The 288,358-nt window shown below is 43.4% G+C and overlaps 3 protein-coding genes across 4 annotated transcripts; 2 read left to right on the top strand and 1 right to left on the bottom strand.

The window, feature by feature from the left end:
• The first annotated feature begins 44,915 nt into the window (after nt 1-44,915).
• MYF6 (myogenic factor 6) lies at nt 44,916-55,366 on the top strand. Its single transcript, XM_044280552.1, has 3 exons — nt 44,916-45,499; nt 49,242-49,332; nt 54,760-55,366. The coding sequence occupies exons 1-3, from the start codon at nt 44,990-44,992 to the stop codon at nt 54,891-54,893; spliced, it is 735 nt and encodes a 244-aa protein (XP_044136487.1). The 5' UTR covers nt 44,916-44,989; the 3' UTR covers nt 54,894-55,366.
• An 8,353-nt stretch (nt 55,367-63,719) lies between these two features.
• MYF5 (myogenic factor 5) lies at nt 63,720-66,002 on the top strand. Its single transcript, XM_044277264.1, has 3 exons — nt 63,720-64,373; nt 64,876-64,951; nt 65,330-66,002. The coding sequence occupies exons 1-3, from the start codon at nt 63,873-63,875 to the stop codon at nt 65,521-65,523; spliced, it is 771 nt and encodes a 256-aa protein (XP_044133199.1). The 5' UTR covers nt 63,720-63,872; the 3' UTR covers nt 65,524-66,002.
• Nucleotides 66,003-169,698: 103,696 nt separating this feature from the next.
• On the bottom strand, nt 169,699-273,117 carry LIN7A (lin-7 homolog A, crumbs cell polarity complex component). 2 transcript variants are annotated; one of them, XM_044277262.1, is made up of 6 exons: nt 273,080-273,117; nt 214,975-215,093; nt 198,834-198,905; nt 183,038-183,247; nt 173,931-174,133; nt 169,699-170,261 (listed from the first exon to the last, which is right to left on the bottom strand). In XM_044277262.1, the coding sequence occupies exons 1-6, from the start codon at nt 273,114-273,116 to the stop codon at nt 170,234-170,236; spliced, it is 669 nt and encodes a 222-aa protein (XP_044133197.1). In that variant the 5' UTR covers nt 273,117; the 3' UTR covers nt 169,699-170,233. The 2 variants fall into 2 exon arrangements, with proteins under 2 accessions (XP_044133197.1, XP_044133198.1); XM_044277263.1 differs by lacking the exons at nt 214,975-215,093; nt 273,080-273,117 and having other exon boundaries at nt 173,927-174,133; nt 198,834-198,972.
• Nucleotides 273,118-288,358: the final 15,241 nt, after the last annotated feature.

Genomic DNA, 288,358 nt, shown 5'->3' with positions numbered 1-288,358 from the left:
AAACACATATCGTCTATCCACAGGATAGAGAACAAGGGGGTCATTTATTAAACAGAAATACACCCTTATTAGGCGTATTTCTGGCACAGATTGCAGCGCATTTTCCCTATTCACGCCAGGTCTAAAAAAGTGGGTGTGGTGCGGGCAGGGAAAGGGCACGGGCCAGTAGGTATAGAAAATGGTCTAAATGTAAGACAGCAAGGAAGCTGTCTTACATTTAGACTAGTGCAGGATACGCCAAAGTTATGTAGAGGCCTGCGCCTCTACAAAACCTTGGTGGATCCACCACCAGCACAGGGTCTTATTAAGACTGGCTTCTAAATCGCGGGTCTAATAAATGTGCCTCCAAGTGTCTGATCAGCAGAAGTTCCATCCCATCGGTCAGACACCGGCCAATCACTTATCTTCTATGCTGTTAATAGGGGATATGTTTTTGTAGTGGCACAACGTGTTGTGGTTAAAAATCCCCTTGTTCAAGATGCTCTTTGTAGCTGCTCTCTCTTCCTTCTTTCTCTCCTTCTCCTGCTTTCTTCTCAAACTAGGCACTCCCTTCCATTAATTTGAATACTCTAAAAGGGTGTTTGAAAATGGTTATTCCAAAGGTCGAGTTAGCATCACTGTTTAGCTGTCCTTTCTTCTAATCCATCAGAAGAATAAAAAAATTTAAAAAATCCATTATTTTGAGCATGTTATTATCAGTTTGCATCAGTTTGTGTCAAAAGTACTTTTTTGCAGGACTTTTACTTCAGTCAACAATAACTGATCTCTGATGGAAGTGACACAAACTGATCATAACGGATGCTTAAAATAACGGATCAGAAGAACATAAGGCTAAATGGTTATATAAATTTGGCATCAACTATACTACTTTAGGTACTGTCCCTACATTTCCTGACAGTAATAAAAGCCAAGTAGTTTAATACATAATGAAAAGTATACAAAATAGCAAGACCATGTGGAAAAAATCATTAAGCATGCCATATCAAGTTCTGTAAAATGTTATGCATAATGTAATGGGTGATAAATCCTAATAAGAGACTAAATGCAATTTAACAAAACGAAACGGAGCAGGCGCATTACAGTTTTTCCCCTGACCATGAAGTGTGACAGAAATACTAATGTATTGTATATGTATCTGTATCTGACATGTTACCACTTTGAGAGTGTAAAGTGAAATATGAACTGGAAACAAGAATTTGCAATACCTGCTTCAATGTACTTTCATGTTGTATGTCCAGAACATTTCAAATGTGGTTTATATTTAAAAACTTGAAACTAATGTACATTTTATGAACGGCTTTTATCTTCTACAACCTTAACTCAAGATAAGTAGGGTTTTTCAGACATGAATTTGACACTGTCTACAGTATATGTCTGTGTATACCATGTCCATGCTCAATAGTTATAAAAAATAGTAGGGGGTTTAGGATTTATTTACACTGCAGGCTTCCATTTTTCTCTTCAGATTAGAATGAATGGACCAAAGTTAAATCTCTCTTCATCCATTTTATCCTATATTTTTTTAATCAGTTTTTAGATCTGCTTTCATCAATTGTGTGCATCAGCTTTTGTCTCATGCTACACTGGCTAGAGAGCTTAATAAAAACAAAGGCTGTGATTTCAATAAGCTTTATAGCCAGTATTGCATGAGACACAACGCTTGTACTGCAGAAGAGACGCGCTGTCAGATTACAGTAATGCTTTTAGATACACTTAGATACACATAATACTGTGATATTGTCCAAAACATATCTCTAGCGGGGTTTGAATTTTTGGCACCATTGGTCTAGAGATAATTTTAAACATATATCATAATTAGAGATGAGCGAAGTTCATATTTTGAAATTCGTTCACACTTCGTTTGGTGGTAAAAGGTGAATTGCGTAATGGATTCCGTTACCACGGACCATAACGCAATTCTATGACGGAATGCATAACGGATCCGTCACGTTTCTATTATGCAGGGGAGTCCGCTCATAAAAATTTGCTCATCTCTAATCATAAATTTGCATAACTCTTGGTACAGAGTTTAGTGGGTTTGTAGAAAAAGGGGATAGTTTACCTTTAGAGCAATATCTGATTAGGTAAATAATATTTATCCCACAATCCACTAGGAATAAAGTTTTACGGATTATGATTATATACACTTAATTGTTGACTTTCTTGATATATTATATATTTAACCAGTTCAAGACCACCCATTGACTATATACTTCTGTGCGGTCCTCATTTCACTCTGCAAGGATGATTCTGAACATCCTTTCAGGTTTAGCAGCCCAATGGAGATTGCACAGCTGTCCCTGCATTCCTCATTGCTGTATATATTCAGCACTCAATTAGTGCTGTGTATAAAGATTAGGAAGCTGCTCCCATCTTGTCTGATTGCTGTGAGCAGGGTAACTGCATGGTCTGCTGGGTCTTAGCAGATCCAGATTAACCCTGTAATGAGGCTCAACATCCTTGCTGAAACTGCCTGGGGCAAGATTTTCCATGTAACTTGGGCTAATATGTCAAGCCCCAGCTACAGTAGACATCAGCAATAATGCTATAATGACCCACAAACATATTTTATGAACTTGGGGGGGAGGGGGCACAAAGTGTAAAATATATAAATAACAATAAAAAAAACAACATTAACCCAAACTCCAGCTTCTACTTCTAACCAAGAAAACAATGTGCGAAAAAATTAAAACATTTCAAATTTTTGCCCATCGTTCTGCACTCAATACCCTTAATCAAAAAGTGAAAACAGGATGCTCAAAATCTTTATTAATTTATTGAAAAGGAAAAATTTTCAATCTTACATTGACATAAGCATTCAGACTCTTTATCCATTAATTAGTTAAAGAACCTCCGGCAGTGATTACAGCCTTGTCTTCTTTATGATGTCACAAGGTTTGCATACCAGGATTTGGGGGGTTTCTGCAATTCTTCTCTGCATATCCTCTCAAGTTCTGTAAGGTTGGATGGGGACCATCAGTAGACAGTCATTTTAGGTCTCTCCAGAGATATTCAATTTAGTTCAAACCAGGGCTCTGGCTATGCTGGGCCACGCAAGGACATTCCCAGAGTTGTCCCTAAGCTACTACTGTGCTGTCTTGGCTGTGTGCGTCGGGTCATTATCTTGTTGGAAGGAAAACCTTCAGCCCAGCCTGAGGTCCAGGACACACTGAATTAGGTTTTAATTAAGAATATCTCTGTACTTTGCTCCATTCACCATTCCCTCAACTGTGACCAATCTCCCTGCCCCAGCTGCAAACACCAAACACCACCACAGAGTAATGGTCCCACCACCATGCTTCACTGTAGGGGTGATATTAAGCAATGCCTGATTCCCTCTAAAAATGACCCTTTGAATTGAGGCCAAAACATTCAATCTTTGTTTCATCAGACCAGAGAACCTTGTTTATCACCATTTGAGAGTGCTTTTTTTTAAAAAGGTTCATGTGTCTTTTACTAAAGAGAGGCTTCTTTCTGGCTACTGTGCCATAAAGCCCAGATTGTTTATATTGCAGAGATGGTTGACCTTCTGGAAGTTTCTGCCATCTGCACACAGGATGTTTCGAGCTCAGCCTAAATGACCATTAGGTTCTTGTTCACCTCTCTTAACAAGGCCCTTCTCTCCTGATTACTTAGTTTGGTAGGATGGCCAACTATGAAGGGTCTTGGTTGTTCTAAACATCTTCAATTTAAGAATTCTGGGAGGCCATTGTGCACTTAGGAACTTTTAGTGCATCAGAAAATATTTGTACCCTTCTCCAGACCTGTGCCTCCACACAATCCTGTCTCTGAGCTCTATAGGCAGTTCTTTACTCCTCATGGCTTGGTTTTTGCTTTAATATGCTGTGAGACCTTATATAGACAGGGGTGTGTCTTTCAAAATCATGTCTTCTATCAATTGAATTTACTATAGGTGGACTCCCATAAAGTTGTAGAAACATCTCAAAGATGATCAAGAGAAATGAAAAGCCCCCAGAGCGAATTTTTAAAGTGTCATAGCAAAGGGTCTGGATATTTATGTCCATGCAAAATAGAATTTTTTCCTTTTTTAATAAATTTGCAATAATTTCAAAAATTCCATTTTTTATGTTTTATTAAGGGGGCTGAGTATAGATTGATGAGGAAAAACTTGGGGGGAGATTTATAAAACTGGTGTAAAGTAGAACTGGCTTAGTTGCCCATAGCAACCAAGCAGATTCCACCTTTTATATATCACAGCGCCTTTGGCAAATCAAAGGTGGAATCTGATTGGTTGCTGCGGGCACCTAAGTCAGTTCTACTTTAGACGAGTTTGATCAATGTCCCCCTTATTTTTATTTATTTTTTATTTAACTAGAGATGAGCAAATAGAATTTGACAAAGTGGAATTCGATCCAAATTTCAGGAAAAATTTGATTCACACCGAATCCGAATTTCCTCACACTTTGTGGTAATGAATGGCATTTTTTCGTAAATTGGCTGCTGCACGTGTGAGGACATGGAGCAAGGAACTCTGGGAAGGCAGGATCACCCATAATGCCATGCATGCAGCCAATCAGCAGCCAGTCAGCTCTGTGATATCACAGCCCTATAAATAGCCTCAGCCATCTTGGATTCTGCTATTTTCCAGTGTACTTAGTGCAGGGAGAGGCATCAGCAGGCACAAGGGACAGTGCTAGAAAAAATTGTGCTTAAAAAAAAAAACGATTTACAAGTTCAGGGAAAGATTATTCAAGGTGTAGAGAAAGGATAGGGAGGAATCATTCCACAGCATTTATGTTACACAGGGTTCAGTAGTTGAGATTACAGCCTGGGTAATAGGAACAATCCTATTACACCTTGCCGCACTGACTGAGGACCCAAAATGCCATTATACAGCTCTGTAATTCCAGCAAACCATTCTTGTTATTGGGGTGTAAATGCTGTTTGATACAGACCTTAATAGGGTTTATTACAAGGAAATATTTCTATGTCTTATTTGCCCTTGTGCGGTGCAGGTATATGTTCTAAAGCATTTTTTGGCTTGTATTAGTGGGGAAAAAAAGGGCTTATTAGCCGTTGTGTGGTGAAGTGCGAAAATTACAGCCCTTTTTGTCATGTATTAGTGGCAAAAGAAAAATATATTTGCCGTTCAGATGGGCAGTTATATGTTCTAAAGCCCTTTTTGTCATGTATTAGTGGCAAAAGTAAAATATATTTGTCGTTCAGCGTCGCAGTTATATGTTCTAAAGCCCTTTTTGGCATGTAATAGTGGCAAAATAAAAAAATATTTGCCGTTCAGCGGTGCAGTTATATGTTGTAAAGCCCTTTTTGGCGTGTAATAGTGGCAAAAAATATATATTTTTGCCGTTCAGCTGTGTAGTTATATGTTATAAATCCCTTTTTGGCGTATAATAGTGGCAAAATAAAAATATATTTGCCGTTCAGAGGTGCAGTTATACGTTCTAAAGCCCTTTTTGGCGTGTACTAGTGGCCCAAAAAATATATATATTTGCTGCTCAGCGGTGCAGTTATATGTTCTAAAACCCTTTTTGTCGTGTATTACTGGCAAAAGTAAAATATTTTTGCCGTTTAGAGGTGCAGTTATATGTTCTAAAGCATTTTTTGGCTTGTAATAATGGGAAATAAGGGCTTATTAGCCGTTGTGTGGTGAAGTGCGAACATTACAGCCCTTCTTGTCGTGCATTAGTGGCAAAAGAAAAATATATTTGCCATTCAGTGATACAGTTATATGTTCTAAAGCCCTTTTTGTCGTGTATTAGTGGAAAAAGTAAAATATATTTCCCGTTCAGCATCGCAGTTATATGTTCTAAAGCCCTTTTTGGCATGTAATAGTGGCAAAATAAAAAAATATTTGCCGTTCAGCTGTGCTGTTATATGTTGTAAAGCCCTTTTTGGCGTGTAATAGTGGCAAAATAAAAATATATTTGCCGTTCAGTGGTGCAGTTATATGTTATAAATCCCTTTTTAGCGTGTAATAGTGGCAAAATAAAAATATATTTGCCGTTCAGCGGTGCAGTTATACATTCTAAAGCCCTTTTTGGCGTGTACTAGTGGCAAAATAAAAATATATTTGCTGCTTAGCGGTGCAGTTATATGTTCTAAAACATTTTTTGTCATATATTAGTGGCAAAAGTAAAATATATGCCACAGGGTGCCTCTCCTCTCCTGCGCCGCCGGCGCCCTGGGATGAGATGGCGGCAGACACGCTCGCCGTGTCCTTCTGTAGCCCCAAGCGGGGAGCCGCTCGGTGTCTCGGTTGCCAGGGTAACGGGGGGCGGAGCACGCTTCCTCTCTGTGCGGCCGACGTCCCTCGTTCCCATAGTTACGTTCAAGGGGGCTGAGCGCCGAGCTGGGCACTCGGCGCTCAGCTACAGACAGGGGGGAGGTCATGTGGCACTGGCCACATCACATGACCTCTGCTCTTCACTATATAAACAGTCAACCTGCTAGCCACAGGTTGCCTGTGAATATTTGTCCAAGGCTATTTGTTACTGTGTACCCTGTGCTATTTGGATTTTGACCAGTGCCTTTTTTTGACCCGCTACTGCTTGACCTTCGGCTTGTGACCTGACCTGTTCTTGTTCATTCCTGTGGTACTTATTTACTCTCCTGGTATTTGACCCCGGCTTCTCCTGACTATTCGCTGCTTTCTCCATTTGTACTTCGTCGCTCTCTTGGTATTGACTCGGTCCGTTCACTATGCGTTGTTTGTCTTGTCTGTCCTCCCAGCAAGTATTATAAGCTAGGGACTGCCATATAGTTGTCCCCTGTCATCAGGACTTGCCAGGCAAGTAAGCAGGGCCAGGGATGAGGGTGGAGCGCAGTGGTCACTATCCTTCCCCCTGTGTGTGCGTGTACGTGACCGTGACAATATATTTGCCGTTTAGAGGTGCAGTTATATGTTCCATTGTGTGGTGAAAAGAGAAAATGACTGCCCTTTTTGACGTGTATTAGTGAAAAAAAAGGGTTTATTAGCCGTTGTGTGGTAAAGTCAGAAAATTACAGACTTATTTGGGGTGTTTTAATTTCCGTTTTATTTATTTAGCTGACCAAACAGTATGTCAGACAGAGAAGTGCCAGGCCCTGCACAGGGGACTGGCAGAGGCCTAAATGTTTTTGGCGCAGGCACAGGTCGCAGCAAAGTAAGGGGGAGTGGCAGCAGGGGTCTCAGCGAGAGGCCTGAGCTCCCGGTATCATCTAGCGGTTGTGTCTTGACCAGCAACTCAGCCGTGCTTGAATGGTTGACTCGGTCATCTCTGTTTTGGATCCACTCCTGTTTTTTTTGGCATTAGCAATACTGATGGATTACTGACCAAATGCTGACCGAGTGAAGGTGGATGCTCAACAGACAGAATCCGTTTTTTTGGGGTTATTGTTCTGATGGATCAGAGGAAGGGCAAAATAATCAGCTCTACTTGTATAAGCGTTTAATAGAACAGGTTCTGTAGACATCTATGTAGAATCAGCTGACAATGGTGTAAAAGGAGTGTGCTTCTTCTTGACCCTAACACAAACCTATAAGGCTGAGTTCATACTCGAGTTATTTGGTCAGTTTTGGCCCCATGACTGCCCAAATAAGTGAAGTGTGCAGTGATTCTAAGAGCGACTCCTGTCATCTGCATGTCCTATGGACTCACAGTATTGTTTCACTACCACAGCAGACTCCCTATGCATGTTACTGCAAAGCACAGTGTACTACACCACTATAAAGGCTCACTGCAGCCAGGAAATTGCTGTTTTTTAACACGATTTGCCACGAATAAATTCAGTGAACCGGCCAAATCTCTAGTTTTAGCACAAGGCTGCAACATAACAAAATGTGAAAAAAATGAAAGGGTCTGAAGACTTTTCGAATACACCATATTCCCTGTATGAAAATTATTTAGTTGCAATTTGTGCCATGGAAAAATGGGAAAAACTGACTTTTTTTCTTCCTTTTTGTGGAGAACTGGCGTGGTCTTAAACTGGTTAATTAGTAGTAGTAAAAATAAATTAAGGGAAAAAAGCAACTTCCATGGAAATAAAAACAGTATCATTCAGGAATATTAAGTGTCTAGAGTTAGAATGTAATCTTACTCCGGTACTGACCAAATTTCACAATAAAATTAAAGCTTGGTGTAAAGTCTAATTCTCAGTGGTGGTCAGGACGAACCTTCTTAAGATGGTTTTTATGCCGCAGCTTTTATATATTCTTCACAATGCCCCGGTCTGGCTGCCAAGGGAAAGGTTTAATAAGATCAATTCGATATTTAGAGACCTGATATGGTGTAAGGGACAGCCCAGAATAAAGCTCAAGACCTTCCTGTATTCTAAAACGGAGGGAGGGCTAACAGTACCTAATCCTTGGGTGTACTATCTGGCGGCCCAGAGCCAGCACTTTAAAGGATGGCTATAATTGTGGGCCACAGATATTACTAGTCAGCTTCTTAGGTCTCATCTGAAAGGACGGGATTTAATGATGCTATTGGAGGGGTTAGATGGGAGAACAGAGAGATCAGAAATTCCCATGTGGCGTTACAATGTATTTAGTATGGCAAAAGATCAAACACTTGAGAGGGGTTACTGGGATCACGGAGTATGCCCCACTATGGCGTAATCCAGCCTTGACTGAGTTTGTTTCTATGACAGGGTTTGACGAATGGAAGGAGAGAGGGGTGACAAGAATGGGACATCTAGAGGTCGGAGTATTTAGATCCTTTGCTGGCTTCCAGGACGTTTATGGCATTCCTAGAAAATGTTTTTATCAATACCTGCAAATGCGGCATGCTTACAACACTATGCATAGGAACTGTACTGTGGTTTCACAGCGATATACAGCGTTACATCTTATAGTTTCAGGAGGGGATAGGAGAGGGATAATATCCCTGGTATACCGGTTGTTGCTTAACAAATTCCTAGAGCTCCATCCCTTGACCAGAATGCACAAATGGGAACAGGATGTGGGTGCAATTTCGCAGGAACATTGGTCTGATATACTAGAAGCGGTGCCTATGTCCTCCTTGAGTGAAAGTGGGAAGCTCTCTCAATAATTTATTGTCCATACAGTGTACAAGACCGCTGATTTTTTTTACATCGGATGGGCTTCAGACCTTATGCTCAATGTCCTCATTGTTCTATGGAATCTGCAGATCTGATACATATGTTATGGCAACGTACGGCAGTAAATGTATTCTGTCGAGAGGTACTTGATGTCATACATAAAGCTTTCTCAGTACATATACCACAGGACCCTAAGGTGTGCATTTTGGGTTATGTGTCAGGGTTGAGAACTGAAAACATGCTCAAAGTGGCTATAGGACGTTTGCTGTATGTGGCTAGGAAACGAATAGCTCTACACTGGATATAAGCTGACCCTCCAACAATTGGGGAGTTTAGGAGAAAGGTTAATAACATGTTAGTATATGAAAAGGCTGTCTTCCAGAAAAGAGGTTGTCCCCTCAAATATGAGAAATTATGGGAGCCGTGGCAGGCGTATGTGTGGTCAAATAATATTTTGGGTTAAAAGTACAGATGATACCGGAATGGGGGGGAGGGGGATAGTATGGGCTCAGGGAAGGAGAGGTACTGTATGCAATTAGAATATGTATACAAATTTACATGTAATGTTTCATATGTTGAGAATAGCTTCTTGATGAATCTCTACTGTACGATGTTTCTACTTTCTGTAATACATGCATATAAAAACTAATGGAAAAAATCATATTAAAAGAAAAAGTGTCTAGAGTTAAAAACAAGACCAGAAATAGCATTATTAAAAGTTGAACATAGAAATTATACAAATTATAAATTTTTGAAGGTACAGACTTATATTACGTACTCAGCATTAACAAACAAAATCCTCATATTCTGTATTTTAGTTAACATTACCTTTTTTTTTTACCAGACAAGTTTCTTGTTTCCTTGCAGTGAGGGATGGAGAACACAGGTAAATAGACTATTTAGAGTCAAGGTGCTTTTTATTTAAAGTTCCAACTGAATTTGTCGTGTTTTTATCATGTTCCTCAATATGGTCACAATAACAATCTGAGGTTAATGAGGTTAGAAAAAGGGGTTTGCTTTTCTTCCAGAGATAGTTCTACTCTTGCCCATGAGCTGTATCAAGTATTGTTAATCAACCCCCTTCATTTGAAAGGTACTTAGCTGCAATACCGAACAAAATCCACTGACTAGAGTGGCACTGTGTCATGGGAAAAAAAGAAACTTTTTCTTTCTAATCTCACTCAAATGACACTAAAACACAATGTCATTAGTTTAGATTTAGGACCCCTCGAGTTCTTCAAAAGTCTCAGATTCCTGATAAATGAATTTGCTGTTTTAAACCAAGATTGATCAATTAACTTGGAATTTTAAACTGACCTGTTATGTATCTGGGTGGCCTGATGCCCTGCTATCACATCCAGAGACACTGTTGTGCACCATTAAACTCAGGTTACACACCATGTGAGGTAACACGCCATTTAAAAACTAAACAGTTGGAAACCACTTGCTTCTTCACTATACTTCTCACTAAAGAATGTTTCCTACTGTTTTATAGGGGCTTTTCATCTAAAGGGAATCTCTAGTAGAGTGGTGTTATGATGTCAAGTTGTATCAGGCATCAGCTTCATGTTATACCACCATTCTATACACTCTTAAATAGATAGCAACAATAAAATAAAACCACTTTGCTTTCTTTTATCTGATCTTTTCATTCTCTTATACTAGTCTTATTTTCAGGGTAATCCTGTTACAACAGAAGAAAAGACTTCCAGCCAGATGCTGTAATAATGGATGTAACATAAAGTTCCTTCAGTGAAAAAATACTTTCACCTAGTCACATTGTGGTATTGTAATATCTCCCTGAAGAGGAAAGTACCTCTCTAATTGTGTTGCAACATTATTACAATCATTTATCAACCATAAAAAGCCTAAATTGATACACTAACAAGTGTTTTTTATGAAGAGTTTGCAAAAATGTAGGGGTGACCTATATCAGGTTCCTCACTAGGCAAAAAGCTAAAATCCTCACTGGTTGTAAGTAGTACTTCAATGAGAAAGACCTAGCCCCCTAAAACCACCAGTTTATGTGCCAACCACTGGTTCCTTTCATAACAGTCATTGGGAGACCAAGCAGCATCCAGCATTACATTAGCCTCTTGCAGAAGAACTGTACACCGAGTGCTTTCTCTTCTTTTAAGTTCTACAATTGTGGTGTCACCTGATCTCAGCTACATTTTACCTTCATAACAAACTCTTGGAGACCAAGCCGCGTCCAGTTGGCACCATTCCCAGCACTGCACAAGTCCACTGGCAGACCGTCCGCCAAGCCCTGCGCCTTCCATCGAGTCTTATGGTTCCAGGCCACCTGTTCTCTGGTAAGTGTGATACAATTATGACAGCTGGCATTATTCTTCTTCCCTAGTTGTTATATAGCTGATATATCTAATATATAAAGCTGAGTGTAAGTATGTGTGTATGTCCGCTAAAGGAATCCGTACCGTCGCATTTACAATCACAAAATTTGGCATACAGGTACATCAGGTGTCCGGGAAGGTTTTAGGCCAGGTCTCAGCTCTCTAGGATGTACAGTTCCCGAGATATTCCCAAAAAAATGCATTAGCCAATAGAAGCTTGGTCACATGACCCTTATCAGCCAATAGAAGCTTGCAGGTCCTCCAGCCTCCACATACACAGTTTTACTTCAGGTTTCCTATAACAACCCAGCCATTTTTCTTCACTGCTGTAGGTCAGCTTTAAAGGTAATCTGTCACCAGGATAATCGCTATTGAAGTAAAGCTATGGCCTAATAGCACTTAGTACCTTATTTCAAGTTGTGCCTTTGTTCCAGCAAGAGATGTTTTATCCAATGAAAATCCAGTTTATTTGGTATGCAAATGAGTCAGTAAGGTGCCCAGAGGGGCATCACTCTTGCAGGAAGGAGCCCAGACACGCTTCTGCCACAACTTCTGTCAGTTGCAGGGGTGGGAGGGAGGGTGACTTTCTCCCTGCAGCTTACATTCAGACAGCACAGTGCTGCTGTCTTAGAGTGAGCTGGTCAAAAGGACACCCACCCGATCCAGTTAGGCCATGCCCCCTCCCACTCCTCAGCTGACTTAGATTGAAAAAACGAAGTTAAAAATCAACTTCTAGGTCGCGCTAAGCCACGCCCCGATCTGGTTAGGCCATGCCCCCTCCACTCCTCAGCCCACACGGATTGAAAAAATGAAGGTAAAAATCAACTTCTGTCAGCTGCAGAGGTGGGAGGGAGGGTGACTTTCTCCCTGCAGCTCACACTCAGACAGTACAGTACTGCTGTATTAGAGTGAGCTGTTCAAAAGGACACACCCCTGATCCAGTAAGGGCCACTGTTAAGGGGTGGTATGCTGTGAAAGTCACTGTTAAAGGGGAAGGCTGCTGTAAAGGTCAAAGTTAAGGGGATGGGCTGCTGTGGAGGTCCAATTTTAAGGGACAGGGCACTGTGGGGGGTCAGTGTTAAGGGGTGGGGGGCTCTGGAGGTCACTGTTTTGGGGCGGGGTGCTGTAGATGTCACTGTTATAGTGGAAAGTGTTGATATCTTTTAACGACACACACAAACAATAAATGAAATAGATTAAATATACCAGAGCAAAGCTAGGTCCTTCAGCTAGTATATATATAATTGTAGCAATGAAACATCAGGCTTCAGTCACCCTGAACCCATAAGAACAATACAGTTCAGATGCCCATTGGCAGAAAATATGGGTACTTTGGATCACTGTCCAGGGCCAAAGGTTCCTGGGTGCCCATGCATACAAAAAGTGTCCATTATCTTTCACAAGTGTACACATTTTTTGTTGAAATAGGCCACTATCTATTCAATTAATCAAAACGCAAATGGGAAATTACACTTACCCTCCTTGCTTCCAGGTTCCTCTTTATCTTTAGGTTCCATTGCACTGGTTAGTGTGCAGCAGCGTCCCCAGGAGCTGAAGAGAAGTCTAGGGGAGAAGAGGGTAAGTGTATGGAACATCTGGTCTGTGGTCTGAAAATTATTTCTTGTCAAGGTTTGAATTTAGAGCTCCGATGTGGGATCTAAATTTATTTAGGGTTCTAATGTGGGGCCTGCATTAATTTTGGGATCTGGTGTGGGGTCTGACTTACTTAAGGGGTCTGGCCCAGGGTGTTAATTAATATAGGGGTCTGAATTTTTTGGGGCGTCTGTATTTATTTAGGGGTCTCATGTTGGAAATGCCTTAACCCTTCAATGACCGGGCCCAAAAAAGGTCTGAATGTCCAGGCAACTTTTTGTGATTTCATGCACATGGTGGTTTAGTGACCTAGCTTTTTTATTTGTTTGACTACCAAAATAATTTTAGCGATTTTTATTTTTTTTTTACTTGAGGACTTTTTATTTGAATGGTTTTTTAGAGATTTTTTCTTTTTTTTTAAGGGTTTCATTTGGAGGAAAACCGCTAATTATTATTAGAAAGTATTTTTTTAATTATAGCTTTTTATTTCTTAAATATTAACACTGACACAAAAATGTATTATTGCAATGAGTTCCCTATTTTGTGACGATCATATGTAACATGTATAGGTTTGAGAAAATGGGGCGACTATGGTGATGTTTTCTGTTAGCAACTGCATATTGTTTTTTTTTATAACATTTTTTTATTTGTATTTTTCATAATTTTTTTTTTTTTTTACTTATATTTTACTTTATTTTTGCCACATAATATGTCCCCCAGGAGGTCATTAAAAGACCTCTGGAGGACACAGATTTTTTTTTTACTTTTTTTTTCACTGTTTCCACTGTAACTGGGGCATCCACAGGAGCCCCAGTTATAGGGGAAAACAGCCTCCTGTGGGGGCATTACACACAGGCAGAGCTGATCAGGGTCTCTTTAGACCCTGCAGCTCTGCTGCTGCCACAGACACCCCCAGCGCTCTGCCTCTTCCTGCTCTCGCTTCCTTGTGCAGCGCTCTCCTCCCAGCACAAGAGAAGGCCGAAGCGGTACTAAACCTCTCCTGTCTTCTCCTCAGAGTCCCCTCTGTGTCTGTGTCTCACAGCCACGACCTGATCTGGTCCTGCTTTAAAGCGCCGCCTGACTGTTTATATACATGCTATCTGTACGGGGCATGTGCAGATAGGATGTATATAGCCAGTGGGCAGTCAGGAAGGGGTTCATTTATGTGTCTGGGCTAGTGTCTGGATTAATTTAAGGGTCTGGTCTGAGGTCTGAATTTAGTAGTTCTGATTTGGGACTTATTTAAGAGACCTAATCTGTGCTGTGCATTTATTTTGCTGTCTGGTATGAGGTTTTAATTTATTTATGCTGCTGTAGAGGCTGAGGATGAGCTGCAGAAGCAAGGAGCTAAAGATGTCTCATCAGCATATCCTGCTGCGATCAGGAGAAGCAGTCTAGGCTGGATGGAGAAGAAAAGGGAAAATAATAATTCAACAAGACAACAGTGCTATTTTAATAAATACTATACACTCACCTAAAGAATTATTAGGAACACCTGTTCTATTTCTCATTAATGTGATTATCTAGTCAACCAATCACATGGCAGTTGCTTCAATGCATGTAGGGTTGTGGTCCTGGTCAAGACAATCTCCTGAACTCCAAACTGAATGTCAGAATGGGAAAGAAAGGTGGGCTACAACAGCAGAAGACCCCACCGGGTACCACTCATCTCCACTAGAAAAAGGAAAAAGAGGCTACAATTTGCACAAGCTCACCAAAATTGGACTGTTGAAGACTGGAAAAAGGTTGCCTGGTCTGATGAGTCTCGATTTCTGTTGAGACATTCAAATGGTAGAGTCCGAATTTGGCGTAAACAGAATGAGAACATGTATCCATCATGCCTTGTTACCACTGTGCAGGCTGGTGGTGGTGGTGTAATGGTGTGGGGGATGTTTTCTGGGCACACGTTAGGCCCCTTAGTGCCAATTGGCCATCCTTTAAATGCCACGAGCTACCTGAGTATTGTTTCTGACCATGTCCATCCCTTCATGACCACCATGTACCCATCCTCTGATGGCTACTTCCAGCAGGATAATGCACCATGTCACAAAGCTTGAATCATTTCAAATTGGTTTCTTGAACATGACAATGAGTTCACTGTACTAAAATGGCCCCCACAGTCACCAGATCTCAACCCAATAGAGCATCTTTGGGATGTGGTGGAGCGGGAGCTTCGTGCCCTGGATGTGCATCCCTCAAATCTCCATCAACTGCAAGATGCTATCCTATCAATATGGCCAACATTTCTAAAGAATGCTATCAGCACCTTGTTGAATCAATGCCACGTAGAATTAAGGCAGTTCTGAAGGCAAAAGGGGGTCCAACACCGTATTAGTATGGTGTTCCTAATAATTCTTTAGGTGAGTGTAGTTACCTATGTAATAACAATTCTGAATAATCTTTTCTTAGAACCTAGGGTTGTGGTGTTTCTCTTTAATTTCTCTTAGAAATGTATGAATAAGGCCTGGTATAAAAGGGGATTTTCTACATTGCAACTAGTTGATTTTAACTATGGAGCTACAGCTATAAAATCCAGCAATATATAGCGTTGAAATTAATAACACTGCAAAATGTCTCATTGTATCCTTAGATTAATTAAAACTGGGTGATAATATCCCCCTTGTCAAGGGGAGGTATGCCTATACAGTCTGACACTGGCCGTAATGATTGAACAGTTTAAGGAGCCAGGACACACCTCTTTGACATAGAAATGGTAACACCCAGATGTCAATTTTTAATATATATTATTTCACCAGAATTAAACTTGCTAGCACAGAAAACAGATATTGAGTCTGACTATAGACACAGCATGCCATTGTGAAAAGATGGAGGTTCCAAGTTTTTGGGGAGCAGCTCAGAATACCTTATATACTTAATCTGCCACTGCAAAAGCCCTAACTTTAACATCTACATTTTTGTATATCAAAATGTCATATTAGAAATAATTTTATTTATTTATTTATAAAATAGAATAGTTTTGTTTATTATGTATATTTATAATTGTTTAATTACTCGAATGGCAAGTATGGCTACGAGTATTGCCACATCCAATCCTTCCCTGACACATTGCTTCAGTTACAGACTGTTTGCGTCTTGACTGTTAAGGTTCACAGTTTTAGCAGCTGTGTTGTACTGTATATCACATATTGACACTGATTTACTGACTGTGCTGAAGCAATAATGCCTGTTTTCTTCTATATAGCTATAAAGATTCCCACACTGCTCTGCAGAAGCAGCAGAGTGAACCTAAACTGTTATACAAACATACTAGTATGCCTACTGTCTTATGTGCGCCACCTTGAACTGGACTGCTGGCGGGTGCAGCTGGTTTGAGGCCTGAGGACATTATTGAATAGTATGTTTAACTATGTAATTAGTGTGGTCATCTTGAGTGTATGGGCCCATTTATATGGGCTGATACACTGAACAATGATCAGGAATGAATACTTGGCTCTGATCTATGCCAACTTGTTAATGCAATGGCAGGGCTTGAGGAGGCCCTCAATGCTATGCTGAATTCCCCAGACAATGTTGAGGTGTCCCCATGTGTTGCATGAGTCAGAGTTTGCACCAAATCAGTGTGCTTATTTATTGGAGGAGCTCAAGTGTAAAACAATACAGGACAATGCACTGAAGCTGGCTTCTCCAATCTCCTCCCTGGCAGAAAGACTTGAGATAGCTTTCACTATCTCTCTCTCGCTCTCTCTATCTTTCTCTTAGAAGCTGATACCTTGGCCAAAAGGCCAGGTTCTGCAGCTCAGTCATACAGGAGGGTATACCTGTCTCAGCGTCTTCTTTTGGTTCCTCAGTGCAGTCTGGCAGAGTCTCTCCTACTAAACACGGGTCCCTACCTGCAGACACTCAGCCTCTGACTGCTCTATTTGTGTACAGTTTTTAACTCATCCAGAACCTTCTAGTGGGAGGGGGGAAGCTGGAGAAGCATAGCCTAACAGAAACATATATTTGTATTGTGTCTCATTACAAGTCAACAGGAATGACTAAGCAGTTCCAGATATAAACAACCGTATGACAGAGCCAAACCAGAGGATCAAAAGTTTTCATCCAAAACTTAGCTCTGCATAGTCCCTTATGGAAACTGTGGAAAACTACTAGCTTATCAGTGCACAGGCTGGAAAGTTCCAAAGTCTTTCAGTATTAGCTGGCTGTGCATTAACCTTTTCCACAGTGCAGTGCAAATACAGTGCAATAACAGTGCAAATAAACAGGATATATTACAATAAACATATAAAATGCAGTTCAACAATATAAAACAGTATAAGTGTAAACAACGACATAAATCAAAGTGCAAGATAACCTTTCAAAGTGCACTAAAGTAGGGAGTTGTTGGCTTTAGTAGGGGCAAATGTTCACAAACGTCTGACTCCAAAGCAGTCTTGCTCTAGGGCACTACATTAAGATACTCATCCATACAGCTAAAATTTCCATAATAGGTTGGGGTACATCTGAGGCTTAAAAACCCAGTACGAGTGGAAAAAGAAAGGATCAGAAAGAACAAGAAGAATAATAGCTTAACCACACTGTCTCAGCCCTGTCAATATACTTGTCCAGTTTGATAGCTCGTATTTTCATGGCCAGTCCACTTCTGTTATATCTGATGTTGTTGTGACAAGCCAGAGGGCTGAATTCTACATTGTAGCTTGCAACCAAGCTCACTTATCATTGCAGGAAAACTGATGAAGACTGATTGCTTAGCTGTTACACTTCAGGCGAAAGTTACGTACATCTACCAGTTGTTGTGCAAAGAGTCTATGCACAATATAAACACATGACATACCCTGACTAAAGAGCTTTTCAGTGATTTATTAGAAACATTTCTATTTCAGTACACCTCATCTTCCAAGAGGACACAATGTACAGAAGTAAATCTAATCACTATGAAGATCCAAATATACATAGCAGACATGTTTAAACAAATGTGTTATATTCAGAGGGTGGATTTGCCATAGATCCTACAGGGAAATTTCAGGTGGGCCGATCCCCCAGGGTGCCACCCAAGTCCTCCTCTCTGGCACTGACCGAGTACATAATAAGCTCTGAACAGTGGTACTCATTGATCTGGTCCAGGGACAAATTGGTCAAAGACCCTACAGGGTGACCCGATGCCTAGGAAGGCCACCCAAGCCTTCTTCATGGCCGCCAGCCAGGTACATAATTATCTGATTCTCTCCTACGCACTTGGCCAGCAGCCACAGATGTCCTCCTGAATTCAACTGTATCTACCGTATGTGCAGCACACCAGACCTGCAGGGTATTGCGATTGTGAGGTCACGATTTATGGGCAAGCGAGGGTTACTCACAGTTCTGTAGGAAAACCCTGGGCAGACGTACAGCAGTGAATGAGAGGCTGGCACAGGGGTCCTCTGGGGCACACTCTGTATATAGGGACCAGGCCTGATGTGGATGAGGTGCCCTGGATGTTGCAATTGTTTAATGTGCCTAGGGCAAGGTCCCTTTAAGGTTCGTGACGCCAGTGCCTGTGATGGTGGCACACCGATTTACAGTTGTAGTAAAGGAGGAACACGATGGTATGGTGAACCAAACTTTGCTTTACTAGTAACAGTTCAACTTTGTACAATATGGTTTCAGTTCTACATTGCAGCAATAATGATTAGCAGGCTTCTTATAAACTGGCAGGTAAAGTTCCTTGCAAGATACTCAGAGGGTAAAATCAACAGCTCCAGACCAGGCTGCACTATTCCTCAGTTGTTCTGGCTGGCTATATTCCAAGGCCCATGTGCCCTAATGCTGGCTTTTATCCTTGGCAAATAATCTTCCTCAGGTATATATCCCTTGCTTTAGCTTAATGATTCTCTGCCCTTCAGCTTACTTGTTTTAGCTGGAACTCTGGCTCTGCTCTGCTGTGGGAACTGTAGGTTTCTCCCAGGAGGCAAACTCTTCCCTTGGGGTTAATCTTCTGAGCTAACAGAGGCTCAGGAACTTCAGGCTGGCTATACTGTACTACTAGCCACCTGGAATGCACTAACTCTTCCCTGTCTGGGCCTACCTATATATACTCAGGGCTTTCTATCTCCCTCTAACAGGCCTGATACCCAGATAACACAGGGAAATGAACATACAACATCACGTTAATGCCATAGACATATTAATCCTTGCGTAGTGCCCACCTTTACCTAGTGGGACACTGCATATGTCCCCAGAACAGCGATACAGTTGAATACTGTAACGCAGGTGGCAGTATTTTGTGCTGCACTGTGGTATTTGGTTCAGCTGGGGAAGTACAGTCGTGGCCAAAGGTTTTGAGAATTACATAAATATTGGAAATTGGAAAAGTTGCTGCTTAAGTTTTTATAATAGCAATTTGCATATACTCCAGAATGTTATGAAGAGTGATCAGATGAATTGCATAGTCTTTCTTTGTCATGAAAATTAACTTAATCCCAAAAAAACTGCTGAGATAATTTCAGTAATCGTCTTGTTAACTCAGGTGAGAATGTTGACAAGCACAAGGCTGGAGATCATTATGTCAGGCTGATTGGGTTAAAATGGCAGACTTGACCTGTTAAAAGGAGGGTGATGCTTGAAATCATTGTTCTTCCATTGTTAACCATGGTGACCTGCAAAGAAACGCTTGCAGCCATCATTGCGTTGCATGAAAATGGCTTCACAGGCAAGGATATTGTGGCTACTAAGATTGCACCTCAATCAACAATTTATAGGATCATCAAGAACTTCAAGGAAAGAGGTTAAATTCTTGTTAAGAAGGCTTCAGTGCATTCAAGAAAGTCCAGCAAGCACCAGGATCGTCTCCTAAAGAGGATTCAGCTGCGGGATCGGAGTGCCACCAGTGCAGAGCTTGCTCAGGAATGGCAGCAGGCAGGTGTGAGCGCATCTGCACGCACAGTGAGGCGTGCACTTTTGGAAGATGGCCTGGTGTCAAGAAGGACAGCAAAGAAGCCACTTCTCTCCAAAAAAAACATCAGGGACAGATTGATCTGCTGCAGAAAATATGGTGAATGGACTGCTGAGGACTGGGGCAAAGTTATATTCTCCGATGAAGCCTCTTTCCGATTGTTTGGGGCATCAGGAAACAGGCTTGTCCGGAGAAGAAAAGGTGAGTGCTACTATCAGTCCTGTGTCATGCCAACAGTAAAGCATCCTGAGACCATTCATGTGTGGGGTTGCTTCTGATCTAAGGGAGTGGGCTCCCAAAAACACAGCCATGAATAAAGAATGGTACCAAAACACTCTCCAACAGCAACTTCTTCCAACAATGCAACAACAGTTTGGTGAAGAACAATGCATTTTCCAGCACGATGGAGCACTGTGCCATAAGGCAAAAGTGATAACTAGGTGGCTCGGGGACCAAAACGTTGACATTTTGGGTCCATGGCCTGAAAACTCCCCAGATCTTAATCCTATTGAGAACTTCTGGTCAATCCTCAAGAGGTGGGTGGACAAACAAAAACCCACTAATTCTGACAAACTCCAAGTAGTGATTATGAAAGAATGGGTTGCTATCAGTCAGGAATTGGCCCAGAAGTTGATTGAGAGCATGCCCAGTCGAATTACAGAGGTCCTGAAAAGGAAGGTCCAACACTGCAAATACTGACTCTTTGCATAAGGCCCCATGCACACAACAGTTTTTTTTCACGGTCCGCAAAAACGGGGTCCGTGAGTCCGTGATCCGTGACCGTTTTTTCGTCCGTGGGTCTTCCTTGATTTTTGGAGGATCCACGGACATGAAAAAAAAGTCGTTTTGGTGTCCGCCTGGCCGTGCGGAGCCAAACGGATCCGTCCTGAATTACAATGCAAGTCAATGGGGACGGATCCGTTTGATGTTGACACAATATGGTGCCATTTCAAACTGATCCGTCCCCATTGACTTTTAATGTAAAGTCTGGAGTTCTTTTATACCATCGGATTGGAGTTTTCTCCAATCCGATGGTATATTTTAACTAGCAGTAACAACATTGGTGGCAGTGTGCGGCCTCCCATTCCCCCCCCCCCCCCCATCATTGGTGGCAGCGGAGTTCCGATCGGAGTCCCAGTTTAATCGCTGGGGCTCCAATCGGTAACCATGGCAACCAGGACGCTACTGCAGTCCTGGTTGTCATGGTTACTTAGCAATAGTACAATAGTAGAAGACTCATAGTTACCTGCTTGCTGCTGCGATGTCTGTGTCCGGCCGGGAGCTCCACCTACTGGTAAGTGAAAGGTCTGTGCGGCGCATTGCTAAAGAACTGTCACTTACCAGTAGGAGGAGCTCCCGGCCGTTCACAGACATCGCAGCAGCAAGCAGGTAAGTATGAATCTTCTACTGTTGTACTATTGCTAAGTAACCATGGCAACCAAGGCTGCAGTAGCTTCCTGGTTGCCATGGTTACCGATCGGAGCCCCAGCGATTAAACTGGGACTCCGATCGGAACTCCGTTGCCACGAATGATGGGGGGGGGGGAAATGGGAGGCCGCACACTGCCACCAATGTTGTTACTGCTATAGAGGGAGGGGGGGCTGATGGTGGGCGCACACTGTGCCACCAACGATTTATTACAATAGAGGGAGGGAGGGGGGCGATGGTGGGCGCACACTGTGCCACCAACGATTTATTACAATAGAGGGAGGGAGGGGGGGCGATGGTGGGAGCACACTGTGCCACCTACGATTTCTAACATTAGAGGGAGGAAGGGGGGGCCCGATGGGGGGCGCACACTGTGCCACCAACGATATTCAAACTGGGGAGGGGGGGTCTGCCCCCTGCTGCCTGGCAGCCCTGATCTCTTACAGGGGAATATGATAGTACAATTAACCCCTTTAGGTGCCACACCTGAAGGGGTTAATTGTGCTATCATATCCCCCTGTAAGAGATCGGGTGCTGCCAGGCAGTAGGGGGCAGTCTTGTACAATGTTTGTAGTGTATTCTAACTAGAAGCGTCCCCATCACCATGGGAACGCTTCTGTGTTAGAATATACTGTCGGATATGAGTTTTCACGAAGTGAAAACTTAGATCAGAAAAAGCTTTTATGCAGACGGATCTTCGGATCCGTCTGTATGAAAGCAACCTACGGCCACGGATCACGGACACGGATGCCAATCTTGTGTGCATCCGTGTTCTTTCACTGACCCATTGACTTGAATGGGTCCGTGAACCGTTGTCCGTCAAAAAAATAGGACAGGTCATATTTTTTTGAAGGACAGGATACACGGATCACGGCCTCGGCTGCAAAACGGTGCATTTTCCGATTTTTCCACGGACCCATTGAAAGTCAATGGGTCCGCGAAAAAAAACGGCACAACGGCCACGGATGCACACAACGGTCGTGTGCATGAGGCCTAAATGTCATGTAATTGTCGATAAAAACCTTTGAAACCCATGAAGTGCGTGTAATTATATTTCACTACATCACAGAAACAACTGAAACAAAGATCTAAAAGCAGTTTAGCAGCAAACTTTGTGAAAACTAATATTTGTGTCATTCTCAAAACTTTTGGCCACGACTATATATTGCTCTGCACTATGGTATTACTGGACCTGCCTACTTCTGTTGGCCCTGCCTAATTATGTTGCCTTCTGTCAGTTTAGACCTACCTACAACATGGGGGCCACTTTATGAGTTTTTTTCCAGGGCCACTTTAAGTTCCCAATTCACCCTGCACCGAGTAGAAGAATGAGGATCCTATGCCTTGTTAGCTGCTCTCCCATAGAAGTTAATGTTGATTACTATTAGCCTTTTACACTGAATTCTATGGATAGAGCCATACAAGATGTGTTTATATTTTCCCATAACTTTCATGGAATAATAATATAAAAAAATAATAATAGGATTGTGAAAGTGTTACTATCTCTCATTTTAGTTCTTTGGCAAGGTCAGCCAACCAGAATCAGTGGTCATGGTCCCCCCAAAAATGTGAGTTCAATAGCATTTATGGAACATCCCTGTTAAATAAAGTATTATTATCTGAAATATTGTGCACAGGAATTGTATTGTATAGACTGCCACTTACGCAGACTTATAAAAGCTAGTAGGGATACAATTGTGAGCACACAAAGGATTTCAAATAGGATTATGTAACCATAACATGTTTCTTTGTCATGTGTGACTCTAAAGCTGACCACTAAAAATAAATTAGGGCCAGATTAGCCACCAAGTAAAATAAGGTTGTGTTCACATGTGCATTGTGGCTTATGTATAAAAAAAAAAACACAATGATGGGCTATATCTAGAGATGAGCGAATTGAAGCTGACGAAGTGGAATTCAATCCGAATTTCAGGAATTATACAATTCACACCGAATCCGAATTTCCTCACGCTTCGTCCTAAAATGGCTGCTGCACATGTGAGGACATGGAGCATGGGACTCTGGGAAGGCGGGATCACCCATAATGCAATGCATGCAGCCAATCAGCAGCCAGCCCTGTGAGGTCACAGCCCTATAAATAGCCTCAGCCATCTTGGATTCTGCCATTTTCCAGTGTGCTTAGTGCAGGGAGAGACGTCAGCAGGCGTTAGAGACAGTGCTAGAAAAAACTTCATTGTGCTAAAAAAATGATTTACAAGTGCAGGGAAAGATTATTCAAGGTGTAGGGAAAGGATAGGGAGGAATCATTCCACAGGATTTATATTGAACAGGGTTCAGTAGGGGAGGTGACAGCCTGGGTAATAGGAACATTCCTATTACACCTTGCTGCACTGACTGGGGATCCAAATTGCCATTATATAGCTCTGTAATTCTAGCAAACCATTCTTATTAGGGTGCAAGTGCTGTTTGATACAGTCATTAACAGTGTTTATTACAAGGAAATATTTCTATGTCTTATGTGCCCATTGTGCGGTGCAGTTCTATGTTCTAAAGCATTTTTTGGCTTGTATTAGTGGGAAATAGTGTTGAGCGCGAATATTCGAAAAGCAAATTTTTATCACGAATATCGGCACTTCGAGAATTCGAGAATATTTAGAATATAGTGCTATATATTTGCAATGACAAATATTATTATAATTTTTTAACACAGTTCACATCAGGTGATCATCCCTCCCTTCTTCTAGCTTGTGGGCCAATGAGAAGGCAAATATATTGAAGCACTCTATCTGCATATAAAACTATTCTAATGTTCTGCCGTGTCAACCATTTTCTCCAGTCTCAGAAAACTTATACCAACTTGAAAAATGCAGCATAAGTGACCCACGCCGGTATTTTGCGAATAATACATTGCCAATTTTCGCAATCGAGAATATAATCTCGAATACTCGAATTTGCGAATATATGACGAATATTCTACAAAATGTTCTCAAAATATCGTGAATTCAAATATTGCCCCTGCTGCTCATCTGTAGTGGAAAAAAGGGCTTATTAGCCATTGTATGATGAAGTGCGAAAATGGCAGCCATTTTTGTCATGTATTAGTGGCAAAAGTAAAAAAAAATATTTGCCGTTCAGCGTCGCAGTTTTATGTTCTAAAGCCTTTTTTGTTGTGTATTAGTGGCAAAAGTAAAATATATTTGACATTCAGCGGTGCAGTTATATGTTCTAAAGCCCGTTTTGTCGTGTATTAGTGGCAAAAGTAAAATATATTTGCCGTTTAGCTGTGCAGTTATATTTTCTAAAGCCCTTTTTGTCATGTATTAGTGGCAAAAGTAAAATATATTTGCCATTCAGTGGTGCAGCTATACATTCTAAAGCCCTTTTTGTTGTATATTAGTGGCAAAAGTAAAATATATTTGCCATTCAGCGGTGCAGTTTTATGTTCTAAAGCCCTTTTTCGCATTTATTAGTGGGGAAAAAAAGTATTTGCTGTTGTGTGGTGAAGTGAGAAAATTATAGCCCTTTTTGGCATGTATTAGTGGGGAAGGACTTATTATCCGTTGTGTGTTGAAGTATGAAAATTACAGACTTTTTTGGGGTGCTTTAATTTCCTTTTTATTTATTTATTAGATTTTTTTGGGCATTAGCAATACTGATGGATTACTGACCAAATGCTGACCGAGTGAAGGCGGATGCTCAACAGACAGGATCCGTTTTTTGTGGGTTATTGTTCTGACGGATCAGAGAAAGGGCAAAATAATCAGTGACGTCAACAGAAACTTACTGCTGACACCCTCTCCACTCTGTCGTGGGGGGGGGGCTCTACTTGTATAAGTGTTTAATAGAACAGGTTCTGTAGACGTCTATGTGGAATCAGCTGCCGACGGTGTAAAAGGAGTGCGCTTCTTCTTGGCGCTAACATTGACCTGTGAGGGCTGAGTTCATACTCTAGTTATTTGGTCAGTTGGGCCCCGTGACTGCCCAAATTAGTGAAGTGTGCAGAGATTCTAAGAGCGACACCTGTCATCTGCATGTCATACTGACTCACAGTATTGTTTCACTACTAAAGCAGACTCCCTATGCGCGTTACTGCAAGGCACAGTGTTCTAAACCACTATAAAGGCTCTCTGCAGCCAGGAAATTGAAATTTTTGAATTTGAAATTCACTCATCTCTAGCTATATCCAATGGTTGATCACTCAATCTACAATGGATGACAATGGTATCTGATGAACCCCACTGAGTTATAATGGGTATGACTGGAGTTCCACTGTGATATCCGTCTTTTTTTTGTTTTGTTTATTTTTTGCCTTAACACATTGCAACAACTGTAACTGAAAACGTGGTCTGGTAAATTAGGCCACCACTGTCATAAACAATAAGTTGAATTAGAGGGTGTTTCCCATGTCTCCTCTTTGGAGTACACATACAGTATACATTGTCAATGTACTACCATACTAATAGCACTAGTATGTACCGTGTGGCCAATCATGCACAGTTTGAGTTTCTACTAAGCATGCTCTGTGCTGCGCTGACTATGAGATGGTTATTGCCCACCCTTACACACATGAACTTGGTAGATAACATACTGGGAACTAACAAGAACACAAGATGGATCAAAAATGATATTACAAATTAATGTAGTGCCGAGGGGTATCTATAAATGGAGAAGTGGCAACAATGGACAGGTTTGGGGAATCTAATGGTATGTGGGAAAACCCTTTCAGTACCCTAGACCACCAAGGATATAATTAAGCTGGTGACAACCTTAGACTACCAGGTATATTGACAGTAACTCCTTTGGTACCCTAGACAACCTTGTTTACTGACATTAGCCCCTTTACTGCCTTGCTGGAACAGTGTCTATTATAGCATGTAGCTGGAATAAACAAAAGTCCCATGTTGGAGAGACCTGTATATCAGTAAGAGTCCCAGCAAAGTATAGTTCAGCCTCTGTGACACCTTGATTGCCTATGCATATTGCCCCCAGTAGTAATAAAGCCCCCTAAAGTGCCCTGAGTAGTAACAAAGCCCCTAAAGTGTCCCAAGTAATAATAAGGTCCCCAAAAGTACTCCCATCAGTAATAAGGCCTTCCAAAGTGTCCCCAGTAGTAAAAAGCCCCCTAATGATGTCATCACTTTGCGACCACCTGTGCTGTCTCATACGCTTTATGTCCCACCTCATTGGATCCCATGCCCTACCTCACTATTTAACTGTATAGCCATTCTGAGGATGGTGATACAGTTGTGCTGCAACCGCTAATTTTGTGGCTCTTGGGCGAAACATCAGGGTCCTAAGCCGCAGATGTTTTGGCCTAGTGACACCCTAGCAGGCGGTCTGCTACAGTATTTGGTAAAATTGTCAGACGGGTTGTCCAGTCCTGTGTCCATTCTTATTTAAGTGAAACAAACTAATAAATATGTATTTGTGGACCGAGTTGAAAACTTTTTTTTTAAACAGAAAATAACAAAAATATATTTAAAAAAATGAATATTAAAGTTTACCAAATTATGAACTTAAAACCTACGTTTTGCCAGTTTCAGAAGGAAGCTTGGCATACTGCAGTCTAAACTGCTATTAGCATGCCTTTATTGCTTAATCTACAGAACCAATCGATTTGAGTTCTCTGGCTCTTAAAAGGGGTCATAGTCATAGTTTTCCTTTGTGTAAGTGTGTAACAGAACAAGTGGCAAACTGTACTGTGGATCTGTGAAACAGCTTAGACACCCGTATGCCATGGCTTCTAAACCCTATAAGCGTGTTCAACAAAGAGCCCTACAAGAAGACTTCTTACAAAATAAAATTGCTGCAACAGCTGAAAGACAGTGAATTTGTTCCATTCAAAAGAATATAATGAACAAGTGTCAAAGTGGACAGTTGGTGTCAATTCCAAGAGGATTCCTAAAACTTTGCAGTAAAGTAAAACCCAAGCAGTCAAATTAATAAAGCAATTGTCTGAAGAAAAATAGCATAATGCTGTTCTCAACTAAATCCATCAAGATGTCATGTACGTCCCAAGACGCATTCAAGCGCCTGCAAGAAGAGATTAGCTTCTAAAAGACAAGTTCCCTACTTTACTAGAGTCTGAAGGCAGGAAGATTGTTTCCATTCTATGCGAAGCTAATAAAGTAGTTCTTTGTGTGTTTAGAGGTAGAAGTATGTGCGGATTCTTAAACAATTTAGAAAAGCACAGCACTTATTTTGCATGTCTGCTGCATCTGTCATCCATCCATTGGAGCAAGTTACAGAAAGAAAGAAACATTAGGGTATAATTATTCAATAAATGCATAAAAATATTAACTACACCCACTGCTTGTTCATTTTGCCCAAAAAGTACAATTCAATAAGTGACATTTTTTTAAATGCCAGCAAAAATCTATCCCCATTGTTTATGCAATTCTTAAGGCAGGACGCCATATTTACAGGAATCCAAACGTTTTTATTCCAGTGCTTGCAAATTTTTGTGAAATAGCAAAATTTTCAAGAAAATACTGCCACTTTTCTACTTATACAGTATACAGTATATGCTATATTCATTGTTATGTACACATTGGTATATGCTGCAGAAAGAAAAGGGATGCACTGATTTGTAGTCACTTTTATTTCTAAATAAACCCCATGTTTTAGAATCTGTTAAAAAAAAATCCTCTCATTTTGCAAAATAAAATAAACTTGCACTAATCCAGACTCTTCTGGATCCAGAAATGCCAGTTTATTTGAAAATTCAGACTATTGGAAATTGAATTAACAATATATTAGTACAAATATACAATATAGCTAGTACAAACGTTATAGTTTCTATTAATGGAATCAGCAGCTATGTAACAATACAGTGATTTTCTTTTTCTTTTTTTATATTTAATATAATTAATGGAAATATGTCATCATGTTAGGCACACTGGACACATACTGCACACACCAATTACATACTGGAAGTATGCTGCACACAACTCTTAGATTACTTTCATACTAGCGGCAAGGAACTCCGGCAGGCTGTTCCGGCGGGTGAACAGCCTGTCGGATCCGTGCTGCCGCTAGTGCACGCGTGCCCCCGGACTACCGCTCCGGCCCCATTGACTATAATGGTACACACACAGTACTATGACCACTGTGTGTACTGGTAGGCGAAACCCGGGCCTGATAACTTGGGTCCTCCTGCTCAAACTGCTACAGCCGTAGTTTTGCAGCAATTTAAAATATATGCAGATGTAGATTGCAAGCTCTCATGGGCAGGGTCCTCTCTCCCTATGTAAAAGTTTGTTAAAAGTTTCATGTTTATTGTATCTGTATTTTTATATTATGTACGCTGAGGGTAACAATGTTTTGAACATTTGACTTTCAGGCTCCGTATCTCACCATCCACTGCAGCTTCCAACGTGAGACTACCATTGTGGTGAAACCAACCTCGCCACTGGGTTTTGGAGGGGGCTGTTTAAAAGCCTCTTGCCTCAGGATTATGGCCCATAGTAACTTTTAAACCCCTGAACCTATTCCAGGGAATTTTGGATAGGTTTGTCCCCCAAGTTATACTGTTTAAATTGATGTAAGTTATATGTATGGACAATGTAACCTCACAAAGTTATAACAACTTATAATAAGTGTAACTTGTCAGCTTGGGAGGAATATGCTGGGTGTGGTTCTATTGTCCCATTGTCCCATTGTGTGTTTAAATGGTGATGTCTGTCCTGTTGTCTCCACATGTGTATTGGTGACCTCCCTTTGTCCTGAGAGATAATTGGATTGTCTTCGGTCGTCTCCCAGGCAGAGAGGAGGAAACCATGATGCATTGTGGGGATATGTTGTATCTGTCCTGTGTCGCAGTCTCCCTTCTGGTCCTCTAGGGGGCGGGAACGATTGGTTGCTGTATTTACATTGTGTGTGTTGTGAATTACTGATTGGTTGGATTTCAAAACCCTGTGGGCAGTACTATGTTTGGTTTTTATCAATAAAAGAGGCTGTACTTGAAGTACAGTCAGACCACTGTTTGACCCTCAAGACGGAGCCTTGTCTCGTTATTGGGGGGATTCCCTGTATGCTGTTGGAGACTGATTGCCAGGAGTGTACGCTGACTGGACGCTTTTCCTGTTCGTCTGCTGGCAGCTACTTGCGAGGTTCCAGTTTGGAGTGCTATTTTGTATCCAGTTCGGGAGGTTGGTGTTCTGCCGTAGCTGTGCCTGTCTCTCGGAAAGGGGCATATCGCCTGAACGGATCTTAACCCCTTGTCTGCTGAAACTGTGCCGTTACATTGGTGGCAAGCAGCGGGATCGTTCCTACAGCCAGAAGGACATCTACAGGAGACGCCATTTCTGTGGATTCTACAATTTAAGGGCAACGCATGTCTCAGTACAGTGACCCTAAAAGCACCAGGATGGAACCAGCAGTGTTATACGAGGAGGAGGACCTGGATGGCCGGGATGCATTAAGGAAAGGCATCTGGTACCAGGCCCTGGATAATGTACAATACCAGCGAGGTGAGAGTCTCCCCAGTGAAGAGCAGCGGTTGCAGAAGCAAGTGGACCTGCGGATGCCCTTCCTGGGAGAGCAGCCCCTGGAGGAATGGGTGAAGGAACTAGAGCACCGGGTATGGCAGGAGCTATGGCTGGAGGATGCCTACCAGGCACTTTGGTGGTATGTGGCACAGTTTATACCCTGGACAGCTGAGCATGACAAGCCAGAGGGAGAGGAGTTTGATGGTCCTGGCTTGTTATGGGAGTCCTTTGCAGAGCCTGACTTCGGGAGCCCTGCACAGTCCAGACTTCAGGACATTTTCTATGAGAGGGAGGCTAGGCATGAGTGGGATGACCCCCATGAGGTAGAGCAAGACCTGGCTCACCTAGCAACCCTGGAGTGGGAACTGGAGCAGGACTACCGAGATCTCTTCCACTCCATTGGGAAGGCTCAGCAGGACAGCAAGAAGTCAGACCCAGGTCCAGAGCCCTTCAGCTGGGAGGATATTGTTGATGTTTACTGGGAAGAACCCCAGGTGGCCGGTGGAGATGGGACCGAGGTCTCTCCACCGGTCCTGCAGGGAATTGGGAGCCTAGTCTCCATTCCCCAGCGGCAGGCTGAGTTACAGGGGGCAGAGGTAGTTGTTCCTGCCCCCCAGCAGCAGCATGATTTTTTGGGAATTGGGAGCCGAGTCTCCATTCCCCAGCGGCAGACGGAGTTACAGGGGGCAGAGACAGTCGGTCCTGTCCCCCAGCGGCAGAGTGTCCTACAGGGAATAGAGAGCCCAGTCTCCTTTCCCCAGCAGCAGGACACTGTATTGGGAGCGGAGGCGGTCGGTCGCCCTCCCCAGCGGCTGGAAGTATGTATGGGAGAAGAGCTCGTTACCCCCTCTCCCCAGCGGCAGCTTAACGCACCAGGGGGAGACAGTAAGCCCCACAACTGTGCAGATGGGACCGTGGTCTCTGCACTTACAGCACAGGGGGTAGGGACAGTTGTTCCTGTCCCCCAGCAACAGGGCAGTTTAGCCAAATGGGAGACAGTCGGTTTCCCCCTCCAACAACCAGACTCCAACCAGGCTTCTTCCATGGTAGCGCTGGTACCAGGGCAGAGTCCCGCTGATCCCTGCCCACAAAGCAACCTCCACTCCAAGCCAGGGAGCAACTCAGAGACCGGGAGTACCAGCTACAAATATAATCTTGGTGGATTCACTGGACAGAGACAGGCTACGAAATTCTGCAGGTCCAGTATTTTGTTGTGGGTGGCCTGCCAGACTAACTCAGGTACCGACCGGCGTGAGGTCAGGTATCTGGTTAGTCTTCCCTGGGGGGGGGGGATGTGTGGCGAAACCAACCTCGCCACTGGGTTTTGGAGGGGGCTGTTTAAAAGCCTCTTGCCTCAGGATTATGGCCCATAGTAACTTTTAAACCCCTGAACCTATTCCAGGGAATTTTGGATAGGTTTTTCCCCCAAGTTATACTGTTTAAATTGATGTAAGTTATATGTATGGACAATGTAACCTCACAAAGTTATAACAACTTATAATAAGTGTAACTTGTCAGCTTGGGAGGAATATGCTGGGTGTGGTTCTATTGTCCCATTGTCCCATTGTGTGTTTAAATGGTGATGTCTGTCCTGTTGTCTCCACATGTGTATTGGTGACCTCCCTTTGTCCTGAGAGATAATTGGATTGTCTTCGGTCGTCTCCCAGGCAGAGAGGAGGAAACCATGATGCATTGTGGGGATATGTTGTATCTGTCCTGTGTCGCAGTCTCCCTTCTGGTCTTCTAGGGGGCGGGAACGATTGGTTGCTGTATTTACATTGTGTGTGTTGTGAATTACTGATTGGTTGGATTTCAAAACCCTGTGGGCAGTACTATGTTTGGTTTTTATCAATAAAAGAGGCTGTACTTGAAGTACAGTCAAAGCACTGCTTGACCCTCAACACGGAGCCTTGTCTCGTTATTGGGGGGATTCCCTGTATGCTGTTGGAGACTGATTGCCAGGAGTGTAAGCTGACGGATACGCTTTTCCTGTTCGTCTGACTGACAGCTATTTGCGAGGTTCCAGTTTGGAGTGCTATTTTGTATCCAGTTCGGGAGGTTGGTGTTCTGCAGTAGCTGTGCCTGCATCTCGGAAAGGGGCATATCGCCTAAACGGATTTTAACCCCTTGTCTGCGGAAACGGTGCCGTTACAACCATCATTTTGTAGACAGTCATCTTGGCTATCTCATCCATAAATTGGACTTGCAACTATTTAGTATATGATTAGTTATGCAGATTCTTGTCTTGTAACTGCATTGTTACTGTTTTGCTCCTAAAATTCTACATTTTAATTTATTTTGTTAGTATTTTGTATATCCACCTTGCTTTTAACACTGCCTGAATCCTTCTGGGCATGCTCTTGATCAGATTCGAGCATGTCTCGACCAAAATCTGTTCCCAGGTTTCTTCTACACATTCCCAATGTTGGTGAATACTGGTTGACTCACTTGGGTATGAATACAGCTTTTTCTTCAACTTTACCCACAAATGTTCAATTGAGTTGAGGTCTTGGGGCTGTGGGGGCAAATCCAGCACCTCTACTTAATTGCCATTGAACTATTTATTTGCCAATCTCAACGTATGCTTCAGGTCGTTGTCTTGCTGGAACACTATGTCGCCCTTTTCATACCCATAGTATTCGAGTGTACGAAGTAACTGGTCTTGTAGGTACTCAAATATAGCTCAGCATTGGGACCACCATCAATCCTGGTCAAGTATCCAATGCCTTTGGATGTGAAACAACCCCATATCATCAGAACTTTTCCACCAAACTTGACAGTTCCTTCAATTTCTTGAACCGTTAGCCCCTTATCCTTTGTTTCTTCCAGACCCATTTGCACTCATCAGAGCTCAGTCTTTCGTCTCATCCCTCCAAATCACCTGTTTCCAATATTCTACTGTCCACTGTTCGTACTTTTTTACAATCTTAAGCCAACGCTTCTTATGACAATATTGAAGTTGAGGTTTCATCACCTTTTTTGAGCCACCATTCCAAACTTGTGATCATAATATTATGAAGCATATGAGCCACCTCCACTGCCATGTTTATCGCACCGGATCTGATAGACCTTGTGATGAGCCGACTCCAATATTTTGCATGAACGTCCACCTCTTGGCTTTGGAATGGATGGACAGACTACATTTAGTATTCCTCCAACTGTCATGGCACTCAAATGATGCAGTTTGGCAATTTTGTTTGCCGAGATACCACTATCGATATGCTGGATAATGCTGTTTCTCTTTTCTTGGGAAATCCTTTTCATGGCTTCTCCTGGATTCAATCCTTTCACTTGGGAATCAACCTAAAAACACACTGAGATATTAGGGAATGTGAGAACAGGTTGGGATTTGTAGTATACAAGAAGAAAAAGATTGTTCCACCACCAGGAGCAAAACAGTAACAATGCAGTTACAAGACAAGAATCTGAAGAACTATGCTAAATTGTTGCAAGCCCAATGTATGAGATTGCAAGATGATGGCCTATAAAATGATGGTAATCTCATGTAGCTGTAGTGGATGGTGAGATGTGGAGCCTGAAAGTCAAAAGTTTAAAACATTGTTACCCTTTTGCTCAGCAGTGTATGTGTAATCCTTTCTTTATGTACAGCGCCATGGAATTAATGGCGCTTTCAAATAAATAATAATAATATGCATGCAAAGTTGCGCTAAGTTGGTGCTCTCTCTAATCTACAAATTTACACTACAACATTGACAGTGTTCACATGTAAGTTAGGCCTCATGCACACGGCCGTTGTTTTGGTCCGCATCCGAGACGCCGTTTTGGCCGTTCTGCAAATTGTGGAACGTGTACGGACACTATCCGTGTTTTGTGGATCCGCGATTTGCGGACCGCAAAACACACCGCGGTCATGTGCATGCGGCCTATTACTGTCTATTTCTTTACCATAGTATTTCTACCCTAAGGAAAATTGATAGCTTCAAGCATGACATAATTTTTTTAGTGCCTTTATATGTTTGGCTGGCAATTCTCTACTCATAAAAGCTCATCAAACTGCTGTTTATTGAGCCGCAGCTCACAGTTATGTTTGGATCAGGCTACTAGAGCTCACCATATCCGGCATTGCTGGATATGACCATGTACCGCTGGATCCCAATTGACTATAGTGCAACACTTTGTGCCTGGCCGGTTCCCAGTATATTTGCCGGGGAGCTGCCAAATCCCATTATAGTCTAAGGGAATATAGAGGTACAGGGTTATATCCAACAATGTCGGGTATATGGGGGTTCTAGTAGCATGTTCCTCAGCCGGATCAGTCTATAGTATTCCAAATGTAACTGTGAACAGGGCCTAAGGGGTTGCTATCGTGTTTTTGCTGTATGTCAAGCATATACGTCTGTAAACAGTAAAATTGTATAGAAGTTTATTGCTTGAAGTACCCATAGACTATAATTGGGCAAGCATATGTCAAAAGTGAACAAAAAAAGGAACGATAATAACAAAATTGAATACATTTGTAGACGTCTTTTTTATGTATGCCTAACATATAGCGTATGTTAAACATACAGCAGAAACAAGATGTGAACAGCCTCTAAATTAGCTGGATTAAAAAGACTATTTTCCAACATCCTAATAAAGAATTATTAACCACTTCCTGACTGCCACTGTAAACTCCCACTCACAAGGGCAGAGGATGCCTGTGTTTTAAACATCAGATACTCAGGGCTATGATCACTGATTGCAGACATTTACCCCTCCAGATGCTGTGGTCAAATGTGGGAACCAAAAACCCGGAAACATAGAGCTTCCAGTGCTGGAAAAGCTCCCCCTAGTGGCGATAGGGGAAGCCATTCATTCCCTTAAGGCTTCCTTGGTCCTCCTGAAGGATCCAAGGCTGCTCAGCTATGCCATTAAAATCTAAAAATATTTATCTCACACAGCAAATGGCGTAAAGGAAAAAAAATATCAAGATTGCCACTTCACCATTTTTTGTCACTCACCTCCCCAAAAAAATTGAATCAAAAGTGATTAAAAAAAGTCATACACACTGTAAAATGGTATCAATAACTGTAGATCGTCTTGCAAAATATAAGCTCTACACTCCAACACAAAGATTAGGGCATACGTGTTTATTCAAACTGGAGGAGATAACATGCTATTAACAGACCCCACCTAAAAATTTATAAAACAACCTCCATATATAGTCAAAACAATTGGCATCTTTATAGAATACACAACGTAAAAAACAATTACATAAAATAGCAGCAATGGAAACCCAGATGAGGATAAGGAAGAAGCTGCAGAGTCATTCAGCCATCGTAGGTAGAGGAGACACAAATAATAAATCCATAATGCCCAGAAAAGCAATCAAAAAGAACTGCCACTAAAAAGTAGTAAACAGTAGACTGGCATGGTCCATGGACTAGATGGTCCTTTGTAATGCATTCATGAGCGAACTGAACTCCTGGCATTAAGTCAACTGTCCAGATTTCTAACAGGTGAATAGCAGTTTACTGAAATGCAGTACATATACAGCACATACAGTATTTCTGCCTGCAGCAGTAGCTCATCATGGTTGTCAGTGTAGGAGCAGATTAGGCAGCCATGAAACAAAGCAGGTAACTGCACCAATGTGATTGAAGTGGTGTGTAATTGATTTTTGTAGCAGTGTTAAAAGTACCGTAAATGAATGAAACGTGCACTTTGTGTGAAATATGTGTGATAAATTAAAGGCACCTGTGTGAGTCAAGTGGCCATGTCATTGGCATGTGCTGCATGTGTCAGTGGCGTGTGTTGTATGTGTCTAGTCTAGTGTATCACTAGTGTGTGTAGCATACTGTATGTCCAGGGTGTCAATGGGGTGTGCTGTATGTGTCTAGTGTTTCACCAGCCTGCTCAGCATGTGTCCAGTGATGAGTGAATAATTGAAAAGTTCAATTTGGCTGATTTGCCAAATTTAACAAAAAAAAAATCTTCTTTACGAAGCGCATTTTTTTGTGGGTAGTGGGTGCAATGACTGAGAGCTGCTATAGCGCCGCCCCCGTCATTGTACCCCTCAGATGCTGCGATCATACATGATAACGGCATCTGAGTGTAAAAACAGTGTAAAATGAACAATCATTTTTTTTTTACACTATTTCAAGTTAAATCGATTCGCTAACACGAAGCACGAGGAAATTCGGCTTCGAGGCGAATCAAATATATCCTGAAATTCGAATAGAATTCCACTTCATGGGATTCGATTCACTCATCTCGAGTCCAGCGCATAAGTGACATGTGCTGCAATTATCCAGTGTGTCAGTGGGGTGTGTTTTATGTGTCCAGCGTGTGAGTGGTGTGTCTAATATGAGTCCAGTGTGTCAGTAGGGTGTGTTGCATGTGTCCAGTGTGTGAGTAGTCTGTGTAGTATGTGTCTAGTGTGTCATTAGTATGTATTGTATTAGTATAGTTTTGTATGTGTTCAGTATGTGTCCAGTGTATGAGTGGCATGTGTCCAGTGTGTCAGTGAGGTGTGTAGCATGTGTCCAGTGTCTCAGTGGTGTGTGTAGCATGTGTCCAGTGTGAAAGTTGTGTCTGTAGTATGTGTCCAGTGTGTGAGTGGTGTTCGTGGTATGTGTCCGGTGTGTGTGTGGTGTTTGTGATGTGTGAGTGGTGTTTGTGATATGTGTTTGGTGTGTGAGTGGTGTTTGTGGGGTGTGTAAGTGGTGTGTGTGGTATGTATCCAATGTGTGCGTGGTGTGTTCTATGTGTGAGTGGCATGTGAGTGGTGTTTGTGATATGTGTTTGGTGTGAGTGTGGTATGTATCCAATGTGTGTTGTATGTGTCCAGTGTGTGTGTGGTGTTTAGTGGCATGTGTCCAGTGTGTGAGTGCTGTTGGTATGTATCCAATGTGTGTTGTATGTGAGGGGTGTTTGTGGTATTTGTCTTGTGTGTGTGTGTGTGTGTGTGTGGTATGTATCGGTGTGTGTGAGTGGTATTTGTGGTATGTGTCCAGTGTGTGTGGAGTGTGCAGTATCTGTCCAGTTTGTCCATGGTGTGTGCAGTATGTGTCAGTAGTGTGTATAGCATGTGTCCAGTGTGTGAGTGGTGTTTGTCGTATGTGTCCGGTGTGTGAGTGCTGTTTGTTGTATGTATCCAATGCATGTGTGGGGTGTTGTGTGTGTGAGTGGTATGTGTCTGGTGTGTAAGTGGTGTTTGTGGTATGTGTCCAGTGTGAGAGTGGTGTGTGCACTATGTGTCTGGTGTGTGAGTGATATCTGTAGTATGTGTTAGGTGTGTGCATGGAGTGTGCAGTATCTGTCCAGTGTGTCCATGGTGTGTGCAGTATGTGTCAGTGTGTGAGTAGTGTGTATTGCATGTGTACAGTGTGTCAATGGTGTGAGCAGTGTGTGTAGTATGTGTCCAGTATGTCAGTGGTATGTGCAGTATGTATCCAGTGTGTGAGTGGTGTTTGTGGTTTATAAGTGGTGTGAGCAGTATGTGTCCAGTGTGTTAATGGTGTTTTGGTTTGTGTCTTGTGTGTCAGCGATGTGTGAAGTATGTGCCCAGTGTGTGAGTGATGTGTGCAGTATGTGTCCAGTGTGTTAATGGTGTTTTGGTCTGTGCCTGATGTGCCAGCAGTGTGTGTAGTATGTGTCCAGTGTATGAGTGATGTGTTCAGTATGTGTCCAGTGTTTGAGTGATGTGTGTAGTATGTGTCCAGTGTGTGAGTGGTGTGTGCAGTATCTGTCCAGTGTGTGAGTGGTGTGTGCAGTATCTGTCCAGTGTGTGAGTGGTGTGTGCAGTATCTGTCCAGTGTGTGAGTGATGTGTGCAGTATGTGTCCAGTGTTTGAGTGATGTGTGCAGTATGTGTCCAGTGTTTGAGTGATGTGTGTAGTATGTGTCCAGTGTTTGAGTGATGTGTGCAGTATGTGTCCAGTGTTTGAGTGATGTGTGCAGTATCTGTCCAGTGTTTGAGTGATGTGTGCAGTATCTGTCCAGTGTGTGAGTGATGTGTGCAGTATCTGTCCAGTGTGTGAGTGATGTGTGCAGTATGTGTCCAGTGTTTGAGTGATGTGTGTAGTATGTGTCCAGTCTGTGAGTGATGTGTGCAGTATGTGTCCAGTGTTTGAGTGATGTGTGTAGTATGTGTCCAGTGTTTGAGTGATGTGTGCAGTATATGTCCAGTGTGTGAGTGATGTGTGCAGTATGTGTCCAGTGTTTGAGTGATGTGTGTAGTATGTGTCCAGTCTGTGAGTGATGTGTGCAGTATGTGTCCAGTGTGTGAGTGATGTGTGCAGTATGTGTCCAGTGTGTGAGTGATGTGTGCAGTATGTGTCCAGTGTTTGAGTGATGTGTGCAGTATGTGTCCAGTGTTTGAGTGATGTGTGCAGTATGTGTCCAGTGTTTGAGTGATGTGTGCAGTATGTGTCCAGTGTTTGAGTGATGTGTGCAGTATGTGCCCAGTGTGTTAATGGTGTTTTGGTCTGTGTTTGGTGTGTCAGCAGTGTGTGTAGTATGTTTCTGGGGTACCAGCGATGTGTGCAGTATGTGTCCAGTGTGTGAGTGGTGTTTTGGTTTGTGTCTGGTGTGTCAGCGGTGTGTGTAGTATGTGTCTGGTGTATCAGCGATGTGTGCAGTATGTGTCCAGTGTGTGAGAGGTGTGAGCAGTATGTGTCCAGTGTGTGAGAGGTGTGAGCAGTATGTGTCCAGTGTGTGAGAGGTGTGAGCAGTATGTGTCCAGTGTGTGAGAGGTGTGAGCAGTATGTGTCCAGTGTGTGAGAGGTGTGAGCAGTATGTGTCCAGTGTGTGAGTGGTGTTTGTAGTTTGTGTGTGGTGTATAAGTGATGTGTGCAGTATGTGTCCAGTGTGTTAATGGTGTTTTGGTCTGTGTCTGGTGTGTCAGCAGTGTGTGTAGTATGTGTCTGGTGTATCAGCGATGTGTGCAGTATGTGTCCAGTGTGTAGCAGCACAAGAAATGTCTGGCAGTTGGGCTCTATGCATATAAGATGGGTATGGCTCCAAGCGAGTATGCATATTAATTGGGCAGTAGAAGCTGACAGCTTCCAAGTCTATGGGCACCTTCGTAAATCATTCCTCCAGCGCACCAATCTGCTCTTGATAAATATCCCACTATGTATGAAATATGGTCACTTTCAGGGCTATGACTGAATGTTATATAAAACAGGGAAAATAGAGTAAGGCTTGCTGATGAAAATACCAGGCTTCTAAACTGAGGTCTGGTCTGGACATGTCTGGGCAAGTAAGGGAACAAGTTGGCCAATTTAGACAGTAGTGTTAAGGCTACACTACACTGATTATAGCAAAGGTCACAGTGTAACTTGTACCACCCTCCCCTCAGCACTCATATGGTCCATTTACATACAATAGCTCAAATCGCCCCATGTTTAAAGTGGCAAATATCATGTAGAGAAAGTTAATACAAGGCACTTACTAATGTATTGTGATTGTCCATATTACTTCCTTTGCTGGCTAGACTAATTTTTCCATCACATTATACACTTCTTGTTTCCATGGTTGCAACCACCCTGCAATCCAGCATCAGTGGCTGTGCTTGCACACTTTAGGAAAAAGCATCGACCTATGTGAAAAAGCATCGACTCCTATGGTCTCGGCCACCAGAGAGACCAGTGTCTTTTTCTACAGTGTGCAAGCACGGCCACTGCTGCTAGATTGCAGGGTGGTCATAACCATGGAAACGAGCAGTGTATAATGTGATAGAAAAATGAATCCAGCTAGCAAAGGCAGCAATATATACAATGACAATACATTAGTAAGTACCTTGTATTAACATTCTCTACATGATAAATGCCACTTGCTGAAGTCAGACAACCCCTTTATTGATGAATTTCACATCATATTAAGCAGAGGATATCATGTACCAGTAGTGTAATCTGTGCAGCATTTGACATACATTTTGACCCAAATAGTAAGTGCCCTGAAAAGTTGTGTATAACACTCTGAGGTCTCCCAGGACTGTAAGTAGCCCCTTTCAAGCCAGCATTAGTAATGTCAAAGTGGCAGTGACATATATCACTATGGGTAAATGCATGGCTGCCTCCTGAAAAACAACTGCAATGTAGGATTTTTTTTATGATGTGAAAAATGGCTAATGCCATTTTAAAAAAATTCACCCAAATTAAATCACCAAAAATTGTATTTGAATTTGACATCAATTTTTTGAAAATTCAGAGCGAAATTGATTTGTTTACAATTGCTGTATTACAGATCTCTATTGTACATTATGGCACCCCTAGAAATGAACGCTCTTGGCATATGATGCTGGAGAATTATTAGGAGGTAATATTTCCATAGCAGATTTCTTGTGCACATAATAATAAATGTGTCTGGCCATGGGATTCTCACCTCAGGTTCACTGCCTCCTGCCCATTTGCCATCAAATTTCTGTAAAACTGGTAAGGGTAGTGAAAAAGCTCAAAAAGTCACAAATTCTTGTGCAAAAACACACGCAATAAAATCTTAATCTTAATCTGTACATTAGAAAACTATCATACAAAAAATATTTCCCACAATGCGGAAGTTTGCACATTGTGTGTCATTATTAATGCAAATAACTGCTGTAATGCCATGATAAATGTATTTTCCACAAGATATTTGCCACATAATCATAGCCGTAAGAAGTGAGCCCAGTGTCATCACCGGCACTAATGGGTAGGCTTTAGCGTTGCCCTAGCCTATAAAACAGCCTAGGGCAGCGCTAAAGCTCATCCATTGGTGCCGGTGATGTCACCAGGAAATACTGCTAGGCGGAAGCCTCAGCCTAGCAGTGTAAAAATCTAAACAAACAGTCCATGCCCTAAGTGATGAAAAGCTTCGATGCTTCACTCAGACGGGCTGCCTGGGTGTGGGTAAAGAAGGGGATATCTCAGGGTTCAGCACTGGTCCTGGACAACCCCTTTAAGGGAGTATAAATATTCTGAGTATGCACTAAGAAGGTATCAGCACATGTGTCACACAAAGGGGGTATTATGCATGTATTTAAAGGGGTTTTCCGGAATTTTAATATTGATGACCTATTCTATAGGTCACATCAGATCGGCAGGGGGTGCCCCGGTGAAGAAGGGGATATGTCAGGGCTCTGAACCAGGAAACCCCTTTAAGGGAGTATAACTATTCTGAGGATGCACTAAGAAGGTACCACCACCGTCTGCCACACAAAAAGGATACTGTATAGGGTCATCATTATGGTGTGTCACACTGAGTGGGGCACAAAGTAGACTAAGCAGAATTGGGCATGTTTGTAGAGGAATTGGATGTGGTTAGAAACTTGGCATTAGAACTGTATTTGGTTAGAGACTTGTTGCATGCAGGTGTTGTCCCTCTATCTGCCTGTCCATCAGTCTATCAGGCTGTCTATCTATCTATCTATCTATCTATCTATCTATCTATCTATCTATATGTCATAGTAGTCATTTATTAGAAAACTTTAATTACATGATAGAAATGCTGAGCATTAGTGCATGCTTTCCATATTACACAATATTAGGAATGTTTGCAGATCTATTCTGATGACCCCAAGGGTCTGTAAAAATACAACCAAAACAGTAGGTATGTTTGTGCAGTGGTGACCATTTGTCAACAGAGTTCTTGACATGTCCATTACAGCATTAAAACCAATATGTCATAAAGACCAGTAAAATAGAAACTGGAGAAGTGCACTTAATGCACACTTCATCATAAAGGATTGAAGATGTCTCTTCTACCTGCAGGAGATACGGCTACCAACATTATTGTGACAACCTAAAGCTATCACACCAAGCAATCTAGGATCCAGCAGAAAGAACTGATGAGAAAGATTAATTTAAACAATAAGTTCAACATATTCATTAAAACAAATTAAAAATACATTAACATGAAAGTTTTATTAATAGTGTAATACATTTTGACAAAGGAAATTGTGCAAATTGCAACTCATCTCAAGTTGATGATAAATTCAAAAAAACTCATTCACTTGTTAAATACTTTTTTTTTTAACTTATGCCACCCTTTGACAGATATACATGTAGGCTAAAAATCTGCATGAATAAAATTGGTGCAATAATTTCACTTTTTGTACAACTTTGTGTTGAAATCTAAACAATGTTCCCATGTTCTGAGGACAAAGCTCTATTGGGCTGGCAGTTTAACAAAGAGGACCTATTAGAAAGGACTCAATGTATGGCTTCTGGACTCAGCTCTTGGAACCCTTTTGAAAATAAATCATGGGCAGGGGTGGATTGGCCATAGACCTTACAGGGAAATTTCCCGGTGGGCTGATGCCCAGGAGGGCTCCTGGGCCCTCCTCACGGCCAGCCAGTGGAAGTTTTTGGGGATGTATTTTGTGCTTCTGGCAGTATTTTGTGATGGACTGTGGTATTTGGCTCTGTTGGGGCGGTATAATATGCCACAATATGGTATCGCTGGTACTGCCTTATATCAATTTGCACTCAACTACAAAACGGGGCCACTATTTTTTCCAGGGACACTTTAAGTTCCCAGCCCAACTCTGGATCATGGGGTACTTACATAGTGACTTCCATGTACAGAGCTTTTTCCATAGATGAGGCTGTGAATTACAATAACCAATGAAAATCACAGTCCTAAAGATGTTCAGAAGTCTAACTATAAGAAAGTTTTTGGACTTGAAAACAGTTTAATGGAATCCTGGTTGTTAAAGTGAGTTTGCTCTTTCAGTATAACAAATGTAAAACAAATGATTTTGTCGAAATAGTAACGGATTTAACTATCAGTTACATTTTATGTTCTTTTCCTACAGAAAATGCAGTAATTTCCCAAATCTAGCTCTTCAACTCTGAAACCAACAATGAGAATAATAAAAAATAAAAAAAAACATAACCATGTTTTGGATCTGGACCTTGGAAATTTCTTCTACTGTACGTTCGGCCATGTCAGTAAAAGAAGTAGAATGGTAATCCCTAGGGTACTATATAAAAATACATAGCACATAATACAAGATTATTATTACAAGTATCATACTTCAGTGAAATGCTAGCCTTAGCATAACAAGGAAAAAGTAACGATTGTTCCACTATTTTTTTCTGGTCAAATGCACCCATTATAACAAAGAGATTGTACAATGGACTAAAGCCCCATAATGTAACAATATCACCAGTGCTAGGGTCAGCGTGTATATTTCATGATGTGAAGTCATGCTGAAGGAACTGAATGACTTGCCAATTGGCAGCGACAAACACAGGATGTGTGGTCATTTAGATTAAAATCACTTTCCACATTATCATTCGTGATTCTGTGCCATTGACACACAAAGCAGAGAACTGCAGGAGTTTCACTCAGATTAGTGCCTCTCGTCAAACTATGAGTCAGAATTATGGAAAAGAGAATTCACATGACGTTTAGATATTGAATGGACCCTGACTAAATAAAATGACCCATCTAAAAATGATCTCAAACTGCTTTGGCCAACATACAGTGCTCTCTCTTTGACTGGGGCTATATGGAGGTTTTTTTTTTTAAGCATAGCGCTAAAATACATTGTACCTTTCCAGAAAGTCAAGATTTAGTTCTTAGCTTTAGAATTATATTCTTTATAGACCTAAACAATCCTGACCTCCAAGGGATTGACTATTTAAAGTAATCACATTCGCCAGAACTTGACAACCCATGCCACCCTCACATTTCAGAGAGCCATATATCATATATATACTGTGTACTAGTAGTTGGCGATGAAGAGATAGGAGCCAAAGTGCTGGATGAAGCAGAGTTGGGAGACATTGGAATGGACACTGAGTGGTCTGGTTTAGGGTCACAGGCCATCTTTTGTATGAATTGGAATGTCATCCGGCAACAACATCAGCTTTAGGGTCCATTCTAACGTCCGTTAGTGTTTTGATGTCTGTAAATTGCGTATCCACATAACACAGATAAGGGCCGTGTGCATTTCGCGGACCGCACATGGCCGCCCTATAATAGAAATGCCTAATCTTTTCCCCAATTGCAGGAAAAGAATTGTACATGCTCTATCTTTTTTGTGGGGCCGGGGAACAGAACTATGGATGTAGACAGCACACGTTGTGCTGTCCGCATCTTTTGCAGCCCCATTGAAATGAATAGGTCCACACCCGTTCCGCAAAATTGCGGAAGGGATGCGGACGTATGAATGGACCCTAAAGAGTACAGCAGGCATGTTTACTCATAGGATGATTCTGGTACTAGGGCACAGAGCATAGATGCTGGCTTGGCACCACAGGAAACATGGATGGTAATTAGAGGCCAAGGTATTGTCTTGACTCCTCACATGTTGAATATATGGGAAAAATTGGAAAAAGAATTGTATTGAAGCTATGAATTAATAATGTAAAATTGACCACAGACTCATGTTCATATGAGTACTCCCTTGGTTAAGGAGTTGGGACAACACTTCAGGAACGAGGGTGGTAACTGTAGTAAGTTGTATTGTCATTGTTTCTGCGAACTGTATGACTTTAAAGGGGTTGTCCAAGATAATTGAAAATCTCAGACAAGCCCTAAAATGGCTTAAAATGAAAAAAAAAATGCAATGTTTACCCCTTTCTCCAGCACCTCCAGTTCTCCTGACATTGTCTGTTTACAAATATTGCAGCAGCGGTGACGTGCCATGGCATGGCATGTGACCACTGCAGCCAATCACTGTCCTCAATGGTCTACTTCTGAGGACAGTGATTGCCTGCAGCAGTGACATGCCATATCTCAGCAAATTACTGAACATACCACTGACACTGTGATGTGCGCTGTGATATTCAGGTATTGCATACAAAACGTCATTGTTGCAGCCAACCACTGTCCTCAGCAGTGATCCACCTCTGAGGACAGTAATTGGCTGCAACAGTCATGTGCCATATCCTTGAATTTCACTACTGTCTAAGCAAACAGGTGCAGGGAACCAGACCAACACTGCAGAGAACTGCGCTGGAAAATGGGGTGAGTATAATGTTTTTTATTTTAAGAAATTTTAGGGCTTGTCTAAGATTTTTAATTGTTTCGGACAACCCCTTAAATGTAATCCATTAGCAGCTATTTAATTTTCCATCTGTGTCTAGGTTAACCTTGAAAGGGAATTTATCTCCATAGATGTTAGAGGGGCTGCACCCAGGAGACTTTTGCAACAAGTTTTGAAGGGTGATGCACTGCGACAGATAAAAGTTGGATAGGGTTTCAGGAGCTATATAAAGAAAGACTTATGTCACTGTACTAATTAAATTCCTTTAGGACTGTGCTGTTTTGAGCACACCACTCGACCAAGGGGACTTCAGTGATCAAGTGCAAAGCATAATGATGGACCTTTTCGAAACAAGTTCCTATTTCTTTTATTTAGAAGGAGATAATGGACCCTTTCAACAACTGGAAATGACAGATGGATCTCCTTTGTATCCAGGTAGTGAGGGGACTTTATCCCCCTGTCAGGATCAATTGCCAGGAGATGCTGGAAGTGACAGCAGTGGAGAGGAACATGTTTTAGCTCCACCTGGGCTACAGCCCCATTGCCCTGGACAATGTTTGATATGGGCTTGTAAGACATGCAAACGAAAATCAGCACCAACAGATCGAAGAAAGGCGGCTACTTTGAGGGAAAGGAGAAGGTTAAAGAAAATTAATGAAGCTTTTGAGGCTTTAAAACGAAGAACTGTTGCCAACCCAAACCAAAGACTCCCCAAAGTTGAAATTCTACGCAGCGCTATAAATTATATAGAGAGGCTACAAGACCTCCTTCAAAGTCTGGATCAACAAGACAAACCTCAGAAACCTGATGAGCCTTTCATATATAGTCCTAAGGAGGACGATGTAAGCAAACAAGTGTTTTCGGTGTTCAGATTACTTGAGATTGTCTTTTTAGATGTTTGTCTAAGCAGATGACAGTAGAATTATAATGAACATAGCCAGATGACTGTATGATGAGTAAAGTAGTGAGCCTAGAACTAGCTTACAGGCTACATAACAAGGACTCACTGTCTATACAGCACACATAACTTTTAACTGTAATATATTTAAAAATGGGCACATGTACATCAATAAGGTTGTGTTTAAAAAAATCTTGAAATGACTTACCCTCAAAAGAATTAAGAAAAAATATAAGAAATGTAGACTCAAGGGCATATGACAAATACAAGCGAAATGCAGTGTTGTGTCATAAAAGTATTTGTTACACTCAGGCACTTCTCAGCCAAGAATTTGTTGCTGCAGCTGTCTCAGAAACTTATTTCAAGCTTGACTATTGTAACAGAAACAGCAAAAGAAGACAGCACAGCGAGCCAAAACATTAGACATTTAAAGAACTCCTTGTAATATGCTCCACCAAGCAAAATTCCCTTCAGTAACGCTGCCATATTTATGTACAGCTTCCAAAACAAAATGGTGGACAAAATCAGGGAAACAATCATTTTGGGCAAGGCTACATAAACCACATAAAATGTAAATAGGGTCAAAAAATTATCAACGTTATCAATCAAATTTTATATAAACTATTTTGCTCTGCTCTTATATTATCTATAATTTTAGACGTAGAAGCTTTATCATATTTAATTATGAATCCGATACTCAGAATGTAAACTATATATTGGGGTCTATTAGCGCTTTGAACATTCCTTAACCAAGTACACCTTCTCAAATAAATGACATTAGAATACCCCTAATGGTACACCGTGCTAAAAGCACAGAATGAGTATCCCCTAGAGATAACAGGTACATGTGGTGCAGGTTGAGAACATTGGGTCTAAATCATATACGTATCTTTAATATACCATATTTTTGTTTTTAAAAACTTTTTCCCCCTAAAAGTGTTTGTGTATGTGTGTGAAGGGATGGAAGTGCGTCTTATAAAGTATTCACTAGTATGCAGGAGGCGAAAGGAGTGGTAAGTGTAGCGCTGCTAATGCTGCTTGTACTCACCACTCCCTGGTCTTTTCTGTGTGCCACCTGCATGGTCCCGACTACGTACATCATCTGCATTAGAGATAAGTTCATTTTGTTATTTTCGGTCGGAACTGAGGTCTAGTATGGGGGTCTGATCTGAGGTCTGATATTGGGGTCTGATCTGGGATCTGATAAAGATTGGGGGTCTAATTTGGGGATCTGATGAAGATTGGGGGTCTGATCTGAGGTCTGATAAAAAATATTATTGGATCATTTATCATTTTAAGTCTTGCTTTGCTTAATTTGCCTGCACCAAATTTATGAACTGGAACACATTAATAATATATGTGGCATGAGTATAATCTGGTTTACACCTTTAGGTGTAAAAGTAGACCAGGGGGTTGCCTGGCGTGGGTTGTGACTTTTTTGTGACTTTTGCAAAAGTCGCCCATAGTAAATAAGACAATAGACCACTGTGAAAAGTGGCAAGGATCACGAAATGTAGCAAAAATGTCACAGTTGCCATGACTTGTGACTTTTTTCCACCACAAAACTGACATATCTGATTTCATAAATTACCCCCTATTTTCAGATTTTCCACCTCTAAAACCTAGGTGCCTCTTAAAATCCAGTGTGTCTTATAGAGCGTCCCAGTCATAAATGTCCCTGCCCATTCTTCACTGGAATAGTCTGGAAAAGTATATCCAGAACTAGTGTTACAGGGGCTAGACCAGGAGTTTATAGACCACAGGTTCTCTGGAAAACATATTAAGCCGAGATAAGTGAATCAAACCTTTCAAAATTTAGATTTTTCAGAATTTGGGTGAATTTTGTTACTGAGGGAGAGAGACACATATATTTTACCAGACATTCAACATACAGTACATTAGAGTAGAATCAATTTGTACCAGAATCGAATCTCATGGTCAATTCAGATGAATCCCGAATAAAATTTTAAGAAATTTACTCATCTCTAGTATTAATCCATTCTTGATAAGGCACTGGCTTTTGACTTAGGCTACTTTCACACTAGCGTTCGGGCCTCCGCTTGTGAGTTCTGTTTGAAGGCTCTCACAAGCGCCCCCGAACGGATCCGTCCAGCCCTAATGCATTCTGAGTGGATGCGGATCTGCTCAGAATGCATCCTTCTGGCACCGTTTGGCCTCCGCTCCGCTCAGCAGGCGGACACCTGAACGCTGCTTGCAGCGTTCAGGTGTCCGCCTGGCCGTGCGGAGGCAAACGGATCCGTCCAGACTTACAATGTAAGTCAATGGGGACTGATCCGTTTGAATATGACACACTATGGCTCAATTTTCAAACAGATCCGTCCCCCATTGACTTTTAATGTAAAGTCTGGACGGATCCGTCGGAGGCTACTTTGACACTTAGAATTTTTTTTACAATATAATGCAGACGGATCCGTTCTGAACACAAGTGTGAAAGTAGCCTTACACTCAGATAAAGTTGTCAGTGCAAAGGATTTTCAGTGCTGTGCCATGAGCCTATGAGCCAGAAGTAAGAGCCTTCCGATGGCAAACTTGTGACTCTTCATTACCGGTAATTCAAATGTAAATCCAAGCAGAAAATGGGGTCAGGTTACATATTACATCTATATACTGAACTAATAAGGTTCACCACCTCCCTCCAGTATTTCCTCTACCTGGGGCAGCTCCAGGTGATGTGTATTAAAGGGGTTTTCTGAGGACAGATCATCAATATCTAATGTATGGGTAGTCTGTCTGAGCGTGGTATTTTCTTCCTCAACCTGTGACATCATACCCATAGGTCACATGGCCTTAGTGCAGCTCAGTACCATTCAAATGGATGATTTTGATGACCTGTTCTGAAGATGTCAATATCTAATTCCCAGAAAATCCATTTAAAGGAAATCTGTCACCACTCTGCTATAGTTCTTTTCAAATATACCTTTATTTCCAGAACATTGTTCACTATCCCCCCCAAAAAAACAAATTTTTATAAATATGCCAATTTGGTTGGAAATAGGCCAAGGGGCTGAATTTAACAATGCTGGAGCCCCTAGGCCCATCAGCAGTGAGCCCGCTCCTCCCCTACTTTTCTTCTCTCCACCTCCTAGCTGCAGCGACATCATGCAGCCGCTCCAAATCTAGGTCTGTTATCTTTTGCTGGCAGTGGCTTCATTAAGTGAACTGTATATGCGCCAGCAGTCTGTGCGAGATTTGGAGCAGCGGCATGATGATGTCACCATAACTAGGAGGTGGAGAGAAGAAGAGGAAGGGAGGAGCAGGGCTCTCTGCTGATGGGAACAGCTGGCTACAGCATGGTTAAGTACAGCCTCTTGAGCTCTTTTCAAAATAATTTGTATATTTATAAAGTGTGTTTTTTGGGAAGATAGTGAACATTGTTCTGGACATAAAGGTACATTTGAAAAGGGCTACAGTGCCAAGCAACAGTTAGAAAAGGTCTAGGGCGGTGACAGATTCCCTTTAAGTCTGCCTCTGGAGCTCTTCGTCTATCGGACAATGCATCTGTTTTGTAAACCATTTTATATTGATGGAGCTGGGTCTTATATACCCTATGAATAAGATATGTGTGTGTGATAGTCTATACAACTCACTAGAGAATTTAACTTTAGGAAACTTTTTGAAATCTCATGTGTGATCTGATATTGATTCTTGATATATAATTATATTAGGTACACAGAGAAGCTTTCTTAAGTAGCTGTCATGCGGACTGGAACAAAATTTCCAATCATTCCACGATGTCGGAACTGAACTCTAAAGGAGGTAACTATATACATTCTCCAGTGACTTACATGACCTGGGTGAATCTTAGGCAGCCTGGACCACCCTACCCAGTTCTTTCTTAACACAGCAAGATCTTGACCACTCTGAAGTGGGTGTAATTGTTGATCAGTTGATCAAAGACACTAATAAAATGTAGGTTAGTTTTGACATTGTAAGAGCAGGATTAAAAATATACATCTGATTTTAGGACTATAATTTGCCAATTTCAACCATAGATAATACATTAATCTGTAGTAAGGGAGTTTCTGTGATTATAGATACATTTGGCTCTGGTACCTTTGCATAAGTGAATTATAAAAAAAAAAAAGTCTTCTTAGTGAAATTGCTCCATTTACAATCAAGAGAATTCCAATAACAGAACGAAACCAACCCATGAATTCCTTGTTGGCCCAGTAGCCGTCTACAGTATATTTCAGCTCAAGAGTAGAGGCAAACCTAACTATTGTGGGGCCCTTAAAATGGTCCTTGATTCAATGAGATGGAGCATAGTCAGTCTGGATCAGATCATAAGGTAGGTACACATGTATTTATGAACTTTGCGAGGCACGCGCCTGTCATTTTCACCATATATTCTATTTAGCTAACAACAGACTTAGCTAAACAGAAAAAATCCTGAAAAAGGGACCAAGATCAAAAACCTCATACATCCAGTAGATACACATAAACGTACCCATGATACAAATTTTAAAAGGGGTTTCAAGGATTTTAATACTGATGACCTATCCTCAGAATACATAATCAGTATCTGATCGGTTGTGGTCTGACCGATCAGTTAGGGACTCTGTCGATCAGCTGTTTGAGAAGGCACCGACGCTCCTGTGAGTGCATTCTCGCAGCTTACCAAGCACAGCACCGTTATTATATAGCGGCTCCTCTTGGTATCACTCTCAGCCCCAATGGGACCCCTCAAGTATAGGTCATCAGTAACAAAATCCCAGAAAACCCCTATAAAGAAAGAAAAAGAAGTACAGTGTACCAATAACAGTAGAGAACACAGATATATCTTCTGTTATATATGGTTGGGAAAAGCCCTTAGTATACAGGAGCCCTCAGGCTTATAGGGACACTTTTTATAGAAAGTTTTTTTTTAAGCCATATTCATAGGGAAAAAAAATGGGATTTTTATTTTTCGTTTCAGCAATACTATACCATAGAAAATTAAATATGTAAAATTGTTCTTCTGTAACAGTCAGCCCAGATTGATAAAACTCCTGGAAAAATAGGCAATATATTGTATTGTTTACTGCTACTGTGAGGAAAGATGTTATCTGTCGGTAAAATAGTAGATTGTAGAATATGGATAACAGTATGACAGCTCTATTATTTTCTGGATAGGCTAGATAAAGATGTCCACAGATTACATTCAGTGTAATGTGTGATGCTCTTACTGAGTCACCCACTACCTTACCTCTCTGGTTGGAGTAATGGGGTGAGAGAAAGTGAAGTGAGGCTGTTTGCTAAATCTCCAAACAAAGGAGCAAGTTTGAGTCAGTGCAGTAGAGACAACATGGATTAAAAATAAAAAAATACATGGAATATATTCATCTATGCTGTTAACATGAGATAATTTTATGGTAGTGTCCATTTAATTGCACTCACTGACAAAAAAATAATGCATACAGATAGTAATGTTGGATTTCTGCAAAACTCAGAATGTAATTATGTCTCTAGGTACAGGTGTGGTCTGATAAGGCGCTGAGTATTGCTACAAGAAGGCATGAAATGCTTCTCCCAGTGTCCTTTAAAAGGGCTCTCAGAGGCTACATTTGGTTAGTGTACCACTTGGTAAAAGATTGTTGACTGCTATACATGCCTCTATGAGGCACTTGCCCAGTTTTTAGACTTTGACAGGGGCATTTCATTGGAATGAGAGAAGCAGAATGATTGTTTTGATTAATTGTCCGCCATATAGGCCATTCTAACCTAGCTGTTATTAGGTGTTGGATGCAGTGGTTATGTGAGAACACACACATATGATGAACAGACTCCAGACTGTCCCGACAGATCGCCAGTAGAGGGTCACTTTATCCATCAAAACACAAAAGTAGCTCCCACTGTTTCATTGTCCACCATCCAGACACAGTTGCCACCTTCATAACACACCGCTTTCTCTGCCCAGACCATTTCCAGGTGGTGGGCAGAAGGAGATTGGGTGTCCTGGCACCCATTATGTGACCTGTCATTGACAGCCAGCCACAATCACCTTTGTTTGCAGTGGTGTTGTGAACAAGAAACCTGGACTGCTATGGACTTGAACCATATTGTCTACGTGATGAGTCTAGGTTTGTTTGGGATGGTAGAGTTCGAGTATGGAGGCCTCCTGGTGAGTAGTTCAATCCTAATCCTACCTTTATATAAATTTGGTAAAGATTGGCACTCTCTATTTGGAAGCACTCAGAGATATACACAGCGGTATAGTAAGAGCTTTAATGCACAAATGTACAATGCCGTACAAAGAACAATAAACTAGATTAAAAAGCACAAATGAATAGATGTATAAAAAACACAAATAATATATGTATAATAAATAAAGTATAAAATTCAGTTTAAAATAGCCACATCTAATTCGTACATTACATCTAATTCATAAAGCACTTGGAGCTTCTGGAATCAGATATTGTCTAGGTCAGTGATGGTGAACCTTTTAGAGACCGAGTGCCCAAACTGCAACCAAATACCCACTTATTTATCGCAAAGTGCCAACATGGCAATTTAACCTGAATACTACAGTCCAATACAGTATATATGCCATGTACTTTATCATTTAGCTATTATATCCAGCCTACATTCAGTGCGCTGCCTGTGCCGTTCATAGAACGCCCTGTGCTGATGAATGGCAGAAAAAGTCTAAAGCATATTGGTACGCCATAGACTTTTTCCAAGGCGCAGGTGCCCACAGAGAGTGCTCTGAGTGCCGCCTCTGGCACCCGTGCCATAGGTTCGTCATCACTGGTCTAGGTGATGAGTCTAGGTTTGTTTGGGATGGTAGAGTTCGAGTATGGAGGCCTCCTGGTGAGTAGTTCAATCCTAATCCTACCTTTATATAAATTTGGTAAAGATTGGCACTCTCTATTTGGAAGCACTCAGAGATATACACAGCGGTATAGTAAGAGCTTTAATGCACAAATGTACAATGCCGTACAAAGAACAATAAACTAGATTAAAAAGCACAAATGAATAGATGTATAAAAAACACAAATAATATATGTATAATAAATAAAGTATAAAATTCAGTTTAAAATAGCCACATCTAATTCGTACATTACATCTAATTCATAAAGCACTTGGAGCTTCTGGAATCAGATATTGTCTAGGTCAGTGATGGTGAACCTTTTAGAGACCGAGTGCCCAAACTGCAACCAAATACCCACTTATTTATCGCAAAGTGCCAACATGGCAATTTAACCTGAATACTACAGTCCAATACAGTATATATGCCATGTACTTTATCATTTAGCTATTATATCCAGCCTACATTCAGTGTCCTGCCTGTGCCGTTCATAGAGCGCCCTGTGCTGATGAATGGCAGAAAAAGTCTAAAGCATATTGGTACGCCATAGACTTTTTCCAAGGCGCAGGTGCCCACAGAGAGTGCTCTGAGTGCCGCCTCTGGCACCCGTGCCATAGGTTCGTCATCACTGGTCTAGGTGATGAGTCTAGGTTTGTTTGGGATGGTAGAGTTCGAGTATGGAGGCCTCCTGGTGAGTAGTTCAATCCTAATCCTACCTTTATATAAATTTGGTAAAGATTGGCACTCTCTATTTGGAAGCACTCAGAGATATACACAGCGGTATAGTAAGAGCTTTAATGCACAAATGTACAATACCGTACAAAGAACAATAAACTAGATTAAAAAGCACAAATTAATATATGTATAAAAAACACAAATAATATATGTATAATAAATAAAGTATAAAATTCAGTTTAAAATAGCAACATCTAATTCGTACATTACATCTAATTCATAAAGCACTTGGAGCTATTGGAATCAGATGAAAGTACATATCTAGAGTCCTCTGCAGTGGCTAGTGGGAATACTACTTCAAAGATAGTCTCATAAAGGTAAGAAGATATTTTCAAACATATGTTGCAACAATGTGATGAATCGATGTACATCCAAACCAAGGGTTCAAAGCTCCCGATAGTCTCCTCATAGAATGCAAATTAGTCCAGTGTCTCATGAAATATAAAAAATGTCCAATATATATCTTTTCACAAAACCATAATCAAGTATTGTTATACTGCGCAGAAAAAGGTGCTGTAGTATCTAAGCCTCGTTCGTTCGCGGAATACAGTCAGTTCGTTCAGGAATTCTACCTTTGCTGTGGAGAGACACACTGCCTCAACTGCTGGTGTGATGATCTGAGGAGACATCGCAAACGACAGTCGGGTCATCCCTAGTAGTGATACGAGGGATACTAATAGCTCAACAATATGTGACATCCTGCCATTTTTGAGCAGGATAATGCTCACACACACACAGCAAGGGTTTCCCAGGAATGCCTCCGCCAGATTGTAATACTTCCTTTCCATGCCCGGTTGCCATATTTATAGAGCATTTATGGGACCAGTCCAGCTTCGGTAACCTACAAGCGCCCAGGATCTACAGACCCAGCTGCAACATCTGTGGGCAAATGTGCTACAGGATACCATACAGAACCTGCATGTCTCCATACCGTTTCTCATCTTATATGCAGGCTAGAGACGTCCCTACAGGGTACTAGAGCTTTCTTTGGCTTGTACACTGTTCCCCAATAAACCCATCCTTCTGCTCTAATATTGTAATCACTTACGTATATCATCATGCACCGACGCTGGTAATACAGGAAGGTAGAAAAATCTAAGTTCTTGCACCTGCGCAGAAGCACAGCATATAGAAAAGAAAGTTGTAAGATGGCGCGCACGTGCCGACCTCTGTGTGATATGGAGAGAGGCACAATCGGAAGAAAGAAAATGTCTAAGTTGTTGCGCATGCGTGATAGAAAAATGTATTCCATTCCAACATCTCCTTCTTGGTGCGTTACTTTTTTTGTCAATGAGTGCAGTTTCCTAGGGAAGGCAGCTATGTCATATGTCTTCTCCTTGGAGCTTAATAGACAGACGAGGGCCACATATACTCCATGACACACATGTTGAACTTTAGGATACTGCAACCTGTATATTTTTTTTCTACCGTCTGCCTTAAACAGAAGTCTATATTCTGCTGGTGTATTTGTCAAACGGGAAATGTAATTCCTTGCCTTAGACTATATTATTCTTATATGTATATTAATATATGTGAACACAATAAGAACAAGCTATTAAAAAATAGCATGGGCCGTCCATGACTCAGATCACTGGGGAAGCATATGTAGCTGTTGTCATTGTCATCTTCTGCAGCATTTGTCACTGGCATTTGTTTTCCAGAAGGATCTGTTCACCAGTCTTCGGCTTCCTGCAGCCTCCAGTGCCTATCCTCGATAGTAGACAGTATATCATCTGAAGAGCCGAAGGTCACATGCACTATTCAGGAACTGGTGGAAAACAGTAATCCCATGTAATATGTCACGCCTGTCTGCCAGACAAGAACCATTGCTGTGATTAAAATGGATGCCACTAGTAAAGACATGGACTTAACGTTCCCCTGACTAGTCAAAGGTGTACATACTATTTAATCAGTAGAGGATTTCCACCAAAATCATTCAACTCTATTTATTACTGAAACGTCCTTTTGTCGGATAAAAATATTTCCTTCACATTCAGCAAAATTCATTCCTGTCTTTGTCACATGCAAAGATGCAATTTTATATTTGTATTTCCAGGCTGGTAATTCCCCATCTTCTTATACGAGGTTCATTTCATTATGCAAACAGTCAAGTTCTCATCATAGCGTGGCTTCACCCAGAACATGTAAAAGTTGTAAAATGTTACTTTATAGAATAGGATTCTATGTTTGCTGTTAAGTAAAGTGAACGATCTGTAAGTGTTGGCATAAATGTATTTTACTGTAGTATAAATATACTGGATGATCTGTCACGTGGCTTATGAGTATTTCTGTTTCGCACAATTACAATATATACTAAGTATATACAATACACATACTCTTCCATATCAGTGCTACTTGGATATACCATAAGATTTTCTCTTTTTTTGCTTTAGTTTAAAAGGGTTAGCTAATAGCTACCTTTTTGGGAGGTTTTTGGAAAATACCACTCCCCCCTGGGCAAACCTGCAAAGGATAACATACTTACCAGTCGTTACCCCCCCCCCCCGTTCCCCCACCGCCCGGGTCCTGGCTCCTTTGCTCACCGGCTTCAGCTTCCTCACTCTGGTCTTCCACTGTTAACATCCGCTTTGACACTGCTGCAGCCAGTTGCTGGCTGCAGAGCTTACCTGCTTCCCATGCATCATTGTCTATGTGACGCAAAGGAGGGCAGGGCACCACTGCAACCGGCAATTTGCTGCAGCGGTGTCAAGGCAGGGAAAGGGAGAGAAGCAGCTGAGGTTAGGGATTGAAGGAGCTGGGGCCCAGCGGCAAGGAGCAGGTAAGTATGCTTCCCTTTGTAGGTCTGCCCAGGAGGGTGGTTTGCCAAACCCCCCCAAAAGGTAGCCAACTCCTTTAAGTTTTACAATTAACACATAATTAAACAATTGTTTGCATATGAATTAAAGGGATTTTTCCAGGGTTAACTATATGCGATACTGAAGTTACAGTCGCACCTAGGCCCTGATGCTTCATTTGATACAATGTAATCATTTGTGAGGACCCAGGATCGTCATGTTATACCGCCAGCTACCAAATTTCTCATGGATATCCTTTCATGGCATATGGATGTACCAAGAGGTGTCTCCCAAGAAAGAGAACCATCTCGCCAGCGGCACCTATTGGAATTGGCTCCCTATGAGTCAAGATCTGACTTTCCAACAAGCCTTGGGATTTGACAAGGAAATATGATATAGACAGATATTAATAGACTGGACCATGGATTGTGGATTTACTAATGCCCATACGACGGAGCTTATGATACTACTCAATAGTACATAGTATAATACTGCAATATTCAACAGTAGCCTGCACTCTAGACTGCAGTAAGTTGTAGAAAGATTTCTGCCCTCTAGTGGCTGCATTCACTTTGGACAACATGAAATGCTAGCAGACTTTTGTTAATCTGTTCAAGTGATTTTCTTCTCGCCTTTACACATCCTTAATGATCTTTAAATATCTATGTGGAAAACATTTACGGCACTCCTTAGGCTGCATTTGGGAGTCATATTATCCATCTGTTCTCCAGCTTTGCCCTTTACTGTATAACAAGTGGATTGGGTGGCCTAGAAGTAGTCTATGATATTTGGCATTTGCCCAAAGCAAATAAGATAGTGACTTTTTAAATATGTGACATTACAAATTGATCTGTGCTAAAGGAAATATTTTGCAATACAGCATTTATAAATTAGGAAGCCAATACTTACACGTCCTGGAGGACATTTATCAAGTCCGCTATACCAGTTTAGTGGTGTAAAAATGTCACAAGCGATGCCCACGTGCGACTTTTGATGCAGATTGTATCCTGACATATGGTGACATTTTGTGACATTTGGTGATCGTCGCCACATTTAGAAGTGGAATGAAAAGTAGGTCAAGATTTCAGATTAGAACGTCCTTAAGTCTCATTTATGATGTGCAACATTTTAAAAAGTTACAAATAAGTTGCATCTCCATGGCAGGAGACCCCCGGGTGTAATATTACAGACATAGGAGAACACCACATTGCACTTGCACCAGATATATTATTACTGTGTGCCATTTCATTAAATTGGCGCATCCTCACAAAGCAAAGGTACAGTTAAAACAGACACCAAAACCACCGCAAATGATAAATTCCCCCTGTGTCTGTAAATTCCACTTACAGCACCCATAATAATTTAGATGGGAGTATACTATAAAAGTGTAGAGGTTAAAAAATAAAGATAATTCTAACATTTGCATTGGATTAAATTTTATACAACCTCCTGTGTGCATAGCTACAACCGATAAAGGGCATACATTATACATCTGTTCTATATCTGTCAGTCTGGCCTGCTATCCTTTCTATCCAACGTATTTCTATCAGTCGACTTATTATCTATCTATCTGTTCTATACCTATTTATCTATTATCTATATATCTATCTATCTATTATCCATGTATCTATCTATCAATTATCTATCTATCTGTTCTATACCTATTTATCTATTATCGATCTATCTATCTATTTCATATTTATCTATCTATTTTCTATCTATCTGTTCTATACCTATTTGTCTATTATCTATCTATCTATTTCATATTTATCTATCTATCTATTACCTATCTATCTGTTCTATACCTATTTGTCTATTATCTATCTATCTATCTATATCTATCTATCTGTTATCTACCTATTCTATATATTCCTGGCTGGCTAGATGGCTATCCTTTTACCCATCAGTTGACTTGTCTTCTATCTACCTATATCATATCTATCTATCTACAGGTGAAACTCGAAAAATTAGAATATTGTGCAAAGTTCATTTATTTCAGTAATGCAACTTAAAAGGTGAAACTAACATATGAGATAGACTCAGTACATGCAAAGCGAGATATTTCCAGCCGTTATTTGGTATAATTTGGAGGATTATGGCTTACAGCTTATGAAACCCCAAACTCACAATCTCAGGAACCCTTTGCTCAGGGGGTATGGATAATTAGCTGACCAGAGTGTGACACTTTGAGCCTAGAATATTGAAATTTGCACAATATTTAAATTTTTCGAGTTTCACCTGTAAATATCTATCTATTCTATCTACCTCATATCTATCTATTTTATATATTTCTGGCTAGCTTGCTATTCTATTTATCTAACATATGTCCATTGTCTATCAGTCACCCTGTCTCATATCTATCTATCTATCTATTTATCTATGTCATATCTATCTATCTATTCTATATCTAGATAGATAGATAAAACAGCAGTACAGTCAATGTGGATGCGGGTGCAATCCCTCAGAGACCCTGGACAGGGGGTCTACTGTGATATCCATTTGCCTCATATCTATCTATCTATCTATCTATCTATCTATCTATCTATCTATCTATCTCATACATCTATCTCTATTTATCTATTCTATATCATTCAGTCTGGCTTGCTATCCTTTTTATCTAACATATTTCTATCAGTCGACTTATTATCTCTATCTACCTCATATCTATCTACCTATCTATCTATTCTATATCTTTCTGGCTAGCTTGGCAGGTATTTATCTAACTAGCTATCTGTTTCTACCTGGCTAGCTGTCCTTTTTATCTAACATATTCAGTCTACTTTTCTCATATGTATCTTTCTATCTAGCAATCTATCTCTCTATTTTCCTGTCTAGTCCATCTGTCTATCAAGATTCAGAATTTCTAACATGGATATGAAATAAAAAAAATCTTATATTGTACAATATTCTACAAGAAAAATTCACTCATACTGTATTTAGCATTACAATAAGTAATAGTTACCCATTCCTTTTCATTATACTAGATTTAAAAATATAAAATGGCTAAATATTTTATTATGTCTAAATAATTATCAGAATAATTACACCATGTTATCCTTTTAATTAAGACAAAATATGAGACAAAATTCTAAATTTTTATCTTGTATTTAAAATAAATTAGCATTATTATTACTATTGTTTGAAACATTGTTATAATTGTATAATTTTATACATAACTATAAAAAAATAATATAAACACATTTACCTATATACACCTACAGACTTCACCGCTTGTTGCTAACCCAACTTTGTTTACCGCATAAGAGAATAAAAAATAACAATCAAATTTCTAGCACTAGAAACCACTGTGTATCTTCTCCCTATATTTGCCTGGGTGTTCTCTGGGCACTCTGGTTTCCCATACATTTCAAAAATATACAAATAGGTAAATTGGCTTCCAATGAAATTGACCATAGTGTGTGTTGTGTGTCAGGGTCGAGAGCATATACAGCAGCCACTGACTTCCCATGGAATCCCCCAGCCATACAACTATCCCTGTGCTTTGATTCCCTGTGAAAAAAAAACCATTACAAATGTGTGCCATTGTCAATAACTATTCATTCTAATACATTTAAAAAATGAAATTAAAATAGTTAATGAGGAAATAAATGCCACACTTAAAAAAAGATCTGAATATATGTTCTTGTGTCTTTTCTTCCAGGTTTTCTGTGTGTAAATGTTTCATCAAGTATTGTTTTTATTTTTGCTATTTCTCTCAGTTGTAATAATAATCTTCATTTCAGTAATACATATTCCTTGTATTTAAATGAGCATACCTATTGATGCAACATATTCAAAAATATTATAATTAATAATAATAAAATATAATACAGCGCAAGCACTTGACACTGATACATAAATACTGCAAATGGTGGAAGAAAGGGGTTATCCAAAGGTTTTCCATTGTCCTACTCCTGTTCATGTTTCCTTAGCATGTAGCAGGAACTAGCAGCTCCTTGTATTCCCAGAGCTGCTAAGAGTATTCATCTCTTTGATCTCCCTTGGGAGTCAAAATCCAAGCTGAAACCAATGTCTTCTTCAGCTGTCTTACACACAGGTTCTTCCTGCAGCCTTAGTAGGTACTAATTTGTTTGCTTTAGTGTGCAGGGTTCCCAGAACCCAAAGCCCACGAGGTCTTCACACTCTGGACGCGAGAAGTACACACAGCACAGGGCTACTGAATTTTAGCTTCCTTCAAGAAAGGAAGGGTTAAAGCACAGAAGTACAGCCATACTTTACATACAGTAGCATGGGAGGCACAAGTGCGTGTAGGTATAAAAGAGCCAATACATCTAGCAAAATGTATGATTAGTGGTATCACACAGCATGCTATAAACAATACCATTGAAATAATTCATAAATTAAAGACTTTAGTCTACAAATAATAGTAGGAAAAATTCAAAAAAAACTGTGCAAAAATCTATTATCTAAGGCAAAATTTTTGTATTTTAGCTCATTCTCATTCACTTGAATAAGGTTAAGCTGCAATACCACATATAGCCCATGGAAGGGAGAGGTGCTGTTTCTGAAAATAAAAATAACAATCCTTTTAAGACAATAAAACATTTTATTAATTGATTTATTCATACTAACCTTACACCTGTTGGGTGAGGCTATGATATGGATTTCCATTATAAAGAAGGGGGTTTCATATTATAATTTAAAAGGCTTAATAAATCACAAAAAATTGACATAAATGCATTTTCTGAATCTGTTCACACATGAGAGGACCATGTTGTGAACGGTGACATGGCATTGTTCTTTTCTTAACAGTTCAGTTCATTATGACAAGATACATGAGGCTTGTCCAGACCTTGTTTGGGTGCACTGTGATCCCATTTTCAGCACTTCAATCCCCAAATCCCCGAGGTACAGATTCTTTGCTGCCCCATTAACTGACCTTGTAGTTGGTGTTTTCTTTTGCCCCATTTAGTTCCACTTGCCAATTGCTTTAGTTTTGCTTAATTTGTTTGGAGATCAATTTACAAAAGAAAAGTGTAATCCCTCAAGGATACTCTCTACACATAAACCGGTGATGCAGAGTGGAGACAGAGATTTTCTACCGCACTCACAGCTTCAAATATAATAACCTAAACTATTGCTATAAAAAGGTATAGCAGCTGTTGTGTATGGATATAATACTTGAATAAATGCTGCTTTTCGGGGGTTTACCTTCTTTAGTGCAATTAATATAAGAACCACACATGTTTATATCATTAACAGCAAGTTACGGTAGGTCTGCAGACAGAATATCGCCGCCGCTGTGTTGTCTTGGGTCAAAATGTTTGTTTTGTACAGTACATCATAGATGGAAGTAAAAGCTAAATAAAATAGATACAATAAAAATGCATATTTAAAAAAATAATAAAGTTAGTTAATGATATATATATATATATATATATATATATAGTAAAGTACATGAAAGTTATAGACTAGGGGTGTGGCTATGAAGTCACCATGTAACGATATATATATAACCATACTAGAGAGTAACAGTAGTGATAAAAAGGATAGAGCTGCCCTATGACTACAGCATAAATATGGCAAAATTCAGGAAGGCTGAAATTCCATTAATATTATTAAGATGATATAATAATAGAATATCTATATGCTACATATAATATTAATACATGACCCAAATTATGTTCATATTAGGATTGCTAATAGTTTTCAGTAGTTTAAATTGTTGTGTATAGAATAATATTTGACAATTCATCAATCAATGAAATATTTTATTATAAAACAGTATATTAGACATAAACAGTGCACAATCAAATACAAATTTGACCTTCATTATTTTTTCATAATGTATCATGATCGCAATTAGCATTTTGTAGATATATAGTTACCACAATAATTTGTGGGTCTGTATATAATAATTAGCATACATACCTTTCAATGGAATTATCTATGCATAGATGTACTCAATATACCTAATAGGAAATCCGTACAATATCACAATAAAAAAAAGAAAGCACAAATAAAAAATCTAAAAAATTTGTATGGAATATTATGTAGACATTTTGTCAGTTAGATAAAGAAAATGACAGAAATTAACTAAAGGGATGATTGTACAAAACAAGGTCGCCGCTCAGTAAGAAATACAACCAGGCAGAATTTTCCATACAGCACATAAAGCATAGTAAACTTTTTCTTTAGACTTTTATCACATTTCTAATGCCTCTATCCAAGTAAGAATTTAAAAACATCAAACAATTGCAAATTGACCTCATCATCTTCTTTCTAAAAAAGACATTACACATGAAATTCATTATGCAGAGTGACTATTTGCCTTCCATTGTAAATGGGCATACATTAAAGCCTTATACGTGAGAAAACCATGCAGAAAAGTGTGCCCACTGAATTGCTAACATCCTCTTTACCTTCCTCCTTCCTGAACCAAATGTGCCCGCCTGCTCAATGTGACCCAAGTGTTGTTGCACCTTGGCAAAAGCCTGCTAATGGCTTCATTACCACTTTAATTACCCCTAACAGCTCCAGTGATGTGCTGCAGCTTTTGGGAGACTTGTCATTTAGTTGTGTGAACTGAGTGAACCAGGGGTGGAGATTCATGAAGCAGCTGGGGCCCATCTGGAACTGTGCAAAGATTCAGCTACCGGCTACTGTTGCGATATCAAACACTTTGGATCTATCTATCTATCTATCTATCTATCTATCTATCTATCTATCTATCATATAAACAGATAGATAGATAAACAGATGAATATATGATTGATTGATAAATAGATAGATACTGTAGATAGATAGATAGATACTGTAGATGACAGATAGATAGATAGATAGATAGATAGATAGATAGATAGATAGATAGATAGATAGATAGAAAAATGAAAAATTCCACGGCACTTCCAAGAAACAATTGATGTGTTTATTACATCAATTGTTTCTTGGAAGTGCAGTGGAATTTTTTATTTTTACATTGATCTGGATGTTGGATCGCTTCCGTGGCCGCTGGCACTCCATTTTTCCACTTTGCCTGCAGTGCTGCTCAATATCTTTGTTGTCTAGATAGATAGATAGATAGATAGATAGATAGATAGATAGATATGAGATAGATAGAGATATCTTAAAGTACATGTAGATAAGTATATAGTAGAGCTAACACACTAGTATTCCTGCTTTATTTATAACAACTATGCTATATATAATAACTATAACTATAACCAAATAGATAAAATACAATGCATAGAGTAATAGATAGCTCATACGGACTATATAGAGGAGTATGAAAGGGAACCTAAACACTGCTTCATTTACAATTAAACTTCTTTACTTTATAAGTGTAAAATAGAAGTTTACAGCTGTTCCCAAGTGACATTTTCCATCATATGGAGGGCGCACATATACAGTTTGATCACTCTGTGTTGCACCATGACCTTCTTAAGAAGCTTAACAATAATTACAAAGTTAAAAATGACAATTTGTGACCTTGCAATCACAATGTCTGCATAGTTCACATCCCTTTTATGACATATCCTGATATTTATTTGAAAAAAATAAATCTTGACTTGATTTCTATTTCATGGAAAAATGAACCCAAGTATTAATCGATTGAAATATCTCAATCTGACAAATTTTCATGAAAGTATTGTGAGATGTAGAAAATAGAGCATTTTGAAGGCAACCAAATGATGTGCTTCCTTGCTCATATAAAATAACCTAAAACAAACAGTAATGTGTCAAAAAGCTAATAAACTGAAACCAGACTTTGGAGAGGGAGGGTCTTCCTAGACAGCCCCAGCAGGGGGATGTTTTAGGATATGCTAATGGAAATTAGTCTCAGTGGACCAACCTCCCTTCAAGGTGATATATATAAAGCTAGTGCTTCAATGCAGAGACACTGAGCTTAGGCTTACTAATTATTGAAGAAGTCAGCCTAAGAAACTCTACAGGTATCTCCTCAGCCTGTGTCGCTGCACCCTGATCAAGCATTAACTTTCATTTACTAGCTCAAAAGCATGGAGCTGGTAGACAGTTGCCATTTTTCCCCATCCGAATTCTTCTATGACAGTTCCTGCATCCCTTCTCCAGAGGAGGAATTTACAGATGACTTTGAGCATGGTTTGTCTGTCTATGGAGCACACAAAAAAGACTTCCAGGAATCAGATGAAGAAGAGCATGTGAGAGCCCCCACCGGCCATCACCAAGCTGGCCACTGTCTCATGTGGGCTTGCAAAGCCTGCAAAAGAAAGTCTTCTACAATGGACAGGAGAAAGGCAGCCACCATGAGAGAAAGGAGGAGACTGAAGAAAGTCAACCATGCATTTGAAACTTTGAAAAGATGCACCTCTACAAACCCCAACCAAAGGCTGCCCAAAGTGGACATCCTAAGAAATGCCATCAAGTACATAGAGAGCCTTCAAGACTTGCTAAGAGAACAAGTAGAGAGTTATTACAGTCTCCCAGGGCAAAGCTGTTCTGAACCTAATAGTCCAGTGTCAAGCTGCTCAGATGGCATGGTAAGTGATCCACTGAATTATAAGTATATACAGCTTGGCATTGAGCTGGCATTGTATGTAGACTCCAGCTAGACCACAGAGACAATATGTGATATTTTTGAAGAAGCATAATGAGCTGCATATTCCCATGTGAGCTTCCATTTCCAGGCAGTGTAGAGTTTCCTGCTTGTTTATATCTATGACATTGTGGGAAGCTTTGGAAAAAAACTCCAGTTAAATTAGTAGAGCCTCCCCCGGCCCCAATCCATTCTTCATGCTTAACATGTTACACATTTTTGTGAGATTGCAATTTAGGCATGCTGCTCATTTTACAAGAAAGCTCTGAATTAGCACCAGTTGATGTCATAAAAGAACATGGGATCTTTCTTCCAAATCTCTAGCTTAAGGTGTTAACACAGAGGGCCCCTAATGCAATGTACAGATACGTATTAGCAATGGGCGCAAGCTATATCCTTGTGAATTACTGGTTCTATAATCCTCTTTTTATTTTTTTTATTTCTAGGTGGAATGCAGCAGCCCACAATGGTCCAGCAGAAATAACAGCTTTGACAATGCTTACTGCTCTGACTTATCTACATGTAAGTATTTAACTATACATATTACCATTTAGAGGTGGCTATTATTGTTAAGTGTCACCCAAATTTAGGTAACATAGTTAAAAATGACAATTTTTCATTTTGAGTGTAATATTGTGATGGTTTGTGCTAAATGACAAACCCGGCTCTGCTGCACATGACAAACTGAACACTGTAACAACTGTAGACATAAGTCAGGATTAGTTAACCTGCAGGTCTCCATCTGTTAGTAAATTTGTAAGTACCAAAAAAAGCATATTGTACTTTATAGTTAATACATTCTGGGTGACCATGTACTGTACTTTATAGACTAAGCAATGCATTTATGTAACCGGCTTTAAATACTTGTGATATTCATTTTATCTCATTTCTATCCCACAGCCTTTGCTACAAACAAACTGTCAGCACTCTCCAGCCTTGACTGCTTGTCTAATATAGTGGATCGAATCACCTCTGCTGAGCAATGTGGGCTTCCTCTTCACGACTCCAACTCCTCATCCCTCTCCACCAGCACTGATTCTATACCCAGCACCCCAGAAACCTCAGATTCTCGACCTGTGTACCACGTGCTCTAAGCAATGTCTACAATGATGCTTGAAACTAAGACATTTCCTTGAAATCAGAGGATTACTATCCCTACATATTGGGAGCAATGCATTGTATATGTGTATATATAAAGGACAATAATTTACAGGCCTAAATTATATTTCTACTCGGCTACATATCTTATTTAACTGGACTATGTTGACCATTTTGGTGGTAATTAATACTCGTTTTTTTACAGACAACACCAAAAATGCTATGCTAAATGGTGAAATTCTTGTTTTTGTATTGCCTTTCATATCCCATAAATGACATATAGCACACTTTGTCATTTAGAAAATAATTTTAAACGTACAGCAGATGTGTGATATCCATGAATCTTGAAATGCGTTTTGTGATAATTATTTTATATTGTAAGGAAACCTATGTGCATTCACTTCAGCAATGTCTGTTGCTGTTTGTAATGAGAAATATTATAAATAAAATGTCTCTTGCTATTGCAAACCAAATGTCTATGGCTCTCATAAATGGTGGTGCCTGTAAAAGCACTATATGGTATTGAGTGTGGACTACCATCTAACTTTCAATATGTGTTTTTACTCTCACTATGGTCATATCAAGGTACAACAGATGATCCTCTAGTAGGCCCAGGCTTAGGCAAAATAATGGACCTCAAAGGTCCAACATTTAGAGATAACTTTATAGCCAAGTATGCACCACTGGAATTATTTCATGTGGGTTGCATAACAAATAACCCATTTGACCTCATTAATATGTCCTGTGTGTAATGATAGTATCATAGTTTACAATGAAATTAAAAGTGGACATGTCCTGTGTAGCTGGAGGGTGGTTCCTCAGAAAAGTTTTTTTTTTGATAGGCACAAGAAACCATGGTCTGCAACTGATGGACCACTCCATCACAATTTTAGCCTGGTTTGGACAACTCCATCAAACCACTTTAAATAGGACTCGCCATAATATTCTCTAATATGCCTTAAAATTGTACATAGTAATCAGTAGACTTCAGAGATTATATCATGAGGCCTTCCTTAAGATTTCATCTCGGACAGAGTCTATAGTTTGATGTTCCCATAAAATGAGGATGCCTGGCATGGTCTTAGATCCTCCATAGATTTTAAAGGTGCCATCCAGTAAAATGATCTTTCAAAATATAATATGTCATATAATATGCCATTGACGTTTGGTCAGAATGCTGTGTCAATAACAAAGGAGTTGAAGCACTCTACAGCACTTTTTCAGTAGTGGTACAAGACCAAAGATTTCAGCAATTTAATCTTCTTCCATGTATCTATGACATATTAAAAGCTCATTTTACTGCTTTCCTTGTTTCATACTGGGCCAATACAGATTGAAATATGATTGTCCAAGTACATATCAGTGTCTTTCTATTATAGGTAGAACACAGGGGTTATTTACTGAAAATACTGACCAGAGAAGTAGGCCACAATGCTACATTTTCTTCATTATGAGCAAGGGTAACATTTTGCATGATTTCATATTAACCAGTTCAGATTGTGTTGAAGAGCAACAAAAAAGTCCTTGTCATCTATAGTCATGGTTGTTAAGGTGGTATGATGACATTGGGATAGGGAAAGAATTGCAACATGAGATAAATTGAAAGACATTGGGTATTATTGGTTCTTTATGGGTGACAACATGTATGGCCATCATGACAGATCCTACATGTCGGGCCCTACATGCTGCCACACTGTACTAACAGCACAGTCGCATATTGGAATGGCCCCACTTCAGTTTATAAACAAGCAGTGGCAGGATGTTGAACCTGCACTGGGGAGAGTTGTGCCTGAGAAAGAGCTGAGTATAAGATGATTTTCTATTTAATGTATTACAGGCTTTGCCTGAGAGTTTTAATTATCGGACAACCCCGTAAACTGTATTGCCTGTGCTGGAACCCTGACCTGATGTCTTGTAGACTACAGTCCTCAAGTAGCTTGTGGCCTAGAAGAGACAGAATGGCAAAACAGGGTGATTATGATTATCTGCTCTGCCATAGGTTTCAAATGCCCTTGATTCACTGATCATTAGCAAGAGTGAAAACCTCTATAAAATGAGAAATGTTGGCAGTTTGCTGGTCTGGAGCATTCAGACGTGTGTTATTATATTGACAGGGGGGAAAGACATCAGCAATAATATTAGAAAAGAAATTGTTGCTGCCAATGAAGGTTAATAAGGCTTTTTCCCAAAAATTTTAAGTCATTCAACAGTAACAAAGATTATTAGGAAGTGGAAAACAATACAAAAAAATGTTTACAATAGCCCCAGGAGTAGATATCCCAGCAAATTCCGCCCGTGGCCAGACCGTGAAATTCTCATAGAAATTGCAAAAATTTCAAGAGCTACATCCAAGACTCTACAGGGCCTAGCATGTTAAATGTTCAAGTTCATGACAATGCAATTATAAACAGATTGAACAAGTATGGCCTATGTGGATGGGGTTACCAAGAGAAAGCTTCTCTTTTATGAAAAGAGCATGGCAGCATGGCTTAAGATTTCAAAGTTGAATCTGAATAAGCAACAAGATCCTGGAACATATTATGAGGACAGAAAATACTAAATTGTAGATGTTTGGCCATAATGCACATCACCAAGTTTGGTGAAAACCAAACATAGTGTCACGAGTTGGAGGTCCCAGGAGAGTCCTCCGCATCGTCAAGCAAAAACATACAGCAATACGGTACAGTCACAACAATGTTTATTGCACAAACATAATCCAAGGAGGAAAACACAGGGAAATTGAGAGCTCTATGTACCGTCCGCACAGTGGGAGGAAAACCCCCACTGCGCCACTGTCTAGTAATACTCCAGAGGGGAGTGACTAAGCAACTCCTGGTATTCACTAGGGCCCCAGATGGTAGGGTTAGGCTTTGCCGCAGGGAGTTGCCAGGGTCCACTCTGGAGAGTGAACTAGACAGTGACAACAGGAGCAAATGAACAACAGGTACCAGAAGGTACCGACGGTACATAGGCAAACATAACAAACAGGCAAATACAAGCAGGCAACTAAAAACACAAGCAGGAGTTCACGCAAGGGAACAGGAGTGGCAATAAGCAGAGAAGGACTAGCTCCACCAGTGGTATACTGCGTGGCCTTGCCCATAGCACTCTACAGCAAGGCATGCTGCAGCAAGGGCTTGCTGAACAGAGACATATGAATACACACAAGGTGACTCAAACATAACTGGCAGAACAGATAACAGAAACGCAGGAAAGAGGACAGCAATGAACAAGTAGGAAACCCACAGAGTACAGACAGACACGGATCCAATGGGTCAGCAGCATGGGAGAGTGAGTATAAACTAGGAGCAGGACAAGACAACACACACCAGAACTAAGGAAACCTCAGCCTTATATGCAGGTGCCATGGGTGCAGCAGAGAGGCCAAACCCATGGAGCAGACAGAGAGGATTAACTCCAGATAGGAACACAGGGGAGTTACCCATAAAGAATCACAAAGAACACACAGAAACGAAACTGCAGTGAGGAGCGCCGAACGAGCAAGGACGGAAGGTCACAGCCAGAGATAGTGGCTTTGACACATAGCATATCAGCATAAACACCTCATACCAACTGTCAAGCACAGCGATTGAGGTGTGATAATTTGGGCTGGTTTGCATCCACAGAACTTGATCACTTTGTAGTCATTCAGTCAACCATGAACTGTATACAAAAGTATTCTGGAGTCAATTGTAAGGCCATCTAACCAACAGCTAAACCTTGGCCAAACCAGGGTCAAACAATAGGACAATGATCCCAAGCACACCAACAAATCTACAAATGAATGGCTGAAAGAAAATAATCAAGGTGTTGCAATGACCCGTCATTCCTCAGCCCCGCTGAAATGCCCACAAACCTCAATGAACGGAAGCAGGGTTGTGAAGAAGAATTGCCCAAAATTTCTCCAGAATTATGTGAGAGACTGATAAAGTCAAATAGAAAACGTTATCTTAGTTATTGCTGACAAAGGTTGTTCTACAAGCTATTGATTCCCGGTGTGTACTATTGACACCCCTTCCTCCCACTGAGGAAGGGGTGTATACCCTGAAACGCGTTTGGGCAAGTTGGGACAGTGAGCCTTTTCCCCCAAGTACTACAAGTGACCGGAAAGTGATTACGTCGGTCGGGGTGATCTGCATAGCCAGTCTCGTATAGAGGTGGTGTTCGTCAAGCTCTACAGAAACACGCTACAACAATTCCAGCTGATGAGTCACAGTGAGACGTCACGTTTAGACTCTACATCACGTGGGACGCCGCGTCAGCTGTGTTCGGCCGCTACTTCGAGTCTCCATTGTGAGCGGAGTGGATACATATGGTAAGAGATCTCGGCTGCTATTGTGTTACCATATCCGAAGAGCAACTCTGTTCAGGACTTGACACAAGTATTGCTTTATCCTGGAGGTTTCAAACTGGACAGTGTTGATATCTTTTACCTCCTTCTGATACACTTGAATTATACACCTTGGGAACATCATTTAGGCCATTCTAACCTGTTGAGACTGATTTTAGGTTGGATAGTGTCTCATGGACCCTTGAAGTATCATAAGTTTTTCAGGACCCTGCCTTCATTTTCATATTTTATTGTATTGATATTATGTTTTTATGTATGATGATCTGATGCTATATTAAATTTGTACCTTTAACTACCGTTTCCTGTTCCCTTATACGGAGTGCCCCTCATTTTCTCATATTATCACTTTTTACCTTTCGTGCGGTCTGGGTGGACCGAGAGGTGAGCACCCTTTCCATTCAGTCCATAGGGTGAGCCGCTGATCTGTATTATTACTTTTTTTTTTTTGCCTGTGCCTTTTCCATTATGGCTTCATTTTTGTTTTTCATGTGTTGTGGTTCATCTGAGGTTGTATGTGCACCAATTTAAGACATTCTAATTTCCAGATTTGTATTTATTTATTATGTTCTAGTAACATAGTAACATAGTTTATAAGGCTGAAAAAATATATCTGTCCATCTAGTTCAGCCTGTTATCCTGCATGTTGATCCAGAGGAAGGCCAAAAAAAAACTGTGAGGTAGATGCTAATTTTCCTTATTTTAGGAGGGAAAATTCCTTCCCGACTCCAATCAGGCAATCAGAATAACTCCCTGGATCAACGACCCCTCTGTAGTAGCTATAGCCTGTAATATTATTACGCTCCAGAAATACATCCAGGCCCCTCTTGAATTCCTTTATTGTACTCACCATTACCACCTCCTCAGGCAGAGAGTTCCATAGTCTCACTGCTCTTACCGTAAAGAATCCTCTTCTATGTTTGTGTACAAACCTTCTTTCCTCCAGACGCAGAGGATGTCCCCTCGTCACAGTCACAGTCCTGGGGATAAATAGATGATGGGAGAGATCTCTGTACTGACCCCTGATATATTTATACATATATTTATTAGATCTCCCCTCAGTCGTCTTTTTTCTAAAGTGAATTACCCTAATTTTGATAATCTTTCAGGGTACTGTAGTTGCCCCATTCCAGTTATTACTTTAGTTGCCCTCCTCTGAACCCTCTCCAGCTCTGCTATGTCTGCCTTGTTCACAGGAGCCCAGAACTGTACACAGTACTCCATGTGTGGTTTGACTAGTGATTTGTAAAGTGGCAGAACTAAGTTCTCATCATAGGCATTTATGCCCCTTTTGATGCAACCCATTATTTTATTGGCCTTGGCACGAGCTGCCTGACACTGGTTTATTTTCCATGTCAGTGTTACCCAGTATTTTACCATTTAGTATGTACTGGTGACATATATTTTTCCTTCCCATGTACATAACCATATGTACGTAGCCTCCAATCTATCCAGATCCATCTGTAGCTGGATATTGTCCTCTTCAGTGTTAATTACTTTACACAGTTTAGTCTCATCTGCAAAAATGTATATTACCTTTGTAATATGGCACCTAGAAGAACACGACACACTTTTTTTTCTGTTTGATTCCATGTGAAGGGAGACGTAAGAATCTACATTAGGGCCACATACATTGCTATGGATGTCTTATATTTTACATGGAGGGGTAATACGGCTGTGCATGTAAGCCCAAATTCATGACTAAAAGACTTGACTTTGTCCTTTTCATGGATGACCTTGAATGTAATGTCACATGCAGTAATGAAACTTGTATTTGGCTGTAAATGTATTTTGGAGCGACAACAAACTATATTTGTTAATCTGTGGCAAGTGGGTTTCAAAATACCCTATTGCATCACATTCTGTTTTTATCTTGTGTGCCAACAGGATTAGTGAACAGAGTGCTTATGTGTTCAGCAGTCACTGTCAAGTCCAGCATGAATATCAGTAATATGCACATTAAAGGGGTTGTCCCACCAAAAATATTCTACAATTTTCAAACCAGCACCTGGATCTGAATACTTTTGATATTGCATGTACTTACAATTTTTGCATAGCCACTGAGTTATTTAATAAATCGTATCTGTATAGCGCCACCTGCTGTTTGCTCTTTTTCTTATTTCTTTGTCCTTCTCACTAAGATGGTTGCATATGCTCAATTTCATCCTTCACCTGCCTCCTGAGCTGTGATAGGGAGAGCATGGACACGCCCCCTTAGCTGCAGCATAAAAGACACTCCCCTTGAGCCGTCAGCTTGATATAAATCTAGCAGAGCAATGAATAGGGAGATCTCTGGATCCATGTGAGGTACAGGGCTGGTTCTAGCTTTGTTATGAAGAGATTGTCATAGACTATATGATTTGCATCTTTTACAATTATCATGGGATAACCCTTTTAACATGTAAACTGCTTATGATTGTGTGCTTTGTCTTCTGTCACCATTTATATGCATTTTCAGCCTCTGTTATAACCTTTAGAGTGCCTTGCATGCACACTAAACTCAACAACCCAATTGCTACCCTACTTGACAGTTGGCACTAAGCATTAAGGCAGGTGAGGTATATGTTTGTTTTGCGTGCCATCCACTATCTTTTCCCAGAAGCAATTTCTCAGAGGTAGAAGAGTATGATATAAGGCTACTTTCACACTAGTGTTTTTGCTGGATCCGGCAGGGTTCAGCAACCAAACACTTCTGTTACTGATAATACAACCATCTGCATCCGTTATGAAAGTCAATGGGAAACAGATCCATTTTCTATTGTGTCAGAGAAAACTGATCCGTCCCCACTGACATGACGGATCCGTTTTGCTCCGCATCCCAGGACGGAAAGCAAACTGCATTCTGCGATTTGCTCTCAGGTATGAGAATGGAACGGAATACATTTTGGAGCACTTTGTTCTGTTCAGTTACGTTTTGTCCCCACTGACAATAAATGGGGCCAAAACGGAAGCGTTTTTTTTTTCTGGTATTGAGACCCTATGACGGATCTCAATACCGGAAAATATTAACGCTAGTGTGAAAGTAGCCTAAGAAGTCTGAAGTTTGATCATGGATGTACTGGAAATCACTGTTTAATTACTAGACACCCATGGTCCGGATCAATTTCGCAGCTGAAGTGTATAACAATACTATTACATTAGAGAATTACCGTACATGCCATTCCCTAATATATTCTGAATATTCAAGAAAAGTGGAGAAATGCCTGATCATTATCTATTATAGAAAGTACACATTTCCGATAATGATGCCTGTTGATGAGCCATGAAGAGAAATATATTGTAACAGGATCTTGTTCTAACAGGTGATGAAAAGAGATCCAGGAAACTAGCTTACAAGGCACAGCAAGGGCCAAATATTTAGAATGTGTAATTCTAAATGAAAAGTCTCCCTATCTAAGACCTGCTTCCTATAAATATGGCAGTACAGTTTCAGTAATGCATGAAATAAGATTACAAACCACACTGCGCACAAGGACCAGCATAGGTGAAAATAATGTACAGCAACTGTGGAATATTTTGGCCCTATGCAAATAATATTAAAGAGGTTTTCCAGTACTTAGCTATTGATAACCTATCCTCAGGCTCAGGGATTGCTCTCTCAAGCAGGGCGGCGATGACAGATTCCTTCGCAGACAACAGGATTAAAGTCCAAATGATGCTTTATTTTATGGCACTTTGGCAATTACAATGAGTAAGATAAGGTTCCATCATCACTAAAACATAATCCAAACAAAATAAACTCCTGCCCGTCTGGGCTCTAGCTAATACAAATTTGTTTCTAGCTCACCTATTGAGCGCAGGTCACACATGGCGATTCAGGCTTCACTAGACAGCAAGGCAGCCAGCTTCCTATGCTTTTTCCAGGCATAACTCCTTCCCAGACTGACAGCTGGACTACAGCTGGGGATTTCTCAGGCTAGGGGAAAACATGCCCTGGAATGAGCGTGGACTGGGGAGGTCCCACTATCAAACCTACCTTCCCAGTCCAAATAAAATCCAGCCGTTGAACTTTAACAAAAATAGATCCAGCAACTACGTTTGCTGAAGCCAACACCATCTTCCTGGATTTTACTTACCTCATCCAGTTAAGGAACTTGGGTGGGATATACACCCCTTCTACCGTACACTTCACTACAATATTGTGTGGGAGACATTGTGCAATTGCACGTTTTTTCCCAAAAACTGTTTCAAAGCTTCTATAGTTTATAAACGTGCAATAACAATATTGTACACTGTCAACGCATATATTTAGGGTGCCCGGGGACGTGATGACGTGATGGTGTAACGTTGCGCTCTCCCTCCTCGCCTAATGCCGGTGTAGCTTCGGAACATGCTCTGACCGCCTCCCTGGCTCGCGGTCTTGAAACCACCACTGACTTCTTTATGCTGCCCGGACACTGAGCTGCATCGCGGATTACAGATCGAGGTTCGCTTACTCGTCTTGGAGGGGTGAGAGCGCTGTGCTCTGGGTGCTCTCCCCGTGTTTTTCTGCTGTGGCAGCTCGCTTCATGTGTCTGTGGCTGCAGGTGTCTGCTGCTGTCCCCTGTCCGGTCTCCCTGCTGACGTGTTGCCTGGTTGTCCCTCTCTGGTTGGATGGACCCCCTGTTTGGATCTTCCAGACCCCCTGTTTGGACCCCCCTGTCTGGAATTCCTGTGTCCGTCTGTCTGAGATTCTGGACTTGTACAGTGGAGCCAGAACCTTAAGATCTTGGCTTGGTGAGATCTATCCCTGGCTGTGAGCTCTGCAATGCGATTGGCCAGCGCTACAAAAGAACAAGGGCAGACTCCGCATACCATAACTTTGTTACCAGAGATACCGGAGGGCATAGCAGGAGAACGGAGCGGCGCCTGGGTATAATAGTAAGTGCAGTGAGATCCCCGGGCACCACTCTACATGTTTGTATACTTAGTTCACAGTGTAATAATCGGTGAAAGGTCCTCTTTAAGGAACTGGAAATCACAAGAAATGAAAATAACGGTGGACCTTGAGGATAGGTCAAGAAGATCTAATGTATGAATCATGGGCTTAATAGAAACTCCCGATAAAAAGCGATAGGATGGGGGGGGCTAGAGCGGAGGGTATCCTGCGATGCGTCCAACCTTGAAGTGGGGAACGGAGTGAAGCTTGAGGAGGATGGTACTTGGAGACTTTAGGATTAATTAATGATTACAAGAATACTGACATAGAATGTTCGGGGTCTAGGGGAGAAGGTAAAAAGACAAGCGGTATTAGATCTGATAAGGAAACATTTGCCAGCTATTGTCTGTTTGGTTGAAACTCATTTCTCACAGGAGAGGACATCCTGACTTGGGGGGAGGTGGGCTACACAGGTGTATAACTAACTGATTTTCCTAGTCTACGACGTAAAGTCATAGTTTTATTAAGACACGGAGGCGAATATTGCTTTCTCTTCCTTTACTGATCACCATAGCAGCAAGGAGAAACAAAAAACAAATGCAAATGGTCACCATAGTAACCCATACGTCCCACCCCTACAGCCCCAATATAAGGCTGCGTCCAAGGTGGTACTTCCTCTTTCTCTGCGAACCAGTCCATAATAACCGATGAACAACAACTCCGGAACACTCAAAGAACAATCCGCGCCAACGAAACCCTCAGAATCCAAGCAGGAACTCTCCAGCGACAGGATCCACATCAGGGGAAGGACTGGAACCAACATCCAAGACTCTCAGCAAATCCAACGTGGAAGAAGCAGGAGCCGGAGGAAAAACCTCATCCAGAACAGGAACAATCCAGGGCAGGAAGACTCAACCTGAAAGAACAAGAGACATAAACTCCGATAAAGCGAGATCATGGCCCAGCCAAACCCATCTCCAGCGGACACCAGAGTTCCAGGCCGATGGTAAGCATACATACAAGCATGAGCACATAATGGCGAACAACTGAACCTTCACAGTGTATAACAGTTCAAACCCGGCCTACCCACTAAATACAGCTAACAGGCCAAACACACCCCCATACTACCAGAGCCCAGGGGAGGGAAGGGAGGGCAATATTCGCCTCCGTGTCTTAATAAAACTATGACTTTACGTCGTAGACTAGGAAAATCAGTTAGTTTTACATCAGACACGGAGGCTTCATATTGCTAGTTCAAAGCTGGTTAACCAAGGGATCAAACAAATGAGGAGGAGGACGGAAATAATACTCACGGAAAGTGGAGGCACTCGACCAGTCCGCCAATCGCAGGATGTCCTCCAGGCGAGCCCCCGAGACCGCCAAGGAGGTAGACGCCGCCCCGCGCGCCGAATGAGCTGTAAACACCGAAGTGTCCACACCGGCAAGAGCCATAACCCATCTCAACCAACGGGCCAAGGTGGGGCTAGTCACCGGGCCGAACGGGTGACGGATGGAGAGAAACAACTGTGGCACAGCCGGAGACCTGTGAGGACGAGTCCTGGCCTCGTATTCTTTCAAACAAGCTACCGGACACAAGGCCGGGGAAGCCGGAAAGCTGGGGTACGAAACGACCCGGATGTTCGTCTTCGTGCGTCTTGAAATGTTAAATGCCACGCCCTCCGGGGTGAAGGACCTGGCGTCGTGGTCCAGAGCCCGCACATCAGAAACTCTTTTACAAGAAATTAAGCAAAAGAGCGTGAGCAACTTCGCGGAAAGCTGACGTAAGGAAAGGTCAGCATTGGTAGGCCAAGAGGACAAAAAGGTAAGCACCAGGGAAACATCCCAAGTGGAAGAAAACCTCGGGCGGGGAGGCCGAGATAGACGCGCGCCTCGGAGGAGGCGCGAAACGGAAGGATGCTGTCCTGCCGGAACGCCGTCAAACCCTAGATGTGACGAAGAAATCGCCGAACGAAAAAGGTTGATCGTTCTGTAAGCCTTACCCCCTTCAAAAAGAGAGGTGAGGAATTGAAGCAACTGAGCTACAGGAGCTGAAACGGGATCCAGGTCCCGTTCCAGGCACCAGCCAGCCCAAGTTCGCCAGGCCGCCCGATAAGATTTTCGGGTGCCGGGAGCCCAAGCGTCGTCCAAGAGGCGCCTAGCTGCCTCCGAAATTCCGTCGACCGCTCCTGGAGTCCTGAGAGCCGGCAGGCCATCAAACGTAGGGATCCGTCCAGGAGCAGGGGGTGGGGAGTCCCCTGAGGGCAGCGCAGGAGAGAGGTCGGGTTCGGCAGAAGGACTGGAATGTCCACCAGAAGCTCCAGGAGAGACGGGAACCATACCTGAGAGTCCCAGAACGGGACTATCGCCACCAACTCCGCCCGATGGCGACGCACTTGGAGAAGCATCCGAGGAATCATCATGAATGGGGGAAAAGCATAGAGAAGGTCGGAGGACCAGTCCTGCAGAAACGCGTCCGCCGCCATCGCCTCCGGATCCGGGCGCCAACTGTAGAACCGAGGGAGGTGAGCGTTGAGCCGGGAGGCGAACAAGTCCACGGAAAAGGGTCCCCATCTGGCTGACACCTCCGAGAAAATCGACGGGTCCAACTGCCAGTCGCTGCCGTCCGTAAGATGGCGGGAACTCCAATCCGCCCGCACGTTGTGAAGTCCCGGCAGGTACTCGGCCTGCACCATGATGTCCCTGGAGAGACAATACGCCCAAAAATCCTTCGCCAACCCCGCCAGGGTAGCAGACTGGGTTCCGCCCAAACGGTTGATGTAGCGAACCGCTGAAATATTGTCCATCCGGAGACGGATACATGCATTGGCCAAACCGTTGGTAAAACTCTTGACGGCCAAAGAGCCGGCCAGCAACTCCAAGGCATTGATGTGCAAGCGCGTCTCGACCTGCGACCAAGGTCCCCCGGTGGAGACCCCGTCGCAGTGCGCTCCCCAGCCCTGAAGGCTCGCATCCGATTCGATGGTGAATTCCGGCTGGAAGCCAAAAATCGCCCTGCCGTTCCAAGCTTCCAGATTGGCGATCCACCAACGGATCTCTTCTTTGGCCTCCGAATCCAATTCCACCATGTCCGCAAAGGAGGCCCCCGAGCGGAGGTGCGCAATCTTCAAGCGCTGTAGGGCCCGGTAATGCAACGGCGCCGGGAAGACCGCCTGTATGGAGGATGCTAGCAGGCCGATGATGCGGGCTAGATGACGCAGGGACAGGTGGGCACTGGTCAACGCCCGTCGCAGTTCCTTGCGAATGGACCGTAACTTGTCCCCCGGCAGGCTGAGGGATTCCGAGATCGAGTCCACTGTGAATCCTAGGAAGTCCAACCTCTGGGAGGGAGTGAGCCAAGACTTCTCCAAGTTGAGCAGGAAACCGAGCGACTCTAGGAGATCCGACGTCCATCGGAGGTGTTGCAGCAGTGACGATCTGGATTGATGCATCAGGAGGATGTCGTCCAGATATATTATGAGGCGCACCCCGCGACTCCTCAGCCAGGCCATGACCGGACGCAGGAGCTTGGTGAAACACCACGGAGCCGACGACAAGCCGAATGGAAGGCATGTGAATCTCCAGACCTCGTCCTTCCAGAGGAAGCGAAGGAGATCCCTGGAGTGGGGGGCCACCGAGACCGTCAGGTACGCGTCCTTCAGATCCAGCTTCACGAGCCAATCCCCGGGGGAGAGGAGGTCCCGAAGCAGATGGATGCCCTCCATCTTGAAGTGTCGGTACCGCACGATGCTGTTTAGCGCCCGGAGATTGATGACGGGACGCATCTGCCCCCCTTTCTTCTGGACCAAGAAAATGTTGCTTATCACCCCCCTTGAGCGGCCGTGGGCTCTCTCTATGGCCCCCTTGAGGAAAAGGGAAGAGAGCTCCTCGTCCACCCGAGCGGAGTCCGATCCCCTCCGAAGAGAGGCCGGCGGGAGTTGCACTGAGCAAGGGGTGTCTATGAGCTCTATGGAGAAACCCCTGACCGTCATCAGCACCCACGGGTCTGATGTAATTAGCTCCCAAGCGTGTAAAAAATGCCGAAGTCTGCCCCCTACATAAGGTACCGAAGAATCCCCGTCCGGGGTCTGACTTACCGGATGATTTGCGGGGAGCCGTGTTTCCTCGGAAGGAACGGGAGCGCCATTGTCCCCCTCTGGATGGGAAGAACGTCTGGGAAGACCGCTGGTCTTGAAACGCAGCTCGCTGGGAGAAGGAGCCTCTGGATACACCCCTGCCTCGGGTGCTGGAGCGGCCGGACAGACGGCCCCTGTTGCTGCCGGCCCTGTGAGAGACCCGGCCCTGGAAGACTTTGCGCATAGTGGCCTGCGCCTTGTCCAGAGCGGAAAAAGTGCCGACGAAGCGGCTGAGGTCCTTTATAAAGGAGTCCCCAAAAAGCAGGCCCTCCGCCTCTTTGCCCGTCTCCGTCTGGGCGAGATTAATGAGCTTGGGGTCTATCCTAAGCAGGATGGCCTTGCGCCTTTCCACAGATAGGGACGCATTGGTTCCCCCGGCGATGCAAATCGCCCGCTGGGCCCAGCCCGTGAGCTCCTCAGGGTCAATGTGGGAACCCTCCTGTCTGGCGGACTCCGCCAACTCCATAATTTTTGCCAGTGGACCGAAAATATCCAGGAGCTTGTCCTGGCAGCCTCTAAGGGCCGAGTCCAAGCCCTTCTTGGCATTCCACCCCGACTTAGACAAAAATTGGGTCATCTTTGGATCCACGACGGGCGTGTCGCAGACTTTATGGGGTATAATGGGCCGAGGGCACTCAGCCCGCAGTTTACTGCGCGCCTCCTTGGACAGAGGACGGCGGGCCCAATGCTCCAGGTAACTGCTAATTTGGGAATCGGGGAGCCACTCCGCCGATCTGGGATGGTGGAGGGCCTCAGGATCAAACATGGGAGCCCCGGAGGAATCCAAAGGGAAATTGTCAGCAGAGGCAGAGGAGGAATCCTTAGTTAAAGGCACAGCAGGGGGAGTGGCAATGGGGTCGGAACCCCGAGGGGAGTCATCCTCCTCAGAAAAATCAGTAGCCTCTGCTGGATCCTCCGGGCCCGAACCCAGATCCGAGTCAGAGACGGCATCCGCTAGGGCTCTAGCGTGTTTCCACACCCGCGATTTATCAGCCTGGCGGGGACAAGCTCTCTTACGCGACCTCAGCGCGTCGTCTGGGGTGGTCATCAACACACCGGTCATTGTCTCCTGTCCAACAGGAGGTTCAGCAGCAAACGAGTGCTGTGCAGTCTCAGGGGGAGCAAGTCTGGCCCCAGCTAGGGGGTGTGCAGACAGGGCCTGGGAGATGGTCTGTGACAAGACAGTGGACATGGAACCCATAGCCTGTAGGATCGCATCAGACACAGAGCGCTGGATGAGCTGCGCCTGTGAGTCTGAGTCAGAGCGACTAGCATTGCCAGGGAGGGGGGCGGGGGGGGATTGGGCAGAGGGGTCCATGCTGGTCAAGCAAAAGGAACAGGGTACCTGTAGGAGGAGGGCTGGGAGGAGAGCCAGAGGCACAAAGTAAGCCGCGCTAGATAAATGAGGGGTTAATCACCCCAGGAGCGAGAGGAGCGGAGCGCAGCACAGGAGAACCGGCAGCAGGCACGCAGGAGACCGGAGGAAGCGAGATCTCGCGGGAACGGGAACCAAAATGGCCGCCGGATCTCGCGAGATCTCGCTCCAGCCAGCCAAAGAGCGCGAAAGTGGGGAGAAAAAAGCCGCCGAGCCGTGCAGCAGACGCGCGCAAGACGGGGGGCGTGGCCCAGCACAGGGGAGGCAAAGATGGCGGTAAGGCTAGCGACCCTGCCAGGCACAAAGGGACCCCCAAGTAAGACTCCCCAAGGGGAGAAAGGAGCGGAGAGAGGGAACGAACGGAGCCCCAAAAGGAGAGGGTACCAGGGGAAAACGCTGCGCGCGATTAGGCCCCCGAGATACTGGGGCAGGCAGAGGTTGCCCAGACAGGGAAAAACCTAAGGGGCAAGGAAGCAGGATAAAAGATATATCGCTGCACCAAACCTACCCCACCTAAAGGGGAGGAACAAAAACAAGCCCCAGGGATAGAAAATAACCCGGGGAATAGACAGTAAAACGAATAAACACTTAGGGAATAGAGCAGTCAGCAGATAAAATTAACATGTTACTTATCTGGTGAGCAGCAAGAAAGAGGAAGTACCACCTTGGACGCAGCCTTATATTGGGGCTGTAGGGGTGGGACGTATGGGTTACTATGGTGACCATTTGCATTTGTTTTTTGTTTCTCCTTGCTGCTATGGTGATCAGTAAAGGAAGAGAAAGCAATATGAAGCCTCCGTGTCTGATGTAAAACTCCACATATACTACCTACTCCAGAGCAGTCACAGTATTGATTCACTAACAGATTAACTTTCTATGTTTGGCATCCTCTATCGATGGGAGATATGTTTTTCTTCATGGTAGGCTTCATGGAAAGCTATGTATCTTGGCATTTATCTATATCCCTCCTCCGTTTTCTAGGCAGGTATTGAATTGTTTGATGGCCTTTGTGGATCAGTGGCCTGATTGTTTGGTGATAGTCAATGGGGATTTCAATTGTGTGATGAATCCAGAGGTAGATAGGATCTCTGCTGGAGGGAATGGGTGTTCCCTGGTCCAGGGGTCCCGCCTGGCTCGTTTTTGCCAAGACGTGGGCCTCGTGGATGTCTGGGAATATCTATTTAGAGAAAAAAGAGCTTTTTCCTGTGTTAGTAAATCTGGAAGCTTTATGTCTAGAATTGACCTGACCTTGATAAATAAAGGCTATTTAAATTGTGTTAAACGTCTGAAATACGAGGCCAGATCCGTTTCAGACCACGTCCCCTTTTTAATAGAGCTAGATATGGCAGGGAATGATTCTAGAGTGAAACCCCCATTTAGATTGAATCCCCACTGGCTAATTATAATAGATAACCATAATGAGATAGAAAAGGAAATTATCTCCTTTTGGGATAGGAATTATGCCTCAACTAAATCTCAGTATATTTGGGATGCGTTTAATGCGTTTATGAGAGAGATTTTTATTAATACAATTGCAAAACTGAGCAAGCGATATGCGATGAAGGAGAAAGAACTAGAGGAAGCAGCCGCTGCAGGAATAGCTAGGTATGCCAAGGGGAAAACGGAGAAGGGTAGAGAGATTATGCAGAGGACAAGCTAGGCTTTTTCTGACTTCCTTCTGGATAAACAGAAGCTGTTCTTGAGAGGACAAAAATATTTTTCAGAGGCAGGTCGCCCTGGGAAGATGCTGGCTAGAGTAATAGCAAGCAAGGATTCAAAGAAAGAGATCCGTAGTATACGTATGTCTGATGTCACTACTGTGGAAGATCAGGAGGGAATATTAGAAGTATTTATAAAAAATATTTTAGTGAATTGTATGAATCAGAGAGTGTCCTCCCAGAGGCAGTGATTGACTCATACTTGGATTCTATTTCCCTTCCGGTTCTTACAGATGGGCAAAAGGAACGCTTGGAGATGGATTTGTCTCCCCAAGAGATAGAGGATGCAATGAAGACCTGTTCAGGTAACTCTTCCCCCGGATTGGATGGACTCCCGTATGAGTTCTATTGTAAATAAGGGGGGATTGTTTTTCCCCACTTGTGGAGAACACTCTCTGATTCAATAAAAGAGGGAGCCCTCCCAGAATCAATGACAGAGGCCACGATAACAGTAATATTAAAGAAGGGTAAAGACCCTAGTGACCTGGGATCTTATAGACCTATTTCTCTCCTTAACACAGACGTTAAACTTTATTAAATTTTTTTAGCTATGAGGCTATCTAGTGTTATGACAACAATTATACATCCAGACCAAAACGGCTTTATTCCTAATAAGGGGACACACTATAATCTACATCACCTTTTTTCTAACATACAGACTTCTGGAGGGCCTTCACGATCTATTTTGTCTATAGATGCGTCTAAGGCTTTTGATAGAGTTGAGTGGGGGTTTCTATGGAGAGTGCTTTATAGGATGGGCTTTGGCCCTAGGTTTATTAATATGGTTAAACTTCTTTATAGATTCCCTACTGCAAGAATATAAATGGACATCTGACAAAAAGTTTTCCCATGACCAGGGGTACTTGCCAGGGATGTCCACTTTCTCCTCTTCTATTTGATATCTATATTGAACCTTTGGCTGCCAGGGTTAGACAAGATCCTACGATACTAGGGTTTGGGGTATTGGGAACGGAAGATCGCATTTCTTTATATGCCGATGATATTTTATTTTATGTCCAACAGACAAAATCTACTCTGTTAACTATTATGCAAACAATAAACTCTTTTGGAGAAGTCTCAGGTCTGGATGTAAACTGGGATAAAACCACGATTGTGCCACTAGATATAACAACTATGCCCTTAGATAAATTAGTCGTGATAAAGATACAGATTAGTTCTCATTTGTGTATAAGATATAGGAAAAGACCTTCACCTAGGTCTATTATGAGAGCTCGGAGTTTTAGAAAAAACACCTCAGCTTTATAGTGGTGATATTGGAGATCATAAAATACTAAAATTAAAATTAAAATCAAATCCACTCACTTCACAGGGGGGGCAGTCACCGGGATAAGCTCAAGACACCTGGGACTATTCCCCCCCCCCCGGCCAGTATCGTATGTAGAGATGTGAATAATTGAACGCCGCCTACACACGTGGCTTCTGGTCAATCATTTTATTAATTTAAGACTCAACGCGTTTCGAGGGTTTGAAGCCCTCTTCTTCAGGAGAGATAAATAAATAAATTTGGTTACAACAGAAAAGGAGAAGAATATATATATATATATATATATATATATATATATAAACTAAAATGGAATAAAATATAGAATGACGAATAGCATAAATATTATTATTATTTTTTTCCCCTAGAGTTGGTGTATACGTACATATATGAGTAAAAATGTGTATAAGTATGCGTAACCATATACACACAGCTACATAACCCTTTTATATAAAGAGTATTTTTCCTAAAATTATTCATTAAATACATAAAATGAATCATAAAAATATGTATATGAATATATATGATATACAATATACATCAAATCTATCCAAAGTACATGCACACATACTTCCAATAGAATAAATAAAGGAAAGAAAAAACCAAATGGGACCTTTGCAGAGAAATAAAACACAACAAATAATAGATGGTGATATATATATATATTCATATGTATAGTAATGAATACATATATACTGTCCGACCAGAACACGGGTATCGATAAAAAATGCAAATACATAGAATCCACATGGAGGAGGCCTAAAATAAAACTATGTATAATTTCATAATCATAAGTCCAAAAGAAGATCAGATTGTTCCATACCTTCAGGACTTAAAATAAGAACTAGGGACTCCTATAGCGTTGTTTAAAAAGAAAACAGAGGATTATGGATTAGATATCTATTGGATGACTCCAGGGGAAGATCAGATTCGATCCATACAGACAGGAAGTGGGAGGTTCCAGAGACCACGAACGTAACACACGTGCAAACCAAAAAAACTTCACTGGTAGTGAAGTGTTTCCCATTGACTCCTGACTGATCTCAGAACCTGTTAAAACACTCCTGAAGGTATGGAACAATCTGATCTTCTTTTGGACTTATGATTATGAAATTATACATAGTTTTATTTTAGGCCTCCTCCATGTGGATTCTATGTATTTGCATTTTTTATCGATACCCGTGTTCTGGTCGGACAGTATATATGTATTCATTACTATACATATGAATATATATATATATATATCACCATCTATTATTTGTTGTGTTTTATTTCTCTGCAAAGGTCCCATTTGGTTTTTTCTTTCCTTTATTTATTCTATTGGAAGTATGTGTGCATGTACTTTGGATAGATTTGATGTATATTGTATATCATATATATTCATATACATATTTTTATGATTCATTTTATGTATTTAATGAATAATTTTAGGAAAAATACTCTTTATATAAAAGGGTTATGTAGCTGTGTGTATATGCTTATGCATACTTATACACATTTTTACTCATATATGTACGTATACACCAACTCTAGGGAAAAAAAAATAAAAAAATCTTTATGCTATTCGTCATTCTATATTTTATTCCATTTTAGTTTATATATATATATATATATATATATATACATATATATATTCTTCTCCTTTTCTGTTGTAACCAAATTTATTTATTTATCTCTCTTGAAGAAGAGGGCTTCAGACCCTCGAAACGCGTTGAGTCTTAAATTAATAAAATGATTGACCAGAAGCCACGTGTGTAGGCGGCGTTCAATTATTCACATCTCTACATACGATCCTGGCCGGGGGGGGAAATAGTCCCAGGTGTCTTGAGCTTATCCCGGTGACTGCCCCCCCCTGTGAAGTGAGTGGATTTGATTTTAATTTTAATTTTAGTATTTTATGATCTCCAATATCACCACTATAAAGCTGAGGTGTTTTTTCTAAAACTCCGAGCTCTCATAATAGACCTAGGTGAAGGTCTTTTCCTATATCTTATACACAAATGAGAACTAATCTGTATCTTTATCACGACTAATGACTAAGTGATTTGGCGCCTGGTACGTGTTTCAAATTTTTTCTCCACGGGTGTAAAGGGCTTCTTTCTCTTTGTCCTCTCTACATCGCCTATATCTCTCTAAACGTGGGCAAGGGTAATCCTTGACCCTCTGAAACACTTGAGCTGCCTATCTTGTTCTATAGTTGCAGACGAGCATAACTCCTACATACATATATCTATATATATATATATATATATATATACGGTTCTCTATAGAACTGACTTCTGCCCCCTGGCGCCTCTGAAAACCTCTACTCTAGGTACTTACTTTGTGACTCCTGGTCCGTTTTTAAGACCAGGGAGTTCAAATTGTACCGTAATCCTCTTTTTGTATTTCTACATTCTGCTTAGATAAATTGTAATTTCCCAAGTATAGTCCGCTGAACACCCTGAAAATTGCTGACTCTTTTGAGTATCTTGGCATTACAGTCTCCCCTAGGCTGGAAGATTTTATTCCGCTCAACTTGATGCCAATGATAAATAAGTTAAGGTTAAAAAAAACAACGTGGCTTTGATTACCTTTATCAAAGGCGGATAGAATATCCTTAGTTAAGATGGTGATTCTCCCTCAGTTACTCGATCTCTTTAGGAATTCTCCAGTTTGGATCCCGGATAGGTATTTTAGGGTAACTGAAAGAATTATTAATGATCTACTCTGGGGGAGGAAAGGGGTAAGACTTAAGTTAGAGCATTGGTATAAGCCCCTGGAGAGGGGAGGAGTTACCCTCCCCTGTTTCAAGGGATATTTCTTAACTACACAGTTTTGCTTTCTCCGTGAATGGAAAGATAGCCCACTTTGTAGGGACTTAGTGAACAGATCTCCATATGATAATTTTTTTACTTTACTGGAGTCTGATCAACTGATTAGCGCAAATAGGGAATTTAGATCAGCCAGGAATCTTTTTACGAAGTTATGGCAGGCTATTAGACTATGGAGTGGGGTGAAAGGTTCACTAGGATGCACTTACAAACTCTAGATGAACTAGCTAAGGAACAATACTGGCAAAAAATGAATATTATATATTTGACACAGGTAGTAAGTAATGGAGATATTATTTCATTTGTAGAATTATCACAGAGAAAAAAAGCACAGAAATTATTATGGTTTGGGTATTTGCAGTTAAGATCGGCACTTTTGAGTATACAGGAAAAAAATAGGTTGCAAATACACACTTCAACACAATTTAATGAGTGGATAGGGAATTTGGAACAGAAGATGAAGGTCTCTCACCTTTATAAAAATGTACTAATAACTTGATTTGGAGGTGTTTCCTCTACTGGTCAGAGGACTTGGCAAAATGAGTGTCCAATGATCCATTTGGATGACCAGGAGAAGGTAACTTTGAGTTTAAAATTGGTTTCACATAATTTTAATCACGTGGTGGTGCAGTTTAATATTCTGTCACCAGGATTAACGAAATAGCGATATTTATATGTGCACATTAGTCTCCATGCAGTGTTTAAAATGATCCAACTGTTTATGCTCTGTGTTAGATTCTTATAAAAAACGATCTTATTGAAAGAGACTTTATGTTACACCTCTCTGGCTTAATAGATGTGGGATTAGGAAAGACTCTAACTGTCCTAGGTGCGATGTCCCTGAAGAAGATTATTTGCATATATTCTGGTTCTGTCCAGAGTTGAAACATTATTGGGGGGCTATTCATAAACACATTGAGGGAAAACTGAAGGTGTGGATCCCTTTCCCTGCTGAATGTTGGGTACTGGGTGAGTTGGCCAGGGTGAGTTGTCAACAACATAAAAAAAATCTTTTATTTAAGATAATGTTTTTGGCACGACTTTTGATAGCATGTTCTTGGTTTTCACAAAACAGCCCCACTATGAATACATGGTTAAATCTGGTGAATACTACTAAGAGATATGAATATATCCTGTATAAGCAGAGAAATACAGAGAAAAAATGGATTGGAATTTGGGGAGACTGGAATTCATAGAACGGAGGAGTGGTGGTGAAGGAAGATGCATCGCAGGGGGGGGTTGGGGGGGTTAAAGGAAAATAGGATGACAAATGTTAATAATGATATGTTTATATAATGTTTATTGTTGGATGATTAATAAAGTGTTTAAAAAAAAAAGGTATATATTTTGCTGCAGGCATTGCAAAATTGTGCTGATGACAACAACGATACTGCCCATGACTAGAGATGAGTGAATCGAAGTTAAAGAAAATTTGATTTACACCGAATCCGAATTTCCTCACGCTTCGTGGTAACGAATCACATTTTTCCTAAAATGGCTGCTGCACGTGTTAGGACATGGAGCAAGGAACTCTGGAACTCACCCACAATGCCATGCATGCAGCCAATCAGCAGCCAGCCAGCCCTGTAATGTCACAGCCCTATAATGTCGTAGCCCTATAAAAAGCCTCAGCCATCCTGGATTCTGCCATTTACCAGTGTGCCAGCGCAATTCATGTGCTTCTCCTTCTTCTTTGTGTGGTGCCAAATCAATTAGAAGTATAAGTATGTACGTATCATACTGCTTTCATAATGAGACCAGACACACTAGGTGGTTTTATGAAAGCATCTTCTCATCCCCCTTTGAGCCATGATAGAAGAGACGCTTTATTCACATTACATTGACTTAAATAGCAGACATGACATCACAAAAGAGGTGTTCCTTAAGAAGAGACTATTGGCTCCTTAACCTGATAGGAGTGGTTTCAGCATCTTCAACTGAGTTCATAGGTATATTTGAAAACTTCAATGTAACCCCCTCTTCCCCCTCCCTTATTGACCTTCTCATACATATGGTTTGCGGCCATCTAGTGGACAAAAATGTGTACTACAGAATGCTCACATTATATATGTATAGAGTAATAAATCCATCTCTCACAAATCCCTCCTTTTGCAGGAAATAGACCAAAGGTGAACAGGCAAAGTGAGGTACTCTCCCAATGCCCTAAACAGCGAAGAGCTGGACTTTCATTATTGCTTCACCAGGTCCCCTCAACTCCCTTTCAGGTTTGCCTTCACCTTGTCCTATTTACACTGCAACCATCAACAAGGTTTTATTTACTTCAGGATGGAATAATCTTTGTCTTTGACAGGGGCACAGCACATATATAGTGTGGGCATGGATGTATTAAACATTCTTAAAAACTATTTTCCTAAAATGGAGACCTATATAACAGCCTGTTAAAACCAAATGCTAAAAACATTGTAGTTGCTGAACCAGTTCCCAAAACATTATTCTGGCCATGATGTGATTAATTTCTCATCAGTTCATCTGATAAAGTCCATCAGTTTCTTCAGATCCTTGGCGATCCTTCCATCAGGGGCAGTGTTGTCCGGAATGTAGATACAGCAGGAACTTTCAATGATCTTGTAGACCCCTCCTTTTTCTGCTGTCAAGGACCAGTCAGTTCTGTAGAGTCATCACTGGAAAAGAGCTCAGTTGTTCCACCATTCCCTTAGCAACATCACAGATGTAATTGCTTAGTGCAGGGAGAGACGTCAGCAGGCGCTAGGGACAGTGGTAGAAAGGACTTTAAAGGGATTCTGTCACCAGGATTAATGAAATAGCGATATTTATATGTGCACATTAGTCTCCATGCAGTGTTTAAAATGATCCAACTGTTTATGCTCTGTGTTAGATTCTTATAAAAAATGATCTTATTGATAATTGGTCCGAACCAGATCTTGAAAGAGACCAACAATTAGTATAAAACAAGCGGATCTACGGAATCGGGGTATACAACTGAGGAAGGGGAAAGCGTCTCCCCGAAACGCGTCTGGTGAATATTTGAAAGATATCCCGCTCTCCATGGATAAAAGTGCATTATAAAGAAGAAGAATCAGGATTTTCTCTATCTTAGAAAGACCTCAAATTACGTCATTAACCTGCGCCTGAAGCTACAAGTACGCAACTCTCATACCAAGTCAGCTGTTAGGAAGCAGCTGTGAAACACACGTGGGACGCGACAGACTCCACAGCCGGGACGCCGGCTTCCAGTACGGAGTAAAAGTCGACTTACCAGTCCCAGCAAATCTGAGAACCAGGCAAAAGTAAGCCCACATAGTGGGTAAAAATTCATGAGGCAATAGATTGAATTAACAAGACAGAGGAATTGATGAACTGCACCCAGTTATCTGTTAAGAACATTTTCCAGCTATTGAACAAAACTGAATGAATCATAAGTACACCTTATTGATACTACAGAGACTGGATACTTTAAAAAAAAATTACTAACTGGATAGAAGTTATGTATATATAGCGCTACTTGTGTCTTCAGAGTTGGATACACAGTATATTCACTAAAGACATTTAGTGATCATCTAACACTCATATGTGTTTTTTTTATTGGACATAGGATTGAATTGTATTGTTTAATGTACTTTTAGTGGATTGGTTACAATTACCTGTCTTTTTAGAATTGGTATGACATAGAGGATACATAATCACTTTGGCGAAGGCTGCCCATACAGTACATTCTCCCCCCTCTCGATTGTATTGGGGAAGACCCTAGTGAGGTTTCTTGGATCGGCGACCTCTGTCCAAAGGGCATCAATTTTATATTATTTTATTGTTGTCTTGGATTATTACAACTTTTTAATATATGTTATAATTAGAGTTGAGCGAACACCTGAATGTTCGGGTTCGAGAAGTTCGGCCGAACTTCCCGGAAATGTTCGGGTTCGGGATCCGAACCCGATCCGAACTTCGTCCCGAACCCGAACCCCATTGTAGTCAATGGGGACCCAAACTTTTCGGCACTAAAAAGGCTGTAAAGCAGCCCAGGAAAGGGCTGGAGGGCTGCAAAAGGCAGCAACATGTAGGTAAATCCCCTGCAAACAAATGTGGATAGGGAAATGAATTAAAATAAAAATTAAATAAATAAAAATTACACAAAATCAATTGGAGAGAGGTCCCATAGCAGAGAATCTGGCTTCACGTCACCCACCACTGGAACAGTACATTCTCAGATATTTAGGCCCCGGCACCCAGGCAGAGGAGAGAGGTCCCGTAACAGAGAATCTGTCTTCATGTTCGCAGAGAATCAGTCTGCATGTCATAGCAGAGAATCAGGCTTCACGTCAGCCACCACTGCAACAGTCCATTGTCATAAATTTAGGCCAAGCACCCAGGCAGAGGAGAGAGGTCCTGTAACAGACAATCTGGCTTCATGTCAGCAGAGAATCAGTCTTCATGTCATAGCAGAGAATCAGGCTTCACGTCAGCCACCACTGCAACAGTCCATTGTCATAAATTTAGGCCCAGCACCCAGGCAGAGGAGAGAGGTCCCGTAACAGACAATCTGGCTTCATGTCAGCAGAGAATCAGTCTTCATGTCATAGCAGAGAATCAGGCTTCACGTCAGCCACCAGTGCAACAGTCCATTGTCAGATATTTAGGCCCAGCACCCAGGCAGAGGAGAGAGGTCCCGTAACAGACAATATGGCTTCATGTCAGCAGAGAATTAGTCTGCATGTCATAGCAGAGAATCAGGCTTCACGTCAGCCACCAGTGCAACAGTCCATTGTCAGATATTTAGGCCCAGCACCCAGGCAGAGGAGAGAGGTCCCGTAACAGACAATCTGGCTTCATGTCAGCAGAGAATCAGTCTTCATATCATAGCAGAGAATCAGGCTTCACGTCACCCACCACTGTAAGAGTCCATTTTCATAAATTTAGGCCCAGCACCCAGGCAGAGGAGAGAGGTCCCGTAACAGACAATCTGGCTTCATGTCAGCAGAGAATCAGTCTTCATGTCATAGCAGAGAATCAGGCTTCACGTCAGCCACCAGTGCAACAGTCCATTGGCATATATTTAGGCCCAGCACCCAGGCAGAGGAGAGAGGTCCCGTAACAGACAATCTGGCTTCATGTCAGCAGAGAATCAGTCTTCATGTCATAGCAGAGAATCAGGCTTCACGTCAGCCACCAGTGCAACAGTCCATTGGCATATATTTAGGCCCAGCACCCAGGCAGAGGAGAGAGGTCCCGTAACAGACAATCTGGCTTCATGTCAGCAGAGAATCAGTCTTCATGTCATAGCAGAGAATCAGGCTTCACGTCAGCCACCAGTGCAACAGTCCATTGTCAGATATTTAGGCCCAGCACCCAGGCAGAGGAGAGAGGTCCCGTAACAGACAATATGGCTTCATGTCAGCAGAGAATTAGTCTGCATGTCATAGCAGAGAATCAGGCTTCACGTCAGCCACCAATGCAACAGTCCATTGTCAGATATTTAGGTCCAGCACCCAGGCAGAGGAGAGAGGTCCCGTAACAGACAATCTGGCTTCATGTCAGCAGAGAATCAGTCTTCATATCATAGCAGAGAATCAGGCTTCACGTCACCCACCACTGTAAGAGTCCATTTTCATCAATTTAGGCCCAGCACCCAGGCAGAGGAGAGAGGTCCCGTAACAGACAATCTGGCTTCATGTCAGCAGAGAATCAGTCTTCATGTCATAGCAGAGAATCAGGCTTCACGTCAGCCACCAGTGCAACAGTCCATTGGCATATATTTAGGCCCAGCACCCAGGCAGAGGAGAGAGGTCCCGTAACAGACAATCTGGCTTCATGTCAGCAGAGAATCAGTCTTCATGTCATAGCAGAGAATCAGGCTTCACGTCAGCCACCAGTGCAACAGTCCATTGGCATATATTTAGGCCCAGCACCCAGGCAGAGCAGAGAGGTCCCGTAACAGACAATCTGGCTTCATGTCAGCAGAGAATCAGTCTTCATGTCATAGCAGAGAATCAGGCTTCACGTCAGCCACCAGTGCAACAGTCCATTGTCAGATATTTAGGCCCAGCACCCAGGCAGAGGAGAGAGGTCCCGTAACAGACAATATGGCTTCATGTCAGCAGAGAATTAGTCTGCATGTCATAGCAGAGAATCAGGCTTCACGTCAGTCACCAATGCAACAGTCCATTGTCAGATATTTAGGCCCAGCACCCAGGCAGAGGAGAGAGGTCCCGTAACAGACAATCTGGCTTCATGTCAGCAGAGAATCAGTCTTCATATCATAGCAGAGAATCAGGCTTCACGTCACCCACCACTGTAAGAGTCCATTTTCATAAATTTAGGCCCAGCACCCAGGCAGAGGAGAGAGGTCCCGTAACAGACAATCTGGCTTCATGTCAGCAGAGATCAGTCTTCATGTCATAGCAGAAAATCAGGCTTCACGTCAGCCACCAGTGCAACAGTCCATTGGCATATATTTAGGCCCAGCACCCAGGCAGAGGAGAGAGGTCCCATAACAGACAATCTGGCTTCATGTCAGCAGAGAATCAGTCTTCATGTCATAGAAGAGAATCAGGCTTCACGTCAGCCACCAGTGCAACAGTCCATTGGCATATATTTAGGCCCAGCACCCAGGCAGAGGAGAGAGGCCCCGTAACAGACAATCTGGCTTCATGTCAGCAGAGAATTAGTCTGCATGTCATAGCAGAGAATCAGGCTTCACGTCAGCCACCACTGCAACAGTCCATTGTCAGATATTTAGGCCCAGCACACAGGTAGAGGAGAGAGGTCCCGTAACAGAGGATCTGGCTTCATGTCAGCAGAGAATCAGTCTGCATGTAATAGCAGAAAATCAGGCTTCACGTCAGCCACCACTGCAACAGTCCATTGTCAGATATTTAGGCCCAGCACCCAGGCAGAGGAGAGAGGTCTCGTAACAGACAATCTGGCTTCATGTCAGCAGAGAATCAGTCTTCATATCATAGCAGAGAATCAGGCTTCACGTCAGCCACCACTGCAACAGTCCATTGTCATAAATTTAGGCCCAGCACCCAGGCAGAGGAGAGAGGTCCCGTAACAGACAATCTGGCTTCATGTCAGCAGAGAATCAGTCTGCATGTAATAGCAGAAAATCAGGCTTCACGTCAGCCACCACTGCAACAGTCCATTGTCAGATATTTAGGCCCAGCACCCAGGCAGAGGAGAGAGGTCCCGTAACAGAGGATCTGGCTTCATGTCAGCAGAGAATCAGTCTGCATGTAATAGCAGAAAATCAGGATTCACGTCAGCCACCACTGCAACAGTCCATTGTCAGATATTTAGGCCTAGCACCCAGGCAGAGGAGAGAGGTCCCGTAACAGAGGATCTGGCTTCATGTCAGCAGAGAATCAGTCTGCATGTAATAGCAGAAAATCAGGCTTCACGTCAGCCACCACTGCAACAGTCCATTGTCAGATATTTAGGCCCAGCACCCAGGCAGAGGAGAGAGGTCCCGTAACAGACAATATGGCTTCATGTCAGCAGAGAATTAGTCTGCATGTCATAGCAGAGAATCAGGCTTCACGTCAGCCACCAATGCAACAGTCCATTGTCAGATATTTAGGCCCAGCACCCAGGCAGAGGAGAGAGGTCCCGTAACAGACAATCTGGCTTCATGTCAGCAGAGAATCAGTCTTCATATCATAGCAGAGAATCAGGCTTCACGTCACGCACCACTGTAAGAGTCCATTTTCATAAATTTAGGCCCAGCACCCAGGCAGAGGAGAGAGGTCCCGTAACAGACAATCTGGCTTCATGTCAGCAGAGATCAGTCTTCATGTCATAGCAGAAAATCAGGCTTCACGTCAGCCACCAGTGCAACAGTCCATTGGCATATATTTAGGCCCAGCACCCAGGCAGAGGAGAGAGGTCCCGTAACAGACAATCTGGCTTCATGTCAGCAGAGAATCAGTCTTCATGTCATAGCAGAGAATCAGGCTTCACGTCAGCCACCAGTGCAACAGTCCATTGGCATATATTTAGGCCCAGCACCCAGGCAGAGGAGAGAGGTCCCGTAACAGACAATCTGGCTTCATGTCAGCAGAGAATCAGTCTTCATGTCATAGCAGAGAATCAGGCTTCACGTCAGCCACCAGTGCAACAGTCCATTGGCATATATTTAGGCCCAGCACCCAGGCAGAGCAGAGAGGTCCCGTAACAGACAATCTGGCTTCATGTCAGCAGAGAATCAGTCTTCATGTCATAGCAGAGAATCAGGCTTCACGTCAGTCACCAATGCAACAGTCCATTGGCATATATTTAGGCCCAGCACCCAGGCAGAGCAGAGAGGTCCAGTAACAGACAATCTGGCTTCATGTCAGCAGAGATCAGTCTTCATGTCATAGCAGAAAATCAGGCTTCACGTCAGCCACCAGTGCAACAGTCCATTGGCATATATTTAGGCCCAGCACCCAGGCAGAGGAGAGAGGTCCCGTAACAGACAATCTGGCTTCATGTCAGCAGAGAATCAGTCTTCATGTCATATCAGAGAATCAGGCTTCACGTCAGCCACCAGTGCAACAGTCCATTGGCATATATTTAGGCCCAGCACCCAGGCAGAGGAGAGAGGCCCCGTAACAGACAATCTGGCTTCATGTCAGCAGAGAATTAGTCTGCATGTCATAGCAGAGAATCAGGCTTCACGTCACCCACCACTGCAACAGTCCATTGTCAGATATTTAGGCCCAGCACACAGGTAGAGGAGAGAGGTCCCGTAACAGAGGATCTGGCTTCATGTCAGCAGAGAATCAGTCTGCATGTAATAGCAGAAAATCAGGCTTCACGTCAGCCACCACTGCAACAGTCCATTGTCAGATATTTAGGCCCAGCACCCAGGCAGAGGAGAGAGGTCCCGTAACAGACAATCTGGCTTCATGTCAGCAGAGAATCAGTCTTCATATCATAGCAGAGAATCAGGCTTCACGTCAGCCACCACTGCAACAGTCCATTGTCATAAATTTAGGCCCAGCACCCAGGCAGAGGAGAGAGGTCCCGTAACAGACAATCTGGCTTCATGTCAGCAGAGAATCAGTCTGCATGTAATAGCAGAAAATCAGGCTTCACGTCAGCCACCACTGCAACAGTCCATTGTCAGATATTTAGGCCCAGCACCCAGGCAGAGGAGAGAGGTTCCGTAACAGAGGATCTGGCTTCATGTCAGCAGAGAATCAGTCTTCATGTCATAGCAGAGAATCATGCTTCACGTCAGCCACCAGTGCAACAGTCCATTGTCAGATATTTAGGCCCAGCACCCAGGCAGAGGAGAGAGGTCCCGTAACAGACAATATGGCTTCATGTCAGCAGAGAATCAGTCTTCATATCATAGCAGAGAATCAGGCTTCACGTCAGCCACCACTGCAACAGTCCATTGTCATAAATTTAGGCCCAGCACCCAGGCAGAGGAGAGAGGTCCCGTAACAGACAATCTGGCTTCATGTCAGCAGAGAATCAGTCTGCATGTAATAGCAGAAAATCAGGCTTCACGTCAGCCACCACTGCAACAGTCCATTGTCAGATATTTAGGCCCAGCACCCAGGCAGAGGAGAGAGGTTCCGTAACAGAGGATCTGGCTTCATGTCAGCAGAGAATCAGTCTGCATGTCATAGCAGAGAATCAGGCTTCACGTCAGCCACCACTGCAACAGTCCATTGTCAGATATTTAGGCCCAGCACCCAGGCAGAGGAGAGAGGTCCCGTAAAAGAGGATCTGGCTCCATGTCAGCAGAGAATCAGTCTGCATGTCATAGCAGAAAATCAGGCTTCACGTCAGCCACCACTGCAACAGTCCATTGTCAGATATTTAGGCCCAGCACCCAGGCAGAGGAGAGAGGTCCCGTAACAGACAATCTGGCTTCATGTCAGCAGAGAATCAGTTTTCATATCATAGCAGAGAATCAGGCTTCACGTCAGCCACCACTGCAACAGTCCATTGTCATAAATTTAGGCCCAGCACCCAGGCAGAGGAGAGAGGTCCCGTAACAGACAATCTGGCTTCATGTCAGCAGAGAATCAGTCTTCATATCATAGCAGAGAATCAGGCTTCACGTCAGCCACCACTGCAACAGTCCATTGTCATAAATTTAGGCCCAGCACCCAGGCAGAGGAGAGAGGTCCCGTAACAGACAATCTGGCTTCATGTCAGCAGAGAATCAGTCTTCATGTCATAGCAGAGAATCAGGCTTCACGTCACCCACCACTGCAACAGTCCATTTTCATAAATTTAGGCCCAGCACCCAGGCAGAGGAGAGAGGTCCCGTAACAGACAATCTGGCTTCATGTCAGCAGAGAATTAGTCTGCATGTCATAGCAGAGAATCAGGCTTCACGTCAGCCACCACTGCAACAGTCCATTGGCATATATTTAGGCCCAGCACACAGGCAGAGGAGAGAGGTCCCGTAACAGAGGATCTGGCTTCATGTCAGCAGAGAATCAGTCTGCATGTCATAGCAGAAAATCAGGCTTCACGTCAGCCACCACTGCAACAGTCCATTGTCAGATATTTAGGCCCAGCACCCAGGCAGAGGAGAGAGGTCCCGTAACAGAGAATCTGTCTTCATGTCAGCAGAGAATTAGTCTGCATGTCATAGCAGAGAATCAGGCTTCACGTCACCCAACATTGGAACAGTCCATTGGCATATATTTAGGCCCCGGCACCCAGACAGAGGAGAGGTTCATTCAACTTTGGGTAGCCTCGCAATATAATGGTAAAATGAAAAATAAAAATAGGATTGAATGAGGAAGTGCCCTGGAGTACAATAATATATGGTTAAGGGGAGGTAGTTAATGTCTAATCTGGACAAGGGACGGACAGGTCCTGTGGGATCCATGCCTGGTTCATTTTTATGAACGTCAGCTTGTCCACATTGGCTGTAGACAGGCGGCTGCGTTTGTCTGTAATGACGCCCCCTGCCGTGCTGAATACACGTTCAGACAAAACGCTGGCCGCCGGGCAGGCCAGCACCTCCAAGGCATAAAAGGCTAGCTCTGGCCACGTGGACAATTTAGAGACCCAGAAGTTGAATGGGGCCAAACCATCAGTCAGTACGTGGAGGGGTGTGCACAAGTACTGTTCCACCATGTTAGTGAAATGTTGCCTCCTGCTAACACGTTGCGTATCAGGTGGTGGTGCAGTTAGCTGTGGCGTGTTGACAAAAGTTTTCCACATCTCTGCCATGCTAACCCTGCCCTCAGAGGAGCTGGCCGTGACACAGCTGTCTTGGCGACCTCTTGCTCCTCCTCTGCCTTGGCCTTGGGCTTCCACTTGTTCCCCTGTGACATTTGGGAATGCTCTCAGTAGCGCGTCTACCAACGTGCGCTTGTACTCGCGCATCTTCCTATCACGCTCCAGTGCAGGAAGTAAGGTGGGCACATTGTCTTTGTAGCGTGGATCCAGCAGGGTGGCAACCCAGTAGTCCGCACACGTTAAAATGTGGGCAACTCTGCTGTCGTTGCGCAGGCACTGCAGCATGTAGTCGCTCATGTGTGCCAGGCTGCCCAGGGGTAAGGACAAGCTGTCCTCTGTGGGAGGCGTATCGTCATCGTCCTGCCTTTCCCCCCAGCCACGCACCAGTGATGGGCCCGAGCTGCGTTGGGTGCCACCCCGCTGTGACCATGCTTCATCCTCATCCTCCTCCACCTCCTCCTCATCCTCGTCCTCCTCGTCCTCCAGTAGTGGGCCCTGGCTGGCCACATTTGTACCTGGCCTCTGCTGTTGCAAAAAACCTCCCTCTGAGTCACTTCGAAGAGACTGGCCTGAAAGTGCTAAAAATGACCCCTCTTCCTCCTCCTCCTCCTCCTGGGCCACCTCCTCTTCCATCATCGCCCTAAGTGTTTTCTCAAGGAGACATAGAAGTGGTATTGTAACGCTGATAACGGCGTCATCGCCACTGGCCATGTTGGTGGAGTACTCGAAACAGCGCAACAGGGCACACAGGTCTCGCATGGAGGCCCAGTCATTGGTGGTGAAGTGGTGCTGTTCCGCAGTGCGACTGACCCGTGCGTGCTGCAGCTGAAACTCCACTATGGCCTGCTGCTGCTCGCACAGTCTGTCTAGCATGTGCAAGGTGGAGTTCTACCTGGTGGGCACGTCGCATATGAGGCGGTGAGCGGGAAGGCCGAAGTTACGCTGTAGCGCAGACAGGCGAGCAGCGGCAGGATGTGAACGCCGGAAGCGCAAACAGACGGCCCGCACTTTATGCAGCAGCTCTGACATGTCGGGGTAGTTGTGAATGAACTTCTGCACCACCAAATTCAGCACATGCGCCAGGCAAGGGATGTGCGTCAAACTGGCTAGTCCCAGAGCTGCAACGAGATTTCGCCCATTATCGCACACCACCAGGCCGGGCTTGAGGCTCACCGGCAGCAACCACTCGTCGGTCTGTTGTTCTATACCCCGCCACAACTCCTGTGCGATGTGGGGCCTGGCCCCCAAACATATGAGTTTCAGAATGGCCTGCTGACGTTTACCCCGGGCTGTGCTGAAGTTGGTGGTGAAGGTGTGTGGCTGACTGGATGAGCAGGTGGAAGAAGAGGAGGAGGAAGCCGAGAAGGAGGAGGTGGCAACAGGAGGCAAAGAATGTTGCCCTGCGATCCTTGGCGGCGGAAGGACGTGCGCCAAACAGCTCTCCGCCTGGGGCCCAGCTGCCACTACATTTACCCAGTGTGCAGTTAGGGAGATATAGCGTCCCTGGCCGTGCTTACTGGTCCACGTATCTGTGGTTAGGTGGACCTTGCTACAGATGGCGTTGCGCAGTGCACACTTGATTTTATCGGATACTTGGTTGTGCAGGGAAGGCACGGCTCTCTTGGAGAAGTAGTGGCGGCTGGGAACAACATACTGTGGGACAGCAAGCGACATGAGCTGTTTGAAGCTGTCTGTGTCCACCAGCCTAAATTACAGCATTTCATAGGCCAGTAGTTTAGAAATGCTGGCATTCAGGGCCAGGGATCGAGGGTGGCTAGGTGGGAATTTACGCTTTCTCTCAAATGTTTGGGAGATGGAGAGCTGAACGCTGCCGTGTGACATGGTTGAGACGCTTGGTGACGGAGGTGGTGGCGGTGTTGGTGGTACATCCCCTGTTTGCTGGGCGGCAGGTGCCAACGTTCCTCCAGAGGCGGAGGAAGAGGCCGAGGCGGCAGCAGCAGAAGAGGCCGAGGCGGCAGCAGCAGAAGAGGCCGAGGCGGCAGCAGCAGAAGAGGTAGCAGGGGGAGCCTGAGCGACTTCCTTGTTTTTAAGGTGTTTACTCCACTGCAGTTCATGCTTTGCATGCAGGTGCCTGGTCATGCAGGTTGTGCTAAGGTTCAGAACGTTAATGCCTCGCTTCAGGCTCTGATGACACAGCGTGCAAACCACTCGGGTCTTGTCGTCAGCACATTGTTTGAAGAAGTGCCATGCCAGGGAACTCCTTGAAGCTGCCTTTGGGGTGCTCGGTCCCAGATGGCGGCGGTCAGTAGCAGGCGGAGTCTCTTGGCGGCGGGTGTTCTGCTTTAGCCCACTGCTCCCTCTTTTGCTACGCTGTTGGCTCGGTCTCACCACTGCCTCTTCCTCCGAACTGTGAAAGTCAGTGGCACGACCTTCATTCCATGTGGGGTCTAGGACCTCATCGTCCCCTGCATCGTCTTCCACCCAGTCTTGATCCCTGACCTCCTGTTCAGTCTGCACACTGCAGAAAGACGCAGCAGTTGGCACCTGTGTTTCGTCATCATCAGAGACATGCTGAGGTGGTATTCCCATGTCCTCATCATCAGGAAACATAAGTGGTTGTGCGTCAGTGCAGTCTATGTCTTCCACCACTGGGGAAGGGCTAAAAAGCAACACTAAAAAGCAATACTAAAATATAAAATTAAGTAGAAAATCCTAGGGAGGAAATGTCCAATTAGAGTCTCAGATTTTTTGTTCCTTTCTATTACTCTGAATGTCCGTGTTACAATAATTGTCCAGTGGACCTGATATCCACGCTGTTTGGACGTAGTCCGTAGTAATCCGGATTCTAGAAAGTTCTCAGGTTAGTTTCAATGTAGCCGAAGTGAGGATTATGGTTGAGTCACTCACATTTCTTTTGCTACAAGTTTAGCAATACATCCAATTACTTTGCCTGTGTATACATTCATACGGCATTGTTTCTACGTTCTGTAGGTTTGAGCCGGCTGTACTGCGGTTAACGTGGCGTCCCACGTATAGTACGCTTACAGGCTGTGATGTCGTTTCCAGGAGACAGATTCAGGGATCTGCAGCAATCAATTGTAGGAGTGTCGTTTCAGTGGTTTTGTGTGGTTTAGTTCCTGCACAGGTGCTCAATCAAGCAAGCAGGTCAGATGTCACTGCGGCTGTTGATTTCAGGTTTTTTCTTTACCACATTTTTGGGATATCGATTCCACTACTCCTGGTCGATTTGGAGCACTTCAATATATATTTAGTCTCATGGCGTTATCCTTCACCAGACGTGTTTCGGAGTTAACTGGACTCCTTCCTCAGTGGTTGATTTTCCCATGAAACTAGTCTACTTTATATAGAGATGTACAGGTGTAGTCCAACTTGGTGTAATTTGGCTATACTGAAATTCTGGCATGGAGTATTTGAAAGAGTTATTGTAACTGGTATTCTTCCTTTGTTCATATAAATACAATTAGAATATACACTGATAAAATAAAGTCCAAAGTGATATACTTATATAAAATCCATGTATCCATATGCAAAGGATAAAAATATCAAAATAGTATGCAAATTTAATCCTTTGCAGCAATGTTGCGTTATTGCTGCGGTTTATACCAACAATAAATTCCTAATCCGATATTTGTCAAAAGTGCAGTCTCTCATAAGACTTTTTGTTATATTGAGAATCTGTAGATTTAGGATGTACATATATATATTTTTCAGGGCCGAGAAAACTAATTATCGTAGACATTTTTCCTTATCTGCTTATATGCAGTTGAGATGATATTTACTTGTATATGTATACATTTGTGTATAAAAGGTAACAAACTAATGTATAAATGGACTAGGACTTTACAACTTTACGGCAATATTGTAGTTTTCCAATTAAAAACAAATCTAGTACTTTGTGACAATGTTACGTCATTACTGCGGTTTATACTAATAATATATTCTTGATGCGTTTTTTACCAAAAAACGCATATTTTAGATATATTCCTTCCTTTTGTCTATTATTGATAATCTAGACCTATTTGGTCCTTGCGGCAGTGTTGCGTTTGTTTTAAAAAGAGTTAAAATCTTGAATTAGATAAAACTTCTGTAGTATATTATCTACCTAAAATAAAAATAAAAATGATAGTATATTTTTGTCTACCTATTATTTCAAAGGATGCTTTTCATTCGTATATTCGTAAACTGTGGGGAGGTAAATAGATATATTATAGAGACTGAATTGATGCAATTGCATCTTTTATTTGATTTGAACCCCTGCTATATGTTCAATATTAGGTATTAGGGATATTTTTACCTACACATTTAATATATAAAAAAAAAAATCCAATTTTTTAATTTATTTTTATTTATTTTTTCCCTTCCTTTCCTTTTCCTTTTCTTTTTTTTTTTTCTTTTCTCTTTCTTTCTTTCCTTTTCTCCTTTCCTTTTTCTTTTTTCTTTCCTCCTTTCTCTCAAAAAACATTTCCCAAAAAATTTCCTTCTGAAAGCCCAATTCTCAAACACTGATTATATCCTTATGTTCCTGAAGTGATCAGTTGAGACAGGTAGTAAGGTCCCCCACCGAGGGGGGGCCTGCGCATCACTATATACCGCGGTACCCCCATCTGTGAGGGGCCCCAGCACCTCACAAAAAGCCATATAGCTCTATCTCAGCGTTCAATCCTGCTGGTAAAAGGGTATTGAACTCAAAAATATGTCTCGATTCTATTCTTGACATCTTTTTCATGTGGTTGCCACCCCTCCAATCAATCTCAACCCTTTCCAAGGCGGCAAAGGTGAGACCTTTTGGATCCTGGCTATGAGTGGTCTTGAAATGATTAGATAGAGTATGCTTTTCATAACCCTTTTTGATATTGGAAATATGTTCCGCTATGCGTACCTTAAGTAGTCTCTTAGTCCGACCGACATATTGTCGTTTACAGGGGCACTGTATAATATATATCACACTATTGGAATTGCACGTAAGGAAGTCTTTTATCGTATGTTGATGGATATTTGTGGTTGAATTAACGGATAATGTTTTGTTAGGAAAGGAGGTCATCCTACACCCCTTACACTTCCCGCATCTGAAGAAGCCAGTAATATTAGTCCATTTTTGTATTGTTTGTACTGCATTTATTTTCTTCTTGGGGATTGATGGTGCGACCAACAATCCTAGATTAGGCGCCTTGGTAAAGGTAACTTGTGGATAATATGGTATTAAGTGCCCTATTGTCTTATCCTTACCAATATAGTGCCAATGTTTATTGATTATATATCTTACCTTTTTATGCTGTGTATTAAAAGGCAAGATAATCCTCATATTGTCAGCATTTTGTTGTTTATCTGTTTTTATTTTCATATCGAAGAAGGTTTTCCTATCCAATTGACGGACTGCATTTAGTGCCGAATCTAAAATTTCTTCAGGGTATTGCTTCTTGAGAAATTTTTCCTTCATTGTTTTAGCTTCTTCCTCAAAAACTTCTACTTTTGAACAGTTCCTTTTTATTCGCCTGAACTGTCCTGTAGGTATATTTAGAAGCCACTGGGGTAGGTGACAGCTGTTATATAGGATGTAACTATTTTTGGCAGTCGGTTTGTGGTATGTGTTACAAACTAATTTATCACCATCCACTTTAATTTGCAGATCCAGGAATTCCACCATCGTTTGACTTATTTTCGCTGTAAACCGTAAGTTGTATTGATTCTGGTTGTTTTCTTCCAGAAATGTATCCAGAGCTTCCTGGATATTTTTCCATACAAATAGGACATCATTGATATACCTCTTCCAGAGCACCAGGTCTGTCCCCAGCTTAGGATCAATGACCTCCTGTTCCCAATTTGCCATGAACAGGTTGGCATAGCTGGCGGCAAACCTGGTGCCCATCGCCGTACCCCATATCTGTAGGTATACAGGTCCTTCTAAAAAAAATTAGCATATTGTGATAAAGTTCATTATTTTCTGTAATGTACTGATAAACATTAGACTTTCATATATTTTAGATTCATTACACACCAACTGAAGTAGTTTAAGCCTTTTATTGTTTTAATATTGATGATTTTGGCATACAGCTCATGAAAACCCAAATTTCCTATCTCAAAAAATTAGCATATATCATCCGACCAATAAAAGAAAAGTGTTTTTAATACAAAAAAAGTCAACCTTCAAATAATTATGTTCAGTTATGCACTCAATACTTGGTCGGGAATCCTTTTGCAGAAATGACTGCTTCAATGCGGCGTGGCATGGAGGCAATCAGCCTGTGGCACTGCTGAGGTGTTATGGAGGCACAGGATGCTTCGATAGCGGCCTTAAGCTCATCCAGAGTGTTAGGTCTTGCGTCTCTCAACTTTCTCTTCCCAATATCCCACAGATTCTCTATGGGGTTCAGGTCAGGAGAGTTGGCAGGCCAATTGAGCACAGTAATACCATGGTCAGTAAACCATTTACCAGTGGTTTTGGCACTGTGAGCAGGTGCCAGGTCGTGCTGAAAAATGAAATCTTCATCTCCATAAAGCTTTTCAGCATATAGCTAGCTGCATTGACCCTGCCCTTGATAAAACACAGTGGACCAACACCAGCAGCTGACATGGCACCCCAGGCCATTACTAACTGTGGGTACTTGACACTGGACTTCAGGCATTTTGGCATTTCCCTCTCCCCAGTCTTCCTCCAGACTCTGGCACCTTGATTTCCGAATGACATGCAACAGTCCAGTGCTGCTTCTCTGTAGCCCAGGTCAGGCGCTTCTGCCGCTGTTTCTGGTTCAAAAGTGGCTTGACCTGGGGAATGCGGCACCTGTAGCCCATTTCCTGCACACGCCTGTACACGGTGGCTCTGGATGTTTCTACTCCAGACTCAGTCCACTGCTTCCGCAGGTCCCCCAAGGTCTGGAATCGGTCCTTCTCCACAATCTTCCTCAGGGTCCGGTCACCTCTTCTCGTTGTGCAGTGTTTTCTGCCACACTTCCCACAGACTTCCCACTGAGGTGCCTTGATACAGCACTCTGGGAACAGCCTATTCGTTCAGAAATTTCTTTCTGTGTCTTACCCTCTTGCTTGAGGGTGTCAATGATGGCCTTCTGGACAGCAGTCAGGTCGGCAGTCTTACCCATGATTGCGGTTTTGAGTAATGAACCAGGCTGGGAGTTTTTAAAAGCCTCAGGAATCTTTTGCAGGTGTTTAGAGTTAATTAGTTGATTCAGATGATTAGGTTAATAGCTCGTTTAGAGAACCTTTTCATGATATGCTAATTTTTTTAGATAGGAATTTTGGGTTTTCATGAGCTGTATGCCAAAATCATCAATATTAAAACAATAAAAGGCTTGAACTACTTCAGTTGGTGTGTAATGAATCTAAAATATATGAAAGTCTAATGTTTATCAGTACATTACAGAAAATAATGAACATTATCACAATATGCTATTTTTTTTTAGAAGGACCTGTATATCAGAATTGAACCAAAAATAATTATGGCTCAAGATATATTGTGTAGCCGCCTGCAGATATTCTATCTGTTCCTCGGGTAATTGGCTGGTTCGTTTTAATTGTTGCCCCATAGCTTCTATTCCCTGTGCGTGGTATATTATGGTATATAGGGATTGTACGTCCAATGTCCCTACAATCCATTTACAGTCATATTGCAAATTTTCTATAATTTGAATGATTGCCGTTGTGTCCTTTATATGGGATTTCGTTATTTTAACTGTCGGTTGCAGCAGCTTGTCTATATAATGCGACAAGTTTGCAGTAAGTGAACCTATTCCCGAGATTAGCGGTCGCCCTGGTGGGTTAATGGGGTCTTTATGTAGCTTGGGAAGGCAATAAAACACTGGTAGTCTACACTGGCTCTCGGTGATATATTGAAACTCCTGTTTAGACAAAATCCCAATTTTTTTGTCCTTCTTCACATAGTGTTACAAGCTCCCTGTGATATTCCGTTGTGGGGTCAGCACGTAATTTTGTATACGTAGTCGTATCTGTCAGTTGTTTTAAACACTCTTTCTTATAATTACTTGTATCCCATACCACTATGGCTCCCCCCTTATCCGCCGGACGTATTACTATATTTTGGTCCTTCTGCAATTGTTTTATTGCCTGGATTTCTGCTCTGGACAGGTTGCTTTCCCTGCTGTTATTTGTTTTTATTTTCCTAATACCATATTCAACTGCTTTTCTGAAGGTACTCATTTCTTCACTAATCTCCTGTCTTGGGTATTTGGTTGACTTGTTTTTTACATCTGTATGGATTTTTGGGCTTGTATTAGTGGGAAAAAAGGGCCTATTAGCCATTGTGTGGTGAAGTGAGAAAATGGTAGCCTTTTTGGCATGTATTATTGACACAAAAATATATTTATTATTTGCAGTTTAGCGGTGCAGTTATATGTTTTAAAGCCCTTATTGACATGTATTAGTGGCAAAAAAAATATATATTATTACTTGCCGTTGAGCGGTGTAGTTATCTGTTCTAAAGCCTTTTGCAGAGTGTATAAGTGGAAAAAAATAGGGGCCTATTTGCCGTTTAGTGGTGCAGTTATATGTTCTAAAGCCCTTTTTGGCGTGTATTAATGGCAAAAAAAAAGTATTTGCCGTTGTGTGGTGAAGTGAAAAAATTACAGCCCTTTTTAGCATGAATTGGTGGCAAAAAATATATATTATTTGCCGTTCAGCGGTACAGTTTTATGTTCTAAAGACCTTTTTGGCATGTATTAGTGGCAAACAAATATATATTTGCCATTCAGCAGTGCAGTTATATGTTCTAAAAACCTTTTTGGCATGTATTAGTGGCACAGAAATATATATTATTTGCCATTCAGCGGTGCAGTTATATGTTCTAAAGCCCTATTTGCCGTGTACTAGTGGCAAAAAAAGATATATTATTTTCCGTTCAGCAGTGCAGTTATGTGTTCTAAAGCCTTTTGTGGCATGTATAAGTGGAGAAAAATAAGGGTCTATTTGCCGTTCAGCAGTGCAGTTATATGTTCCAAAGACCTATTTGCCTTGTATTAGTGGCCAAAAAATATTTATCATTTGCCGTTCAGCGGTGCAGTTATATGTTCTAAAGCCTTTTGTGTCATATATAAGTGGAAAAAGTAAGGGCCTATTTGCTGTTCAGCGGTGCAGTTATATGTTCCAAAGCATTCTTTGGCGTGAAATAGTGGGGGAAAAAAGTGCTTATTAAGCATTTTGTGGTGAAGTCTGAGTTTTTTGGGGTGTTTTAACTTCCTTTTTATTTATTTATTTGAATTAACCATATGTCAGACAGAGAAGTGCCAGGCCCTGCACAGGGGAGTGGCAGAGGCCTAAATGTTTCTGACTCAGGCACAGGTCGCAGCAGAGTAAGATGGCGTGGCAGCAGGAGTCGCAGCGAGTCCTTAACCTGCCACTGTCCTTTTCTGTTCCCTCAGCCAGAGAAGTATATGCTGTGGGCTCAGCTCCACTATACTGTGAGGATGAGCTACTAGAGGACAGTAAGCAGCTACTGGCCAGCCAAGATGTGGAGGAGACATCCTCCGCTTACTCCGGTAGGTGGGCAAGTAGTGATGAGGAGAGTGGCATGGGAGCTGTTGTTGCGAGCGGTCAGGCTCCTGACCCAGAAACCATTGAAGAGGACATCAGTGACGCGCAGACAGTACTCTATGATGATTATATAGCTGATCGAACTTGGGAGTCGGGTGAATTAGGGGCTTCTTCATCATCGGGAGAAGAGGATGGCAGCCTGCCCATGAAGCAGCAGTGGAGCCGGCAAATCACTAGCGTGGCCGGTAGTCATCAGGGTGGCAACAGTGGGAAGACAGGAGCAAAACATGCCCGGGGTAGACCACTGGCTTTGCAGGAGCCAACCTGCCCGGAAAGTAGTGGTGTAGGGGTTCACGGAAGCAGTGTCGGTAGCAGTCAGTCAGTGCGGAGTGCTGGGGGCAAAATCACCTACTCGGCAATGTGGCTTTTTTTTTTTTTTAAGCCGCCAGAGTACATAAACATGGTCATTTTTAGAATCTGTTGCACCACAGCCCTGCGTCAACATATGCAGCGTCACCATAAAGTGGCCTTGGAGAACCGTAGCTCCGATGTCGTGGTCTAGCCTGACACACTAGCATCACCCAGTGGCACGCACCCAACTTCAGGCAGTCAAGGCTCCACCACCTCAGCCGAAGGGAGCTGTCTGTCCTTCCCATCATCTGCTGGTCCTGATGCTTCTGCTCCTCCTCCTACTCCTCTTCAGTCATTCCGTCAGCGATGGATCACCAAGAGACAAGAGACACCAAGAGGCAACAGTATGTGTGCACTATTAAACGGCACAGAAGCTGAATGTGCTCCTGGCCAAGTTGCTGGTGCTGCAGTCCCTCCCTTTCCAAGTGGTGGACTTTGCACCTTTCAGAGAACTGATGGCTTGTGCCAAGCCGAGATGGAGTGTCCCAAGCTGTCATTTCTTTGCCAAAAAGGTAGTATCAGCCCTGCACACATATGTAGAACAGAAGGTGGGCCAGTCCTTGAGCCTGTCGGTGTCTGCCAAAGTGCACGGCAGCACCGACATGTGGAGCTGTAACTACGGTCAGGGACAATACATGTCCTTTACTGCCCACTGGGTGAATGTGGTTCCTGCACAGCCACATCAGCAACTTGGCCAGATGACACCGCTTCCGCCTCCACGTTCTCACACCGTTGTTCCTGCACAGGCCCCATTGAGGAGGTCACGTTATTTGTGAGTCGCCAGTACTAAACCTAGATCTAATGGCCACATGAGGGAGCTAAACTGGAGGAGGAGGAGGACATTGAAGCACAAGCAATGTGTAGCAAAATGGGTGGTTTTTACACACAGGTGACAGGAGAAGAGGAGCAGGAGCAGCCAGAGGAGACAAGGCAGAAGACCCAGACACACCATGGCAGTATGCAGTGGAGATGGCGGCAGGGAGTCCCTCCGAGTGACTTGCGCAAATGGCCCGATGCATGCTCACTTGCTTACGTAGTGACAGACGAATTGTCTGCTTTCGACAGACGATGACTTCTGGCTCTCCACCTTGTTGGACCCTCGCTATCGGTCCAAAATGTGGGCCTTTTTTACACCCGCTGAGAGGGAGGACAAATTGAACTACTATAAAGACATCCTATGTAGTCATTTGGCCGCTACCTATCTGTGCCAGCGTCCATCCTCTCACAGGTCTGACCGGTGGGCCCTTTGCGCTAATGCTCCTCTTCCATGGCTGGTGTGGCAGGGTGGGGGGTAGAAACAGTTTCAGCTCCATCAGAAGCAACTTGAGTCTAGAGTCGCTGATGAGCAGCTTTTTTTACCTGCCTAGTGAAGAAACTACTCACCAGCAGCAGCTAGACCTGGTGCAGCACCCAAACCAGCAGGTAGTGGTATACTTGCACAGCACGCTACCACCCCACATTTAAGATTCGCTGGACTACTGAGCAGCCAAACTGGATTTGTGGCCGCAACTGGCAGAGTTTGCCCTGGAAAAGCTGTCCTTGCTGGCCAGTAGTGTGGCATCAGAGCGGGTGTTTAGTGCAGAGAGACTGACCTTTGTTAAGATAAATCAGGCGTGGATTAGCCAGGATTTCTACCCACCAATGCCTGATGCATCAGACTAGATCATCCATGGTGCCACACCAACACTTTGACAAAAGAGACCGGTTTCTTCTGGCTACCTGCCTCAGCTACTATTCTGATGCTGCCACCCGCCTGATGCCACACATCTGATGCCAAGTGCTTGTATGCCATCTTCAGCTGGTACTGGTATTGCCACCCACCTCCCTACTCTGTCACTGGGTCACTCTGTGGTCTCCTGATGCTGCTGTTACTTCCATACTATGTCACCTTGCCACTCTGTGGTCTCCTGATGCTGCTGCCACCTCCACACTATGTCACTTTGCCACTCTGTGTAGACACAAAATGATGAACAGCCGGCACTCTGAAAAAGTAGCGTGGTGCACGCGTCCTGAGATAACGATCTCACGCGAATAATAAGAAAGAACCGGCACTCAATGTAATCTTCAAAGAAAATTGGTGTCTTTATTGGTCACATACAATAATCTGTGACGCGTTTCGACTCACGTCTGGAGACTTTCTTAAACGTATGGATATGGATGTGGAAAAGACAAAGAAAAATGTAAAGATTTTTTTGACAATTTTGTACAGATGATACCTATATACTAATAAATGGAGAGAGCAATAATGACAAGTATACAATATATATTTTCGAACCTGGAGATTTACAAGAAACTATGAAGATCGTACTTTCGGTTCAAGCCTTTGGGCTCCAATGTTTGTAAAGTGTGAATCCAATAGGATTCACGCTTCTTCAACATCTTAACCCTATCCCCACCTCTGCGAGGTTGCGGCACATGTTCGATTATCTGAAAGCGCAATTGCGATATATTATGGTTGAAGCGATCAAAGTGGTGCGGGATAGGTAAAAGCAAGTTCTTTGTGCGTATTGTCGATTTATGTTTGGAGAAGCGATCCTTCATCCGCATAGAAGTCTCGCCTATGTATAGCAAACCACACGGACACTTCAATAAATATACAATGAAGTTGCTGTTGCATGTGTAGAATCCCTTGATGGGGAATTGCTTGCCTGTATGCGGGTGTGAGAAATGTTTGCCTTTAATTACACTTGAACAGTGTATACATCCCAAACAAGGGAAGGTGCCCTTTTTTGGTGTAGATAAGGTGCTTTGTCGTGTCTCTGTATGAGAGCTGCCTATATCAGCCCGCACCACCATGTCGCGTAAATTCTTATTGCGCTTATAACAGATAAGCGGACGATTCTGGAATTCTTCAACAGAAGGATATGCCCTAGATAAGATGTTCCAATGTCGATTAAAGATTAATCTGCATTTATGCACCCAGGGATAAAATTTAGTTACAAACGGAATACGTGATGTTTTGATAGTTTTATCGCGTACAACAGTGGCTTTATTCCTCTCCTGATTAAGTAATGAAGTGGGATACCCGCAATGTTTGAACCTATCACTCATCTCATTGAGGCTTATATCTTCCGTCCCAGTGTCAGAGACAATTCTACGAATCCTCTGAAACTGGGAATGGGGTAATGCTTTTTTGATGGTAGGGGGATGGTTGCTTGAATAGTGTAAAAGAGAATTTCTATCAGTATTCTTAATGTGCAGGTTAGTTACTATGACTCCACAACTTCTTTTGGTAACAACAGTATCCAAGAAACTGATCCCCTTGTCGTCATAATGTAGGGTGAACTGAAGCTCACTCCACACAGAATTCAGGTAATCCGCAAAATCGAGAAGGGTCCGAATGCCGCCACGCCACACACAAAACACATCATCGACGAATCTACGCCCAAAAATACAGTGCAACTTAAACAACTCATTCGGATAAATATATTGATCTTCAAACCATGACATATATGTGTTTGCGTACGGCGGTGCGGCATTCAAACCCATCGCGGTCCCACAGCACTGTTTATAAAAGGTATCCTGAAAAAGAAAATAATTTTCATACAAAATAATTGCCAATAAACTCAAAAAGAAGGTTTTTTCACGTGAGGTGTAGGAAGAGGAAGATAATAGTCACTCAACAGCCCGTATACCTTTAGCATGAGTAATAGAGGTATATAAAGAACATACATCGAAGGTAACCAACCAATCATCATCCTGCAACGTTAATGTCCTAATTTCATTGAGAAACTGATTAGTATCCAAAAGAAAGGAAGGCATAATTTTAGTTAAAGGTGTTAAAACCTTATCAAGCAAAATAGCTGGAGGGGACAAAATCGAGTCGGTCAAGGCAACAATTGGTCGACCAGGGGGCTGAGTGAGGGACTTATGCACCTTGGGGAGAGTGTAAAACACCGGCGTAACAGGATGATGAGTGATCAAATATTCACCCAATTTTGGATCTATAGTCTTATCCTCTAAATATGTGCCCACTAAAGTGCAAAGCTTATTCTTAATGGCATATACAGGATCCCCTGGTAACGGTTGGTATATCTCAGTGTTGGACAATTGCCCCAAAATTTCAGCAATATAATATGCCTTGTCCATAACGACAAGGGCACCCCCTTTATCAGCAGGCTTAAGAATTAGAGTGTTATCCTGCAAGAGATCCTCGATGGCTCGTTTCTCAGAGCATGAGAGATTATGTGTTAAATGGCACCCTCCTTGTCTCAAATCCTGCAAGGCTTGCGAGATATCATGTTGAACCAAAGCAACAAATGTTTCTACTGGATGATAGGATTTAGGCGGTTGAAAATTACTCTTCAACCTTAAACCAAAATCCTTCAGGGTCAGAGAGAATTCATTGGCATTAACAATCGCATTACATTTTTTATCAGGGTTTGAAAAGTGCGCTTTAAGCCTAATATTGCGAAAAAAACGCTGACAGTCCATGTCGAGTTCAAAGCTGTCTAATGGAGCAGTCGGACAAAACGACAAGCCCTTTTCAAGCACACAAAGTTGTAATGGGCTTAAGCTCATTAAGAAGAAATATTGAAAACTAAAGTTTGACATGTGTCTGTACCTGGGAGCGCGTCGTCCGTGGGGCATCCAGGGCGCCGATCATGACGTTCTGCTCTTCTGGTATTCTTCTTGATGGGGGTCTTTGCCGTCGTCTGCCTAAAAAAGTTGGCCGTGGTGCTCCGGTGGTGGAGTCGCTGCCAGACCCGGAAGACATGTAACCTGTACGGCGTTGTGGCCAAGTGAACAATGGAGTTGCAGTACCTGACAAGTCCTGCCATTTGTAGATGCGTTTGTTCTGATAATCCTCAGAATCCCTGATGAACTTCTGGCGTTTGGTGCCTTCGATGTTCTTCCTCAGGTCAGTGCAGATCTTATCAACCTTGGATTTCAACTCGGTTAATTCCGCTGCCGGTAGTGCGTCCTTTAATTGAGATTCAATGGACGCTACCCTTTGTTTGCTGGTGGCTATAGCCTCTGTGAGGAATTCAATGGTTAATACCATCAAGTCCATGGAGCATTTGTTAAGGATATTAGCGAAGTGAGTACAATATTCAATATTGTCACAAAAGAAGGTGGGTCGCAAATGAACCCTTAATCCACGTGGAATACATTGTAGACGGCAATATTCAGCCAAGGTGGAGACATGCAATTCCCAAGAGGTTAATCTCCTCAGTTCCTTCTCCAGCTCTCTCCCCCGAAACTCTGTAGGAGGTATCTTTAGAAAATCCACATTAGCAGTCACATTGGACACAATTTCACGTGCCTGTTTGTCCGTATAAGAAAAGGAACTCATTAGAGACTCTGTGGTCTCCTGATGCTGTTACAACCTCCACACTATGTCACCTTGCCACTCTGTGGCCTCCTAATGATGCTGCTGCCACCTCCACGCTGTCATTGTGCCATTCTGTGGCCTCCCCCTGATGCTGCTGCCACCTCCACACTGTCATTGTGCCACTCTGGCCTCCTCCTGATGCTGCTGCTGCCGCCACCTCCACACTCTGTCATTGTGCCACTCTGTGGCCTCCTGATGCTGCCGCTGGCACCTCCACACTGTCATTGTGCAACTCTGTGGCCTCCTCCTGATGCTGCTGCCACCTCCAGACTCTGCCATTGGGTCACTCTGTGGTCTCCTCATGCTGCTTCCACCTTTTACCTTTTAGCCTGGCTGACTTTATCATTTATTTGACCTTTCTGATCTGTCAAAAGGAAGGAAAAATGAGATGCACAACTGATCCTGTTTATGTAACAGCTGTAAGGCCTGCATGACATGTCAGAAGGAAGGAAAAATGAGACGCACAACGGATCCTGTCTGTGTAGCAGCTGTAAGGCCTGTATGGTCCCTTACAGCTGGGAATTGGCTTATCTCTGTTACGCGTTATCTCTGTTTTGGATCCACTCCTGTTTTTTTGGGCTTTAGCAATACTGATGGATTACTGACTAAATGCTGACGAGTGAAGGCGGATGCTCCACAGACAGGATCTGTTTTTTGGAGGTTATTGCTCTGACGGATCAGAGGAAGGGAAAAATAATCAGTGATGTCAACACAAACTTACTGCTGACACCCTCTCCACTCTGTTGGGTGGGGGTTCAACTTGTGTAAGCGTTTAATAGAACAGGTTCTGTAGACGTCTATGTGGAATCAGATGACGACGGTGTAAAAGGAGTGCGCTTCTTCTTGATGCTAACATTGACCTGTAAGGATGAGTTCACACTTGAGTTATTTGGTCAGTTTTGGCCCCGTGATTGCCCAAATAAGTGAAGTGTGCTGTGATTCTAAGAGCGACACCTGTCATCTGCATGTCATACTGACTTACAGTATTGCTTCACTACCACAGCAGACTCCCTATGCGTGTTACTGCAAGTCACAGTGTTCTACGCCACTATAAAGGCTCTCTGCAGCCAGGAAATAGCCATTCTTTTATGCGATTCACCACAAATTAATTCAGATCGAACTGAATTTTTTCGAAAAATTTGGTGAACCATAGCCACTTCTGCTGTCTTCCTGTCCATCATGTTCCACTCTACATTGCTGCTTCTGCAGCTGCTGCTGCTCCCTATACTGCCACTACAACAACCACTACAGGTTTAAGCCATTTGGTTAACGGCTGCCCATAGTTAGTATCCAAAAGACTTTATGTCTGAGGAGAACCCACTCCAATCCCCTCTTTGTTTGGGTTTGTACACTTTTTCAATTTATTTCACCTGAAGTGAGCTTGTATCTCTTTGGTGTATATTCACAAAGTGCATTGCAGGACCGGACAGGCTTATGTGTTCAGGATAGGCTATATTAGTTCAAATATTTACAGATTCTAGTTTTCAAGCCATGTGTAGTGCAACCGATATACTGGAGATTACATTTGTTGCACGCAATAATATAAACAATGTAAGTGCTATTACAATTTACAAATGAGGCCAACGTATGTTGGAGGCAGATGTCACCTGTTTAGTGGGTACAGCACATTTACACAAGTGCCATCTATTCAAAAACCCTTACAAGAAAGCCAGCAAGTGGCTTTGTTGGTCTGAGAGAAATACATAGAGGGTGCCACCAGGTTGCCTAGGGTTACACCCCATCTCACCACAAACCTATACAAATCAGATAATATAACTTTCACTTGGTGGTCATCATCTAACATAGGTAAGTATTTTGTGACCAAGGAATAATCAGATTATAAAGCCTGGTGATGTTCAGGCTTTGTATGCCTCCATTCCCCACACAGCTGCCATCTCTGCGTTATCATCACACCTTCATAACTATAGTGATTATCCTGAGACTTTGAAAGAATATGTACTTGAAGTTACAAATTTTCTGCTTACCAATAAGTGCCAAGAAGAAGCCACATAAGAAGATTCCACATAGATGTCTACAGAACCTGTTCTATTAAACGCTTATACAAGTAGAGCCCCCGACAGAGTGGAGAGGGTGTCAGCAGTAAGTTTGTGTTTACGTCACTGATTAATTTGCAATAACCCACAAAAAACTCAGTCAGCATTTTCTCAGTAATCCATCACTATTGCTAATCCCCCCAAAAAACAGGAGTGGATCTTAAACAGACATGACACGTGAATGGAATATTTGCATGTCTTCTGTGTTTTGTACCCACTCTCCTGCTTTTGGCTACCAAATCATAAGCCAATTCCCGATGGGACCATTCAGGCCTTACAGCTGCTACACAGACAGGATCCGTTGTGTGTCTCATTTTTCCTTCCTTCTGACAGATCAGAAGAAGAGTCAAACAAATGATGATGTCAGCCACGCCGAAAGACAAAATAGTGGCCCAGTCATGAAGTGGGGAGGGTGGGAACGGTATGAGGAAACCACAGAGTGGCCAAATGACAGGGTCTGGAGGCTGCAGCAGCATCAGGAGGCTACATACTGGCACAATGACAGAGTCTGGAGGTGGTGGAAGCATGAGGAGGCCACCGACTGGCACAATGAAAGTGTGGAGGTGGCAGCAGTATAAGGAGGCCACCGAGTGGCACAATGACCAAGTGTGGAGGTGGCAGCAGTATGAGGAGGCCACAGAGTAGCACAATGACAGAGTCTTGAGGTCGCAACAGTATTAGGAGACCACAGAGTGGCAAGGTGACATAGTGTGGAGGCGGTGGCAGCATCAGGAGGCCACCGAGTGGCAAGGTGACATAGTGTGGAGGTGGCAGCAGCATGAGGAGGCCACAGAATGAGGAGGCCACAGAGTGGCACGACGACAAGAGATTGCAGAGGTGGCAGCAGCATGAGGGGGCCAGAGAGTGGCCGCGTCATCTATTAATTTATAGGGAATATAGAACAGAACAGAAGGTTAAAATTTCTCAACTTCATTAAGTGTTGCTTAAAACACAATTTAATTATACATGTTCTCTGGTACAAAAGGCTTGGCAAATTGATTGTCCGTGAATTTCCCTCGAAGATTGGGATAAAATATTGGTGAATTTAAGTTTACTTTCTTATAAATTTTAATCAAGTTTTGGATCTATTTAATATTCAATATTTAATAAATTTAATAATAAAAATTAAGTGTTGCCTATGACAGTCTTCTATTTATTCAACGACTGGTTACGATGGAGAAAGCATTCCAAAAAACAATTTCTCTCCACCTGGAGACGAATCCTGTCAAAACTGATGCAAGTGTGGTATCGGCTGCTCATCGACCCAGATACTTCTGGGGGAACCTGCCTGGCATGAACAGGCCTCTAGTAGCTACAGACAATGACAATACAAAGCGTCAAGATAGCTTTGAGCCCGGAAGAGTCGAGAAGTTCATCAAGATACATCACTAAAGAGTTTACCGCATATAACTGCAGCGCTGACCGCTGAATAAATTTAGTTTTTTGACCGAAATACTTCAACAAAGATTTTACCGCAAATAACTGCAGCGCTGAACGCTGAATAAAAATAGTTTTTAAACCAAAATACGTCAATAAAGATTTTATCGTATATAACCGCAGAGCTGAACGCTGAATAAAATTTGTCTTTCGACCGAAATACATCAATATAGATTTTGCCGCATTTAACTGCAACGTTGAAAGCTGAATTAAATTAGTTTTCCGATCGAAATACCTCAATAAACTGCTGCGCTGAACGCTGAATACAATTTTTTTCGACTGAAATACATCAATAAAGATTTTACCGAATATAACTGCTGCGCTGAACGTTAAATAAAATTTGTTTTTCGACCGCAATATGTCAATAAAGATTTTACCGCATATAACTGCAGGCTGCAGCGCTGAAAGCTGAATAAAATTTGTTTTTCGACCGAAATACGTCCCAAAAGATTTTACCACATATAACTTCGACTGAAATATGTCAATAAAGATTTTACAACATATAATGGAGCACGGAGATGGAGAGCATCTTCGGATTCCCCCTGCACTATACGGACGTCTCAAAAATGAACCGCTGCTCCCGAAAGCAGCTCCTGGGAAGGTCATGGAGCGTCCCGGTCATCCGGCATCTATTCGCCCCGCTAAAGGATTATTTTGAAAGTGTGTAAAAGATTTATCATGTAGACATAATGGAGATTATACTGCAGCGCTGACCGCTGAATAAAATTAGTTTTTTGACCGAAATACTTCAATAAAGATTTTACCACATATAACCAGAATGTATTGTGAGACTACATGTGAGAATGTATTTGTCTTTTTGTACTGAAATAGGCCACTAAACGCTTTGAAGACATCTAACTGCAGCCGACATGAACTGAGAATATATTTTTCTTTTTGTACTGAAATAGGCCGCTAAACGCTTTCAAGACATATAACTGCTGCTGACTTGAGCTGAGAATGTATTTTTCTTTTTGTACTGAAATACAAAATAACATATATAACCACTACACTGACTGACTGCTACCGCCGCTACTTCCGTGAACCCCTGTACCAGGTAGGCTGCTGCGAAGCAGGTGCTCTACCCCGGGCACATTTGGCTCCCGACTTCCCACTGTTGCCACCCTGCTGACTCCCAGCCATGCATTCAACACATATAACTGCCGATGTAAACTGAGAATATATTTTATGAAATTGGCCAGTAAACGCTTTCAGCTGAAATAAATACGCCAGTGAAGTGTGTATATATTTTGTTTTCTATAATGAACTAGGCCACTAAATGCTTTTCCCACAATTAAGTGAACCAGTGAAGTGTGAATATATATTTTTTATATAATGAAATAGGCCACTAAACCCTTTTGCCACAAATAAGTGTACCAGTGAAGTGCATATATTTTTTTTCTTTCTATAATGAAATAGACCACTAAACCCTTTTGCCACAAATAACTGCACCAGTGAAGTGTGTATAGTTTTTTCTTTCTATAATTAAATAGGCCACTGAGCGCTTTTGCTAGAAATAAGTGCATCAGTGAACTGTGTATATTTTTTCCTTTCTTCCTTTCTGTACGCTTTCAACACATATAACTGCAGAAGTGAACTGCATATATATTTTTCTTGTTTGAAAAGATATAAGCCTCTAAATGCTTTTCAACCTAGCACTTGCATCCCAAGAACAAATTGCTGGAATGACAGAGCTGTATAACGGCTATTTGGATCCCCAAATAATCTTTCCCTGCACTTGTTCGCTTTTGTAGCACTATCCATAGCGCCTTCTGACATCTCTCCCTGCAATAAGATGCTATTAAATGATTCCTCCCTATCCTTTTCCTGCACTTATAAATCATTTTTTCAGGGTTTTTTTTCACAATCAGGTTTTTCCAATTGCTGTCCCTATGTCCTTCTCACGTCTGTCCCTGCACTTAGAATGTATTTATAGGGCTGTGACCAGGGGCGTAGCTTGAACTGACTGGGCCCCACAGCAAATTTTTGTATGTCCCCCAACTTAATGTACACACTTATACACGTACTCACCACATACATGGATGCACTCATACATACGCTCACCACATACATGGACGCACTCATACACACGGTCATCACATACATGGACGCACTCATACACGAGGTCACCACATACACTACAGACCAAAAGTTAGGACACACCTTCTCATTCAAAGAGTTTTCTTTATTTTCATGACTATGAAAATTGTAGATTCACACTGAAGGCATCAAAACTATGAATTAACACATGTGGAATTATATACATAACAAAAAAGTGTGAAACAACTGAAAATATGTCATATTCTAGGTTCTTCAAAGTAGCCACCTTTTGCTTTGATTACTGCTTTGCACACTCTTGGCATTCTCTTGATGAGCTTCAAGAGGTAGTCACCTGAAATGGTCTTCCAACATTCTTGAAGGAGTTCCCAGAGATGCTTAGCACTTGTTGGCCCTTTTGCCTTCACTCTGCGGTCCAGCTCACCCCAAACCATCTCGATTGGGTTCAGGTCCGGTGACTGTGGAGGCCAGGTCATCTGGCGCAGCACCCCATCACTCTCCTTCATGGTCAAATAGCCCTTACACAGCCTGGAGGTGTGTTTAGGGTCATTGTCCTGTTGAAAAATAAATGATGGTCCAACTAAACGCAAACCGGATGGAATAGCATGCCGCTGCAAGATGCTGTGGTAGCCATGCTGGTTCTGTATGCCTTCAATTTTTAATAAATCCCCAACAGTGTCACTAGCAAAGCATCCCCACACCATCACACCTCCTCCTCCATGCTTAACGGTCGGAACCAGGCATGTAGAGTCCATCCGTTCACCTTTTCTGCGTCGCACAAAGACACGGTGGTTGGAACCAAAGATCTCAAATTTGGACTCATCAGACAAAAGCACAGATTTGCACTGGTTTAATGTCCATTCCTTGTGCTCTTTAGCCCAAACAAGTCTCTTCTGCTTGTTGCCTGTCCTTAGCAGTGGTTTCCTAGCAGATATTCTACCATGAAGGCCTGATTCACACAGTCTCCTCTTAACAGTTGTTCTAGAGATGTGTCTGCTGCTAGAACTCTGTGTGGCATTGATCTGGTCTCTAATCTGAGCTGCTGTTAACCTGCGATTTCTGAGGCTGGTGACTTTGATGAACTTATCCTCTGCAGCAGAGGTAACTCTTGGTCTTCCTTTCCTGGGGCGGTCCGCATGTGAGCCAGTTTCTTTGTAGCGCTTGATGGTTTTTGTGACTGCACTTGGGGACACTTTCAAAGTTTTCCCAATTTTTCGGACTGACTGACCTTCATTTCTTAAAGTAATGATGGCCACTCGTTTTTCTTTACTTAGCTGCTTTTTTCTTGCCATAATACAAATTCTAACAGTCTATTCAGTAGGACTATCAGCTGTGTATCCACCTGACTTCTCCACAACGCAACTGATGGTCCCAACCCCATTTATAAGGCAAGAAATCCCACTTATTAAACCTGACAGGGCACCCCTGTGAAGTGAAAACCATTTCAGGTGACTACCTCTTGAAGCTCATCAAGAGAATGTCAAGAGTGTGCAAAGCAGTAATCAAAGCAAAAGGTGGCTACTTTGAAGAACCTAGAATATGACATATTTTCAGTTGTTTCACACTTTTTTGTTATGTATATAATTCCACATGTGTTAATTCATAGTTTTGATGCCTTCAGTGTGAATCTACAATTTTCATAGTCATAAAAATAAAGAAAACTCTATGAATGCGAAGGTGTGTCCAAACTTTTGGTCTGTACTGTACATGGACACACTCATACATGCGTTCACCAGATACATGGATGTACTCATACATGCACTCACCACATACATGGACGCGCTCATAAACACACTCACCACATACATGGACACACTCATATATGCATTCACCACATACATGGACACTCATACATGCGCTCACCACATACATGGACGCACTCATACATACGCTCACCACATACATGAACGCACTCATACACGCGGTCACCACATACATGGACCATACATGTGCAAACCACATACATGGACACACTCATACATACGCTCACCACTTACATGGACACACTCATACATGCGTTCGCCACATACATGGACGCACTAATGCATGCACTCACCACATACATAGATGCGCTCACCACTTACATGGACACACTCATACACAGTCACCACATACATGGATGTCACCACATACATGACGCACTCATACACGTGGTCACCACAAACATGGATGCATTGATACACATGCTCACCACATTCATAGATGCACTCATACACGCAGTCACCACATACATAGATGCACTCATACCCGCGCTCACCACATACATAGATGCACTCATGCACACGGTAACCACATATATAGAAGTACTTATATGAGCAGTCACCACATACATGGACGCACTCATGCACAGTCACCACATACATGGTTGCAATTATACATCAGCTCATCACATATATAAATAAATATATACACATATACACACACACATGAACATAATTATACACCTATTTCTACACACATACACTTACCTTTCCTGTAGACAGCTGATGTCTGGTGCTCACAGGTAGCCTGGGGAAGTAGGTGCAATCTCCCCTCTGTGCCATCCAGGGACAGCAGTGGAGGGGTTAATCAGTAACCTACTATGGGGGGGTCAGAGAACACAACACACAGGAGGGGGGGGGGAAGGCATTATAAAGCTGTGTGCAAGAGCAGCCAGCCTCTACACTAGCTTTGTGCTAGGGTGGGGTTTGATTCCATGAAGCTCTGCTATTGGCTGGCAGCAAGTGTCATAGAAAGCTGCCAGCCAATAGAAAACAAAAAGCAGTACTGGCAAGTGCTGTGCCAGTACTGCGGATCCCAGAGTGAGAACGGCCATAGGAGGATGAGACAGCAATTTTACTCTTTCTGTAGTGTTCCACTAGGTAAATGTGGGCACTACACAAGGGTCAATGTGGCCACGTGATTGGTCATTGTATTTTATATGGTGTTTGTATGTGTTTCTCCTGTTATCTATGTGTCAGGCCTGTTAGGGGTAGTTCCTCCTCCTAGACAGTAGAGGGAGCTAGGGAACCCCTAGTATATATAGTTAGGCCCAGACAGGAAAGAGTCAGTGCAGTGCAGCATTATCCAGGAGGCAGGGCCGGTCCTACCATAAGGCGGACCAAGCGGCTGCCTTAGGGCACACCCTGCTGGAGGGCGGAAAAATGTGATATGGAGGGGGAGAAATGTGACATGGGGGCCTGATGGCTGACATGGGGACATGATGGCTTACATGGGGGCATGATGGATGGCGGCATGATGGCTGACATGGGGGGCTGATGTCTGACATGGGGGTCTGATCTGAGGTCTGATTAACATTGGGGGTCTGATTGGGGTTGTGAATTGAGGTCTGATTAACATTGGGGGTCTGATTGGGGATCTGATCTGGGGTCTGATTAACATTGGGGGTCTGATTGCAGGTCTGACCTGAGGTGTAATGGAATTTTTTATTTTATTGTTATCCTCCTTTAAAACCTAGGTGTGTCTTAGAGGGAGAAAAATACGGTCTTCAAACCAGCGATTGTCTGAAGCAGAGAGAAGATATCAGGACCACACAGAGGAGAAGCCAGCTGCTGCAGACGGGACCAGGGCCAGGTGATTTGCGAGGGGGGGGGGGGCGCCAAAATGTAGCTTCGCTTGTGTTGACAAAAATCCTTGCACCGACCCTGCCAGGAGGCTAATCAGTGCAGTCTAGCCTGCCTGAGGGTGCTGAGCAAAATAAGCTCAGAAGCTGCCACCAGAAGAAGGTTTTACCTCCTCAGAAACCTGAAGTTCCTATAACCAGTGCAGAGCAGAGCAAAAGTGTTTCCAGCCGACCTGAGGGCTGAAGGGCAGAAGGATCTATTTAAAGCAAGGAGATATATACCTGAGGAAGTTTCCCCTAACCAAGGATAAAGTCAGCAATAGGGCATAGGGGCCTTGGGATAAAGACAGACAGGATTCTGAGGAAAAGTGCAGCCTGATCTGTAAGTGTTTAACCCTCTGAGTATCTTGCAGGAACATTGTACCTGCTATTTGTATAAGCCTGCTAGTGACTGCTGCTGACATATGGAACTTTGCCAAAAGACTTTAAATAGTTAACTGTTTCCAGTAAAAGGAAGTTTTGGTTCACCACAACATCGTGTTCCTCAATTATTCCTACCATAAATCGGTGTGCCACCATTACCGGCACTGGCGTCACGAATCTAAAGGGATCTTGCCACCGGCACATTAAACACCTGCAACATCCAGGGCACCTCATCTACCATCAGGCCTGGTCCCTATACACCGAGAGTGCCCTAGAGGACCCCTGTGCCAGCCTCTCCATCACTGCTGTACGTCTGCCCAGGGTATACAAAAGACTGTGAGTACTACAACCACCCTTGGTTAGTAACTACCCCTGTGACCTCACTATTTCACCTCACCCTGCAGGGCGGCGTACAAGGGCCTTCAGTGGGAGGAGCTCCAGCGCTGCTGCTGTATGTAGTACCTGCTTCTGTAAAATACAACACAGCAGTAGGTTGCCCATGCATTGAGGACCACAAATTGCCGGCTGTGTGCATGAGGCCTTAGTGATCGTCTCAAAGAACAGGGTCTTTTTTTACTAAGCAAAAATAAAAATAAACAACAAACATCAAACAATGCATGTATTACATTCTCCACTGACTTTGCCCTTGAGTATAATCAGATTATTTTCATGGTCACCAAATACTTACCTATATTACATAATGACCCTCAAGTGAAACATATATTATCTAATGTACGTGCAAGTTCGTGGCAAGACGGGGTTCTATTCCTCTCAGACCAGCAAAGCCACTAACTGGCTTTCCTGTAAGGGTTTTTGAATAGATGCCAATTGTGTAAATATGTTGTACCCACTAAACAGGTGACATCTACCTACAACTGTTATAAACATACGTAGGGCTCATTTGTAAATTGTAATAGCACTCATATTGTTTATATTACTGAGTGCAACAAATGTAATCTCCAGTACAGATGCGTAGATAAACGCTCATGGGCCTTAGTGCAAGAATTCAGCTCGCCGCCCACCCTTCACTCAGCGCTGGTGCACTTAGCTTTTCTGCTTCCCAAGGCAAAAATTGAAATGCCCCTTCCCTCCAGTCCTACTGTTAAAGGGGTTGTCCTCTTTTTACTATTGATGACCTATCCTCCGGATAGGTCATTAATATCAGATCAGCCAGAGTCCTCCGGCACCCCCGACGGTACGCTATTTGAAGAGAGGGCAGCGCTCATATGAGAGCTGCTTTCTCTGTTCTGTTCACCTGCTTGCAGTAGCATTTGCAGTGATGAGCAGGTAAGCAGAACAGAGAAGGAAACGCGCGGACAACCCCTTTAAAGACATACTTGGAAAACATTACATACAGCGCTACAGAATATACAGGGTAATACAGCGCCACATATGTACCTCTTACATCCAGTGACTTACATCCTGCCACCCCCAATACTGTTCCCACTTGTCTCCCCAATACTTTCCTGCAGAAAGAGTCCCCCTGAAAATACTGGTCAGTACAAAAACACCCCTTTATATTGTGCACTAGTACAAAAAAATTCCCCCTTCCTTTCAGATCAGACCCCCATATAAAACCCTAAATGAGATCCCCCATCTCAGACCAAAGCCCCTTTAGACCTCTATGTCAGACCCCATATAAGACCCCAGTTTTAGACCTCAGATCAGACCCCCATTAGACCTTCATGTAAGACCCCAACCCAATATCAGACCTTAGATAAGACCCTCATTAGACCTCCAGACCCCCATATCAGACCTCTAGAGCCCCATTAGCCCTCCAGACTCCCACCAGACCTCCATACCCCCATATCTGACCCCAATTAGAATTCCAGACCCCCATATCTGACCCCCATTAGACCTCCAGACCCCCAATCAGACCTCCATTAGACCTCTAGACCCCCCAATCAGACCCCCATTAGACCTCCAGACCCCCAATCAGACCCCCATTAGACCTCTACACCCCCAATCAGACCCCCATTAGACCTCCAGACCCCCAGTCAGACCTCCAGACCCCCCTGTCAGACCTCCAGACCCCCAGTCAGACCTCCAGATCCCCCCATTAGACCACTTCAGACCCCCAGTCAGACCTTCAGACCCCCCGTTATACCACTTCAGACCCCCAGTCAGACCTCCAGACCCCCAGTCAGACCTCCAGACCCCCCCAGTCAGACCTCTCCAGGCCCCCAGTGAGACCTCTCCAGACCCCCCATTAGACCTCCATATCAGACCTCAGATAAGATTGTAAAATAATAAAGTAACTTACCTCTCCTGCTGCCACTCTCCCTGTCCCGGCTGTCTTGTCTTTTCAGGGACTGCACTGTAGTCACCTGACCTCCTGCAGCGTCAGGTCAGAGTGCGCTCTGTACATCCTGACGCTGCAAGCAGCCAGGACACAGCAGAGCAGGCCCTGAGAAGAGCGAGCAGGGGGAGGGGTAAGTACTGGACAGCGCTCACAGCGCTTCTCTCCCCCTCCTCCTGCAGACTAGTGAGCGCTTCCATTATGGAAGCACTTGCTAGTATTCCCTTTATATCCGATGTCGAAATGCTGTGGAATTGATTCTGGTAGATCTGATAAATGTGGCCAATGTCAGTCTAGGGTGCCTTGGGCCCACCAGTAAAAGTTGTTCTGGATGCCCACTGTACAGCTACATGCAAAATATAACCTGCTAACACGGTGGCAGGCAGCAGCAAGACACGTACATGATGAGTGATTATGGGGTCACCGAAGAGAATTTGAGAAGACGGATCCCAGGGTAAAGAGCACGCTGACTGATCTGCCTCTGTACATACAAATCTTCTCAGCCTTCTAATGTATCTCTAATAATAAACATAGTAGTTTGTTCAATACATCTACCCAGTTGTATATGGACGTATATGGATGCGGCCTATCTATATCTAGTGCAGTCAGCCTACGGTCACTTGTGCTACCCGTGTAGGGGCCCACCTTGCTTAGGTGCCCACTGGAGGATTCACCTGTTCCCCTGTGGGCCAATCCAAGCCTGAATGTGGACCATTTCAAAGAATGAGATCATTAAGGGTTATGAAGTCTACTCCCTATCTGACTCTATCACTCATTATCCTCATTGGTTGTATAGGTAAAAGAACTAGATGTGCCAGATTGCATCAATTTGCATCAGATTTTGGTACAGTTTATGACAGCGTCTAGGTGCACCAACATAAGTAAATGTTCCCATTGTGATGTAACAGCTTCCGTAATGTATAACATGCTGCTGGCGTCATTCTCTGTGAAAAGGTGTGACCAGATGTTGTGGTCGTGTCCTGGCTGCCACATGGTCATGCCATGGTCTCACACTTCGTGGCAGTATAGGCCACAGCTGGCTCCTGTTAAACAAATCAGCACTGTTTAGTCATTCTGCATTGTTAATGGCCATTTGGTATTGTGGGAGTCGTGTGGCCATTAACAGTTCAGACCTGTTACACAGTGCGTTCCTCATTAGTTTAACAGGCGCTCACTGTAGCCTGGTCGGCCACGTGGTATGTGACCGCAACGTACCAACTGCAACAATACCGCACTGTGTAGTTGTACCCTCAGAATACGTTCACACAGAGCTTTCTCTTTTGGATGGGAAGTTGAGATGTGGATTTGATGCAGAATCCGTACCAAGAATGAACGTCGCTTTTTTCTTCCACAGCACTATTTTTATCAAACTGCTTGCGGAGAAGAAAACATACCTTGTAAATTATCAGAAGGTTTTTTTCCACTGATATCAATAGGAGGTGGATTGCGTGCACTTTCTGTGCAGATTTTATGAGTTTGACGAAAAATCTCCGTAGAAAAATCACAGTCTGAACATACTCTTACAGTGTCCTCTGGGCCCCCCCTGGCTTAGGGGCGGCCTGGTCGAAACCGCGACCGCTGCAACCTCTATAGTTATGCCAGTGCTCCAGTATATAGGTTGCACTACACATGGCTTGAAAACTAGAATAGGTAAACATTTGAACAGTATAGCCTAACCTGAACACAAAAGCCTATCCGTTGCTGCAATGCACTTTGTGAATATACACCAAGGAGATACAAGCTCACTTCAGGTGAAAGCAGCCAAGAAAGTGCACCGACCCAAACGAGGAGGGGATTGGAGAAGGGTTATCCTCAGACATGAAGCTGCCGAGCTGTCTTACATTTAGACCATTTTCTACACCTAAACCAGGCGTAGAAAATGGTAAATGAGGCGGGCCTCCAGTACGTTCCCTTTTGCGCCCGTGCAATGCCGGCTATTGTAGACCTTGTATTAGACCTTGAATGTAAGTAAACATTGTCCCGCCATCTGCCCCTGAAATACACCTAATGTATTCATATTTCAGTATAATAAATTAGCCTCTATGTTTTTAATTTGTTTATGTCCTGAGATGAAATAAAGACATTTTATGCTTATCCTGCAAGTACTGAGCAGACTACACTTCAGACAACACATTTAAATATTACGCCAACTGGTGGATGCAGCAGGCGCTGTTTTAAAGAGCAGACACCTGGCACTAACTTTTAACCCTTTAGATTACATGGTCATCCTGGGTGTGCTCTGGCTCCCCCTGGTGGGTATCAGGGGAGCCAGAGCATGAATGCAGCAGCCCCAGTCCTCCTGTGTGATGGTACGAGAGATGGTACACAGTATTGAGGCAGGGAAATTTCCTCAAAGCAATAAAATTGAGGGATCCACAACAGGGATGACCATAATCCCATGTGGATCCATAAGGTCCGGGATCCTTCTCTACTATGAAGCTAAAATTATTAGAGTTAAGACCAGATGGCCTAACATGGTGGATGGTTCAAACATGGCCGCTGGATTATTGCAGCAACACTGCGCTGGATTATGGCTCTTCTGATCAGTGACGTTGGCGCTGGAAGGAGTGAAAATTAATATATGGGGCAGTGCTGGACTCCAGGAGAGGGTCAATTTTTCTATCCCTCAGAAGCGTAAAAAATTGCCATTGTTCTTATGCACACATTTTATGTGTCTTGATATTGAGGTGTCTTTTTCGGTCTGTATAGCGCTCATGTGTTCAGAAATGTGTCGCTGTAGTTCTTGTATAGTTTTCCCTACATATAATTTGAGTAGGTGATCAGAGGCTACATATACAACTCCCAGGGTCCGGCAGGGTATTATTTGTCTCATCTCATATTTTTTTAGCTCTACTGGATTGATAAAATATTTAATTCTCGGTATGAATCTACAGAAGGAACAGTCTCCGCACGCTGAGGATTCCAAATGGGATTTTTTTTTGTAATTTTGTAATGCTTTCTTTTTCATAGAGAAAGCTATGCACCAGTTGATCTTTTAAATTTGGCCCCCTATGGTACGTAATACTTAGCCCTCAGAATATGCCAGTGTCTACTTAAGATCCTGTGTATTTCAGTGCCAGTCAATAGGTTCCTATGCATCTGAATATATGATTATTTTAATCAGGGACTATGTTGAGAAGACTTTTTTTTTAGGGGGTGGGGTACCTTGCTTACAAGGTACGAAAAAGTTCTTCACTCTCTTTTAGAAAGCACTCTATTTGTTGCAGTTGGTTTCCAATATATGTCTGTCGTCAGATGGCCAACTTCTGATTTTATGATCTTTAGATCCAGAAAATAGATCTCTCTTTCATGGATCTCATGAGTATACTTCATCCCAATGTTATCATTAAGAGCATGTACAACATTTTTAAAAATACGGGGTCATTTATCAAACTGGTGTAAAGTAGAACTGACTTAGTTGTCCATAGCAACCAATCATTTTCTCTTTATACAATTTTTTAATACATGTCTTAAGCTCAATAAAAAACAAAAAAAACAAACATAAATTAATCAGAAATCTGGGACATTGCACTTTATGTCCTGCATAGCCTGGGAGTGTTTGATGCACATGTACTGGGAAACTAGGTGGGGCAGCGCGCCCATATTACATTTTCCTGTGAGGCCATATGAGATTTGTGTATGGCCCTGCAGAGAACCATCAGGTAGGTAGGCCCAAACCCTGTAACAGTAATGCGGGGGGGGGGGGCCTATTGTATCTATGGGGGGCATAGATACAATAGAAGACTTATTTAATGAGCCCAAGGATTGCCGGTCTGACCCTGAATGTCTCTGAGCTTTGGCTATTGAGGTATTTGCCTGTTTATCCTTTCCTTCATTTTATTTTTGTACTGAGTGCAGCTCATCAGTAGACTTTACATCTGTCTATAGCCTTCACTTCAGACTGGCAGAATTTTTGTAAAGTTCTTTGATTCATAGCTTGTAAGAATAGGCTTATATTTAATGTATATCCCTCTTTTGCTCAAATCTTCTTTATAGGCTATTCCAATTTCCTCACTTTCTTCTTAGTAAAATAATAATTAAATAATTTCACAAATAGGTATATGTGTGATTATTCTCAGACGTTACTGTTATTTCATCCCTGTCTTTAGATTTCTTGGCCAAAAAATTGCTAAAAATGACAAACTATCAGAATTAATTGCTAATTGTACCTTTACATACTATATCAGTGATGGCTAACCTTCTGCACTCCAGCTGTACTGAAACTACGACTCCCAACATGCTCCATTCATTTCTATAGAGTTCTGAGAACAGCCAAGCAAGTGCACATCTTGGGAATTGTAGTTTTACCACAGCTGGAGTGCTGGAGGTTAGCCATCCCAGTACTATATGCAGATTTTCTGCAGATTTCTTTGTGTAGCCTACAGCACACCTTTTTCTGTAGGTGAAATCCGTGGACATGCAGTCAAATCTGCACAACTTGGAGCTGATTTGCCTCCGGATTCTTGCAAAATTCGGAAGAAAATTTCCAAAGCAGTTCTGCTACGTGTGGTCACACACATTGAACAAAAAATAGTTTGATGTTGATTGAACGATCATTTGTTCATTCAGTTATTCACATTTTAATCCATATTAGCCATTACAGGTGTACAAAATGGCCACACAAGTTCAATGATCTTTCTTATGAATGAAGATCTTTTGTCTGACTAACGGACAAACATTTAAAAAACCACTGAGGTCTTCCACCGGCTAATAGATAATTCATTGTTAAATTTTTAATTAACACCATCAGCCCCCAAAATTCATACTGACCCCAAGATGAGACCCAAAAGTTATACAGACCCCAAATCAGATCGCTGACACCCTTATAAGACCCACTCAACTCCTTCATCCCCTAAATTCAGATCTCAGAGCAGACCAAAAATACTCAACTCTCCTCCCCTTCGGGTGCCGCCTCCACTCTATTTGCAGTGCAACACTGTATCCTGACAAAGCACAGCATCAGGTCATAGTGCGTACCTACAAACACTATGTCCTGAGGCTGTACATTTTCAGGACCTAAGGCAGCACCGCCACCTGGAGACAAGAACCAAGGAGCTGTGAGTAATGCCAGCATAGAGCCATACTCACCGTTCCCTGGGCCTTCTGTCCTGTACTAATGAGAACTTTCACAATAGAAGCGCTCATTAGTTAATAGTGCCCCCTTGAGGTATCGTGGGCCACAGGAAATTGCCTCATAGGCCACGTGTTTGAGAGAAATTATGTAAATTGTATTTATGGTAATATTTTTACTGGTGACTGTGAGTTATCTACTGCTTTCTGGTCCTTAGCTGTGTCATATGACTGAAAAAAGATATTTACCTTCATTTATATCATGTACCTTTCCATTGGTGCAGAGAATAAAAATGTTTTTGTAGGAATGCTTCTGTAACAAGTGTGTAAATTGAATGCATTTTACAATCTCCTTCTTCAGATACAAAGATACATGTGGTGATACATGCAGACTTCTAGGCGGCTTTATCTGTTTTGTTAAGGTGCTCTGATTTCACTATCCCTATGTAACCTCTTCTCTACCCAGCTCACCAAGGTTTTCTGGGGAAGAGGAGGAGGAGGACACTACAAGAATAGGAATTTTCTTCGGATTTGTTAAAAGTAAACTGTTCTTCAAAGTGCTTCTATGGAACTGCTTCAAGGTAACTCATGAAACACTATATCTCCGTAACAGTGTTAAGCTGGATTTCTACATGGAGTTTTTCAAGCTAACATACATATAGATACCAAATAGAGGAGAATTACAATTTTTCCTTTATATTTCCTGTAGGGGTGGACTGAAAAAAAAAACTAAAAGTGGCCCATGTTGTAGAGGGGTCTAATTTGAAACACAGAAGGCAGAGTTGTCCCTGCCTATACACATGGCAGGGACAACAGAAGTGGGGGAGGGGGGGGGGTGCAATACCATAGTGACTCACAAAATACTGCCTCCCCACTGCAGTACTCAACTGTATTACCATCCTGACGATACAGTAGAGTCCCTGAGGACATCTGTGGCCACCGGCCAGGGTCATAAGTAAGTGATGCTCCTGAGATGATTAGATCATTATATACTCAGCTAGCGGTTGTGATGAAGGTTTGCATTGCCCTGTGGGCATCAACCCACCGTGGCCCATCCGGCCCTGCTCTCCTGGTATGTGTAAGTCCAGCCTTTCAGTTTTGAGCACTATTAAAAAGCCTACAGTTCTCCAGTGAACTAGCAGGACCATACCTCCCAACTCATCTAGGATCTGGCAGGACAGTTCTGGATTTTGGCAGCTGTACCATTGCCCTCGGAGGGCTACAGCATGTCCCAATTTCAACTGTATCTGCATCCTGAGGATGCAAATGCAGTTGAATACAATGGTGAAATATCAGTTTCCTGTTCCACCATTCACCAGCTTGTGCGCTCCCTTGTAGGGAGGCATAGTGCAGTGACATCATTGTACCTGCTGAGGCGGAGATACTGTGTTTCCCTCATCATGGGAATGGGGCTAAGTGAGCATTACTTAAAAAAATATATATGCTAAAATTACAGGGGCTTTAGTACTGTAAGGGGCAACTAAGGGGTCAGCAACTCAGCAGCACTATGGTAAAAAGGCACTAAGGAGGCAGTACTATTGTGTAGGGGCACTGAAGGAGATTTCTACATTGAGGGGGTATTCTACTGTGTGGGGACACTAAGCGGGTCTAACTATTTTTGTGGGGACTGGGCTGGATTGGATATGTATAGATTGGGCTGAGTTAGTAGCGTGGCTTTAGTAGCGTGGCTTTGTATAAAAAATGTAATCTTTACCTTTATTGAGCTTTCAAAAGTTGGGAGTCATGAGTGTGACCTTGGATATTTACCATACTTTTAGATATTTATTAATACTAATAATATATTACTTTGCTATTTATAATATTATTAACAATCATTATCACTATATGTCATCTAAACTACATTGGAGAAAGCAGACTATAAATAAATTCATGAATTCATGATCACACTGCTAGGTAATGTGATACAGAGTTCACATTTCACTGTACGAATGGTATTTTATCGCCCTCTGCTGGTCCTTACCTGAATCACCTTACTGAAAAGTCACATGTAGCCGCTTGCTCTTTTCTTCTATAAGATTAAAAACCAGTTAATGTCGGAGGTTGTCCTAGGACAGCAGAGCTGCAACATACAGCATTCTGTGCCTCGCACCAAGGCTGGATGCAGTTTACTCTGCAGCATGGTACTAGTAGTTCTGAATTCTGGAATCACTGATATTTAACTGAATATTCATGATGAGAGTGGATAGTGGGCAATATGAATAGAACATGGTAGGGGTTACATGTTTTTTGTCCTGGTGTACCCCAGCTTTAACTTATTCCACTGTTGACTATGTGAAACACTTTTGTGCTTGTTTACACGACCGCAATGCACGGGCAACAGCCGTGGGGCTGCCGCATGGGGATCGCGACCCTATTAGCTTGAATGGGGTCCGCGATCCGTCCTTTCCACAAAAAGATAGAGAAAGTTCTATCTTTTTGCGGTGCGGAGGCACGAAATGGAACCCACGGAAGCAGTCCGTAGTGTTTCCGTAGAGTTCGATTCCGTGGTTCCGTTCGGTTTCGCACCGCACCTCTGGATTTGCGGACCCATTCAAGTGAATAGGTTAGCCTCCGTGATGTGGAATGCACATGGCCGGTGCCCCGTGTATTGCAGACCCGCCGTATGGGGGCCGCAATACGGCCACGGAGGGGCAACGGCCGTGTGAATGAGCCCTTTGGGCGAGATTTATAAAAATACTTTTCAGGACTTCTGAAAAATGAAAGTTGGAATCTGATTGGTTCCTATGTGCAACTAAGACAGTTTTCCTTTACACCAGTTTGATAAATTCACCCCCACCCACCACCGCACTGAGTGCACACATACAAAATACAGACTTTTTGGGTTGCATCCGGTTTCCAAATTGGCCTCTACTTTATTTGTGACAATCAACCTTGAACCCAAGGCTCCAGGAGACCATTCTTGGTTTGTGCTAGTGGGGGGCTAGCCTACAGACAATGCAGGATCCGACTTTCATTTTTCTGACATGCCTTTCCTTCCACTCCGTAGATGCAGCATACGTGTGGTTACCTTGACAACAGCAAGCTGTGACTTATGATGCAAAGCACAATGTCAATATTTCGAAAACTGAAGCTTTACAATATGTGCACGGTACTGGGAGCAAATCTAGTGCGTGCCAAGTGCTAAGAATATTTTGTACAAAAAAGTTACCAGAACATAAGAAATGCTAAATAAGATATTAATGTGACATTTTAACCTTAACATTCTAAGGCTATGTTCACATGGTCAAAATACAAAGCCGCAAATACAAACTGCAGATCCACTAGAGAATTAGCTCCATTCAAATAGTGTCCATCCGTACACAACGCCAAGAACAGACATGTCCCTTCTTGATGTGGTGGCGGCTTTAAACCGGAGTCTGCTCCAAAATTCTGGAGGCAAATACTGCCATGTGAACGTCCCCTGCCTACAGTACCTTTTCTATCTGCTTATGGTGCTCCAGAAGTGACTCGTCATTCCTTTGTGTAACTTGTAAATCGGCAGTAAATTTACTTTTTTTCTTGTTCTCGTCGTATGCTAATTACTGAAGATGAATTATTAGGAATAATAAAAAATTTGATTCGGCTACTTCTCTGAATTGTACAAAAAAAATCGTTTTGTGATGAATTACTTTGTCACAAAGTGCATTTCTTTGTAAGTAGTTGCTGTAACGACACCGCTCCCCGTCAGTGTACCCCTCAGAGTATATACTTACTAGTGTTGAGCGAGCATGCTTGGCCGAATACCAGTTTGGCTCAAGCATCGCTGTGCTCGGCACATGGCGGTACTCAAGTCTCCAGATAAGCAGCCAATAAACGTGCAAGTAAGTACTGCCCCCCCTGTAATGCCAGTAGCCATGTTGGCTACTGGCATTACAGTGATTGGCTGGACGAAACACGTCATAGGGTGCTATATAGGATAGGATAGGAAGGGACAGAGAGTGTAGGGAGTGTAATTGAATATTATAACTGTACAAAAACGTTTCAGAGACCCAAAAGTTCTTGTAAGGACTATTGTGGGTGACAGCAGCAATATATGTTTGTAGCGCAACCTGCGCTAATTTGCTTGGTGTTATGGAGAGCTGTGTATAGGAAGGGACAGTCAGTGTAGGGGGTGTAATAGGAAGATTTTCATACAAAAAACCTTTCAGAACCCCAAAAGTCCCTTTAAGGACTATTGTGTGTGACAGCAGCAATATATATTTTCAGCGCATCCTGCGCAAAATACAGTGTAATAGGCCGCTGCGGACAGTTAAATTATCCGCGCCACATCTCCTGTTTAAAATGTGCGCATCCCTAAAATATCAGTGACATCCAGTGCAGTTTTCCCGTAGGCGGTGTCCCCTGCGGACAGTTAAATTATCCGCACCACATCCACTTTTTAAAGTGTGCGCATCCCAAAAATATCAGTGACATTCAGTGCAGTTTTTCCATAGACGGTGTCCGCTGTGGACAGTTAAATTATCCGCGCCACATCTCCTGTTTAAAGTTCCGTTGCACCTGGTAGCCTGTGTCACATGGCCTGTAATAGGTGGAGCTTGCAGCCTTATCTCTCCCACTACCTGAGTGATCTCACTATGGAGGTATGTGGGAGCTTGGCTGTAAGTTGTATCTTAGCACCTCTCGGACCGTGTTCACACGCCGTAGGTAGTCTAGTGGTAGGAACCCTTGCCACACTGAGATACCTTGACGGTGGTGCAAAAGGGCTCTGATGTGTTCCTGACTGGAGTACATTGGCTAAAGTCTCAGTTCCTAACATCAACTGTAGGGATTAGCCATTGTTGTCAGTTGCATATCATTGTGGGGCACCTTTCGCAGTGATTTATGGATTTTTATATTTGCATCCACACACTATTCCATCTTGTGTAGGATGCCATTGTGGTGCATGTGGTCCGCTGGCGACATCCTCCATTGTATGCATTTTTGCTGGGGATTGCCGTTAGCAATGGATCACATGTGGAGGAATTGCTCCCCTGGTTATAAACACGACACAGTGTTTGGGTCTTTTCAGCATTTACTCCCATTTAGGCCACTTTATTTCAGTTATTTTTCCCCATATGTCTACTTTCTGTTGGCATCATTTTATAAATGTCATTTTATTTTTTTAGGACGTTAGAAGGCTTAGAATTTTAGAAGCAAAACCCACTTTTAAGGACCAGTTCAAGTCTGAAGTCCCTTTGTGGGGCTTACATAGTGGATACCCCCATAAAGGACCTCATTGTAAAAACTACACCCCTCAAGTTACATAAAACTGATTTTACCAACTTTATTAACCCTTTAGGTGCTCCACAAGAATTAAAGGAAAATGGACATCAAATATTAAAATTTCACTTTTTTGGCTCGGCGAGCGCTGTGTATACAGCAATCTAGAAGGCAGAGACACCTGGGAACTGTCCCTGCTTTCTCTCTGGGTTACCCTGCAGCTGCGTGATTAGTGTGCAGCTGCGATCTCTGAATGGACGTTCGGGGGAGACTGGAACACTACAGCGGCTAGAAACTGTGAGTAACTTGGAGGTTGTTACACGCATCTCTACATAATTTGAGTACCGGACATTGGCACAAAATCTGCGCCCCATACAAGTCGCGGAATCATTACCCTAAGTGGTATAGTGCCTCATCTGTGGAAAGGTACGGGACACTTGAGCTGTCGACCCTGACATTCACACCATATTTTCTAATTGGAGCACTATCTATATATAGAGTTGTCGATTCTGACGTCCATACCATACCATCTAAATTGGAATATTATCTATTATAAAATTGCTACATTCATCTCAATTGGAATTTGGACACTGCTGATACTATTGTGTCTACCTATACAGCAGTGCGTCGGCTGCTATATTGACCACAAAGGAGATATTGTTTATATTTGCTATTGCTGCATATCATATATTTTATCATTTGATGTATGTTTTATGTGTATTTTAAGGGTTTGTTTTTAATATATTTTTAATACATTAAATAACTTGATACATCCAGTCAGTGTTTCCCTCTTGAGTGTGCCCCCTCGTTCATTTACACGGTACAATCTCTTTCACTGGTCCTGAGGGTAAGACCTGAGGGTGAGCACCTATCCATACAAAACAGGGGTGAGCCGCTGTACTCCATTTTTTACATAAAACTGATTTTACCAACTTTATTAACCCTTTAGGTGCTCCACAAGAATTAAAGGAAAATGGACATCAAATATTAAAATTTCACTTTTTTGGCTCGGCGAGCGCTGTGTATACAGCAATCTAGAAGGCAGAGACACCTGGGAACTGTCCCTGCTTTCTCTCTGGGTTACCCTGCAGCTGCGTGATTAGTGTGCAGCTGCGATCTCTGAATGGACGTTCAGAAACGTCCATTCAGAGATAGATAACCACCTCCCGGACGTTTATAGTCAACGGGCGGACGGTTAAAGTATGCGCATCCCTAGAATATTAGTGACATCCAATGTACTTTTTCAGTAGACGAAGTCTGCTGCTAACTGGTAAATTATCTGCGTCACATCTCCTGTTTAAAGTGTGCGCATCCCTAAAATATCAGTGACATCCAGTGCAGTTTTTCTGTAGACACTGCGAACTGTGACATTACCTGTGGTACCTGTCCTGTATAACGTTTTCTCATCACAAATGCTGTTGTAAATTTTTTTGCACATACACTTCCAAATACTACACTACTATACATATGACACACTTTCAAGAATATATCACATTTAAAATGAAGAAGGCGAGCAGTAGGGGACGGGGAATTGGCCGTGCTGCTGATGGTGCATGCAGAGCTGTGGCCCTGGGCGTGGAAAAACTGTGTCTGCTACCAGAGCACAAGAAAAACAATCATCCAAGATGCCTAGCTTCATGTCCCAGTTTGCAGGGAGGCGCAGGACACCACTCTTGAAGTCAGCCCAGTGCGAGCAGATGGTCGGTTGGATTGCAGCAGATAATGCTTCTAGTCGGTTAAGCGCCACCCTGTCTTCCACCGAGTTCAATATCAGTAGCCAGGAGGTCCACACAATCCTCACCCTAATCTTCCTTCCTCCCACGATTTACAGTGTGGCCAAACAAATGATCCCTCACTCGGATATTCCGAAGAGCTCTTTTCAGCGCCATTACTTTATTTAGTCCTCTCCCAAGCATGCTTGACGAGGGATATGAGATCTTGTGCCATGATCCCCAACCTCTTGAGCATCCACTGTCACAAGAACATGATGGTGGTGAACGGCAATTTGAGTTTAATGAGGTGGATGATGATGAGACCCAGTTGCCAATGAGTCAACCGCAATTACTGTCTCAAGAGGTTGATGAAGAGGATGAGCACAGTTGGCAGTTCACTGAGGTTGCGGTTAGGTCAACAAATCAGGAAGATGATCAGAGTGCGGAAGTGGAAGAGAAGGTGGTGGACGATGAGGTCACTGACCCAACCTGGGAAGGTGGCAAGGCAAGCGAGGAGAGCAGTACAGAGAGGGAGGGATCTGCACGGCAACAGGCTAGAAGAGGTAGTGGGATGGCAAAAGGGAGATGGCAGGCTACACCAAACAGGCCCGCAACTGTTCCACTGAGCACCCCCTTGCCTCCTCTTCCTCTATGTTACATGCTGGCCAATCCCCTGTCGAAGGTGCAGGCCCGCATGCACCTGGACCTTCGCAAGCACCATCAACGACCACATTCACTTCCATGTCCTAGCGCAGTGCCCAAATGTCCTTACCCCAGGCCTTTGAATGCAAGCGAAAATAGCCAGCCACCCAAGCACAGGCCATAGCACTAAATGCGCGGCTTTCCAAATTACTGGCCCTGGAAATGTTGCCATTTAGGCTAGTGGACACTGAGGCCTTCCACAGCCTGATGTCGGCGGCCGTCCCCAGCCGCCACTATTTTTCAAGGTGTGCCGTGCCCACCTTACACCAACATGTGTCCCGTAACATCACACGTGCCCTGACCAACACAGTTACTGGGAAGTTCCACTTAACCACAGACACATGGACAAGTGCATTCGGCCAGGGAAGCTACACTTCCTTGACGGCACACTGTGTGAATGTTGTGGAGGCTGGGAGCGAGTCGTACCCTGGGATGGCACAGGTGCTACCAACGCCAAGGATTGTGGGCCCTGCGTCAAACAGGGTTTCCGTCAGCACCTACGTTAGTGGCTTCAACCCCCACTTCTCCTCCTCCGCCTCCTCCTCCACTTCCACCTCCGAAATATCCACATGCAGCACCAGTTAGTCATCAGTCGATAGCTGGAAGCAGTGTAGCACTGCAGTGGGGAAGCGGCAACAGGCCTATGTGAAGCTGATATCCTTAGGGGCAGGGGGTAAGAGACCAGACTGAGCTTTGGGTCTCGCCACTCAACCTACAACCAGGCATGGTTGTGTCTGATAATGGAAGTAACTTGGTGGTGGCTTTGGAGCTCGGCAATCTTAGACACATCCCATGCCTTGACCACGTCCTCAACCTTGTGGTTCAGCGGTTTCTAAAAAACGACCTTAATTTGCCTAAGCTACTGGTGAAGGTGCGCCGCGTGTGTGCATATTTCCGCAAGTCACCAATAGCTGTTGTGTGAAGTGAGCAAACAGGCTTTGTGAGCAGCAGAGGGCAGTAGTGGAATACCAGCTGCAACATGGTCATCGCCTTTCCAGTCAGCTTCCGCTATTAACAAGCGAGGAGTGGGCATGGATGTCTGACCTCTGTGAGGCTTTAAGAAACTTTGAGGAAACAACGCACATGGTGAGCGGCGATAACGCTATTATCAGCAAAACCATCCCACTTCTGTGTCTACTCAAACGCTCGCTGCTCACAATTGAGGACAATGGTTTGCATGTGGAAGAGGTGGAAATGGGGGAAGACATTACGCTAAGTGATAGCCAGACCATCCTCAGTTCGTCTTCTCAGCGCAAATTGGACGATGAAGAGGATGAGGACTAGCAGGACATGGTTGCCTCCGCTACAGAGGGTAGTACCCATGGAAGTTTAATTCCATCTGTTCAGCATAGGTAAGCAGAAGAGGAGGAAGAGCTTGAGGAGATTGAGAGTCATCCTCCTGATGATGACAGTGAAGTCTTGCCTGTTGGTACTCTGGCACACATGGCTGACTTCATGTTAGGCTGCCTTTCCCGCAACCTGCGCGTTATACACATTTTAGACAACACAGATTACTGGTTGTTCACCATTCTCAACCCTCGCTACAAAGAGAACTTCTCATCTCTCATTCCTCTGGTGGAGAGGACGAGCAAAACGGTGCAATACCAGAAGATCCTTGTTGAAAATTGCTCCAAAAATTTCCATCTGACAGCGCTGGTGGCAGAGTTCGTAGTTCCTTGGCCAACAGAGGAGGGGAGACAAGGGGAACACACAGCAGTTCCAACAGAGGCAGGGCAACACTCTCCAAAGCCTGGGACAGTTTCATGACACCCCGCCAGCACCCTCACCCTGATGTGCGGCCTACTGTCACAAGGAGAGAAACATTTTGGAAGATTGTGAAGGAGTACATAGCAGACCGTGTCAGCGTCCTCAATGAACCCTCGGTGCCTTACAACTACTGGGTGTCCAAGCTGGACACGTGGCACGAACTGGCTCTCTACGCCTTGGAGGTGCTGGCCTGCCCTGCCGCCAGTATTTTGTCTGAGCGGGTATTTAGTGCTGCTGGTGGCATTATAACAGATAACTTAAAATGCTGGCAGGTTAACTCTTGGTTGACTCTTATAAAAATGAACAAGGCCTGAATTGACCATGACTTCTCGACTCGACTAGAGGAATGCGGCTGAACATAAAGGCACTTTAAATTTGTTGTTTATAATGTACTGAATACACTGTATTCCCATGCACCCCTTCCACCACAAACAAGGGTATATGGTTGAATCTTCCTTTTCTCCTCCTCCTCCTCTTCCATCATATCAACATGCTTATTCGTCACATATAATGCCCTTGCATATATGTCCTTCAAATATAATGTTTTACACGGTCAGCTCAGCTGCAGGCCCTCGCATATAATTTTCTAGAGGGTCAGCTTAGCTGCAGGCCCAAGCATATAATTTTTTAGAGGGTCAGCTCACTAGCAGGTCCTTGCATATATTTTTTTAAAGGGTCAGCTCAGCAGCAGGCCCTCGCATATAATTTTTTAGAGGTTCAGCTCAGCTGCAGGCCCTCGCATATAATGTTTTAGAGGGTCAGCTCACCAGCAGACCTTCACCTGCAATCTTTAATGGGTCAGCTCACCAGCTGGCCCGCAACTCAAATCTTTTACAGGGTCAGCTCACCTGACGGCCCTAGCATTAAATTTTTTAGAGGGTCAGCTCACCAGCAGGCCTTAACCTACAATTTTTTACTGGGTCAGCTCACCAGCATGCCCGCACCTCAAATCTTTTACAGGGTCAGCTCACCAGCAGGCCCACAACTCAAATCTTTTACAGGGTCAGCTCACCTGCAGGCCTTCGCAGTTAATTTTTTTTAAGTTTCAGCTCATCTGCAAGCCCGCACCTCAAATCTTTTACAGGGTCAGCTTACCTGAAGGCCTCGCATATAATTTTTTAGAGTGTCAGCTCACCTGCAGGCCCTTGCATATAATGTTTTACAGGGTCAGCTCACCAGCAGGCGCTCGCATATAATTTATTTACAGAGTCTGCTCACCAGCAGGCCCGCACCTAAAATCTTTTACAGGGTCAGCTCACCAGCAGGCCCGCACCTAAAATCTTTTCCTGGGTCAGCTCACCTGCAGGCCCTCACCAAATTACACCAAATAGGTAATTTGCGCGCATGCTGCCTTGCTTGGATGTGGTAGCCCTATCTTAGGCTCACTCTCCTGAATCAAACACTGATTCCCCATTGCCTGTAGTTAAAATTTTTGCGCTGAAAATAACATTGAAAGTTGATAGGCCAGACAACCTGGGGCCGATCGCACATCCCAATGGCAACGATCCATTCGGTTAACTAGAGTCACCAAAGCAGCAGCAGGCCCTCACCCATAATGTTTTAGATGGTGAGATCAGCAGGCACTTGATCCTAATGTTTCTGAGGGTCACGAGCAGGCCATCAATCATAATTTTTCATGGGTGTGTGAGTTGCCCTCCTTTATGTGTAACAAAGGGTGTATTGTAGTGCCGGTTCCTTGTAATTTGTGGCAGCCCTTTCACTTAGTGCATAGGCTTTATGAGTGTAGGAGTCCCACTACATGAACAATTGTACCACAATGTGAATGAGGCCCTCATTTATGTGATATACAGGTTGTATCGGAGTGCCACTTCCTTGTAATTTTTGCCAGCACTTGCACTTTATATACAAGTAAATATACAGGAAAGAATGTTTCATATACATTTTTCCTCTAAAATGGATTTTTTTATTCGGTTTTGTGCGTATTATTGTCTGTCTGTAAAAGTGGCATACTACTCGGACAACATCATTCCCAGCAGCGACCTACGAGTCCAAGATGAATCCAGACATCCTCCCCATGCTGTTACAGAACCATTTCGGTGGTGTTTCCATAAATTTCTGACATTTTCCTATGAACCAGGCACCCTCTTCAGAGCACAGGGTACCTTATATTAATGCTTGGGTTCTCCCATTGACTTCCATTAGACTCGGGTGCTTGGGGTCGAGCACCCGAGCACTATGGTGCTCGATTAACACTAATACTTACCTCATCCATTTGCTCATGACTGGCCAGTCGCCGCCATCTTGCTTGAAGGTCTGGCGTGAAATCTTGTGCGGCCCATGGTGACGTATCATGTCACCACGCATGGGATTTCAAGCAAGATCTTCAATCAAGATGGTGGCAGCTGGCCCGTCATGATCAAATGGATGAGGTAAGTATGATTTTTTTAGTTTTTTAGACCATTTCAGGGAAATTAGATTCGCTACCATGAAGCACGAGGAGATTCTGTTTCGCGACAAATCGAATTTACCTGAAATTCAGATGACTTTGATTCACTCAACACTACTAATTAGCTTGTTGACGTCAAGGAGACCAGTGCAAACCTGGAAGTCAGGCTTTCTCAGCCCGCACTCTTACCCTGTGATAACATCATCCCCTGTTCTCACAAGATCTCATGCAGGCTCCTTTCACTTTCACTTGTGGTGCATGGCCAGTAAATAGTGCTTTACAGCGACTTTAGAGAGGAGAGCGCTTCCGCCCTGCGGTGCATGTGCTGTGAAGAACTGAAGCCAGGGGCTGTACAGCATTATTTACTGGGCTTGCACAGGAAGTAAAAGCAAATGGAGGGATGATGTTATTTGGCCTGGAGAATGTCAATCAAGCTGCAGGGGAGGGGTGCAGGCAGGGAAAGGCTGACTTCCAGGAGTTTTGCTCTGGCCTCCTTGACTTCAACAAGCTAATTAGCCTACCGTGAGCACAAGAATAAAAGTGCATTTTCTGCTGATCTACAAGTTACTCAAAGGAATGAAGAGTTACTTCTGGAGCACCATAACCACATGAAAAAGGCAATGTGGGCAGCTTCTATCAAATAAACAAGTTGTTAGGTTCCCTTTAAGAAATAGAGATAAAAATTGAGGCTAAGGCTGAGTGAGTGAAGGACAGCTGTTCTAGTTCGCTAATAGAGTGGGCAGAGGGAAGTCTAACACTGGTGGGGTAATAGATAAGAAAATGTAATATTCACCTAGTCTCCTATCCCCCATGGCTTTTCTTCTGAACACTGCTTCGGCATTGAGTGGGTGGGCATATACCAACTAAGGCTACTTTCACACTTGCTGCAGAGGAATCCGGCAGGCAGTTCGTCGCCAGAACTGCCTGCTGGATCCGGCAAAACATATGCCACCTGATTGCATTTTAAGACTGATCAGGATCCTGATCCGTCTTAAAAATGCATTGCAAGAACGGATCCATCTGTGTGTTTGTCATACGGACAAACGGATCCATTTTGATTTTTTTTTTTTCACATTTTAAACGGGCTGCGCATGCGCATACCAGAAGGACGTATCCGGCATTCTGGTATTTTGAACGCTGGCACTAATACATTCCTATGGAATTCAGGCAAGTCTTCAGTTTTTGGGCCAGAGATAAAACCGTAGCATGCTGCGGTATTATCTCCATACTGAACAGTCAAAAAGACTGAAGACATCCTGATGCATCCTGAACGGATTACTCTCCATTCAGAATGCATGAGGATAAAACTGATCAGTTCTTTTCCGGTATTGTGGCCCTAGGACGGAACTCTATGCCGGAAAAGAAAAACGCAAGTATGAAAGTACCCTAAATGATGTCACCAGATGTGCCTATTAGGGTTGAGCGAACCCGAACTGTAAAGTTTGTGTTCATACCGAACTTTAGGATTTTTGGACCCCGGACCCGAACCCGAACATTTCCATAAAAGTTTGGGTTCGGGTTCGGTGTTCGGCGCTTTCTTGGCGCTTTTTGAAAGGATGCAGAGCAGCCAATCAACAAGCGATTAACTGTCTGACCTTAGAAGCCATCACAGCCATGCCTACTAATGGCATGGCTGTGATTGGCCAGAGCAGCATGTGACCCAGGCTCTATATAAGCTTGAGTCACGTAGCGCTGCACATCACTCTGCTCTTACAAGTGTAGGGAGAGGACGCTGCTGGACTAGTGATTTCAGGGAGATAATAGGAGAGAATCTAACTACAACAACTATCTACAACATCTTGATTAGTCAGTGTGCAATTTAAGCTAGAAATACACCCATCATTATCTGGGGTTTGAAAAACACACATTTTTGACAAAAAAACACTATTTTCAGGCCTTGCAGCATCAGCACGTGTGAAATTACAGGCTTATATACTGCTGTCAAATTCAGTTGTTATTATTGCTGCACCAATATTGAATTCAGGCCTACACTGGTTCAGACCTTGTGAGATACTGCCTCTACATACAGGGGTTTGATTCAGGGATTTGAAATACAGCCATTTTGGTCAAAAAAATATTTAATTTAGGCCTACACTGGTTCAGGCCCTGTGAGATACTCCCTCTACATACAGGGGTTTGATTCAGGGATTTGAAATACAGCCATTTTGTCCAAATAAATATTTACTTCAGGCCTACATTGGTTCAGACCGTGTGAGATACCCCCTCTACATACAGGGGTTTGATTCAGCGATTTGAAATACAGCCATTTGAAATACAGCCATTTTGGGCAAATAAATATTTACTTCAGACCTACACTGGTTCAGACCATGTGAGATACCCCCTCTAAGTACAGGGGTTTGAATCAGGCATTTGAAATAAAGCCATTTGACATACAGCCATTTTGGGCAAATAAATATTTACTTCAGGCCTACACTGGTTCAGACCGTGGGAGATACCCCCTCTACATACAGGGGTTTGATTCAGGGATTTGAAATACAGCCATTTGAAATACAGCCATTTTGTGCAAATAAATATTTAATTCAGGCCTACACTGGTTCAGGCCCTGTGAGATACTCTCTGTACATACAGGGGTTTGAATCAGACATTTGAAATACAACCATTAGGGGCAAATAAATATTTACTTCAGGCCTACACTGGTTCAGGACCTGTGTACTCCCTCTACATACAGGGGTTTGAATCAGGGATTTCAAATACAGCCATTTGAAATACAGCCATTTTGGGCAAAGAAATATTTACTTCAGGCCTACACTGGTTCAGACCGGGTGAGATACCCTATCTACATACAGGGGTTTGAATCAGGCATTTCAAATACAACCATTTGAAATACAGCCATTTTGGCAAATAAATATTTACTTCAGGCCTACACTGTTTCAGACTGTGTGAGATACCCCCTCTATATACAGGGGTTTGATTCAGGGATTTGAAATGCAGCCATTTGAAATACAGCCATTTTAGGCAAATAAATATTTGCCCAAAACTCACAGGCCTACACTGGTTCAGGCCCTGTGAGATACTCCCTCTACATACAGGGGTTTGATTCAGGGATTTGAAATACAGCCATTTGAAATACAGCCATTTTGTGCAAATAAATATTTAATTCAGGCCTACACTGGTTCAGGCCCTGTGAGATACTCTCTGTACATACAGGGGTTTGAATCAGACATTTGAAATACAACCATTAGGGGCAAAAAAAATATTTACTTCAGGCCTACACTGTTTCAGACTGTGTGAGATACCCCCTCTATATACAGGGGTTTGATTCAGGGATTTGAAATACAGCCATTTGAAATACAGCCATTTTGGGCAAAGAAATATTTACTTCAGGCCTACACTGGTTCAGACCGGGTGAGATACCCTATCTACATACAGGGGTTTGAATCAGGCATTTCAAATACAACCATTTGAAATACAGCCATTTTGGCAAAAAAATATTTACTTCAGGCCTACACTGGTTCAGACCGTGTGAGATACACCCTTTACATACTGTCGTTCTATTCTACTATTAATTGAACACCCATTTAGGGCAAGATCCTAAATTCAAAAAATATGAGGAGAGAGTCAAATAAGGGACGTGGCCCAGGTCGTGGTGCTGCTGGTGGAGCTCCTGTTTCAGGGAGAGGACGTGGTCGATCTGTGTTAGCTACACGCACAAGTGAAACCCCTTCCTCAGGTGCGAGTAGGCGACAAAACCTGCAGCGGTATTTGGTCGGGCCTAATGCTGCTCTACGAATGGTGAGGCCTGAACAAGTACAGGCGATAGTAGATTGGGTTGCTGACAGTGGATCCAGTTCCTTCACATTGTCTCCCACCCAATTTCCTGCTGAAAGACCACAGTTGGCACCTGCAGCCGATGTCCATCAGTCTTTCACCTCACCCCCTTGCAAATCAGCCAAGCAGTCTGAACCCCAAGTCATGCAGCAGTCTCTTCTGCTTTTTGATTACTCTGTTAGCAGGGTTTCCCAGGGCCATCCACCTAGCCCTGCCCTAGAAGTGGAAGAGATTGAGTGCACAGATGCCCAACCACTTATCTTTCAAGATGAGTACATGGGAGGACCATCGCAGCACATCTCGGATGATGATGAAACTCAGGTGCCAACTGCTGGGGCTTTCGAAAGTGTGCAGACCGACAAGGACGGCAGGGGTGAAGACTGGGTGGAAGATGATGTGGAGGACGATGAGGTCCTCGACCCCACATGGAATCAAGGTCATGCGAGTGACCTATGTAGTTCGGAGGAAGAGGCGGTGGTCGAACAGAGCCACCAGCACAGCAGAAGAGGGAGAAGGGTGCAAAAGCGGAGCGGCCGTCCTCTAGACAGTACGCCTCCTGCTGCCCACCGCAGCAAGGGACCGAGCACACCAAAGCCAGCTCCAAGGAGTTCCCTGGTGTGGCAGTTCTTCAGACAATGTGCTGATGACAAGACATGAGTGGTTTGCACGCTGTGCAATCAGAGCCTGAAGTGAGGCATAAACGTTCTCAACCTGAGCACAACCTGCATGACCAGGCATTTAAGTGCAAAGCACGAGCTGCAGTGGAGTAGACACCTCAAAAACCAAGAAAGGTCTCTGGCTCCTCTTGCTTCCTCTTCTGCTGCAGTCTCGGCCTCTTCATGCACCTCTGGAGTGACAGTGCCACCTGCGACCCCGCAAACAGAGGATCTGCCAGCAACACCAACACCTGGGTCACCAAGCATCTCCACAATGTCCCATGGAAGCGTTCTGCTCTCCATCTCCCAAACGCTGGAGAGGAAGAGGAAGTACCACCCTACCCACCCGCGATCCCTAGCCCTGAATGCCAGCATTTCTAAATTATTTGCCTTTGCTGTCATTCCGTCTGTTGGAGACGGATAGTTTTAAAGGCCTTATGGAGGTGGCTGTCCCACAGTACATTGTGCCCAGCCGCCACTACTTTTCAAGGCGAGCCATCCCTTCACAACCAAGTAGGGGACAAAATCAGGTGTGCACTGCGCAATGCCATCTGTAGCAAGGATACGTGGACCAGTAAGCACGGTCAGGGCTGTTATATCTCCATAACAGCACACTGGGTAAACGCAGTGGCAGCTGGGTCTGAGGCGGATAGCAGTTTGGCGCATATCCTTCCACCACCGAGGATTGCAGGGTGCTTCAGTTTGCCTCCTGTTGCTTCCTCCTTCTACTCTGCATCCTCATCCTCTACCAGCTCTTCATCCGGTCAGTGTAACACCTTTATCTTATCACCAACTTCAGCACAACCAGGGGTAAATGACAGCAGGCAGTTTTAAAACGTATCTGTTTGGGGGACAAACCCCACACCGCGCAGGAGCTGTGGACGGGCCTTGAACAACAGACCGATGAGTGGTTTGAGCCAGTCAGCCTCAAGCCCGGCCTGGTGGTGTGCGATAATGGGCGAAATCTCGTAGCAGCTCTGGGACTAGCCAGTTTGACGCACATCCCTTGCCTGGCGCATGTGCTGAATTTGGTTGTGCAGAGATTCCTTAAAACTTACCCCGATATGTCAGAGCTGCTGCATAAAGCGCGGGCCGTCTGTGTGCACTTTCGGCGTTCTCACCCGGCTGCTGCTCACCTGTCAGTGCTGCAGCGTAACTTCGGCCTTCCCGCTCACTACCTCATATGCGATGTGCCCACAAGGTGGAACTCCACCTTGCACATGATGGCCAAACTGTGCGATAGTGGAGTTTCAGCTGCAGCACGCACAGGTGAGTCGCTTGGCGGAACAGCACCACTTCACCACCAATGACTGGGCCTCCATGCGAGACCTGTGTTCCTTGTTGCGCTGTTTCGAGTACTCCACCAACATGGCCAGTGCCGATAACGCCGTTCTCAGCGTTACTATCCCACTTCTATGCCTCCTTGAAAAAACGCTCCTGGCGATGATGGAAGAGGATGTGGCACAGGAGGAGGAGGAAGAGGGACATTTCGTAGGGTGTCTGGCCAGTCATTCACAAGTGGGTGGGTTCCTGCACCCACAAACCCAAGGTACACAATTGTCCAGCCAGACCACAGTTCTGGAGGATGACGAGGTAGAGGATGAGGAGGAGGAGATGGAGGAGGAGGAACCATGTTCACAGCAGGGTGGCACCCAGACCAGCTCATGGCCATCACTGGTGTGTGGATGGGGGGATACGGAGGACACAGACGATACACCTCCCACAGAGGGCAGCCTTTCGTTGCCTCTGGGCAGCCTGGCACACATGAGCGATTACATGCTGCAGTGTCTCCGTAACAACCGCCGAGTTGCCCATATTCTAACTTGTGTTGATTACTGGGTGGCCACGCTGCTGGATCCCCGTTACAAGGACAATATACCGTCCTTAATTCCGTCACTGGAGCGTCACCTGACAGCGGGGGCACAGTGGAAGCACAAGGCGAAGGCAGAGGAAGAGGTCGCCAACGCAGCTGGGGCACCGCCAGCACCTCAGAAGGCAGGGTTAGCATGGCCGAAATGTGGAAAAGCTTTGTCAGCACGCCACAACAACCAGAACCACCAGCTGATATGGAACGTCTTAGCAGGAGGCAGCATTTCACCAACATGGTGGAGCAGTAAGTGTGCACACGCCTACACGTACTGAATGACGGGTCTGCCCACTTCAACTTCTGGGTCTCCAAATTGGGCACATGGCCTGAGCTTGCCCTTTACGCCTCGGAAGTGCTGGCCTGCCCTGCAGCCAGTGTATTATCTGAACGTGCGTTTAGCACGGAAGGGGGCGTCATCACAGACAAGTGCAGCCGCCTGTTAACAGCCAATGTGCACAAGCTAACGTTCATTAAAATGAACCAGGCATGGATCCCTCAAGACTTGTCCATACCTTGTGCAGAATAGACATGTATACCGGCACTAACCAGCCATTGTTATACTGCAGCGCAATTGCTCATGTTTGTATTTTGGATATTTCACACTCTTTTGGAGTGTACCTTAATTCTACTAAATTAAATTAAAACCAAAAACCTGTGTTGGCTATCTCGTCCTCCTCCACCACCGCTTCCACCTACTCCGCTACATCCACCGCCTTCTCAAACTCCTACTCCATATGGAACTCTACCTCATAATTAATTTTTTAATTTTTTTTACGTGTTTTATTTTATATCATTTCACTACTTTGTCTTTTTTCTGGTGAAATTAACCAATTTTTGGGTGTATAGTACCACTGCTATACCTAGTAGGCCGGTAAAAAAAAATATATAATTGTCATTAACATTTTCTGGTGAAATTAACCAATTTTTGGCTGTATAGTACCACTGCTATACCTAGTAGGCCGGTTAAAAAAAATAATAATTGTCAGTTACATTTTCAGTTGAAATTCAACAATTTTTGGGTGTGAAAGACAGGTTAAACAATAAAACTATTTGTCTGTTAGATTTTCTGGTGAAATTCACAATTTTTTGGGTGTGATGTACCACTGCTATACCTAGTAGGCCGTTTAAAAAAAATAAATAAATTGTCAGTTACATTTTCGGGTGAAATTAACCACCCACAGCTATACCTAGTAGGCCGGTTAACAAAAAAAAAATGTCAGTTACATTTTCTGGTGAAATTCAGCAATTTTTTGTTGTGAAGTACCACTGCTTTACCTATTTTACAATAAAAAAATGTTTTCAGTCATAGACCCCTGCTCTACCAAGTAAACAGGTTAATTAATTTCTGTAATTTTTCTGTTACATTCTTGGGTTGACATTATACAATTTTAGACGTGAATAAACCCCTGCTCTGCATAGATGACAGGGAATAAAATTTCTGAAAAATGCTTCTTTAATTGATGCGCGCCACCTCCTTTGATTCAATGCTTAAACTTAAACAAGTTGTACCACATTTAAGCTTCAAAACTTTGTCCCACATTTCCGCTATACACTTTTGGACAACATTTACGCCTCAATAGCTTTTCTCACAATTCCGCTTGACTCTTTTGGTCCACATTTGGGCTTCTGTAATTCGTCCCAGATTTGCACCTCAATAGCTTTTCCCACATTTCTTCTCGATCCCAATTTTTTCAAATAAATTTATCTCCCTTAAATTTGGTCTCTTTTTCTCACGCTCCCTCTCCGGCCTGGAACCCTGATTCCCCGCCACCCGTAATCACCATGGTGGGCGCATAAAAGAACATCGAAAGTTGATAGAGCAGATATCAAATTGGATCGTGAACATCACGGGGACGTGAGACATGGTGGGGTAGTAAGTATGCACACGCCTACATGAACTAACTGACAGGGGTCACCCCCTGCAACTTATGGTTCTCCAAATTGGGCACATGGCCTGAGCTTGCCCTTTACGCCTTGGAGGTGCTGGCCTGCCCTGCAGCTGGTGTATTGTATGAACGTGTGTTTAGCACGACAGGAGGGTTATATTTCACAACGTTGTGGGGTGTACCCTAATTTAAAAAAATATAAATACATTTTAAAACAAAAAGCAGTGTAGGCTGCCTCCTCCTCTACCGCCACTTCCACCTACACCGCCACATCCACTGTCTCCTCAACCTCCTACTCCATATGGACCTGGTCCTTCTAGATAAAGATTATAATTTTTTATTTTTATGTATTTTATGTTATTTTAAGTCATTTCCCTATCCACATTTGTTTACAGAGCACTTGCCATGCTCTTAACCACATTTGGACGACAGTTGCAGCCCTCTAGCCCTTTCCATGACATTTTTAAGTCATTTCCCTATCCACATTTGTTTGGAGAGCACTTGCCATGCTCTTAACCACATTTGGACGACATTTGCAGCCCTCTAGCCCTTTCCATGACATTTTTACAGCCATTTTAGTGCTCAAAAGCTTGGGTCCCCATTGACTTCAATGGGGTTGGGGTTCGGGTTCGGGGTCAAGTTCAGGTCCCGAACTCAAACTTTTTTTCTGAAGTTCGGCCGAACCCGTCAAACCCGAACATCCAGGTGTCCGCTCAACTCTAGTGCCTATCGGTTCCATTCACTGATGTCTGTTTTTAGATGAAAGCAGCTATGTTTTTTTCTAATCCTGGAAAATCCCTTAAATGTACCCACATACGGTACATTAGTCAAAAATTTATAGAAACTGACAATTTTCATCAAAATGAACCTTTGTCTCATGAAATAACAATGAGCAATCATAGCCAAACCAGTAACAGACCATTATTGCCTGAAAAGTAGTCAGATAAATTTGAAATTTTTGTCAAATTATTTGTTCAAATAAAGTTTTCTTTAACCCTTTCCCAACATTTGCCATACATGTTTTTAAAGATATAGGCAGCTCAGGAGCTGCATGTGTCCGCTGTTTTGAAATATAGTTGATATTGTAATTTGTTCACATATGTTAGGTACAGTAGAGCACAGCAAGGGAGGAAATATGCAACACTTAGGTGCCTCCTAACAGAGGTCAAGGTTCAGAAGCGAGGTCAAGATGGGTAAGGGTCAATAATTTACGAGAGCTGCAAAAGGAGAGGATGCCATTTTCTGTCTGACCGGAGTTAACGGTAACATAGATAAGAAAAAAATCTATGATCCAAAATGCGATTCGCTCAGCACTATATATGATACACCAGGAGATCATTAAGTGTAGTGGTCAGATCTGATCTCTCCATTATGAACCTTTATAAATTGTCTATAGATTGTTGCAATATTATGGATATTTTGAACTGTTCTTAAAGAAATATCTTGAAAGCCTTCATTCCTGGACTACTGTGCAAAATGACTCTGAACGTATAAGGATATACCTCACTTTTTAAACCTCCCATCCACTTACAAGGCCTCTGAAACACACTTAGCATACTGAGAAAGTACAGTAAGATATTCTCTCAGATCCCCCATGCTTTTCCATAAGGACAAGATACACACTGTACAAAGCCCACTCACTGTCACGTTGTTCTCACTGACATTATGTTAAAATTGCAGGCATAATATGAGAAGCAGTTAAAAATAATAACAGTAATCACAAAACAATATACACCGAAGCTGGTGGGAGTGTCATCCTAGTGCTCGCAACGGATGCTTCCCCCAGTTAATATGAATTGTGGAACAAAGGTGAAGAGCAGCCTATTGTGCCACTTGACAGGCTCAACATTGAACCTTTTCATTAGACCAGCTTGTGTCTCTGTTCTGACTCACATTGTTATCTGTACGCAAGGACTTATTAACCTCCCAAATGACCTTTTTAGAGGATCATTTGTTATATTTAACCATGTTATCTCCATTCTCAGTAATATTCTTCAACCTCAATTTTTTTCAATAATCTGGACATGTCATGGAACCCTTGTGTTGACTGCCAACAATGCAGATGGTTTCTGATATTCTCCCAGTATTTTTTTCTGTCTGAGATACATTGTACCTGATGGACCTGTGTGTTTGATTTTTATTAACCTATGTAACTATGAATCTAAACACATAGGAAAAACGTAACCATATTCTTTACTCCAGAATTCTGGCTTCAAAAAGTTTCAAAATAGAGGCTTTGCTACATTTTAGGCTTACTTGCAGAAGATTTTTCAACAGTTTGCATTTTTATACACTCCAGCTTGGAAAAGTGAGCATGGTTATCTATCTTATTAGTTTTATTCCAGATTTATTACTGTGAATTTTTAAAAACTTGGAGGTGACATAAAAAACACTGGTGTAAAATGTCTAAACTTAAGTGTTAGGTTTAAACATGAGCTAAATTTAACAAAAAACATATGAAGTTTGATAAATTTAGAGCGGAGTATGCTTAGGCAGACTCAAGCAAAATTGACTCCAAATATTACGCCCATGATAAATTTCCCCATGTTGTTTACTTATAAAGAGTGATAAAAACTGATGGACAAAAGACTTTGAGATTATCAGTGATATCCCCTCCTCACGCCTCGTCCGGCACAATAATAATAATCTTTAAATAGCACCAACATATTCCGCAGCGCCTTACAATCAGGGGGTTCAAGTACAAACAGAGTCATAAATAACATAGAAGCAAACAGATCAACAATTAACAAGAGAAAGGGCTCTGCTCACAAGAGCTTACAATCTATGAGGAGCTGCAGGTGAAACAAAAGGTAGAAGTGCTTGTCTTGTACAGAGGTCCACCCATCTTAACACAATAGGGGAGAAGCTCTAAGGCTGCATGAGCCAATCACCAGGTATCTGTAGTGCCCCTGAGTGCATGGAGTGTGGCAGATGCTAATAGATCAGGTTCATAGGAAAAATTCTGAAAATTATCTAAATAGATAATTAGAGTTTTAGGGAGTGAAAAAAACTGTAGATGTTGTAAATAAACCTGGTAGGGCATTCCAGAGAACTAGTGCAGCTCAGGAGAAGTCTTAGGTACAGGAGTGAGAGGTTCAGACTATGGTGGATGTTAGTTGTAAGTCATTAGCTGAATGAAGTGGGTAGGATGGTAGACAGAGATGAGGGAAGAGATGTATGCGGGTGCATTACTGTGGAGAGTTTTGTGGGTGAGAATGTAAAGTTTAAATTTAGTCCTGTACTGTATAGGCAACCAGTGCAATGACTGGCACAGGGTGGAGGCATCGGAGTAGTAGTTAGACAGACAGATGAGCCTGATTGCTGCGTTCAGGATAGATTGGAGAGGGGAGAGTCTAGTGAGGGGGAGGCCAATTAGTAATGAGTTACAGTCATAAAGACGGGAATAGATCAGGGTAACAATTAGAGTTTTTGTTGTTTCCACAGTAAGAAAGGGGAGGATTGTAGAGATATTTTTGAGGTGCAGGCTGCAGGAGCAAGCAAGTGTTTGAATATAGGGGGTAATTAAAAGATCCGTGTCAATCATAACACTGAGACAGAGGGTATGCTGCCTAGGCTTAATGGTAGTGCCACACAGTGAGATGGAGATATCAGGTTTAGGCAGATTAGTAGATAGAGAAAACACTATTAGTTCCGTTTTTGAAAGATTCTGCTTCAGATAGAGAGAGGATATGATGTTAGAGACAGCAGACAGACAGTCACTGGTGTTCTCTAGTACAGCAGGGATGTACTAGAATGATTATATAGGTGTGTGTCATGAGATGGTAATGGAAGGTGTGTGAGATGGTAATGGAAACCAAATCTGCTGATATTCTGTCCAATCGGGGCTGTGTGGAAAGAAAAGAGTAGAGGGCCAAGGACTGAACCCTGAGGAACCCCAACAGCAAAAGGGAGAGGAGGGAAAGTAGAGCCAGCAATTGATACACTGAAAGAGCTGTGAGAGAAATAGGAAGAAAACCAAGAGAGAATGGTGTCCTTAAGGCCGATAGATTGGAGCATGGTGAGGAGTAGATGATTGTCTACAGTGTTGAATGCTGCAGAGAGATCGAGGAGAATTAGTAGAGTAGTAACCATTGCATTTAGCTGCCAGGAGGTTATTGGTAACTTTGGTAAGGGCAGTTTCTTGGGTGTGAAAACCAGATTGTAATGGATCAAGGAGAGAGATAGTGGAGAGATAACAGATGAGACGAGAGTAGACCAGAAGCTCCAGGAGAAGATTAAAGACAGGTCTATAGTTAGCTGTGCAGGACGGGTCAAGGGAAGGTTTTTTTTTATTAATGGGGTTATGACAGAATGTTTGAAAGAAGATGGGAAGATACCAGAAGAGAGAGAGAGAGAGAGAGAGAGATTGAAGATTTTGGTTAGGTGAATGGTGACTGCCAGGGAGAGAGACTGGAGGAGAAAACTGGCACAAATGAAGATAAATATGTTGGGTCTGCTGGCCCAGCCCCTCCCTGCTCTCACCATGTACCCTTTTCAGAAGGTCAAGAGGGTGGAGTAAAAAACATGCTACTTGGGACAAAAAGTATTGCAAGTGGCATCTAAAAACATCTTCATTTTCCATAGGAGCTGTGAAAAATAAAAGTTGGAATCTGATTGGTTGCTATAGGCAACTAAGCAAGTTCTACTTTACACCAGTTTGATAAATTTCCCCCAGTGTTTGCAACTTTTTTCTGCCAGATAAGAGAGATAGGAACAGATCTACCTGTTAAATGCCTGGGACTATCAAGTACCATATAAGGCTCTGGGGTTGTTGGAGGTGTTGTCCGAGACTTAAAATGTTATAATCATTCCTTTTCCAGAGGTGTTCTCTGTAGCACCGGTCCAGTTCCCCTACTGAGGACTGTGACTAATATCGCCCCTCGCTGCCGCCAGACAACTACGTAGAGTCAGTGAAATACAGTATGGTCACAGGTTACCAAGGCGTGACGTTACGCCTTCCCTGAGGAACAGGTAAGGTCAGCTTGGTACAGTGTTCACAGACTCCTCCTGTCCACATGGGCACAGAGAGGCAACAAGCTAAGGGAGCCTTTTCACTGCCCCAGTGAAACAGCGCTTTCTTAGCCCAAGAAGACTGCCACCAGTTTCTCGTTTGATATAAGCCTGGTTCGCTAACAGGATTATATAGGGTGAGAAACCAACCTGCAGTAGCATATAACTAGGCCGAAACACAGACGTGGGGATTCGTGATCGAGATACCAGAACAGCACAAGATTAAATTATATGTTTAATTGCCTTAAGGGCTCACTAGACATAACACAATATACACAGAAAATATATACAGTGGTCTGAGTGGTAAATACAGATGGCGTGGTACAAACAGGGTTAAGCAGAACAAAAGGTCAGTTTACCAGGTATATGAGTCCTTTGGTTTGTGATGAGTTCTTAGCTGTAGTCACATGGGAAGCAGTGATGTCAGCAGGTTGCAGGTCCCTCTAAACACATGGCACGATGTGACCTCGCTTCAGAGAAAAGACACGCCTGCTTGCTGGCACAAGCCTTTTAACCTGTAGCTGACCTCTCCCAGCCACTGGGAGGGGTTTACTCTCCCTCTGCTAGGGCTGGCAGCAAATGAGCCAAAAAAACGATTAGGGCTCATGGCTCCAGACCAGAATGTTGCAGGGAGGTGGTTCTGGTACCAATGGGTCCCCCTGGGTTCTGGATACCAGTAGAGTCCAAGCATGGTACCGTTATTTGGTTTCTGTGGGGAGATATGTATATCTCCCCTCTGTCATGGAACCATGAACCAGACGTACAACAAGAGATGAGTGGAAAATAAGAAGGCTTTATTGAAAATAAAGCTGTAAGGCAAAAGTCCAAACGGATGGCTAAACCGAAGCAGGGTCTTGCGAAACCAGGGATCAGGAACCAGAAGGGTAGTCAGACGAAGCCAGGATCAGGAATCAGCAGGGTAGTCAGACGAAGCCAGGATCAGGAATCAGCAGGGTAGTCAGACGAAGCCAGGATCAGGAACCAGAAGCAGCAGCAGTCTTAGAAGCATGTGAGCACAGGAGGACCAAGCAAGGAACTGAAGCCACAGACCTCCTATATATATGAGCTAGGCATCCAGCTCCTCCCAGTGGGAAGGAGGAGCCGCAGGGTGGGAGGCTACAAGAAACCCAGAAACCAAGATGGCCGCCAGCACATGTCAAACGAAGGAGGACAGCAAGGAGGTAAGACCATGACAGTACCTCCCCCTCAAGGGCCCCTCCTCCGCGGAGTAAGGAACGGTTTCTGAGGGAAGCGTGCGTGGAAGGCTCGGAGCAAGGCAGGAGCATGGACATCTGCGGAGGGAACCCAGGAACGCTCCTCTGGACCATAACCACGCCAATGGACCAAAAACTGCACCCGGCCGCGGACCAGGCGTGAGTCCAGGATATTGCTCACCTCATACTCTTCACGATTGCCCACTTGGACCGGACGAGGCCGAGGAATCGAGGAAGTGAAACGATTACACACCAGTGGCTTCAACAGGGAGACATGAAACACGTTGGAGATCCGCATGCCAGGAGGAAGCGCAAGGGCATAGGCTACCGGGTTTACCCTGCGAAGCACTCGGAAGGGACCAACAAAGCGAGGCGACAGCTTGGGAGTGGGCACTCGAAGGTTGAGGTTGTGGGTGGACAACCATACGCGGTCTCCGACCTGGTAGGAAGGAGCGGGCGCTCGTCTGCGATCAGCCTGGAGTCTCTGGCGCTGCGCAGAGACCTCAAGGGACCTCTGGATCTGTACCCAAGAAGCACGTAGGACGGAAAGGTGATCCTCCACAGCCGGAATATCCTGGGGAGAGAATACCTCCGGTAACACGGCAGGTTGGAACCCATAATTGGCCATGAAGGGAGACGTCCCAGAGGAAGAGTTCACCGCCGTGTTCCTGGCAAACTCAGCCCAAGGCAGGAGGTCAACCCAATTGTCTTGGTGATCGGAGACATAGCAACGAAGGAATTGCTCCAAGGCCTGATTGGATCGTTCTGCGGCCCCATTGGACTGAGGGTGGTAGGCCGAGGAGAAAGAGAGATGAATCCCCAACTGGGAGCAAAAGGCGCGCCAGAACCTGGACACAAACTGACTCCCCCGATCCGACACAATCTCCTTGGGCAAACCGTGCAACCGGAAGACCTCCCTGGCAAAAATCGAGGCCAACTCTTGTGCAGAGGGTAACTTCTTAAGAGGAACACAGTGGCACATTTTGGAAAACCGATCCACTATCATGAGAATGACCGTATGGCCTCGGGATGCAGGGAGGTCCACAATGAAATCCATCCCCAGGTGTGACCATGGACGCTCCCCGGTGGCTATGGGTTGCAAAAGGCCCAACGGAAGGTGCCGAGGGGACTTACTCTGGGCACAAACGGAGCATGCCGCTACATATGCGGCGATGTCGGAACGTAGAGAAGGCCACCAGAACAGACGTGAAACAGCCCAGGACAGCTGATTCTTTCCAGGATGCCCCGCGGCCTTGGAGTTATGGTAGGTTCGCAACAACCGAGTGCGCAACTCCTCAGGCACAAAACACCTGCCGTTGGGTCTCCCAGAGGGAGCACCAGATTGAGCCGCCAAAATCTGCTCACCCAGGGGAGAGGTCAGGCTGGTGCGAATGGCGGCCAGGATCTGATTCGGAGGTATGACCGAAGTCGGAATCGACTCCTCCCCGGACAGCTCGGAGTACTGCCGTGATAAGGCATCCGCTCTGATGTTCTTGGAACCGGGTAGGTAGGAGACCACGTAATTAAAACGTGACAAGAACAGAGCCCATCTGGCCTGACGTGGTGTCAATCTCTTGGCCTCAGAGAGGTAGGTCAGATTCTTGTGGTCCGTCAGGATGAGAACCGGAACCACCGAGCCCTCGAGCAAGTGCCTCCATTCTTTAAGGGCCTGCACGATGGCCAATAACTCCCTGTCACCAATCTGGTAGTTGCACTCCGCGGAAGACAGTTTCCGGGAGTAAAACCCACAAGGAAGCAGAGGACCCTCTGGTGTTCTACGCTGAGACAGGAGGGCGTCTACTCCCGTCTCAGACGCGTCCACCTCGAGGACAAACGGCAACCCAGGGTTGGGATGCGACAGAATCGGAGCCGACACAAAGGCGGACTTTAGAGCCTCAAAAGCTCGGATGGCCTCGGGCGGCCAGACCTGGGGATTACTGCCCTTCTTGGTCAGATCCGTGAGAGGCTTGGCTAGCCTGGAAAAGTCCCTGATGAACTTCCGATAATAATTGGCGAAGCCCAAAAAGCGCTGCAGGGCACGAAGACCACTGGGCTGGGGCCACTGTAAGACAGCCGAAACCTTCTCAGGATCCATGGAGAACCCCTCAGCGGAAATGATGTAACCTAAGAAGGTTACCTGGGATCGGTGAAATTCGCATTTCTCAAGCTTACCGAACAGCTTGTTCTCTCGTAACCGTTGCAACACTCGTCTGACATCCAGAATGTGGGCCTCCATGGATTCAGAATATACCAAGATGTCATCCAAATAGACCACCACACACTGCTGCAACAGGTCACGGAAAACATCGTTGATGAATTCCTGGAAGACTGCGGGCGCATTGCACAACCCAAAGGGCATAACCAAGGATTCATAATGACCGGTCCTGGTGTTAAACGCGGTCTTCCACTCATCGCCCGCCTTGATCCTTACCAGGTTATATGCCGCCCTCAGGTCGAGTTTGGTAAAGACTGTGGCCCCTTTGAGGCGATCGAACAGCTCGGAAATCAAGGGTATCGGGTAAGCGTTCTTGATCGTGATGCGATTGAGACCCCTGTAATCGATGCAAGGCCTCAACTCACCGCCCTTCTTTTTCACAAAGAAAAATCCAGCCCCTGCCGGGGACGAGGATTTGCGAATGTGTCCGCGTGAAAGCGCCTCCCTCACGTACTCCTCCATGGCCTCATTCTCCGCTACCGACAGTGGATAGACTTTGCCACGAGGCGGAACGGCACCAGATTGTAACTCTATGGCACAATCGTATGGGCGGTGCGGAGGTAGGGCAACCGCACGCACCTTATCGAATACATCCCGGTACTCCTCGTATTCAGGAGGCAACAGAGAGTCCGAGGAAGTACACAGCAACTTGACAGGCCCATGGATGCAACTAGCCCCACACTGCGGTGACCACGAGAGGATCTCGGCCGATTTCCAATCGAAAGTCGGATTATGCTTCTGGAGCCAGGGGTACCCCAAGACCACCGAGTAGTGTGGAGACGAAATAACCTGGAGACAGACCGACTCTCTGTGAACGGCACCAATGGCCATCCCCACTGGAAGGGTCTCATGAGTCACGTGTGGCGGCAGAAGGGGTCTGCCGTCTATCGCCTCAAGAGCCAGTGGGGAACCTCGAGGCTGCAGAGGAATGGAATTGGCGGCAGCGAACACACTATCAATGAACAAACCACCAGCACCAGAGTCCACCAACGCCTGGGTCGTCACCGAGCCCCCGACCCAGGAGAGGACAACAGTAATCAGTGGTTTGTCAACACGGGAAACCGGGGACGAGGAGACTCCACCCAAGATCTGCCCCCGACAGGATCTCAGGTGTGAGCGTTTCCCGGACGGTTCGGGCATGCCAACCGAAAATGCCCACCGAGACCACAGTACATGCATCGGCCCTCGCGTCTCCGGAGTACCCTCTCCCCCTCGGACAGGCAAGCAAACCCCAGCTGCATGGGTTCACCCCCAGACAAGTCATCCCCAGGAGGCGTGGGAGGAGAGGGAGGCACGGGTGGGACAGCAAACGTAGGCGCCAATCTGTTAGAAGGCCTCCGCAGGCTCTCCTTAAAGGAAGGTCTCTCCCTGAGTCTGGTGTCAATCAAAATCAGGAAAGAAATAAGAGACTCGAGCTCCACTGGTAGGTCCTTAGCTGCAACCTCATCCTTCAAGGCATCCGAGAGACCATGAGAGAAAGCAGCGACCAGAGCCTCATTATTCCAGCCCACCTCTGCTGCCAGGGTACGAAACTCAATGGCGTATTCAGCTACGGATCGTGAACCCTGTCTGATGGACATAAGGAGCTTCGCAGCAGAGGCAGCACGAGCCGGCACATCGAATACCTTCCGAAGAGAAGCAACAAAACCAGAAAACTCGGCAACCACCGGATTGTTGTTCTCCCATAAAGGGCTGGCCCAGGCCAAGGCCTTGTCCGAGAGCAGCGAGATCAAGAAGCCCACCTTTGATCTCTCAGTAGGAAAGGCATGTGGCAGCAACTCGAAGTAAATGCCCACCTGGTTAAGGAAACCTCGGCACTGAGTTGGCTCTCCCCCAAAGCGCTGTGGAAGGGGGGCAGAACCGGTCATACCCCGAAACACCGCAGGCGCAGCAACAGGTGTCGGGGTAGACTCTGGCGCAACAACCGGAGCGGCAGTAGGAGCGGGCCCAGGAGCGACAACCGACCCATCGGCAACGGAAGCTAAATGAGCCGTGCGTTTAAGCAGGGTTTGCAACGCCACAGCGAACCGACCCAACAGGTGATCCTGCTGATCAAGTCTGGCAACCAGCGTAGGTAGCGAGGATGGCCCTGTACCGTCAGAATTCATGGCTTGGTCCTAATGTCATGGAACCATGAACCAGACGTACAACAAGAGATGAGTGGAAAATAAGAAGGCTTTATTGAAAATAAAGCTGTAAGGCAAAAGTCCAAACGGATGGCTAAACCGAAGCAGGGTCTTGCGAAACCAGGGATCAGGAACCAGAAGGGTAGTCAGACGAAGCCAGGATCAGGAATCAGCAGGGTAGTCAGACGAAGCCAGGATCAGGAATCAGCAGGGTAGTCAGACGAAGCCAGGATCAGGAACCAGAAGCAGCAGCAGTCTTAGAAGCATGTGAGCACAGGAGGACCAAGCAAGGAACTGAAGCCACAGACCTCCTATATATATGAGCTAGGCATCCAGCTCCTCCCAGTGGGAAGGAGGAGCCGCAGGGTGGGAGGCTACAAGAAACCCAGAAACCAAGATGGCCGCCAGCACATGTCAAACGAAGGAGGACAGCAAGGAGGTAAGACCATGACACCCTCCCTGGCATCCCACCACCAAAATATGACCATGGGCCTTTTCATTGTGGCCACAGGTGCACAAAAATGTATCCGGTTTATGCCTGTGATGGCCGGGTGATTCATAATTCCTTATGAATTGCCGATTCCATGATGTATGATAATGTTGATTAAACTGGGGAATGGCCTAGACCCCTGCAGATAGTTTTTATTAGCTGGGTTCCTGGCTGGCTGAATGGAGGTGAGAAATTGTTAACAAAGGTGGCCTGCAAGAAGTTCTCTGCCATTTGGCTGGGCTTTGAAGCAGGGCCCCCCTGTGGAGTTTACTACCGCTGCTATCTGACAGCAGATGGCTGGTGTGGGAACATGGCTGACATTGAACAATAATCCATAGTCACAGACATTAATTGGCTGCAGTGGGCACATGCCATATCCCTTGACAACACTGTGCACATTCTTTTGTTTTAAGCCATTTTAGGGGTTGTCAAAGATATTTAATTATCTCGGGCAAACACTTTAAAGAGGTTTTCCAGTTGCATCAACATCCTTTAAAATAATCATTTGTGAAGGTTACTGTAATTTTGCAATGTATTTCTTTTACCTTTATTGTTCCTTCTGTTCTGGGCTGTGGTCACATGACCATGTCCATGCAGCTCTTTCTTATTTTCGGTGATTTTATGTCTATGGGTGTGTCAAAACAGTAACAGGGGCAGTGTCTATGTAACTAGCTGGGTGGGAGGAGCTATAAACCAGCTGGGTGTTGTTAGGGGAAACACTGGAGCTTTAGCAGAGAAAGCAGAAGCACTTTATGGGTGTGGTTGGATGCAGCAACAGAAAGTGCATACATATAAGAAAGAAACCAGAGTGATTGGTTTACATGGTGAAAACGGGTCAGGAGAGTCCATACTGAAAAAGAAAAAGCATTTGGAAAATTTACATAAGGTAGGCAACCCCATTAGCATATCTGTTAAAAACCATAGTATTCCTGGAAAACCCCGTTAAGGTCTTCCTTGCTGCAGAAATGTGTTAGAAAATAGTCAACCAGTGACATACTTACCATTGATAAAGGGTTCTGGACCCGCCATAAAGGTTACCTGTAGCTACCACTAGGTGGAGCTTACAGCCTATAAATATGTAAGGCTCCAATATAGTTCAACTAGCTGTATAAATGTTATCTCTCCCATGTATTGGTTGCATGCAGATAGAATTCAATCAAGTCCAAGAAACAAAGCATTCCTATACAAGCTTTGCAGCATTGGGGTCCGAGCAGCAGCTTGTCAAATAACCATGGGGGAATGGGGGCCCACTTCACCATGGCCATATTTCACCAGTAATTTGAGAACATTAAAAGTGTATGTTATGATTATTTTCATATCTACACTGTGCCCTGTGTAATCCACAAAATGATGCCACAAAAACCTGCTGATGATACTGGACACAGAGTCAGCCGATATCCGCTCCATTACAGACCAGTAAGTTCGCATCTCAGAGAGGTGAAGCGACCAGACTAAGGTAACACCGTATCAGGAACTATAAGATGGTGGGACGCCACCACGAGTGTTTACTGTATTTTACCTGCTGGTCCCTCCGGTCATATTGAAAAGACCAGCAACCTATCTGTTTGCTTTAGCACAGTGAGCCAGGAGCGGAACTGTGCACATTCAAAGGCATCTTGGACCTGGAAATATATATAAAGGCATTGTTGTGGTTTTTTATGAGGAACTATATATATATGCTGCTATCAGTTATATTCCCTAAATACATTTGCGGTCTATTTCTGGACTTTAATATTGCTATCACCGGAGGCGGTTTGAACTTTCACTTCTGCTACTAACTGCCACATTGTTGCATTCATGTGCTATGGTCGCTAAAATTGTCACATTGTTGCTGCTATATTGTACATTGTTGTCATATTATATGTAACATTTGTTATTGCCGCAAACTATTTTTTGCCAAGACCTATTAACTATCTTTTTCCATTTGATTTTATATGTACTAATAAATATCTCGTCTTGGCTACATATATAGAGTGCCTGGTCTATTTTCTCTATATTATTACCATTTGTTTGTGGCCGGTGGGCCACTTACAGTCATGTGAAAAAATTAGGACACCCTTTGAAAGCATGTGGTTTTTTGTAACATTTTTAATAAAAGGTTATTTCATCTCCGTTTCAACAATACAGAGAGATTAAAGTAATCCAACTAAACAAATAAAACTGAAGAAAAGTCTTTTCAAGATCTTCTGTAAATGTCATTCTACAAAAATGCCTATTCTAACTGAGGAAAAAGATAGGACACCCTCACATGTATTCCCTCTTAAATTGGCTCAGATCTCACACAGGTATATCACACCAGGTGCACATAATTAGTAGATCGTTACTCTGCATGTTGAATGAGGCTTGCCCTATTTAAACCTCAGACATTTAGTTTGGTGTGCTCCTGACTGTTGAAGTGAGAGTGAGCACCATGGTGAGAGCAAAAGAGCTGTCAGAGGACTTCAGAAAAAAGATTGTAGCAGCCTATGAGTCTGGGAAGGGATTTAAAAAGATCTCAAAAGATTTTGAAATCAGCCATTCCACTGTCCGGAAGATAGTCTACAAGTGGAGGGCTTTCAAAACAACTGCCAACATGCCCAGGACTGGTCGCCCCAGCAAGTTCACCCCAAGAGCAGACCGCAAGATGCTAAAAGAGGTCTCCAAAAACCCTAAAGTGTCATCTCGAGAACTACAGCAGGCTCTGGCTACTGTTGATGTAGAAGTACATGCCTCTACAATCAGAAAGAGACTGTACAAGTTTAACTTGCCTGGGAGGTGTGCAAGGAGGAAACCTTTGCTTTCCAAGAGAAACATCGAGGCCAGACTGACATTTGCCAGAGATAAAGTTGACAAAGACCAGGACTTCTGGAATAATGTTCTTTGGACAGATGAGTCCAAAATTGAATTATTTGGACACAACAGCAGAGGACATGTTTGGCGTAAACCAAACACAGCATTCCAAGAAAAGAACCTCATACCAACTGTGAAGCATGGAGGTGGAAGTGTCATGGTTTGGGGCTGCTTTGCTGCAGCAGGACCTGGTCAGCTCACCATCATAGAATCCACGATGAATTCTACTGTGTATCAGAAGGTGCTTGAAGAACATGTGAGACCATCAGTTAGAAAATTAAAGCTGAAGCGGAACTGGACCATGCAACATGACAATGACCCAAAACATACTAGTAAATCAACCAAAGATTGGCTGAAAAAGAAGAAATGGAGAGTCCTGGAATGGCCAAGTCAAAGTCCAGATTTGAATCCCATTGAGATGCTGTGGGGTGACTTGAAAAGGGCTGTACGTGCAAGAAACCCCTCAAACATCTCACAGCTGAAAAAGTTCTGCATTGAGGAGTGGGGTAAAATTTCCTCAGACCGATGTCGAAGACTGGTAGATGGCTACAAGAACCGTCTCACTGCAGTTATTTCAGCCAAAGGAGGTAACACTCGCTATTAGGGGCAAGGGTGTCCTATCTTTTTCCTCAGTTAGAATAGGCATTTTTGTAGAATGACATTTACAGAAGATCTTGAAAAGACTTTTCTTCAGTTTTCTTTGTTTAGTTGGATTACTTTAATCTCTCTGTATTGTTGAAACGGAGATGAAATAACCTTTTATTAAAAATGTTACAAAAAACCACATGCTTTCAAAGGGTGTCCTAATTTTTTCACATGACTGTAGACCAAGAGCACCTGTTCCATCTTGTCCAGCTGAAGTGATCCACAGATAATTTACCTAATTTTATCTTTGATTGTGTGAAGCCCAGCCAAACAGTGCTAGGCTTAATTTATACAGGCAAGACAGAGACTGCTTCTCTTCTCCACCACAAGCCTAGTGCCGATTGGCTGAGGAGCTTGATTTTGGCACTGCTCCATAGTATTATTGCAGAGTACACAGCAACTTCTGTGTCATGTGGTTGAACTCTTAGGAGAAAAAAATTGCTATAAGGTGGTGGAGGGGATAGCACTGTTTTCTTACAGCACCGGGTTCAAATCAGACCAGGAGCAACATGTGCATGGAGTTGGCATGTTCTTCCCCGGAGCCCCAGTGGGGATAGCTACCGATGTGATTAAAGAGGTTGTTCACTTTTGTTATATTGAGGACCTAACCTGAGCTATTTGAAGAGAATCTAGCTCTCGTACGAGCACTGCCTTCTCGTCATTGTTTACCTGCTCACCATAGACATTGCAGTTGCAAGCAGTATAATTACAACTACACCATCCCTATTCACTTCAATTAGACGGCTCCTTCCTGTTCAAGTGAATAGAAGGAACCCATCCCATGAGTTGCAATTACACCTGCTCATTGCTGCAATGTCAAGGGCGAGCAGATAAACAATGAAGAGAAGGCAGTGCTCGTACAAGAGCTACATTCTCTTCAAACAGCTCAGGATATGCCAACAATATATCAAAAGCGAACAACCCCTTTAATGACATGGAATATGTTGGCGTTATATAAATGATTAACCCCTTCCCGACCTATGACGTGTATACTCGTCATAAAGCACTGCTAGTTAGTGCTCCATGACGAGTATAAACGTCATGGCATTAAACTGTCACCATGTCTGCAGACATGGTGACAGCGCTGAGTGCCGGCTGTTACACACAGCCAGGCACCCAGTGTCAATGCCGAGGGGGGTCCTGTGACCCCCCCTATCGGCGATTGCTTCAAACCGCAGGTCAATTCAGACCTGCGGTTTTTTAGCGCTTTATGCCGTTTCTGATCCCTGCGGTCCCTGACCGCAGGGATCAGAAACTTTAAAATTCCCAAAATCACGTTTTTTTTACCCCCCCTGCACCCCTGAATAGTATTATGTGGGTGGGTGGTGCAGGGGGAGGGTTGCGGGCGGTGCGGCAGGCGGGATCCCGATCCCCCGCCCGCCTCCCCTTCAATAATCGTTGGTGTACAGTGGGTATACCAGGGTGCCAGCACATTGCTGGCACCCTGGTATAAACGGCTGACATCGTTGATGCGATGTCAGCCGTTTAACCCTTTCCATACAGCGGTCCGTACGGACCGCTGTATGGAAAAGGTTAACAGTAAGAGAGAGCTCCCTCCCTCTCCGATCGGGGGGATGCTGTGCCTTTGCAGCCCCCGATGGGAGAGGGAGAGAGCCCCCAGACAGCCCCCCGCCAGCCCCGTCCTCACCCTTCCCCGTCTGCGCAGTTGTGACAGACGGGGAAGGTTCCCATGGCAACAGGATGCCTTCTCAGGCGTCCTGCTGTCCATGGTACTGAACAGATCTATGCTGAAAGCATAGGTCTGTTCAGGCAAACTGTAAGTAAAATACAGTGCAGTACTGTATAGTATATTGTACTGTACTGTATTATACAGACATCAGACCCACTGGATCTTCAAGAACCAAGTGGGTCTGGGTCAAAAAAAATGTTAAAAAAAGTGAAAAAAGTAAAAGATAAAAAAAAAAACATTTATCACTGAATAAAAATAAAATAAATAAAAAACGCTACACATATTAGGTATCGCCGCGTCCGTAACGACCTGATCTATAAAACAATCATGTTACTTTCCCCGCACGGTGAACGCCATAAAAATAAAAAAATAAAAACTATGAGGAAATAGAAATTTTGCCCACCTTACTTCCCAAAAAAGATAATAAAAGTGATCAAAAAAGTCACATGTACGCCAAAATAGTGCCAATCCAACCGTCACCTCATCCCGCAAAAAATGAGCCCCTACATGAGACAATCGCCTAAAAACTTAAAAAACTATGGCTCTCAGACTATGGAGACACTAAAACATGATTTTTTTTTGTTTCAAAAATGATATTATTGTGTAAAACCTAGATAAATTAAAAAAAAGGTAGACATATTAGGTATTGCCACGTCCGTAAGAACCTGCTCTATAAAAATACCACATGACCTAACCCCTCAGGTCAACACTGCAAAAAAAATAAATAAAAACGGTGTCAAAAAAGCCATTTTTTTGTTACCTTACATCACAAAAAGTGTAATAGCAAGCGATCAAAAAGTCATATGCACCCCAAAATAGTACCAATCTAACCGTCATCTCATCCCGCAAAAATGATACCCAACCTGAGACAATCGACTAAAAACTGAAAAAACTATGGCTCTCAGACTATAGAGACACTAAAACATGATTTTTTTTGTTTCAAAAATGATTTTATTGTGTAAAACCTAGATAAATTAAAAAAGGTAGACATATTAGGTATTGCCACGTCCGTAGGAACTTGCTCTATAACAATAGCACATAATCGTACCTGTCAGATGAACGTTGCAAATAATAAAAAATAAAAACAGTGCCAAAACACCTATTTTTGGGAAATTTTCCATTTTAATCAATTTTTTCCTGTAACAAAGCAAGGGTTAACAGCCAAATAAAACTCAATATTTATTGGCCTGATTCTGTAGTTTATATAAATGCCCCATATGTGGTCGTAAACTGCTGTATGGCCACACGGCAGGGCACAGAAGGAAAGGAATGCCATATGGTTTTTGGAAGGCAGTTTTTGCTGGACTGGTATTTTTGACACCATGTCCCATTTGAAGCCCCCTGATGCACCCCTAGAGTAGAAACTCCAAAAAGTGACCCCATTTTGGAAACTACACCCCTCAAGATATTCAAAACTGATTTTACAAACTGTGTTAACCCTTTAAGTGTTCCACAAGAGTTAGTGGCAAATGGAGATGAAATTTCAGAATTTCTATTTTTTGTTACTTTGCCTCACAAAAAGTGTAATATAGAGCAACCAAAAATCATATATACCCTAAAATAGTACCAACAAAACTGCCACCTTATCCCATAGTTTCCAAAATGGGGTCACTCTTTTGGAGTTTCTAACCTAGGGGTGCATCAGGGGGCTTCAAATGGGACATAGTGCCCAAAAAAACTGTCTAGCAAAATCTGCCTTCCAAAAACCATATGGCATCCCTTTCCTTCTGCGCCCTGCCGTGTGCCCATACAGCGGTTTGCGACCACATATGGGGTGTTTCTGTAAACTACAGAATCAGGGCCATAAATAATGAGTTTTGTTTGGCTGTTAAACTTTGCTTTGTAATTGGAAAAAAAAAAGTAAAATGGAAAATTTGCCCAAAAATTGAAATTCTGAAATTTCATCTCTATTTGCCAATAACTCTTGTGGAACACCTAAAGGGTTAACAACGTTTATAAAATCAGTTTTGAATACCTTGAGGGGTGTAGTTTCTTAGATAGGGTCACTTTTATGTAGTTTCTACTCTAGGGTGCATCAGGGGGCTTCAAATGGGACATGGTGTCAAAAAAACTGTCCAGCAAAATCTGGCTTCCAAAAACCATACGGCGCACCTTTCACTCTACGCCCCGCTGTGTGGCCGTACAGTAGTTTACGGCCACATATGGGGTGTTTCTGTAAACGGCAGAGTCAGGGCAATAAAGATGCAGTCTTGTTTGGCTGTTAACCCTTGCTTTGTTAGTGGAAAAAATGGGTTAAAATGGAAAATTAGGCAAAAAAATGAAATTCTCAAATTTTATCTCTATTTGCCAATAACTCTTGTGCAACACCTAAAGGGTTAACGAAGTTTGTAAAATCAGTTTTGAATACCTTGAGGGGTGTAGTTTCTTAGATGGGGTCACTTTTATAGAGTTTCTACTCTAGGGGTGCATCAGGGGGCTTCAAATGGGACATGGTGTCAAAAAAACTGTCCAGCAAAATCTGGCTTCCAAAAACCATACGGCGCACCTTTCACTCTACGCCCCGCTGTGTGGCCGTACAGTAGTTTACGGCCACATATGGGGTGTTTCTGTAAACGGCAGAGTCAGGGCAATAAAGATACAGTCTTGTTTGGCTGTTAACCCTTGCTTTGTTAGTGGAAAAAATGGGTTAAAATGGAAAATTAGGCAAAAAAATGAAATTCTCAAATTTTATCTCTATTTGCCAATAACTCTTGTGCAACACCTAAAGGGTTAACCAAGTTTGTAAAATCAGTTTTGAATACCTTGAGGGGTGTAGTTTATAGAATGGGGTAATTTTTGGGTGGTTTCAATTATGTAAGCCTCACAAAGTGACTTCAGAGCTGTAGTGGTCCCTAAAAATTGGGTTTTGGAAATTTTCCGAAAAATGCTTCTAAACTTCTAAGCCTTGTAACGTCCCCAAAAAATAAAATGTAATTCCCAAAATGATCCAAACATGAAGTAGACATATGGGGAATGTAAAGTCATCACAATTTTTAGGGGTATTACTATGTATTACAGAAGTAGAGAAACTGAAACTTTGAAATTTGCTAATTTTTCCAAATTTTGGGTAAATTTGGTATTTTTTTGGACTTCATTTTACCAGTGTCATGAAGTACAATATGGGACGAAAAAACAATCTCAGAACGGCCTGGATAAGTAAAAGTGTTTTAAAGTTATTCACACATAAACTGACACTGGTCAGATTTGCAAAAAATAGCCTGGTCCTTAAGGTAAAAAATGGCTTGGTCCTGAAAGGGTTAAAGAAATAGTTATAACAATAATAATAATCATCTGTCCTATAAGACAAAAATAAGGCTTGATAAAATAAACAATAAGAACTATTACATAAATGAGTACACTTAACTAACTAACTACATTTTTTAGCTTTTTTTTATGAATATGGTATTTATTTCTAGACAGCATCAACATACTGTGACTATGAATTCCATAGAGCAGGAAATAATGATGTCACCATGGAGATGACATCACTATAAAGAGATGTGTAATAGTAACACCTGGGCTGTCAGTTGAATTGAAAGCAGGTTGACTTGTAATGTATTTGGGCTAAAGTAGGCTCTTTTCCATTATACTGAATACAAGTCTGAAGTCTGAAGTACTGTTCTTGATCAAGAAGTGCTTACAGAAGTCACTTTAAGGGGAGCAGCACCAATCAAGTATCTATTTTTCCAGCAGAATGAGAGAGTGTTTGCCTCTGGACCCAGAAAGGAGGATCAGCAATTTGCATTTCTTTACATGGCAACTCTTGAAAAGTGCTTATGAGAGTTGTGCAATAGAACACATTCTGTATATTTCACATTTGGAAGAAAACACTTCCTTTTCTTCATTTCTAGTGATACCAAATGTTGGCTCTTTAGCTTTTTTGTCTGGTCATGTCAGATATTATTTCCTATATTGTGTAGAAACAAACTTTCAAGGCAAATTTAATTAAAAAATATTTAATTCTGACAATAAATGATTAATAGAAACACTGGGCAGACAAAGTGTACAAAACAGTGAAATAAGGAAAAATGCAACAAAACTTGTACAACACAAGGTGACAAATAATATCTGTCTGGTATACAATATGCTCATAAATGCTACATATAATTGGTAAATGTAAAATACAGGTGTATTTTCTAATTTGCCTCACCTATAGTATCTGACATTACATAAACATACAAAACACAAAAGGAAATGCTTTCCTGCCTAATAACGTAAAACCTTATAAATGTAATAACTTACTATTGTAAGGAAAAAATATGAAATTTTCTTACAAACAACAAGTCTTAAATTTTACAATATACAGTACAGGATATTATTCTTGAGTGTATACAAGTGCTGCTGATCTGTTAGTGCACTAAACTGATGCAGTTTGGTGTCCAGTGAATGAACAATGAGGATTTCTAGACATGACCCCGGCCACTCAGACCCAACTATAGAAACAAACTCATCAATACAGACTGCTTCATCCTCTTTACACAATACTACATTATGTGGTTACAAGAAATATTGGAGGGAAAGTCCACTAACTATCGAACACATCACCTTTATAGTAAACGTTTTAGATAGCTTAGCCAAAGGAATATCGACCAATCTCTATGCTGGACAATGAGAGCAGATTCTCTTCTGATCCTTTGGAAAATGGACTTCTGGTGGAATTGTCTTATTGCCACTTGTCTATCTGTGTTTTTTCCTGGAGAAAAACCTGCAGCAAAAGCAAAGAACAAAACAACTGAGAGCAAACTAATAGATTGTCAGGGTTATAAGTCTATAAGTCTGTAAGGCCTCTTTCACACTTGCGTTATCCGGATCCGGCGTGTACTCCACTTGCCGGAATTACACACCGGATCTGGAAAAACGCAAGTGTACTGAAAGTATTCCGTCTTCAAAATGCGTTCAGTGTTACTATGGCAGCCAGGACGCTATTAAAGTCCTGGTTGCCATAGTAGGAGCGGGGAGCAGGGGAGCGGTATACTTACAGTCCGCGCGGCTCCCGGGGTGCTCCAGAGTGACGTCAGAGCGCCCCATGCGCATGGATGACGTGCCATGCGATCACGTCATCCATGTGCGTGGGGCGCCCTGACGTCACTCTGGAGCGCCCCGGGAGCCGCATGCATGGTAAGTATGCTGCTCCCCCGCTCCCCGCTACACTTTACCATGACTGCCAGGACTTTAGCGTCCCGGCAGCCATGGTAACCACTCTAAAAAGGCTAAACGTCGGATCCGGCAATGCGCCGAAACGACGTTTAGCTTAAGGCCGGATCCGGATCAATGCCTTTCAATGGGCATTAATTCTGGATCCGGCCTTGCGTCAAGTCTTCAGGATTTTTGGCCGGAGCAAAAAGCGCAGCATGCTGCAGTATTTTCTCCGGCCAAAAAACGTTCCGTTCCGGAACTGAAGACATCCTGATGCATCCTGAACGGATTTCACTCCATTCAGAATGCATTGGGATAATCCTGATCAGGATTCTTCCGGCATAGAGCCCCGACGACGGAACTCTATGCCGAAAGACAATAACGCAGGTGTGAAAGAGCCCTAAGGTGTGCAGAGAACTGCATAGTGATACATAATGCTCATGGGGAACATTTACACTATTATCTGAAAATAAAGCTAAAAAAATACTTTTTATACAGATCATTAATACAGTCAACACATAAAACAGAGGGATAGATAACTGTAGATAGATATATGAGATAGATAGATATGAGGTAGATAAATAGATAGATAGATAAATATAGAAGGATTAGATACTATAGAAATATGATAGATACATAGATAATTATAGATAGACCTATTAGATAGATATACCTAGACAGCTAGATAATAGAAGATAGATAATTAGATAGATAAATAGATCAGAGATAGATAGATAATAGATAAATTAGAGATAGATAGATAGATTAGAGATAGATCAGTTAGAGATAGAAGGATTAGATAGATAGATAGATAGATAGATAGATAGATAGATAGATGTAGAAGGATTAGATACTGTAGCTATATGATAGATAGATAGATAGATAGATAGATAGATAATTAGAGATAGACAGATTAGGTAGATATACATAGACAGCTAGATAATAGAAGATAGATAATTAGATAGATAAATAGATCAGAGGTAGATAATAGATAAATTAGAGATAGATTAGAGATAGATCGATTAGAGATAGAAGGATTAGATAGATATATAGATAGATAGGATAGATATAGAAGGGTTAGATACTGTAGATATATGATAGATAATTAGACATAGACAGCTTAGATAGATATACAGTACAGACCAAAAGTTTGGACACACCTCATTCAAAGAGTTTTCTTTATTTTCATGACTATGAAAATTGTAGATTCACACTGAAGGCATCAAGACTATGAATTAACACATGTGGAATTATATACATAACAAAAAAGTGTGAAACAACTGAAAATATGTCATATTCTAGGTTCTTCAAAGTAGCCACCTTTTGCTTTGATTACTGCTTTGCACACTCTTGGCATTCTCTTGATGAGCTTCAAGAGGTAGTCACCTGAAATGGTTTTCACTTCACAGGGGTGCCCTGTCAGGTTTAATAAGTGGGATTTCTTGCCTTATAAATGGGGTTGGGACCATCAGTTGCATTGTGGAGAAGTCAGGTGGATACACAGCTGATAGTCCTACTGAATAGACTGTTAGAATTTGTATTATGGCAAGAAAAAAGCAGCTAAGTAAAGAAAAACGAGTGGCCAACATTACTTTAAGAAATGAAGGTCAGTCAGTCCGAAAAATTGGGAAAACTTTGAAAGTGTCCCCAAGTGCAGTCACAAAAACCATCAAGCGCTACAAAGAAACTGGCTCACATGCGGACCGCCCCAGGAAGGGAAGACCAAGAGTCACCTCTGCTGCGGAGGATAAGTTCATCCGAGTCACCAGCCTCAAACACATCTCTAGAACAACTGTTAAGAGGAGACTGTGTGAATCAGGCCTTCATGGTAGAATATCTGCTAGGAAACCACTGCTAAGGACAGGCAAAAAGCAGAAGAGACTTGTTTGGGCTAAAAAACACAAGGAATGGACATTAGACCAGTGGAAATCTGTGCTTTGGTCTGATGAGTCCAAATTTGAGATCGTTTGTTCCAACCACCGTGTCTTTGTGCGATGCAGAAAAGGTGAACGGATGGACTCTACATGCCTGGTTCCCACCGTGAAGCATGGAGGAGGAGATGTGATGGTGTGGGGGTGCTTTGCTGGTGACACTGTTGGGGATTTATTAAAAATTAAAGGCATACTGAACCAGCATGGCTACCACAGCATCTTGCAGCGGCATGCTATTCCATCCGGTTTGCGTTTAGTTGGACCATCATTTATTTTTCAACAGGACAATGACCCCAAACACACCTCCAGGCTGTGTAAGGGTTATTTGACCATGAAGGAGAGTTATGGGGTGCTGCGCCAGATGACCTGGCCTCCACAGTCACCGGACCTGAACCCAATCGAGATGGTTTGGGGTGAGCTGGACCGCAGAGTGAAGGCAAAAGGGCCAACAAGTGCTAAGCATCTCTGGGAACTCCTTCAAGACTGTTGGAAGACAATTTCAGGTGACTACGTCTTGAAGCTCATCAAGAGAATGCCAAGAGTTTGCAAAGCAGTAATCAAAGCAAAGGGTGGCTACTTTGAAGAACGTAGAATATGACATATTTTCAGTTGTTTCACACTTTTTTGTTATGTGTATAGTTCCACATGTGTTAATTCATAGTTTTGATGCCTTCAGTGTGAATCTACAATTTTCATAGTCATGAAAATAAAGAAAACTCTTTGAATGAGAAGGTGTGTCCAAACTTTTGGTCTGTACTGTACATAGACAGCTAGATAATAGAAGATAGATAGATAGATAGATAGATAGATAGATAGATAGATAGAAGATAGATAATAGATAGATAGGAGATAGATAGATAGATTAGGGATAGATAGATAGATAGATAGATAGATAGATAGATAGATAGATAGATTAGGCATAGATAGGAGATATATAGATAGATTAGGCATAGATAGATAGATAGATAGATAGATAGAGCATAAATAGGAGATAGATAGGACATAGAGAGATATGAGATATAGTATATAAATATTTGAATTGACACAATCATGGAGCAGTTCTATCTGTTAAAGCGCATGGTAGTTGTAAGATGTGTGAAGCACGTCATTGTGAACAGTGGTTACTATGATACGAATACATACTTGGATACAGTACAACCCGTGACTTTTTTTCAGATGGAAATGCTGTTTCTTACAATCTCTCATGGAGAAACAGATAAAGTAGCAGTTAAGTTTTTTAACTCTGAAGACTAATGTGCTGTCCTTTTCACAGGTAAGAAGTGAAAGCAATGAAAACTCTCACCTACGACATATGGTTTTGTTGTGCCTGCTGTTGCTGCTGCTGGATTAGTAATTGTTGTTGCTGCCTGCGCCTTGCGGTCCTCAGCTTCTCGAAGCGAGCTTCCATTTCATCCAACACCTTGGGTGTGTATCGCACTACAAGTTTAACACTGTCTTTTGCGGCTTTCAACAGCTCCACTGCCTTCTCGTGATGTTCTCCTTCCACACTCTGCATTTATAGAAATATAACATTGAATCTGATTACGGCAACATAAACACCATTACAGATGACCGAATCACTTTGTAGGAATCAGTTTGCCTCTTCAACAAGAGTTCTTCACCTGCTGTCCCTGCTGCTTGATTGACAGGGCAGACATCTTGCCTGGCCCTGAGAATGTAGGGCCTGGGCCACTGCTTCGAATAGCAGCCCAGGCACAGAGGCTTCTGGAACAACAGCTGTTCATGTGCTGCTAACCGGAAGTGTGACCGCTCCTGTAGGTGTGAAATTGTCAGTGCTGGGCAAGATGTCCAACCCTGCAGCATTGGGGGACAGCCCCTCACAGTTGGAAATTCTTGTTGAGACAAATCTATTTGCTCCTCTGTAATACCATATAATCTACTCTTGAGAGAAATAAGCTCTTCAGATCAATATTCAGATCAATAGAATATATCATCAGATGGGCCATAAAATGAGGAAACACCACCGTGGGTGGAACTATTCTGTAGGGGGCTCTGACAGGAAATAATCTTTGCTTCCACAGCTGAGACCATAGCCAGCTGAAAGGAGGAGAAGAATGGAGCTGTTTAAGGCTACTTTCACACTAGCGTTCGGGCGGATCCGTTCTGAACGGATCCGCTCATAATAATGCAGACGGAGGCTCCGTTCAGAACGGATCCGTCTGCATTATATTAGCTAAAAAAAGCTAAGTGTGAAAATAGCCTCGGACGGATCCGTCCAGACTTTCAATGTAAAGTCAATGGGGGACGGATCCGCCTGAAGATTGAGCCACAGGGTGACATCTTCAAACGGATCCGTCCCCATTGACTTACATTGTAAGTCTGGGCGGATCTGCACGCCTCCGCACGGCCAGGCGGACACCCGAACGCTGCAAGCAGCGTTCAGCTGTCCGCCTGTCCGTGCGGAGGCGAGCGGAGCGGAGGCTGAACGCCGCCAGACTGATGCAGTCTGAGCGGATCCGCTCCATTCAGACTGCATCAGGGCTGGACGGCTGCGTTCGGGTCCGCTCGTGAGCCCCTTCAAACGGAGCTCACGAACGGACCAGCGAACGCTAGTGTGAAAGCAGCCTAAACCTGCTTTATCTCAGGCTGTATAGCAGCTAAAAGATATGAGATATGGAGATATTGAGATGTTGTTTTAAAGTTCACAATCTAAGCCATAATAGATACAAAGATAGGGCCTTTAGAAACAGGGTCAGGAAGAAGATCTGCAGGCAAAACCTATATATCTCATTCTAGACCTGGTTTCTAAAGGTTAAAGCAGTCCCTCTTTAGCAGGCTATGGTCTCAGTGTCTCAGCCAATGTGGAAGAGGAAAGGTGGAGGACCTGCTGACGGACTGCAAAGAGGACAATGACATATATCTTTCCCTACCTGTGTATCTACTGCACATGACCCTATGAGAAAGATTAACGTGGCATGTTATCAGTCCCCTTCTCCCCACATCAATAGCAGACTATACTTGCTCTCTAATTGTCACATATATGGGGTCTTTTTTCCAGAAAAGGGTGGAGAAGATGAACGTTTGCTCATCTAATCACCTCTCTAATCACTGAACGTTTACCAACATCTGGAGCATGACGTAAAACAGGTTGCGCTAAACATTTACACCACAATCACACAAACATCAATAAAGTTTACATTTTACACTGTCTCTATTGTACAAAAGTAGTAAAGTGTATTGTCATATTTGCAGGGGCGGACTGAGAACCCTCAGGGCCCCCGGGCAAAATAAATCAAGGGCCCCCTTACAGGCCCCACCCATGTTCTGCTGCAAGCCCCACCCATGCCCCGCCTCCAGCCACACCCTACACAATCTTTAATAAGATTTCAAAGTTAAAGTGACACAAAAGGCACCCAGACCACTTCAGCTCATTGACGTGGTCTGGGTACAGTGTCCCTTTTGCAAATCGAGCTGCAATGTTCTAGAGAAACTGCACTGTTTACGTTCCAGCAATAAGTCAGCCTCTAGTGGCCGGCAGCCACCTGAGGGCTTCCTGGACTAAAACAGACCTTTGTTCTGGTATCTGATGCTGGACGTCCTCACACCCTGCATGATGACCTCCAGGGTCAAATTGTTCCCCATAAGAAATCATTGATTCAATGCTCTCGTATGGGGTGATCTAATCTCAGCGTCCATTAGTGAGCCTCTGTTAGAAGCAGTGTGGGCATAACTACTGTGAAGGGGGCACATATCTGGGCATAACTACTGTGAAGGGGGCACATATCTGGGCATAACTACTGTGAAAGGGGGGGAGGCCCTTCACAGTAGTTATTATTCCCTTTCAGCAGTCTCCCCTTCAGTGAATGGTGGACTGCTGAAAGGGGTTAATAACTACTGTGAAGGGCCTAGCCGTCTGGGCAACCCCACAGATCACCCCCCCACCCACCTTGTACTTGTTCCACTGATCCGCTACTTGAGGGCTACATGGGCATGAGTTCAGTCACTTCGGTGCGCAATCCCATCCTGTGGCGCGTGATCCCGCGAGACCCGTGACCTACAGCGGCAGGTCTTGCGGGATCACGCGCTGCAGGACGGGATTGCCCAACGAAGTGACTCAACTCATTCCCGCGCGCCGACAAGTAGCGGAACAATTACAAGAGGGGTGGGGAATAGCCAAATATTATTTTTTTTTTTAAACAAAAGGTGTTATAGGGGCTCTGTGGATGGCACTGTTGTGGGGGGATCTGTGGATGACACTGTTATGGGGCGATCTGTGGATGGCACTGTTATGGGGCTCTGTGGATGGCACTGTTATGGGGGCTCTGTGGATGACACACTGTTATAAGGGGATTTGTGGATGGCACTGTTATGGGGCTCTGTGGATGACACTGTTATGGGGGCTCTGTGGATGACACACTGTTATGGGGGCTCTGTTGATGACACACTGTTATGGGGGCTCTGTGGATGACACACTGTTATGGGGGCTCTGTGGATGACACACTGTTATGGGGGCTCTGTGGATGACACACTGTTATGGGGGCTCTGTGGATGACACACTGTTATAGGGGCTCTGTGGATGACACACTGTTATGGGGGCTCTGTGGATGACACACTGTTATGGGGGCTCTGTGGATGGCACTGTTGCGGGGATCTGTGGATGACACTGTTGCGGGGATCTGTGGATGACACTGTTGTGGGGGGGGGGATCTGTGGGTGACACATATATAGCACCTTATGCTATATATGTGTCATCCACAGATCCCCCCCCATAACAGTGTCCCTGTGAGTGAATGATCCCCAATACACTGCGCATGCGTGAAAAAGACGACTTGGCACAGTAGAGGTTAACAAAATGCAAACAAAAATAAAGGTTAACAAAATGCAAATATCTAGACCTCTTCAGCACCTCTGTGATGTTTAATTGACAGTATTATGTCTGTATCGTGGAAAATAGTTTTAAGGAAATAAAATAAAGATTTAAAATGTTATATTAGTCAGCACTTCAAGCTAGACATAATGTAAAACTATCTCCCACGATATAGACATAATACTGTCAAGTAAACGGAACACCGGCATCTGGTTCTGTAATGGCAGCGGGGCCCGATGCAGTCACTGTATTCTATTACACCGGGCCCCGCTCACTGTAATAGTAATATTCCGATGTGAACAACTTGAAATCCTCTGCGATCCTCTCCCTCTCTGTACTCACAAACTCAGTAACTGGCCGGGCGTCAGCGCAACTCAATGACATCACGCGCCTGCTCCTCCCATTTTATGAATGAAGTAGGAGGAGCAGGCGCGTGACGTCAGTGAGTTGCGCTGCCGCCCGGCCTGCTACTGAGTTTTAGAGATGGGAAGTTCGGATCTTTTTCATGAATCGGATCTTCGGTTCACTTCCTGAGCCGGCAGAAGCAAGTGAACTGAAGATCAATGCGCAGGCTCAGTTCATCGAATCTTCGGTTCACTTGCTGAGTCGGCTCTCAAGTGAACCAAAGGTCTGGAGGGACTCGCTCCTGGCAAATACAGCATTGCTGCAGTGGAGCAGACTGATGTAATTACACTGTATAGTTATTGCAAGATTTAGATAATGGTCTAAGAGTTTATTAGTTAATAGAATCAAATGAGTCAGAAACTCATTTGATTCTTTGAGTTAAAATAATCCTGTCACCGAGTCCCTGCCAGGCTTCCTGCTCTGCTACATTGCTGCAAGCACCCTGTACACACACAGCTCTGCTACATTGCTGCAAGCACCCTGAACACACACAGCTCTGCTACATTGCTGCAAGTACCCTGTACACACACAGCTCTGCTACATTGCTGCAAGCACCCTGTACACACACAGCTCTGCTACATTGCTGCAAGCACCCTGTACACACACAGCACTGCTACATTGCTGCAAGCACCCTGTACACACACAGCTCTGCTACATTGCTGCAAGCACCCTGTACACACACAGCTCTGCTACATTGCTGCAAGCACCCTGTACACACACAGCTCTGCTACATTGCTGCAAGCACCCTGTACACACACAGCTCTGCTACATTGCTGCAAGCACCCTGTACACACACACAGCTCTGCTACATGCAATACTATACCACCCCCCGGACGGACTTGTCGGGAGACAGGGAGCCGCAGAGCAGGAAGCCTGGCAGGGACTCGGTGACGCGTCTCTGACTCATTCGATTCTTTTAACTAATAAACTCTCTAAACGATTCTCTGAGTCCCTGCACGACTCCCCTGTGCTGTGAGTCAGTGCTGGACTGCTGGCTGCCTCTGATTGGTTGAACGGCGGGGAGGGGCGGGGCTAGCTTCCACTGTCGGTTCCTATTACACTGCCTGCTGCTGCCTCTATGCTACTGAGTTTGTGAGTACAGAGAGGGAGAGGATCGCAGGGGATTTCAAGTTGTTCACATAGGAATATTACTATTACAGTGAGCGGGGCCCGGTGTTATGTTATTCTGGGGCGGGCCCCCATCCCGGCCGGGCCCTCGGACCATGTCCGCCCCTGCATATTTGGTATTGTCATAATTATACTGACCTAGAGAATAAAGGGCCTATTAGACAGAGTGGTTATCATTTGAATTTTCATATCATTCAAATTTGAGAATTTACCATCACATGTAATAGCATACAGTCATTAGCAATGAGTAACAATCAAAATAATGAGAAAATACCAAACAATATTTAGCGATAATTGTTTCATATAATTGAACGTCTTTTGAGAGCAAATTACTTGCTAAATCGTCTCTTGCCACTCGTTAATGAAAAATATCTGTTAAATAGAATGCATGCGATGCAGTAGGGCAAAAAAAGTCAACCACAGTAAAGGTGCTACTAGATGTTTGCGTCCGAGGCGCAGGTACTACAGTTGGATTGCCACTAATTGTTGTACTGCTCCTGTACCTGCAACATAAAACACGTACAAGTAGTGGTGAAGCTGATAAAGCACATGCAAGGACTGTAATAGTACACCAAGTCTATGTTTCCACGTAGTGACCAAGAACCATGTGACAAAACCATAGCGGTTTACAGCAAATCGCAGTGGCCAGTATAAGTAAAACGCTTACATATAATTTCTTTCATCTGTACCTGGCAAAAAAAACTTGCACTACATGCTAAAATCAGTAACAGGTACAAATTTAATCCAGTTCCATAAGGGACAATTAAGGTATACACAGTTAGTGCAGCAATGACAACAGGAACCACAGTGGCCATGCAAGCTGAGGCGTTTTTTATTTTGCAGGTTACCATGCGACCATTAAACACTGAATAACCAATCTGTTTCTAAAGAATTAATAGAATACCCTGGTGGCTTGCATGGACGCATGATTCCTGGTCAGTTGCGTCACAGCCGCCCCATTTGTTCGTACCCTCAGTTTTTTCTGTGCTAACCATCTATACCTGTAAAAACATAAAGGGGTTTTCTGGGTTGAGTATTGATGCTATACTCAGAGCACTGTGGCCTCGTAATTGTTTAAAAGGGGCCATCTACCTTACCAGCATGCCATTTACTTAGTAGCGGTACTGCAGGATATTGCAGCTGCATCTCATTCAGATGAATGGGGCAAAGCTACAACACTCTGTAGTACTGCTAATAACTAGAGGCATACAAGTAAACAATTAAGATGCTGCAGTGCTCGCACAAGTATCACAGCCCCTTTAAAAGCTGATCAGCATTGGTGCCAAGAAGCACACTACCGCCAATCTGATTGGTGGCTTATCCTGAGGACAGGCCATCAATATCCTGAGACTGGAAACCCCGTTTAAAATTGATTAAGACTAGTTTTACACCTGTGGTGTGACTTCTAGTAATAGGCATAGGCAATATTCGAATTCACGATTTTTCCCGATTTTTTGGGCCGAATATTCGCCATAAATTAGCAAATTTGAGAATTCGTGATCTCCACTCATTATTTTCTTGATTGCGAAAATCAGCAATGTAATATATTTGCGATAAAATTTCGCGATCAACACTAAGGGGTAGGCAACTTTCCTATTGGTTGCTAGGGATGTTGCTAAGTGCCGATATTTGCGATAAATTCGCAAAAAATTGGCGATTAGAATATTCGCAATCAAAACTATACGCGGCTGTGAATATATAGCACTATATTCTAAATATTCGTGAATTCTCAAAGTGGCGATATTCACAATTTAAATTTGGGATTTGAATATTCGCGCTCAACACTAGTGACTTCCGGTAGAGAACAGCTTGCTGGAATTCACCACATCCGGCACTGCCAGTAAAGGGTTTTTCTGGGAATTAAGAAAATGAAAATACTTAAATATTACTTTATTATAAATATATTCCCAAATACCTTACATTAGTTATAATGGCTCACTTTGTCTGGGGAGCAATGATTAGGAGAAACAAAATGGCCGTTGTCCTATTAGTACACACAAAACCTGTCCTAATCACATAGAGGACAAGTTACTTCACAACACTGAGTTAAAGAGCTGCCTCATTCTCCTCTCTGCTCTACTTGTCCGGGGTTATGATCCTGAATACAGGTGATAAGATCTTCAGCTGAATCTCTCTAGGAATGGAGTTGATGAGGAGACATACAGAGAGGATAGACAGGACAGACTGTGGTGATATGGAGCTGTAGTAATGGAGAATGCATACAAGTGCTACTGCTCATTACCCCCACTTCCTTTCTGTATTTCATGTCTCCTCATGGACTCCATTCCCAAAAGAGATCTTATCAGCTGTATTCAGGACCATAATCCACGACAAGTAGAGCAGAGAGGAGGATGAGGAAGCTCTTTACCTCAGTGTTGTGAAGTCACTTGTCCTGCTGCTGCTGTGAAACTACAACTCCCAGCATACACACTTGCTCATCTGTTCTTGTAGCTTCCAAAAAATTAAAAGGATAATTCTGGGAGTTTTAGTTTCAAAACAGCTGGAGTGTCAGAGGTTGCTGATCCCTGATATAGGATATGGAAAAAATAAATATATATATATATATATATATATATATAAAATACGTTAAAAAAAAAGGCATTCCACTTAATTTCCATAGTTTTTAATATTCATGTCCATCTGTAAGTGTGATGTGCAGATTTATATAGTAGCAACAACACAGTCTGTATATTGGATGGCAAAATTATCCAATAGATATTAAGAGAATATAAGGTAAGGACAGGTGTTTATTTGGCATCTGTCCTTGTAGTATTCCAGATATTTGCTATTTGATGCGCTGTAACACTGTAGCCAATTTGCTTGTTGTATAGCTGAAGAGTCCCTGTGGTTGGACTGCCGCTTACTCTAATGTTATAGACAGCTGAAGTTGTGGGGCCGCTCGGTTTCAGGTTTGTTCTTGACGACAAGTTCAAATGGGCCCCTTGTCTGCCCGTGGGTATAACAGTCTCTCTTTCAGATGTGTGTTACGCTGCAGCGTCCTCATGTTTCTCTCAATGGAGACTGGCCAATAGTTAAACAATGAAGTAAACTGCCATATGAAAACTCTCGGACGCGTTTCCCCAACACCATTTATCTTTTGTGCGGTGTGAGTGTAATGTGGATTACCTTTTAGGTGTAAAAGTAGACCCCAGGGGATTGCCTAGGGTGGGTTGTGACTCTTTTTGAGACTTTTTCATAGTCACGCATAGTAAATGCGCCCTAATCCTGGTCTAACCTCACTTTTAGCTCTTAATCATAGACCACTGTGAAAAGTTGCGAGGACCATAAAAAAACTAACATACTGTATCTGATTTTATAAATGACCCTCTAAATCTGCATCAAAATCAGCATGTGATACTTGTGGATTTTGTTGCGGATTTGCCTTACAAAAAGCGAAATCTACAATGAAAAACCGCACAAACAATTGACATGATGCAGATGTCAAAATCTGCCCCTCAGGTCAATCCCCTTGTGGAAAATGTCCACGCTGTCTACATGCGAAATTTTGAAAATCTCATCTACTAAGTTGGTACTGTATGATGCTGTGGATGTTCAGCAAATACTGCATGGAAACTGCACCGTGTGCATATACCCATACTATATTTGTAGCTTTTAAAGGCTTTTACTGCAATTGTTGTAAAATCTAAGCATTGCAAAATCCCATGTATTTTTGCTGCTGTGGAGTAATGAGGGTTCTATGTCATACCATTGCCCCCCTATGGTAATGTATGGCTGGTTGAGGTGCTGTACATTGAATTTACAGTATGTATGTAGTGCAGTAAATCTAATGTGTTATGTGCCACTTGTACAGGGGGTGGGAGACTAGGGGCCCAACCTTGCTCAGGGGCCCACCGGGGGATTCCCCTATACCCCTGTAGGCCAGTCTGAGCCTGTTGCTGGTACAGCACAAGGACGTACATATCATGTATACTGTCCATGGAAGTGCTGCAGGGCCTTTGAAGAGGACCTCGTTTAGTTTGACCCCACCATCAAAACCACCATACCAGTACATAACAGTGAATAAACCAACGGATAGGAACACGTTAACCGTACCACTCCATTTACTGAAAGCAGCTGGTCTCCCCTTTTAAGTCCTCCATGTCGCTCTGCCACACCACCTGGAATTATGCGGCTAATGTAAATCGGAGAATTCTGCTCTTTTCCTCCCATGACATTAAAGCCAAGGCCTTCATCGGTTTTTGGCAGCTCCACAACACGAGGGTGAGAATGGCCTTCACTAGCAGCAAATGCAGCAACTGTTGCCTAAAAGAAAAGTATGTGATGCAAAGTTATAAAGGATGTCATAGCTGTAACACATTCAGTTGACATAAGAAACAAATAGTGGCATGGCGGGAGAAGAAGTGCTGCTGGAGCAGAATGTATTCTCATAGCTAGAAAATTCCTGTAACCTGTTATATCTGATTACATGTCCAATAATCTGTATTTTAATTTTCATAAATCTAAGCATCGAGAATCAGAAAATTCTTCTTATCCTAACTAATCACCCTTTTAGAGAAATGATATGCCTTTTAACCTGAAAAGGAGGAAAATTTGAGGTCTTCCCAGCAGGGGGCGGTGCAGACTATATTAAAATATAACAGCAATGATTTCAAAGGCCGTATTATTAGGGTTTAAGTAAGAAAATACTAGGGTTAATTAAATCTCACAGCCTAGGTATATTCTGAAATCTAAATATTAATTCTAATAATCCAGATGGAGCCGGAGCTTGACTTTCACAGAAATAAGCATTCACTGTTAATTCTAAATGGGGAAAAAGCTGTTTGCTTTTTAGTGTGTTTTACGTTCATTATTCATGTGTAATTTTTAGATCAGGTATTGTACTTACCACTTAGCTCACATCATGCTAACCATATTTATCAGTAAATATTTCCAGCTAATGCTGCTTAGCTACCCAATTAAAATGATGGAAAACTGCATTATTCCGCTTCCCATGAACCTTTACAATAGATCTGTCTTAGTTAGAGAAGATCTGTAGGAGGCCTCTACCTGGGATGCTCCAATGCTGGAGAATAAAAAGGGTTACAATCGGTAATATAAAGGTTTCTGGTGTGTCTACATTGTTTGGGTGTCTTGAATATCTGTATTGTTGATCTGTATTGTGCTGTATACCACTGCACTATTCTGGTGGAAACACTCTGATGTTTTCTCTAAGGCCAAGTTCATACTTCAGTTATTGTGAGCTGTGGGTCAAAAGCACAGAACAGGTGCAGACCTTTCCATTATACCTTATCTCTGAGTAGCTTCACTACTGGTTTTGGCTCACAAACATTGATGAAAATAACTGACCAAATAACTGAAGTGTGAACTTGACCTAACTTTTGTATTTGTAACTTTTGAGAGAGTTGTATAGTTGGGCTGACACAACATAATAAAGCTTTCATTGTTTCATGTATATTGGTATCACCGGTGACGGTCCTACCCTTGTAGCAGCTGCTATGGGGCTCACAGTGCCAGGGGGCCCACCCTCGCCTGCCAGTACACACACAGTAATCATCACAGTAATTAGTACTGACAGGCGAGACCCCGGCCATAATGGATGAAAGACACTGCTGTGCGCTCTCCAGCAGACCCGATGAAGTGACATGATCAAGCCTGTGGGCTCAGCAGGCGCGATGGTGTCACCTCATGGTTGGGAGAGCGGAAAGCCCTCCGTTCATAGGGGAATAGGGTTAGCTGAGTATTACTTTTAATATTTCAATACTACAGGGGCAGACAGTAAAGGGGGAATGAAGGGACCAGTACTACTGTAAGGGAAAACTAAGGGGCCAGCACTACTGTAAGGTGAAACTAAGGGGCCAGTACTACTGTAAGGGGGGACTAAGGGGCCAGCACTACTGTAAGGTGAAACTAAGGGGCCAGCACTACTGTAAGGGTGTCACCAAGGAGGGCCCAGGACTCTGTGTGGGGGCACTAAGTTGGAATTCTAGTGTGCATGGACATGATTACTGTGTGTGGGAACTAAGGGTGCATGACTACTATGGTAGGGCATTAAGGGGGCATATCTATTGTGAAGTAGGCACTAAGGGGACATTCTATTGTGAAGGCGGCACTAAAGTGGCATAACAACTGTGTGGGGGCAATAAGGGGGCATGACTACTATAAAGGGGGCACTAAGGGAGTAGTATGACTGCTGTAAAAGGGCAGTAAAGGGACTTTGTACAGTTAATGGGGCACTAAAGAGGTATAACTACTGTTTTGGGGCACTAGAGAGGCACAATTACTAGGTTGGGGCACTAAGGATGCATAACTACTGTGTGGGGCACTAAAGTGGCGTGACTTCTGTGTGGGGGAATTAGGCAGGCATAACTACTGTGTTGGACACTAAGGGGCATACAAAATGGCATACTGCATTGTAGCCACGGGTGTGGTGGCTGGGGGGGTATATTGTGGGGAAGTTGACCGGGGGCCGTCCACTCAAAAAATTTCAAAAGGCCCAGCCTCTTCTATTTACACCATTGGGTATTACTTTTCTATGGAGGTTTGTAGGTTTATATGGTTAAATGTGACCTTATTATGAAAGTTGTTTCCTTGGTATTTTGACCACCATTGCATTCAAATAAATGGTACTGTATGTCAGATAAGTTCCTATCTAGAAACCACGAGTTTAAGGAAACTTGCTTCATCATAAGGCATCCTGAGATATTACCTAAAGCTCCTGGCCATCCACCTACAGTTCAATATACCATTTATGATACTGGTGTCTTTTTATGTGATAGAGAGCTCTTTGGACACCATAACATAGCAGTACCTAGGGTACCTCTGCACACCCTATAGCTGCACCCCTGAAGACCCTCTGAACATTTAAACATTTCATAAATTGCACTCACTCACAAGAGACATTACTAATAAGACAATATTAAGGGCTCGTTATTTATGCAATTTCATAATATATGAATGGGTTGGTTAACCAAAGGGGGTGATATCAACATTTATCACAGCATCTATGAGGTAAAGCAGAGGGATGATGCTCCCTCTGCCTTACAATCAGAGCCCCCACAGTGAAATTGCGGGGCTCTGATCAGTTACTATGGCAGCCTGGACTCTTCTGAAGCTTCCCAGGCCTGCCTTGGTAAGCTCTTTGCTAAGCTTTGCACAAAGCACAGCTCAGCAGAGAGCGTGTCAAAATCCCACCTTAATCTCTATTAGGGTAAGGCCTCATGCACACTTTTTGTGGTCTGCAAAAAACGGAAGCCGCCCGTGTTGCCTTCCGCAATTTACGGAACGCAAAGCGCAGACAAGAATAGGACATGTTATATTTTTTAGCGGGACAGCGGAACGGAGACACGGATGCGAACAGCACACGGAGTGCTGTCCGCATCTTTTGCGGCCACATTGAAGTGAATGGGTCCGCATCCGAGCCGCCAAACAACGGTCGTGTGCATGAGGCCTTAATGGGACAGGAGAGCAAAATATCTCAGGCTCTAGCCCCCTAAGGGGGTTAAAAGTTATTATAGCAAAAGTAAAAAAAAAAAACATTAAAATATCTAAAGTTTAAATCAACCCCCTTTCCCAATTTTATACATAACAATAAATAAACAATAAAAAATAAACATATCAGGTATCGATGCTCTTGAAAATGCCTGAACTATTAAAATATTTTTAAAAATTTCCTGTGCAGTAAACCCCATAACGGAAAAAAAAAAGAAAACACACGATTCAACAATTAGTCATATTTTCCCCCACCAAAAATTAGGCAACAGTGATCAAAAAGTCAGACATACTACAAAAATGGTACCAATAAAAAGTACAGTTTGTCCTGCAAACAACAAGCTTTAATATAGCAATGCAAAATGTCAATGCAAAGAAAATTTTGACTTTTTTTCCCCCATTTTGCAGTAGCAGACATGGTAAATTAAATGGTGCCCTAAAAAATACAACTTATTCCACACAAAAAAGCCCTCATATGGCTATATGAACGGAAAATTGAAAAAGTTATGGCAAGTGGAACAAGGGGAGGAAAAAATAAAAATGCTAACCAAAAAATGGACCCCATCTTAAGAGGTTAATGTGAAAATAAAAATAAAAAATCAGATGTCATATAGTACATGACAGTCTCTTTCTAATAACTAACTTAGAACCAGCCCTGTACTTCACATGGATTAAGAGATTACTCCATTCATTGCTCCAATTTCTCTGCTATATTTATTTTAAGCTGGCAACTCAGGAATGAATGCATGCACTTTCTCAGGGGGCATGTCCCTTCTGCTGCAGTTGACTGCAGTTTAAGGAAGAAACTGAGGATGTATGTCAACCTCAGTGAGCTGGAGAGAAAATTTTGAAAAAGTGCAAACAGCAGGTGGCGCTATACATACAATTACAAAAGTCTCCATATCCAGGTGCTGGTTTGAAAAATGTAGAATATTTCTCGTAAGGCAACCCCTTTAACCTTTTCCTGATGCAGCGATTTTCAGTTTTTTGCTCCCTGCCATAACTTTTTTATTATTCCGTTTACATAGCCCTATGAGGACTTGTTTTTTCCAGAACAAATTGTACTTTCTAATGGCATCATTTAATATTGCATAGAATGTAGTACATTTTGAAAAAGAAATATTTTATTTTCTTCAACATATTCTCACCCCCATAACTTTTTTATAGTTGTGTCTATGGAGAGGGCTAATTTTTTGTGAGACGATCTGTTTTTGTTAACACCATTTTGGGGTGTGTATACCTTTTTGATCACTTTTTATTCAATTTTATTGGGAGGTAAAGTGATGAAAAAAATTCGAATTGGCCATTTTATATATTTTTTTGCATTACGCCATTCACCATATTGGATATTTTTTTATATTTTAACAATACAGGCGTATTCGTCCCCAAGTGGACCCCACAAGCAATTATTTAGATTGCAATTTGTGTAGAATAATGAAATTTTCTTCATTACCCTATACATAGATCCCTATATTACAATTCAGTGCTGCCACCTGCTTGCCTGAATTGTAGTATACAAGTAATGAGCCTAGTACAGGCCTAGAACACCTTCCCCCATCTTGGCCCAGGGGAGGCGTTCCTGCTTATGAAGCACACTTCTGGGTTTTTGGCCTCTCAGATGCCGTTGTTACTTTTGACTGCGGCATCTTAGGGGTTAAATTTACGTAATCGGCATTTCCGCCATTCGCAGACATTAGCCGTGGGTGTCTGCTGTGTGAAACAGCAGGCTCCCGGTAACTATGGCGCTCGCCCCGCTCCGGAGCAGGCACCATCTTTAAAGTACATGTACGGCGGATGTCTAGAAAGGGCAAAAGGGATTGTCCCATGAAAAATATTCTACAATTTTCAAACCAAATACTTTTGTAATTGCATGTAATTAAAAATGTTGTATAGCCACTGAGTTATTCGGTATAATGTATCTGTATGGCGCCACCTGCTCTTTGTTCTTTTTTTCATTTCTTTGTCCCACTCACTGAGATGGCCGCACATGCTCAGTTTCATCCTTCAGCTGCCTCCTGAGCTGTGATAGGGAGAGCATGGACACGCCCCCTCAGCTGCAGTAGAAAGGACACTCCTCTTCAGCTTCCAGATTGATCTAAATCTAGCAGAGCAATTAATGGGGAGATCTCTGGATCTATGCGAGGGCTTGTTATAGCTTTGTTTTGTTAGAAAGAGGGTGTCATATACTATATGATATATGATTTTCATTTTTTACATTATTCGTGGGATAACCTCTTTATGGCCATATTACAGGTATTTGGGGCATGAATTCATAATTTGCACCCATAATGTGCTATAGGGTCATTCTGTATCTCAGTCTTGAATTTCAGAGGTTTTCTCTCGCATTTATACATATTTTATAAAAAAATAAAATAACTAAGGTGCTCCATCACATGTCATATTATGGAGAATATGACATCCTAATGAGTTCTTATGGTCTGAAATACATGGAGTACACAAGTCACCATATAAGCCTATGCACAGCTTAAAGGGGTTGTCCGGGTTCAGAGCTGAACATACCTCCGGACATATCTCCATTTTCACCCCGGCAGACCACCTGACAGGAGCATCGGAGCAGTTCATGCTCCGATGCTCTCCTTTGCCCTGCTCTAAATCGGGGCAAATGCATTTTTTGGAGATCCGGTGACGTACCGGGGCTCTCCATGGAGCTGCCAGGAAGCGCAGTGACGTCACCGGCACTGATGGGCGGGATTTAGCGCTGCCCTAGCTAGTAAAATGGCTAGGGCAGCGCTAAAGCCCGCCCATCAGAGCCGGTGACGTCATCAAACACACTACTGGGCGGAAGTTTCCGCCCGGCAGTGTGTTATTAAAAACAAAAAAGACCTTGCCCTGTGCGATTTAGTGCAGGACAAGGGAGCGCATCAGAGCATGAGATGCTCCGATGCTAGCCTCAGGGGGGCTGCCTGGGTGAAAATAAGGGTATGTCCGTGTTCAGCTCTGAACCCGGACAACCCCTTTAAGCCGACGTCTTTCTGATATCAGATTCTTTTTAATGTTGGCATTTGTTTAAGTGCACATGAAGTGTGAACATACTGCTAGATTTATCGTCTCTTCGAAATGTTTTCAGGAAACATTTATTTCACAACTACATAATGAATCTCCATTTCCTGGCATTGTTTAAAAGGTCTCCCCCTTATTTTACATATATTATTTGCTGGCTTGTATTCAAATAATTTGAATGCTGTAGAAAAATATAGTCTACTTTGACTAAGATCTCCTGTGGTTATTATACACCGGGAACAAATGAATAATATGTGTAAAATGTGACATAACAGGCTATTCTAGCACGAAGAGTAAAATGCGTGTTCCATATTAACTCAAGTGAAAGAAAACGCTAAGTGCTTTTAACAGTATAGAATATAAAAGAACACTTGTGGGTGTGAAAAATATGTATTTATTACAAAAAATATATATTTTAGTTAACTACCATTCAGCCAGGGCCGTCTTTAATATTGATTGGACCCTGGGCAAGAGGGAGAACACATGTGCTGCTACCGCATTCATGGGTCCATACTTTATTAACTAAGTATCAGGACATATAGGGCATACATGGGGGATGTCGCTGCACTTACTATTATGGGTGCCGCTCCGTTGCGTCGCTGTGGCCCCGTTACATGCTCCCGAGCTGTATGCTAAGTAACAGCAGCTGAACACCAGGGAGGAGACATCAGCTTTTCTCTCTGGGCGTTTCTTCTCCCAGGGAGAAGGTGAGTTTATTTTCCCCCTGGCTGTGATGTTCTGCGCTGCGATTGGAGGGAGAAGGAACACCCACAGAGAAAAGCTGATGTCTCCTCCCTGGTGTTCAGATGCTGTTACTTAGCATACAGCGCGTGAGAATGTAACAGGGCCACAGCGGCGCAATGGAGCGGCACCCAGAAATAATAGTAAGTGCAGGGACATCCCCTATGTATGCCCTACATGCACTGCTACTTAGTTAATAAAGTATGGACCCATGAAAGGTCCACCAGTGGCCAGCGGGGCTCAAGAGGCAGCTGCCTTGGGCCCCCCAGGAGAAACTGGGCCCGGGGCAGCTGCCCCTTTCGCCCGCATTAAAGACAGCCCTGCATTCAGCACACAAATACTAGACAAGATTATGAGGGTTATGTTCACACATGGCAGCAATGAACATCTGCAGCCAACTATTAAAATCCTATTCACATGTTGAGGAAAATCAGCATGGATTTTACGGATTTCTGCCAATTTTCTAATCCACAGAAGAATGGAGCCTACTACCACTAGAGGGAGCAGCAATCATGTTGCACCAATAACCCAGAGAGAGAGAGAGCTCATGGAGATTTAGCTTCCCTGTCTTCTATATAGAAGTAGCATTGCAATGCAACAGTGAAGATCAGAGTATCACCATACTTTGGGTATGTTTAGTGTGTTTATGAAATCAACTAGTTGCTTGGTCAAACCGATAACTGCGGCATACGCCATTTATCTGAAATGTTATTTCTAGGTATGAAACATCTGAAGTCGATTCGCTAAAAACTTTGTTAGAATACTGTACGGAACAAGTGCTTTGTACAGTATTAGAATGTATTGGCTCAGATGAGCCGAAGTTATTCATTTGCGAAGTCTCGCGAGACTTCAGGTAATAACTTCATAAATTCATTTGTACTGTTAAAATCCTTTTACCAAACTCGAGTTCGGATCCAAGGTACCACTTGGAACCAAACCCGAGTTCGGGAAATGTTTTTTTTACAGTAGAAATTAATTAAGTTATTACCCGAAGTCTCGTTCATCCCTAGTTATTTCTTTCACTATGCCAGAAGATAGATTTAGGAGTGATCATAGGCTAGTCTATGCTTGCAGGCATCGGTTGAAATCACCCCTCTATAATCCTCCCCACCCTCCCTCCACATTCTTAGCACTTAATCTACTGAAGTAACTTTATCCAGTCAAAATACCAAATTGCATAAAGCAAAAACTAGGAAAAGTGAATTTTCATTCTTTCATATGTGTTTCTGTGTTTTCATCATGCCGAACCAACATACGGTATATTATACACCGAATAATAGCCAGCATTAAAAAAAATCTGAACTTCTGTTACAGATCAGAAAAGATAGCCTTCACTCTCCACATGCATTAATTAACCTTGGGCACCCATGAGCCTATGGCCGATTCACTGGTTGTCCATTCTTGGATCATGTTTGGTAGATACTAACCATTATAAACCCTACCAGACCTGATATTTCGGAGATACCATAACCCAGTTGTCTAGTCATTAAAATTTGGCCTTTGTAAGAATCATTCAGATGCTAAGGGCCCTTTTACATGGACAACCAGGCAGATTATGGGGATGATAGTTTGTAGATGTCACAGTGCAGTTCACTTGTATGCTGATTGCTTGGGTGGTGCGTGCTGGCTATGGCCTTCTGTGTGTGAATGTGGGCCTGTGAATGTGTATACTCGCTGGGGGAGATTTATCAATACTGGTGTAAAGTAGAACTGGCTTAGTTGCCCATAGCAACCAATAAGATTCCACCTTTCATTTTGCAAAGGAGCTCTGAAAAATGAAAGGTGGAATCTGATTGGTTGCTATGGGCAGCTAATTTCCTTTGCACCACTGTGGTTGACTAGTCCAGTGTATGATGGTTGTTTGTGTGGTGCGTGCTGGCTGCGGTGTTCTGTGGCTATGCGTGAACTATTTCCTGTCACCTCTTTGTTGTATGTTCATAGGGTTAATGTTTCCCTGGCCTGTGTGTGCTTAAAGGAGTTCTCCAGGAATTAAGAAAATGAAAATACTTAAATATTGCTTTACTATAAATATATTCCTAAATACATTTCATTAGTTATAATGGCTTCTTTTATCTGGGGAGCAATCATCAGGGGAAATAAAATGCCGCCATCCAATTCGTATACGCAAAACCTGTCCTATCACACAGGAGGCCAAGTTACTTCAGAGCAGTGAGCTAAAGAGCTGCCTCATCGGAAACAATCATTAGGAGAAATAAAATGGCCGCCATCCATACACACAAAACCCCTGTGGGAATGGAGATCATGAGGAGATATGAAGTACAGAGAGGACAGACAGGACAGACTAATGGTGGTGGTAATGGAGACTAATACAAAAGCTGCTGCTCAGCCAACCTCTCTTCTCTGTACTTTATGTCTCCTCATGAACTCCATTCCCACAGAGATTCAGCTGAAGATCTTATCAGCTGTATTCAGGATCATAATCCCTGACAAGTAGAGCAGAGAGGAGGATGAAGCAGCTCTTTAGCTCCTATGTGATTAGGACAGGTTTTGTGTGTTACTAATAGGACATAGGCAATTTTATTTCTCATAATGATTGTTCCTGAGACAAAACAAATCATTATAACTAATGAAAGATATTTGGGAATATACTTATAATAAAGTAATATTTAAGTATTCTCCTTTTCTTAATTCCAGGTGGTCAGGTGCTCACGGTGAAGTCCATCCCCACCATTGGGGGTACTGTGAAGATCGAGGGTTCACTTAGTCTACTTTTACACTCGCGTTTTGGCTTTGCGTTTGTGAGATACGTTCAGGGTTCTCACATGCGGTCCAAAACTAATCAGTTTGCATTCTACTGCATTCTGAATGGGAAAGGATCTGCTCAGAATGCATCAGTTTGCATCAGTTCAATCTCCATTCCGCTCTGCTTGCAGCGTTTTGGTGTCCGTCTGATGAAACTGAGCCAAACGGATCCGTCCTGGCACACAATGTAAGTCAATGGGGACGGATCCGTTTTCACTGACACAATCTGGCACAATAGAAAATGGATCCGTCCTCCGTTGACTTTCAATGGTGTTCAAGATGGATCCGTCTTGGCTATGTTACAGATAATAAAAACGAATCCGTTCCGAACGGATGCAGGCGGTTGTATTATCTAAATGGATCCATCCATGACTGATCCATCCATGACTGATCTGTGAAAATAGCCTAAGACAACCCCAATTTGGCCCCAAATCAAACTGATGCACTTAGTCCATTGATGATTCACATGCCACCGTTTACCTTGCCTGTTTGTTCCAGATTACGTCTTTCGTGTTTGATCATGCTTAATAAGGTCTCATTTTGTCTTCTCTGATAGTGTTGATGGCGAATATTCTAATCGTGAATTTTTATCGCGAACATCAGCACTTCGAGAATTCGCGAAGATGTAGAATATAGTGCTATATATTCGTAATCGTGAATATTCTAGAATTGTTTTCATCAGTAACCTCCCATCTTGCTTGTGTGCCAATGAGAAGGCTGCAATATCTTTGTCAGAGCTTAGCAACTTCCCTAGCAACCAATAGGAACGTTGCTGACCCCTTTACTATATAAGAAACTCCCCAGCAGCCATTTTCTGCTGTTTTTTTTGCAGTTCTGAGATAGAGGGTTGTGACATTGCTGTGCTCTGTGCTTTCCAACTGGATCCTATTCTATATCCAATTACATTAGATAGTTAGCTCATACAGGGGCGTTGCTAGGTTAAAACATTCGGGGCCCGGGGCCCTGATGTTTTGTCCCAGGCCCCAAATGTACTGCCTGCCTGCTAGATACAACTGTATTGCCATCCTCCGGATGGCAATACAATTGAATCTAATGCCCTGCAAGAGCTGAAGGACTTGTGATGACATCACAGGTCATGTGATCAGAGCTAAACGCAGTAGCTGAAAAGGATCTGCGATAATGTCACCGTCATGTGACCAGTGCAGGAGAGGACGACTCAGCAGTGAAGAGAAGTCCTGGGAAGAAGCTGTGGTGAAGAGAGGTAAGTGAAGGGGTAGATTACTCAGTGTGAGAGGCAGAGCAATGTTGGGAGTTGTAGTTATTTAACTAAGACTGTATGTTAGGGCTGAAGGGAGGGGAGTTATTTACATGGGACAGTGGGGTGGAATGATGTTATTTGCATGTGACTGAAAGTTGAGGGAGTTATGTTATTTACACTGGAAGGCATGTTGGAGGTGGCTGGGGCAGGATGATGTTATTTACATGGGACTATATGTTGAAGGCTAGGGGAGGGAGTGATATTATTTACATGGGGCTGAATGTTGAGGGGTAATGTGATTTACATGGGACTGCATGTTGGAGGTGGCTGGGGAGGGGGTGATTTTATTTACATGGGACCGTATGTTGAAAGTGACAGGGAGAGGAAGTGATTTTATTTACATGGGACTGAAAATTGAGGGGGTGATGTTATTTGCATGGAACTGTAAGGCAGCTGGGGAGGGGTTATGTTCTTTACATGAGACTGTATGTTGAAGGCAGCTGGGGAGGGTGTAATATTATTTACGTAGGACTGTATATTGAGGGGGGCAGGAGAGATGGTGTGATGTTATTTACATGGGACTGTATTTTAGAGGGGTCTGTAGATAAAAAGGGATGTTATTTACATGGGACTGTATTTTGGAGGGGGCTATAGGTAGAGAGAGATGTTTTTATTATATGGGACTGTATATTTGAGGGGGCTGAAAAGATGGTGTGATGGTATTTACATGGCACTCTATGGCGGAGAAGAGAAATAATGTTATTTACATGGGACTGTATGGTGGAGGGGCCGAGGAATTATAATTTTTGAGGACAGGAAACGGAGGAATATAACTACAGGGGGCACTGCAGGGGGCATTAGAAATACTGTGAGGGCTTTAGGGTGAGCATTATAACAGTAGGGGGTGATATAAATACTGGGGAACTTCAGGGTGAGCATTATAACAGTAGGGGGTATTATAAATACTGGGGGCACTGTGGGAGCATTTTAAAGCCAGGAGACATTAGGCATTCCTATTATTACTGGGGGCTCTATAGGAGGGACTTAGAGATCCGCATTATTTCTACTAAGAGCACTATGGGGGACCTTATTACTACAGAGGGGTCAGTAGATAGTTTTATTACCACTGGGTGAACAATAGGGGGCCTTATTTCTTCTAGGGGCTCTGTAAGGGAATTATCAATACTGGAGGGTTCTTCAACTAATGGAGAGCATTATCACAGTTGGGGGCACTGCAGGGGGCAGTATTACTAATGAGGGCATTTTAGAAGAGAATTACTATTGGTTGGACTATTAGGAGCACTATTACTGTGGGGGGGGGGCACACATTTTTCTTCAGGATAGTATTTGGGGGTACAGAAAACTGAGGAAGCTAAGATGTTTGTGTGTCACAGTCTGTAGAGTTGAGGCACAGCTGAGAAAAGTTGTCCGTACGGAATGGAGAAGATGATGACAGAGAAGATCTACATCAGAGGAGACGTCACCTGGGAGAAACTGGATGTGAGAGGTACATGCTGCTGTATAGCTGTATAGTTATAGTGGGCTTAGGGGTCGGTTGGTCGACTTAGAGAATTGGGCCATATGCATTGGGGCTTGGGCCACGGATCTTTTGAGACCCTAGCAACGCCCCTGAGCTCATATAATACAGATAGTTACTGGGTGATAGTTAGTGTAGGTTAGATAGTGATATAGTGTAGCTGATAGGTTCCAGTGCAGGGTGTTAGGTAGTGTGATAGGAATTACTGTTTCTCTGCTGTCCTTACATACATACTACAGACATAGTGCTGTAATGTCACAACAATACTAGTGCACCAATCAGTAATATATACTCAGACCTGATAAAATGTGAAGTTGCATGTATTGCGCCAAAAAAATGCGCATCATTAGTACTGATTTGCGCAATTGCAAAATCTGGAGATCATGAATTCCGTGACGGATTAGGTCCGGATGCATTCAGGGTGTGTTTAGTGAAACTCGCACTATTTTGCAAGTAAGTTCAGTCAGTTTTGTCTGCAATTGCGTTCAGTTTTTTCTGCGAGAGTGCAATGCGTTTTATGCGTTTTTCACGCTCGTGATAAAAAATCGGAAGGTTTGTAAACAACATCTCCTAGCAACCATCAGTGATAAAACGCATTGTATCCGCACTTGCTTCCGGATGCAATACGTTTTTCACTGAAGCCCCATTCACTTCTATGGGGCCAGGGCTGCGTGAAAAACACAGAATATAGAGCATGCTGCGTTTTTCACGCAATGCAGAACTGATGCGTGAAAAAAAACGCTCATATACATAGACTTATTGAAATGAATGGGTCAGGATTCAGTGCGGGTGCTATGCGTTCACGTCACGCATTGCACCTGTGTGGAAAACTCGCTCGTGTGAAAGGAGTCTTAGGCCCCTTTCACACGGGCGAGTTTTCCGTGCGGGTGCGATCCGTGCGGCGAACGTATGGCACCCGCACTAAATCCTGACCCATTCATTTCTATGGGGCTGTGCACATGAGCGATGTTTTTAACGCATCACTTGTGCGTTCAGTGCAAATCGCAGCATGCTCTATATTTTCCGATTTTGACGTGACGCAGGCCCCATAGAAGTGAATGGGGTGTGTGAAAATCGGATGGCATCCGCAAGCAAGTACGGATGCCGTGCGATTTGCACGCATGGTTGCTAGGAGACCATCGGGATGGAGACCCGATCATTATTATTTTCCCTTATAACATGGTTATAAGGGAAAATAATAGCATTCTGAATACAGAATGCATAGTAAACCAGCGCTAGAGGGGTTAAAAAAAATAAAAAATAATTTAACTCACCTTAGTCCACTTGCTCGCGAAGCCCGGCATCTCCTTGTGTCTCCTCTGCTGAACAGGACCTGGGGTGAGCTACTCCATTAAATAGAGCTTAAGGACCTTCGATGACGTCACTCCGGTCATCACATGATCTTTTACCATGGTGAATCACCATGGTAAAAGATCATGTGACGTACCATGTGATGACCGGAGTGACGTCATCGAAGGTCCTTAACCTGTATTTAATGGAGCAGCTCACCCCAGGTCCTGTTCATCAGCAGCGGAGACACAAGGAGATGCCAGCTTCGCGAGCAAGTGGACTAAGGTGAGTTAAATTTATTTTTATTTATTTTTTAACCCCTCTAGCGCTGGTTTACTATGCATTCTGTATTCAGAATGCTATTATTTTCCCTTATAACCATGTTATAAGGGAAAATAATACAATCTTCAGAACATCAATCCCAAGCCCGAACTTCTATGAAGAAGTTCGGGTTTGGGTACCAAACATGCGCGATTTTTCTCACGCGAGTGCAACGCATGACAATGTTTTGCACTTGCGCAGAAAAAATTGCGCATTTTCCCGCAACGCACCCGGCTCTTATCCGGGCCAAAAAAATGACGCCCGTGTGAAAGAGGCCTTAGACTTCCAATATGTGAACTTCAAGAACTGACTGTTCACTTGCTGCAAAACATACCCCATACTTTTGTCAGGTGCTATCATCACCAACTAATAAATGCTATCCATTTCACCCGTCATGCACACAAATGTATTTTTTTTCTGCATCCGATCCGCATTTTGTGCGGGTTGGATGCGGGCTCATTCACTTCATTGGAGCCGCAAAATATGTGGCTAGTACATTATGTTGTCCGCATCCGTATGTCCCTTCCGCAGCCCTGTAAAAAGAAATAAATATATATATATACACAGGTGAAACTCGAAAAATTTGAATATCGTGCAAAAGTTCATTTATTTCAGTAATACAACTTAAAAGGAATTGCATTAATGCAGCTTAAAATTAGAATATTGTGAAGAGGTTCAATATTCTAGGCTCAAAGTGTCACTACTAGTCAGCTAATTATCCATACCCCCTGATAAAGGGGACCTGAGATTGTGACTTTGGGGTTTCATAAGCTATAAGCCATAATCATCCAAATTATAACAAATAAAGGCTTGAAATATCTCGCTTTGCATGTAATGAGTCTCATATGTTAGTTTCACCTTTTAAGTTGGATTACTGAAATAAATGAACTTTGCACAATATTCTAATTTTTCGAGTTTCGCCTGTATAACATGTCCTATTATTGTCCATATTACAGACAAGAGCAGGACTTTCCGTTCTGCAAAATGCTGAATGCACACGGCCCGTATGCGTGTTTTGTGGATCCAGAATTTTCAACAGTCGTGTGCATGAACCCTAATGCTACCTCTGCATCTCCTATAACTACACTCCTGGAAGACGTGGATAGCTACAATGAGGTAATTCAACAAACTGCAGCTGTGTGAACACACCTCTAGAACAGGGCTGTTTTTCAGCTGCTAGGTGCAAACAAGAAGCTTTCCAATTACTGACTGCAAGCAGAAGTCTTGAAATGGTAAGGAATTGATGTACCCCTATCAGGTGGCCCAATTTTCTAAGCAAAGAAGCTTAGTTTGCAGGGAGGCATCTGGCACAATATGGCTGCGGCTACCTGACCACCTGCTCTTCCACTAAACATCTGGTGGGTGGCCAAAAACACAGAAAACATAGCTAAATGCCAGTTTCTAGCTTTCACTGTCCATTATATATAACAGTATGGTAACAGGATATTACCTGAGAAAAAGCAAACTTTTTAAAACTGTTGCTATAAAGTAAGATATTGGGACCTCACCTTTGCGGTGGCACGAGCACGGAACTCTGGGCACCCATTAATAGGAATTGTTTCATGCATATACTGGTAAACCTGAAAAAGGGCATAGGATACAAAATAAGAAGTAATATTATAGAAAAATTATATAATATATATCATAGAATAGTGTACAGTACATAAGAGTTGTGCACAGAAATATGCAGGCAGACCATACAAATGGTACAGGGCCTGGGGAAAGGCAGCCCAGCATTGAAATTCTCTTCCCCGGGTGAAAACACTGCATTATCAAGCAGCTGCCACTAGTGGTAGCTCAATGCAAAGAGATGATTACAGCTTCTATGGTAATCGCATAAATTCCTATGCACTGAGCTCCCCCTAGTGGTGGCTGTAGTTTTGTAATAGAAGGGAAGCAGAAGATTTATAAAAGTATTTTTGCCAGTTGTTTGGGGAAAATACACTGAGAAGTATGGTGTTCAGAATTTTGAAGCAACAGGTCCTCATTTTCTGACATAAAAATAAAATAAACTGGTTGAGGCCAAAGGCATTTTTTTCATTACAGTGTGTATTTTGTTAAAATTTGCTCCTTCATTAAAAAAGGTGTAAATTGTAATTTGTGTTCTGAACTTCCCGGGGGTCACTGATGCGTGCATACTTGGAAACTAGGTGGGACAGTATTACTAATGTAGTACTCAGGAGTGGAGCACTACCCTTTTATCACCTGGCTATTGGTTTCTATGTCTAGCAATGTATCCCATCAGTATATTTATTGCAAGGTCTTCTCCTTTAGTTCCTTAATATTGTTATGCAACTGTTTTTACATGAGATGTGCTTGGTTTTACAGCAGGTGCTATATGTTCTGGCAGATTCCTTAAAAAAATAAAAATTTAACTAACCATTTTATTCTGCCTTCCCTTTGGGCAGAAGTGGGTTTTCCCATTTCCCACCAATGGAGGAGTTTTAAGGAAGTTAGAGGAGTTGAATAAGAAAGTCTAAAGAGACCAGACAAGGCGCAGTGAGGGAAGCTTTTTCTCCTCCTGCTACAGGAGCTTTGGGAAAGCAGCTTGCAGAGCAGCACAATCCTGATATTAATAGGACTTTGTATCATAGAGGGGGACAATGGGGCCAAGATACCCCACAGTAGCATTACTGAATAAACTGTCAAGGCCAACTGCCAGAACCGTGCATACTGCTGGAACCAAGAAAGAGAGCTATTAAGTACTGTTCTGTTAATGCAAGTCGATTTTAAGTAAAGAAAAGTTAAACTTCACAAAGTCTGGACTTTATTTTGTTCCTCACTCCAACTTAGTCTCTGCAATAGAGACTGAACCCCCCAGGAAGTGACAGCCTGAGCACAATGACACAAACATTAGACCACAGTATACCACTCGCATCTATCACACCCCTGGGGGGCAGCGCGCTGCCCTAAGTATTTCTATGGAGCCTTATGAGATCTGTGTACGCCCCTGAAAATACACTATATGGATGTTTTTCATACTCCTATTAGAAGGTTTATTCCTATTATGTCACGTGTCAGCATATTTCTAGGTTATGCCATTCCTTACAGATTTGGTGGAAGGTCTGACTACCTGTATCTTCACTGATCCTTAGAGTGATGCAGAAGCAGTTATTTTAAGAGCTGTGAATCCTTAGGGTGGCTTCACATGTGGCAGATTTTGTGGCAGAAAATTCTGTGACTGAAAATTAGTTCCATTCATTTGAATGTGGCAGCAAGCGCATGGATTTCTGCAAGCCCCATTCAGCAGAATGGAACTGATATTCAGTCACAGAATTTTCTGCCACAAAACCTACCACATATGAAGGCACTCATCACAGTATTTCCTTGCACAGTGATGCTTTCAGCGACTCACTCTATTTCTCTGCACTGGAGGTTGCCGGAAGTGCCACTGAACATGGAACCTTGGTCCATTTATTCTCTTGATCAGCCCCTATCATAATTAGAGTTGAGCAGACACCTGGATGTTCGGGTTCGGCAGGTTCGGCCGAACTTGAAAAAAAAAATTCGGGTTCGGGACCCGAACTTGACCCCGAACCAGAACCCCATTGAAGTCAATGGGGACCCGAACTTTTGAGCACTAAAATGGCTGTAAAAATGTCATGGAAAGAGCTTGAGGGCTGCAAAAGGCAGCAAAATGTGCTTAAGAGCATGGCAAATGCTCTGCAAACAAATGTGGATAGGGAAATGAATAAAAAAAAACATAAAAGACCTTAAAAAAATAAAATTTGGGAATGACGTAGGAGGAAGAGGTTGAGGAGGCGGTGAATGGGTGGATGTGGCCGTGTAGGCTCACGTGGCGGTCTTGGTGGAAGCGGAGGCGAACACAGATGTTGTGCACTTGAGTACAAGGATAGATGGTTGGGACAAGGATGGATGGTTGAGGCTGTTAGAACTGTCTATTCTGCACAAGGTACAGACAAGTCTTTTGGGATCCAGGCTTGGTTCATTTTAATGAACGGGAGCTTGTCTACGTTGGCTGTGGACAGGCGGCTGCGTCTGTCTGTAATGACGCCTCCTGCCGTGCTAAATACATGTTCAGAGAGTACACTGGCTGCAGGGCAGGCCAGCACCTCCAAGGCATACAGGGCAAGCTCTGGCCATGTGGACAATTTGGAGACCCAGAAGTTTAATGGGGCAGAACCATCAGTCAGTACATGTAGTTGTGTGCACAGGTACTGTTCCACCATGTTTTTCAAATTCTGCCTCCTGCTAACACGCTCCATATCAGCAGTTGGGGCTGGTTGTTGCAGCGAGGTGACAAAGCTTTTCCACATGTCAGCCATGCTAACCCTGCCTTCTGAGGTGCTGGTGCTGACACAGCTGCGTTGGTGACCTCTTCCTTCTCCGCTGCCTTTGCCTTGTGCTTCCACTTGTCCCCCGGCGTCAGTCGGGAATGCTCTCAGGAGCGTGTCTACCAGTGTGCGCTTGTAGTCACGCTCCCGTGAGGGAATTAAGGACAGAACATTGTCTTTGTAACGGGGATCTAGCAGGATGGCCACCCAGTAGTCAGCACACGTTAAAATGTGGGCAACTCTGCAGTCGTTGCGCAGGCACTGCAGCATGTAGTCGCTCATGTGTGCCAGGCTGCCCAGAGGTAAGTACAAGCTGTCCTCTGTGGGAGGTGTATCGTCTGCGTCCTCCGTATCCCCCCAGCCACGCACCAGTGATGGGCCCGAGCTGCGTTGGATGCCACCCCGCTGTGAACATGCTTCATTCCCATCCTCCTCTTCCTCCTCATCCTCCTCCTCCTCGTCCTCCAGTAGTGGGCCCTGGCTGGCCAAATTTGTACCTGGCCTCTGCTGTTGCAAAAATCCTCTTTCTGAGCCAATTCTAAAAGACTAGCCTGAAAGGGTTAGAGATGACCCCTCTTCCTCCTCCTCGTCCTGGGCCACATCCTCTTCCATCATCGCCCTAAGTGTTTTCTCAAGGAGACATAGAAGTGGTATTGTAAAGCTGAAAACGGCATCATAGCCACTGGCCATGTTGGTGGAGTACTCGAAACAGCGCAACAGGGCACACAGGTCTCGCATGGAGGCCCAGTCATTGGTGGTGAAGTGGTGCTGTTCCGCAGTGCGACTCACCCGTGTGTGCTGCAGCTGAAACTCCACTATGGCCTGCTGCTGCTCGCACAGTCTCTCCAGCATGTGCACGATGGAGTTCCACCTGGTGGGCATGTCGCATATGAGGCAGTGAGCGGGAAGACCAAATTTACGCTGTAGAGCAGACAGCCGAGCGGCGGCAGGATGAGAACGCCGGAAGCGTGCACAGACGGCCCGCACTTTATGCAGAAGCTCTGACATGTCGTAGTTGTGAATGGATTTCTGCACCACCAAATTCAGCACATGCGCCAGGCAAGGGATGTGCGTCAAACCGGCTAGTCCCAGAGCTGCAACGAGATTTCGCCCATTATCGCACACCACCAGGCCGGGCTTGAGGCCCACTGGCAGCAACCACTCGTCGGTCTGTTGCTCTATACCCCGCCACAACTCCTGCGCGGTGTGGGGCCTGTCCCCCAAACACATCAGTTTCAGAACGGCCTGCTGACGTTTACCCCTGACTGTGCTGAAGTTGGTGGTGAAGGTGTGTCGCTGACCGGATGAGGAGGTAGTAGAAGAGGAGGAGGAAGCCGAGTAGGAAGAGGAGGCAACAGGAGGCAAAGAATGATGCCCTGCAATCCTTGGCAGCGGAAGGGCGTGCGCCAAACAGCTCTCCGCCTGGGGCCCAGCCACCACTACATTTACTCAGTGTGCAGTTAAGGAGATATAGCATCCCTGGCCGTGCTTACTGGTCCACGTATCTGTGGTTAGGTGGACCTTGCCACAGATGGCGTTGTGCAGTGCACACTTGATTTTATCCGATACTTGATTGTGCAGGGAGGGCACGGCTCTCCTGGAGAAGTAGTGGCGGCTGGGAACGACGTACTGTGGGACATAAGTGACATGAGCTGTTTGAAGCTGTCCGTCTCCACCAGCCTGAATGAGAGCATTTCAAAGGCCAGCAGTTTAGAAATGCTGGCATTCAGGGCCAGGGATTGAGGGTGGCTAGGTGGGAATTTACGCTTTCTCTCAAAGGTTTGTGAGATGGAGAGCTGAACGCTTCCGTGTGACATGTTGGAGATGCTTGGTGACGGAGGTGGTGTTGTTGGTGGCACATCCTCTGTTTGCTAAATGTGACAATCACTTATGCTTGCCTAATCCCAGATGTGCAGTATATCAGAGGCTTTTTTCACCCCAGTAACCAAAAAGCTGTATTTCTGACCTAAATGTGACACTCACTTATGCATGTCTAATTCCAGATGTGCAGTATATTATAGGTTTTTTTCACCCCAGTAACCAAAAAGCCGTATTTCTGGCCTAAATGTGACAGTCACCTATGCACATCTTATCCCAGATGTGCAGTATATTAGAGGGTTTTTTCACCCCAGTAACCAAAAAGCCGTATTTCTGGTCTAAATGTGACAGTCACTTATGCACGACTAATCCCAGATGTGCAGTATATCAGAGGGTTTTTTCACCCCAGTATGCCAAAGCCGTATATCTGGCCTAAATGTGACAATCACTTATGCTTGTCTAATCCCAGATGTGCAATATATCAGAGGCTTTTTTCACCCCAGTAACCAAAAAGCTGTATTTCTGGCCTAAATGTGCCATTCACTTATGCACGTCTAATCCCAGATGTGCAGTATATTAGAGGGCTTTTTCACCCCAGTAACCAAAAAGCCGTATTTCTGGCCTAAATGTGACAGTCACCTATGCATATCTTATCCCAGATGTGCAGTATATTAGAGGGTTTTTTCACCCTAGTAACCAAAAAGCTGTATTTCTGGTCTAAATGTGACAGTCACTTATGCACATCTAATCCCAGATGTGCAGTATATTAGAGGGTTTTTTCACCCCAGTAACCAAAAAGCCGTATTTCTGGCCTAAATGTGACAGTCACTTATGCATGACTAATCCCAGATGTACAGTATATCAGAGGGTTTTTTCAGCCCAATATGCCAAAGCCGTATTTATGGCCTAAAGGTGACAATCACTTATGCTTGTCTAATCCCAGATGTGCAGTATATCAGAGTTTTTTTTCACCCCAGTAACCAAAAAAACGTATTTCTGGCCTAAATGTAATAATCACTTATGCATGTGTAATCCCAGATGTGCAATATATCAAAGGCTTTTTTCACCCCAGTATGCCAAAGCCGTATATCTGGCCTAAATGTGACAATCACTTATGCTTATCTAATCCCAGATGTGCAGTATATCAGAGGCTTTTTTCACCCCAGTAACCAAAAAGCCATATTTCTGGCCTAAATGTGACAGTCACATATGCACATCTTATCCCAGATATGCAGTATATTAGAGGGTTTTTTCACCCCAGTAACCAAAAAGCCGTATTTCTGGCCTAAGTGTGACAGTCACTTATGCACGACTAATCCCAGATGTGCAGTATATCAGAGGCTTTTTTCACCCCAGTATGCCAAAGCCGTATATCTGGCCTAAATGTGACAATCACTTATGCTTGTCTAATCCCAGATGTGTAATATATCATAGGCTTTTTTCACCCTAGTATGCCAAAGCCGTATTTCTGGCCTAAATGCGACAATCACTTATGCTTGTCTAATCCCAGATGTGTAATATATCAGAGGCTTTTTTCACCCCAGTATGCCAAAGCCGTATTTATGGCCGAAATGTGACAATCACTTATGCATGTGTAATCACAGATGTGCAGTATATCAGAGGCTTTTTTCACCACAGTATGCCAAAGCCGTATTTCTGGCCTAAATGTGACAGTCACTTATGCACGTGTAATCCAAGATGTGCAGTATATCAGAGGTTTTTTGGACCCCAGTATGCCAAAGCCATATTTCTGGCCTAAATGTGACAATCACTTATGCACGTGTAATCCCAGATGTGCAGTATATCAGAGGGTTTTTTATCCCCAGTAAGCACAAAGCCGTATTTCTGGCCTAAATGTGACAATCACCTATGCACGTCTAATCCCAGATGTGCACTATATGAAACAGATGCATTTTTTTCAACCCACTAAACAAAAAGCTGTATTTCTGGCCTAAATGTGACAATCACTTATGCACGTCTAATCCCAGATGTGCACTATATGAAACAGATGTATTTTTTTCACCCCAGTAAGCAAAAAGCTGTATTTCTGGAGTTGCAGACATGCAGATAGCCTGTGCTGGTGCACTATCATTGCATAAAATGGCTGCCGATTATGTATTGATCTTTACTAACTGAAGAAAAAAAAGTTTGTTTTCAGTAGTAGTTGGCTCAGGGCAGGCTTAAAAACATTGTGCACTGCACCCACAAAACACATTTGCTGTCGATTGCTGAGTAAAGAAGCAGTTCTGAATCTTCATAAGATTTTTCCGTGATCTCTCCCTGACAGCAGCTGCAGCCTCTCCCTACACTAATCCGAGCAGAGTGACGTGCGGCGCTACGTGACTCCAGCTCAAATAGAGGCTGGGTCACATGCTGCAGTTGGCCAATCACAGCCATGCCAATGGCTGTGATGGCCTTTTGGGGCAAGTAGTATGACGCTTGTTAATTGGCTGCCTTTCAAAAAGCACCATAAAAATCGCTGAACACCGAACACGAACCCGAACTTTTACTTAATTGTTCGGGTTCGGGTCCGGGTGCCGAAAACCCTAAAGTTCGGTACGAACCCAAACTTTACAGTTCGGGTTCGCTCAACTCTAATCATAATGTTATGTCATACTCCAGTGATATGTCAATAATAATCATATTAATTTGGATTTCCCTTTTAAATGACAAAATATTGGCCAAGCACAACTACCGTTCTGGCATATGCCATAACATGATAAGAACAAATAGCCCTTTAAGGGTTTTCTTATAACCACTAATAATATTTAGTGATAATAACACATATTACATTACACTATATGACATATAGCATATAGAGATTTGGATTGTTAAATTGCTGTAAAAAATAATAATAATTAGAATTCTACGTAACAGTATGACAGCACTAGTTCAGCTTGTTGACCAAGGAACATAAGGCATTTCAGTGATTTAATGAATATCATCTTGTTAGGAAATGAGCTTCAATTTAGGCGGTTCAGAGGCATTAATCCAGTTGGAGTGAATCTGTTTGGCTGTGCTGGCAAATGAGCTTAAACTTGCCCAAACAAAATGCTTTGGCTCTTTATTTAGTGTTTTCAGTGTCATTAATAGTTTCCGAGCTATTTAATTGTGTCATAATATTATCCTTAATTAATGCTGTAATATTTCCATTGATTTCAAGTGATGCCTTATGATTCTATATTGGACATATTGGGACATGTCAGTGAAAAAACGTACAATTCCAAAAACTCATGGGTGTTTTTAATGCGGGTTTTCATGTAGCTTTAAAAAGCCAACATTTGTTCGATGCTGCATGTGTTTTTATGGTGATTTTTTTCTAAACACCTCTGTAAACCACTTTTTTTTCTACTAGTGGTTCACCCAAAAAATAAAAAATCATGCTGCTTTTATTAAAAAGCACAAGAGACCCACCCCCCACAAACAAAAAAAACTAATAAAAAAACGACAGTTCTAAGAAAATATTTGTATGTTCTGCATTACATATCTCCCATAAACTTTCAGCTAACATCTTGACCTGGTGTTTTTATTGCAAAAAAGCACCAAAGCCAAAGGTACAAAAACACCACTAAAACTCCTCACTGGTTTCACACATAGTATTTGACTGGGGGTTTTTATATGTGAATTTTTTGGTTAGCTGTAAGTCTATGGGATTTTTATTTCCATGGCTATATTTTTATATTCTGCCGTTCTTCCCATATACTTCTCTGTAGTAAGAAAAAAAAGATTGAAAAAAATTTGTGCCAATAAGTGCCAGTAAAAAATGCTTATAAAAATGTAATGTCTGTAGCATAAAAAAAACACACATGCATTTTACAAGCTTTTTTTTAAGGGCAAAGAATTGTTAAACCATCTGTGTGTGAAGGAAGCCTCATCCTGCAAATACAGTATAAATGCAATTTTTAGTTTTTAATATAGTTTTTTGTGGGTTTTTTTGCAGAAAAAAATGTCAACTCTAGCTGTGAAATCATTTTATTCAGTTCATGCTGAAATATTCAGCAGTGCTTTACAGACATTATATTTAGAGATGAGCGAATTCAAGTTGACAGTGGAATACAATCCGAATTTCATGAAAAATTCGGTTTGCACCGAATCCGAATTTTCTGACGCTTCGTGGTAACGAATCAATTTTTTTTCTAAAATGGCTGCTGCACATGTTAGGACATAGAGCAAAGAACTCTGGGAATGAGGGATCATCCACAATGCCATGCATGCAGCCAATCAGCAGCCAGCCCTGAGATGTCACAGCCCTGTCATTTGCATAAACTTGGGCATATGGGAAAGACATGCAAATTAGCAGAATCTGCCTTGTTTTTCAATTAAAGCACTATTTGCACGACAAGTTTACACCAAATGGCACGCACCCGATTTCGGGCAGTCAAGGCTCCACCACCTCAGCCGAAGGGAGCTGTCTGTCCTTCCCATCATCTACCGGTCCTGATGCTCCTGCTCCTCGCCCTTCTACTCCTCATCAGTCATTCCATCAGCAACCGATCACCGAAGCGATTTCCAATAGACAATAGTATGCGTGCATTCATTCAACATCGCAGAAGCTGAACGCTCTCCTGGCCAAGTTGCCGGTGCTGCAGTCCCTCCCTTTCCAAGTGGTGGAATCTGCACCTTTCAGAGAACTGATGGCTTGTGCCGAGCTGAGGTGGAGAGTCCGAAGCCGTCATTTCTTTGTGAAAAAGGCATTACCAGCCCTGCACAAATATGTAGAACAGAAGATGGGCCAGTCCTTGAGCCTGTCGGTGTCTGCCAAACTGCACGGCAGCGCAGACGTGTGGAGCTGAAATTCGGTCAAGGACAATATATATCCTTTATGGCCCACTGAGTAAATGTGGTTGCTGCCCAGCCACACCAGCAACTTGGCTAGGTGACGCCGCTTCTGCCTCCACGTTCTCACACCGTTGGTCCTGCAACAATGTCCGCCTCTGCCTCCTCATCCTCCACCATGTCCTCAGCCTCCACTGCAGGGACAATTCACAGTTCCCCACCCGCATACCACATGTGCAGGGCACGGCGGTGTTAAGCTGTTCTGCACTTAGTTTGCCTGGGCGAACGGAGTCACACAGGGGAGGAACTGCTCCCTTTCCTTCATCATGAAATCTAATTCTGGCTTTCTCTGTGACAACTCAAAATCAGAACCTGGTGACTGACAATGGGAAGAACATGGTGTCGGTGCTGCGTCAAGGAGGGATGAGCCATACGCCCTGCATGGTGCACGTGTTCAATCTGCTTGTCAAGCGTGTCCTGAAGTCTTCCACCCATCTGCAAGACATCCTAAAAATGGCCAGGAAACTTTGTATGCACTTCAGCCACTCGTACACCGCAAAGCACACCCGCCTAGAGCTGCAGCGGCAGAACGGCATCCCCCAACATAGGCTGATATACCCCGTTTCCACCCGTTGGAATTCCACTCTCCATATGTTGGACCGACTATACAAACAGAAAAAGGCCATCAACGATTTCTTGATGATACAGGGGAACAGAGGTACTTCCCTGTGTAACTTCGATGTACGCCAGTAGCAGCTCCTGTGTGACACCTGCCGTTTGCTCGTGCCCTTTGAGGAGGCCACTTTATTTGTCAGTCGCCAGGACTACGGGATGAAGAATGTCATTCCACTGATTCATGTCCTGGAAAAAATGCTGGTAAATTTGGCTGGTCAGTGGACTGGAGACAAGGCGCCTACATCTCATGGCCATATGAGCCCTGTGGAGGCTGAACTGGAGGAGGAGAAGGACATTGGAGCACAAGCAATGTGTAGCGAAATGGGTGGTTTTTCGACACAGGCAACAGGAGAGGAGGAGCAGCCGAAGAAGCAAGAGGGAGATGAGGAAGAGGAGGCAGAGGACCGAGACACACAGTGGCGGTATGCAGTGGAGATGGAGGCAGTGAGTCCCTTCGAGTCACTTGTATAACTGGCCCACTGCATGCTCACTTGCTTGCGTAATGACAGCCGAATTGTCACCATTCGGCAGAGGGATGACTACTGGCTCTCCACCATGTTAGACCCTTGTTACCAGTCCAAAATGGTGGCCTTTTTTACACCCACTGAGAGGGAGGAAAAACTGAACTACTACCGAGACATCCTATGTAGTCAGTTGGCCGCTGCCTATCTGTGCCATTGTCTATCCTCTTGCAGGTCTGACCAGGGGGGCCCTCTGCACTCACATTCCACTCCCATGGCTGCTGTGGCGGGGTGGAAGGGTAGGAGCAGTACCAGCGTCATCAGCAGCAACTTAAGTCTAGAGTCACTGATGAGCAGCTTTCTTTACCCCCCTAGAGAAGAAACTACTCACCAGCAGCAGCAGCTAGTCCTGGAGCTGAACCTGAACCAGGAGGTGGTGGCATACTTGGACAGCAGCCTGCCACCCCACATTGAAAATCCACTGGACTACTGGACAGCCAAACTGGATTTGTGGCCGCACCTAGCCGAGTTTGCCCTGGAAAAGCTGTCCTGCCCACCAGTAGTGTGGCATCAGAGTGGGTGTTTAGTGTGTAGGGGGCCATAGTTACCCCACGGAGAACTCGCCTGTCCACCCAAAATGTGGAGAGACTGACCTTTGTCAAGATAAATCAGGCATGGATCAGCCAAGATTTCCACCCACCAATGCATCCATGCTGCCCCACTCAAACCTTGACAAAAGAGACCGGTTTCTTATGGCTACCTGCCTCAACTACTATTCTGATGCTACCACCCACCTGATGCTACACATCTGATGCCAAGTGCTCCTTCTTACACCCACCATCGTCAGCAAGTACTGCCACCCACCTCCCCACTCTGTCACTCTGTGGTCTCCTGATGCTGCTGCCACCTCCACACTCTGTCATTGTGGCCCTCTGTGGCCTCTTCATGCTGCTGCTGCTGCCACCTCCACACTATGCCACCTTTCCAGTCTGTGGCCTCCTCATGCTGCTGAAAACTCAACCCTATGTCACTGGGCCACTCTATGGCCTCCTCATGCTGCTGCTGCTGCCACCTCCACGCTATGCCACCTTGACAGTCTGTTGCCTCCTCATGCTGCTGCTGCCACCTCTACACTATGTCACCTTGCCACTCTGTGGTCTCCTCAAGTTGCTGCTGCCACCACCACACTATGTCACCTTGCCAGTCTGTTGCCTCCTCATGCTGCTGCCACCTCCACACTATGTCACCTTGACACTCTGTGGTCTCCTCAAGTTGCTGCTGCTGCCACCACCACACTATGTCACCTTGCCAGTCTGTGGCTTCCTCATGTTGCTGCTAACTCAACACTATGTCACTGGGCCACTCTGTGGCCTCCTCATGCTGCTGCTAACTCAACACTATGTCACTGGGCTACTCTGTGGCCTCCTCATGTTGCTGCCACCTCCACATTATGTCACCTTGCCAGTATGTGGCCTTCTCATGCTGCTGCTAACTCAACACTATGTCACTGGCCACTCTGTGGCTTCCTCATGTTGCTGCCACCTCAACATTCTATAAATGGGCCACTCTGTAGTCTCCTCATGCTGCTGCTGCCACCTCCCCACTATGTCACTGGGCCATTCTGTGGTATCCTCATGCTGCTGCTGCCTCAACACTATGTCATCGGGCCACTCTATGGCCTCCACATGCTGCTGCTAACTCAACACTATGTCACTGGGCCACTCTGTGGCCTTCTCATGCTGCTACTGCCTCAACACTGTCATCGGGCCACTCTGTGGACTTCTCAAGCTGTTCTCCCACCCTCCCCACTCCATGACTGGGCCACTATTTTGCATTTGTGGCCTAGTTGACATAATCATTTATTTGACCCTTCTTTTTATCTGTCAGAAGGAAGGAAAAATGAGACGCACAACGGATTCTGTCTGTGTAGCAGCTGTAAGGCCTGTATGTCCCATCAGAATTGGCTTATGATTTGGTAGCCAAAAGCAGGAGTGGGTACAAAACACATAAGACATGCAAATATTCTATTCACGTGTTATCTCTGTTTTGGATCCACTCCTGTTTTTTTTTTTGCTTTAGCAATGCTGATGGATTACTGATACTGACCAAATGCTGACCAAGTGAAGGCGGATGCTCAACAGACAGGATCTGTTTTTTGGGGGTTAGTCTTCTTACAGATCAGAGGAAGGGCAAAATAATCAGTGACGTTAACACAAACTTACTGCTGACTAGTGATGGCCAGTTCGCATTGTTCGCACACGAACATATGCGGGCTGCCATCTTTTTTCACAAGTCCGGCGAGGTACAGGTAAGCCCTTACCTGTGCCTGTGCGCGAGCCGATCTGAAAACAAATGCGGTCAGCGGGAGCAGGCAGTTCCGAGAACAGCCTGATGGAGGCCCCCGGTGGCTGTTCTCAGAACTGCCTGCTCCCGCTTACCGCACTTGTTTTCAGACCAGCTCGCGCACAGGTAAGGGCTTACCTGTGCCTCGCCGGACTTGGGAAAAAAGATGGCAGCCCGCATATGTTCGCGGGCGAACAATGCGAACTGGCCATCACTGCTGCTGACATCCTCCCCACTCTCCACACTATATCTGGTAGCAAGTAGAGGACAGACGAGTGGTGTTAGGTGATTGGTAATTTATTATCTTGATATAGGGAGATAAGTATATGGAGATCTATATTAAAATTCTTTGTATAAACAGTCCTACATACAGAAAGTTTATATGCCTATAGCTCAATTTATTAAGGTAAAAACTGATAGTAAAAAAGTGAAGGAAAAGTAAAAATGGAAGAAAAGATAAAAAATATAGATGTAAAAAATAAATAAGGATATTGATATGGGGATATACTGTAAATTCACGCCTCCCCGACATATACTATCAGTGCAGAGCAACCACGTGACACTCTGAACTCATTCAGCAGCGTGTGATACGCCGAGTCAACATAAGACCACGTGGGACGCCAAACACTGTGAGCGCGCAAAGCCCAACACCACGTGGACACTGTCCCTAACACACCCGGAGAGAAGACTGCTGCCAGAACAGACATCGGCCAGCAATCTTTGAAGACATCAGAGAGGTAAGAGCAGACAGTGTGTTATCTTCCTGTGGGACGCCACAGGAACGATATATACAACACCTGCCTGCTATAGACTTCTGAATATTGACCACATAGGCCCACATTAGTTTCTATACAATTTTCTTTCTATTGACCAACTGGACTCCCCAGCTGGATCAATTAACTCTTTGGAACATTGATTCCTTATTTTTGGAATATTGACTACTACTAGATCTTGGAGTATTGACTATTACCAACCCTCCAGATAATTGACTGCATTAAGTTTCTGAACAAAAAGACTTTCTACTGATCAAAAATATTTTCCACTGAGTCATTATTGTTCTTTTATCACAATTATTTTCCTCTAAGGCGTGAATTTATATCCCCATATAAATACCCTTATTTTTTTTTACATCTATATTTTAGATTTTTTCCTCCATTTTTACTATTCCTTCACTATTTTACTATCAGTTTTTACCTTAATAAATTGAGCTATATGCGTGTAAACTTTTTGTATGTAGGACTCCATATACTTATCTCCCTATATCAGGATAATAAATTACCAATCACCTAACACCACTTTTCTGTCCTCTACTTGCTACCAGATATAGTGTGCCAGTCTATCCAACAATATATTTTAATTTCTCTCTTTTTCTGACTGGGTCAGTTAGACTTTGAGCACCTTGTTTGACAGTAGACGGGTGAGCATCTATATTACATTGTGTTTCTATATCACCCTCTCCACTATGTCAGGGGGGAAGGGCTCAATTTGTATAAGCGTTTAAAAGAACAGGTTCTGTAGACATCTACGTGGAATCAGCTGACAACGATATAAAAGAAGTGTGCTCTTTCATGCTATAGTAGGATCTTGGGCCTCTGCATCGACCTGTAAGGCTGAGTTTACACTTTAGTTATTTGGTCAGTTTTGGCCCCGTGACTGCCCAAATAAGTGAAGTCTGCAATAATTCTAAGAGCGACGCCTGTCATGTGCGAGTCATACTGTCTCACAGTATTGTTTCACTACCACAGCAGACTCCCTATGCGTGTTACTGCAAGGCACAGTGTTCTAGAACACTATACAGGCTCTCTGCTGCCAGGAAATAGCTATTTTTTTATGTGATTCGCCCCGAGAAAATTTGGCGAACCGGCTGAATCTAATTTTTGAGAAGTTCGCTCATCTCTAATTATAATTATTCAATCTACCTATTTTTCTAAATTATTTTTGTATTTTTTCACTTTTTTGAATCAATATTATGAAAAAATCAATCCTATAACACCAATCACCAATTTTATATATTGTTTATATATTACCGTATTTATAAACTTTTTTACATTTCCCATATTTTTTATACTTCTGATATATTTTGTTAGCAGTTTTTTTTCACAATCACTGAAGAAGACATTTTATCCCCTGATTAATATGATAAAAAGCAAGTTCATTTACTAATCATGGAAATACTGAACTAATCGGCAATATATAGGGACACTGATTGACTTTCTTGAACTATTTTTAATCGTTGATTTTCATCAAATTATTATTTTTTGCTTCATTAAATTTTATATTAATTATCAGAGTTTTATGCATTAATATTTATTTATTTATATATGCTGGAATTTATACACCACTATAAGAACAACAATTAATTATTAATCTATTTATTTTCAATCATATTATTAGATGTTCACGAATATTAAGGTGGTCACATAAAATCAGTTCTCTTTACTATACTTCTCCACTATACTATTTGCACTATTCTATATTTGTATCCTCTATACAGCCTTGGATAAAAGAGTGCCCGTCAATTTAACTAATTGCTTTATATTCAATCTGCGTTCCCTATCAGTATGTTGCTTCAGTGTGGGAGGAAACGGAGTACCCGGAAGAAACCCACACAAACATGAGGGGAACACGTGCATTTTGTTTAAGATTTTTCCGCAGCATTTTCCACTGCAGAGTCAGTTTGTCATTGAATTAAATGGAGAGATTCTCATACAGGAAATCTGCAAAATCAGCACATTAATTCACACCAAAAAATCGGAAACTTTATAAAAATCTGCACTTATGAAGAAATTGATTTTCCAATAGTGGAGCCTATACAGAGATACAGTATAAGGCTACATTCACACGAACATATTTAGTTTCCGTTTCCGTTCCGTTTTTTTTTTTTGCGGATTGGATGAGGATTGAGGACCTATTCATTTAAATGGGTCAGCAAATGTACCGTGTGCTGTCCGCATCCATATGTCCATTCCGTAGCTCCGCAAAAAATATAGAACATGTCCTATTCTTGTCTGTTTTGCAGACAAGGCTAGGCATTGTTACAATGGATCCGCCCAAAAACAAACGCAACACGGATGTCACAAGGACGTCATCTGTATTTTTTGCGAATCAGCATTTTGCGGACCGCAAAATACATACGGTCTTGTGAATGTAGCCTTATGGAAAGATTTGCTACTGTTCTGTTGAGCCGCACCTGGTTTGGCTCACAATCACTGATAGACATAACTGGCAGAACACTGATTGTGTGAATAAGGCCTACGTCACATTCATGGACCTTATCATACCTCCCTTATAGCAATACAGAATTCACTTTGCAGGACTTTCTTCAGAGACTGTAACTTGTGAATTGGCACCTCTCCCGAATTCTCTAATTTCTCCAATAATTCTACAGCTCGAGCAACATCTGAATAAGAAAACGAAAAAACAATTATTATGCACAGGCAAGCAAATATAAAGCCTTTCACAGCAGAGGGGCTCAGAGGAAAAGATGCTTACTGCTGACAGTGATTCCAGGATTATAAGCAAGGGGTTTCAGGCAAGAAATGAAGATTGCCACTTTGCTTTCAAAATTTAAAGGGGTCACACTCTAATACTAGATGCTGCTAAACAGTGGCAGCACATAAAGAGCTTAGCTTTGCAGCATACAATGTGTTAAAATTCTGGCTCTAAGGGTACGGCCACATGATCAGGTTTCTTGATGCAGTTTTCGAAGCCAAAACCAGAGGTTTATTTAAAAAAAGAGGAGATGTAGCGTTTGTCCTCGTACTTTCTCTTCTTGTATGATCCACTCTTGGTTTTGGCTTCCAAAACTACATCAAGAAATCTGACTGTAAGGCTAAATGCACACAATCAGGATTGCGTGCAGATTTTTTGCATGGATTTGCTTGCGGAAAATCTGCACCGTGAGTCATGTACATTGTATTCAATGAGAATTTGAAATTCTCATGCACACAATGCAGATTTTTTTTTTCCGTGAGGATTTTGACCTACAGTGCGGATTTTAAAAGCCACAGCATGTCAATTTATTTTATTTTTCCTGTCTGGATTTTATCCATTCACTTCAATTGGGGCAGTAAAAATTCTGCACCAAATCTGCACCAATTGATGCGGATTGACCGCACAGATTTCCCTGAGAACACCTGCGGATTTCATTGCGGATTGTCCTCACATAAATCCTGAACATGTGCATTTACCCTAAATGGGAAGGAGCTTAGAGCCGAGTCCAAATCCTACGCTAGAGCTTTTTAAGAACAGATCAATAAAAGGAAAACCTCTTTAAGGGTCCATTCACACGTCCGCAAAATGGGTCCGCATACGTTCAACAATTTTGCGGAACGAGTGCAGACCCATTCATTTTCAATAGGGCCGGAATGTGCTGTCCGCATCTGCTTTTGCGGATCCGCATACGCATTTGCGGATCCGCACATCCGCATCCATGCTTCCGTTTCCGCAAAAAAATAGAGCATGTCCTATTCTTGTCCGCAATTGCGGACAAGATTAGGCATTTTCTATTATAGTGCCGGCGATGTGCGGTACGCAAATTGCAGAGTGCACATTGGCAGTGTCCGTGTTTTGCGGATTTGCAGAACACTTACGGACGTGTGAATGGACCCAAAGTGTGCATATACCGCTCAATCAAAGAGGCTGTAGACTTTTTTTATCTCATTCGACAGTCTCATGGTTCGTTCTAGTCTTGTGTGCTGGTGGGTGATATGGCCACTATGGATAGTGTAAGTAAACACTATTTGATCAAACCAGTGTAGCATAATGTGCTATTTTGTCTAGTCAAATGCCAGACCCCATGGTGGAAAACAATGGACCCATTGTAATCAATGGGGCCTGTTGGGGCACCAATCATGCCCGTTACGCAAAAAAATATGGAGCTTCTATTTTCTTTTCTTTTTTTACCTACGTGTATGGCAGACAAACCCATTTGACCATATTGGGATCCGTAGGGTTTGTGTTATGGTGAACATCATTTTGGTGGGGAAAAAAAGAACAGTCTGCTGTTTTAGGCCTCTTTCACACTACAGTTTTTTGCGTTCCGTATATGGTCCGTTTTTTGCATTCCGTATACGGTCCGTATACGGAACCATTCATTTCAATGGTTCCGCAAAAAAACGGAATGTGTTCCGTATGCATTCCGTTTCCGTATTTCCGTTTTTCCGTTCCGTTGAAAAGATAGAACATGTCCTATATTTGGCCGCAAATCACAGTCCGTGGCTCCATTCAAGTCAATGGGTCCGCAAAAAAAACGGAACACATATGGAAATGCATCCGTATGTCTTCCGTATCCGTTCCGTTTTTTGCGGAACCATCAATTGAAAATGTTAGGCCCAGCCCAATTTTTAATATGAAATTACTGTATACTGTATTTGCCATACGGAAAAACGGAACGGAACAACGGAACGGAAACGGAACCACAACGGAAGCAAAAAACGGAACAACGGATCCGTGAAAAACGGAACGCAAAACACTGAATTCAACATACTGTAGTGTGAAAGAGGCCTTATCTGGTATTTTTCACAGAATCTGCAATGAAGGTTCTGCACATATGAATGTAGCCTATGACACTATATGCCAGGGATGGCCAACCTGAGGCTCTCCATCTGTTGCAAAACTACAACTCCCAGCATGTCCAGACTGCCTACATCAAGGCATCAGCCTACAGCAGGGCATGGTGGGAGTGCCGCAGGTTGGTCATCCCTGCTATATGCAAACCATTTGTGGTAAGTGCAATTACTGTGTGTATTACTGCAATCACTAGACTGAACTGGTATCAAAGCAGCAGAGGACTGTCAGGTCACCAAGCCCAGGACATGATTAGATAAAGTCTTTTTAGCATGCAGCAGTGAATTTATAATCATATCGGGGGCACAAGACAGCTACCTAGCTGGGAGACCAGGCAACCGCCCTAATTTGACCGCTGCTGTCTTCTCTGCCTCAAGATTTCCTCTAGGCAAATCTGTAAAACTTCTAATAAACATAACAATGATCCCACCATTAATAATGGCACTAAAAAGGCTCCAGCACTGCCGTATGATAAAATCAGAATCTTTATTTCACCTCAGGATGCAAACCCAGAGAAAATGTTGACGCGTTTCAGGCTACACTAGCCCATTATCAAAATGTATAAACAGATAAACAGTTTGTTAAAACACACACAGATATTTCACCTAAGCGGACTGCCCCCTACAGGTGAAGAGGTCCTGCTGATGAGACGAATCGACTGCTAATCTCTAGTCCGCTGCATCTTGGCACCTCAGGTGGGGCTGAGCGCAGGATTACATGGACACAATTGAGGAACCTGGTCACAGTAACTTTGGATTGCATGTCCACATCGAATATCTAGGCATCAACCAGCCCCACCCTCAGGCGTAACCTCTTTCTCCCCTCCACAGGTTTGGAGAAGTGGGGGGTGGGACAGTCACTGCCTTTGATTAGCCCTTTCTTGACCCTGTGCTTGTACCCCCTGATGAACCCAAATGCTGGGGGAAATGCATAGGGGTAACAGGGTACCATTTGTCTAGGGCAGGTACGGGGACAGAGGATCCTCACCTTTAGGGGATGCCTCCGGGCTGAGGATTATCTAGGACCATTGCAGGGAAAGAGTCTTTCCTCCCATGGTTATATCCTCATTTATTCCTGCTTCTAGACCCATGGTTTTTCTGAATTAGGGTTGACCAATAAGGGTCGTTTTAAGTATACCAATAAAAGTATATATTTTAAGGGTTCTATTATTTTCTTCAGTTCATCTCTAGTCTGCATGAATAGCTATTGGCTGAAAGCAGGGGCAGTTTGGGAACCTAAGGTGGCCCTGGAAAAAAAAACAACCTAAAAGTAGCCCCATGTTGTAGGAGTCAAACAAAGCAATAACTGATCATAGGGAGACCAGCCATAAAATAACACTGTGGAACCTCATTTCTAAACTCATCAATCCAAAGTGCAAATCTCCCTGGGAAACAGTAATATGCTAAATAGCCGTGGAGTCCCAAGTGGCCATTTAATATGGTGAATCTGGTGATCTCTATAATGGGGACACCCCTTTGCTTGGTTTTCCTTCCTTTGAGGGATATCTGACTTTCACTGTTTTGAAGACGCATAACTGGGGCTCCACGGTTATTCTCCATGTTGTAGGAGTGTCTATATTGACAAGAGGTGGGGCAACACAAATAGGGGGTCAGCAATACCATAGCACAAAATACCAAATACCATAGTGCAGCACAATATATTGCCCCAAAAGCTGTCCCTCTGCGTTAGCCATCAATAGTTGCCATTTTCTGTTCTCCAGTTATGTCTGATTAAGATATAGAACAGGGGGCTTAGGAGGTGAGATACGGGCCATAGCTGAATTCAGAAGGGCGTGTGTGGTCACTGGCTGGGTACATGAGTGCCTAATTACCACTGAAATGTTTCCCGCCAGCGGCTTGGGAGGCCCCCTGGACATAGTCCCACAGGAAAATTTCCCTCTAGGGTCTATGGCCAATCCGCCCCTGGCTGAATGGGTGTTCAGCTGACAGCTACCGTAGGAGTAGGACCACCTTAAGGGTACGAAAACAGGGTCAGGTTTCTGGATACAGTTATGGAAGCCAAAACCAGAAGTGAATTTAAAAAAGAGGATAACTAGAGTCTGTCCTTTATACTTTCTCTCCTTTTATGATCCACTCCTGATTTTGACTTAAAAACTGCAAGCAGAAACCTGACTGTGTGGCCATAGACTAATATGTAATTGGAATGCCACTTCATTTTGCTCCGAAATTGCTAAATTTGTGCATTCATGGTTTTAACAAATGTAAGAGATATCTGTTTTCCTCTAGAGAAAGCCATGATTTCAGAAAGGTATGCTACAAAATCGGTTTAGCAGAGATAATTTTATTTATATACAACATACATGAAGAAAATAACAGGCTACAAGAACGAACATTCCCCTGCTTGCTGAGGTCAGATAAGGATTTCCGTGTTCTTAAATGTTACTATACAGTCTTCTCATACAAGAATATCATCACTTGGCTCTTAACTTCATTATTACACTCAGTGGGTTAACCGCCCATGCATTCACGGTTTGAAGATACAAATAGATTTACATTGTCATTTGAGCTAAGTGAAGCTCATTTTACTGGTTTGGGGTTTGTAAACCAATATACATATTTGTAAATTCACACATTGGTAAATCCAAGACCACTGCTAGCATTGTTAATAACTATCGCTCTACAAATCTTTTGCTGGGAAGTATCCAAAAGCTTTGAATGGCATTAGTGTTGGCCAGTGTTATCTTCATACCATGCACATTGCTCACAATGACTACCACCTTCTGTAACTGCTTTAAAAATATAAACAGCCTTTACAGAGATTTGAAACATGTAGAAATTTAATGCAGGGACTATGGAGTGTCTTAATATCACGAAGAACACTTCAAAAGACTAGTGATGAGCGGCATAGCCAATATTAGTTTTTCGCGATATTTCACTAATTTTTCTCATAATATTTGCTATAAATTTGCGAATGATGTCCAGTCATTATTTTCGCGATTGTGCAAATCGGCACTAAAGATGTGCATATTTTTTGAGCAATACATGCAACATCACATTTTATCAGGTCTGAGTAGATATTACTGATTGGTGCACTAGTATTGTTGCGATATCACAGCACTATGTCTGTAGCATGTATGTAATGGACAGCAAAGAAACAGTAATTCCTATCACACTACCTAACACCCTGCACTGGAATCAGCTACACTATATCACTATCTAACCTTCACTGACTATCTCCCACTAACTATCTGTATTACATATATATATATATATATATATATATATCAGCTAACTATCTAGTGTAATTGGATAAGGAATAGGATCCAGATGAAAGCACAGAGCACAGCATTAACACTGCTCGGTCTCTCAGAACTGCAAAAAACAGCAGAAAATGGCTGCTGGGAAGGTTCTTATCTAGTAAAGTATAGTATAGAATATTCGCAATTACGAATATATAGCACTATATTCTAAATATTAGTGAATTCTCGAAGTGCTGATGTTCGCTATAAAAATTTGCGATTAGAATAATCGCGATCAACACTACAAAAGACACTTGAAGTAGAATCAACTATCATTAAGCTGCAATGTAATTTTCTGCACAAACAGACCTCTTGCTATAATATATATTGGTTAGTTAACCCATATATCTTATGGAATAGCACAATGTTACAACGGTTATTGGACTATAAAGCATTTTACAGTACACATGGTTCTTTACAATCTCTGCTAATAATGATTTCAAGCCTGCCAAGTCCAAAGCATATGAGACATTTCATGTTTTTTTCACAAGCTTGATCTTTATTTCACCTTTTTCCCCATAAGATAAAACTGAGCATAACATTAGATTGGTTAGCAAAGGTAAGTGTTTTGTAGTCCACAAATTGAGGCTCCGCAAAACACGGATTCCAGCCAAGTGCATGCCACCATTTATTTTTGAAATTTCTGTAGACATGTCCTATCCTTGCCTACCAAACAGACAAGAATAGGACATGTTCTATCTTTTTTGCGGGGCCATGAAATAGAGCAACCATTTTGCGGCCCCATTGAAATGAATGGGTCTGCATCTAATCCGCAAAAAAAGTGGACCAAAACTAGGGTAGTGTGCATGAGGCCATAAATTGCTTTTGGTTAAGCAGAGATAAACAAGAACTGGTTGCTACCTCTGATCACATGCATGTTCTCATGTTTAAGCAGGTATGCACGATGATGGGCTCTAAAGGGCTAAGCATGCTATCTTAGTGTAAGCTATTTCAAAATATCTAATGAATGATGAAATCATACTTACCACAGGCAAACAATGAACATCTGTATACAGAACTTTAAGGGGAGTCTATATTCCTTTTAAGTTCTAGCTCCCCAAAGCAAAATCTGTAAGAAGCCCCCCATCTATCACATGTAACAGAGTTGATGTTCTCTTATAGGGCAGATATGTATTTAAGTGTTGATTGCATTCTCTGCACCCATAAAATCATGTCCATGTTACTACAACATGCTACACATCTATTGCAGATTCTGCGTACAGAATACATACTTAAAACAAAGCATAGCACAGTATGTTTGATACCATTTCAGTATGCATCAAGCCCAGGAGGCGCGAATGAAAGATAGAGTAGTAGTAGCTCTGGCAATACTAATAAAGCACACAGATCACAGTGGAAATCCTCACACCGATACCCAGTAGGGTCATACCGTGACAGGAGGGCCTTTCTTCTTCTGGGCACACTGTGATGTTGGGGCTCTTGCCTAGTGGTTATTGAGGTGCTCCTGGTGTTAAGTGTTTTGGCAGGGTGTAAGGCAGGAGTGCAGAAGCAGTGGCAGGCAGGTGGTGATGGAGTCAGTAACCAGGCCAGTTAAATAAATAAAGTGCAGAATAGGAGTAGTAGTATATTTGACAGTATGAAGGCACAATTCCATGTAAATTACAGCCAATTCTTCCCCAATAGCAATGTATTGATAGCAGGGAATGATGGAGAATGTAGTACTCCTTCCCTCTGTCTCTTTCTATAGTCTCTCTGCAGAACCTTAGGCATGCAGTTGAGGCTCGTAGTAGATGTTTCTGTAATTTCCAGGATGAGGACTTCAGAATTAAGTTATGGTTGGCCAAACCATCTCGAAGTGTGGAAAAGTGTGTGAGCAATGTTCCCTTTCACGCTAGCAAAGTCTCCCATAAACGTGAACAATACCTTACTGTCTACTCCAATGCACGGCCTGGCAGATAGTGGACCTTGGTAGTGGGGAATATATATCAAGATCACAGCAACGTTGCTGAAAGAAGGCCCTCATTGGAATATTCCAATAATGATGCTTTATTGTTTTTACACAATAAAGCTTCTATATTTAAATATTCCGATGAGTGTCTGCTGTCAGCAGTGCCTCTTTGATGTCCATATCTGTTCCCCACTATCCGTGTTTCATCCTGCTTATCCTTGAGCTTGGTCAGCATTCAGCCACTGGGATCATCTCTTTATCTGCGATACAAGATGTTATGCCTTGAGCTTAACCAAACAAGGTGAGCAGGTATAGCCCTTACTGAATATTTTTATTTCTAATGCTCCTTCTTATCATGTGCTCTGCTCCTTTTCATTTTAAGTGATGAGATGCTGGACCTTTTAATATTCGTTTCTCTTTCTGGAGCACTTTTGGATAAAGTAGCTTTAGCCTTAGATATCATAGAAATGGAGGTTCTGATCTCAGTCTTAGCTCTGAGGATTAAGAACAAATAGGTCCGCTCTCTTCCTCAGCTAAGCACATACACTCTGTTGACTGACTAGCCAGGGAGCAGACCCAGGTCTGTCTCCTGGCAACCTAAAAGAGGTTGAGTCAAAGTTCTAACCCTGACTTATTTATACAATGTTGTTTAGTGCACAAATACAGCAAATCAGAAAACTTTTACTCAACAATACTACAGTATAACAGTTAACCTTTTGCAGTGAACCTGTTCTGGTGTACCTTAGGTATTGTGTATTATTCAAAAGCTTGCCAGGCTTGTCTAAATAGATGCACACTTGGTATGCAAGTGATTTTATATTTATACATTTTTATGATTTATCCACCCCACTCCTTTCTGATCATGTTTGAAAAATAAAATTTTTATGCAACCCAATATAAAGTTTTATACACTGTACATGGTGGAGAAATGTATAGGAAGTTGTATGGTGGCACACAGCATCCACTCCACTCCATAGTAGGAACTGCATGTGCCACTTCTGTGCAATATGATATAATGTGGTTATATTGGTAAATGCTTCTAGGGGAAATATCACTGTACTACTGCACACAATACAGCATAAAAAAAGCTATACATACTGTAGATAATCTGATAGAGTATGCCAAGATTATGTTTCTGACAGATTCATATAGAAAGTTCTTATAAAACAATGTACATGCAGGATTATTATGGTTTTTAACGGATATGCTCACATAGCTGTTTACTTCATGTACATCTTTCCCATGCTTTTCTTTCAGTTTGGACTCTCCTGACCCGTTTTCACCATGTAAAGAAATCACTCTGATTTCTTTCCATCCTGCTACTGTATCCAACCAAACTCATGATGAACTTCTCCATCTTGGCCACAGCTCCAGCACCACCCTAAAAATGCCCAGTTAGCTCCTCCCACCCAGCTATACAGACACTTCCCTATTATTGCTGTTGTTGCTGCTTTCACACGCCCATGGACATAACATGGCAATAAGAAAGAGCAGCATGGACATGGTCATGTGACCACAGCCCAGAACACAAGACAGGAGCAAAAAAGTGAAAGAAGTACATTGCAAAATTACAGCTACCTTCATACATGATTTTTTTTTTTTAAAAGATGTTGATGGACAATTAAAAACCCCTTAAATTGTACAGATTCCAATAATTCCAGACAAATAATACATGCAAACATCAATATAAAAATCTAAATATAAACAAGATAAAGGGTTCATGGTTACATATTGTATTAGCATGTACCATAACTGATCCTCTACTTTGCCATAAGATCAGACTAAGAAATAGATAGATAGACAGATATGAGAGAGAAAGAGAGATATGAGAGAGAAAGAGAGATATGAGAGAGAAAGAGAGATAGATAGATAGAGAGACAGATAGGATAGATAGATAGATAGATAGATAGATAGATAGATAGATAAATAGATAGAGATATTACCACTTCCCCTGCTTCTAGAGGCTCATTTGCATAATATAAATGCATATTCTTGTCCACAATTGCGGGGGGCCATGGAACAGAAGTACGGTTGCAGATAGCACACGGACCCAAATATATGGTGAATGGGTCCTAAGGCCGATAGGGATTTTACTGCAGTGAGAGACAGATATAGCTACAAACCGGATTCCAAAAAAGTTGGGACACTAAACAAATTGTGAATAAAAACTGAATGCAATGATGTGGAGATGGCAAATGTCAATATTTTATTTGTAATAGAACGTAGATGACAGATCAAACGTTTAATCCGAGTAAAAGTATAATTTTAAAGGAAAAATACGTTGATTTAAATTTTCACGGTGTCAACAAATCCCCAAAAAGTTGGGACAAGTAGCAATAAGTGGCTGGAAAAAGTAAATTTGAGCATAACGAAGAGCTGGAAGACCAATTAACACTAATTAGGTCAATTGGCAACATGATTGGGTATAAAAAGAGCTTCTCAGAGTGGCAGTGTCTCTCAGAAGCCAAGATGGGTAGAGGATCACCAATTCCCACAATGTTGCGCAGAAAGATAGTGGAGCAATATCAGAAAGGTGTTACCCAGCGAAAAATTGCAAAGACTTTGCATCTATCATCATCAACTGTGCATAACATCATCCGAAGATTCAGAGAATCTGGAACAATCTCTGTGCGTAAGGGTCAAGGCCATAAAACCATACTGGATGCCCGTGATCTCCGGGCCCTTAAATGACACTGCACCACAAACAGGAATGCTACTGTAAAGGAAATCACAGAATGGGCTCAGGAATACTTCCAGAAACCATTGTCAGTGAACACAATCCACTGTGCCATCCGCCGTTGCCAGCTGAAACTCTACAGTGCAAAGAAGAAGCCATTTCTAAGCCAGATCCACAAGCTCAGGCGTTTTCACTGGGCCAGGGATCATTTAAAATGGAGTGTGGCAAAATGGAAGACTGTTCTGTGGTCAGACAAGTCACGATTCGAAGTTCTTTTTGGAAATCTGGGACGCCATGTCATCCGGACCAAAGAGGACAAAGACAACCCAAGTTGTTATCAACGCTCAGTTCAGAAGCCTGCATCTCTGATGGTATGGGGTTGCTTGAGTGTGTGTGGCATGGGCAGCTTGCATGTCTGGAAAGGCACCATCAATGCAGAAAAATATATTCAGGTTCTAGAACAACATATGCTCCCATCCAGATGTCATCTCTTTCAGGGAAGACCCTGCATTTTTCAACAAGGTAATGCCAGACCACATTCTGCATCAATCACAACATCATGGCTGCGTAGGAGAAGGATCCGGGTACTGAAATGGCCAGTCTGCAGTCCAGATCTTTCACCTATAGAGAACATTTGGCGCATCATAAAGAGGAAGGTGCAACAAAGAAGGCCCAAGACGATTGAACAGTTAGAGGCCTGTATTAGACAAGAATGGGAGAGCACTCCTATTTCTAAACTTGTGAAACTGGTCTCCTTGGTCCCCAGACGTCTGTTGAGTGTTGTAAGAAGAAGGGGAGATGCCACACAGTGGTGAAAATGGCCTTGTCCCAACTTTTTGGGGATTTGTTGACACCATGAAATTCTGATTCAACATATTTTTCCCTTAAAATGGTACATTTTCTCAGTTTAAACTTTTGTTCTGAGATTTATGTTCTATTCTGAATAAAATATTAGAAGTTGGCACCTCCACATCATTGCATTCAGTTTTTATTCACGATTTGTATAATGTCCCAACTTTTTTGGAATCCGGTTTGTAATAAAACTTGTCCACACATTAACCTGGTTTGGCCAGCCCTATCTTATCCTGCACCCCTCAGCTGGGAGATTTTTAGACAACCATGCAAGAACATTATTGCCAGCTCAGAGTCTCCAGAGAAAGAGACTTTGGTGAGATAGAGGAAGGAGTACTCCAATCCCCATCCTGGCCTTTATCCATACATTTCTATCTGGGAAGTTTTTGGTTGTCAATTGTTTGGAAATGTGTTTTGATACCGTTGGATCTACTGCAACTCCCTTTCTGCACTGTAGTAGAGAGAGAGACATTTATTTTCTACACTTGGCCTGGTTACTGACACCAACACCTTTCCAGCCACAGCATCTACATTTCCTGCCCTGCACCTTGACCAAACCCACAACACCAAGGGCAACCCAACTACCATCAGGCAGGAGCCCCAATATCAGGGTATGCCCTAAGGGAAGAAAGGGTGTGCCTTCCTATTACTCCCCTGGTCCTAGGGAGCATTGGTGTGATTGTTGCCACTGTGAATTATTACTGCAGCCAGAACCACTACCACTTACATCCTCCACTTTGCTTCACTGAGGCTTGCATTGCAAAGGGTCAATGTACTGTGCTTTCTTGCATGGTATATGCCCCATAGTCTGTATATGGAGTGAGAGTCTCCTAGCTACTGTTGCTAGGTAGGACTGGCAACACCTCATTATTGTGTGAAAGAAAAAACAAACACAATGCAACAGCACTCTGCAAATACAAATAATCAAGCAAATACAATAATGCCATACTCACTATAGAAAATACACTAATGTTAATCCTACATTATAAATGTGAGATTCTTGGCAGATACATTTTGTACAAAATCATTTGTGCCTATCCGCCAACGACAAGCCGATCTCTTTAGGACAGGAACTTTCACCAAATACTACTTCCCCTGGTGTCATACTAGCCCCCATTAAATTCAGGGAATGCAGGTTCCACATACATGCTGTGTCCACTCTATAATATACATTTTTTGGTGCCACAATTACCTCCATTAAATTCTGGGAATGGAGGTTCCACATGCATGCTGAGACCACTCCATATTTACCTGCCAATGGCCTCCAATAAATTCAGGGAGAGCAGGAAGCAGATTGACACTTGCACTAATTAAAATCAGTGTGTGGGACAAACAGGTTAGTTAGGAGTGCACAACCAATGGAGTCAGTCACACTTCCAATGCAGGCTGCAAAGAAAAAATAGAGGTTGATCAGCACATCCCAATTATTGTGTGCACTAACCTCAGAGGCATCACAGTGCATCATTGCCCCATGTTTTAGGGAACCCTGCTTGGCACTTCAAACCGCCACCAGGCAGAAGAATTCCAATGGCTAGAGAGTGCCCCAAAGTCAAGAAATGTGCACCCTTCTCATCAGTGCATGGCCCAGGGGAGCATCAGAATGAGTTACTACAATCTCCATTATTGTTACTACTGCTGCTCCTATCCTCCCTCTTCCTCCAGGCACACTGCAGAACCCATAGCTCTAACTATCTTAAATGAGATGCCTTTGCAAACATGTATATCAGGTAGGTCTTAAAAATATAATAAACTCCAGGAGCCATGCACATAAGGTAGCATTTGGCCAAATTATTGTACAATTTACAGCTCTCTCTCACAATCCCCCTCATAGACATGTTGGGTCCAGCACACAAGTTTATTTCAGTGGGGACAAAGGAATAAGCTACTGCCTGACGCCTCAGACGTTGCTTTTCTCCCAAGACTCAAAGGCTTTAAATGCTTAAATCTAACACCCACTAACCCCTGGGGTTGTAAGATATTAGAGAGCCTGCATGACACATATTACAACATTGTACAATGATAGCAAAATTGTCAGGTTCTGCTCACTTCTGTGGCCATCCTCACTTCAATCTGTTTGTGCAGTGCTGTGCACAGATTATTTTTGTGACTTCAGTGTAATAGCATCAATCGTTTCCAAAACTGGATGTATCAGTGAAGCAGGATGAGGCTTTGTACTTAAGTTTTCTTAAATTGAAAATATACTCTTTCTATCAAATAGGATCAAGCCATGAGATAACATTTGATAACAAGACAATGGAAGAACATTGGATTTATGTTTTAAACAATTATAAAAGACCCAAGTCTATCAAATACAATAAAATGTGTTAAAATGTTATTCTACTAATGCAATGTAATGTATAATCTTAAAGTAGATTTTGGTGTTTAATACAGTGTTTTAAACAATTATAACTTATTTTTCATATTTATTTTTCACTGTCATACCACATAGCCAAAACTAGAAAAGTCAACAGCAAGGCTGTTTATTAAAGGGGTCCTCTGAAGTACAGATATTGATGTCCTATCCTCAAGATAGGTCATCAATATCAGAACGGTGGGATCTGGTACAGGGATCTGGTCTCCTCCGCAGGGGGTCGACCAGACCACTATATTCTGGAATGGTCCTGGTACACTTGGCAGCTGACTTGCAAGGAAGCAGAGACAACTGGTGCAAGGCACAAGCAATCCAGGCATACAGTATAGAACATTGTTCTTATACAAGACCAGGATACAGGATCATAGGCAGAGCCACATAGCCAGGAACCCATGCAAATCAGGGTACACGGAGCAGGCAAACAAAGACAGATCAGAAAATAATCAGAGAAATATAAGCATGTCTAGAACCCATGCAGAACCAGAAGCATGGCATTCATAGGAAATGAAGACAATACAACATAGAAACATGGTTACATAGCGTGGAACCCATGCATATGAGGGTACATGGAGCCTGGAACCCATGTATAACCAGAAGCATGGCTTTTACAGAAAGACAGCATGCCTGGAACCCATGCATAACAGTAGGCATGGTGTTCACAGACAGACATACAAACTTACCTGGAACCCATCTGGAACAGGGAGCATGGCATTCCTAGACAGACATACAAACATCGCTGGAATTCATGAAGAACAGAAATACAGGGAGCATGGCATTCACAGACAGATCAAGACAAAAAGACATTATACAAACATGCCTGGAACCCATGAGGAACAGGGAGCACAGCATTCACAGACAGACCAGAACAGAAGACAAAGGTCAGGAGAGCAGGCATCCTTGCACTCAGCACTCCTGGAGCCTGGCTGTGAGTTAATTACACTGTTCAGACCCTGTTCACACACCACGGGCAGCTTAGTGGTAGGACCCCATGCGTGCTGAGACACCGTGACGTGCTGCATGAGGGGCTCCGATATGTTCCTGACTGGAAGATATTGGCAAAGTTCTCAGCTTTTAATATCGGACTGAGGAATTAGCTAGTATGGTCAGACAGTTGTGTATCATTTTGGTGCATTTTTTTTCAGTGAATTGTAACTGTGGCTAATCACCTGAGAAGCTGGGTGTGCTATAAAAGGGCAGACAGATCACTAGCTGAGGCCTCTGCTCCTGGGAAGCTCTGATGTGAGTAAAATACAACTGCGTGTTTTGTTTATGGTGCTGGGTACAAGGCTTAGCTTCTTTTAGTTAGGAACTGCTTGGTGTATAGAGGTAGCGGCCAGACGGCCAGGTATTTCTATTATTTTGTACTGTTTTGTTTAATATTTTTGTCTGCAAAAGCTAATAAAACTGGTTGAGGCCAGTGTTACCAAACTTGCTTGGACTGGACTGTGTTTTGTGTGCCAAAAGCACCCGTCTATCCCAGGAGACGGTGATCCTGTGAGCTAATTCTATTACAATAGATAGATGTTTATGATGTCTTATTAAAATTATATCTGTGTTTACATTTATGTTTTTTTTATTTGATTTGTGTTTATTATGTATTATGATCAATTAACCTGTGGGGGCCTATATCCAAGCATCATTGTATTTTGTCACTGCTTGAGAAAAGTCCAAGTAAGAGGACTGAAATGTCGCTGTTTGGTGATTAAAGAACACTATTTTTAAATTACTTTTTGGGAGTGCCATGGAATTTTTCCAAATTAGATAGATAGATAGATAGATAGATACTATATGAACAAGCCAGAGTAAAAATAAATTGTGGTGCATCTCAAGTGACGGTGCCCTCTACCACACATACTCATCACACAGTTTGAAATTATTACTTTATTACTCTTGGAATATGTTAAACACTCCTCTGAGAGCTCAATAAATCTCTCGTGAAGGCTTGTAATCGATTGTTATGAAAAAGCTGAGTTACATAAGGATAACAAGTTTATAGGGGCAATGGACGACTCTTATGCTTACTGTAGATTTCTGATACCTGAGAACAAGGTCAGACAGCCTAACAAACTATGGTGTCCTAACTAAGAACGACATCTAGAAGAACAACTAGTGACAGGTCCCCTTAGCAAAATGCAGGGTCACTTACTTTAATGGACCAAGCTGGTTTGCGAAAATCTTATATTGAACATGAGTCTTAAATATTCATGAACGCCCAGCTGTCCCTGCCCACATGCCCCTGACTGCAGTAAGAAAAATATGTCACTTAGTGGCAGGGGGAAGTAAAAGCCGGGCACTCATGAATATCAGGACTCAATAGCATGTGCTGGAGCTGGTAGGACTTAGGAGTTATTTTAGAATAAAACTGGTGGCAGATTCCCTTTTGAATATTCAATCGTTCTTCTGGGTATTGATCCTTATCGACAGAAGAGATGTTCACCACCATGACTACCTGTCTAATATATTATGATAATATAGGAATTACAAATAATGGTAATCATCAGAACAAACCAAATGCGGTTTACTAATACAATGTAACGTGGACATGACTTCATCTTATTAGTCCTCACTGGATTGAAAAATGAAAGAGCATTCCTTAGAAAAGAAAATGGTCTGAAAAATAAAATTATTTGGGGGAAGGTTATCAAAACTAATGCAAAGCAAACGTGGAATTAGGGGTGGGCGATATAGACGATATGCAATATAAATCATATAAATTTGGCCAACGATAGAGATTTTGTTTATATCGCCATATCGCGGTAGAACATGGCATGTGCCGCTCTCGGCGCGCACCATGTGATCCTTAGTCGGCACAGTGGAGAATGAGGGAGTCCCTCCCTCCCCACTGTGTGCGGCTGCCGCTGACCACCAATGAGAATGGAGGAGGAGGGGAGGGACTGTGGCCACTGCGCCACCAATGAGAACAGAGAGGAGGGGAGGGACTGTGGCCACTGCGCCACCAATGAATATAGTTAATATGCCTGAATACAAACGTAGCCTGCATGTGCCGGCCATATCCCATACTTGGCCTCTATGACTGCATGCTGTGATCCACCGCAATTAACCCCTCAGGTCCTGAGGGGTTAATTGCGGTGGATCACGACACACAGTAATAGAGGCCAAGTATGGGATATGGCTGGCACATGCAGGCTATGTTTGTATTCAGGCATATTAACTATATTCATTGGTGGCGCAGTGGCCACAGTCCCTCCCTTCTACTCCACCTCTTCTAAGTAGTTTATTAAAGGGAACCTGTCACCCAAAAATCGTCTATCAAGCTGTTTACAGTACCTTATAGTGCTGTGTCCTCGTTTCTCGATGCACTTTTTCTTCGTTTTGCCGCATGTCTGCTCATTCAGAAATCGTAGTTATATTCAGCTGCTGCCCCGTGCTGCAAGTCAGGCTTGAAGTCACGGGGGCAGCGGCCTCGGCGTCTTCCATGGCCCTCTCCCCGCCCCCTGCCTCTGTGACTGACACCCGAACATCCGAATCCGGGACCGCGCTCAACGGCCGCATGCGCAGTAAAGGGCGGCAGGAGCGCGGTCCCGGCTGCCGCGCGTACTACGGGCCGTCTTACTTTCGCCGCACTGCGCATGCGCCCGACATCCTGTATCAAACGCGCCCGCGCCCGGCATCTGGGCGCGGGCGCGTTTGATACAGGATGTCGGGCGCATGCGCAGTGCGGCGAAAGTAAGACGGCGCGTAGTACGCGCGGCAGCCGGGACCGCGCTCCTGCCGCCCTTTACTGCGCATGCGGCCGTTGAGCGCGGTCCCGGATTCGGATGTTCGGGTGTCAGTCACAGAGGCAGGGGGCGGGGAGAGGGCCATGGAAGACGCCGAGGCCGCTGCCCCCGTGACTTCAAGCCTGACTTGCAGCACGGGGCAGCAGCTGAATATAACTACGATTTCTGAATGAGCAGACATGCGGCAAAACGAAGAAAAAGTGCATCGAGAAACGAGGACACAGCACTATAAGGTACTGTAAACAGCTTGATAGACGATTTTTGGGTGACAGGTTCCCTTTAATTGCAGGCCCCCCCTCCACATGATTGAATTATTGGTGGCAGTGGCCCCAGGGTGACAGCTTCTGATCGGAGCCCCAGCAGTGTAATCGTGGGGCTTTGATCGGTTACCATGGCAGCCAGGATGCTACTGAAGCCCCGGCTGCCATGGTCAGCTCCCTGCTGATGTGTGCACTAAGCACAGGGCAGCAGGGAAAGTGTGAGGTCCTATTAACCCTTATAGAGCTCTATTAGGGTGAATAGGACAGGGGTTCTAGTAATTAAATAACTAATAGTTATTAAATAAAAAGTAAAAAAAATGTTTAACCCCCCCAAAATATAGAATATATCGCAATATATATCGCATACTGCACATGCTTAAAATTATATCGCAATATAGATTTTAGGCCATATCGCCCACCCCTACATGGAATGGTTGCCCATAGTAGCCAATTAGTGTAGGATGCTATTTTCATCCTTCAAAGCACCTCTGAAAATTAGAGTCGGTATCTGATTGGTTGCTTTGCATTTCTGACTAGAAGCTATGAATAATAGCAGTTTGTAATCAAGGTCCAGATGGGAGTTACCAGTTGCGGATGTGTCCCTGCACTGTCTGCCACTGGCAGCACTGATTAGATGTCACTGTGAAGGGACACCCCCAACTGATAACATCCATCTGGACCTTCATTACAAGCTGATAAAAATGAATAACTTCTAGCATAATTTAAAAAAGGAATGTTACAACATAGAGTCATAATAATAGATGTTCTACAATTGTCATTACTATTAATGACTCTTAATTGTTATTAAGTACTTATTAAAGGGCATCTGTCAGTAGATCTGTACCTATGGAACTGGCGACCTGTTACATGTGCACTTGGCAGCTGAAGGCATCTGTGTTGGTCCCATGTTCATATGTCCCCTGCATTGCTGAGAAAAATGATATTTTAATAAATGTAAATAAGCCTCTAGGACCAACAGTGGCATTGCTGTTACAACTTTAGCCTCTGCTCTCTCTGCAACTGCTGCTCCCTCTCTACTATGTTTCACAGGGCCAGATGTGATAACGTTTTCACTGTCTGGTCCTGTCAATCAAAGTGCAAAGGGTGCGGCAGTTGCTGAGAGAGAAGAGTCTATAGGTGTAACCACAACATTTCAGTTGCTCCTAGAGGCTCATTTGCATATATTAAAACATAATTTTTCTCAGCAATTCGGGCACACATGAACATGAGACCAAAACAGATCCCTTCAGCTGCCAAGTGCACATGTAACAGGTCAGCCAGTGTCATAGGTACAAATCTACAGACAGATGCCAGGCATGTTAGGGAAGGTGACAGATCCTCTTTGAAGCCTTTTTCCTACAGACAAAGAGGGGTATCTAACAATGTATTTAAGCCACTACTGTGGGGTTAAAAAGTCACAAATTATGGTGCATGCACGCCATATTTGCGCCAATATTTGTGACTTTTTCAGCTTCTCACCGCTTTTCTGAGGTGGAAAGAAGACGGGCGCAGGGTTTGGTGGGAGGGGCAGAACTTATCGCAGCCCACCAGATTTACTGTAACTTAAGAAAGAAACCATCGCAATTTATAGGTCAAGTCTACGTAGATTTGCATTTCAGAGTGCCAGAGATGGATCTGATTTATTAAGAGGCATCTGCCTCTTAATAAATAAGGAGCATTTTACTCCAGTGCACAGGGGATCAAGAACACCAGTCTTAATAAGTCTCCTCCACAGTGTTTTGGTTTTTGACATTTTTGCAGCATTGTTGGAATCAGTGGCGTTTTCATAAAAAAATCAGCATGGGCTAGTTTTGTTGGTGTTCTTTTCCATAAGCTTCTATATAGAACTTAAAAAGCCAGGAATAAAACACATATAAAATGTCACAAAATAATAAACACCATAAAAATGCATGAAAAACAGGCCAGAAAAACAAATAACATTTTTACTGCTTTTTATTTTACGTATGCTCTTTAGATTACAACTCTGGGATGTATTGGATTGGATTGAGATTTTAATGTGGAAAGGTTCCTGTGACACCTGAAAGCCACGCAGCAATCTGTGAAAAATATTCCATAATTCAAAAATAGTAAATTAAGGCTCAAAAGAGCATTAACTTCAGAAATCTCCTTCCAGCTAGTGATGTATGTTTAATGCAATGGCTTATGCATTACACCTTGAATATATTTCAATTTTAGCTTCAGTAAAGGTAACAGCTGGAAGCCATAATTTATTATTGCTTGGATCGTCATAGAGCCTGGTGTGATTAGCGCTTTTGATATCCTAATGTCATATTCCTATGACAGATGAGTGAAATATGAGAAGTGATATGGATTAAGCTTTTCTTCTGGGTGCTAGACTTTAACTGGTAAGTTAAATGATGAAGCCACTTTTTAACAAATTCATTTTTCTAAAGATCAATTGGACATTATATTATAGCAGTTCAGATGGAAATAAAATATACAACCACACAATATACAGTATATAATGTGTGTGTGTATATATATATATATATATATATATATATATATAATAACCTGCCTGCTCAATTGCTTAGACTAGCTACTGCTTATAGCTGCTGTATAAATGTGATATACTGTTCCCTGCTAAATGCCAAAGGGCTCTGCATACTAAATAGGGTTTCACCCTTCAGCCCTCAGTGACCTATTTATAGGCAGATGGAGAATCAATCTCAAATGCACTAGATAAACTTGATTGTTTTAAGCCACTCTGCCATAATAAATCCCACAGCGGAAGAGACACATGGGTGAATGCACACTTTGCAACGAAAACTGGACTGTGTGTATACAACTGTTATACAATGAACACATATTATACGTATACATAAGAAAAGCCAGTTTATCAATATATTAGCACCTTTTTTTGGCACATTTTACTTTATTTGGGACACATGTATTGAAGCTAGAGCTCCTCAGTTTGTTAACAATAATGGGGAGTGGATCACTTATTTGCCAGGATTTAGACATATTAATAAATTGTGACGTTTTAAAATGTTGGAAGATTTTCAAATTTACCCCAGTTATTGGGGTATTCTAAAAATTGTAATTCTAACCAGTTGTTAAAAAAACTGCTGGTTTGAAGAACCAGGACAAAGTAGATGCCAATCTGAAACCCTCCATCATTAAAAGTGCCTTATCAGGGACTAGTGAGTCAACCTATCAGGGACTGGTGAGTAGATGAGAGTTCTTGTATCCCTGCCCCGCCATTCAGTGCCCACATACTGGATGCTGGCAGGCAGTGCAATGATGATGATGTCAGTGGCCTCAATGGTGACATGTGTAGACATGATCATGTGGTCTATTTGAATATACCGGTAGTGTGGATGCACGTGACAAGGCTGAGAACCATGTGACAAAGTAAAGAGATCAGGTGACCAAGAGTAACTTTTGTTGGATATCATGTAAGATCTTGCGCGACTGCCAGGAGCTGGACGAGTGGGAGTGACGAAGGAGTGCATGCGCAGTGGAGGGGGAGGCACGCTACATGCCTCTGCCATTCACATGTGGCCAAAATATATCGGGCATTCCTACAGCACAGGGTATAGGTAATATGGGGTTGTACTAATGTTATTAAATCTGTAGAACAGGTGATATGAGGTTAATTGAGGGGATATGCAAGGTAATGGTAGTTGTTGCACCCAATCATATATGAATTGTGTGTGTATATATATATATATATATATACACAGTACAGACCAAAAGTTTGGACACACCTTCTCATTCAAAGAGTTTTCTTTATTTTCATGACTATGAAAATTGTAGATTCACACTGAAGGCATCAAAACTATGAATTAACACATGTGGAATTATATACATAACAAAAAAGTGTGAAACAACTGAAAATATGTCATATTCTAGGTTCTTCAAAGTAGCCACCTTTTGCTTTGATTACTGCTTTGCACACTCTTGGCATTCTCTTGATGAGCTTCAAGAGGTAGTCACCTGAAATGGTCTTTCACTTCACAGGTGTGCCCTGTCATGTTTAAAAAGTGGGATTTCTTGCCTTATAAATGGGGTTGGGACCATCAGTTGCGTTGTGGAGAAGTCAGGTGGATACACAGATGATAGTCCCACTGAATAGACTGTTAGAATTTGTATTATGGCAAGAAAAAAGCAGCTAAGTAAAGAAAAACGAGTGGCCATCATTACTTTAAGAAATGAAGGTTAGTCAGTCCGAAAAATTGGGACAACTTTGAAAGTGTCCCCAAGTGCAGTCACAAAAACCATCAAGCGCTACAAAGAAACTGGCTCACATGCGGTCCGCCCCAGGAAAGGAAGACCAAGAGTCACCTCTGCTGCGGAGGATAGGTTCATCCGAGTCACCAACCTCAGAAATCGCAGGTTAACAGCAGCTCAGATTAGAGACCAGGTCAATGCCACACAGAGTTCTAGCAGCAGACACATCTCTAGAACAACTGCTAAGAGGAGACTGTGTGAATCAGGCCTTCATGGTAGAATATCTGCTAGGAAACCACTGCTAAGGACAGGCAACAAGCAGAAGAGACTTGTTTGGGCTAAAGAACACAAGGAATGGACATTAGACCAGTGGAAATCTGTGCTTTGGTCTGATGAGTCCAAATTTGAGGTCTTTGGTTCCAACCACTGTGTCTTTTTGCGACGCAGAAAAGGTGAACGGATGGACTCTACATGCATGGAGGAGGAGGTGTGATGGTGTGGGGCTGCTTTGCTGGTGACACTGTTGGGGATTTATTTTAAGATTTAAGGCATACTGAACCAGCATGGCTACCACAGCATCTTGCATGCTATTCCATCCAGTTTGCGTTTAGTTGGACCCTCATTTATTTTTCAACAGGACAATGACCCCAAACACACCTCCAGGCTGATTTGACCATGAAGGAGAGTGATGGGGTGCTGCGCCAGATGATCTGGCCTCCACAGTCACCGGACCTGAACCCAATTGAGATGGGGTGGGGTGAGCTGGACAACAGAGTGAAGGCAAAAGGGCCAACAAGTGCTAAGCATCTCTGGGAACTCCTTCAAGACTGTTGGAAGACCATTTCAGGTGACTACCTCTTGAAGCTCATCAAGAGAATGCCAAGAGTGTGCAAAGCAGTAATCAAAGCAAAAGGTGGCTACTTTGAAGAACCTAGAATATGACATATTTTCAGTTGTTTCACACTTTTTTGTTATATATATAATTCCACATGTGTTAATTCATAGTTTTGATGCCTTCAGTGTGAATCTACAATTTTCATAGTCATGAAAATAAAGAAAACTCTTTGAATGAGAAGGTGTGTCCAAACTTTTGGTCTGTACTGTGTATATATATATATATATATATATATATATATATATATATAGATGTTCGCTAAGGTATATAGACCAGTGTGGTCGAAATGTTGCTGCATTCGGTGATAATAAATCCTTGAAGATATTGAATCGTTGGAGTGCTGCGGTTATTTCATCTTTTATGGTTTTGTGAGGAGACCCAGAGGCCGGGACTTGACACAGCGGTTGTAAGGTATGTCAAAAAAAGGCACCCCATAAGAAAAACTAAACTAATACACATTACATGTCCAGTTTAATAATGAAGGCTGACTGTGGTATTAGGAAAGTTAAACTCATGGCAATTCTACTAAATCGCCTGTAGATGGCAGCAGAGTGTTTAAAGCCTGAATGACATAGTACTGCAAGTTAGCAAGGTAGGAACTTTAAACACAGATCTTTAGTTCCTGGAGGACAGAATATCATGTTACTATTCTGTCTCTAAGACTGAAGGTCAAGTATTTGTCATTGCAGGTAAGAGAACACACATTAAGGGCAATAAACAGGGTAAAATGATTTAACGCACATCACTGTAATCAGCTAAGGATGCTGGTAATGCAGTGTGAGTAGATAACCCTGCACAAATGTTAGTGAAGTAAACTAATGTGTCACCTGGTAATAATGTATAGTGAATACGGCTGTTATAGGAGTTGATGTTCATATATATGAGTATACTGCAATATTTGATTTCTGTGATGCAGGTTCAGTAATGACAGAGCTGCACATGATAATGGATTATCTCTTATACAAATGTTATAGCTGAATATGTGAATGTCAGGATTGAATAGATGGATGTGTATTACTCTATAGGGACAGAATATGTTGTTACTATTCTGTCTCTCAGACTGAAGGTCGTGTATTTGTTATTACAGAAAAATGTTCAATAAAAACACTTCTGGTTTCACCCAGCCTGCTCCCTTTGCACATTGGAATTATTGACCATACTTTCAGCATATGTGCAACACGGGCACCGCCACACATTCAGCAATCTGAGATTTCTTAGTAAGTAGTGCTGTCTTGATGTTTTACTATAAATGTGTAGATATGGCACGTGACCACTGAGCCTCAACAGTGCCATGCCACTGATTTGTGGTACTAACCTTTTTTTTTTAAACAATAACTTCCATCATACTATATCATTGTTCACTCGAGATAAGCAAATGGATTCTAACATTCAGAAATTCTATACGAATTTTTCAAAAAGAGTCAAGGTGTAAGAGAGAGACAGAGAGAGAGAGATATCCAGGCAATCAGAGCGCTTTCAATTTAGAGCGCCCCGAATCAATCTGGATGGCCCAGACCCAGATTGAATTTTAAGACATTCAGTCACTGTTCAGGTTATAATGTAAGCTTGTGGTAGAAACCGATATGCAAGAGCTTAACCTATTGGTGCAATTTATTTTGATCCTAGTACTGTATAAGTATAATCAGCTTTATATTGGTACTTTAATTTGTATACTAAGCTTGTTCTGGTAAAGCATTATCTACATAATGAGCTTGATCCGTGTACCAAATTTATGTACTGAGCCTGATACTAGTGCTAATATTATATATTAAACTATAACTATAAACTGTAAAAAAAAAACTTTATTACGAACAGCGTTTCACTGGAGTTATGAAGAGGCTCTGGTCTCTACATAACTTCGGCATATCCAGCGCCGCTTCTAAATGTAAGACAGCCTCCTAAGCTATCTTACATTTAGACCATTTTCTGTGCCTAAACAAGGTGTAGAAAATGGTAAATGAGACGGACCTACTTTTTTAGACCTGGCGTAAGCGGAGAAAAGTCACAGATTGCAGCGCAATGGACCTTTGCACCACAACCTTCACCAGAAACACGCCTAATATAGGCGTATTTCTGGTTAGTAAATGAACCCCTAAGTTTCTTGCACAGAGTACAATCAAACACGCACATAAGTAAGTAATGGATGAAATAATGCAGTGAGTGTAGGTAGATGTAGTGCGTGCATGTAGTTATAGTCAGTCATACAGTGGCAAATTTTTGAAAATGTACACTGGAAGGCACACAACTTTGGGAAAATGTAAAACCTACTACTGTAAAAGGTATACAAATAATTAAGAAATCCAGCTTCCGAAAAATATGTCACTTTATTCCAACGTTAAAATCTCCATATACAGGAAAAAACGTACAGGTTCTACGCGTTTCGGACCTAAAAAAACTTCATGACTCATGAGTAAGGATCTTTTTTTTTTGTATGAAACGCGTAGAACCTGTACTTTTTTTCCTGTATGTGGAGATTTTAACGTTGGAATAAAGTGACATATTTTTCGGAAGCTGGATTTCTTAATTTTTTGTCTACAATTCATGTCAGCCGGGTCCGGGCTATGTCCATGCTTCTGAGTGGCCGAACGCAGGTGAGCTCTGCTTCAATTATCTTTTTCCACTACTGTAATAGGTATAAATATCTATTTAGATTCTATATCATTATATTCAGTATTTGCTATAATTTTATAGTTGATCAGTAGGGCAAGAACAGCTTTCTGTCACCGCCACTTCTGTGAGAAGGTCTGGCAGACGTTCTTCTCTACCTCTTGTATGATGTTCTTTGTTTTGGTTTCACTTTCTCATCTCCTTTTCTTCTGCCAGGTGACATTATGAACCGCCATAACCGTCTTAAAGGGTTTCTATCACTTCACTGCACATATTTAGCTGTCAGACACTAGCGATCCGCTAGTGTCTGCTCTGCCCAACCATCCTAATATAATTGCTTTTGGGGCAGCCGTTTTGCTAAAAAAAGAACTTTTATTAATATGCTAATGAGCCTCTAGGTGCTATGGGGGCGTCATTAGCACCTAGAGGCTCCGTCTACCTTCAGAAACTGCCGCCGCCCAGCGCGTCCCTCCAGCCCGCCCATCTCCTCCTGAATGCGATCCTCCTTGTGAGCGTATGTATTCTGCGCATGCGCAGTGAATGTCTGACCGCTTCCTTGCTCAGACATCTCCACTGCGCCTGCGCGATGACGCCATAGTGCTCCGAGGAACAGGCGCAGTGGAGATGTCTGAGCAGGGAAGCTGTCAGACATTCACTGCGCATGCGCCCAATACAGGCGCTCACAAGGAGAATCGCATTCAGGAGGAGATGGGCGGGCTGGAGGGACGCGCTGGGCGGCGGCAGTTTCTGAAGGTAGACAGAGCCTCTAGGTGCTAATGACACCCCCATAGCACCTAGAGGCTTATTAGCATATTAATAAAAGTTCTTTTTTTAGCAAAACGGCTGCCCCAAAAGCAATTATATTAGGATGGTTGGGCAGAGCAGACACTAGCGGATCGCTAGTGTCTGACAGCTAAATATGTGCAACGAAGTGGTAGAAACCCTTTAAGCATGGATCCGGTTTCAGCCTTGATTGACCGCATGCAAGGTCTTTCGCTGGAGCTAGCAGATCTCCGTAAAACTGTGTCTCAGTTTCAGGTGACCGGTTCTGCTGGCGTTCATGGAGTTTGTTCCGAGCCTAAGATCTCGCTTCCGAATACGTTCTCCGGGGGTAGTGAGAATTTTGTTCACTTTAGAGAGGCTTGCAAACTCCATTTTCGCCTACTTCCCCATTCCTCTGGTGATGAGGAGCAGAGGGTGGGGATCATCATCTCGCTGCTCAGGGATAATGCTCAGTCTTGGGCCTGGGGCAGATATATGATGACCCGGATCGTATTGCTCTGGCTGAATCTAAACTGCGTTTTTTATGCCAGGGTAAACAGTCAGCAGAGATATTCTGTTCTGAATTTCGGAGATGGGCAGCTGATACTGGTTGGAATGATGCTGCACTCCGTAGTCAATATGCCATGGTCTTTCGGAAAGATTGAAAGATGCATTTGCTTTTCATGAGAGACCAGCGTCCTTAGAGTCTGCCATGTCTCTAGCTGTTCGTATTGACAGGTGTCTTAGAGAGAGAGAGGAAACTACTCTTTCCTGTCATATTCAGCCCAAGGACAGTGGAGCTGTCTCATTCAGTGTGCAGGGGTCTCAGTCTGTCTCAATCCCCTCTGAGGAGGAGGCCATGCAGCTGGGTTTGCTTGCCTCTGATAGTAGAGGATTCAGCTCTCAGAGGAGGGTTTGTTTCTGCTGTGGGGGTATAAATCATTTAGTTAATGTTTGCCCCTCTAGGAGATTCATTAAGTTTTCTGAGGGTAATAAAAACAAAACAAAACTCTAAAAACTTTCCATTTGCTACTATTGGCAAGGTTGATGCAGAAATTGAAGGTTTGGCGTTTGCTTGTAGTTCGCGTTTTCTCCTACCTGCCAGGGTGGCGCTAGACAGCAATAACATTGTTTGTGAGATTTTTGTAGAAAGTGGAGCAGCTGTCAATCTCATTGATAATCAAATTGCAACAACGCATAATTTCCAGGTATGCCCTTTGGAAAAGGATATACCTGTTTTGCTTTCCCAAAGATCGTTAAAGGGCATAGTTCACAATATCAGTTTGACTGTGGGTGACGCTCATGTTGAGGATATGTCATGTTTCGTCTTAAACGAATTACCTACTCCTCTAGTGTTGGGGCTACCCTGGCTCACTAAACATAATCCCACCATTGATTGGCAAGCAAGGCAAATAAATGGTTGGAGTGAGTTTTGCAGAGAGAATTGCCTCACGGCATCTCTTTCAGAGGTTTCTACCAAGACTGTGCCATCTTTTCTCTCAGAATTTTCGGATGTGTTTTCCGAGAGTGGCATCCAGGAGTTGCCCCCTCACGGGGAGTATGACTGACCTATTAATCTCATCTCGTCTATAAAATCTCTCCCAACCTGAAAGGGTCGCTATGTGTACTTATATCTCTGAGAGGCTGAGAAAGGGACACATCCGACCCTCGAAGTCACCTGTTGCCGCTGTTTTTCTTTTTTTGTTAAATAAAAAGATGCTTCTTTAAGACCTTGTCTGGATTTCAGGGAGCTGAACCGTATCACGATTCGTGACCCATATCCGCTTCCTCTGATCCCGGACCTGTTTAACCAGATTGTTGGGGCTAAATTTTTTTCTAAGGCTACTTTCACACTTGCGTTCAGAGCGGATCCGCACAGACGGATCCGCTCATATAATTCAGACGATGTGATTTGTTCTGAACGGATCCGTCAGCATTATATTGTAGAAAAAATTCTAAGTGTGAAAGTAGCTTCAGACGGATCCGTCCAGACTTTACATTGAAAGTCAATGGGGGACGGATCCGTTTGAAAATTGAGTCATAATGTGTCAAATTCAAACGGATCCGTCCCCATTGACTTACATTGTAAGTCTGGACGGATCCGTTTGCCTCCGCATGGCCAGGCGGACACCCGAACGCTGCAAGCAGTGTTCAGGTGTCCGCCTGCTGAGCGGAGCGGAGGCCAAACGCTGCCAGACTGATGCATTCTGAGCGGATCCGCATCCACTCAGAATGCATTAGGGCTGGACGGATGCATTCGGGGCCGCTTGTGGGAGCCTTTAAACGGAACTCACAAGCAGAGCCCCGAACGCAAGTGTGAAAGTAGCCTAAGTTGGATTTAAAAGGGGCTTACAACCTAGTCAGGGTCAGGCAAGGGGACGAATGGAATATGGCCTTCAATACCCCTGAGGGTCATTTTAAAAATTTGGTTATGCCCTTTGGTTTGATGAATGCTCTGGCCGTCTTCCAACACTTTGTGAACAGCATTTAATGGGGAAATTTGTACTGGTGTATCTAGAAGACATTTTGATTTTTTTTCTCCTGATTTCAGGACCACCTATGACAGGTCTTGCTCATTCTGCGGGAGAATAAATTGTACACTAAACTGGAAAAATGTGTGTTTGTGGTTCCGGAGATTCGATTTCTTTGTTTTCTTCTCTGCTCTTCTGTTTTTTTGGATGGACCCTGAGAAGGTCCGCGCTGTGCTTGATTGGGAGCTTCCTGAGAATCAGAAGGTGCTTATGCGGTTTTTGGGTTTTGCCAATTATTACAGAAAGTTCATTTTGAATTATTCCTCTGTTGTTAAGCCACTCACTGATATGACTAAAAAAGGGGTGGATTTTTCCTTGTGGTCGGTAGATGCGCTTAAAGCCTTTTCTACTATTAAAGAGAGTTTTGCTTCCGCTCCCATTTTGGTACAACCTGATGTCTCTCTACCTTTTATTGTTGAGGTGGATGCTTCTGAGGTGGGTGTGGGTGCGGTCTTGTCTCAGGGTCCCTCTCCTGCCAAATGGCGACCGTGTGCCTTTTTCTCAAGAAAACTATCATCTGAAGATAGAAATTACGATGTGGGAGATAGGGAGTTGTTGGCCAATCAAATTAGATTTTGAGGAATGGCGCCATTGGTTAGAGGGAGCCAGACAACCTATTACCGTGTTTACCGACCATAAGAATCTGGCCTACTTGGAATCGGCAAAGCGTCTGAACCCGAGACAGGCCAGATGGTCTTTGTTCTTTTCTAGGTTTAATTTTGTGGTTACGTTCCGCCCTGGGGTTAAAAATGTGAAGGCTGATGCCCTGTCACGTTGTTTTCCGGGAGGTGGGAACTTTGAAGACCCGGGTCCCATTTTGGCTGAAGGGGTGGTCGCCTCTGCTCTTTATCCTGATTTGGAGGCAGAGGTTCAGGCAGCCCAGAGGCTTCTGATCTTTGTCCTCCTGGGAGGTTGTTTGTGCCTCTCGCTTTACAACACAAGGTTTTTAAGGAGCCACACGATACTGTCCTTGCTGGGCACTTGCGGAGTAGTGCCACAGTGGATTTCATTGCTCAGAGATTCTGGTGGCCGAATCTTCGTAAGACGGTTTGAGGGTTTTGTGGCAGCCTGCAAGACCTGCGCTCGTGCCAAGGTCCCTCATTCACGGCCATCGGGTTCTCTCCTCCCGCTACCCATTCCTTCCCGTCCTTGGACGCATCTGTCCATGGACTTCATTACGGACCTGCCTTGTTCCTCGGGGAAGACTGTGATTCTGGTGGTAGTGGACCGTTTTAGCAAAATGGCACATTTCATTCCCTTTCCTGGGTTACCCAATGCTAAGACGCTGGCGCAAGCGTTTGTTGATCATATTGTTAAATTGCATGGCATCCCTTCAGACATCATTTCTGATAGGGGCACGCAATTTGTTTCCAGATTCTGGAAGGCCTTCTGTTCTCGCTTGAGGGTTCGGTTCTCGTTCTCTTCTGCTTTTTACCAGCAGTCGAATGGTCAGACTGAACGTGTCAATCAGAATCTGGAGACATATCTGACCTGTTTTGTGGCGGAGAATCAGGAGGATTGGTATTCTTTTTTGTCCCTTGCTGAGTTTGCTTTAAAAACCGTCGCCAGGAGTCCTCTGATAAGTCACCATTTTTTGGTGCATATGGGTTTCATCCGCAGTTTGGGACATTCTCTGGAGAGGGGTTTTCTGGTTTACCTGACGAGGAGAGATTTTCCTCGTCTTTGTCATTTATTTGGCAAAAGATTCAGGGTAATCTGAAGAGGATGAGTGAGAGATATAAGCGTGTGGCGGATATGAGACGTGTGCCTGGTCCACCCCTGAATGTGGGTGATTTGGTGTGGTTGTCCACAAAGAATATCAAACTGAAGGTTCCCTCCTGGAAGTTGGATCCTAAGTTTATTGGGCCTTACAAGATCTTGCCCGTCATCAATCCCGTTGCCTTCTGTCTTGATCTTCCTCAGACTTGGAAGATCCATAATGTTTTTCACAAGTCCCTATTAAAACCTTATGTCCAACCCATTGTACCCTCCTCTTTGCCTCCTCCTCTGATTATTGTTGATGGTAATCTTGAATTTCAGGTCTCTAGGATTGTGGATTCTCGCATTATCCGTGGTTCTCTCCAGTACCTCGTTAATTGGGAGGGTTATGGTCCTGAGGAGAGGATGTGGGTCCCAGTGGCGGACATTAAGGCCACTCGTCTCATCAGGGCTTTCCATAGGTCTCATCCTGAGAAAGTGGGCTCTGAGTGTCTGGAGTCCACCCGTAGAGGGAGGGGTACTGTCACTGCCACTTCTGTGAGAAGGTCTGGCAGACGTTCTTCTCTGCCTCTTGTATGATGCTCTTTGTTTTGGTTTCACTTTCTCATCTCCTTTCCTATTGCCAGGTGTCACTTATTTAGACATAATCATCTTCCTTTATATTCCCTCCCAAACTGCCTCACTTTGCGGTTAATACTACTTCCTGGATGAAGTATTCACTGTTGGAGGCTGCGTCTGCTGTTTGCTCAGATAAGTCCTTTACTTTATTGTGTTTGCTTGCTGGCTTGATTCTAGGTGACCCTGACTCCCTCCGTATTAAGTGCAGGGAGCCGGTGGTCGTGTCCCCTCACTATTATAGGGTTTTCAGGTGTCACACAGGCTTAGGTACGTGGGCATGCAATTGTCTACCATCGAGACCCTTGTATGTGCATAGCAGTCAGGGAGAGCTCTTAGGGTTTTTTAGGGCTCACCTAATAGCTTCTTAGTTTGGGATCAAGCCAGTCGCTCGTTTATTTATAAGTTCCAGCTATCTACAAATCTCATCCATGACACTTTCTGTGGCACACTTCACAATTTGAATCCCACCCCTGGATATTGGAGTTGAAAGTCAGGAAGTGATGGTGGAAAACTATTTTAATCTTGGCATTGAATATCTATTGCATGCTGAGGCTCTATTATGGCCATTTAGGAATCCTGTTGCTTTTCCTTTTAAAGTGGGTTTTAAAATAATTTTCCCTCTTTCAGGGAAGAATATCATTGTGACAGGTGTCCTGGGCAATGTTTTGGTTTATAGCTGCTAAGAAATAATTCAGCAGACTAGTTGTGAGCCAATGTATTCATGAGCAGAGCTTCTCCCCACCTCCTTGCACCATCTCTTACCAATAACTGATTCCTACTGTCTTTATGCTCATATACATTGAAGGGCATCTGTCAGCAGATTTGCACCTATGAAACTGGCTGACCTGTCACATGTACACTTGGCGGCTGAAGGCATCTGTCAGTTTTGCAGACAAGAATAGGCAGTTCTATTATCAACATGTGCAATGAACGCGGCTGGTATCCGTATTTTGCAAATCCACGTTGTGAGGACCAAACACATACGGTTGTGTACATGAGACCTAAATCTGGCTAATGTAAAAATGTAATAATGCATTTGTACTATCTTATTACTACATCACAAATTAACAAGCCATTTCCAATCATTATTATGATTTGACACCATTAAAATTACAAATGAACAGTATTTTAATGTGAAATCACTTTATTTTGGTTTGTGTTAGATCTGATGTGTTTTACACAGTGAAAGTGTTATTTCTAGTTCAAACTGTTATGTAAGAAGTCCACAAAACAAAAAGCTGCCAATGGCAACTATAAGTCAACAATTACCAACAAATATGTCAAAAGATGAAAACACAGGCTGATACTTGATATTTAAGGAAGGTTAAAGGGGTTATCCGAGATAATAAAAAAAATCTCATACATGAGCCCAAAAGGTCCAGAATAAAAAGTGATTATATACTTATGGCTTTCCACCAGGCTGATTTCCGGGCCGACTGAACAGACTGAGGTGGTGAAATTTAGGTATATGGCATGTCACCGCTGATGACTATAACTGTCTACAGCGTTGACATGCCCAGCACTATGATCTTAACTGGTGCTGGAGTAAGCAGTATGTATACCATGTTTTATTTTGGACCATTTAAGGGTATGACTGAGATTTTTATTTAGAACGGACAACCCCTTTAACTTACCTTAAATATCAAGTACCAGAAAACCCATTTAATGAAAGGATACCTAATTCTGGAATTCACTAGAATTTTGTAACTACTATATTAAAATGTAATCTTTACTGCTCCACAATGCCTCTTAACAGTTGGTATAGGGGGTGATCCAGACTGCAGAACCTAACCATTTTTATAGGGGAGGTCCAGTCTCCACATTCATCTAAAATGGTTTTCCCTCAAACACTTATCCTCTATCCACAGGATAGGGTAGAGGTGTCTGATTGATCTGGTTCTGAATGCTGGGGCACCAAGCAATCAGTAAAACTGAAGTCCTAAAGTCCCCTATGAGAAGTGTAGTGCACATGCATGATAACCAGTCCATTTACTTCTGTGGGACCGCCAAGTAGAGTGCTTGGCACTATGTCCAGCAGTCCCATGCATGCATACACACCACCGTGGTGTTATTGAGTTTTAAAGGTACAAGGCAGGAGTCCCTTGGAGTCAGAGGCACTGCAGTCCTGTAGTAATACAAGTGTTGGTGTATGCAATGAGGGTGCTGGGGTTTATGTACTTGATTGGGGCAGTCTAATAGATGGTTCACCTTGACTACTGTACATGGAGATGTGTCAGATTAAGAAGATAATGCAGGTATGTAGCACAGAATAAGAGTTATTGTATGTACACTTTTTTGTAATTATGAACTACTCATTAGTAAGCAATATCATATGTATTTCTGAAATGCAATAAGTGATCCACCAAACGTTTAGCAAAAACATTCCCATGTCCTAACAAAGAATTAGTCTGGTACCGTGTTAGCCAATAGAAAACTAGTTTAGTGCTCTCATTAAGAGAAACAAAATAAGAGTATTGCAGGTTTGATACCTTTTAATGGCTAACAAAAATAGAAGTAATGATGTTACATAGCGAGCTTTCGAGACATCACCCGTCTCTTCATCAGGCGTACTACAAGAATATATGAAGAAACAGCAATATATATACAATAAGAACAGAGGCATGGGGAATGAATGGACATTTGGAAAAACAACAGATCAACAGAATATCAAAGATCTTGAGAATGAGTACTTAATTATCTTACAGATAAGGAGTGTGAAAGTTTTATGGTCTCTAAATTGATGTTAAAGGGAGTCTGTCACCTCCATATTGCCATATACAGTGCTTACATGGCTCTGTAGCACATCTATACAGGATTGTAATGGTACCTTTGTCTTTGTCTTTAGACTTGCACCAGCAGGAAAAACGGAGTTTAATTCATATGCAAATGAGCACTCGCAAGTGCCTAAGGGCGGCGTTCAGTGTGTAGGTGCCCAGGCTGCTCTGCCTTCTTCTCACTTTACTCCTCCCCAGTCTCTGCCTTTGCCCGCCCTCAAGTCCGGACCTATCGATGAGGCAAGAGACTTGGAGGGCGGGCAAAGGCAGAGGCTGGGGAGGAGTAAAGTGAGAAGAAGGCAGAGCAGCCTGGGCACCTACACACTGAACGCCACCCCTGGGCACTTGTGAGTGCTCATTTGCATATGAATTAAACTCCGTTTTTCCTGCTGGTGCAAGTGTAAAGACAAAGACAAAGGTACTGTTACAATCCTGTATAGGTGTGCTACAGAGCCATGTAAGCACTGTATATGGCCATATGGAGGTGACAGACTCCCTTTAACTCAGAGACCTGGTGCCCCGACTATGTCTATAGAAGACTCCTTAGATCTTGCAGTGTGTCATAAATCCCGGGGACAAATTCAGTCCAGTATTCAAAGTGTCAAGCAGTGTTATAAATTTGTATTCTCAAATTAGTTACTTTTTAATATGAGAACTAATTTGTTCTTCATTGTGTCCTGGGCTACAGAAATGCTTAGCCACGGGAAAGTATAGCTTCTTCTCTTTAATTGTGTGGTGGTGGGACCTCATCCTTGCATTCAGTTTCTGTCCTGTTTCTCCAATCTTCCTAGATTCCCCCCCCCCCCTCCCTTACTAGCTTACCGACAACCTCTAAATCTAAGAAATATTCTGATCACATCCCTGTAATATAAGAAGATGCAAAACATATTCCCATATAATGACAACAGATAAGATCCGGACCCCAACACACAGCAGGACTATAAGATCCCTGGGACATTCACATGTTCTATATCTAATGTTGTTTATCTGATTCTCTGCACTAAATGCTCTGTTAGGGGCCTCTACGTTAAAGTTTAAATTGAGGTATATATTCTACATGCCATTCAGGTTCACGTAGCCATTTCGTTTTCCGTTGTTCTGATCATTCAGGGAAAAAAAATTGATCCTTTATTTTGAGCATCAGTTATGCTTATTTTGCATCCATTTAGTAATTTCCATCTGACGGAAAAAAATACTTTGTGGAGGACTTTTTTCCAGTCTAGAAGAAGAAATGGTTAAAATGGATGCAAAATGAGCATCACTGATGCTCAAAATAAAGGGTTCATTTTTATTTGTTTTCTGATCAGAAGAATGGAAAACAAAGTGGTGATATGTAGTGTTGATCGAGCACCATAGTGCTCAGGGGCTCGGGCCAAGTACGTCCAAACTTTCCTCCAAAAAGCGCCAGACTGCGGAACACCTACCCCTTGGCAAGGGTGATTTCCGCAAGGGGTGCTCCATGGAACAGTGGCGGGCCTGTTTGGTGTTGCCCGTCCTCTCCCTTTTACTATCCCACTGCCTCTTCCAGCCTGTTGCAGTGCTGCAGATCCCTCCCCTCTGTACTACTGCCCTCGCTCGGCTTTCCACCTTCCCAGGTTGGGTCAGTGGCTTAATCGTCCATCACCTCCTCTTCCACTTCCTCGCTCTTCTCATCCTCCTGACTTGTTGACCTAACCACAACCTCAGTGATTGACAACTGTGTCTCATCCTCTTCCTCAACCTCTTGATACAGTAATTTCTGTTGAGTTATTGGCAACTGTGTCTCATCATCATCCACCTAATTAAACAGTAATTGCCGTTCCCCACCGTCATCTTCTTGTGACTGTGGATGCTAAAGAGTTTGGGAATCAGGGCACAAGATCTGTCCCTCTTCAAGTGTGCTTGGCGAGAGGACCAAATCGAGGAATGGCGAGGAAAAGAGGTCCTCGGAATATCCGAGTGTAGGATCACTTGTTTGGCCAGACTTGGTGGAAGACAGGGTGGTGCTTAACTGACTGGAAGCATTATCTGTTGCAATCCAATCGACCACCTGGTCGCACTGGTCTGACCCTGCACCCTGGGTCATAAAGCTAGGTATCGTGGATGCATTGTGCTCTGGCAGCAGGCACAGTTTCAACGCGCCCAGGGACATGGCCTCTGCGTGCACCATCAGCACCACGGCCACTTCCCCATCCCTTACTGCTCGCCTTCTTCATTTTAAGAGTGATATATGCTTGAAAGTATGTCACACGTACAGTAGCAGAGGATTTGGAAGTGTATGCGCAAAAAAATTTAAAAAGGTATTTGAGATGTGGAAAAGTCACACAGGAGATATCCCACAGATAATGTCAATGCTGTCACCAGCGGCTAATAAAAAATTACAGGGAATGTCACAGGTATTTTGGATGAGTAAACATTATACAGGAGAGGTACCACCGGTAATGTCACTGTCCAAAATGTCTACTTTAAAAGTACGCCGTATGTCACTGATAAAAAAAATTGTCTCTGTCTATTGAAAAAGTATATAGGATGTCACAGACATTTTTCTGGATGCGCACACTTTATACTGGAGATGTAGCGCAGCTAATGTCACTGTCCGCAGCGGACACCATGTATTGAAAAAGTACACTGGATGTCACAGATATTTTTGGGATACGCACACTTTAAACTGGAGATGTGGCGCAGCTAATGTCACTGTCCGCAGCGGACACCATGTATTGAAAAAGTACACTGAATGTCACAGATATTTTTTGGATGCGCACACTTTGCACAGAAGATGTGGCACGGATAATTTAACTGTCCGCAGCGGACACCGTCTACGGAAAAAGTACACTGAATGTCACTGATATTTTAGGGATGTGCACACTTTACACTGGAGATGTGGTGCAGCTAATCTCACTGTCCGCAGCGGACACTGTCTATTAAAAAAGTACACTGGATGTCACTGATATTTTCTGGATGCGCACACTTTACACTGGAGATGTGGTGCAGCAAATCTCACTGTCCGCAGCAGACACTGTCTATTAAAAAAGTATACTGGATGTCACAGATCTTTTTTGGATGCGCACACTTTACACTGGAGATGTGGCATGGATTATTTAACTGTCCGCAGCGGACACTGTCTACAGAAAAAGTACACTGGATGTCACTGATATTTTAGGGATGTGCACACTTTACACTGGAGATGTGGTGCAGCTAATCTCACTGTCCACAGCGGACACCGTCTATTGAAAAAGTACACTGAATGTCACATATTTTTTTGGGATGCACACACTTTACACTGGAGATGTGGCACCGCTAATGTCACTGTCCGCAGCGGACAACATGCATTGAAAAAGTAAACTGCATGTCACTGATATTTTAGGGATGCGCACACTGTACGCAGCGGTCTATTAGACGCTATTTAGCGGAGGATGCACTAAAAATATATATTGCTGCATAGTCCTTAAAAAGACTTTTGGAGCTCTGAAAAGTTTTTCTAATAAAAATCTTCCAATAACACTCCCTACACTCTGTCCCTTCCTATGCACAGCTCTCCCTAAGACTGAGCAATTTAGCGCAGGTTGCGCCACAAACATATATTGCTGCTGTCACACACAATAGTCCTTAAAAGGACTTTTGGGTCTCTGAAAAGTTTTTGTAATATAAATCTTCCATTATAGCACCCGATGACGCGTTCCAGCCAGTCAATCACTGAAATACCAGTAGCAAACATGGCCTACGGCATTACAGTGCATGCTGATACTTCCTTGCACATTTATTGGCTGACAAGCAGCCAAGAAACGTGCAGGGAGGAGACTCGAGCATTGCGCTCGAGCACATGCGGTACTCGGCCGAGTACCGCCATGTGCTGAGCATCGAGATGCTCAAGCCGAACAGGTGTTCGGCCGAGCATGCTCGATCATCACTAGTGATAAGTGATAGAAAAATAAGGACGGCTTGGGAGTCATATGTGACCCACCATTGCTTTTAGTACCTGCTTGTTGATAAATCTGGTGTACAATGGAGAAGTACTGTTATAGAACTCTCACAGTAACCCAGTGTTAATTAATCTCCCACAATGTGCCTATGGAAGGATGGCCGCATTGTTCTTTATAGCTATTACATCCACATACCTACACTCTCAAAGGCATTCAGTCATGGGCGTAGCTATAGGGGGCGCAGAGGTAGCAGTCGCCCAGTACCGGGCCCAGGAGCCTGAGGGGGCCCAAAGACCCTTGTGCCACATAGGAAGACACACAACGCACTGAGGGAAGGGGGGCCCAAGCTGAATTCTTGCACCAGGGCCCCTGAGCCGTTAGCTACGCTCCTGCATTCAGTGTAAGATCTTATGCACATTGCTGTCTTATCGATCTGGAAAAAATCATATTATGCTCCATTGGATGCTGTAACATGGAGTTATCCATCCCTGGAAGCAGGTGAATATCTCTGATATATAGCACTGCAAAGAGGAACTTACGGTGGCACGTGCAGCCTCCTACATAGGGCGCTGAGGATTTCTGAGCTGTTTTTTACTACCCAAAATGATGTGAATGCTGCACTTTGGAACTTTGGAACCTTAGTAAGGTTTTGATCCCCTATTTATATAACTTTGCTGATGTCTCAGGTCCAACACTGTAAGTGATACAGTAAGTGATAAAATAAAACATGATTTACTGTGGCTTTGGAGGCTTGCAAGATGGTTTTGGTTGATAGTGTGATTCATATAAGATGTAAGGGTCTTTGAAATGCAGTATGAGGCAAGATAGACAATACAGTACAATACCGAGGATGGGTCTGTAAGTGGAACATGTAACATATTGCCCTGTATGTTTAGTAGTTATAATGTGTCAGCATACACAAATCCTCTCAATTCCATACGTGTGGCCAGAAAAAGTTGTAAACATGGACTACTTTGTGGTCTGTTTTGTGGACTGAATGCACCTTTATATTCAATGGGAATACCATGGACTGTCCACAGATGTCCTCCAATTGTGGTTTGTTTATCAGTGATCCATTGCACAGAAAACTTTGTTTTCCCCAAAAAAAATTAAAAATACAAAAGGTTGCAAAATAGATCAACCACAGTGAACAAACACTGAGATACTTTCTGAACTTGGGAGCAAAACAGTCCAAGCTTTTGTGTCTAAAAAACAATATGAACATGTGAAGGACATGTACAGCGTTCTAGAGTTTCATACTCCACATTTTGTATATTATAACTGGATCTCACTGTTACCCTATAGGTCAGCCATTTATCCTTCCTAAATCTAGTAGTTAACAGAGCAGGGGCCATTAGTCAACCTCTGGCATACTCAGCTCGGGAGTTATTTGAACATTCCTCATGACTGCTCCTACTCAGTAACTTTCTGGGTATGTTTCTGTTAGCTGAAAAATATGAGGCTGATTTCGAGAGAAATCAGAATCTTAAGGGTGTTTATGATGTTTTTTTCAACACGTTTTTCAATTTTACATGTGTATTCTAAATGCAAAAAATTATGAAATAAACTCCAAATAGCACATCAAAGCATTTGAAGAGTATTTTACAACCTTTCATTGATTGATGTGAAAAAGCTTCACATGAAATGCTTCCAAATGTGATATGCCACTTCCTAAAGTTAATATTTTTTTTTTAAACAGGGAAGTTAAAATATGGAGCATCTGAATAAGGGTTCATCCACACGTCTGTAGGTGTTTTGCGGTCTGCAAATTGCGGATCTGCAAAACACAGACACCTGCAATGTGCGTTCCGCAATTTGCGGACCGCACATCGCTGGCACTAAAATAAAAAATGCCTTTTCTTGTCCGCAATTGCAGACAAGAATAGGACATATTTTTTCAGGAAAGGAATTGCGGATCCAGAAGTGCGGATCCGGAAATGCGGATGCGAACAGCACATAGCATTCATTCCGGCCCCATTGAAAATGAATGGGTCTGCAAAAACCGGAACGATCCGGAAAAAAATTGCAGACGTGTGAATGGACCCTAACAGTGTGTATTTACTATTAAAACAATGGGAAGCTGGATTCAAGCATTGTTAAAGGAACTCTGTCACCATCTTGACACCTTTTAAACTGCTCATACTGCTCTGTAGGACACATATACATTACAATGATGGTACTTTTGTTGCATTTGTTAGTTTGTAAAGCATCAAAAATTAAGCTTAACGTATATGCAAATGAGGAATCGCAAAAGGCCCAGAGGAGGTGTCTTTTCTGGAAGTGCCCAGGCCCCCTGATGTTACTTGGAGCTAACTCTTCCCCCTGTTTATCCTGCGGCCAGCCCTGTATCCCGCTGATGCCACTCTCTTCTGTGTCCAAAATGCCGCACCTGCGCACATCAGGCCGAGGCGCAGTACACTGCCCACTGGTACACTATGCCTGGGCCCGGCGGTGATGTGCGTCAGAGTGACGTCAGAGGGAAACAGGGCGGGTCGAAGGATAAACAGGGGAAGAATTAGCCCCAAGTAACGCCAGGGGCCCTGGGCACTTCCAGCAAAAACTTTGCCCATAGGTACTTGTAATTCCTCATTTACATTTACTTTAAATTTCATTTTTGATGCTTAACATACTAGCAGAATCAACAAATCAACAATGGTACCATCAGCATCATATATACAGTCGTGGCCAAAAGTTTTGAGAATTACACAAATATTAGTTTTCACAAAGTTTGCTGCTAAACTGCTTTTAGATCTTTGTTTCAGTTGTTTCTGTGATGTAGTGAAATATAATTACACGCACTTCATACGTTTCAAAGGCTTTTATCGACAATTACATGACATTTATGCAAAGAGTCAGTATTTGCAGTGTTGGCCCTTCTTTTTCAGGACCTCTGCAATTCGACTGGGCATGCTCTCAATCAACTTCTGGGCCAATTCCTGACTGATAGCAACCCATTCTTTCATAATCACTTCTTGGAGATTGTCAGAATTAGTGGGTTTTTGTTTGTCCACCCCCCTCTTGAGGATTGACCACAAGTTCTCAAGGGTATTAAGATCTGGGGAGTTTCCAGGCCATGTACCCAAAATGTCAACGTTTTGGTCCCTGAGCCACTTAGTTATCACTTTTGCCTTATGGCACGGTGCTCTGTTGTGCTGGAAAATGCATTGTTCTTCACCAAACTGTTGTTGGATTGTTGGATGAAGTTGCTGTTGGAGGGTGTTTTGGTACCATTCTTTATTCATGGCTGTGTTTTTGGGCAAAATTGTGAGTGAGCCCACTCCCTTGGATGAGAAGCAACCCCACACATGAATAGTCTCAGGATGCTTTACTGTTGGCATGACACAGGACTGATGGTAGCGCTCACCTTTTCTTCTCCGGACAAGCCTGTTTCCTGATGCCCCAAACAATCGGAAAGAGGCTTCATCGGAGAATATGACTTTGCCCCAGTCTTCAGCAGTCCATTCACCATATTTTCTGCAGCAGATCAATCTGTCCCTGATGTTTTTTTTGGAGAGAAGTGGCTTCTTTGCTGCCCTTCTTGACACCAGGCCATCTTCCAAAAGTCTTTGCCTCACTGTGCGTGCAGATGCGCTCACACCTGCCTGCTGCCATTCCTGAGCAAGCTCTGCACTGGTGGCACTCCGATCCCGCAGCTGAATCCTCTTTAGGAGACGATCCTGGTGCTTGCTGGACTTTCTTGGACACCCTGAAGCCTTCTTAACAAGAATTGAACCTCTTTCCTTGAAGTTCTTGATGATCCTATAAATTGTTGATTGAGGTGCAATCTTAGTAGCCACAATATCCTTGCCTGTGAAGCCATTTTTATGCAATGCAATGATTGCTGCATGCGTTTCTTTGCAAGTCACCATGGTTAACAATGGAAGAACAATGATTTCAAGCATCACCCTCCTTTTAACAGGTCGTCTCCTAAAGAGGATTACTGAAATGATCAACAAGACGATTACTGAAATGATCTCAGCAGGTCCTTTAATGACAGCAATGAAATGCAGTGGAAAGTTTTTTTTGGGAAGAAGGACTATGCAATTCATCTGATCACTCTTCATAACATTCTGGAGTATATGCAAATTGCTATTATAAAAACTTAAGCAGCAACTTTTCCAATTTCCAATATTTATGTAATTCTCAAAACTTTTGGCCACGACTGTATATATGTATATATATACAGCACACTTTCTGTAAATCCAATAAACTTCATTTCACTTCTCAAATATCACTGTGTGTGTCTCCTATATGATATATTTAACTGACATTTTTTATCGTAACAACCAACAATTTATACAGGAAAATCATGACGATTAACAAGGTTGCCCAAACTTTCGCATCCCACTGTATATATATATATATATATATATATATATATATATATATATATATATAAATGAATAACGAGGCAGCACTTCCAGCTTTCAGTGAACGGGTGAAGACCCCAAACTTTAATCCAAGCTTGCTTGGATTAAAGTTTGGGGTCTTCACCCGTTCACTGAAAGCTGGAAGTGCTGCCTCGTTATTCATTTTTTATACATCGTGGAGGAAGAGCCTACTTCTGTGGGGATTTGCACCCAGTCCACCAACTCTGACTGTGCTGCTGCAGCATCTGTGCTTCATATATATATATATATATATATATATGTCCCACAGAGCAGTACGAGCAGTTTAAAACGTGTCAAGTAGGTGACTTGTAATACACTGCCTAGCCCAAAAAAAAGAAGTGGCTTCTTTGCTGCCCTTCTTGACACTCTTCCAAAAGTCTTCGCCTCACTGTGCGTGCAGATGCGCTCACACCTGGATTTGAATAGGCAAATAGGTAAGAGCTTCCCAGTTGGTCAGGTCTAGGTTCAGCAGTGTTATGTGCCCAAAGAATGAGGTAAGCTAACTACCTGAATATAATGAACGACCAGGTTATTCCATCAATGGATTTTTTTCTTCCCTGATGGCATGGGTATACGCCAAGATGACAATGCCAGGATTCATCAGGCTCAAATTGTGAAAGAGACATCACTTTCACACATGGATTGACCACCACACTGTCCAGACCTGAACACCATTGAGAATCTTTGGGATGGGCTGGTGAAGACTTTGCGCAGTAGTCCAAATCTCCCAATACAAGATCTTGGGGAAAAATTAATGCAGCGCTGGACAATAATAAATGTTGTGACATTGCAGAAGTTTGTGATGATGCCACAGCGAATACGTGCCGTAATTAAAAATAAAGACAGTCCAACAAAATATTAGAGTGTGTGACCTTTTTTTGGCCAGGCAGTGTATGAGTGTGTTAAGCTCTCAAGTACACTTCACATTTAGTTGTGTGACATACCCTATTTCTGTAATATTCTTTACCACATCAGCAGTTTTCCTGACTCTATATGGCATTAAAAAAAAACGCATAAAAAAATGCAGCGCTCACTCAAGCACTACAGACTCTTCAAACAGCTGATCGTCAGGGGTGCCAGGATTCAGGCCCTCACAAATAAGTATTTCAATTGTGGACAACCCCTTTAAGATTTCACCAATTTACCTAACTACAATATATTCTGACATGAGCAGATTGTATTTATATTTTACTGTCAGACTTGGCATAAAACAAAATTCCCAATTCTGTAATATGCAGCAGATGATCAGCATTTCCTAAAAAGCATCATTTTAAATAACACATCGGGCTAAAAAATTACACATTTTACATAGAAAACAAGGCATTCATACCTCAAATACGAAGCATTTATAGGAAGTGGGTTAGCTTTGTATTCAATGTACTATATATGTAGTAGAATGACTAAACTGCAGATGTGTGAAGTTACATGTGGAGCTTGGGAATTTTTCCCATGGTAAGGGAGTAGACCATGAACTGTGATGTTTTTCAGCAAGTTTAGTGGTGCAGCTAAATATTCCCACAGAGTTTGTGGCATTTGTATAAACAACGTTAGAGTTGGTTCCATGCAAAAAATATTTTTCCACCTATTCTTCTAAATTTCCATGGTTTCATGAAAGATTTAGCTGAAATGTCATATGGAGATTTCTTTAGCAAATATTATTTAAATCATTTCCCAAGAAGTATTGCCTGCAATTACCCTAACTTCCTACTTATACTCCCAAATAAGAGTAGGTATTCCACTAGGGTATCCAAAATTGGAAAACAGAGAGATTCATTTCATGTACAGTGCTGCCCATAATTATTCATACCCCTGGCAAATGTTGACTTAAAGTTACTTTTATTCAACCAGCAAGTAATTTTTTGATGGGAAATGACATAGGTGTCTCCCAAAAGATAGTAAGACGATGTACAAGAGGCATTATTGTGGGGGAAAAAAACATTTCTCAGCTTTTATTTACATTTGAGTAAAAAGTGTCCAGTCCAAAATTATTCATACCCTTCTCAATAATCAATAGAAAAGCCTTTATTGGCTATTACAGCAATCAAAAGCTTCCTTTAATTGCAGACCAGCTTTTTGCATGTCTCCACAGGTATTTTTGCCCATTCATCTTTAGAAATGAGCCCCAAATCTTTCAGGTTGGAGGGTCTTCTTGACATCACCCTGATCTTTAGCTCCCTCCACAGATTCTCAATTGGATTCAAGTCTCGACTCTGGCTGGGTCACTCCAAAACGTTAATGTTGTTGTCTGCTAACCATTTCTTCACATTTTTTTCTGTGTGTTTTGGGTCATTGGCATGCTGAAATGTCCACTGGTGCCCAAGGTCAAGTTTCTCTGCAGATTGCCTGAAGTTGTCGTTGAGAAATCCTCATGTATTTCTCTTTTTTCATGGTGCCATTTACTGTGATTAGGATTTCTGGTCCATTGACTGAAAAACACCCTCAAAGCATTAGGTTCCCACCACCATGTTTGACAGTGGGGATGGTGTTCTTTGGGTTGAAGGCTTCTCATTTTTTACGCCAAATGAAGGACACATCATTGTAACCAAACTATTCAATTTTCGTTTCATCTGACCGTAACACAGAAGACCAGAAGTCTTCTTCTTTGTCCAGGTGAGCTTTTGCAAAGGCCAAGCGAGCTTTTGTGTGCCTTATCTGGAGAAGTGGAACCCAGCAGTGTGCAGTGTCCGTTGGATTGTCTGCCTTGAGACATTGCCACCAGCAGAGCCCAGATTCACCAGGATGGCCTTGGTGGTAATCCTTGGATTCTTCTTCACCTCTCTAACTATCCTCCTGGCCAGCACAGGTGTCACTTTTGGCTTCCGACCACGTCTTCTGAGATTTTCCACAGTGCGGAACATCTTGTATTTTTTGCTCAAATGTAAATAAAAGCAGAGAAATGTTTTTTTTTTTTTTTCCCCCACAATAATGCCCCTTGTACATCGTCTTATTATCTTTTGGGAGACACCTATGTCATTTCCCATCAAAAATGACTTGCTGGTTGAATAAAAGTAACTTTAAGTCAAAATTTGCCTGGGGTATGAATAATTATGGGCAGCACTGTACATGAGATAAATCCCTCTGTTTTCCAATTTTGGATACCCTAGTGGAATACCTACTCTTATTTAGGAGTATAAGTAGGAAGTTAGGGTAATTGCTTTACAGGTACCACAGTATGTTTTTATGCACTTTCGTATGGACTTTATGCTGTTAGCCAGATAGTTAGCATCTTTGTTTATTTGCTCCCTATTCTTATGTCTCTATGTTGTGCCATCCCTTTATTATTTCTACTAGAAGTTGTGAATGAATTGCTATTAGTCTTCAGTAAAGATACAGAAGGGAGGTAACCAGTTGGGGGGGGGGGGGGGTGTACCTGCACAGTCTGAAGATGGCAGCACTGATTGGATAGAGTGAGTCTGTGCAGGTACACCCCCCCCCCCCCCCAACTTGTTACCACCCCTCTGTACCCTTACTGCAGACTGATAGTAATTCTTTCATAACTTCTAGTAGAAATAATAAAGGAATGGCACAACATACAGACATAGGAATAGATGTTCCAGAATTGCTATTACATGGGGAATGCATGGAGCTATTAAAACAGGCATGTCAGGAGTGGTGAAAGGTCCTCTTTAATGTTTATTCTGATCAAAATAGAGATCACCACTGAGTTGGGAATAGCTCAACTTTATGTTTTGGATCCTGTGGAATCGATGTTGGAACACACAGATATGCCAATTTTTTTATGTGCATCCTCTTCGAGAAGGGGCACAGCTCAATACCTTGTAAGTCCATGTTGTGTGTTACAGTTTTCAAGCTATGCATGATCTGCAAAGTGGCAGTTTGTTAGTCCTGCTGCAAAATATGTTGTACCAGGTGTGCAGTCTCTTTACGTATGCACTGTTCTGTACCAGATATATAGCTATATTCTTGTAATGGTATGTTTACGCCACCAGTTTTATGTTAATCGCTAGTACTATTTGATTTACATTAGGAATGTCTAAATAAGCAATAAGTAACTGAGAGAAAGTACTGCATGTGAGCAATCACACAATCACTTCCATTATATTGTATTCTTCACAGTCCGTGTACAGTAAATTTCCCCTGCAACTGTAATTTCCCAGTGAAAAGGCACATGATTAACCTGTCTGTGGTAATTGGCCTGTTTACCATGGATCTGTTAGAAAAGAAGAAAAATAAGCGTGGTATGGACCTCTACTATGAAAGCGTTTAGAAGACTTTGATTTATGAAATAAAACAACTAGATTGTAAGTGTGGGGACATTTCAGATCAGTACACTATTCTAATTCTCTTAAGCTCTGGGAACCAGTCGACAAAAATTCACTTTTATGTAGTGCCAAGCAGAAACTGTGTCATCACGCTCATTACAACTGGCAGCGAGCGGTTTAAAGACACAGGGAGTCAGTTATCATCTTCGTTTATGGCATCTATATATATTTTATTATATTTATTATTTGAATCCAGACATAACCCTGTAAACTCTAACATTGTTAGCTATTGGTACTATGCTTCTTCTGTGCTAAGCAGCCATGGTGTGGTCCCAGCTAAAGTCATTTTTTTTAATGCTAGCACCACCTGCACTTCTAGGTGGTCCTTCATGGATTGGCACTTCCAGTTGCTACATAGCCCTTAATAGGGCATTCTAGTGTTCGGATAAGAAACATGAAAGAAGACTGCAGGATCATTACACACAGAGCAACATTACACACACTCCAAATTGGTATCAATAAAAACGACAGACCGCCCCACCAAAAACGAGCCCTCCCACAGATCCATAGATGTAAATATAAAAAAAGTATTATTTTTAAGAAATAAGGCCTCATGCACATGATCGTTGTTATGGTCTGCATCCGAGCCGCAGTTTTTGCGGCTCAGGTGCGGACCCTTTCACTTCAATGGGGCCACAAAAGATGCGGACAGCACTCTGTGTGCTGTCCGCATCCATTGCTCCATTACGTAGCCCCGCAAAAAAAATATAATATGTCCTATTCTTGTCCGTTTTGCAGACAAGAATAGGCATTTCTACAATGGGTCACCTGATCCGTTCCGCAATTTTCGGAAAGCATGCGGGCGGCTTAGGTGTTTTGCGGATCCGCAATTTGCAGACCGGTCATGTGCATGAGGCACAAGAAAAACTATAAAAAATCTTATTGCCGTTATTGCAGACACCAGGAGAATGAAGGTAATAGGTCATTTTTATATTATAGGGAAAGCTGCAAAAAAACTAAACCCATAAAACTGTGCCGGAATTGCATTTTTTTCCTAATTCTACCACATTTGGAATTTAAGCTTCTGACAACATTGTATGCAATATTAAATGGAGCCTGAAGAAAGTACAACTTGTTCCACAAAAAAACAAGCCCTCATACATCTAAGGGAACAGAAACATTTTAAAGTTAAGGGTCCCGGGAAGACAGGGAGTAAAAAAAAAATACAAAAACAAAAAATTCAGGGTCAAGAAGGAGTTAAAGGGGAATTTTACAGCTCCGGAAATTGATGACCCAGCCTCTGGATAGATCATCAATATTTAATTACTGGGGGTCCAACACCCTTCACCCCCACCAATTAGCTGGTCCTGGCATCCACTGGAACCAGAACTAGCATGTTGAATGAAGTGAGAAGCTACATTCAAAGTGTAATAGTCAAACCGGGCTACTGCAGCTCAGCTCCAATTCGCTTGAAGGCCAGGTGTCAGACCACCACTGATCAATATTGATGGCCTATCCTGAGGATAGTTCATCAATATTGGGAGCCCGGAAAATCCTTATAATTTATACATATTGAAGATTCTATAGGAGTCAATTTTTTTATACCAGAATACCCATAAAAAAATCAGCCATACAAGGTGGATAGTGAATAAGGTCAGTTCAGCAGGATCAGACTGTTTTGTACAAGTATCTAATAACATATATTGCAGATTTTCTCAGGAAGGTAAGGATCACTTGGCTTTAGTCTTAAAGAAAGCTGAAGATAAGCCTTTACCGGAACAAATAAGGCTAAGTTCACATCTGGGTCGAAGGTTCTCCTAGGAGCTTCAGTGGCAGATTCCTTCAATTTGCTGGAAAAAATAGACTATGCTATTTTTTCTGGTAACGTTCTGGACATCTTGGCAGAAACTCAATAGAAATCATTAGTCATGGCATCTGTCAGGCACTGTTGTTGTCTGCTTTTTTACAGATCTGGCATTGCCATTATTTTCATTTTTTTGTTCATATGATGGAATAGAAAACTGAAATGGGGACGCAGATGTGAACCTAGCCTAAGAAAAGTGCAAGATTACAGCTTTAGATAACAAGAGAGTAAAATAGCACAAGTTACAGATCTGCAGAACAACACCTGAAACATGACCTCCGATCTATCACTACAGTGTCAAAAAATAGAGAATGCAGTAATAGGCCCCATGCTTTCATCAACTGATTTCCCTTCACATGAACCTATATGGAATAATTTTATCCAATATATCATTTCAGCAGCAGAAAACAAGTTGCACAGCTTATTTGCAGTATTGGATAATACAGCACTGACTTGCTTAAAGGGGTTGTCTGACTTTTTTGAAAATCTGCTGAGTGCCTCTAAATGTGATAAAATAATAAAAGATTTTATACTCACCACTTAATCCTCATCTCACCTCTGGTCTTACAGGCTGCAACAGTGCCGAAACCATACAACAACGTGGCCGCTGCAGCACAATCACCGGCCTCAGTAGTGCTGCTTCCATGTGCAGCACACGACCGCTGAGGCCAGTGATTGGCTACAGTGGTCATGTGAATTTATGGCAAATGATTGCTGTAGGACAATAAGCAAAGCCAGTGGTGTCACCAGAGTGTGGTGCTTGAGCTCTGGAGGTATTTAACAAGTGTGTAAAATTTCAGTTCTAATTTTTTTTAAAGGGCTTCTAACATTAGAAGCATGGATCGAAACCATCTCACCTGTGACATGAGCCCTTGACAGCTGAGGATCATGGTTTAGGTTCCATTAGCCTCCGTTCCAGTATTCCCAAGAAAATTGCACTTTTGTAATAGCAAATGAACCTCTAGGAGCAACAAGGGTGGTGCCGTTGCACTTTGCTGCTTCCAGCTCCTGTTCATGCTGCACCCCGACCACTAACACTGACAGACCAGGGAGTGAAAACATATTCATGCCTGACCCTGAAGTCTTGCGGGAGTGCATTCGGCACATGTGCAGTAAAGGAATGGAGATTGCCCATGTGCCCTACAGTCTCCGTCCCTTATTGTGCATGTACCAAATGCGTTCCCTCAAGACTTCAGGGCCAAGCGTGTCAGTGTTAGCAGAGGGGGCACAGCATGAAGAGGAGTACGCAGGGTCTCAGGGAGCAGCAAGACAGGATGGCACCGCCCTCATTGCTTCTAGAGGATCATTTGCATATTGCAAAAGTGCATACTAAATAAATACTAAATAAATGCTGCCAAGAGACACAGCACAGTTTCTAACAATACACCTGGCAACTATAAACTTTATATCCCTATATATCAAAATGACCTTTACCTTTAATGACCTTTAAAGGGGTTCTGCACTTTGTTTAAACTGATGATCTATCCTATAGATCAACAGCATCTGATCGGCGGGGGTCCAGTGACGTCACGACTAATATCAACTGGCCTGGGCGGGGCTAAGCTCCGTTCACTTGAATGGAGCTTAGCCCCGCCCAGGCCAGTTGATACTAGTCATGACATCACTGGGCCTGCGGTAAACAGTGAGAAGGCCGCGGAGCTGCTGGAGCGCCGCTGCCTTCTCAAACAGCTGATCGGCGAGGGTCCCAGGTGTCGGACCCCCGCCGATCAGATGCTGATGATCTATCCAGAGGATAGATCATCAGTTTAAAGAAAGTGCAGAAACCCTTTAAATTTAACATTTAAAAAATTATTTTAGTTGCTAAAAAAAATATAAAAAACAGAGTACTTTATCCTTTGTTCCTGGGCATAAAAACTAAAAATACTAAAATGAAAATGACATAAACTAAAGCCCCACATATCACAACAAAGGCACAACAATGATAACCAAACAGGAGGAAAAAAAGTTATGGTTTTGTAAGACGCATCCCAAAGTACAGAAAATGTATCTGATCAGGAGGGGTGGCCTCCCTGGCAACACCTTTAAAAGAGGCTGACATTACATGGACATTGTTCATTATGTGGCTAGTGGTTAAGGCTGACGGGCAGCCTGTATTTGTGGGAGGGGCTGAGGCCGCGCCCGCTTTGCCTTTATAAGCCTCGGCGGGAGTGACAGTCGGGACGTGCAGCCAGGTACCTGGTACTTCCGGTTTTCGTCTGGTTTCTGCACGTCCCGCTCCCTCAAGCCTCGGTCTGGGTAAGTATGGGACCGGCTTCGGCTCGTTTTCGGTGGCTCAGGTAAGCAAGGAACCCGGTGCTGGTCAGGTCCTTACCTCGGTGCGGGGGGCGGCGCACGGCTGATCAGGTCCTCGCTGCATTACGAGGGATGGCGCAGACACGCTGGGGGGGGCCGGGGGCACTGCTCGCTTCCTCGTGGCAGGCCCGGGCGGCACAGGCGGATCGCGTACGGGCGTGTGTTCCGGAGGCAGCCGCGGGTGCCGGTTGCTAGGCACGCTCAGCGGCCCCGCCCCTGGTAACGCTTGTTCCATACAGGAGAACTCCGCTGGCAGCCGTGGATCTGCGGGCTTGTTAGCGGAGGCACATGTTCACCAGCACGTGCACATCATTAGGCACGTAGCTGGTTCATCAGGGAGCTGCTGTGGTCCTCATGTCTCACTCCGTGATACTTGACAATTACATCATGCCTCCATAGTCTTATCTGAGGCCATGTCTTGCACACTACCGGAGTTACCTTACCAGGCAGGTGTAGTTACGCTCCTGGTCCATTTGCATACCTTTACCTGGATCCAACAGGTATCCGGTGGGTGCTTGCGTCATTGCCATTGGTCAGCCGTTTTTGTTGTCTTATTGAGGGCTCTCCGTGCTGAAGCAGCAGTTACCTGCGTTCCGTCAGGCCTGTGGCTCCGGCGGGAAAGCTGGGCTGGCCCTGTAGTAGTTTAAAAAAAAAAAAAAAAACATTTTTATACATTTACCTTGTTGTCATGCGTCATATTGCAGTGTGTTCTCCCGGCTCGTTTATCTGACGCTCCATTCCACACCAAGGATTCCTTACTTACAGTAGGTGGCACGTCCTCTTTTTATTCCGAGTATGGTATGTGTCACGGGGGTTTGGCCGCGGGCACTTTTTCGTCTCGTCTGCTTGAAACGTTCAGGCACGACTATGTCTTCCACCCCGGTGGCGCGTGATCCTGCCGGAACGTCCATGTTGTCACTTGTCTATTGTGTTTCGTTGCTTGAAGCGTTCAGGCATTGTTGCGTCCGCCACGTCGGTGGCATGTAGTCCTGCCTGGAATTCCAGGTTGCCGCTTTGTTTCATGGCGATACGTCTGCTTGAGGCGTTCAGGCTTTGTGGCGTCCGCCGCTCCGGTGGCAGGTGGTCCATTACCTGGACGACTTCCTGCTGGTGGAACATCCTGCCCGGCAGCCCTCCAGCTTGTCCTCCCTGCTGGAGTTATTTGCGGCCCTCCAGGTTCCTGTCGCCGCAGGGAAGATGGTAGGTCCTTCCAAGTCAATCACCTTCCTGGGGGTCATCCTGGACTCGGTGAAGTTCGAAGCAAAGCTCCCCGAGGAGAAGTTGCAGCAGATACGATTGGCCATCCTGGAGGCGTCCAAGGCCGGCTTCCTGACCAAGACGAATCTCCAATCATTGCTGGGCCGGCTGAACTTTGCCAGGGGATGCCAGTTGCCAGTTATGCCCCAGGGACGTACCTTTGTTTCCCGGCTCTTGCTGCTCCTGCCATCAGCCCCAGAACAAGACAGCGTCATTCGGCTGGACCAACAGGCCATGGCGGACCTGTCCATGTGGAATTCATTCATGTCTTCATGGAATGGGATACGGTTGTTCATTCCCCCCCGGGATTCGTCCTCTCCCACGATTTATTCAGACGCAGCTGCATCAAAGGGCTTTGCAGCTATATTTGGCAACCATTGGCTGGCCGGTGCCTGGCCATCTCAGATCTCAGGGGACAGGGAGGCTCTTCGGTCATCCCCCCTGTTGGAGTTATATCCTTTGGTGGCAGCGGCCCATGTATGGGGCCACGACTGGTCAGACTCAAGGGTGTTGTTTATTACTGATAGTCAGGACTTGGTTGACATCATCCGGGTTGGCAGAGCTAGATCCCCAAAGATCATGGCCCTCATGCGCAAGTTGGTGTGGCTGTCCATGACGCACAACTTTTGCTTTGAATGCTCCCACATTCAGGGTTCCATGAATACGGCTGCAGATGCACTGTCCCGTTTTAACGCCAATGTCTTTTTTCAGGTTATGCCGCAAGCAGACGCAACTGGGGCGGGCATTCCAGCCTACAGCGACCTGGTGTGGGATTAACGTCTTTGATCAGGACAGCCAAAGATCTCTTGCACCAGAGCCTTTCTGAGAACACAGTCAGGAATTATTGCAGAGGCTGGAACCTCTACAAGGTTTTTGCCAAGATTCATCCTCAAGGCAACGTGGATGACGTATCATTCATGATGGCGTTTATCGCGCATTGTCATGCCAACCTCATCCTCGCGCACAACACCATCCGCCTTTACTTGGCAGGAATTCAACATCAGTTCACCTTGAACAACCCTGCCCGGGTATCTTTTTTCACATCACAGGCCATCAAGGCCACGCTCAGGGGTATTGAGAAAGCCGGTGCAAGTAGGCCAGTGGTTCCGTCAACCCCTGTCCGGCGCATTGTTTAGGCAGTTGTCCTTGGCTCTGGATGGTAATCCTTTTGGACCCTTGGTTAGCACCATCATTAAAGCCGCCCTTTACCTGGGGTTTTACGGGTTCCTCCGGCCGGGGGAATTCACCACTGCCAGCCGGAACAGCCGTCATCTTCAGAAGCAGCACTTGACCTGGCATCACGACCATTTCATACTAAGCATCCTGGCCACCAAGACCGCCCAGACAGGACCTCCTACTCTGGTGAGGTTTTACCCCTCGCACAACGACTGGTGCCCGGTCAAGGCGCTGCAGCAATTGTCTTCAGGGCTGCAGGCGGCGGCGCCAGATAGTCCTTTACTTCCCTTTAAGGGGGGTCCATTGTCCACCTCTCAGTTCATGTCCCATGTCCGCTCCTTGGTTGCAGGGTTGGGTCAGGACCCCAAGGCCATCTCGGGCCACTCCTTTCGCATTGGGGCGGCCTCAGCCGCTTCTAGGCTCAAAGTTCCACCGCATGTCATCAGGAGTATGGGGCAGTGGAGGTTGTCTTGTTTCTCCAGATATGTACCAAATCCCCAATCTGAGATTCGTGAGGCGTTCTGTTCTCTAGCCCTGTAATGCTACAATAAAGTGTTTGACAGTATGTTATGTCTCCTTTTTTGGCCCCTTTTAGGCCTACCCTCGCTCCGGGCTCCTGGCATTAACCAGCCCTCGATAAGCCCTGAGTGGTACGTTCAAGGGCCGTCGCCCTGACCACAAGTGGTTAAGGCTGCCGGGCAGCCTGTATTTGTGGGAGGGGCTGAGGCCGCGCCCCCTTTGCCTTTATAAGCCTCGGCGGGAGTAACAGTCGGGACGTGCAGCCAGGTACCCCTCCCTCCCCTTTTCTCTTCAGGTCTATTGGGGTAGGCCCCCTTTTAGGCCTACCCTCGCTCCGGGCTCCCGGCATTAACCAGCCCTCGGTAAGCCCTGAGTGGTACGTTCAAGGGCCGTCGCCCTGACCACAATTATAATTACATACTGTACATGTGTATAAAAACATTTTCTACTGTAAACTGTTGTAGATGCAGGTACGGTGTGTGCCATATGTGTCATGCGACATATAAGTAAACATAAGCTGTGAGTCTGATTAAAAATCTCAGTAGTCAGCAGAGTTATGCCCTATATTCTATTCAGTGAGTAGAGGGTGAGCTGGGTCACTGTTTCTCTACAGCGACACCATACTTAGGTGTAGCCAGATATTTGCGCGCCAACACTGGCTACATATTGCTTACTAAGTCTCTGCTAATGCCCTATTCATTATCACCTGAAGGGACTATCAGCTTCTACTACTGCGCTTAAAACACACAAACACTCACACTGCCTCCCGACATGTTTCGCCGGAAAACCGGCGTCCTCAGGGGATCAAGCAGGTATGCCTGTCGGGGTGGGGACTACCCTTTATTAAGTTGGTAGGTGATGTCAGAATATACAGGTCCAAGGGGCAGGGGCAGTATAAGGCTATCCACAATTCGCTCACCTTCCTACCGTGTGCCGCCTGCTTACTTGACTCATATAGGCATCTCACCGGCTGCATCGCTCGTCACGAAGGTTGGAGCACACGCGCCGACTTAGATATTTTCTTCCTAGCCGAACTGGTCCTGCGCATGTTGTACAACATAATAATTACTATGATTGTAGCTCTAATAATATATAAATAAGATGAAGCGATGCAGAGACATAAGTAGTAGAAGGCTCCATAGCTATACTAAGTGATACCAGCTAGCCACAAGAAGCTAAGTCCCCATACATGCGCAGGACAAGTTCGGCTAGGAGAAAAATTCCTAAGTTGGTGTCAACCTCCGTGACGAGCAATGCAGCCGGTGAGATGCCGATATGAGTCAAGCAAGTGGGTGGCACATGGTGGGAAGGTGAGCGAATTGTGGATAGCCTTACACTGCCCCTGGCTGGTGTTAGGATAGACACTCCTACACTAGATCAAAACCAATAGCCCATTTTTTTTATTGAAACATGATCACATAAAAAATATATATAAAAATATATATGAAGTGTATAATAAGCCATAATTAAAAATACAACAAATATATTAATAATACACATAAAAGCAACATGATTAGTGAAAGATTATTTTATAAATATATTTTTTGTATTTTTAATCATGGCTTATTATACACTTCACATATATTTTTATATATTGTTTTCTTTTGTCTGATCATGTCACTTGGATATATTTGTTCCTTGCATTTTTTGGGGATCACTCGTAATTGGTGTATTTATTGATGTTGGAATCATATTGTATAATTGTGTATTTTTATTTTATGCTTTGGATTATTGATTTGTATTGTACTTGTTTGATGGCCTAATAGATATGCGGCTATAACAATCTTTAGTCCTTTTCTCGTGGTATTACCTTGCCAATTTTTCAATTCTGAGGTTGGGTGCATCCCACATATGCGCTGGGGGATCCGTATCACACGGTGCTCTGTTTGTATCGTCCCCATGGTGACGGACGGGGGCAGGGCCTGGCACCACGGGTCATCCATTTTCTAGATGCGCGTTCTGTGTGCATAGGCACGCCCAGCGCCGGTCACGTGTGGACGCTATGGCACGCTGTGAGAATGATGGCGCCCTAATCATGCTGGAGATACCCCCTCTTTTCTTCACTTTATCCTTGCCTCCTAAAGAAGCCAGTGGGTTGGCGAAACGTGCGTCGAAGTAGTAGCGGTGTCAGGTGCATCGGGCCACATATTCAATTTGGGTAATTCATTCTCTTTCTATCTTTATGTACTTTGCCCTACTTGGCTGTTTTTTATGTGAACCATGTTTCATATGATGCAAGTAATTGGTATACCCTTTTGGGACATACATATATTATTCTGCATATACAGTATTTGATTCAGGTTCAGAGTTGATCAATTAATATTTAGAGGGCATTTATTTTGACCCTTATTATTATCTTGATTTAACTTTAATATTACGAGAAACTATTTTATATATTAGATCCTATCTATGTGATCTCCCATACGAGGTGTGTCCTGGGTTGCACATGTACTGTCTTTGCACTGCAGGGATCTGGTGGGGGACTGTTCCAACTGATCCCCGTACTGTTTTTCACCTTTAATATATATATTTTTTATGTGATTGTTTCAATAAAATATTTTTTATATATTTTATATTATACTCTGTGTATTCTTGTCACGGATGTAGTAGGGGAGAACACCAAAAGACAATCAAGAAGGAAGGGGAAAGACACTAGGCCTCACCGCTAGGGAAGGAAAAGGGTCACCACCTATAAAACCCTGCTCCTGGCCCTAACTCCTATCCGTATGGGCACCTCTCAATGGTAGAGATACCCATATACGGGAACCTAGAAAACCCTGGTGACCCTCAGATGCCCTACAGATAATGACAGGGCAGAGACCACCCGTTACTTCCCTGGTGAAGGAATAAGCGTCTCACTGAGGCCTAGTAAACAACTAGGGGGGGGGGGACAAAACACGACAAGCAGAACACTTAACTTCAGAGAATGAAGGATGAACAGAACTTCAACACAAACCACACTCCTGCTCTTCCAAGGCCAAATGAAGCTATCCCAAGCAAGGAGTGATGGGAAAAGTCAGACTAAATAGGGCGAGGTAAAGGTCACATGATCCACACCTGAACAGGAGGTGTGGACATACCAGCAACACACAGACAAAGTGAAACCAAAAGAGGCTGTCAGATCACTAATGGGTAGATAATCTTTCAGACCTTCTGAGACCTGTCACAGATGTGACAATTCTATTTGGGCTATTGGTTTTGATCTAGTGTAGGAGTGTTTGACTGTCGCTGCTAGGCCCTTATTATAGTTTCTATTACATCGCCAGGGACGTAGCCAAAAGCTCATGGGCCCTGGTGCAAGAGTTCAGCTTGGGCCCCCCTTCCCTCAGTGCTTTGTAGCCAGGGGCAGGGACGCACATAGCCTTCATGCTGCCTGTGGCAAAAATTGAAACAGCACCCCCACCCTCCATGCCAAATTCTTGACCTGACCCCTTCCCTCCAGCCAGAGGTGTAACCTGATCAACATGCACTTTGTATAACACAGTTGCCATCTCATGTGGCACAAGGGTCTTTGGGCCCCTCAGGCTCCTGGGCCCAGTAGAGACTGCTACCTCTGCATCCCCTATAGCTACACCCCTGGACATTGCGCCATACCTGCCTGATCCCCTGAGGATGCCGGTTTGCCGGCGAAACATGTCGGGAGGCAGTGTGTTTATGTGTTTTAAGAGCAGTAGTAGACGCTGATAGTCCCCTCAGGAAATAACGAATAGGACATTAGCAGAGACTTAGCAATATGTAGCCAGTGTTGGCACGCAAATATCTGGCTACATTGATAGCTAAGCATGGTGTCACTGTCGAAAAACAGTGACCCAGCTCACCCTCTACACACTGAATAGAATATAGGGCATAACGCTGCTGATCACTGAAATTTTTAATCAGACTCACAGTTTATGTTTACTTATGCTTCAAATATGATTTAGAAATAAAGGTTATGTTTTAACCACGTGTCAAAGGACGTTCAGATGACTAAGTGTAGTGAATTAGTATTAAAAATGTCATACACGAGCTGAGAGGTCCCACTTACAAATAAGTGTCATGTGAGGCATGGCTAAATACAATATCTAAAGCAAAAATATTTTTGGGGTCACTAAAGAGTTGGAAATGTAGAGCAGTAGGCAGCTGTCATAATAAGTCTCATGTGCAATATACTTCTCATAGACTATGCCACCGACATGCTGGCGTATTTTTGTGCAGTTTTTCCAAAAGTAAAAATTTAAATAGCAATGAAACTTCCCCCCAATTACGATACGCTTACCCTACTATATGAATTTCTTTTCTTGCGTCATTACCTTGCGGATTATTTGTGTTTAGCGCGTACAATATCATGACTTTGAGCCTTCCTTTCCACACTTGTTTACAATGCTTTTAATTAAGTGCTTTCAGCTCCAGTTTCCTTGAACATCTGATTAAGACGATTATACTTCCTCCCCTTCCCCTCCGCAGTCCATTCTCATAACACAGTCCTGTCTGCCCGCTCTGTCCCTGCATTATCTCTTGCAGGTGCTTTGCCTTTATTGTGGGAGACTGCCTGCTGTCCTTCAGCATGTCACTGCCCCATCCCTACAGCCTGAAATCCCTCCGTGTGCAGACCAAAACTTCTAGCTCCATGTGACTGACTGCTGCCATCAAATATGCCTTCACCTCTACTGTGTCATTTCCAGGCACCCAATCTATCAGATGATCAGAGGAAGGGCATAGGTCAATGATCCTATAAAGCAGGATGAAAGAGCGAAGCCCTCACAGATAACAGCATGCTTCTTGATCTCAGATGATAATATAATGTATCTCAATCAGCTCAATGCCTTCTGCACCCAGGCCAGCATGGAGTCCCTGTGACTGTTCCAGCTACATACTCTAATAACCTAATGTACAGTAGATGTGGAAGCGGATTGCTCTACACAAAATCCAGGCAGCCTTCACATATGAATCCAGAGCAGCCCTAGCAAAGCTTTCTTCTATCATCAATATCACACATGCACAGCATCAGCAGGTAGTCGTCTTGTCCTACCTCTGTCCAATGTGAGGGGCTGGACCACTGTCGCCATGTCTGTGGTCGGATGCAGAGTGACGCTCAAAGCCAGAGCAGCAGAACTGGAGGAGAAGGGGGGAGGGAGAGAGAGAGAAGTGGAGAGAGAAAGAGCGAGGGAGAGAGTAGCAGAGCTCCCAGAGACATCAGCTCAAAGGAGCTGCTATTAACTTCTTAATGGCCAATAGTTACGAGAGAAAATGAAAACATCAGATTTTAAAAATCCTCCAATATATGAAAAGACTTGGTCATTAAGGACGGGTTCACATCAGCGTTTTGTATTCCGTTATGGCTTTCTGTTATAACATGGTTATAATTCTAAAAAACGGAATCCATAAGACGGAAGTCAAAACGGAAGCATTCCGTTTTGATCTGTCATAATAGAAGTCTATGGGAATCATAACGGATCCGTCTGGTTCCCTTTATGCAAGATGGAAAACGAAGTCCTGTCGACAGGACTTTTTTGTCCGTTCTGCATAACTGAAACCAGGCGGATCCATTATGATTCCCATAGACTTCTATTATGACGGAACGCAAAACGGAATGCCTTTTAAAGGCTTCCGCTTTGCATTCCGTCATAATAGAAGTCTATGGGCAGCATAACGGATCCATCCTGGTTTCCGTTTTGCAGGACTGGACTCCTGCATAATCCGTCATGCTGCCCATAGACTTGTATTAGGAAGGATAAAAACGGAACGCCTCTTAAAGGCTTTCGTTTTGACTTCTGTCTTATGGATTCCGTTATTTTCTGTTATAACCATGTTATAACGGAAAGCCATAACAGAATACATAACGCTGATGTGAACCCACCCTAACTGGTTAACACTTTACACTGTACTTGGTGGGTTAATGCAGTTGATTGATTTATATTTCAGATAAGTGTATTTTTAAATCTCATAATGTTCCCGTGGTAACCATAATGGGAGAATTTCTCTTTGGCAACATAGTTACCTGGAATTCTCGCTCTCGATTCATTAGAAAATGTAACATGTATCCATTATTTTCACTAACAAGCACCAGGTCAGTGCATTAAATGACTATAGATTTAGGCAAAATATCCAGATTATAGGAAGCCTGCGTTTGTTGCTGCTTGTATAGATGGATTACGGCATTTTGTGCAGCAGTTTCTGTAAAATCCTCAAAAGTCTTGCTGTATGTGACCTGATTGTGTCATAGGCACTTAAAGGCAACATATTAAACAATATCCATGGCTGGTGTGGCTTCTATTTTAATAGGATTCTGCATTGTACCCTAGGTATACATTACTGCATTTGAAACATACAGCCTGCACGATTGCAATTGAAGCTCATTGAAATGCACCCTGCATACAACTGCAGGAATGCAGCATGCATCAGGGAATACTATCACTTTATTATGTACAGATACAATTTCTGCATGTGAAGGTGAGTAGTCTTGGGAGCGAATATTCCAATAGCAAATATTAATTGCGACTATCGGCACTTCGAGAATTCACAAATATTTAGAATATAGTGATATATTCGCATTTTCGAATATTCTAGATTTTTTTTTTCATCTGAACCCATGATCCCTCCCTGCTTCTTGCTTGTGGGCCAATGCGAAGGCTGCAATGTCTTTGTCTGAGCTTAGCAACATCCCAAGCAACCAATAGGAAAGTTGCCTACCCCTTATTATATAAGAACCTCCCCAGCAGCCATTTTCTACAGATTTTTAAAGTTCTGAGAGAGACAGCAGTGTCATTGCTGTGCTCTGGCTTTCCACTCATTATGGGACTGGGATTCGCGATCGAGATACCAGAACAGCACAAGATTAAATTATATATTTAATTGCCTTAAGGGCTCACTGGACATAACACAATATACACAGAAAATATATTCAGTGGTCTGAGTGGTAAATACAGCTGGCGTGGTACAAACAGGGCTAAGCAGAACAAAAAGGTCAGTTTACCAGGTATATGAGTCCTTTGGGTTGTGATGAGTTTTTAGCTGTATTCACATGGGAAGCACTGATGTCAGCCGGTTGCAGGTCCCTCTAAACACACGGCACGATGTGAACTCCCTTCAGAGAAAAGACACGCCCGCTTGCTGGCACAAGCCTTTTAACCTGTAGCCGGTCCCTCCCGGCCTCTGGGAGGGGTCCACTCCCCCTCTGATGGGGCGGGCAGCAAATGAGCCACAAAATCGATTAGGGCTCATGGCTCCAGACCAGAATGTCGCAGGGAGGTGGTTCTGGGACCAATGGGTCTGCCTGGGTTCCAGCTACCAGTAGAGTCCAAGCATGGTTCCGATATATGTATCTCTCTCCTCCCTGGCATCCCACCACCAAACTATGACCTGTTCATCGTGGCCACAGGGACACAAATGTATCCGGTTTATGCCGCTAATTCCTTATGAACCGCCAATTTCATGTTATCTGATAATGTTCATTGAACTGGGGAATGGCCTAGACCCCCTGCAGGGAAGTTTTTCCTGTTCTATTAGCTGGGTTCCTGGCTGGCAGAATGGAGGTGGGAAATTGTAAACAAAGGTGGCCTGCAAGAATTTCTCTGCCATTTGGCTGGGCTTTAAAGCAGGGCCCCCCTGTGGAGTTCACTACCTCTGCTATCTGACAGCAGATGGTTGGTGTGGTTACATGGCTGACATTGAACAATAATCCATATTCCTCACACCTCCCCCTTTTAGAGGGCGCTAGGGGCAGCACATTCCTGTGTTTCCCTGTGCGCCCTTCCGCACCCTCTCTGGTGGCGAATGGCAAAGTGGTACGGCTGGAGCACAAGGGTCCCGTGTACCCAGCTCCCATTTGTTCCTGGCCAATGGAGTCACCCTGACTGAGCAGGACAGCAATCGACTGTGAAGGACAGCTTCTTCCTGGTGCGGTCCGTCAGGGGCCTCGCCAGGCTACTATAGTGGGGCGCGAACCCCCTATAGTACCCGGTGGTGCCCAGGAAGGACCAAGTTCTTGTCCCGGAGGGTGAGCCAGGATGCATTGGTATCCACTCTCCCAGGCTCCAGTTCCAAAGCTTCCCCGCCTGCCCGGGGCCCCTCGCTTATGCCCAACTGGCACTTTCCTGGTGTAAGGGTCAAGCCTGCCTGGCAGATCTGCCTGAGCATCTGCGGCAGATGCTTTCGGGGATCCTCCCATGTAGGACTGAAGACGTCAATGACCTCCAGGTACGTGGCTGCGTACCCTTCGAGTCCCTTAAGCAGCTTGACCATTTGCTTAGAAGTGGCAGGGGCATACTCCAAGCCCAACATCATCTCGGTGGACTCCGTTCTGAACAGATAAGGTACCACGAATTGTCGGTCCCTAGGCCACACCTCCGGTGAGCCCTGCTGGACTGTTCCCTGGCACAACCGTCCTTGGTCCCAGACTGCCCTCTGGAGTCCAAGGGAGGCCGTGCCACCTGCTCCGTGAGAGCTTTCAAGCTGGCGCTAGCCCCTAACGCCACCTGAAACCCCTGGTGGGACGTGGCCAGAATAGACAAGACTGTCACGTCCCCTGTCAGTTCTACTACCTACTACACTCCTCCGGTGAGCCCTGCTGGACCGTGACCCTGGACAGCCATCCTTTGTCCCAGACCACCCGCTTGAGGTCTGAGTCCATGGGAGGCTGTGCCGCCTGCTCCTTGAGAGCGTTCAGGCTGGCGTCAGCCACTAACGCCACCTAATACCCTTGATCGGACGTGGCCAGAATAGACAAGACTTCCACGTCCTCCATCAGGTCCTCGGGACCTGTCTCCTGGCCTCAATCTGACTCGGCAGCCACTTAGTTGGAGGGGGAAAAGCCATCAGATACCTGAGGGGCCCATAGGGCCCCAGCACTCCCACTGCGCATGACAGCAGCTATGGCCGCTGCAACCGCTGGTAGTGTCTGCTTCCCCTCGGCTTCCGCCCAAGTCGCCAGTCCAGAGGGACTAACCTGGCCCTCTAGCATCCCGGTTGTGGAGGAACCCTGCACTGAGGCTTTACCTTGGAGCCCTACTTCTCCTGGGACAGCCCTGACCTCATTTGCATCCTCCTCCTCTGCAGCTGTCTGCCCTCTGCTTGTCCCCTCAGTCACCACACCTGAGGACAACAGTTTCCAGCATGATTGCTGGCCACACCCTGGGGCCTCAGCACAGCTGGCATGAATTACCCCCTCCTCACTGAGAGGAGAGGCATACATTACATCCCCCACCCCCACATCCCCATCAACAGGCATGTTAGGTACATTAACAGTATTCCATAGCATCACATTTTTGGGAATCCGACTTCGGGGTGTCAGCGGCCACGTACTTAGACACAAGCCACCCCAGGTCCGTTCCCAGCAAAACACTGGCAGGGATATTTGAGGATACCCCCACCTCCCTCACTTCTCGACCGGTGCCCCAGTCTAAATAGACATTGGCGACGGGCAGCGCTGGTTCTACTCCTTCAATTCCGGAGTCAGTAAGGGATCTCCCAGGCAATAAATCATGGGGTGCCACCAGTTCAGGCCGTACCAGAGTCTTCTCAGCGCCGGTGTCTCTCATTTCCATGGCCACGGCCTGGCCCACGGTGACTGGTTGAAAATTGTCAAGGGACCTCCCACCACCCCCACCCACACACAACACAGTGGACGGTTTCAGGATCGATGAATGGGATGGGTCCCTTGGGTGCTGGGGACATATGGCCTTGAAGTGTCCTGGCTGCTTACAGAGGTGGCAAAGTCAGTTTTCCCCCACCGACGTGGAAAGTGAGGCCGAGGCTGGTGCCCACTTGGGTCTAGGGACAGGGATAGCGGGTGAAGCGTGCGTCTTACCCCCTCTCCAGCTGACAGGTTTCCGGGCCTCTGAAGTCCTGTTGTTGGTGTACTTGTTGGCCAGGGGTGCTGTTGCAGAGGCACCCTTTGGCTTCCGGTCACGGAGGTACTGCTGGAGGTCCTCCGGGCAATTCCACAAGAACTGCTCTGTGGCAACCAGCTCCATCAGCTATTGAACGGTGTAGAGCTCCAATCCTGTGGTCCATTGGTCGGCCCAGCTCTGGGTAGGACCCCGCTGCAAACTTCTGAGCTTTTTCCGGTACGACTCAGAGGTTAAGTTGTACTGCCAGACCAAAGCCTGCTCATAGCTCAGGATGGTCTCGCTGGGCAGGTACCCGAATATATCAACGGCTTTTCCCCTGAGACGTGGCGTTAGGATTCGGACCCACTGGTCCTCCATCAGCTGGTACTAATGGCAGGCAGTCTCAAATGCCAACAAGAAAGTGTCCAAGTCTTCATCTTTGTCCAGCAGGGGGAAGTCCTCCACCCGCAGTTTTGGAATCCGGATCTCTGGAGACTCACCTCGGGCTGGGAAGGGCTGCTGGAATTGGAGCTGGAGCTTGAACATTTGCAGCTGGTGCTCATGCTTGGCCTGTGCTTGGTCACAACGCTCTTTAGCCTCTGCTTGCTCGCGACATTCTCATTCTGCAGCCTCTGTTCGTTTGCAATGTTTTGCAGCGGCCATGAGGATTCCATAGGTCGTCTGGTCTCCGGCCTGAAGACGCTCCATGGCAGCTTTTAGGAGAGCAGCTGAGCCTGCCTTGCTGGGGCAATGGGCAGGTTGAGCGCAGCCCGCCCCGGGCCTCACCACCGGCAACTGTGCTCCCCCTCGCCTTGAAGAAAGTTGCCTTCCACCTCCTCTTGGCCTATTATCTGGATTGCATCCTCCCCGCCACAAGTTCATAGCCTTGGCCATCTCATTCGCTTTGCTTCTTGTGATGCTGGCCATCATTGCCACGGTTGATCACTGACAAAGATTGCAACCTGATGCACTCCTTATTGTATTTGCACTCAGACTGTCTAGTGTTGAGCTGATCTTAAGACTCCAGTGGCAAAAGCTACTGCTGGTAGTCTTTAGTGTCTGCGAGTATGGTTCCCACACTCACACACACTAGTATCTCAATCCCACTTTGCTGCCGCCAATATGTGACGAATACTGTACCCTGACTGACGTCGGATGTCAACTACGTAGAGCCAGCGGGATACGGTAGGGTCACTGGTTACCAAGGCGTGATGTTACGCCATCCCTGAGGAGCAGGTAAGGTCAGATTGGTACAGTGTTCTCAGACACTGGCACAAAGAGGCAAAAAGCTGAGAGAGCCTTTTCACTGCCCCAGTGAAACAGCGCATTCTCAGCCCCGGTATACTGCCAGCAGTTTCTTGTTAGCCCGGTCCACTAACGTGATTATATAGGGTCAAAAACCAACCCGCGGTAGCGTATTACTAGGCCGAAACACGGACATGGGGATTCGTGATCGAGATACCAGAACAGCACAAGATTAAATTATATATTTCATTGAATTATAAGCTCACTGGACATAACACAATATACACTGAAAATATAAACAATGGTCTGAGTGGTAAATACAGATGGCGTGGTACAAACAGGGCTAAGCAGGACAAAAAGTCAGTTTACAAGGTATATGAGCCCTTTGGGTCGTGATGAGTTTTTAGCTGTATTCACATGGGAAGCACTGATGATAGCCGGTTGCAGGTCCCTCTAAACACATGGCACGATGTGACCTTCCTTCAGAGAAAAGACACGCCCGCTTGCTGGCACAAGCCTTTTAACCTGTAGCCGGCCCCTCACCTCCCGGCCTCTGGGAGGGGTCCACTTCCCCTCTGCTGGAGATGGCAGCAAATGAGCCACAAAATCGATTAGGGCTCATGGCTCCAGACCAGAATGTTGCAGGGAGGTGGTTCTGAGACTTATTTTTTAATGATACATGGGAAAAAGTATGCAAATTAGATTATACCAGCCATACCCATCTGTTGACAGCTGTCTTGTAGTTCTTGCTATTCATCAGTGTCTCTACATTGCAAAACATTACCCCCTGAGCTGTATCTAAGGCATTTCATTGAGCCAATCAGTATCCTGTTCTGTACTAATGAGGGGTAAGAACCCGAAAGCAACACAGAGTGTTAGAGAGGCCTTCATGGTTTGGCGGAATGAAAAATACTTGATTGAGCAGACAAGTAGCTGTTGGGGGCATGTTAAAGTCCAATTTCCTTTTTTCTTTCAGGCCAAGAACAGACAAGGGGCATGCGACAAGAAGAGGGACATCAAAGAGCTGGAGTGTCAGTTGCTTTCCCTGCGAGACCTTCACCAATTCAGCTGGGATGTCAAACAGGAGACCAAAAAAGGCCGGAAAAAGGACTTTGAAAAGGAAATTAGGCAAATCATGTAAGAAATGTAACTAGTTCTTTTTCAAGGACCTCAGCCACATCCTCCTTACTGAACTTCGAGAAGAGACTGGAAGCATGCGATTAGGGAGGGAGGCAGTGATGGGGTTGTTGCAGACTTATACACCAGCCTCTATTGCCTAAAGAACATAGACCCTGAAGTCGCTGATAAGTTTCTATCACTAATCATCATAATCCTGCAGATGCAGAGGCTCCCTTTGATGGTGGGCAGTGACTGTCTTCAAAAAAAGCTTTATGTAGCACTGGAACCTCACTTGCCCTGACATGTTAGAACTCTATGTAGAGATGGTGCTGGATGATAGAATATGTATAAGCAGAAGGGAGAGTTGGCCTCCCAACTTTCTCCTAAACTCCTGAACGTGGACTATAAGATCCTCAGCAAGGTACTGACCCACAGGCTGCAGGTTGTCTTCGGAAGGATTATCCACCCAGACTAGACCTACAGTATATCATTCCTGAGACCTGACCGCAGGTGTGCCGACTGATTTGCTCTTATAAGAGACGAGGTACATTTAAGTAAATAGGATTGAGAGCGCAATATTATACCCATGGGGAAAGAATGGTGTCAGAGTTGCTGTCTGACTATTTTCACGTCAGTGTTTGGTCAGTCATTTGCATCAGTGATTGTGAGCTAAAATCAGAAGTGGAGGCTACACAGAGATAATGGAAAGATTTGCATCTGTTCATTGTTTTCACCGGCATCTTGTTTTTACTCACAATTGTTTGATGGAAGTAATTGCCCAAACACTGATGTGTGAACTAGGTCTAACCCTGATCTAAAGGTGGATTTACACTGCCCGACTGTTGAGCAGATTATTGAGAGGTTCCTGCGAACACTCGTTCTCAACAATCTAAGGCCTCTTTCACACGGGCGTCATTTTTTTTGCCCGGATAAGAGCCGGGTGCGTTGCGGGAAAATGCGCGATTTTCCCGCGCGAGTGCAAAACATTGTCATGCGTTGCACTCGCGTGAGAAAAATCGCGCATGTTTGGTACCCAAACCCGAACTTCTTCATAGAAGTTCGGGGTTGGGATTGATGTTCTGAAGATTGTATTATTTTCCTTTATAACATGGTTATAAGGGAAAATAATAGCATTCTGAATACAGAATGCATAGTAAAACAGCACTAGAGGGGTTAAAAAAAAATGAATTTTTTTTTAACTCACCTTAGTCCACTTGATCGCGAAGCCCGGCATCTCCTTGTGTCTCCTCTGCTGATGAACAGGACCTGGGGTGAGCTGCTGCATTAAATAGAGGTTAAGGACCTGTGATGACGTCACTCCGGTCATCACATGGTACGTCACATGATCTTTTACCATGGTGATTCACCATGGTAAAAGACCATGTGATGACTGGAGTGACGTCATCACAGGTCCTTAACCTCTATTTAATGCAGCAGCTCACCCCAGGTCCTGTTCATCAGCAGAGGAGACACAAGGAGATGCCGGGCTTCGCGAGCAAGTGGACTAAGGTGAGTTAAAAAAATTTTTATTTTTTTTTAACCCCTCTAGCGCTATCTTACTATGCATTCTGTATTCAGAATGCTATTATTTTCCCTTATAACATGGTCTCCATCCCGATCGTCTCCTAGCAACCGTGCGTGCAAATCGCACCGCATCCGTACTTGCTTGCGGATGCCATCCGATTTTCACGCACCCCATTCACTTCTATGGGGCCTGCGTCACGTCAAAATCGGACAATATAGAGCATGCTGCGATTTCCACTGAACGCACAAGTGATGCGTTAAAAACAACGCTCATGTGCACAGCCCCATAGAAATGAATGGGTCAGGATTTAGTGCGGGTGCCATACGTTCGCCGCACGGATCGCACCCGCACGGAAAACTTGCCCGTGTGAAAGAGGGCCTAAATGTGTCTCCATTCACCTGATGAGCAAGCGAAATGCTCATTCATCAGGTGGTCTTGTCGCTCATGCAGGAACATCAATTATCATTTCAGGGTAGCAGATCCAGCAGTCTAAACAGTGATCTCAGATCTGGTACCCAAAAACAATGGTTCTGTATGAGGACAAGCGATCGCAATAGCAATCTTTTGTCCACATACTGTGAAGGAGAGCACTTCCTTCCCAACAATCGTTTTTCGGGTCTGCGCATGTAAACACGCCTTTATTACTGAGAACTCATAAACACTCATTTAAACTGATATATGATAAAGTTAATAAGAATTTAGCTTAAAAGTGTTTTTGGGGATTTTAATATTGATGACATATCCTCAGGATAGGTCATTAATATAAGATTGCAGCAGTGTGTGGCTTAAAGAGAAAAAGGCGCTCATAGGGTGAATAAGTTAGGAGATGATCCTCATAGGAGGATGTAATGTGCTAACCTGTTTTTGTTGTGCTATCCTGGGCACAACGCCAGTGAAGGTGAAGGAAAGAGTCGATGGTCGGTGCAGCCGGAATGATCAAAAACCCTTTAGGTGGGAGCCAAACCGCCAGTGGGGCAGATTAGATATTGGGAGTTGGCTTGACTGGAATTGTCCAGCTGATTGGAGATAGTCCAAGATGCAATACACAATCAGAAGAGGATGTCCAATAAAATCCCTTCTTTTTTTTTTGAGACATCCTCTTCTGGTTGTATATTGCGCCTCGGACTATCTCCAATCAGCTCGACAATTTCAGTCAAGCCAACTGCCAATAATTAATATAAGATCGGCAGGGGTCTGACACCCAGCACCCCCACCAATCAGCTGGTTGATGAGAAGGCCCGCTCCGTGCAAACATAGCCCTTCCTTCATTGTTTACCTGCTCACCATCGACAGTGCAGCAGTGAGCAGGTGTAATTACAACCATCTTATTCACTTCAATAGGATGGCTCATTTCTATTCAAGAGTTTAAAAACGAGCCGTCCTATAGAAAACCCCTCTAAGTGAGTGTTTGTGAGCTGGTATGTTGCAGGCAAAAGGGTTACAGATCGAGATATTACACATTTTTTCTCACAGATTTCACCATGAAGGGGAAGGAGCAGCTTGCAATATATGTGAAAACATGCAAACTGCAGAAAACAGTTAACAATCTTTACTTAAGAACCACTGGAAAAAACTTTTTTTTTTAACCAAAATAAGCAAATGACATAAAAAATATTTAAAAGGTGTCCATAGCTTAGAAAATGAAAACACATCAGCAGTGTTACTGCTCATAAAGCAGTAAAGGAAAGCAGGAATATGTCATGTTCTTTTTGTATTGCTCAGTATTTTAGAAATCCTTACAAGTGTAGATCTGCTCATTTCTGCAGAATGGAGAAAAGATTCTGGTGTCACTCGCTGTGATTCATAGAAATCATCCTCCATGTGGATGTTGCTTAAAAGTATCTTATAAAACATCAGAGAATGAGCCCATCAAAATTTCTGCCCAGAGCTGTCCAGAAGAGAAGACAGTAACCAGAGGGGACAACTAACAATGACAGACCAGAATAGAAAAAGGTAAGTAATGCATCAACAGTGTGCAGTATAAAGTCCATAGCTACACATGTACAGTATGTGGCAGACTGTTTATAATGAATTTTTAAATCAGGGGCCCTGGCTGAAACTATGGCTAATATAGCGGGAATAATAGAGCTACGTATTTAGGGGGTGTAGGAAGTAGTCACCAAGGTTCCTGGCCTCGGTGAAGTAAGAGCCTGTATTTTCAGGTGTCAGCGGCAGCTAATGCTAATTGACACGTTGCTACTTTAGTATGGCTGTATAGCTGATCCGGGACGGCTCTTACTGGGAGTAGCCAAAGTAATGGGTGGGTGACTACTCCCCACGTTCCAGGCAGGGTCTTGACTGGCCTATAATAAACCCAGCCAGCAGTGTCAGCTGTGAGTGGATTACTCCTCTTTGACAGTGGAGCTCTGTCAGTCTCTGTGTTGGGACCTGGAAGTTTGGGCCTGGATTAAGGCCTGCTACCTTGTTTGTGGGAAAGCAGGTGGATTTGGCTTTGTCCAAGGACTTCTTCTTTGCCGCACGGTCCCAAGGTGACTGTTTTCCTTTAAGCAGACTTTTTGTTTTGTAATTTACTTAATGTTCGAATAAACACTGAACTGCTTATTTCAAAGACTTTGTTGTTGCCTCTATGCTGCGTCCGCTAACCTGCCTACCAGAGCGAATCCCCACAGGGGTTATTTATCAAATAAAGGTCCTATGCACCGCAATGAGCAACTTCTCCCCGCTCACATCAGGTCTAAAAAAGTGGATGTGATGTGGGAGGGGAAGGGGACCGACCATCAGGACCATCTCTCATTTAGCATTTTCTACGCCTGGTTTAGGCGTAGAAAATGGTCTAAATGTAAGACAGCTAGGAAGCTGTCTTACATTTAGAAGTTGCAGAGGATCTGCCGAAGTTATGTAGAGGCTGGAGCCTCTTCACAACTCTGGCGGATCCACCGCCAGGTATAGGGGTTGTTAAGCCCGGCGTCTAAAATGCCAGTCTTAATAAATGTACCCCTTAGTGTGTCAAATGATAAATCGTACTGTGCTGTGCCAACTATGGCTCTCATTTAGAATCCATCATAATTGTATTGTGTTATGTCTGTTAATCACTATAATTAGTGTACTTTTCTGCCATCCATTGTTATATTTGGTTTATGAAGTTATCTATGCTATAATTTCTATGTTATTTATCCTTTAACCTCTGCTCTTCTGTGAGCTCACATTCTGTGTCCTTTTTTTTTCCTGTATGTCAGGAAAAATGTTTTTTTTTTTAACCAAAATAAGCAAATTACATAAAACAAATATTTAAAAGGTGTCCATCGCTTTGAAAATGGAAACACATCAGCAGTGTTACTGCTCATAAAGCAGTAAAGGAAAGCAGGAATATGTCATGTTCTTTTTGTATTGCTCAGTATTTTAGAAATCCTTACAAGTGTAGATCTGCTCATTTCTGCAGAATGGAGAAAAGATTCTGGTGTCACTCGCTGTGATTCATAGAAATCATCCTCCATGTGGATGTTACTTAACCGCCTAACGCAGGGATGAGTCCTGCGGACGGCCGGGTTATTCCTCCATGACGTGTCGGCGCGTCATCTTGCGAGATTTCCTGTGAACGCGCACTCACAGGAGCGCGCGTTCACAGGATCGCGAGGTAAATGAGTTGATCTACAGTCTGCCAGCGGCGATCATTCGTCTAACAGCGTCTAATATACCTGCTACCTGGTCCTCTGGTGGTCCTTTTTGCTTGGATCGACCACCAGAGGACACAGGCAGCTCTGTAAGTAGCACCAACCACCACACTACACTACACCCCCCCTGTCACTTATTAACCCCTTATTAAACCCTGATCACCCCATATAGACTCCCTGATCACCCCCCTGTAAGGCTCCATTTAGACGTCCGTATGTGCTTTGCGGATCCACGGATCCGCAAAACACGGACATCGGCAATGTGCTTTTTGCATTTTGCGGATCCGCACATTGCCAGAACTGTATAGAAAATGCTTTTTCTTGTCCGCAATTGCGGACAAGAATAGGACATGTTCTATAGGTTCTACAAAAAACGCAGTGTTCGCCTGATCAGGCCTGATCTTGTGCGCACACTTGCGTTCAGTCCGCCCCACCGCAGTGACAGAAATATTTTTTTTCTGATCACTGCAAAAACACCGTCAAATCGCTGCGGCGCTATAAAGATCACTTTTGAGGGGCATGGCGAGATTTTTTTTTTGGGGCACAAGTTAGCGGGAAATTATTATTACTTTTTTTTTTTTCTTACAAAGTCTTATATACCACAAACTTATGACAAAAATGTAAATCTTACATGAACTCACCATACCCCTCACGGAATCCAAATGCGTAAAAATGCCCTGTGAAATCCTAAAGGTACTCATTGGAATTTGGGCCCCTTTGCGCATCTTGGCTGCAAAAAAGTGTCACACATGTGATATCGCCGTACTCAGGAGAAGTAGGGCAATGTGGTTTGGGGTGTATTTTTACATATACCCATTCTGGGTAAGAGAAATATCTCAGTAAATTGACAACCTTGTATAAAAAAAATGTAAAAAGTTGTCATTTACAGAGATATTTCTCACACACAGTATGGGTATATGTAAAAATACACCCCAAAACACATTGCCATACTTCTTCTGAGTACGGTGATACCACATGTGTGACACTTTTTTGCAGCCTAGGTGCACAAAGGGGCCCAAATTTCAATGAGTACTTTTAGTATTTCACAGGGCATTTTTTATGCATTTGGATTCCAAACTACTTCTCACGCTTAAGGGCCCCTAAAATGCAAGGTAAATGACAACTTTTTACATATACCCATGCTGGGTAAGAGAAATATCTCAGTAAATTGACAACCTTGTATAAAAAAAATGTAAAAAGTTGTCATTTACAGAGATATTTCTCACACACAGTATGGGTATATGTAAAAATACACCCCAAAACACATTGCCATACTTCTTCTGAGTACGGTGATACCACATGTGTGACACTTTTTTGCAGCCTAGGTGCGCAAAGGGGCCCAAATTCCAATGAGTACTTTTAGGATTTCACAGGGCATTTTTTACGCATTTGGATTCCAAACTACTTCTCACGCTTTAGGGCCCCTAAAATGCAAGGGCAGTATAAATACCCCACATGTGACCCCATTTTGGAAAGAAGATACCCCAAGGTAATCCGTGAGAAGTATGGTGAGTTCATGTAAAATTTTATTTTTTTGTCACAAGTTAGTGGAATATGAGACTTTGTAAGTCTCACGCTTTAGGGCCCCTAAAATTCAAGGGCAGTATAAATACCCCACATGTGACCCTATTTTGGAAAGAAGACACCCCAAGGTATTCCGTGAGGGGTATGGTGAGTTCATGTAAAATTTTATTTTTTGTCACAATTTAGTGGAATATGAGACTTTGTAAGAAAAAATATAAAAATAAAAATAATTTTCCACTAATTTGTGACAAAAAATAAAAACTTCCATGAACTCACTATGCCCATCAGCGAATACCTTAGGGTGTCTACTTTCCGAAATTGGGTCATTTGTGGGGTGTTTCTACTGTCTGGGCATTGTAGAACCTCAGGAAACATGACAGGTGCTCAAAAAGTCAAAGTGCGTAAATTGTGGGATTTTACTAGTTATACGACGTAAAGTCATGATTTTAGTAAGACACGGAGGAGAGTATTGCTTTTCTCTTTCTTTACTAAAATATAGCAGCAAAACACAGGAAGAGAAAAAAGTGCCCCTGTACCCTAGGTAACCAGCCACTCCCCCGGACTAGCCGGTATAAGAGCCAGCTCCAACCCACAGTCCTCCTCTTTCTTGTAACTCCTCCTAGCGAACAGGAAGAACCAACAAGAACCAACACTCATCTTGTTAGACACTGGACCGCATCAACCGGAACCCGAACAGTCCTGGAGCATCTTGTCAACAAAGAACCAACCGCCAGACAGCGAAACCGAAGGAACAACTGGAACTGCGAATCCTGGAGGTACTTCTGGAACTGCAACTTCCGGGTGAATCAACCTAAGGCAAAAGACACGAAACACGGTGACTTGACACCATCCCACTAAGGAAGGAATTTCTGAGGCATGCAACCGGTAAAACAAAAGAATAACATCACCGTCCTACTATGGAAGGAAAACACCAGGCATGCAATCGGTAATACAGAAAACTACAGCAATAATCATATACCCCATGCAGAGAAGTACTTACCATACCCAAGACCCAAGAAGGGTGGGAGCAGAAAATATAGGGAGGGCAATACTCGCCTCCGTGTCTTACTAAAATCATGACTTTACGTCGTATAGCTAGTAAAATCCCACAATTTTAGAACAGACACGGAGGCTTCGTATTGCAAGTTCAAAGCTGCATGACCACCGCAGAAAACGCATGAGGAGACGGGCGGAAATAGAAATCCCGGAATGTAGATTCTCGCGACCAATCAGCCGCCCTAAGGATATCCTGCAACCTAGCCCCAGAGGTCAACATAGCAGTGGCCGAAGCGCTGCGCGTGGAATGAGCCGAGAAGGTGGAAGTGTCCACCCCAGCAAGCGAAAGCACCCACTTGACCCAACGAGCCAAAGTGGTGGAAGAAACAGGGGCAAAGGGGGCGCGACAGGCCAGAAAAAGATTCGGACAGGTAGGAGAG

Source organism: Bufo gargarizans, chromosome 2 (genome assembly GCF_014858855.1).
Source record: "Bufo gargarizans isolate SCDJY-AF-19 chromosome 2, ASM1485885v1, whole genome shotgun sequence".
In the NCBI taxonomy this organism is placed as follows: Eukaryota; Metazoa; Chordata; class Amphibia; order Anura; family Bufonidae; genus Bufo; species Bufo gargarizans.
Note: the sequence above shows the minus strand (reverse complement) of the source record. Positions and strands in the feature narration are given on the sequence as shown.

Excerpts from the sequence above, each read along its gene's own strand:
- MYF6 (XM_044280552.1), top strand. The coding sequence starts at position 44,990 with ATGATGGACCTTTTCGAAACAAGTTCCTATTTCTTTTATTTAGAAGGA. Across the intron at positions 45,500-49,241 it reads ATAGTCCTAAGGAGGACGAT|GTACACAGAGAAGCTTTCTT; the intron begins GTAAGCAAACAA and ends TAATTATATTAG. Across the intron at positions 49,333-54,759 it reads GGAACTGAACTCTAAAGGAG|AAGGATCTGTTCACCAGTCT; the intron begins GTAACTATATAC and ends TTTGTTTTCCAG.
- MYF5 (XM_044277264.1), top strand. The coding sequence starts at position 63,873 with ATGGAGCTGGTAGACAGTTGCCATTTTTCCCCATCCGAATTCTTCTAT. Across the intron at positions 64,374-64,875 it reads CAAGCTGCTCAGATGGCATG|GTGGAATGCAGCAGCCCACA; the intron begins GTAAGTGATCCA and ends TTTTATTTCTAG. Across the intron at positions 64,952-65,329 it reads CTGCTCTGACTTATCTACAT|CCTTTGCTACAAACAAACTG; the intron begins GTAAGTATTTAA and ends TCTATCCCACAG.
- LIN7A (XM_044277262.1), bottom strand. The coding sequence starts at position 273,116 with ATGGCGACAGTGGTCCAGCCCCTCACATTGGACAGAG. Across the intron at positions 183,248-198,833 it reads GTGCTCGTGCCACCGCAAAG|GCAACAGTTGCTGCATTTGC; the intron begins GTGAGGTCCCAA and ends CTTTTCTTTTAG. Across the intron at positions 170,262-173,930 it reads GCACAACAAAACCATATGTC|GTTTTTCTCCAGGAAAAAAC; the intron begins GTAGGTGAGAGT and ends CTTTTGCTGCAG.